At 39.4% G+C, this 253,031-nt stretch overlaps 2 protein-coding genes across 7 annotated transcripts; both read left to right on the top strand.

The window, feature by feature from the left end:
- Positions 1–25,219: 25,219 nt before the first annotated feature.
- On the top strand, positions 25,220–88,447 carry plekha7b (pleckstrin homology domain containing, family A member 7b). The gene is made up of 29 exons (XM_041035542.1): positions 25,220–25,302; positions 25,423–25,499; positions 25,632–25,689; positions 55,163–55,246; positions 59,747–59,858; positions 60,851–60,955; positions 61,467–61,539; positions 62,059–62,159; positions 66,426–66,604; positions 68,250–68,684; positions 68,897–69,437; positions 72,231–72,314; positions 72,796–72,930; positions 73,753–73,821; positions 74,535–74,615; positions 77,174–77,245; positions 78,362–78,442; positions 78,604–78,753; positions 79,551–79,652; positions 79,947–80,058; positions 80,287–80,501; positions 81,253–81,444; positions 81,554–81,671; positions 81,823–81,914; positions 82,615–82,839; positions 84,724–84,951; positions 85,718–85,851; positions 86,062–86,210; positions 88,323–88,447. The coding sequence occupies exons 1-29, from the start codon at positions 25,220–25,222 to the stop codon at positions 88,445–88,447; spliced, it is 4,212 nt and encodes a 1,403-aa protein (XP_040891476.1).
- Positions 88,448–98,132: 9,685 nt separating this feature from the next.
- Positions 98,133–235,906, top strand: sox6 (SRY-box transcription factor 6). Of its 6 annotated transcripts, none has more exons than XM_041036154.1 (17): positions 98,133–98,485; positions 119,176–119,246; positions 127,883–127,933; positions 146,002–146,239; positions 149,341–149,551; positions 167,094–167,183; positions 177,945–178,117; positions 179,857–179,925; positions 195,411–195,534; positions 199,431–199,510; positions 207,661–207,810; positions 210,203–210,383; positions 210,645–210,832; positions 221,255–221,360; positions 228,375–228,548; positions 229,386–229,602; positions 230,416–235,906. In XM_041036154.1, the coding sequence occupies exons 3-17, from the start codon at positions 127,899–127,901 to the stop codon at positions 230,720–230,722; spliced, it is 2,343 nt and encodes a 780-aa protein (XP_040892088.1). In that variant the 5' UTR covers positions 98,133–98,485; positions 119,176–119,246; positions 127,883–127,898; the 3' UTR covers positions 230,723–235,906. The 6 variants fall into 6 exon arrangements, with proteins under 6 accessions (XP_040892088.1, XP_040892080.1, XP_040892061.1 ...); XM_041036146.1 differs by having other exon boundaries at positions 145,999–146,239; positions 195,414–195,534; XM_041036127.1 differs by having other exon boundaries at positions 145,999–146,239.
- The last annotated feature ends 17,125 nt before the right edge of the window (positions 235,907–253,031 follow it).

Genomic DNA, 253,031 nt, shown 5'->3' with positions numbered 1-253,031 from the left:
ACCAAAAAAAGTCAAAATTTTTGTTGACCTCAAAATGTCCTAAAAAACGTCATAGTATAGTAAGGCGTCAAAATCGACCAAAAAAAGTCAAAATTTTTTTTGACCTCAATATGTCATAAAAAACGTCATAGTATAGTAAGGCGTCAAAATCGACCAAAAAAAGTCCAAATTTTTTTTGACCTCGAAATGTCATAAAAAACGTCATAGTATAGTAAGGCGTCAAAATCGACCAAAAAAAGTCAAAAAAAAAAATTTTTCCTTAAAATGTCATAAAAAAACGTCATGGTATAGTAAGGCGTTTTTTTCGGGCAAAAAAAGTCCAAATTTTTTTTGACCTCAAAATGTCATAAAAAACGTCATAGTATAGTAAGGCGTTTTTTTCGGCCAAAAAAAGTCCAAATTTTTTTTGACCTCAAAATGTCATAAAAAACGTCATAGTATAATAAGGCATTTTTTTCCGCCAAAAAAAGTCAAAAATTTTTTTTACCTCAAAATGTCATAAAAAACATCATAGTATAGTAAGGCGTTTTTTTCGGCCAAAAAAAGTCCAATTTTTTTTTGACCTCAAAATGTCATAAAAAACGTCATAGTATAGTAAGGCGTTTTTTTCGGCCAAAAAAAGTCAAAATTTTTTTTGACCTCAAAATGTTATAAAAAACGTCATAGTATAGTAAGGCGTTTTTTTCGACCAAAAAAAGTCAAAATTTTTTTTGACCTCAATATGTCATAAAAAACGTCATAGTATAGTAAGGCGTCAAAATCGACCAAAAAAAGTCCAAATTTTTTTTGACCTCAAAATGTCATAAAAAACGTCACAGTATAGTAAGGCGTCAAAATCAGCCAAAAAAAGTCAAAAAAAAATTTTTCCTTAAAATGTCATAAAAAACGTCATGGTATAGTAAGGCGTTTTTTTCGGGCAAAAAAAGTCCAAATTTTTTTTGACCTCAAAATGTCATAAAAAACGTCATAGTATAGTAAGGCGTTTTTTTCGGCCAAAAAAAGTCCAAATTTTTTTTGACCTCAAAATGTCATAAAAAACGTCATAGTATAGTAAGGCGTTTTTTTCGGCCAAAAAAAGTCCAAATTTTTTTTGACCTCAAAATGTCATAAAAAACGTCATAGTATAGTAAGGCGTTTTTTTCCGCCAAAAAAAGTCAAAATTTTTTTTTACCTCAAAATGTCATAAAAAACATCATAGTATAGTAAGGCGTCAAAATCGGCCAAAAAAAGTCAAATTTTTTTTGACCTCAAAATGTCATAAAAAACGTCATAGTATAGTAAGGCGTTTTTTTCGGGCAAAAAAAATTCCAAATTTTTTTTGACCTCAAAATGTCATAAAAAACGTCATAGTATAGTAAGGCGTTTTTTTCGGCCAAAAAAAGTCCAAATTTTTTTTGAACTCAAAATGTCATGAAAAACGTCATAGTATAGTAAGGCGTCAAAATCGGCCAAAAAATGTCAAAAAATTTTTTGACCTCAAATTGTCATAAAAAACGTCATAGTATAGTAAGGCGTCAAAATCGACCAAAAAAAGTCAAAATTTTTTTTGACCTCAAAATGTCATAAAAAACGTCATAGTATAGTAAGGCGTCAAAATCGACCAAAAAAAGTCAAAATTTTTTTTGACCTCAAAATGTCATAAAAACCGTCATAGTATAGTAAGGCGTCAAAATCGAGCAAAAAAAGTCAAAAAAAAATTTTCCTTTAAATGTCATGAAAAACGTAATAGTATAGTAAGGCGTCAAAATTGACCAAAAAAAGTCCAAATTTTTTTTGACCTCAAAATGTCATAAAAAAACGTCATAGTATAGTAAGGCGTTTTTTTCGGGCAAAAAAAGTCCAAATTTTTTTTGACCTCAAAATTTCATAAAAAACGTCATAGTATAGTAAGGCGTTTTTTTCGGCCAGAAAAAGTCCAAATTTTTTTTGACCTCAAAATGTCATGAAAAACGTCATAGTATAGTAACGCGTCAAAATCGACCAAAAAAAGTCAAAAAATTTTTTGACCTCAAAATGTCATAAAAAACGTCATAGTATAGTAAGGTGTTTTTTTTTTTTGGGCAAAAAAAGTCCAAATTTTTTTTGACCTCAAAATGTCATAAAAAACGTCATAGTATAGTAAGGCGTGAAAATCAGCCAAAAAAAGTCCAAATTTTTTTTTGACATCAAAATGTCATTAAAAACGTCATAGTATAGTAAGGCGTCAAAATCGGCCAAAAAAAGTCAAAAAAATTTTTTTCCTTAAAATGTCATAAAAAACGTCATGGTATAGTAAGGCGTTTTTTTCGGCCAAAAAAAGTCCAAAATTTTTTTGACCTCAAAATGTCATAAAGAAACGTCATAGTATAGTAAGGCGTCAAAATCGGTCAAAAAAAGTCCAAATTTTTTTTGACCTCAAAATGTCATAAAAAACGTCATAGTATAGTAAGGCGTCAAAATCGACCAAAAAAAGTCTAATTTTTTTTTTACCTCAAAATGTCATAAAAAACGTCATAGTATAGTAAGGCGTTTTTTTCGGCCAAAAAAAGTCCAAATTTTTTTTTACCTCAAAATGTCATGAAAATCGTCATAGTATAGTAAGGCGTCAAAATCAAGCAAAAAAAGTCAAAAAAAATTTTCCTTAAAATGTCATGAAAAACGTAATAGTATAGTAAGGCGTCAAAATTGACCAAAAAAAGTCAATTTTTTTTTTGACCTCAAAATGTCATAAAAAAACGTCATAGTATAGTAAGGCGTTTTTTTAGGGCAAAAAAAGTCCAAATTTTTTTTGACCTTAAAATGTCATAAAAAACGTCATAGTATAGTAAGGCGTTTTTTTCGGCCAAAAAAAGTCCAAATTTTTTTTGACCTCAAAATGTCATGAAAAACGTCATAGTATAGTAAGGCGTCAAAATCGGCCAAAAAAAGTCCAAATTTTTTTTGACCTCAAAATGTCATGAAAAACGTCATAGTATAGTAAGGCGTTTTTTTCGGCCAAAAAAAGTCCAAATTTTTTTTGACCTCAAAATGTCATAAAAAACGTCATAGTATAGTAAGGCGTTTTTTTCGGCCAAAAAAAGTCCAAATTTTTTTTGACCTCAAAATGTCATAAAAAACGTCATAGTATAATAAGGCGTCAAAATCGGCCAAAAAAAGTCCAAATTTTTTTTGACCTCAAAATGTCATGAAAAACGTCATAGTATAGTAAGGCATTTTTTTTTTACCAAAAAAAGTCCAAATTTTTGTTGACCTCAAAATGTCCTAAAAAACGTCATAGTATAGTAAGGCGTCAAAATCGACCAAAAAAAGTCAAAATTTTTTTTGACCTCAATATGTCATAAAAAACGTCATAGTATAGTAAGGCGTCAAAATCGACCAAAAAAAGTCCAAATTTTTTTTGACCTCAAAATGTCATAAAAAACGTCATAGTATAGTAAGGCGTCAAAATCAGCCAAAAAAAGTCAAAAAAAAAAATTTTCCTTAAAATGTCATAAAAAAACGTCATGGGATAGTAAGGCGTTTTTTTCGGGCAAAAAAAGTCCAAATTTTTTTTGACCTCAAAATGTCATAAAAAACGTCATAGTATAGTAAGGCGTTTTTTTCGGCCAAAAAAAGTCAAAATTTTTTTTGACCTCAAAATGTCATAAAAAACGTCATAGTATAGTAAGGCGTTTTTTTCCGCCAAAAAAAGTCAAAATTTTTTTTTACCTCAAAATGTCATAAAAAACATCATAGTATAGTAAGGCGTCAAAATCGGCCAAAAAAAGTCAAATTTTTTTTTGACCTCAAAATGTCATAAAAAACGTCATAGTATAGTAAGGCGTTTTTTTCGGGCAAAAAAAATTCCAAATTTTTTTTGACCTCAAAATGTCATTAAAAACGTCATAGTATAGTAAGGCGTTTTTTTCGGCCAAAAAAAGTCCAAATTTTTTTTGACCTCAAAATGTCATGAAAAACGTCATAGTATAGTAAGGCGTCAAAATCGACCAAAAAAAGTCAAATTTTTTTTTGACCTCAAAATGTCATAAAAAACGTCATAGTATAGTAAGGCGTCAAAATCGACCAAAAAAAGTCAAAATTTTTTTTGACCTCAAAATGTCATAAAAACCGTCATAGTATAGTAAGGCGTCAAAATCGAGCAAAAAAAGTCAAAAAAAAATTTTCCTTTAAATGTCATGAAAAACGTAATAGTATAGTAAGGCGTCAAAATTGACCAAAAAAAGTCCAAATTTTTTTTGACCTCAAAATGTCATAAAAAAACGTCATAGTATAGTAAGGCGTTTTTTTCGGGCAAAAAAAGTCAAAATTTTTTTTGACCTCAAAATTTCATAAAAAACGTCATAGTATAGTAAGGCGTTTTTTTCGGCCAGAAAAAGTCCAAATTTTTTTTTACCTCAAAATGTCATGAAAAACGTCATAGTATAGTAACGCGTCAAAATCGACCAAAAAAAGTCAAAAAATGTTTTGACCTCAAAATGTCATAAAAAACGTCATAGTATAGTAAGGCGTTTTTTTTTTGGGCAAAAAAAGTCAAAATTTTTTTTGACCTCAAAATGTCATAAAAAACGTCATAGTATAGTAAGGCGTGAAAATCGCCCAAAAAAAGTCCAAAATTTTTTTTGACATCAAAATGTCATTAAAAACGTCATAGTATAGTAAGGCGTCAAAATCGGCCAAAAAAAGTCAAAAAAAATTTTTTCCTTAAAATGTCATAAAAAACGTCATGGTATAGTAAGGCGTTTTTTTCGGCCAAAAAAAGTCCAAAATTTTTTTGACCTCAAAATGTCATAAAGAAACGTCATAGTATAGTAAGGCGTCAAAATCGGCCAAAAAAAGTCCAAATTTTTTTTGACCTCAAAATGTCATAAAAAACGTCATAGTATAGTAAGGCGTCAAAATCGACCAAAAAAAGTCTAATTTTTTTTTTTACCTCAAAATGTCATAAAAAACGTCATAGTATAGTAAGGCGTTTTTTTCGGCCAAAAAAAGTCCAAATTTTTTTTGACCTCAAAATGTCATGAAAATCGTCATAGTATAGTAAGGCGTCAAAATCGAGCAAAAAAAGTCAAAAAAAAATTTTCCTTATAATGTCATGAAAAACGTCATAGTATAGTAAGGCGTCAAAATTGACCAAAAAAAGTCAATTTTTTTTTTGACCTCAAAATGTCATAAAAAAACGTCATAGTATAGTAAGGCGTTTTTTTAGGGCAAAAAAAGTCCAAATTTTTTTTGACCTTAAAATGTCATAAAAAACGTCATAGTATAGTAAGGCGTCAAAATCGGCCAAAAAAAGTCCAAATTTTTTTTGACCTCAAAATGTCATGAAAAACGTCATAGTATAGTAAGGCGTTTTTTTCGGCCAAAAAAAGTCCAAATTTTTTTTGACCTCAAAATGTCATAAAAAACGTCATAGTATAGTAAGGCGTTTTTTTCGGCCAAAAAAAGTCCAAATTTTTTTTGACCTCAAAATGTCATGAAAAACGTCATAGTATAGTAAGGCATTTTTTTTTACCAAAAAAAGTCAAAATTTTTGTTGACCTCAAAATGTCCTAAAAAACGTCATAGTATAGTAAGGCGTCAAAATCGACCAAAAAAAGTCAAAAATTTTTTTGACCTCAATATGTCATAAAAAACGTCATAGTATAGTAAGGCGTCAAAATCGACCAAAAAAAGTCCAAATTTTTTTTGACCTCAAAATGTCATAAAAAACGTCATAGTATAGTAAGGCGTCAAAATCGACCAAAAAAAGTCAAAATTTTTTTTGACCTCAAAATGTCATAAAAACCGTCATAGTATAGTAAGGCGTCAAAATCGAGCAAAAAAAGTCAAAAAAAAATTTTCCTTTAAATGTCATGAAAAACGTAATAGTATAGTAAGGCGTCAAAATTGACCAAAAAAAGTCCAAATTTTTTTTGACCTCAAAATGTCATAAAAAAACGTCATAGTATAGTAAGGCGTTTTTTTCGGGCAAAAAAAGTCCAAATTTTTTTTGACCTCAAAATTTCATAAAAAACGTCATAGTATAGTAAGGCGTTTTTTTCGGCCAGAAAAAGTCCAAATTTTTTTTTACCTCAAAATGTCATGAAAAACGTCATAGTATAGTAACGCGTCAAAATCGACCAAAAAAAGTCAAAAAATGTTTTGACCTCAAAATGTCATAAAAAACGTCATAGTATAGTAAGGCGTTTTTTTTTTGGGCAAAAAAAGTCAAAATTTTTTTTGACCTCAAAATGTCATAAAAAACGTCATAGTATAGTAAGGCGTGAAAATCACCCAAAAAAAGTCCAAATTTTTTTTTGACATCAAAATGTCATTAAAAACGTCATAGTATAGTAAGGCGTCAAAATCGGCCAAAAAAAGTCAAAAAAAATTTTTTCCTTAAAATGTCATAAAAAACGTCATGGTATAGTAAGGCGTTTTTTTCGGCCAAAAAAAGTCCAAAATTTTTTTGACCTCAAAATGTCATAAAGAAACGTCATAGTATAGTAAGGCGTCAAAATCGGCCAAAAAAAGTCCAAATTTTTTTTGACCTCAAAATGTCATAAAAAACGTCATAGTATAGTAAGGCGTCAAAATCGACCAAAAAAAGTCTAATTTTTTTTTTTACCTCAAAATGTCATAAAAAACGTCATAGTATAGTAAGGCGTTTTTTTCGGCCAAAAAAAGTCCAAATTTTTTTTGACCTCAAAATGTCATGAAAATCGTCATAGTATAGTAAGGCGTCAAAATCGAGCAAAAAAAGTCAAAAAAAAATTTTCCTTAAAATGTCATGAAAAACGTCATAGTATAGTAAGGCGTCAAAATTGACCAAAAAAAGTCAATTTTTTTTTTGACCTCAAAATGTCATAAAAAAACGTCATAGTATAGTAAGGCGTTTTTTTAGGGCAAAAAAAGTCCAAATTTTTTTTGACCTTAAAATGTCATAAAAAACGTCATAGTATAGTAAGGCGTCAAAATCGGCCAAAAAAAGTCCAAATTTTTTTTGACCTCAAAATGTCATGAAAAACGTCATAGTATAGTAAGGCGTTTTTTTCGGCCAAAAAAAGTCCAAATTTTTTTTGACCTCAAAATGTCATAAAAAACGTCATAGTATAGTAAGGCGTTTTTTTCGGCCAAAAAAAGTCCAAATTTTTTTTGACCTCAAAATGTCATGAAAAACGTCATAGTATAGTAAGGCATTTTTTTTTACCAAAAAAAGTCAAAATTTTTGTTGACCTCAAAATGTCCTAAAAAACGTCATAGTATAGTAAGGCGTCAAAATCGACCAAAAAAAGTCAAAAATTTTTTTGACCTCAATATGTCATAAAAAACGTCATAGTATAGTAAGGCGTCAAAATCGACCAAAAAAAGTCCAAATTTTTTTTGACCTCAAAATGTCATAAAAAACGTCATAGTATAGTAAGGCGTCAAAATCAGCCAAAAAAAGTCAAAAAAAAAAATTTTCCTTAAAATGTCATAAAAAACGTCATGGTATAGTAAGGCGTTTTTTTCGGGCAAAAAAAGTCCAAATTTTTGTTGACCTCAAAATGTCCTAAAAAACGTCATAGTATAGTAAGGCGTCAAAATCGACCAAAAAAAGTCAAAATTTTTTTTGACCTCAATATGTCATAAAAAACGTCATAGTATAGTAAGGCGTCAAAATCGACCAAAAAAAGTCCAAATTTTTTTTGACCTCAAAATGTCATAAAAAACGTCATAGTATAGTAAGGCGTCAAAATCAGCCAAAAAAAGTCAAAAAAAAAATTTTTCCTTAAAATGTCATAAAAAAACGTCATGGGATAGTAAGGCGTTTTTTTCGGCCAAAAAAAGTCCAAATTTTTTTTGACCTCAAAATGTCATAAAAAACGTCATAGTATAGTAAGGCGTTTTTTTCGGCCAAAAAAAGTCAAAATTTTTTTTGACCTCAAAATGTCATAAAAAACGTCATAGTATAGTAAGGCGTTTTTTTCCGCCAAAAAAAGTCAAAATTTTTTTTTACCTCAAAATGTCATAAAAAACATCATAGTATAGTAAGGCGTCAAAATTGACCAAAAAAAGTCCAAATTTTTTTTGACCTCAAAATGTCATAAAAAAACGTCATAGTATAGTAAGGCGTTTTTTTCGGGCAAAAAAAATTCCAAATTTTTTTTGACCTCAAAATGTCATAAAAAACGTCATAGTATATATAGTAAGGCGTTTTTTTTTTTGGGCAAAAAAAGTCAAAATTTTTTTTGACCTCAAAATGTCATAAAAAACGTCATAGTATAGTAAGGCGTGAAAATCAGCCAAAAAAAGTCCAAATTTTTTTTTGACATCAAAATGTCATTAAAAACGTCATAGTATAGTAAGGCGTCAAAATCGGCCAAAAAAAGTCAAAAAAAATTTTTTCCTTAAAATGTCATAAAAAACGTCATGGTATAGTAAGGCGTTTTTTTCGGCCAAAAAAAGTCCAAAATTTTTTTGACCTCAAAATGTCATAAAGAAACGTCATAGTATAGTAAGGCGTCAAAATCGGCCAAAAAAAGTCCAAATTTTTTTTGACCTCAAAATGTCATAAAAAACGTCATAGTATAGTAAGGCGTCAAAATCAGCCAAAAAAAGTCAAAAAAAAATTTTTCCTTAAAATGTCATAAAAAACGTCATGGTATAGTAAGGCGTTTTTTTCGGGCAAAAAAAGTCCAAGTTTTTTTTGACCTCAAAATGTCATAAAAAACGTCATAGTATAGTAAGGCGTTTTTTTCGGCCAAAAAAAGTCCAAATTTTTTTTGACCTCAAAATGTCATAAAAAACGTCATAGTATAGTAAGGCGTTTTTTTCGGCCAAAAAAAGTCCAAATTTTTTTTGACCTCAAAATGTCATAAAAAACGTCATAGTATAGTAAGGCGTTTTTTTCCGCCAAAAAAAGTCAAAATTTTTTTTTACCTCAAAATGTCATAAAAAACATCATAGTATAGTAAGGCGTCAAAATCGGCCAAAAAAAGTCAAATTTTTTTTGACCTCAAAATGTCATAAAAAACGTCATAGTATAGTAAGGCGTTTTTTTCGGGCAAAAAAAATTCCAAATTTTTTTTGACCTCAAAATGTCATAAAAAACGTCATAGTATAGTAAGGCGTTTTTTTCGGCCAAAAAAAGTCCAAATTTTTTTTGACCTCAAAATGTCATAAAAAAACGTCATAGTATAGTAAGGCGTTTTTTTCGGGCAAAAAAAGTCCAAATTTTTTTTGACCTCAAAATTTCATAAAAAACGTCATAGTATAGTAAGGCGTTTTTTTCGGCCAGAAAAAGTCAAAATTTTTTTTGACCTCAAAATGTCATGAAAAACGTCATAGTATAGTAACGCGTCAAAATCGACCAAAAAAAGTCAAAAAATTTTTTGACCTCAAAATGTCATAAAAAACGTCATAGTATAGTAAGGTGTTTTTTTTTTTGGGCAAAAAAAGTCAAAATTTTTTTTGACCTCAAAATGTCATAAAAAACGTCATAGTATAGTAAGGCGTGAAAATCAGCCAAAAAAAGTCCAAATTTTTTTTTGACATCAAAATGTCATTAAAAACGTCATAGTATAGTAAGGCGTCAAAATCGGCCAAAAAAAGTCAAAAAAAATTTTTTCCTTAAAATGTCATAAAAAACGTCATGGTATAGTAAGGCGTTTTTTTCGGCCAAAAAAAGTCCAAAATTTTTTTGACCTCAAAATGTCATAAAGAAACGTCATAGTATAGTAAGGCGTCAAAATCGGTCAAAAAAAGTCCAAATTTTTTTTGACCTCAAAATGTCATAAAAAACGTCATAGTATAGTAAGGCGTCAAAATCGACCAAAAAAAGTCTAATTTTTTTTTTACCTCAAAATGTCATAAAAAACGTCATAGTATAGTAAGGCGTTTTTTTCGGCCAAAAAAAGTCCAAATTTTTTTTTACCTCAAAATGTCATGAAAATCGTCATAGTATAGTAAGGCGTCAAAATCAAGCAAAAAAAGTCAAAAAAAATTTTCCTTAAAATGTCATGAAAAACGTAATAGTATAGTAAGGCGTCAAAATTGACCAAAAAAAGTCAATTTTTTTTTTGACCTCAAAATGTCATAAAAAAACGTCATAGTATAGTAAGGCGTTTTTTTTAGGGCAAAAAAAGTCCAAATTTTTTTTGACCTTAAAATGTCATAAAAAACGTCATAGTATAGTAAGGCGTTTTTTTCGGCCAAAAAAAGTCCAAATTTTTTTTGACCTCAAAATGTCATGAAAAACGTCATAGTATAGTAAGGCGTCAAAATCGGCCAAAAAAAGTCCAAATTTTTTTTGACCTCAAAATGTCATGAAAAACGTCATAGTATAGTAAGGCGTTTTTTTCGGCCAAAAAAAGTCCAAATTTTTTTTGACCTCAAAATGTCATAAAAAACGTCATAGTATAGTAAGGCGTTTTTTTCGGCCAAAAAAAGTCCAAATTTTTTTTGACCTCAAAATGTCATAAAAAACGTCATAGTATAATAAGGCGTCAAAATCGGCCAAAAAAAGTCCAAATTTTTTTTGACCTCAAAATGTCATGAAAAACGTCATAGTATAGTAAGGCATTTTTTTTTTACCAAAAAAAGTCCAAATTTTTGTTGACCTCAAAATGTCCTAAAAAACGTCATAGTATAGTAAGGCGTCAAAATCGACCAAAAAAAGTCAAAATTTTTTTTGACCTCAATATGTCATAAAAAACGTCATAGTATAGTAAGGCGTCAAAATCGACCAAAAAAAGTCCAAATTTTTTTTGACCTCAAAATGTCATAAAAAACGTCATAGTATAGTAAGGCGTCAAAATCAGCCAAAAAAAGTCAAAAAAAAAAATTTTCCTTAAAATGTCATAAAAAAACGTCATGGGATAGTAAGGCGTTTTTTTCGGGCAAAAAAAGTCCAAATTTTTTTTGACCTCAAAATGTCATAAAAAACGTCATAGTATAGTAAGGCGTTTTTTTCGGCCAAAAAAAGTCAAAATTTTTTTTGACCTCAAAATGTCATAAAAAACGTCATAGTATAGTAAGGCGTTTTTTTCCGCCAAAAAAAGTCAAAATTTTTTTTTACCTCAAAATGTCATAAAAAACATCATAGTATAGTAAGGCGTCAAAATCGGCCAAAAAAAGTCAAATTTTTTTTTGACCTCAAAATGTCATAAAAAACGTCATAGTATAGTAAGGCGTTTTTTTCGGGCAAAAAAAATTCCAAATTTTTTTTGACCTCAAAATGTCATTAAAAACGTCATAGTATAGTAAGGCGTTTTTTTCGGCCAAAAAAAGTCCAAATTTTTTTTGACCTCAAAATGTCATGAAAAACGTCATAGTATAGTAAGGCGTCAAAATCGACCAAAAAAAGTCAAATTTTTTTTTGACCTCAAAATGTCATAAAAAACGTCATAGTATAGTAAGGCGTCAAAATCGACCAAAAAAAGTCAAAATTTTTTTTGACCTCAAAATGTCATAAAAACCGTCATAGTATAGTAAGGCGTCAAAATCGAGCAAAAAAAGTCAAAAAAAAATTTTCCTTTAAATGTCATGAAAAACGTAATAGTATAGTAAGGCGTCAAAATTGACCAAAAAAAGTCCAAATTTTTTTTGACCTCAAAATGTCATAAAAAAACGTCATAGTATAGTAAGGCGTTTTTTTCGGGCAAAAAAAGTCAAAATTTTTTTTGACCTCAAAATTTCATAAAAAACGTCATAGTATAGTAAGGCGTTTTTTTCGGCCAGAAAAAGTCCAAATTTTTTTTTACCTCAAAATGTCATGAAAAACGTCATAGTATAGTAACGCGTCAAAATCGACCAAAAAAAGTCAAAAAATGTTTTGACCTCAAAATGTCATAAAAAACGTCATAGTATAGTAAGGCGTTTTTTTTTTGGGCAAAAAAAGTCAAAATTTTTTTTGACCTCAAAATGTCATAAAAAACGTCATAGTATAGTAAGGCGTGAAAATCACCCAAAAAAAGTCCAAAATTTTTTTTGACATCAAAATGTCATTAAAAACGTCATAGTATAGTAAGGCGTCAAAATCGGCCAAAAAAAGTCAAAAAAAATTTTTTCCTTAAAATGTCATAAAAAACGTCATGGTATAGTAAGGCGTTTTTTTCGGCCAAAAAAAGTCCAAAATTTTTTTGACCTCAAAATGTCATAAAGAAACGTCATAGTATAGTAAGGCGTCAAAATCGGCCAAAAAAAGTCCAAATTTTTTTTGACCTCAAAATGTCATAAAAAACGTCATAGTATAGTAAGGCGTCAAAATCGACCAAAAAAAGTCTAATTTTTTTTTTTACCTCAAAATGTCATAAAAAACGTCATAGTATAGTAAGGCGTTTTTTTCGGCCAAAAAAAGTCCAAATTTTTTTTGACCTCAAAATGTCATGAAAATCGTCATAGTATAGTAAGGCGTCAAAATCGAGCAAAAAAAGTCAAAAAAAAATTTTCCTTAAAATGTCATGAAAAACGTCATAGTATAGTAAGGCGTCAAAATTGACCAAAAAAAGTCAATTTTTTTTTTGACCTCAAAATGTCATAAAAAAACGTCATAGTATAGTAAGGCGTTTTTTTAGGGCAAAAAAAGTCCAAATTTTTTTTGACCTTAAAATGTCATAAAAAACGTCATAGTATAGTAAGGCGTCAAAATCGGCCAAAAAAAGTCCAAATTTTTTTTGACCTCAAAATGTCATGAAAAACGTCATAGTATAGTAAGGCGTTTTTTTCGGCCAAAAAAAGTCCAAATTTTTTTTGACCTCAAAATGTCATAAAAAACGTCATAGTATAGTAAGGCGTTTTTTTCGGCCAAAAAAAGTCCAAATTTTTTTTGACCTCAAAATGTCATGAAAAACGTCATAGTATAGTAAGGCATTTTTTTTTACCAAAAAAAGTCAAAATTTTTGTTGACCTCAAAATGTCCTAAAAAACGTCATAGTATAGTAAGGCGTCAAAATCGACCAAAAAAAGTCAAAAATTTTTTTGACCTCAATATGTCATAAAAAACGTCATAGTATAGTAAGGCGTCAAAATCGACCAAAAAAAGTCCAAATTTTTTTTGACCTCAAAATGTCATAAAAAACGTCATAGTATAGTAAGGCGTCAAAATCAGCCAAAAAAAGTCAAAAAAAAAAATTTTCCTTAAAATGTCATAAAAAAACGTCATGGTATAGTAAGGCGTTTTTTTCGGGCAAAAAAAGTCCAAATTTTTGTTGACCTCAAAATGTCCTAAAAAACGTCATAGTATAGTAAGGCGTCAAAATCGACCAAAAAAAGTCAAAATTTTTTTTGACCTCAATATGTCATAAAAAACGTCATAGTATAGTAAGGCGTCAAAATCGACCAAAAAAAGTCCAAATTTTTTTTGACCTCAAAATGTCATAAAAAACGTCATAGTATAGTAAGGCGTCAAAATCAGCCAAAAAAAGTCAAAAAAAAAAATTTTCCTTAAAATGTCATAAAAAAACGTCATGGTATAGTAAGGCGTTTTTTTCGGGCAAAAAAAGTCAAAATTTTTGTTGACCTCAAAATGTCCTAAAAAACGTCATAGTATAGTAAGGCGTCAAAATCGACCAAAAAAAGTCAAAATTTTTTTTGACCTCAATATGTCATAAAAAACGTCATAGTATAGTAAGGCGTCAAAATCGACCAAAAAAAGTCCAAATTTTTTTTGACCTCAAAATGTCATAAAAAACGTCATAGTATAGTAAGGCGTCAAAATCAGCCAAAAAAAGTCAAAAAAAAAATTTTTCCTTAAAATGTCATAAAAAAACGTCATGGGATAGTAAGGCGTTTTTTTCGGGCAAAAAAAGTCCAAATTTTTTTTGACCTCAAAATGTCATAAAAAACGTCATAGTATAGTAAGGCGTTTTTTTCGGCCAAAAAAAGTCAAAATTTTTTTTGACCTCAAAATGTCATAAAAAACGTCATAGTATAGTAAGGCGTTTTTTTCCGCCAAAAAAAGTCAAAATTTTTTTTTACCTCAAAATGTCATAAAAAACATCATAGTATAGTAAGGTGTCAAAATCGGCCAAAAAAAGTCAAATTTTTTTTTGACCTCAAAATGTCATAAAAAACGTCATAGTATAGTAAGGCGTTTTTTTCGGGCAAAAAAAATTCCAAATTTTTTTTGACCTCAAAATGTCATTAAAAACGTCATAGTATAGTAAGGCGTTTTTTTCGGCCAAAAAAAGTCCAAATTTTTTTTGACCTCAAAATGTCATGAAAAACGTCATAGTATAGTAAGGCGTCAAAATCGGCCAAAAAATGTCAAAAAATTTTTTGACCTCAAAATGTCATAAAAAACGTCATAGTATAGTAAGGCGTCAAAATCGACCAAAAAAAGTCAAATTTTTTTTTGACCTCAAAATGTCATAAAAAACGTCATAGTATAGTAAGGCGTCAAAATCGACCAAAAAAAGTCAAAATTTTTTTTGACCTCAAAATGTCATAAAAACCGTCATAGTATAGTAAGGCGTCAAAATCGAGCAAAAAAAGTCAAAAAAAAATTTTCCTTTAAATGTCATGAAAAACGTAATAGTATAGTAAGGCGTCAAAATTGACCAAAAAAAGTCCAAATTTTTTTTGACCTCAAAATGTCATAAAAAAACGTCATAGTATAGTAAGGCGTTTTTTTCGGGCAAAAAAAGTCCAAATTTTTTTTGACCTCAAAATTTCATAAAAAACGTCATAGTATAGTAAGGCGTTTTTTTCGGCCAGAAAAAGTCCAAATTTTTTTTGACCTCAAAATGTCATGAAAAACGTCATAGTATAGTAACGCGTCAAAATCGACCAAAAAAAGTCAAAAAATTTTTTGACCTCAAAATGTCATAAAAAACGTCATAGTATATATAGTAAGGCGTTTTTTTTTTTGGGCAAAAAAAGTCAAAATTTTTTTTGACCTCAAAATGTCATAAAAAACGTCATAGTATAGTAAGGCGTGAAAATCAGCCAAAAAAAGTCCAAATTTTTTTTTGACATCAAAATGTCATTAAAAACGTCATAGTATAGTAAGGCGTCAAAATCGGCCAAAAAAAGTCAAAAAAAATTTTTTCCTTAAAATGTCATAAAAAACGTCATGGTATAGTAAGGCGTTTTTTTCGGCCAAAAAAAGTCCAAAATTTTTTTGACCTCAAAATGTCATAAAGAAACGTCATAGTATAGTAAGGCGTCAAAATCGGCCAAAAAAAGTCCACATTTTTTTTGACCTCAAAATGTCATAAAAAACGTCATAGTATAGTAAGGCGTCAAAATCGACCAAAAAAAGTCTAATTTTTTTTTTACCTCAAAATGTCATAAAAAACATCATAGTATAGTAAGGCGTCAAAATCGGCCAAAAAAAGTTAAATTTTTTTTTGACCTCAAAATGTCATAAAAAACGTCATAGTATAGTAAGGCGTTTTTTTCGGCCAAAAAAAGTCCAATTTTTTTTTGACCTCAAAATGTCATAAAAAACGTCATAGTATAGTAAGGCGTTTTTTTCGGCCAAAAAAAGTCAAAATTTTTTTTGACCTCAAAATGTTATAAAAAACGTCATAGTATAGTAAGGCGTTTTTTTCGACCAAAAAAAGTCAAAATTTTTTTTGACCTCAATATGTCATAAAAAACGTCATAGTATAGTAAGGCGTCAAAATCGACCAAAAAAAGTCTAATTTTTTTTTTACCTCAAAATGTCATAAAAAACGTCATAGTATAGTAAGGCGTTTTTTTCGGCCAAAAAAAGTCCAAATTTTTTTTGACCTCAAAATGTCATGAAAATCGTCATAGTATAGTAAGGCGTCAAAATCGAGCAAAAAAAGTCAAAAAAAAATTTTCCTTAAAATGTCATGAAAAACGTCATAGTATAGTAAGGCGTCAAAATTGACCAAAAAAAGTCAATTTTTTTTTTGACCTCAAAATGTCATAAAAAAACGTCATAGTATAGTAAGGCGTTTTTTTAGGGCAAAAAAAGTCCAAATTTTTTTTGACCTTAAAATGTCATAAAAAACGTCATAGTATAGTAAGGCGTCAAAATCGGCCAAAAAAAGTCCAAATTTTTTTTGACCTCAAAATGTCATGAAAAACGTCATAGTATAGTAAGGCGTTTTTTTCGGCCAAAAAAAGTCCAAATTTTTTTTGACCTCAAAATGTCATAAAAAACGTCATAGCATAGTAAGGCGTTTTTTTTCGGCGAAAAAAAGTCCAAATTTTTTTTGACCTCAAAATGTCATGAAAAACGTCATAGTATAGTAAGGCATTTTTTTTTACCAAAAAAAGTCAAAATTTTTGTTGACCTCAAAATGTCCTAAAAAACGTCATAGTATAGTAAGGCGTCAAAATCGACCAAAAAAAGTCAAAAATTTTTTTGACCTCAATATGTCATAAAAAACGTCATAGTATAGTAAGGCGTCAAAATCGACCAAAAAATGTCCAAATTTTTTTTGACCTCAAAATGTCATAAAAAACGTCATAGTATAGTAAGGCGTCAAAATCAGCCAAAAAAAGTCAAAAAAAAAAATTTTCCTTAAAATGTCATAAAAAAACGTCATGGTATAGTAAGGCGTTTTTTTCGGGCAAAAAAAGTCCAAATTTTTTTTGACCTCAAAATGTCATAAAAAACGTCATAGTATAGTAAGGCGTTTTTTTCGGCCAAAAAAAGTCCAAATTTTTTTTGACCTCAAAATGTCATAAAAAACGTCATAGTATAGTAAGGCATTTTTTTCCGCCAAAAAAAGTCAAAAATTTTTTTTACCTCAAAATGTCATAAAAAACATCATAGTATAGTAAGGCGTCAAAATCGGCCAAAAAAAGTTAAATTTTTTTTTGACCTCAAAATGTCATAAAAAACGTCATAGTATAGTAAGGCGTTTTTTTCGGCCAAAAAAAGTCCAATTTTTTTTTGACCTCAAAATGTCATAAAAAACGTCATAGTATAGTAAGGCGTTTTTTTCGGCCAAAAAAAGTCAAAATTTTTTTTGACCTCAAAATGTTATAAAAAACGTCATAGTATAGTAAGGCGTTTTTTTCGACCAAAAAAAGTCCAAATTTTTTTTGACCTCAATATGTCATAAAAAACGTCATAGTATAGTAAGGCGTCAAAATCGACCAAAAAAAGTCCAAATTTTTTTTGACCTCAAAATGTCATAAAAAACGTCACAGTATAGTAAGGCGTCAAAATCGGCCAAAAAAAGTCAAAAAAAAATTTTTCCTTAAAATGTCATAAAAAACGTCATGGTATAGTAAGGCGTTTTTTTCGGGCAAAAAAAGTCCAAATTTTTTTTGACCTCAAAATGTCATAAAAAACGTCATAGTATAGTAAGGCGTTTTTTTCGGCCAAAAAAAGTCCAAATTTTTTTTTGACCTCAAAATGTCATAAAAAACGTCATAGTATAGTAAGGCGTTTTTTTCGGCCAAAAAAAGTCAAAATTTTTTTTGACCTCAAAATGTCATAAAAAACGTCATAGTATAGTAAGGCGTTTTTTTCCGCCAAAAAAAGTCAAAATTTTTTTTTACCTATAAATGTTATAAAAAACATCATAGTATAGTAAGGCGTCAAAATCGGCCAAAAAAAGTCAAATTTTTTTTTGACCTCAAAATGTCATAAAAAACGTCATAGTATAGTAAGGCGTTTTTTTCGGGCAAAAAAAATTCCAAATTTTTTTTGACCTCAAAATGTCATAAAAAACGTCATAGTATAGTAAGGCGTTTTTTTCGGCCAAAAAAAGTCCAAATTTTTTTTGACCTCAAAATGTCATGAAAAACGTCATAGTATAGTAAGGCGTCAAAATCGGCCAAAAAATGTCAAAAAATTTTTTGACCTCAAAATGTCATAAAAAACGTCATAGTATAGTAAGGCGTCAAAATCGACCAAAAAAAGTCAAAAAAAATTTTTCCTTAAAATGTCATAAAAAACGTCATAGTATAGTAAGGTGTCAAAATCGGCCAAGAAAAGTCCAAATTTTTTTTGACCTCAAAATGTCATGAAAAACGTCATAGTATAGTAAGGCGTTTTTTTCGGCCAAAAAAAGTCCAAATTTTTTTTGACCTCAAAATGTCATAAAAAACGTCATAGTATAGTAAGGCGTTTTTTTCGGCCAAAAAAAGTCCAAATTTTTTTTGACCTCAAAATGTCATAAAAAACGTCATAGTATAATAAGGCGTCAAAATCGGCCAAAAAAAGTCAAAATTTTTTTTGACCTCAAAATGTCATGAAAAACGTCATAGTATAGTAAGGCATTTTTTTTTACCAAAAAAAGTCAAAATTTTTGTTGACCTTAAAATGTCCTAAAAAACGTCATAGTACAGTAAGGCGACAAAATCGACCAAAAAAAGTCAAAAAATTTTTTGACCTCAAAATGTCATAAAAAACGTCATAGTATAGTAAGGCGTTTTTTTCGGGCAAAAAAAGTCCAAATTTTTTTTGACCTCAAAATGTCATAAAAAACGTCATAGTATAGTAAGGCGTCAAAATTTACCAAAAAAAGTCCAAATTTTTTTTGACCTCAAAATGTCATAAAAAACGTCATAGTATAGTAAGGCGTCAAAATCGACCAAAAAAAGTCAAAAAAAATTTTTCCTCAAAATGTCATGAAAAACGTCATAGTATAGTAAGGCGTCAAAATCGGCCAAAAAAAGTCAAAATTTTTTTTGACCTCGAAATGTCATAAAAAACGTCATAGTATAGTAAGGCGTTTTTTTCGGGCAAAAAAAGTCCAAATTTTTTTTGACCTCAAAATGTCATAAAAAACGTCATAGTATAGTAAGGCGTTTTTTTCGGCCAAAAAAAGTCAAAATTTTTTTTGACCTCAAAATGTCATGAAAAACGTCATAGTATAGTAAGGCGTTTTTTTCGGCCAAAAAAAGTCCAAATTTTTTTTGACCTCAAAATGTCATAAAAAACGTCATAGTATAGTAAGGCGTTTTTTTCGGCCAAAAAAAGTCCAAATTTTTTTTGACCTCAAAATGTCATGAAAAACGTAATAGTACAGTAAGGCGTCAAAATCGGCAAAAAAAAGTGAAAAAAAAAATTTTCCTTAAAATGTCATAAAAAACGTTATGGTATAGTAAGGCGTTTTTTTCGGGCAAAAAAAGTCAAAAATTTTTTTGACCTCAAAATGTCATAAAAAACGTCATAGTATAGTAAGGCGTTTTTTTCGGCCAAAAAAAGTCCAATTTTTTTTTTACCTCAAAATGTCATAAAAAACGTCATAGTATAGTAAGGCGTTTTTTTCGGGCAAAAAAAGTCTAAATTTTTTTTGACCTCAAAATGTCATAACAAACGTCATAGTATAGTAAGGCGTCAAAATTTACCAAAAAAAGTCAATTTTTTTTTTGACCTCAAAATGTCATAAAAAACGTCATAGTACAGTAAGGTGTCAAAATCGGCCAAAAAAAGTCAAAATTTTTTTTGACCTCAAAATGTCATAAAAAACGTCATAGTACAGTAAGGCGTCAAAATCGACGAAAAAAAGTCAAAAATTTTTTTGACCTCAAAATGTCATAAAAAACGTCATAGTATAGTAAGGCGTTTTTTTCGGGCAAAAAAAATCAAGATTTTTTTTTTACCTCAAAATGTCATGAAAAACGTCATAGTATAGTAAGGCGTCAAAATCGGCCAAAAAAAGTCAAAAAAAAATTTTTCCTTAAAATGTCATAAAAAACGTCATAGTATAGTAAGGCGTCAAAATCGACCAAAAAAAGTCAAATTTTTTTTTGACCTCAAAATGTCATAAAAAACGTCATAGTATAGTAAGGCGTCAAAATCGGCCAAAAAAAGTCCAAATTTTTTTTGACCTCAAAATGTCATGAAAAACTTCATAGTATAGTAAGGCGTTTTTTTCGGCCAAAAAAAGTCCAAATTTTTTTTGACCTCAAAATGTCATAAAAAACGTCATAGTACAGTAAGGCGTCAAAATCGACCAAAAAAAGTCAAAAATTTTTTTGACCTCAAAATGTCATAAAAAACGTCATAGTATAGTAAGGCGTTTTTTTCGGGCAAAAAAAATCAAGATTTTTTTTGACCTCAAAATGTCATAAAAAACGTCATAGTATAGTAAGGCGTCAAAATTGACCAAAAAAAGTCAATTTTTTTTTTGACCTCAAAATGTCATAAAAAACGTCATAGTATAGTAAGGCGTCAAAATTGACCAAAAAAAGTCAATTTTTTTTTTGACCTCAAAATGTCATGAAAAACGTCATAGTATAGTAAGGCGTCAAAATCGGCCAAAAAAAGTCAAAATTTTTTTTTACCTCGAAATGTCATAAAAAACGTCATAGTATAGTAAGGCGTTTTTTTCGGGCAAAAAAAGTCCAAATTTTTTTTGACCTCAAAATGTCATAAAAAACGTCATAGTATAGTAAGGCGTCAAAATTTACCAAAAAAAGTCCAAATTTTTTTTGACCTCAAAATGTCATAAAAAACGTCATAGTATAGTAAGGCGTTTTTTTCGGCCAAAAAAAGTCCAAATTTTTTTTGACCTCAAAATGTCATAAAAAACGTCATAGTATAGTAAGGCGTCAAAATCGGCCAAAAAAAGTCAAAATTTTTTTTGACCTCAAAATGTCATGAAAAACGTCATAGTATAGTAAGGCGTTTTTTTCGGCCAAAAAAAGTCAAAATTTTTTTTGACCTCAAAATGACATAAAAAACGTCATAGTATAGTAAGGCGTTTTTTTCGGCCAAAAAAAGTCCAAATTTTTTTTGACCTCAAAATGTCATGAAAAACGTAATAGTATAGTAAGGCGTCAAAATCGGCAAAAAAAAGTGAAAAAAAAAAATTTCCTTAAAATGTCATAAAAAACGTTATGGTATAGTAAGGCGTTTTTTTCGGGCAAAAAAAGTCAAAATTTTTTTTGACCTCAAAATGTCATAAAAAACGTCATAGTATAGTAAGGCGTTTTTTTAGGCCAAAAAAAGTCCAAATTTCGTATGACCTCAAAATGTCATAAAAAACGTCATAGTATAGTAAGGCGTCAAAATCGGCCAAAAAAAGTCACAATTTTTTTTGACCTCAAAATGTCATGAAAAACGTCATAGTATAGTAAGGCGTTTTTTTCGGGCAAAAAAAGTCCAAATTTTTTTTGACCTCAAAATGTCATAAAAAACGTCATAGTACAGTAAGGCGACAAAATCGACCAAAAAAAGTCAAAAAATTTTTTGACCTCAAAATGTCATAAAAAACGTCATAGTATAGTAAGGCGTTTTTTTCGGGCAAAAAAAGTCCAAATTTTTTTTGACCTCAAAATGTCATAAAAAACGTCATAGTATAGTAAGGCGTCAAAATTTACCAAAAAAAGTCCAAATTTTTTTTGACCTCAAAATGTCATAAAAAACGTCATAGTATAGTAAGGCGTTTTTTTCGGCCAAAAAAAGTCAAAATTTTTTTTGACCTCAAAATGTCATAAAAAACGTCATAGTATAGTAAGGCGTCAAAATCGACCAAAAAAAGTCAAAAAAAATTTTTCCTCAAAATGTCATGAAAAACGTCATAGTATAGTAAGGCGTCAAAATCGGCCAAAAAAAGTCAAAATTTTTTTTGACCTCGAAATGTCATAAAAAACGTCATAGTATAGTAAGGCGTTTTTTTCGGGCAAAAAAAGTCCAAATTTTTTTTGACCTCAAAATGTCATAAAAAACGTCATAGTATAGTAAGGCGTTTTTTTAGGCCAAAAAAAGTCCAAATTTTGTATGACCTCAAAATGTCATAAAAAACGTCATAGTATAGTAAGGCGTCAAAATCGGCCAAAAAAAGTTCAAATTTTTTTTGACCTCAAAATGTCATAAAAAACGTCATAGTATAGTAAGGCGTCAAAATCGGCCAAAAAAAGTCAAAAATTTTTTTGACCTCAAAATGTCATAAAAAACGTCATAGTATAGTAAGGCGTCAAAATCGGCCAAAAAAAGTCAAAATTTTTTTTGACCTCAAAATGTCATAAAAAACGTCATAGTATAGTAAGGCGTTTTTTTCGGGCAAAAAAAGTCAAAATTTTTTTTGACCTCAAAATGTCATAAAAAACGTCATAGTATAGTAAGGCGTCAAAATTTACCAAAAAAAGTCAATTTTTTTTTTGACCTCAAAATGTCATAAAAAACGTCATAGTATAGTAAGGCGTCAAAATCGGCCAAAAAAAGTCAAAAATTTTTTTGACCTCAAAATGTCATGAAAAACGTCATAGTATAGTAAGGCGTTTTTTTCGGCCAAAAAAAGTCCAAATTTTTTTTGACCTCAAAATGTCATAAAAAACGTCATAGTATAGTAAGGCGTTTTTTTCGGCCAAAAAAAGTCCAAATTTTTTTTGACCTCAAAATGTCATAAAAAATGTCATAGTATAGTAAGGCGTTTTTTTCGGCCAAAAAAAGTCCAAATTTTTTTTGACCTCAAAATGTCATAAAAAACGTCATAGTATAGTAAGGCGTCAAAATCGGCCAAAAAAAGTAAAAAAAAAATTTTTCCTTAAAATGTCATAAAAAACGTCATAGTATAGTAAGGCGTTAAAATCGACCAAAAAAAGTCACATTTTTTTTTTACCTCAAAATGTCATGAAAAACGTAATAGTATAGTAAGGTGTGAAAATCAGCCAAAAAAAGTTAAAAAAAAATTTTTCCTCAAAATGTCATGAAAAACGTAATAGTATAGTAAGGCTTCAAAATCGACCAAAAAAAGTCAAAATTTATTTTGACCTCAAAATGTCATAGAAAACGTCATAGTATAGTAAGGCATCAAAATCTGCCAAAAACAGTCAAAATTTTTTTTGACCTCAAAATGTCATAAAAAACGTCATAGTATAGTAAGGCGTCAAAATCGGCCAAAAGAAGTCAACATTTTTTTTGACCTCAAAATGTCATAAAAAACGTCATAGTATAGTAAGGCGTCAAAATCGGACAAAAAAAAGTCCAAATTTTTTTTGACCTCAAAATGTCATAAAAAACGTCATAGTATAGTAAGGCATCAAAATCGGACAAAAAAAGTCAAAAAATTTTTTGACCTCAAAATGTCATAAAAAACGTCATAGTATAGTATGGCGTTTTTTTCGGCCAAAAAAAGTCAAAATTTGTTTTGACCTCAAAATGTCATGAAAAACGTAATAGTATAGTAAGGCGTGAAAATCGGCCAAAAAAAATCATTTTTTCGGAAAACCTCAAAATGTCATAAAAAAACGTCATAATATAATAAAGCGTCAAAATCGTCGAAAAAAAGGCATTTTTTCCGAAAACCTCAAAATGTCATAAAAAACGTCATAGTATAGTAAGACATCAAAATATACCAAAAAAAGTCATATTTTAGTAAGACCTCAAAATGTCATTAAAAACGTCATAGTATAGTAAGGCATCAAAATATGCCAAAAAAAAGTCATATTTTAGTAAGACCTCAAAATGTCATAAAACACGTAATGGGGGCGGGGGGTGGGTGGCGGTAAGGCTTCAAAATATTCCCAAAAAAGTCATATTTTAGTAAGACCTCTGTTACGGCTGATCTAGGAACTTAAACCAAATGCACGACTCAAAGATAAAGTTCATAGTATTTATTAACAAAGTTACAACTGAAAATCACTACAAGAGGAAATGGGATAAGGTGAGAACAAAAAAAATCACTCATACAAGGACAAAGGCACAGTGGCTGAACAAAGTAAAGAAAAACTTACAAAAAGTACAGTAGCTCTGACTAGAAAAAGTAACAACAGAATACAAGACCTGACTTTGGCGAAGGAAAGGTGACAAGGACAAAACACTGGTTCTTTGACATTACGACAAGACAAACTGGCACAGGACAAGGGGAGACGCAGACTATATATAGACACCAGGTAAGGGGAAACAGGTGGAAACAATTAGGGTGGGGAAAACAATCTCACTGGCGGGAAGCAAGAGGAAGGGCAAGCAACCTGAAACAAGAGGAGATAACATTTCAAAATAAAAGCTAAACCCACAAGACAACATGGACACAAGACAAAACGAAGCATTATTTCCTGACTATGACAACTTCAAAATGTCATAAAACACGTCATAAGGGGTAAGGCTTCAAAATATGCCAAAAAAAGTCATATTTCAGTTCTGTGCCATGCTCAGAAGCTGTGTGACAAGGAGCAAGGGGAGGGGGGCGCGGGGGACAGTTCACCTCTGGGTCTCTCCCAAATGGAACGGAAAAGGCGGGGGGTGATCCACTGTATAGAGGAGGCTTTTCAAAGCTAAAGTTGATCAAGTCGTACCTGAGGTCAACCATGTCTCAGGAATGGCTCACTGGCCTTGCTGTCATCAGTATCAATCACTCAATAGGGGAGCAAATTTCACATGACGACATTAGTGATGATATTGCATCAAGGAAGGCCATAAAGGTCAGGTTTTAGTTTTAGTTTTTGTTTGCTGCTCTTAGTGCAATAGTGTTATAATTATATTTCCTGTAGTGTGTTTTCATTTGTGTGATGGATTTGTGCTATTCAGAATATTTGTATATTATTCTATTTTTTTATTATTCTAAAATAATAAAATTATATTGCTTTCATTTTATATTTTTGTTATTGGCTGCTTTTGTTATGTGTGATGGTGTATATTTTTTGCCACTTTTATGTATATTGAGTATATTTATTTAATTTCTGAAAACTTTAATTTCTAAATTGTTTTGGCAATGTTGGAGTTGGAGATTGTTATAATATAAATATTGTTATAATAAAACATGGCTGTTTGTGGGTTAGGGGTTAGGGTTTAGGGTTAGGGTTAAAGTTGGGGGGCGCTCGGAGGGGGTTTCACCCAGGGAGTAATTCAGTGTAGAACCGCCACTGCACAGACACTTCCACACATTATATAGCGTGAATTGAGATAACCAAGCAGGTTCATTTCTTTTCGTTTGAATTATTGTAATCCTTTAAAATCCTTATTTATTTATTTATTTTGCTTTAGTAAGTGTGGCATCTCATTGGATTACTTCATGTTTTCTTAATTTTTGTTTTATTTTTATGCCAAAAATGATTGTCCTGAAAGGTCCGGTGCTTTACTCCAGTGCACTTCTACTACACCCTAGGGGCTACACCCTAGTTTTCACCGCAGTGGGCTTCATTTCTTATTCCACTCTAGACGTCTGAGCTATGTTTAAATCACCTACCAGACTGTGGGAACAGGTTAGTTGGTTTTCGTCTGCTCAAATTACAACAAAAACGGAGGAGAGTCTTTTGCCCAGTTTGGCTTTCTTCCCCTTTAAAAACTATGCAGCCCTAGCGGTGGTATTATCTGGGCTCCCTGCAAAAAAAAAAAAAAAAAAAAGTCTGCGGGCTGGAGAGGGAGAGGGGGGACAAGCCGAGCCAGAGACGAGAGATCATGGCGGCACCTCTCGGACGGGACACCCTACCTGACCACTGGTCGTATGGAGTTTGTAGAGATGGCCGGGTCTTCTTTATTAAGTGAGTTGCTTTAACTAGTCAACGCTTACTCCTTTACGAATCATTATTAACGCGGTGTGCAGGTCTTTTTTTTGTTATTGTTGTTTTATTACCGTTCAGTAACAGGTGTCTTTCTTGCAGTGATAAAGCTCGTAGCACCACTTGGCTACATCCACGCACTGGTGAACCGGTTAACTCGGGACACATGATACGGTCAGGTACGCGACAAATTATCAGATTTATGGGATACCAAGCGGGGGACGTCTTTTTTTTTTTTTTTTTTTTTTTTGCTGCAGTGTGTTTTTCTGTCTGTGGCGGGTCGTTCACTGTGTTTCTGTTCCGTCTTACAGACTTGCCAAGAGGATGGGAAGAGGGCTTCACGGACGAAGGAGCCAGCTACTTCATAAAGTGAGTGGCACATGAGCATTCCTGCCTTGCTTAACCGTGTAAAAATTGGCTGGTTGTTTGGGTTTTAAAGTGCTGTGTGTACATTTCTTTTCTGCTCCTTTCATTTCCTTTCTGTCACGGTGGCAGTTTTGACACGTTTGGTAACGTGTTTGAGCTGCAGTCAGACGCTGCTACTATGTTACCGTGAGTCCTTGTTTTATCTAAATGTTTGTAAATGTGGACTGGATGACAAATGACACAGAATCACCACAACATATGGATTAACACACAGGGGTCCCATCTGATAGGTGAAACCAATTATCTCTGGCTGCAGCGGAAAGTGAATGGAAAGTGGCAGTGCTTAGCAGGACAGGAGAGAGGCTATTAAAATTCTCCTCACATCCTCCATGCAGGACCTCTACTCTCTCCATTAGATAGGTGTACAGCCTTGGTGTGTGTGTGTCAGTGTGTGTGTGTCAGAGAGAGAGAGAGAGAGAGAGAGAGAGAGAGAGAGAGAGAGAGAGAGACTGTAAAGGTTGCAGGAGAGGGGTGTGACCATGTGGTGACAGAGATATATGGCATGATTGCATTACTGAAGCAGAGAGGACAGGAATTTCCAAAGTCATAGACCACACTGAAGTTTTTTTTTTTTTTTTATTTGGTCACATTTTTACATTTTTTCCCACAATTACAGTTGTAAGATTCAGGTGGGAAATCAGTGAAAGTCAACACTCTATCAGCACCATGCTGGATTGATGTGAGTTACACTTGCATTTCTGCCTGCAGTTTTTTTTTTATACCATGGGATTTTGTGTGGATTCTGATCAGTTGCTGCCAATGTACAGTGTATCAGACAGTTACTGTGGGAGAAACTAGGACAAAACAGAATCCAGAGAATAATGCAAAAAAGAAGATAAGTCAGATTGACAATGACAAACAGAAAGCCTACTGTAAAACAAAGTGATGACAGACATTCTTCATTGGAGCTGGAGCTTTGTGAATTACAGTTACTCCTCCCACAGTAGCTTGTTTGACGTTTTGTAGTTTCAGTACCCATAGTACTGTCATGGCCCTTTTAGTTTGCCCCATTTGTTCCAGACAGAAGGCTGTATGGAGAGGTTTTATATCCCCATAGCTGCAGTCTTTCTGGGGTTGATAGTTACTAATAAGAGTTCTTTGCCCAACATATTGCTCTGCAGACACCAGTTTGTAGCACTGAATTAACAATACACACACTATTTAATTTTAGCTTTCTACACTCAGCTACAGATAGAACGAGCGTAATAAAAGAGGCATTTTAAAATAAAACCATAAAATGGTTTCATCTAACAAATTTGTTGTTGCTGACACTTATATAGCGTGTAGAATAAAGGTGGTCTTTGTGTTTTTCTCGTTCACTCACTTTTTCTTTGTAAAAAGCAAGAACAATGCAACAGTGAAGTTGTGTGATATATGGTAGCCTAAATGTCAAGGCAGTTAAATCAGCCGACTACTTGTTGCCCAGTTGGCTCGGTGGAAGGATCCTGTTTTGCTCCGGCTCCCTGCTTGTTTCTTTGTTTTTGAGGGGCAATTTCTTGGAGTTGAACAGTGGATAGGAACAAACCAAGACTGTTCTCGTGTTTCGTTAGGCTTATCTTTAGCACAGTTTACATCTTCCGCGTTGTCTCAGTGTTTGAAATAAAGTCAGATCACTGTGTGTTTGTCAGAGTAGCTTGGTGATTACCGGTATTAGAATTTATGATTTAATTGTATCTTGAAAATTTGCTAATAGAATGATACCCTGGTTCACGTTTTAGCATCTCTAAATAATGACAAGGTGAATTTTACAATTTCAGTGAATCACATATATGTGAGCTTGTATCATGTGACTTTGACTATATAAATATTTAACACTAAGTTGTAACATATTAATAGGAAAAATTGCTGTAATATTGATCACAGTATTAATGTTCAGTGTAACCTCAGGTATAAATTTACCTGGGGTAGATGATTGTAAAACTAAAAACCAAAAATGTTGTTAAAACACAGCATTAATTCAGCTGCTGTTAGACAGTTTGATTAATCTTTGCTTAATTCTTGAAGCAGTGTGACTGTGAAGTCTCATGTTGCTATTTAGTGTTCATATGGATAATTACTTTGAGAAACAGCTGATTGGTGTACAGCTTGTGATGGGCACGACCTTTTCGTTACTGTCTTATTCTCGTTGTGGGAGAGTTTATCTCTGGTGGTTTTTATTGATTTATTGCACACATAGATGATGCCAGGTTGTCCCATGATGGTGATACATGGTAATCATAGCAAGCTTTGCTTGAGTCAAGCTTACCTGGCTTTTAACTCCGCCACTCTTATAGCTTATAAGAGTGGCTACACAGTCCTGGTTAATTTATTACCACTTTGGTCTTGCAAATCTGAGTCATGAGTTGGTTTGACAGATTAAAGGTTAAAAACAGCCAACTCTACAGAGATCTTTTAACAGCTTTGCTGCAAGATATACTTTAGTTATTAATTTTACCTGGCAAAGCTCAAACACTGAGACAGTGAAGATGGCTCCAGCTCAATGAAATTTTTCCTTAAAATCATATTTTAAAAATTGGAAGGGGATAGGACAACTTGGACTGTGGCCCCATTTCAGACCATTAAAATCCTCACAAATGTTAGCTTTTGGTTTACAACTGGCTGCAACTCTGCAACAACAGCAATTGCTATTAATCCCACAGGGACAAGCAACATTAGCACTGAGTTCAGGCGTGTTTATTTTCTCGTTCCAGGGTGCAAATCATAGTTCTTTTTGTTTGAATAAAATTTATCTCACACTCATATAATTTTTACTGAAACTACAGACTTAAAGTGGGCAACCAGATATTTAGCACTAAACAAGCAGGTTCTTAGATATAAGATTTAAACCAGTGTTGTCCATCCTGCTTTCCTTCTCTTGGCTGTCCAGGAAGCATACAGCAACAGACTCAAGCAGGACTGAAGTCCACGTGGTGCTGCCGTGACAACGGTCGGCAGATTTGATTGTGTGTTGATGGTGGAATTTAGCTGAGTTGGAGTACAAAGGAGGGATTGTTCAGACGCTACTGCTGTGGCAAAACTCACATTTATTTACACCTCGTCCTGTAGCTCAGCCTGCGGCCTGCAGACCTGAACTACCTGATTAATGTTTGCTGAGGTTTTGTTCAATGTACCAAAAAGTTTAAGTGTGTGGATTTACTAATGATGAAATATAGTTTAAATTAATTACCTTTTCCACAAAACATTTTAGGCGCAATACTTTTGATACACTGACTTTAAAAAATCAATAGACTGAAGTGTGGAAATTATAGGAGGGAATTGTCAAAACGAATGGGAATCTGTGAATCTGGCTGTCATACTTCTGGCAAATCTCCAAGGAAGTGACCCAATTTGAAAATCATTTTCCAAAATCATCCCATATCAATCCCTGAAGATAATATGTGACAAATGAAACAGGTCTGTGCTGCAGGTCTAATGGGTCAATACAACAAATTGGAAATCAAAACAAATCTGAAAATTGACATGTGTAGCAAGGACAAGTGTGTAAAAGCAGGAGAACAGAGTTCTGTTAGGTTTACTGTGCACCACATTACTGACACTCATTGAACATAGAAACATAGGAAAGGTGCAATTCTATAGCTCCCTGAGGGAAAAAATGACCCCACTGAGGTACAATAGTGTCCTTTTGAGGACACAGTTCACATTGTTGAATGGGCTTACATTGCTGTGGGACAGTGCAGGGAGAAGTGTTTGAGATCCACGCTAAAACTCACATAGATTTCACACCAAAAAAGGCGTATTCAGTTTCCATCTCAACTTCATTTACTCTTCATATGTGATAACCCCATCAATATTTTATTATCTCAGATTTTTATTAGTATTTATCCTCTCATTCTCCTGCTGCTTGTTATGTTTTTAGGTTATGCTTGCATTTTTTAACTTGCTGACTATTTTTGATCAGGACAGTGTGAGTTAATTAGCCATGAGATGTTTTGGGAGTTTTCAAGCAGGGCATTTTTATAGATAAAAAAAAAAGTTTAGTATTCCTACGGGCTCTTATCTTAAGGCTGCCTTAATGAAGCTTTTTTTTTTTCTGCAAACACAGCAAATCCATACCTTAATGCAGAGTCCAAAACATCATCATTGCCAAAAAAGATAGGACAAAAAGTAGCTCCAAGGTTCTCAAATGACCTTTGCCCCCCCGATTGTAGATTCTTTTACATGAAAGATATTTATGTGTACTTGTGGGGTTACCTTACCTCAAGAAAAATAACGGTTTGTTAGAAAAAAGTATTTAACTTGAGCTACTTGGGAATTGTTGTTGCTATTGTGCATGTTTTTTTTTTCACTGTTTTCAGTGTCAACTGTACCCTTGACACTGGACATAGACTTTAAAGTGAGATAAAACTTCTCTCTGTGTTTCTTTGTGCAGGACCATTCTGTGTGAGATAACTTCACCACAGTGGATTTAGGATATGAGTTTTGTTTGACAGACAGCACTTTTAAAGTGTTTTCCCAGCTGGTCCTCCTTTGGGCTCAGACAGGAAGACAGTCCAGTTATTTATTTATTTATTTTTTTGTAAAGAAGCAGCAGAAACCTGCTAGTGATGATATGGTGATATGGCTAAGTCATTCACCGCTTTAGAGATGGTCAAAGCTCAGATTAAGACCAAGACTCTGGCTTCAGACTTCATCTTTAAGTACTGATGCTTAACAACATAATTTACTGACATTATTCTAAAATTCAACTGAGTATTACAGATAAGACTAACTACTGTTAGATTTGCTGAACAAACTCATGCACAAAGGGCTGTGCATGCAAAGGGACATTGTCTGGTAATCTGTCGAGTGCCATGGGAAGTAATGAGAAAAGATTGAACATGTATCAATGACTCCCAGTCAGATAGAGATTCGCATTACTCCCCAATGATTTAAGGAGGGCAGTCATAGAAATTGATATCTGTAAATCTGTTGTGCTTTCTGATAGAGTGATCATGTATAAAGTGTGCTTGGATGTTGCAAACAAGCAGGTATGGATGAAATTGATAAAACATTAGGTTTATCCAATTGGAACTTCCTGTCACAGATGTTTCACTTACGGTAATAAGATCCCAGAGCACCTCCAGCTTTCCAACTGTATGTGTGCTCCAGCAGGCAAATAGTAATTACATATTTATATAGTGCAGGTGTTCAGGTCTGCCCTCATACTCAGACACAGTCTCAGTAAATTTACTCTTTCTTACACTTCCGCAGTTTATTTGTTGTGCCTGGTTATTGTGAGAAACCGCTTTGGCACACCTTGCAGACTGTGTTACAAGGGCCAGCTGTTCTTGTTGAACTGCCTCAAAATGGTCCCACAGAGTACTGCAGGAAGCATTTTTATTCTTGAAGCAGTGTCTTTGGACTCTCATCACTTTCAGTGTAGTTTATGTACCTTTGAATTGCAGGGCAAATTACTGTAGGATTCACTGACACTTACTATTCTACAACACCATGAAGCAAAGATGTCACTAAGGTGTCACAGCAATTTTCTGTAGCATTAATAGGGTAGAAAAATTATCTTGAACTTTTTTTACTTACTGTGGATCAGGAAATTTCTAAAATGGGTAACTTCCGTTTTTTTACTGAATCTGCTCTTTGATTGTGAAATTTGCGTTATACCTCTGTCATTGATTTATTTTATATTTGTCTGACAGGTTTCTCTTTACGACAGAAATGCATGATAAGCAAACAATCAGCATAAGAATGTTACCTTTAAAATTAGCAACCAAACGTTATGATTTCATTTCTTATGTTTTGGATTTTTTTTTTTTACTATGGTAAGTCCAAGACACACATCATCATCATCATCACATGAATTTTCCTTTTCTCCCACAATTTTATGTGTAATTTCTGGAAATGGTATTCATCAGCTGGCTAAAATATATATCATTCCTGCAGACGCTTGTGTGCTCGTGTGTAAACACAGTTCAGCCTCTCTCTCTCTCTTTTTTTGCCCTCCCTCAAGCTGTTTGTTGAGACAGTGACCTTCAGCTTAAAATAGACTGTCATTCTTGACAGGCATAATCTGAATGGATCAGCTTACTCTTGCCTTATCTTTGCAAAATAAAGAAATTTGTTTTGGGGGACATTATTATTAGGACATGGGAATAAAAAAACTTTCAGAACAACACTCAGGAAATGATTTCTCAAGTTAGACAGATGAGCTGAACATACATGCAGTCCTTGGTCATCCTTATTGCAGCATCAAAATCCTAGTTTTTGACAAAGTAGCAGCACTGTAGCTTGTGCTGCTCCATTTTAATTGAAGGCCCAGCTTGCACTTCTCTTTGCACCATTGCAGCATGTATGCTGTGCAGGGAATGAAAATACTGAATGAACAGGAACCTTTTTTCTTCAAGAATTCTTTTTTCAGTCTTTGCACTGTCATAAAAATGGCACCCAAAATATTTTCTTGATTTTCTTTTTTACTGATGATAGTGATGGATAGAGTGGAGTGAAGCGATAACTCAATTTCTTTCTTTCTCTCTCTCTGTCTCTCTCTCACACATACACACACACACAAACTGTGTGGAACATTACAAACACTTCATTTCCCTATAGATGTAACCTTGCCTTGATGCATGAATCATTAATCCTGTGAAGATGGCAACAGTGCACATGCTAACATCGTCTATAGTAGCAGATGCAGGGATGCTGAAATTGATGTTAGGATTCATAGCCAAGCAATTGCAAATGGGCAGTTGGTGATGTAGTCAGTCCTCTCATTCTTGTGTGGTGATATATGTTGACCATTTGTCATTATCAGTAGGTCCTTGTAGCGTGTCTATATCGTGTCCAGCTATTATGTTTGTTCATCTATCTTCTCTCCTTGCTTGTGAGGCGGCCTGAACCTTCACTTCAGGCCAGAGCGTTTTATGAACAGAGCTGTGTTGTCAATATCATGTCCACGGTGACTTATTACAAGGCTTGTGACAGTTAGACAATACATACAGTATTGTACTGCCGGGGCCTACAAATAGAGTTATAGGTTAAAGTGGACTGAATAAAGACAGTGAAAACAAAGAGGAGATTGAGAGTGTGGTACAATGTACATTTGTGCCGTAGAATAGAAAGGAAGCTTTCCACCAGGCCTTGTTTGGACTTGCAATATTTAACCCGGGAACCTGCAATGAATGAATACATAAAGAGCTGCAGGCCTGAGGTGTGCTCTGTGTGTTGATATACATTATCTAGAATGAGTCATTCACTGTCCAGACAGCTTGAGCAGGTTGTCCATTCAGAGCTGGAGCAGGAGTCAAAGCAGAAACAGAGCAGAGGAGATGCCCGAGCTGGGATGGGGACCTGCTGTTGCAGTTGCCTGCCCCTTGTTCCGAGGACTGACTTGGCTGATCGTAAAACAGAGCTGGTTGCTGAGCTGGAGCCCTGCAATTTGGAGAAGGAGGGGCAGATTGAGACAAGGTAACACTGGTTTAATGGTATTACACAGTGAAATTTAAGTTGTTGCTTTTTATACACTATTGTTACTGTGATCTGGATTGCTGTAATATGATATGGAAATGTAAAATGGATATCGAAGTGGCATGAAGCATACAGCAGACAAAAGTCTAAATAACTTTTCTTTATTTGCTTGTCATTTCTGACTGTTTTCATGTTGTTAAAGAAGGAATCTCTGCACCTGAGTCATTTCTGCTGCCTCTCTGGAGGAAAGAAAGAGTTTGTATACCCTCCCTGTGATTGAATTCAGATGACAGTTCTTTCTGCCGCATTCTGTCAGAGCCTGAGTGTGACTGGAGCCACTGCAGAGAGAAGCAGGTCCCATACGGTTCTCATCTCACCAGACGGGTGAGAGAGGAAGTGATTAGTTAGCAGCTGCAAAGGTGGAAGATGGATGTTGTATAAACAGGGAAGGTCTTTCTAGAGAGCATATCAGAGTAGTACTCATTTTTATTTTGTCAAACACATTCCAGTACTTGGTGTAAAAGTGATGACCAATATAAAGGTGATGAAATGTGAGAGGCTTATATATCACCAGTGGAAAATCTAATACAGGAGAGCATATTAGTGTTGATTTTCTGCATGCATAGAAAATTTGCATTTAGACAAAAAGCGCTTAGGTTTCAGTGAAGGTATGTCCTTATGGTAGTAAGTTCTGCTATGAGACTGCTCCTTGGCATGTCTTAAAACGATTAACTACATGCTATATAAAAAAAAACCCAAATAACTGTTGTGAAAGTTTAATATGAAAGTTGATGCTCTCAGTGACAAACCCACAGAGAATGATATCAATAGACAGTGATCAGGTTCTCTGTACACACAGATATTTTTCAACATAGCACTTTGAACCTCTATATAGATTTATCTGCTTCATCTTCATTTACTGACTTATCCCACGATTTGTAGTAATAATCGGGCTTTGTGTTTTACTCTATATATATTCCTTAAGGTATATTGTCTGAAGTCTGAATAACCCAGCACTTCAATAAGCTTATGCTCAGTAGCAGATTGAATGTATGAGCTCTGTAAAATGTTTCTCATTGTGGATTACTCGACTGAATATTGCTGTTTTCATTAATGGAATATTGAGTGTGAAAAAGATAAATGAAACAGCCCATCTGGCCACTGCTAGTACGAGCAGAAGGAAGTTAGGGCAATTTCACTCACTGCAGCATTTATTGAACACATTGACCACACAGCTGTGTGAGTTCTCTCAAACCAATCCAATTTAATTTACTTTAGTGCAGAGACGCAAGGCTAATTTCTTATTCATGATCTGATTGATTCTCCTTTTCACTGTTACAAATCTGTGCAATTTGATAATTTTAGATCAGTGTGATCAGCTTTCAACTCTAACCCTAATTTACTTAGTGAGATAAAGCTCGGATTGTGCAGCAAAGATGCGGTGGTGATTTTGGCAGCACATTTATAATCACTGTAACAACAATTTGTCTCATGTTAATGTACAGGCTTATTAGTCAGTGAATCACTGAGACCTGATGAAAGGTGAATGTACAGTGTTTGCTGTCAAGTGCTGTTCTATATGTAGCCACTAGATCCTGCTGTTGAGTCTTTGTCTTTTTTGATAGTTTGATCTGTTTTGCACATTTGTTTGTTTTATTTTTTTTTATCAGGACAGGTAATACATTGAGAATTTAATGAGTTTTACAGACAGAATATTTTACATTCACACCTTCAGTTTGGCATTGCATACTTATTTGACAGCATCTCTTGCCTTTCTCAGTTTAACAACTATGGTATATTTACAAAGCCGCCTTTTTCTGGTTTGATGGGTTTCTGGTTAACTGGGATTTATACAGTGTTATTTCAGCTTCATTTTGTTATACAGCAGCCAGGACTACAACAGTGGAAGTTGGTGATAGAGTGAGTTATGAATGTTGACCTGGCCGTCCATCGTAGGTATCGACCTGAGTCACCCTCATTCAGCCCTCTGCTCTTATCTATATGTCTGTCTGTGGAATATTGAACTGGCACTGCAGTGGCCTGAGCCAGACACTCAGCTAATAGTCTGCCCTCCATCCTCCATCTCTCTCTTCCTCTCTCCCTGGCCAACTGGGATGTGATCTGATAACGAGGATTCAGGGAGAGGCGGAAGGCTCTGGTTGCAGTCAGAGACCAATGTCAGCACTTTACGTTGACTGGGCAACAGAGTGAGGTGAAGACATCTCACAGAACATCTGTAGTCACCAGAAAGAGTGGTGGCATCAGAGTTTCTTAGCAAGTCAGGCCCTTCTCCTTTCCTCTGTCTCCATTCTGTAGGTAAGGATGGAACAATGAAGTGTTATGATTTTATTCTTTCCTGGAGAGTATAGGTAGAGCTATGTACTGGAAGTGCTGGCAGCGTTACTGAGTGATCGAGAGGAGAGAGAGAGAGGGCTGAAACAGCAGTTATACTCCTATCTGACACTGCTCTTTGTGCCCTTTCTAGCACACCCACCTAGCACTGTGCACACAGTTAAAACAGGTTCAGTTAATATGCGTTGAGAGAACAGAAAGGGACACTCCTGGTATGTTGTCTTCAGAATGAGGACAGATTTTAACGCTGGACACTTTTGAACTGCTTTCCACATTTGATCACTAACTGGTAAGTAGCAAAGTAGCAACATGTATGATTGAGAGGGCTATCAGATACTGGGAACATGTTGAATAGAGTAAGGGGGGGATGAATCTATTGCACATTTATACTGAGACAGTAAAAGTCACATGAAAAAATTTAGAATGGTCTGACCAAAATATTGTGTATCTATCCAATATGGTGGAATCATAGTAAAATATGTCCCTCTGAATTGTGATAAATTATAAATAAGCAATGAGTTGAAAGGCTCAAGTAAAGTGCAAGCACCTTAAAACTGTACATATCTGCAGTATTTTTGTAAATGCACTTTGTTACCTTCCACCACTGACTGAGGGTAGTCTGTTTTTATTGATGATCATTCTTGTAGTATTGCAAAACATTCCGTTTTAGGCCAGTTTACAAATCATATTTTTTTTTTTACCTTTATTTGTGTATATTAGAAAATTAGTTATTATGTGCATCCTTTATTTATTGCAGAAACTTTAGAACTGTTCAATTTTCTGGCATTTCAGTTGTTTGCCAATGAAGGGTTGTTGTACGTTTGAATGGCATCCATGTTGCAGATTTTTCACACAGTAGAGTTACTGTAATAGAAGGCTATTGCACAATTCCAGTGGCCACTGGTCATGGTGAGACCCAGAGATCTGTCAGCCTAGTATCATCTTCACAGCACTGAAGAGGTCTTTACTGGTTGAACGAGTGCCTTCAGCTCCTGGGGTATGCTAATGAAATGTGAAGGAGAGTGTAGATGGATGAGAAAGAGCAGCGGAGGATGAAACTCAGGGGATGAGGGCAACAGCAGTTAGATGCATTACTTGCATGTCTGTGTGTGCATATGTGCGTGCAGGTACTGTCAGTTTAATCTGTGAGTTGACTCACAGAAAACATTTTTCACCTGGACCCCTGCTCTCTTTATTTGGTGATAGAAGGCATTTGTAGCATGGCAGAGTCATCAGTCTCCTCAGCTGTTGGGTTATAGCCCAGTCTTCACTTCCATTTCTCAAGTCGTCAGAAGTCTCTCCATCTTACACCCTCTGCTCTTCATCTGATCTGGTTGCAGTATTTCCTATTTAAGCTGTTTACAGTCTCTCATGGTAAAATTACTAAATTCTTTAGATGAGATGTTGTTGGGCACCGACAATGTCCACAATGCAATGTGTATTGTAAATGTAGGAGCTTATTCCTGTGAAAAATAACACATCCTTAGAGATCATCTTTGCACTCATAGGTACATACCTTCAATCATTCCCAGTTGGTACAAAATGGTACCAAATGAAAATTACTTGAAATCCTAACTGTCAAAATAGTATAAAGAGTATAAAGATCAGCACAGGGTATATACTTTATACTGTTATCTGTCATTACGTAATGTGTAACATTTAAGTAGCAGTGCACTTTCACTCACTTTCCCTCCACCACTTCCTCATCTTTCGTTTCCTTACTCGCTACTGTAATTCCTCTTCCTTCCTTCCTTCCTTCCTTCCTCCTCTTTCTTTCTTCCCTCTTCTTGCTCACTGTGCATGCTGCCTATTGCCTGCCTGACTGCAGTGGGAACAGAGCAGAGGGGGTGTCCAGTTCAAGGAAGTGCTCTGACGGCAGAGCTGTGCTGAGGATTGCATACATTCCAAGAGAGCACAGTGGAGGTGAGGAGAGAAGGAGTCCCACTACATGGGGTCCATATGAGAGAAGAGCATATGAATGGCTTATGGCTAATGCCTTGTAGCTGTGGTTTCACCTTGTGCTTTGGGGGCCTCTTACATGATATATTGGCTTGGTTGGCTGGCCTTAATAATACCCATCACAAGCCTGATGCTCGTGAGGACGCGACAGTTCAGTGATTGCCTGTATTTTTAGCTCCACCTCAGCAACCCAACACAAGAGAGGCGGGAAAGAGGATGTTTTGAATGAATCGACGCCACAGTGCTCAGCAGAGGACGTCAGCAACAGCAGCACTACCAGCTGAGAGGAGTACACACACACACATACACACACACACACCCACACACACACACAGGCACCACTGAGAAGAGCAGAGCACAGCAGAGCACAGCAAATCACAGACCTGCGTCTAACATGTTGGGCCAACCAGGACGGTCAGCCTTACACATCCCTTACAAGAGGCAGCCAGTGTATCGGGCGACTCACAGGTGTGTATAACAGCCCCTCTCCCAACACATATGTGGGATTATAATCAAGAGGTGTGTCTGCTAAAGCTCTCCAGTAGCTGCAGGAGAGAAAGTGCTTCGGACAGCATGCTATTAAGTGTTTGTACAAAGTATATGCGCAGGGAGGAGAATTTACATTCATGCTGGAAAGTGTCTTTTGTCTGTTTTTTGGCAGAAAAGGCAGCTGGCTGTTTTGCCTTTTCAAACCTTTGGCTTGTCTGTGGGGAGTGCGTATATTAGCATATACTGAGGGAGCAGTCTTTATAGGAATGAGAAGACGAGAGGGTGAAAGAGAGAGAGAGATGCTCACTGCAGTGCCTCATGATCACAGGTCACTGACTGCTTTGTTGATGTCAGCAGAACTCTGATCTCTCAGGCTGATTATGATGTGCATGGTTAATGTGGGATGTCGCTATAGGTTTGGCTGTACAGAAGGTTTGATGCAGTCCTCTCCACCTCTCAGAGCCAGAGATACATTTCCTAAAGGAATTACATGGGTTTTCCTCTCAGTCCTTAGCACAGCTGCTATTAGGGCCCAGGCCACACACAGACTTACTCAAAGAGACAAACTTTACATATACAGGCTCACACATACAATGTCACATCTGCTTATATTAAACTTCTCAATGCACTGGTGAACTATTTTGTTGTCTTTGTGCTGAAAATGTATGTATTTTGTGTCACTGACTTAAGCAACAGCAATGAGATCTCTAAAGTGTTTTGTTATGCGCCATAGATGGTTAAATTTTACCTATCAGCATCAAAGCAAACTGAACTTGGCGTGCTGCACATGAACATGGTTCAAAATACAGGGATTTTTGTCAGATTTCCAGGTCTATCAACTGGTAACCTACATTTTTTTAAAGCTTTTCTTTGGTTAATTCTATCCCTTTTAATTGGGTTCTGACATTGAAACCATGCCATAGAGTCAACCTTTCACAGATCTATGCAAAAGATATCAAGCTTATTATCATTCTGTCAGGGTCTCGATGTCAGCCGCAGCGATAAGGTTACTTAGCCTATTTATCATTCCTGCATGTGCTCCCTCATCGGTCAGCCCTCCCGCTGTGCTCTCTGAAAAGAGGCTGTGGGCTGTAAACACCAGACCGCAAAATTTCACCTATGAGCAGGAGATAACAGAGATTGACACTGTGGGCCTACTTTGAATCAATATTATTTTCACTGCGGGACATTTATAACCTAGCTCATGTTAAACTAACATCAATAAGCCGCTGGTGGGTTTGGCCAGTCCTGTGTGGTGGTCTGTTTTTAATGGATTATGTAATGTGGCTTTAGCTAGGTCTGGTTCTACTCAGGGTGTTGGATAACATCTGATTTCATGTGTAGTTCACCTAGTCAGTTCCGGCAATGTTGAGTACAGCCCAGTCACACTCAATCCAGCTCATCGTTTGGTCCCTCAGCCATAGGGCGAATTGTGGCCAAAAGCCACAGTGCTTCATTTGTATGCTAATATTGAGGTCATATCTTTGTTACGTGCAGCTTTGAATGGTTAGACTATGCCAGTCTGAAAAATGATGCACCTAAATTTGGTGCAGGGGACAGAATACCCATGGATAAAGGGGAAATGGTCTCAGAGAAAAGAGGTGACCTCTCCCTAACTACAGACATTCTGCACATTTCCAGGGAGACTTAATACTTCTAAGAATAGACATTATAATGATACCAAACAGAAGGTTTAGGTATTTGAGAAGGGAGTAAATTCTCTGTGTATTAAGACCGTGACCTTTTCAATTCCCCAGGTTGTGATTTAGATCAGGCTCGGTGAGTGGGATAGAAATTCCAGGGAGGGGACTGTTCTGGTAAAATCTCAGTCCTGCTGGTGAGTTAGAGTTTTAGAGCTGTGCACCAGATGTGGCCTACCTTCCTCCACTGATGCCTGACTTAATAAGCCTACTAAGTCTCTACAAGCTCTCCCCACTCGCAGGAGACTCAAGAGCTAAGAATAGCCTCTAAATTCAGTTACCCTCTGCCAGCCAAGTGGAACCTCACCTAATTTATTTAATCCATCTGTTTAATTTCGTCGATAAAATGATAATGTGATAGCCTGCATGCTTTAGTAACCAAGAGGGACAGATAGGAGTGGGCTTCAGCTAAATTATTACATAGTGTTTTCATCATTTTTGTTACACTGTGTATTATGTTAAAATAACCATTATTTGCTAACTAATCATGCAATGTGGTGATCAGGTATTTTATGGCAGTCTTTTGATCTAAGCAGGGGAATACTAGAGGATTAATAGGCACTTTAGAGGGTACAGATTGCGAGAGAAAGCACTGATAGGTTTGTGTACAGCATGTTTATGCAAAACAGACCTGAAGCCATGTACATGGTTGAACAGCACAATATAACATTCTAAAAAATCAGTTTGTATCCTAGTAAATGTGTGTTCCTCAGGCCACTGAGGCCTCTGTGTGTGGTGTCTGTGTGTTGTTCATTGCCACTGAGCATTGCAGTCTTGGAGTAGCTGTGTTGTCTTAACCCTGTGTATCTCTGTAATGTAACTCCCCAACGGGAGTGTGGCTGCTTTTCCTCTGTGCTGTGTGTCTGCTCAGATTCTGTAATGAGAACTACAGGAGAGTGGTCCCTCTGAGCCTGGAGCCAATCTGGACACAGTTAGCTCCCAGCAGAGAACAGATATCACACACACAGACACACACACACACACACACACACACACACACACACACACACACACACACACACACACACACACACACACACACACACACACACACACACACACTGTCTGCATATCCTGCAAAGAGTGGCTTGTGAATGGAGGAGAAGATATTTACCAATCTTGTTTTTCTCCACTCATAACACTGAAGCAAACGCTGCTGTAAAGACTGGTCTGCTGCAGTAAAGTATCCTGCGCTATACAAGCTCGGACACCCTCAGGACCAAGATTCTCTGCAGCAAAATTTACCAGACTAATCAAATTTTGTCTTATACAGTAGCTTCTGTGTTTTCGCTCAATTTTGACGATGTTATCAATTCTCGCTGTACCAATTCCAGACGAGTAATCTAATGTAATCAAAGGTCTACCCAATAGATTTGTCTCTTTGTATTCTTTACAAAGCATTTTTCAGTAGTTGGATAATTTGATACTTTCCTCCACTGCCATGTTGCTGACAAAAGCTACCCAATGTCAAAAGAAATCTTTTTTATGTGTGTGTGTGTAGCGGGCAGTGATTGGGGGTAGGAAAAAGGTATTTAGCAGTGGGATGACATAATAATGCCTCTGACATGATTGTGTAAGGGATTTATACTGAATCCGATTGTTAGAGGTTCCAGTGGCTGTTGATCTGCTCTTGTGCTTTTGGACAAAAGCACTGGCAAGTGACATGGGTTTCATGAAGTGGTATTGGAAAACAGGGATTACCCTGGTTCAGATAATGTAATCCTTAAGGATACAATGAAATTCAGTTACACCTGTCCTGTTTTGTTTCTCTACATGATGAAGAGCATATGGTAAAGGGGATGACAGCATGAAGCAGGTGTATCTTCACATCCCTCCGTGCCATGGGATGAATGCCTTGTTTTCATTATAACATTAGTTTATTATTTAACAATATTATTACATTTAAATAGATCAAAACAGTTGTGTTTGAGCTCACTAAGTTTAATTGCCTTGACATCCATCTCTTACAGATATGTTTCCAAGAGCATGTTAACGATTGCAAAAAATGACTGATCCTCCTGTAACAACAGAATTAGCTGCTCTGCCATGCTCACCTGTATGCTTGGTCTCATTAAACAATTTACCCCCAGCGTTTACACCTTCTTGTGCAATTACACCCACAAATATAATGCCATCAGAGCTGTCTAACTAACTGCCAACCCACCTAGTCACCCAGATAGCTAGCTGCCCACCTACCTACCTACCCACTTGCGTGCCTGCCTTATTTTATGGGATGGACACACTTCCATTAATTCCTATTTTCTGTTAGTGTCTAGCTAAGCATAGTACCAGAGCTGTGATATATTAGTTATTCAGGTATTTACAGAAGTCACTCAGATGTATGCTGATGAATTTGATTTTTGTTTAAATAACAGCAAAAGGTAAACTGACATTTCTGTCTGTTTAATCCAGTTTAGTCATATGGTTTGTTATTCAAACATACTGTATTTAGATAATCTCAAAGATTCTCTGTCTATTTTTGCCATGACCGACTGTTACAGTTTGAGTTTTTTGTGATGTTTGATTTATTTTTGATGTTGCAGGATTATGGGGATCAGAGAGCAGACAGATAATCTGACCACAAACATATGCAATTTGTATCTGTGTGTGTCTCAGTGTGTGCACAGGGGAATGTGTGTGTAGTATGACAGGCTGTCTTACTTTAGCAGAATCAGACAGAGTCATGCTGGAGATCATTCATTTGGTACTGTAAAACCTCAGGGAGCAGGCAGCTCTTTTGTGCTTGAACACAAAGAAAAATGCTTGGAGATAGTCTAGACTGATAACTGCAGCTGCATGGGACTTGCACTGAGAACCTGCAGGTAGGCCATCTTTGTTTTCATACACTTGTTCTTTGAGTTACATCTGTTCCTTATGAGACTGATGTCTGCATTTGGAACATGCATATGGCTACTTAGGTATTGATGCTTAGTCTAGTGAACAGCACTGTCTCACAGATGCAAACCATTCTGCTGTACAATGATTAAACCTTTGATGAAGTGAAGGCCCTTGTCTTAGTCTGCTTTTCTTGCCTTACAACTAGTGACAAGGAAGATTATTGTCTTTGATCAGAAAGAAAGAAAAGCTGACTACAAGTTTCTTCACTTTTGTTTTGCAACTCTATATTCTTGGCTTTTTTTTTTCTCTCTTTTTTAATGGCCGCTAAGAGTGATTTGTTGTTTTATTCTAAAGCTGTCATGTGCGACATCTGTGCTGCAGAATTACTGCAGAATTCAAAACAAGCTGCCTCATAAATTCTCTGTTAAACCATAACCTGCAGCATAAGTAGGCACTTCACATGCAGCTTGTAGGAAGCTAGCTAACAGTTATGCACCACCTCCATTGGGAAGGCAGAATCAGTTTTATCATGGGGAGGCTGCTGTGACAGTTCTGACAGTGTTCTTTGAATGAATATCAATGACAAATGCAGTTAAGTGGAAATATGATATAGAGCCTGTTTTCCCAGAATTCTCTCTGTCTCCTCTCCTTTTCCTTTCTTCATCTCTTCTAATTTTGACACGGTTGTTAAAGCAAGACTTTTAACTTTTGCTCTTAATTGGCCTCCTTGAGGTTACTTTGCACTATGTATTTTTCAATGCTCCTCCTATTAAATACATAGAAATTGCATGATAGAACTGTTAAGTATTCCTGGAACTCTCTACAACAATTACACCACAAATAAACATTTGAACCAAATGTGGTGCACCAATTTGAAATGTTACTTAATAACTTCCTTGTGTTATTTTTTTTGTTTGTTTTTGTTTTTTACTTCTTGAACTTCATAACATCACTTCCTTTCATTCCACTTGAAATAAATTTTCTTCACTTTGATCATCATATGATGGCAGGCGTCAGAGCAAAACAAAATATGGCAGTATTGGCTCTATCTCCAGTTAATGGGCAATACGATACAGTGCTCTGCTTCTCTTGAATGCTGTGGTCCTCTGTGTTTTGGCTGAAATTAGATGGAAATATGGGGTGTGTACAGAATGTGTCTGAACTGGGAGGAAATAAATCTTTCTGCCTGGTCAGACTGATTCCAGAATGACTCATTGCCACTATTATGCTCAGCTTTGTTTTGGTTCATTAGTTTCCCAGATTGGAGCTTGTGGTTAAGGACAATGAGTTTGAGTAGAAGGAGTGGGGGACACAATATCTCTTTATCTTGTTTGATTCTTTCTTTGTTATTGTTCAGAACCTCAAGCTCTTTAATATTCTTCATTTTTATTCTGCTGACAGTGCGATGATCGTTTTGCTAGTTAAGCCTCCTACACATAGGTGGAGCTCCCTGAAGGGATTTAGGGGTGAGTCGGTCAAATTCAAATGAATTACCACTGAAATATCTTTCTTGGGGATGTACTAAGAGTTTAGTTCTCATATTTTCAGAGCATACCACTAAGTGTCATTGGCATGTTTTACTAAAAATTGACCAGATTTCAGACATTAGTGAAATTTTTGCCAATGAAAGAGATTATCCAATAGTATTTCACATTCTTTTTCATAGGATTTTGTTGTGCTCTGTTATTACAATGAGGTCTTTTGGTGAATTTGTTTTATTTAGTTATGGATGATAGTGCAGTCAGAGATTTTTCAGCTTTAAAATTTCCCCTCAATTAACATCCCCTTCTGTCCTGCATTGCACAGCTAAGCATTTAGCTGTGTTTGGCTTTGCAATGTGGGTTGGACTTTACATTTAGCTGCTGAGACAAAGTATGCAACACTCAAGCAGATGCTCTAGTTTGGTGTTCTTTAGCCACAGGCAAAAGTGTGCAGTCGCAGATTGTAAAAGAAATCTAACCTACTTTGCCACTTAGATATGATACTTAATATTTGTTTTAATTGTTAGAGTACCATGAGTAGAATTAAAAGGTTCATATTGTTTGATGGTTGTGATAGTCTAGGTCTGTAGCAATCTCAGACAAGACCAGTGTCTCACCTCATTAGGTTGTGCCTCAGCCTGTCTGAATGGCTGACTGATGAAGACTGCAGCATCATATCACATATTCCAATTACATTCTGTTTTACAATGAAGATGCAGTGGAATGAGCCTGTATGCCTGTCTGCCTGCCCATCATTCCACTATGTAAGAGAAGCGCTGTGTCAGTGTAGGAAAGGCAAGGCAAAGAATAATTTTGGTTTGAGATGGAACATAATTACATGCATTTGATTACATTCATTCTAATTAGGGACCATTGCAGAGTGATTATCCAGCCTGCTGTGCTGGGTGGAAGTTGCTGTCCAGAGTTTATGCTCGTCAGGTTCCCTCAGTGTGTGTTTCCATTTAAGAGACAGAATTGGTCGAGGGCTCCTTCATCAGGACTGGCTGCCTTTTACCTAACCTAGAATCTTTTGCTTGGACCCCAGAGTTCAATCTGCTTTCCCTGGACTAAGTGCTAAGCTGACTAGCTTGCCTATAACATAGCTACAAGCTGCTTGCCAATGCTTGTATGCAGCAAAAATCAGATTGTAGAGACTAGAGATTAGAGCCCTCTGTTCAATGGTGGAGTCCACACATTCATAGGAATTCAATTTCTTTGAGAAATCTGACACTCCATGCACTAAACAATCAGGATCATCTGCTGTATAAGATGAACAGCATCAACGGTTAGATAGATAAACACATGCAGTGCAAATACTAGGACACTGGTCAAATCACAACTAGGGTACCAGTAGAATTCAATCTTTGGGTTTAACAATCATCAAAAAATATTATAATGAAGTATCACAGTATCCATGCTGTGCTTACCAAGTGCCATTATCGTAAAACAATGGAGCATTTGCATGTCTTTGTCCTTGACTGTGAAGGGTGAAGTGACAAAAACACAAAACACAGATGACCTTATAGCATTATGTACACATTTCACCCATAGCATATGTTTATCATAACCCTCCTCATCATAAGCTAACTGCAACTGCCATCAGCATCTTCATCAAATATATGCTCACCCTTTCCGGGACCCTGTCTTTTCATCTGCCTTATTATACACATACTCCTATAAAAACAGAATTTTGCAGCTTAGAAGCACTTACAGATTAACATAATATTTTTTCCAGGAATGTCTCAGGTGTACAAGCCATCTCTCCTGGTTCCTCTGCTCAAAGCTTTCTGTAGCATCTCGAGTCTTTGCTGTAAAATCCAATTTGTAATCTCATATTTTTAGTGAGGAGAGCCTGTTAGCTGTATCACTGCTTGCGAAAGTAAACTGGTGTAATGACATGAATAGCACACATATACATTGTTCAGCTTATTGAAAAAGTGCTGCCAAAGTACATAAGCTTTTAAGCTGATGACAAACACATGCTTTAAGTGTGATTTTGGGTACTTGATGATCCGCCCACAGCGTAATGTGATGTGTAGGTGATGGACAAAGAGGGGAAAAAAACCTGCAACGTGCGAGAAATTTCTGTGTATTAAATACATATTTCCATGACTGCAGAAGAAGGAGAGGATTTCAGATTTTTAAAAAATGCTTATTCCCACCTACTTTCCTCTAAATTACTTTCAGATGCTTTGGTTAGACAGTGTTTTGAAGAGCAGTTAGCATAAACATTTTTTTTTTCATGCAGAAAACTATGGCTGAATCCTTGCTGTATTGTGCACAGCACAGCACTGTAACAGTGTTCATGTGTGAAGCAGTACTGCAGCCTAACAGATCCAGGGTGGACAGTAACAGAGGACATGCAGCTGTTACTGTTGTCCTGCTGAGTGCTGACGAGTTGTTTTCACTTCACAGCCATGTACTCTTTGATGACCTGCTTATGCTTCATCTTTCAGGGTCAAATTCCTCCTTTTAGTGTGTGTCACTTATATACATCTCCCTTTGTCCTACAGTGTTTGAATGCTATGCATTGCACTGATGGAGCCTTTGGAGAACAGAGGTCAGAGGTCACCATGTTACTTCTCATTAACCTGTGATTTCCCAAGGCAAGTGGCTCATGTTGTTCTTGAGCTCTTCATCGGATATTGGCTTAGATCTTTGATGATAAAGCTTGACTCAGTACTGTGGAGGTGCGTCTGTATGTTTGTGTGTATTGGAGAAAGAAAACAGAACGCTTTTAAACCCTCCATGTTGATGTGCAGATTGCAGTAGGGGAATGACTGTGGCAGGAGAAAAAAGAGGCATCAGCTATCATTTAATTTGGTTCAGAGTTGACTAGAGGAAGATGGGATTCGTTTTCTGCCAGCTTATCACTTTGTCTGATAGATTAGACATTTTAGGATGCTCTGTTTATTAGATAATTTTTTGTCAGTATCAGAACTCCACTGATAAGATCCATGTGCAAAAGTAAGGGCCACAGTTCAGGCTAACAGCACCCGCTGTTGTGCTTTGCAGACTGTCTGTCCTCCCTTTTTCACTGTCAGGTATGTGATACTTTTGCTGATTGTCTGTTATTCTCTTGCTAAGAGATAATTGCTTTGCAAAATCTTCTCTCCCGCAGCTTTTCAGTAACCCAAGAAAAGATCTGCCAAGCTCGAGTTTCTGTGTTTAAAATACATCAGTTTTATTCCATTAATTCTAAATGCAGTGCTGTAATAGAGAAGAGTATCCTACTCCCCCTTACTGAAAACTTTTACATTAGCCTCTTTAATTAATTACTCCAGGATGGATTAAAAAAAGGTGGCAAACTAAGGGTTTTATTTTTCTTGGACCAGAAAAAGGAAGTCATTCAAATTCAACCTTAAAGAAAGAATGGTTTCTTCTCTTTTTGAGTTAAACATACACAGATTTGTCTGCCTTTCATGTGAGCTCCCTGTTTTCTAAAACTGGATTTAACAGCAATTTAAGGCATTACTGATTGCCACAACTGACTGTGTTTAATCCCAGTGTGAAGCTGCCACAGATGGTTGGTTTCTCAAAGCTAAACCCATTGATAAGCTGGATATGAGCACTAATAAATAAAGGTACATTTTATTCTTCTTCTATGTTTATTTTTTTTTTATTATTTTTATAGTTTTAATAGTTTTAAGTTTAATATAGAGTAAGTGTGCAACAGAATCTACTATATTATAGCCTACAGGCCTAGCCCTTCAGATTCTGACAATTCATGATAGCACAAATAAAGAGATGAAATAAAGATGACTTCTCATTGCTCTGGAAAATCATTATTCGGTGAGGAAGGTGCTGGATAAGTCTGTGGTATTAAATATTGACCTAAAGCTGCAGGGTCCCTTCATTGATTTATTCCCCAGAGTAATGCTCGCTCCAGAAAACTTCCTAACTTTTTTTCTTTGTTGCAGCATATCCCTGTCGCTATTGATCCCTAAGATAAGTGCTTTTGGAAGTCATTTTATAGTCATGGTTGGAGGCATTATAAAACCACAATTTCTATGATGAATTACTGCAAATCATCCTTTATAAATATTTATCAGTCAGCTAAATTTGTGCCAATAGAGCAAAAGAAATGCTGACATGCCCACTGTCCTGTATGTAGCCATCTCTAAGGCTATTTTCTCTCTCGCTGCAAGCAGTTGCTGGAGCAAGTTCAGGTAATAACAAGTTTATAACACTGCAACAAAGAGCAAACCTTCTTGTGTACAAGACATTTACACGTGATTTTGGCTCTTGGTGAAGCCTGTGCTTGTATAGCCTTTTTTGTTATTTCTCGGAGTTTAGAAAATAAAATTTCCAATTCAGCAGGGATGAAATTAAACATTACTGATGGGCAACAGCTATTTTTGGCAAAAGCAGCAATATCAATGTTTTCAGTCAGTGTTTCTTTTTGCAGAATTAGATTTGAGGGTTGGTACTGTTTCCTTGCATTTTAATTCTTTATTATTGGACCAACACAGGCCTTTCTTGCATTCACTGCATAGTAATTAGTTGTTGCCTTGCTTATGTTTTGGAACAGGATGGCCTAAAGGACCATTGTGACGGTACTGAAATGTGCTGTGTCAGAAGTGTGTGTGTGTTGAATGTTAATAATGTGACAGCTCTTTCAATTTCTGCCAAACCCTCTGTGTGAGAGTGGTTTCAGACACTGGCAAATCTTTGCACCTGTTTCTGCTCTGCATTGGGCCTGTTTGAGCCTGGCTTTGCCTCTCTTTGCCTGCTTGAGTGGTTTGCTGGATGACTGCAAGTGCCATAAAGCACAGCTTGGACCAGTGTTTTCCTGTGCCATTGATGCTGTTTCAGACAAACATACACTGCCCATAAAGTTGGAATAAAACATATTTTATCTCTTCTCATGAAATGATTGTGACAATGTGACTTATTCTTGATAGATAAAGTGTATATCTTCTCAAAACGTTATTGATCAATCTCTTCCAATGTGATTACTGATGTGTATAAATAGGAATAAAAAGAGGAATGTGTATGAAAACACAATTATTCCAACTTTATGGGCAACAGTGTACATGCATGTATAGACATAGCTGTTGTGTAGTAGAGCTGTAATATATGCACCATTCTGTCAATTCAGCTTGGAATTTCTGCAGTTGTAAACAATGAAGATGGTGATGATAGTAGTGAATGGGTGCAATGACAGGGAAAGGCCAGTGTTAAATGGGTTCGGTTGACATTCCTAATTTCCACACTGAATGACAGTGGAACCTCCCAATAACTCTTTGGGGAGACTGACCAGACAATTCCTCCACTAATGTCAGGGAAATGAAGCTGTGCAAGGCTGCTGCAGTGCTCTGCTATGAAACTGATAAAGGTCAGTCAACATGTGCAAACCCTGCTACAGAATGCTTATCTCCTTAATGGCTCCCTGTGCCTGGATACTGTGCACAAAACACTGATATTAAGGCTTAATTAATTTTGCCTGCTAGGCTTGGGCTGCTACAGGGTGCGTCTGGAAGTCCATGATATCTCTCTCTCACAATATAGTGTCCTGTCACACTCTGCCACACATTCACACTGCCTGGGTAGGGTGTTGTACACACAGTAATGACTGTCATTACAGAGTTCAGCATTGGTTCATGGCACCTCATTTGACCTGTCATGTCTGCATGTCTACAGCCCCTTTTTGATTTGCATCTTTAATGGCTTTATCTTATTTATTGGATTCTATAGAAGCATATCATCTCCACACTAACTACTTGCTGATATTAATGACACATTCGTTACAGCTAATTGAATTGGTCTGGAAATGAAGTCAGCAGTCAGACTGAATTAAATGACTGCTGTTGTGTGTTCTCTGGTGATTAGTAGAATTGCACAACATTGATTTGTGTTTTATTTCACTCAGACCTACAGTGCACTGTACAGCCAAATGCAGGCTGCTATATGTCATTTATTACATTACACTGGTTCGAGAGATTAGTCTGTTCTGATGTTGCTGGCTGTATAGGATACAGAAAGAGGTACTTGCGAATAGAAACTTGTACATGTGAAATCTAACCAAAATAAATGGTCCTTATGTAATAAGAAGGGTCTTGCCTTTTCTAACATCTATTTTGTGAAACAAAGCTATTAACTAATAAATATCTTATAACTCTTTTGTTTGTAGTTTGGATGTGACAACAAGATACTTAAAGAAGTTTCCAGTGGTTAAATATAATCAATTTCAACATTTAATAAGCAGAGGAAGGAGGAAAGCATCAGAAATCTCTTGGTGTCTGGCGCCACACACGATTTCCTCCTACTTTATCCTCCCACTTTTTTTCCCACCTCATTTAATTTTTGGTGTATCACATTTTCTGAATGTAATTAAATTTGGTAGAGGTGTCATTGAATTAAACTGCCACTAAATTAAAAAATGTGACAGAAGCTGGAGGCGAAACAGCAATCTAAAACCTGCAAAGTTGCTGCTTTTTTCAGCTTCAGTATTTACCACAGGCCTTCAGTATGTTGGTACCACCTGCTCCCTTGGTCTGCATTCCTCAGGATTAGTTTCAATTCCCTCTTAGCATAGGTTGCGGGTCAATGTTTCTGTTAAAGCCAGTGCTTCAAAAAGTAGGCATGAAGGTGCCCTTGAAAGGACCCAAGAAGTTCAAGAGGTTATCTATTTTAATTTTGAAGTATTTTAAGTCTAAGTTGCAAAATATTTCTGGATCTTGGTTTAAACACTCAAAACTCTGCTTGACTTGTGTTTAATATCAGTGTTGCATTTAGAATTCCAGCCTAAACTAATTCACTGACAGTACTGCAGATATTTAGCCAAACCTGATGTGAATGCCACAGGTGTGAGAGTGTGTGTTTAAGAGACCACACTGCCCACTGTTTTTTAATGTGAACAAACTGTGCTTGGAGTGGCTAATTGGTACGGTAGAATGTTGATGACTTGGCCAGTCAAAGGAGGCTATCTTTCTGATTGAGAAAAAGCAAACTTGGCAACATTCCCTCTTCATTACTTTAGTTGCAATGCTGCCACTCAGAGGAAAACAGCGGTATACCTCTGTGACAAACACAAACCAAAATACATTTAAAATACAGCAGCTTCATTACTGTAAGAATTTTAACAGCAAAGTAGCAAACCCCAACACCAAGGAACTGACAATAACCAACCAAGCAAAAAAGATCCTTTTGATAATTTTCTCAAGACCACATTAATGACCAAGGTACAGTTTGTCTGCTTGAATAGCAGCTACATAACTCTATTTCCTCGAAAGAGAAGATCTTTAGTAAATTCTATTCTGGGAAAAAGTGGAGTGAGATGCAGGGAGAGGGAAGTAGAAAATGGAAAGGGAGGGGGATCTGATAAGCAACTGAGGTATTCCCCTGATGGGAGGGAGTTAAATCTCTACCATCCACTCAGCAAGTGTGGGGTGAAACTCTCAGACAGCACGCTTGAGCAGGGGAAAGCAAAGATAAAGAGCTCCCCCTCCTGCTCTCAGCTTACTGGCTCCACTTAACTGTGGTCTTTGCGGATGCCAGCTGCTGCGAGAGACCCTCACTGCAGCTTCCACTTGCACTGATAATGCAGAAAGGATTTCCATGACCTGCAGCACCACGGCGAGCCTAGCAGCCGATTCACGATGATTCATTTTCTCACAGCAGGTGAGACTGGCTCCACTGAGTGCATGATACAGCAGAGCATAGTAAGTAGCAAGCAGAAGCAGAGAGATCTGTGCAGTAGTAGTGACTGTATAGTTTTGGGAGTTTACTTTTTCCCAGTGGGATTTTTTTTTTTTCCAGTGGAGAGATGCAGGAGTTAAGACAGTAAGAGGACGGTGGGATTCCTGTCTTTGATGTGTGTTGTGGAGCAGTTTGGAGCCTCAGTGTGTTTCTATTGGTGTGAGAAAGAGAGAGAGAAGTGCTGAAACCACAGAGCCTTGCCTCTGGTGTCCCTGCTGCCAAAATTTAGCCCTTGTGTTGGACAGGGATTACCCTGAGCCTCTTGTTTTGTTTTAAAAAATGGTATGGCATGCCAGGGTTGATGTTGCAGCTTTGAGAGAGAGAGATCATGTTCTCATTGTTTGAGCTGCAGTGCTGCTGTTTCTACACATATCTTATAAGGAGCTTTGGCTGAAATCAAAATTAGGTTGCAATTTTATCCTCAGGTTAATCCCTATTCACAGTCAAGTTTACCTACTTTACATCAAACTCAGCAGTTTATAGAAAATCCTTTAAGTTGCTGCTGTAAGTTTCTCTGTATAAAGATAAAGTTTGGTCACAAAAATTGGTGTTTTTACTTCATACGGGGTAATTTTTAGCTGTGAGCCACCACCTTTTCTCAGCTAGGATTAAACTCAGTCTTGTTTACACTGTGGTAACACTTCTACTGTACATGTAAACACTATGACATTGAGAAATGCCTTCTTGGGGCTCTTTGCAAGGAGAGATGCCTGTCATTCTTTCTCTTCTTCTGGCCTAATGGAAGCATAAACTCTACTTGACCTGATGGTTAGTGTTCAGGAGCTTGTTGACATACTAGTGGAGTAAGACAGTTGTTGTTTTTGGAATTAAAATTTTCCTGAACCTTGAACTGAGTCTAACATTGAACTTCCCAGCATAAGTACTGTACTGTGACACAAACATATGTAACATGTAACATAACATATGTAACTCTTTTGCATATTAAGGTTTAAGAAGTTAAGAAGTTGATTTCTTTCAGCCATTAACAAATAAGTGCATCTACTTTTGAAGCTGAGATCAAAGTAATAGCTTATTTACAGTATCTGTGTTTTAAACCATATCTGTATGATGCTTTTGACTTAAAAAGCACAAATTATTGATCAATCAGGTGTGATGGTGAATGATTCTGTTAAAGATAGACTGTATACATATCAACATGCAAAACAAAACTGAAGCTGAGTTGATCTGACCATCTTTCATAAAGAGGCAGATATCAGATCCACAGTGATTTAACAGATAGCAAATTTCTTTTAAGTTTGCCCCCCCCCAATAATGTCCTAATAATGTCATAACTTATGTAGAGTCACTACACAGACTCATATTTGCAACATTAAATTCTGTCAACTACATCTGACTTTCACTGATAACAAAGCTGTTTCTCCACCACATAATCTGGAAGGCAGTGTTAGTAGAAGGTGTGCTAACTCATCTGCAGCAGGAGCTCATTTTCCCCTCTGGGACAATGTTGTCACAATCACTGATGGAAGCTAGTTTTCTGCAAACAAATAGACCCACTGTGCTGCTGTGTTTGTACACTAACTGGGGATGCTGCAAATTCCGTGACAAATAGTTCAGAAGTAATGCGGCTAAAACAAAAGCCTCAAAGAATGCAGATTCCTGATTAAAGGGGGGAGCTGGTGCAGTGCTGTATTTGCCCAGTGCAGCTCAGCAAATTATGAGCTGCTACCAGGAACAAGCCTGGCCAATCCTGTGTGTGTATGCATGCATGTGTTTGTGAATGCGTGATGTGATCAAGAGCCGTTTTTACACCGGTGTAGGTGTAGGTTTTATGTGTGGTTTATATTTGATGTCATGTTGTTTGTATGTGCAGAATTGCTCAGCATCATTCCTGTTCAATACGCCCTCTGAACTTTTCTGAAATGTCAACTCATAAATCGTTCCACCCTGCTCAGTTTGTTTCCCCTCCCTTTGCTGCATGGTGATGCAATGAGGCACCACTTTCTGTTTGTATGTCTCTGCACCTTTATAGCACTGAATTTGCAGCTGTCTTGCAGATATGTAGTTGTATATTTACCCTTGGTATCCTTTAAGTGAGGATAGTGTAAACATACTTATCTATTAGTTTATCTGTGCCTGTGTGTATGTTTATGAAAAAGCATGTCTGTATGTGAATTTAGCTCCTGCACAACAGTATTTACTCTGTTTTTATTGTACACTTATGCACAGTATTTTCCGGCTCCTGTGGAAGAATAGTGTTATGTCTTTTCTGCTCTAATGGACGGTATGATGGTGATGGGAGAAGATGAGAGAGGGTCAAGTTTTCAGCGAACCTGAGACTCCCACACTTTATCTGTTGTCTTCACACTATGACAAAAAGCCGTCTCCTCATAAGCTATACGTCAGTAGAGAGCTCAGACAGGCCTTTGCTGCTAGACATTAGTAATGTCAAACATATATTCTCCATAACATTATGCTGCATAATATTTCTACAAAACACAAGCTTTATAAAACTTCTTATTTGCCTTCAAAATAAGATTGAAAATGATGCACTGAGGTATCACAGTTTGAGGCAACTAGCTAATCCTGGATAACCATACACCTTATAGGCCCTCTACAGTTGTGAGGGTTTTTTTAAACAGTGAGGTAAACTTAATGAAATGAAAAGCTAAACACAATGAATGAAGCTTAACCTTCCATGATGGTTAGATGATTGAAAGTTGAGGAATAGGTAAATACATCAGTGATTAGAAATGGATTAAATTTGTCTTTATGAAGCATCATCCAAGAACAGCCTGAGAAAGAAGAAGAACAGTCTGGATGTGCTTCAGTGTGTCAGATCAAAGGTTTGTTTAGGGCTCTTGATCTTTGTCAGTGTATTTGACAACAAATAAGTAGCCCTACTGCTGCTACTACTACTGCTTAATACTGCAAGACTGTATAGAAACATAATATATTTGGACAATATTTCAAAAGAATATCAATGGCATGATATTAGACAAAATGTTTTTGGGCATTTTGTTTTATTTTATTGTAAATTTGTAAAACAGCCCAAATCTTGTCCTTGCCTAGTCATATGTAAATATACAATAAATAGAAACAGAGTCATAGTATAATACTTAAGTCCTCTCAGCACCAGCTCCAATAGCCACTTGTCTGTTTCTTATTCTGTCCTGTGACAGCAACATGCGTTTATGCTCTAGTTAAAGCAATGAATGGCCCCATCTAATTGAAATCAATAAAACCTGGTGAGCTGGCTAAGGGAGAGTGCTGAGCCCTACACTTTGTGTAGGAGAATATGAGCTGTGCTTCCTGGCCTCGCTGTAGTGCTACCATAGATTTTTTACTATTGACTGAGGCATAATCGTAAGCTTAGAAACTTCATGTGGTTTTGTTTGTAACTTCAACCAGCAGCCAAATAGAAGTACAGGAACACAGCTTGCGGGGAACATGATCAGACAGGACTATGATTGATGATTTGAGGCTCACTTTGTTTTCTCCCCTGGTGCTGTTTTCTCTCCATCTCCCTCGGTCCTGCAGCCACAACCTGAGGGCTACGTCCTTTCGACATCCTGTGACCGGACAGATTTCCCCTGAAAACACAGAATACACATTACAAGACAGGTGAGTGGGTCTTTTCTCTTCCTGGGAATGACGGATACACTGCATTCTTAAATGTATAGTGAGGTCAGTTCAAGGTCATGCAGTGGGAGCCCAGAAATAGACTGGGAAATAGTCTGTCACCCTCCCTGATGAAGCATACCATGATAAGGGGTTGGGGGTGGGAGTTGTCTGCAGTAACAAGGAGAGTAAAAACAGTCGACTTTCAATTAACTGTTCATCAGAAAACTGAGCTGTAGTCATAGGCAGAACAGTAAAGGGCAATGTAATTTATTTTTTTAATTGAATTGAATTTATTGATCACCATCATGGTATTCATAGCTGACTGCACTCACATGTTACTGGATTTGGATCTTGGAGTCACTTTAGCTTTATTCTTTAAATGATTGCCCTAATAAAATTTATGGCAATGATACAGTTGACTGGCACATGTGATTTTGACCACATTCATAACACGCCTTGAATCATGAATACATCTCATCAATCAGCCAAGTTATGTTAATGTTGACTTTATTATAAGAATAAATTTAATCTGGTTCATCCAAGCTATTTCTCTTGATGTAGTTTATGTAATAAAACCAGAAATGTGACAGTGCACCTCTGACATAGCCCTGATAGGGTTTTCCCAAGATGTTTCCCTACCAATTAAGTTTTTTTTAAGGAGACCTCGTTGACATAAAGATTGTATATTAAATACCAACATGTCTCTGAATTTTTAAGAATTGGAATAATACTAGAATGGCAGCATTACTTTATATTCACTTACTACAGAATAGTATATTGCTGTGGCATGGCAGTTGAATTTATTGCCATTGTTTTATGTCATTGTGTGAATCTCATCTTGTGAAGCCATCAAAGCTGTATGGCAGGTTTAGAGCACAATATAAACCAGCAGGTGTCTGATCATATTTAAGCTGGCTGGTGCAAAATGACCAGGCATAGCAAGGATTCCACTGTAGGCAGAAGCATGTTGAGTGACAAGCATGTGACCTCTGCATTCTCACTAATTAAAAGTTGTTTTGTTAAGGCAATGCAAAACTGATTGTGATTCATTTGCATCCCGCCGTGTCATTTGTTTCCTGAAACTCCCCATTATCCCTTGTTCAAAGCTGTTGAGCCAAGGATTTGTATACCATCAAGGGGCTTTAAAGTTATGGTTGCCTCATTCGCATATTTTCAATGAGAACTTAATGACTCTGGTACTTTGAAATGCTAGTCCTAATCTCTTAAAGCTTCTTAGAGTAAGAATAGCATCAGTTTTATTCCCCTCCCACAACAACATGACAAGGATGTCATGTAACAGGCAAGAGAAGGTTAAGAAACCCAGTCAAAGCACATAGAGTAAGCATATTAAAATTCTGCTTAATTATTCCTGTTTTTTGAAGGAACACTCCAACATATTTCTTACACACCACAACCACTGTCTTCGTTAGCTGTTAACTTCAGCAGTCGCCTCTTGGTTGACAGCTGAGAGAAGCTTTTTACTTACAGCAAAAACACTGCAACCTAAATTACTATAGAGGTCTGAACAATGGCCAAGACACTTGTACTAAAAGAAGACAAACGTGTCACCTTTGTGACATGTTGTTCAACAACTTCCTTTACCTCCTCATATGACAACCAGCCTTCTTTAAAATCGGTAGAGTGCCCTTTAAGGCTATTTCTGTTTTTCATGTGGACCTACTTCTGTTTACTTCATCTTGCTGTTTTATGCCTCTCTTTTCCACCGTCTTTTCTGAAATCTTGTTGAAGACTTGAGTGTAGTGTGTGACAGCTGGGATGCAGTTTTACTATTGAATGTGTGCGACGCAGGCATGACCTCACCGTGACTGCAAAGCGTTGCTTCTGTTCATTGACACGGTGATGTTAAGGGCTTCATTCTGTGTATAATGATATCTCAGTGGGAAGTGGGTTACTTCCATGAATTATGGGCTCACTTCCATGTAAAGAGAACATCAGTGTGTTGCCTGGAGACCAGTATCGGATTGAGGACAGAGCAGGAAAATGAGCTTCAGGAGGCCCTTCCCCACGGAGAGGTCGATCAGCCTATGCTTTGCTGGCCTGAAGGCTTTGACTTTGTAATAGATTATCACACATGATCAATTTGTCAAATCTCTTTATATGCACCCACTGCCTGAAAGGATTTAAAAACGTCAAATATGCCCTCATTTCCATCATAGCAAGAGAAGCAGGAATAGATGGAGCTTAGTATCTATCCCCCTTTTGCACTTTGTGATGTGAAAAATCGCCCCTCTCCACCACATGCCACAACAAATCTCCTGGGCAACTGTTCTAAAGACAGAGATGGTAAACAGTCTGAAAGCTTCACATAAAACATGTTTCATATGACAGAAACATCCCATAAAAATTCTGTCTACCGGACCATGCTGTGTGTGTAGATACTGTAAGTGCGCACACTTTTTTTCCCCTTGCTCTACCAAGATTTTTGCTTTAGCCTCTAGTTGATCTCCTTTTCCTTAGACTTAGTATAGTGCAGCACACAGAGCAGGAAAAAAATAAGAGGTTCAGTGTTGCTTTTAAACCCTTTGCGTAAACAGTGAAGGGGGCAAGTGGCAGTGTTGTCAGAGGGACAGGTCACACATTGTTTCCTACTGTAAGCTCAGTCCTGCAGTCAGGACGAGTACTGGGCAGCAGCATGTCAGTTATACTGGTTGACTGGCTGCAGTTCTGAAAATGTTGCAGTGGTCTGCACGGTCTTCAGATTTAAACCCAGCAGAGCACCTTTGCACTCCAACATAACAGGAGGTCTGCAGGACTTGCAGAAGAAAAATCTGTTGGAACTGCATGTTCCAACAACTTAATGAGCATGGACTAAAACTCCTAGGAAAAATTTCTGGGACCATGTTAAATCAAATTGATCCTTGCTGTCTCCAGTTTTCCCATTACCATGGGATAAAGTAATGGGAAACATGATGCTTCTCCTTTTCAGTACATGAGAAGAGTAAAAAGCTGCAGAAATCCTGCAGAAGGAAAAAAAAGTCTTTGAAATTGTGGTAGTAAAAACAAGGTGCTAACTGGAGAGAAAATACTTAAATACTTGCATTCAACCTGAGGCATCTATAATGTTTGGACAGTGAAATCAAGCTTTGGGAGTATTAGTTGGTTGCCTCGCTGTCACATTGTTCTGTACTCCGGGTTTAATCTGTCCTCAGATTAACCGCGTTTTGATGCGATACTATGAAAAGTAATGATGTAACATCATGTAAAGAAGCAGTCATTATAACCAGTGCATCATTACAAGCTTTTGGTGGCTGTAAGTGGCCTAATGTGGAATATAAGCTAATTCCTTTTCATATCTGTGTATGAGGCTGTGAATATTATTGTATTATTGCTTGTGCTATTTTATTTCTATATGTATCTGTTAATGAGTTGCTGCAAACTTAAATTCACTACTTGTGTACTTTTTGTATGGTGGTATTGAAGGATATGTTGCTGTAATCACTGCAGTGTCAACTGAAATTGTCCCATTTGTCTGATTGATTGTAACCTGCTCCAACCTTCAGCAATTCTGTGCTGAAAGTTGGAGATGTTTACAACCTCATTTCATTAACCTTTAGGAATTAGTGTATATGAGACATCACACAAATGGCCACAGGTATCACGTTTTGACGCTTTGTAGTAATTTGTACTTTGACATATTTCCTCTCTTCACTGCAACAAGCAAATGTTGAAAAGTCAGTCACAGTCACAGCAAAATTGACCACGGTGGAGTGAGGAAAAAAACATTATTTTTTCCTAAGCTGAATGAGCTGTAAAGCTACAGCAGGGAGGTAAAGCACTGAAAAACAACTCCTATAAAAAAGTATCATACTTTTAAGCTTTCCCTGTCTCTACATTCCCTACATTGTCCCTACATTCATACATCTAACAAACCTCTGTGGCACTGTTGCACCAGAACAGAAATGTATGGACCCAAAACACCTTGTTAGAAACTCTTTTTAACCTTGTACAACTTCTCAGTGAAACTGAATGGCCAGTGCTGTACAGTATTTCTTCCTGCATGTTAATTTTCCTCCATCCATAACAATATAATGATGTCAGGAGCAAATATGAGTTGAGGGGTAGATTCTTAATAAGCTGTCACATACTGTGTATATACACTATGTGTGTGTGTGTGTGTCAGATCAAATCTAAGTAGTGGCGACATGAGGCTTCTGTTCTGTCTTTGTTTTGTTTTGTTATCTGGGTGTGTATAAGATGCCTGCCCCAGGGTGAGTGTCATACTAAGTGTCACTGAAGTGTTAGGACCACAAAGCTTCCACTGTTAACACATAGACTGCAAAGCCATTGTCTGTGACAGGTTGTGTGGCGTTGTCAGGAAATAGTCATATCCTTTATATCTGAAAGCTCAGCAGTGAGCTGCGCTCTGTTTCACTGCGTATCTGTAGTTTGTCAGAGGAATTGAGAGGAAACAGCACTATCCAATGCTTCTCATCCTGTCTGTGCTAGTGATCTTCTTCTACGCTGCCTTCCAAACTGTAGGATAGAGTCCCGTATGTCCAAGTCAGCGGCCAACCAGAGATCCCCCAGCATGGTCACAGAGTCCTCCAAGGCAGTGACCTCAGCAGCTGCAGATGTCATCTCAGGGTCAAAGGTGAGCAGTGTTTCTCTTCTGTGAGAGTTTTATGTTGATAATGTTTGGCTCGTCTTAGTTTAACTGTAAACCTAAACTCTGAAAATCTACCAATGTCTAAAGAGAAAATTAGTCCTTAAACAGTATCAAAATGTTTTTTCAGGCTTTCTGACATTTATTGAAATTGACCAAAGTTTCTTTTTAGGACAGCGAATTGCTTTAGGAGCTCTCTAAATGACTGTTAATACTCATGGTAATGAATTGTTTTAATCAACTGCAGAAGACATTATCGCATTTTGATTAATGACCACAGAGAGCAATAATTCAGAAATTTTTCAGGCTTAATAAAACTCAGATACACATCCTGTGGGACTGGACAGGGGAGTATGCATCTTTCTGACATTCTTGTTGTTGTTTCCATAGCGATCATGGAAATTTTTGGTGTAAACATGTTTTGTCACTGAACATGGGACATGCCGCGGAGGCACAGGACAGTACAGAGTCACATAAAAATCTGAAATTGCTGAAAGACAGACTTACATGTTACCTTTTGGTACCTCTGTGTTTTTTATTTTGTTTAATTAAAACAATTAAACATTAAACCGGTCAACCAGACAACCCCAGGTGTTTCTGTAGAAAAACCTATGTATGATTTCATTTCCACAGAGAACATTTAGTCTGAAATGACCTTGCCTAAAAATATGCCTGATTATAAATGGATGCAGTCATCCACAGGAACAGCCAGTTGGTATTTCCTCTTCTCATTGTGGGTGTTAAAAGAGGGAAGCTCCAGGAAACAAGGCAATTTAATCCTGGTGAAACACTGCCTTTACTTTTCAAGTAACTAAGTATGCAGTTTTATTCTTTGCTCTGTGGAGGACAGTGCCATGTTCAGCATAATGGTACTCACTATTAATTCCTGTATGTTACCTCAGGTAAGCAAAGCAAATTGGCTTGCAGTTCTTCAGCATAGCCACCATCTAATCCACTTTTTTGGTTTTTCTTTTCCGCAGGGCTCCAGAGGTACGGGGAAAGTACACAGTTTTGGCAAGAGGGATCATGCTATTAAAAGAAACCTCAATATCCCAGTGGTGGTGAGAGGCTGGCTCTATAAACAGGTGAGCTGGAGTTCCGTTACCTGTCACGTATCTATGAGCAAATGTTTAGGGAAATTTTAATGCTAACAACATGCTCTGTTCATTCTCTGCATTAAAGCTTTTAGCAGTAATCTATCATTTTGTACAGAATATGATGTGATATGTGTGACATTGAAAGTGAATGTTTGTGCTGTTTTAGTGAATCTGGACTTAAACGTCTTATGTGAGCACACAATCCTAAGAAGTATTAGGTATAAAAAGCACAGACCAAAACCCAGAGACCTACAGAACTGAGTTAAATGTAGAGGCTGCAGCTTTCTGCCAAGCAGTGCATAAAAAAAACAAAAAAAAACTTAAATGAAATGAAATTATTGCTCTAAGCCTTTTGCCCCCCCCCCCCCCCCCCCCCTCCCCTACTCATTGCTAACAAGCGTTCTATTCCCAAACTACATTTTTTAATTAAGATGTGAATTAAAACTACGAGGAGGATTTCTAAATACACTGTGTGTTGTGTTTCCCCCTTCACCTCCAGGACAGCTCTGGAATGCGACTGTGGAAACGGAAGTGGTTTGTTTTGTCAGACTACTGCTTGTTTTACTACAAAGGTGAGTCTGTGAAAAGGGCAGTCAGCCAGGGTTTGACAGACAAAAATGAAAATGGATTTAGTTGTGAAATCAGTCACACAAATCTTCAGTGATCTCCTCTGCGGGAAGATACATTTCTTGATTAATGATTGCCTGTAATTAGACGTATGACATGTACTGCTATCTCTTATTCTCCCTGGCTTTCTCTTCCTCTCACTTCTCCTTCCTCATTAACTTGGGTGTTTTATTATGGGATATAATCTCTGTTTGTGTTGCCATAGCATCTACCTCCTCTCCTCCATTAATCATACTGAATAATAGATAAGCCACATGCCACCTCGTGCCACATGCTGCCACATGGCCCCGTCCAGACAAGAGTCGCCCAAGAATTATGCCTCACTGATCTTCCTGCTGTTTATAAATCTGAAGCCACTCGTAAACATCGTAAAAAAAATCTTGGCAGAATTAGAGATTGTTGTTTCGGATGCCTGTAACAACATTCTGTGTGTGTGTGTGTGTGTGTGTGTTCTTACTTCACAGACAGTCGAGAGGAGACAGTCCTTGGTAGCATCCCTCTGCCCAGTTATGTCATTGCACCAGTTGAGCCCGATGACCACATAAACCGCAAATATGCTTTCAAGGTAACACTGAAGTTGCACTGAAATAGAACAAATATGAAAGACACAATCATGTCCATGTGGAGCCAGTAAAAATTGCTCACTACGTACAGTTTTTAAAGAATATAAATTTCTACATCACTGTTGTATAGCAATACTCTCATACTGGTTACTGCCAGTGTGGTCTCTGTAACAAAGTAAGGCTGGGTTCTCTTACATGTTCACATCTTCTTTATATTTTCTTTTTATTATTATTAGACCTGCATAATTTAGTACTTGAGTACCAAAAGAAAATATGTCTGTAGCATCAAAAACAGTCAAGTATGAAAAGTTGGAATCAGGTTATAGTTCAGTCATCACTGTATCAGATATAACCTGAAAAAAAGTATTGTTATCTGGACTGAAACAGGAATTGTTTTACACTGCTACTTGGAAAAGTTCAAATTGTGCTTACATTTTTGTGCAAGAGAGATTTAGCTTGCAACTCAGGTTTTGAATTTTATGAAGGTTTCTCTCTGAAGTCCAGCTGTTCAGAGTCTGGTGGAACTTTTGACCTTCTGGTCTCTGACCTTTTCTAACACAAACCCTATGGTGAGTGTTACCATAGATGGCTATAGTACAACTATTTATTTATTCTAGTCACACTTTCAAAAGATGATCTGCTCATATTAGCATATGCATTTCAAGTAAAGCAGGTGTATACATGGTCTGACTTTATTCAGTTATTGTGAGCAGGGGCAGAAACAAATTCTTCCCTGTGTTTCAGTAGCTCCACCTGTGCGCTAGAGAGGCTGCAGCAGTGCAGTCTTCAGTATGGTGTGCACACTGAGCAGGAGTTCTATCAGAAAATTTTGAATGGCACATAATTTGTTTATTATAGCTAAAACAGTCTGGCAATATTGGTAATAGTGTTACTTTTTTCTTGAAAGTGCGCAGCATAAGTTTTCCTTGCATGTGGTGAAGTCTTTTTTTTTTTTCCCTTCTGTGAATTCTGCCAGAGGACAGCAAAGGGATTTATGTCTTTTTCTAACAGCAAGAGGGTTAACATTATCCAGCTCCTCCTCTGTGGAAACACAGAGCTTGTTGCAAAGAACAATAGTGCCTGAATGTTTGATGCATCGCTGCAGCTTCAGGGCATTCTGTTGCAACCCTTTCAGCTCCTTTGTACTCAGGCTTTTTGTTCTTGGATTCTCTGTGAATATATGTGTGTGAATATGAATGTGTGTGCTTGTGTGGTACATATTGCCTGTGCTTTGAAGATCATATCACATACAATGGAATTTGTATGATAATTTCTCTGCTGGGAATATTAATTATACATTCAGCCTATTCAGCGTCTCCTCCCACCGCTTGCCAGGGAGTATATGTAAGGTTAGGTGAATTAAGCATGGGCTCTGCTGTACCCCCACAGTATTTAAGAGATCTGCATTCCCTCCCTCCCTCCCTCTCTGTGAGCCATCATGCACTAAAGAGTAGGAGATTTCATTACATGCATCTGAGGTGCTTTGGAAAATTTCAGTTACTGCCAAATAAGCATGACAACTGCTCTGTAGATGTCTGGTGTTGTACAACAGTGGAACTGTTAGCAAGCCACTGACGTGTGCACTAAATTACAGTTTGTGCTTGCCTGAGAGAATAGGGTTAAAATAGTGGACTAGAGATTGTGACTAAAATTATTCCCAGAGCCAATTTGAGAAGCAGGATTTGAGTGTAGAAGACATGACATGAGAAGCACAGCACTTCTCTGAAATATTTACACTTAAGAGTATTCTTTTTACCTTACTGGGAGCACTATGGGCTGTGCTGTGATGCCACAATGATGTGTCTGATTGTAACATATCACAACACTTACTGTATGATCCTACCACTTTTACTCACTTTTGCTCCTGTGATGACTGCCGAGAGACCACAGACACATTTCAGCTCTTTCTTATTGACTCAGCACTGATCTGCTGTAACTTCCTGTTGTTTTCTGTTCTCTTATTTTTGCTCATCTCACTGTGTTTCTCTCATTCCCTGTTGGTCAATTGCCTCCCATTGTGACCTGGTGTGTGTGCGCGGGCGGAGTGAGTACTGTTCTCTGCGGGCGGCCATCCTGAATCACACAGACTTCCTGTCTTGCATGAATAGGTATTTGATTTCACTTTAGCCTCATCAGTGGACCGCCATTCTCAGCTCATTTTGTTTCATATCATGCTCCTAGCTGCTGAATGCACATTACTGAATGTGCATCAAAGTCGTATCATGTACAGACATGACTACAGCAACAGTCATCTATGGACAATGCCAGAGCATATAGGTATGCCATTAGTTTTAGTAAATGATTTGGATGCGAATTTTTGGGGAAAAAAAGACACACACTGAACTCACCTCTTTAACATATACAGTGAGTACACTTATGAATGAATACGTGAATACGTATTCAATAGTATGAATACAGTAACACCTGTTACTGCTGTTTTGCACTGTATTCCAGCAAATTGGATTTAAATAAAATAAAAAAAAACACAACATTGTTCACATTCAGAACAGGAATCATTACACTCTTATTCACAGTTCCACAATTTTTAAAAAGCGTGAGAGGACAACAACAAGGCTGTTCTCTCACCCTATACTGTTCACCGAGTTTGGATGTAAACACTGTTAAATCAAAAGTGGGAGTCACACTTTGCACTTTAACCTCAAAGTCATTATTTCATTTCAAATCCAATGTGCTGGACCAGAGAGAGAGAAAAAGAAAACATATGAAATATCCAGATATCTAGTATGTTAGCCAGGTGTTAATTTTAATAAATGTGGTCAACTGGTAGAGCATGACACTCATTTTGCTAGTTGATCACTCTCGTACACGTGTATGCTCAGTGGCTCTGGTATTTGTCTTGTCAAGCTGCGTATCACTTATCACACTGTCATCATCATGGGAGAAGTGGGACGACAGTGTCTGAGCCATTTTTTCCACAGTCTTCTCTGATTTCATTGCATTTCTTTGGATGTTTGTTGACATCAGCAATTTGCCCCCTGCTGTAGAAATATGGGTTGTTATATTGTTTTACAACACAAGATACAATATAAACCGTTCACTTGTTTCTCTACATCTGTTTTGAAGCTGTTGCCTTACTGAATTTACTTTGCAGTGTCTGGCTTGTTAAATGTTGCCAAAAAAAGGAGAATTTTTCAGTAGAATTATTGTATTTACTTTACAGACCTCAGAACAGATAAATCACGGTGGGTATTTTGGTCTAAGCTGGTCACGGCTTCTGAACAGACCAATAAGAGAGGAAAATTCTCTTTACAACTAAATCAATTTGGCACTAATGACCTATGTTTATACAGCATTTTATTGTTGAGTGGAGATTTGCTTTTGAGGATACTTATAATAAATCAGGATTATGTTTTTATAATAACTGAAGTACAATTTTTCTGCTATTGTCATGCTCTTTCCATGGTCTACAGCATATAATGTAGTTTGTCCTGTGTCATGGAATCTCTTAGTGTCAGCAGCTATTCATGAATTTTAATTTTGTTATGGTGAAGTTACAAATAATGTGAAATAACTAGCATCTTACACAAAAATGCTGATAATAGAGATATACAGTAACTAATTCTTTGCACTTTTCTTAAAAAACTGCATACTGGGTAGACAATTACATCATATTTTGGAGATTACTGTTGTATAGCTGGTTGTCTGCATGAGACTTGGGTGGGGTTCAATGAAGTTTGGAGGATAAGGTCGCCACACTGTACAATCAGGCTATTAGGACAGGTTTACACCACCACATAGAAATGACAAAGAGTAAGCTAATATTATTAATGTGTAAATGTGTGTGTGTGTGTGTGTGTGTGTGTGTGTGTGTGTGTGTGTGTGTGTGTGTGTGTGTGTGTCCTGACTTAAGTGGAGCCCACAATTGCGTTTTCTTTACTATTGAATGGCTATGCGATGAGTTGCTGTCTATTTTCTGTGTGCTAAAGAGAGTGTACAGACCGTTTTTGAAAAGCAGTTGAAAAATATAACCTGTGTTGTGCTTTTTTCCTTGCCAGAAACATCACAATATTGACAGTGTCTCTGCTGCAGCACTTTGCTCGCCTCCCTATTCTTTATTTTCAGTAAAATGTTGCTGTAAACTTTGTGCTGACTGAGTTGACAGCCATCAGTCTCAGCAAACAAGACAGCAAAGGTTTTCACTCATCAGCCTCACTGGCAGGTTTTTCCAATCTTCTCAGATCTCATAGAAGTTCTCATATCTATCCTCTCGCTCTCTCCCTCCCTCTCGATCTGTCTCCCTTTCATAGGCGAGCCACACAGGAATGCGCTCCTACATTTACAATAAGAACTCTGTGATTGGCTCACAGGCAGAACACTGCGGGATGCGGACATATTTCTTCAGTGCGGACACACAGGAGGACATGAATGGCTGGATCCGGGCCATGAACCAGGCTGCGCTGATGCAGCAGAGTCACACTATAAAGAGGTTGGTCTTGCTCTAAAGAGTAGGATTCACTTCTCCCATTGGTCAGGCATCTACTGGTACTAACATCTTGCCTTCCATAAAGAATAACAGTCTGTGTGAATTGGATATGTTTTGAGATGATATCATAAAGGGAACCTGGGCATCATAGTATTCAGCCAAATAGTATAGTTTTAATCATCAGTCTCACAAGTACATTGTCTGCTACAGATTTAGACTACAGAGTTGAACTGGCCAATTTTGATTTCATAGCTGAAATTTGTTCCTTTTTTTGCCTTCATTTAGGGCTTTATTTTAACAGCATTCTTTCACAGCAGGTCCTGCCCTGTCCTGTCTGTTCTGGGGCACTAAGATGTCGGCAATTTTCGTGTATATGTGTGTGCATGTTGTATTTCATCTGGATCTGGTATAAATGATGCTCATTGCAGCCATTGCCAGCTGAGCACAGGGCACACAGGCCAGAGACGTTTTACTGCAGAATATGTTGCTACAGCAGTAATCACAATGTTTAAAGCAGATTTGTGCACAGATGTTTTTGATAAAAAATACTCACAGTCAATGGCAGAAATAGTTTGCAATATATTCTGATACTGTTTGACAACTGTATCTGTGATAAACGTATTACCAACTGCATTTAGACAACTTAGATTAGCTGGATGCACTGCATGGTTTGAGTAGTTTGGGCAATAATGCCCCTCAGAGGCCAATGTAAGTCAGTACTCCTGAAATTTTTGTTTTGGAAAGTACCCAATGTGCCGCATTAGTCTTAGTTTGGTCCCTTAAAATTAAACATTGATATATGAAATGCTTTGCACTAATAAAGTAATAGTAAATGATCATACTAAACAGATTTTTTTCTGCCATGAAAATATGTACCCCAGTCAGCCAAAGGTACACCTTTTATTACTGTTCCTCCCTGTCTCCCATATTTTACCTCAGGAGCTATTTCCGTAGAAATAAGCAACCTTTAAGAGGATGCAATTAGGCATTTTCAATCATGTTTTATTCCTTTAAATGGGAAAAAGTATTAATGAATTTAAATGTGAATCGAATTAATGAAGTCTTATCATTTGAGCACATTGAAATGAGCAGCAGACTACCCCAGTCTATTTAATGAAAACAAAAACAACTGTCATTTCTCCCAGGGGGTTCACTCTTTATGGATTCTCCAGCAAAGCCTCTAAAAAGTGCAGATGGAAACTTGCTGAATAACTCCCTGAATAACTCTCTGATCTTTCCTGAGTGAAACTCAGTAATTAATCTGACCACATGTACAAGTGTCTCTGCAGATGAATTTGGAAATTACGTTCAGGATCATGCAAGGTTAATTTGAGTCACGATTGTAATTTTTTTCCCACCTCTTAATGCTTTTTAATTCCTTGTTTCAATAATGGAGCTGCACTTCACCATAATGTACAGTGAAGGGGGAAAATGAGATAATGAATAAATGAGTGTACGAGTGTAGCAATATATAATAGTTGTCAGGTGAAGTACTTCTGTACATACTCTGTAACTTAGAATAGGGTGCATGAAGAAATGCATTTAAATTAAATGAACTTGATACATAATATCAAGCACACACCTACAATAAAGACAATATATTAAGTGTTGTTAATATGTTTTATCATCCCCTCTCACTTTTTCACAGAGAGGTGGAGAAGCCAGAGAAGGCTGCACAGCAGGCAGTCCCGCAAACCAACCATGTCCACATCAACCAGAACTCATCTCAATCAGAAAGCCATCACAGGACAGAAAGAGAGGAACGTCACGATAATGGTATCAGACTGGCTCATGGAGATGAAGTGAGGTATGGATTAGAGATCCAGGGGAGGCCCAGCCAGTCAGCCGCAGAGGAAAGACTTGAGAGTCTCCCTCCAGACGCTGTCAATGTCAATGGTGCCTCCCACAAGAATGGACAGCAAACTGTGATCCAGTTGACCCTGCCACCGGAACAAAATGGAAATCTTGTCTATCAGAGGGGCTTCGTTCCACAGATGGACACAGAGAAACATGTGCAGAGGAAGAATACCCTGGCCCAGGTGGAGCAGTGGGTCAAAGTTCAAAAAGGGGATCCAGCAAAGAGGTCAGTTTGACTTCAGACAGTTTGAATAAACCAGCACTGCTCTCTAACAGCAGCATGAACGATGATGAAAAAACTTGAGTAAATGCTTCCCTCTAGTGGCTAATATGAGAACTGCTCATTGCATTTATTGAATTTCATTTTATTTTATGTAAAGAAAGCATTCAAATTGTGGACATAATAAGAAAAGACTTTCATATCTTTTTCTGTCTCAGTGCTCCCTCTGCTGAGTATAACCTCCCTCGGCGGACTCCTCCCTTGAAGCCCAAAGCCAGCACGGCAGATGCCACCTATCAGTCAATGCCAAAGTCTCCCCGACTCCCGTCTGGCAGCAACTCTCCTCCTGCAACATGCAACCTGCCCAGTGACTACAAGTATGCTCATGACCGTCTCAGCCACTTCCGGATGTCCACTGATGAGCGAATGGCTACCAAGGAGGGAATGGTGTGGCAGCTGTATGAGTGGCAGCAGCGGCAGCAGTTCCGTCACGGCAGCCCCACCGCTCCTGTCTACTCTGGGCCTAATTTCACAGACTCGTCATCTTTTAGAGTTACTGTGGAGATGCCACGTTCCATCTCTGTCCCTCCATCCCCGTGTGAAGTCCCGCCGTCTGTACCCTCCTCATTCAAACCCCTGTCCCCTCGCAGGCCACACACTCCTTCAGACAGACGCACGGTCAGGCCCCTGGATGAAGTGGCAGCCGGGGACAGCACAAGATCCAGCTCTCCCGGCCATATCTGTGCCCATCTGTCCCAGGTAGGGCACCTACTTAGGGTACAGAGGAATCTCTGACTTTAATATTCCAGGCATATTTCATAAGATTTGCTTCCCAGAAATCTTCCCCTGACAATTTAGACAACAATTTACTTAACCATCATAAATTAAAATATTAAATAACGTTAATTTTTCCCTGCATTTAAACTGAGATTATGAATATTAAAGTACTCAAATATTATGCACTCAAGCACATTCAGTCACTAAAACTAATGTTTCTGTTCAGGAATACAAGAATGGTAAATCACTATAATTTGACATCTTAATCAAGAAATAATAATGTGCTTTAGTATTTTTTGCAGTTTTAACAGTAAATCTAAAATTCATTTTAGCATTCAAATTATATTTTAGCATTAAAAATATTTTGGTTAAAGAGCTTCTACATACTGGTGTATTAACCATTACAGAAACATAAAAAATGATTTTGGTGATTAAATTAGGGCAGCTATGGTATAAACCTTATATTGGGTGGTGGTCTAATACATTTGTTAAGCACTGTATAATTGATTTGAAGGTATTTTTAAGAGAAAGGTAAAGGATGATGTTATTGTTAATTTATATTTTTATTAATATTGACAGTCCATGAACGGACCATGAAAAGGCCAAAACCAGCAAGGAATTTATCCTACTAACAAGTATTGTTCATTCAGCAAAGGCTGATATAACTAATGCCCCCGGTGCTCTGCTTTCCCTAAAATGCTATAGACTTTGGAGGTTATGCTGTCATACCTAACCCTAGGGCTGAACCAATTAGATAATTAATCTAGTCAATCAACAGAAAATTAATCAGCAACTATTTTGATAATTGTCATTTTTGAAGAAAAAATACTACTACAAATACTACTTTTTATTTCTTATACCTGTATAAGATGAATATATTTGTGTTTTGGACTGTTGCTCTGACAAAACAAGCAAAATGAATATGCCACTTTTTGGCTCTGGGTAACTGTGATGGGCATTTTTCATGAATGTCTGACTTTCTATTGATAAGTGATTTATAAAGAAAATAACTGGCAAATTAACACACCTGTGTTTTGGATGTGTGCTTAAACTGGCAGAGAGGAGTGGTGATTCATAAGGCGCAGCAGTAGGTGTGTCCCCAATGTGGTATCACACTCATAGTAAGACTTGTTAGAGTGGATTACCTCATAGGTTTCAGTAAAAAAAAAAAAACTATTTCACTGAAGCCCCACCCTCATAGCCCCACAGCCCTGCACAAGATAAATGGGTACAAACAATGTTTGGATCGACAGATGGAAATCCCACCCATCATCAATTTATGTACTCCTACTCAGTCATTGGTGCTTTAACACTATAATACTGGCACACAGTAAAAGTCAGTAGCCTGTCATTGGCATGGGATCGAAGTAAAATTTAGTGAGTGCATGTAGTGAGTGAAATGACAAAGGTCTCATTCTCACAGTAGCTTTGGGTAATGGATGTGAGGTATCCATTGATGTTGATTTGAAGGATGTTGTGAGCTCACAGGGACACCATGGGAAGATTAGCATGAGGAGCATGAGAAGGCTCTGACTTGTCAGCGCACACACTTTGATGCTCATGTGAATCATTTGCAGATTCACACAGTCCACACCCAGGCCTACTCCACAGGTGGTGTGAGCGTGTGTGAGTAAAAGCTCGCTACCCCCGTCGTTCCCCAAACCATCGCAGCGCTCAGACAGCACCGCCGCTGCCACAGGAGACGGAGCGAGGGGACGTCCTGTCATCCACACCCTGCGCTGTCTCCCCACCACACCCTCCACATGTGAAAAGATCTCCCTCCAAACCATCACCACATTTGCCAGCACACACAAGCCTCATAACCAACTCGTTAGCCTTACACAAGTAAACAAAGTGTCGCAGATGCTCTGTTTCCTCCATCATTCACCCGAGTGTCAAGACACTAATTATAACCATAAAACAGAGTGACGCACAATTATGGAAAACCCTTTAGAAGAAGATACATTTTTAACAAAGGGAGCCACAGTGAGTTTGCAAGACGATCCAAGGGAGCGATGTTTATGGGAACTAAATTTAGTCGGCAATGAACTTACTTTCGGTGCACCCAGCATCTTTGAGGCTGATGGTGCTCTCTGGCTGGAGTGCGCTTAAGTAATAGCGATCTGTATATCTCTGTGGAATATCATTAAGAAGTATGTTTTATTAGCAGCTAATCCAATTTGCCCAGGGCTCCTCAGCACCCTATAAACATCTCTACTGTATCTCAAATATCAGCCGCGGTCTCTTTCTTCTGATCTCGCATTTAAATAAAAAACCTATTATACAGCAAAAAAATAGTGGCATGGGAATCTCAGAGGGAATGGCTTACAGTGCTTCTCTTGCTGGTAGCAAACAAATGTTATTTTAAGAAAGCAGGTTTAGTATAATTTATGTGTAGTTAATTAAATCTCTTGTTGTTTGTGTCCTTTTAAGGTTCTGTAGTGGGCCTGGTTTTCACTAATTCTGTGTGTTAAGCAAAAACGTCAAATTTTTTTCCAAGCCCTGTAGCATCTAAAACTCAGGGCACACCTTGTTTCGAATAAGATTAGGGGTGATGAAAGGGAGAAAAGGATAGATGAAAAAATAAAATCTGCTGTGTAGTCAAATCTGTTTGCAGACTTGGAGGCAATAGCTTAACTTTGATTCAGTGTGATGGAGTGGTCTATCTCTCACTCTCAAGCCTCTGTTGAAGATTACTTAGCGAATTAGACATTCTGTTTAATTTTACTCTGTAAGATCTGTAATAACAAGTTGATGAATTTTGTTTGTCCACAGACTTCCCAAATAGAGAGAAGGTCCATGCCAGCTATGGGCTACATCACACACACTGTCAGCGCACCTAGCTTACACGGCAAAACGGTATGATCCTCTTTATTACATGCACTAAATAACTTGGGTTTTTATAGTATTGTATTAACATAGTTTTCCAGAGGTCTAGAACAGCCAATCCAAGAATGAACAGGGATAATTCTGTCCAGAATTTCATTAATAAGGCTCATCTTGGTGACAGTGTCAGGATGTAGAATTTGGAGCTAGCTGAGCTGATTTTGTGGACCACTATAAAGCTTGTTTAATTTTTATACCATGTATTTGTTTCAGAGTTATCAGTTCTGATAACCTGCATCTTCAGGCCATCCCTCAGAGCACAATAAATCATATCTCAACAGAGCAGCTCTAGCTTTTGCATTTTTAGTGTTATTAGGACATTAATAGAAACAGAAGTCTACTCACTACCACTTGGCTCACTCAATATCTATAGCTCAGATGGTTCTCAAATATTTTCTCTCATTCCTCTGCGCTTTCACTGGCCTCCGGCCCCTAAACCTTGGCTTGGCTACAGCCAGAGGAGCTGACTCTGCTCCTCATTCAGCTTCGGAGGCACCAGGCCAAGATGGCTGGTGTGCATAGCCCCAACTATGCGTTCGCTCACCTGCAGCACCACCAGCACAACGGCCTTCTAGGCCCCAGCATGCAGGTCAGGGGCCCTCGTACTTCCCTAACCTCCTCTACAGCACACTGCAACCCCTGCCAGTGCATTGTGGTCCTCCTCACCCCAGCCAGTCTCATACATTACTTCCCTGTCATTCATTCAAGATTGTGCGGTCTGTTGGTTGTCTTGTTTATTCAACCATTTTGGCATGGGCTGTATTGCACTTCAGACTGTCCAGACTGCCTTTTAGCAATAGTGTCTTTGTAGTTAGTATCTTTCATCCACCTTGTTCAAAAGAAGCTACCAAAGGCTTGTGTTATTATGTTAGTAATAAGTAATATGCCATATTTGAAGCATGTTGCTTGTTGACTGTGCCTGCATTTTAAACTTTATTTGTATCTACATTTCTGTGTGCTCTGAAGTTTCCCTCGTGAGCCTGTTCACAAACAGTGCATTGCTGTAAGACTAGCAGACCACAGTGAAGCTGCAACGGTGCTCAGTAATGACAACTCCACCCAGTTTCTAACATCCAACCATTCTCTGGCCATTCTCCGTGCTTATGAAGGAGTGTAAACACTCGGTTTGACCACATGTCATGCTCAAGACCTGTGTTGCTCAGTTGTGTATGAGGTCAAACATGAGACATTAAACCAGATCAAAAACTCCACGATTACTTAATTACAGTTTGGCTTTACTCACTGTAGATAAAAATACAGAGGTAGAAGTAAACTGTAATTGAGATCGAGTTAATTAAAGTTCTGTTAGCAAAGCCTGAACAGTAACTAAAGGCCTTAGGAGTCATCTGGTCACCCATTATCCTTTGCAGCTTCATTTCAAATGATTTATCTCTCCACTGCTCATTTAAAGGCTGATGATACTTACATACAACTGAAGAAGGACCTGGAGTATCTAGATCTGAAGGTGGGCCCCAACAAAGTAAATGCCACTTTATCCTTTTCATCCTCTACTTCATCTCCCTTCTCTGGACTGCAGTCCTGTTTTCCTGCTGCTGCCTGCAACATGTGCCTCCCTGTTTCCCCTTTTCCTGTCTATCCTCTGTTCTGCGCTATGCTTTCTACTGTCTCCTTATAATGGAATTAACATGTCTTTCAACTGTCTTATTATGTAAATTAAGCATTTGACGATAAAAAGCCATTTTCACATTAATCCAACAAATAGCCCAGTGTGACTGACATAACGTGATAGAAAGGTCTAGCTTATTAAACATTCAGTTTGTCACAATGTTTTCCATTGGATTATACTTTCAGATGCAGTGTGGTAATGTTGCTATGTCACCCTAACACATGCTGATGTTAAGCTCATCCTAATGGGAATTGTAGTTTTTATGAGCACATGGCTGAATTTCTAAAACGTTTGAGTCATGTGAACTCCAATTCCCACATCACTGTTACAAATAATATAAATGCAAAGGCCTAATTCTGCTGTATTTAAGCAGTCTGTCTTGTTTAGCTGGCTATTGGCACATATTCCATTTATACCTGTGCAAAGCATTTAATCCTTATTGATTTGTATGTTTAACACCACAATGCATTAATTAGGAATCTGGGTTATGTTTTGGAATGGAGGGAGGTCATCTAGCGATGTACTGTACGTCCTGTAACACCTCTCCATTTCCTGTTTCAAAACAGATCCAAAGTATTGACCCGGTGATCGTTTCAGTACACAATGTGTTTGAAACCTCCACTCCAAGTTTTGGGTACTGTTTGAATGTAAGGATGGTGTGCATACAAAGTGAAACAGGCCATTCCACTGCTTCTCAAATGGAATGTGATGCATCTCTGGAAATTATGCAGGATTTTGCACATGAATCCCTTGATCTGATCATTCAATGTGTGACGCTCCAACACTGCTATGGGACTTGAGATGGTGGAAAGGAAGTTGTAATGGCAAAGGGATTCCTTGCATGCTGTTAAGCATTTCTGAATATGCTGTTGAATGTCTCTTTGATATCTTCACTTTGCTTTTGTTTTGCTTGTGACAGCATAAAAGATTCCCCAATGGTGCTCTTTAAGAAACATACTGGCAATGTGATTATGAAATGAGAACTTACATTTTAGGGCCTCTAGTTTCATGGTGGTAACAGCCGGAAATGGACAACAACATGGGGTGGTGTTTTCACACCATGGTCATGGTCTTGATTACTACAGAAACTTAGTAATGCATTTACATATATATGGCAAACTTATGAAAGACAGATATTGTTTTGTTATTGTTTTTCCCTGACTGGTAAACACCCATGTCTGTCAGACTCAATGCCTCAACTACGTAACACAGGCTTTCTGTTAAAAACTTGTAGTCTCCAAGCCAAGCTATCCTGATGATTGCTTGAGTAATTTTCCCAGACTTGACAAAGCTCCCTCTGGAACCACAGAGTACAGTATAAAACTGTTCTCACAGGCTGTGTAGTACTCTAAATGACTAGTAATTGACTTTGACATGTAAAATAGGTGGAATGCCCCTTTAACTGAGTCTCCCATCTGCTCTGGTCCATACCACTACGCTGGGTGTGGTGATCCTGATGTGGGTGTCTTATGAATATTCCACCCACACTTCTCAGCTTTACTAACTGAGACAGACAAATCTCTGCCCCGTTATCTGGAGGACCTCTGGTTGGGACGTAAACACTGACAGTTGTTTTGTTATCATAATGACACCAAAAGACAAAAAATATCATAAAGTCGATTCTAACTCACTACCAAACTCATCACATAAAAATATAAGTTCCTATAGGAATATTTTATATTATTACTATTGTGTGATAGCAAAGCAAAATAAGAATAAAAGAAGACAGTATATTAAGCCCACTGACACAAAGACACTATGTAAAGTCACTACATATGTTTTAAGTGCATGTAGGCATATAGTAGGAATGTACAGGTCCTGAATGATAAAGTGATCAAATGCTTTGTATTTTTTGTGATTCAGTACTTGTTGATAGTGTTTCCCACCCTCGTGATGCTTACATTTTTCATGCAGTCCTGCTGAGTAATACAGTATAATGCGTTTTCATGATACAGATATACAACAGGTATAATCAATAACAAATTTCAAGAATAAACCAGTTGTTACTTTTTATGCACATGGAAGTGGAATTGGTTAAGTAAAAAATAACTAAATACCATTTTATGGTATTTTTATGGACGTTTCCTTATTTTTAGCTATGCTAATTGCATAACTCTAGAGATGGCAATGTCGGTCTGTCAGTTGATCCACCACTTGGGTCCAGACTGAAATATCTCACCAACTAATGGATGGATTGTCATAAAATATGGTGTAGACATTCATGCCATGCTCAGAATAAATTTTAACCACTTTGGTGTTCCCCTAAGTCTACATCTAGATCCATTATCATTATCATCATCAGGTCAAAATTTTAGTATGTGCAGTAGTTTGGTTTATGATCAAATAAAAACAACGCTTTGTATTTTACGCTAATGCACAAAACATGTTAGCATTGCCGTTGTAAGCATATCTCCTCAGATTTTTCTTAGAGCTGTAGGCATTGTGATTTGTTTGTCTGGAGGCAGATGGAGCTCATTGGTGAACTAGAACGTTACAAATCTTAAACAAAGTTGCGTTAAACTGTAATGAGGTTTATAATATCAAAAAACCCATGGTTGGTACAGGTACACTCAGCTTGCTATTTTTAATTATTCCTTTTGCCCACACTGTCTCTGCAGTTTCCGCCAGAATATACATACCGCCTTACCACACCGTCATGAAACTAGAGGCCTCGATAACTTACAGTTTAACATTTACCCTAGCGACATTCAGTAGTTTTTTAATGACATTAAAGTTTACATCAACTTTAAATATTACTAATGTACAAAATATGTTTCTGGATCGTAAAGTAAGTATATCAAGAGTCAGTTTTCTCCCTTGCTGTTCATGTAAAGGAACTTGTTGCTTAATGTACTTGTATTATTAAGCAGCCAAGAAAGAGCAGCTTTGGGGTTTTTAGGGTTTCCCCGAACACAAAGATGCAAAAACTCTCTCTGCATAGTCTAAATGTTTTCGCTCAGCTTCTGCACAAAGTTTTGTTACACCAGCTCATGTTTTTTTTTTTTTTTTTTTGGTTGTGTGTGGGTTGTTTTTTTTTTCTTCATTATTTTATCTGGGCCCATCCAGCTGACTTGTCTAGTAGTCACACTGTTTGTTGAAAATTCATGCACTTGTTGTTGTCTGTTCACTGGAACTATTTAGACAAGGTATTGAAAATATGCCATTCGATTATTAAACATTTTTTTGTGGCTTTTGGGAATTACAGGTTACTGGGCGAGAGAGTTTAAAGAAAGAAAGACCAACCAGGCCTGTGAAAATAGCAGAAAGTGATGCTGATGTAAGTGAATCATTATGTTCTCAGGGTTTAAAGATGCAGGCAGATAAACACCCTGTTTATCTGTCTCTCTCTTTTCTTTGAGATCTCCTTTTCCGACTTTTTGTAATCCACTACAGAGAAGCAGCTGACTTTAGTCTGACTTTGCTGTGTGTTTTAGTGTGGTTTGTGTGTGTGTTCTTAAGTTGTGATAAACAGAGGCTGCGGAGGGAAGGGAACGTATGTGCACTGCAACACTGTGGGGACATCCATCCACACTGCACAGTGTATCGACCACAGCCTTTATTTTCCTCCCTGCAATTTAAAGAGAAAAATACATGTAATGGGAGTTTTAGATGTTGAGCTGTTAAATTTTTCAGTTTGATTTGCCTGATCTTGCTTTTCTCATTCTTTGTTTTCTGCTGAATAGAGGTAAATAAGATGGATGTCCTGGCTTTTCATCATTAGCATTGTTCCATTTTAACAATTTATAAGAAATTGCCAGTAAATTTGTCTGAACAATGAATATTTCATGCAATTAAAAACAACAATATACAGCCGCAAAATAAAAACAGCTTAATTATTAATTGAACAGAATGATAAATAGATCTGAGAAAAAAATACACTGTGTGAGAAAGACTGTGAAGTAGGCAGTCTTATGTTGTTTTCATAAACACATAACCCATTTCTGGGAAAACAAATCTGTCACTCTCAATAAACACGGTTTTCTCCAAAAGTGAATTTGAAAATATGGATTTTTGATTATGATTACTTATAATGGGTATTACCAGATCTCACCCCCAAACTAGACTGTATAGAGCCTTTTGATATTTCTCACTGCGCTGATGAGAGGAATTCCTCTGGGCTTTTCACATAGATGAGACTTATTGACATATTTACAGACAGCGAAGACTACTGTAGACGATCAATTCATCTTATCTGGCTGCATTGTTTAAATATAGTTGAACAAAGGCAAGAATGAAACAGTCGACTTCTGTTGTAAAACATACTGCAAACACTGTTTTATCTCTTTCCTGTTATTCTGTTGCATTATCTTTACACTCTGTGGTATTGTTAGTGGCAAACAGGGGGTAATAAGAAGAAGTGCATTCTGAGTGTATCAATATCTTTGTTCTTTAGGTGAAATTAAGTCGACTGTGTGAGCAAGACAAGATTCTCCAGGAGCTAGAGGCCAGGATACGCACTTTGAAGGAGGACAAGGTTTTTATTTTTATTATAAAATGTATATTATAAAATTATTTTTTATAATTTTTTTGTTCTTCTGTATGTACAGTATTTATTTGTGTGTGTCTCAGCCTGCATTGGTGTGGTCCATAAATACTTCTTGTATTTATGAGAGTGTCTTTCATGTCCCTATCTAGGACAAGCTAGAATCTGTGCTGGATGTTTCTCACCAGCAGATGGAGCAGTACAAAGATCAGCCGGCCCATGCTGAGAAGATTGCCTATCAGCAGAAATTACTACAAGAGGATGTGGTGCACATCAGGGCTGAAATATCCAAAGTCTCCACAGTAAGATAAAAGCTTCACTCAAAAATTAATTGTGCTTACAATGAAAAATGCTGATTCTTTGGCTTTGTTAAAGGCAGAATATGCGATGTGGCTTAGCCCAACGTAGTTCATGTAGTTTTGGCAGCTAAGGTACTCTGTTTGAAACTACTCAGACTGTCTTCTCTACAAAGTACAAACTGCCTCTTGCATTATGTTTTTATTGGTTGTACTGCCTTCAGTGTCATGTTCACTTCTATTTTTAGTTGTTCCCTTTTGATGGTTTCTGCAACTGGCACAATGTTTCAGGTTGACTGTGCCAGTATCAAAATGAGTGCTCGGGGATGAACCTGGGGCTACAAAGAAACTCATGAGTACATTTCTCCTCCACTTAGAGAAAAGGCTTTCAGTCAAAAAGTTCATTGATATTCAAAATATTCAGTGTTACAGTGATAAGATGAGTTTCAATAGAACATTTACAAATAAACCACAAGATTACACAGCAGTAAATATGAGTAATTTTTTTCTCTCACTACCGAAGACATTTCCAACCGCACTGGTTGTATTCAAACATTTGTGACAGTGGCCACAACTGGTATTCATTAGACTGACGGAACGGTGGAAACAACAGATCGAATCCAGGTGATCTGATCTGTTGTTTAAGGCACAATAAAAACCAAAAAAAAAAAAGTGTGACCATAATTCACTGTATAATGGGGTGGAACCTTGAAGTAGCATTGGCTCATGAGTGGAGCATACTCTCTGAAAGTTGTTTCTTGTCTTATTATAATATGGTAATAGTGTTCTGTTTTGTTCTGTAGGAGATGGAGAATGCATGGAATGAATACAGCCGGCTAGAGAGAGATGTGGACTGGCTGAAGTCAGCCCTGCAGGGACAGATGAACCGCGGTGATCTCTCTCAGGTCTGTGGCTCAGTGATCTCAGTTAACAAACAGAAGCAGGCACTAACTCTCATGGATGGGTGTGTGTGGGAATGAGTTAGAGACTCCTGATTTCTTACGCACAGGCAAAGCAGAGAATTCTGTGTGGTTGATATCTGTTCAGAGGATCATGTGGGAGCTTTAAATTAAAAACTACATTTTGTCAATATAGATGAATGTTCATCATTAATGCTTTGTCTTGGTACACAGGTTACTTCACAATGTGTGTTAAAGAAATTGTATTATGTGTATGTTTCTGTGTTTCTCTATGAGCAGCAAGAGAAAGTCCAGATCAGAAAGGAGTTGTGGAGGATTGAGGATGTTATCGCAGGCCTCAGCACCAGTAAAGCCAACTACAAAGTCACTATCTCCTCTGTTACCAACCCAGGTAAGACAGGAGCCTACGTGGGAGGGTTCATGTGAACAAAGCAAATTCTATATGCTGTGTGAGCAATGCAGTACATGCCATGTGGTCATGCTAGTGTATGTTATCATTAAAGCTCTTAATCATATACTTGGCACTAATGCCTTGAGCATTTCCCATGGGAAAAGAAAACACTGTCTTTATGGCGTGTGTATGTTCATGTTACATGTTCATATACGTTGAATTCCCCAGAGAGGAAATTTGTGCCTTCAGTGTCGGCGTCATCAGTGCCTTCTGTGTCTGGGAGCCCGTCTGCTATGGAGATGAGATTGTCCCATCCACAGCAGCAGCAACAGCAACAGCACAGCCCCCACCTCAGCCCCAGTAGCCACACTCCCACCCTTTCCTCCAGCACCAGCCAGCAGCCTTTACACCACTCTGCTACCATCACCAGTGGGCTTAAATGGGTGAGTGACCTCAGCCACAGAAGTAACTTCAGCTGGGTTCTTACAAAATGAAGACATATTTACATGACAAGCAAAACTGCATCAGGTCTTTGCACAGTGCAGGTTCTTTAGTTGATAAAATGCCACAAAGTAGTGAGAAATCACAATTTCCCAGAGTAAAGTTCTTGTTTTATACGTCCCATGGTCCAAATCCCAAAAAGATATTCTGTTTACAGAGATATAAAATAGAAATAAAGGAGAAAAGAAATGGCAAATCCTCACATTGGAGAAGCTGAGAGCAGTGAATATTTATGATTTTTGGCTCAAAAACTGAAAAAACCATAACTTAAACATGCCCTGTGGAGTTTTGTTGAAAACAAATGGAAGTTATGTTTACATCTAGTGTTGCTTATTACACTCACTAGATTGTATATCCTAACAAAGGTCTAGAATTTATTTCCTTCCCTGTGAAGCATTTTCACCTGATATTTAAAGTATTTTACATCCATTTCTTGTATATTGCAGCATATCTTGAGATGAGATTAACAAAACTGGGATCCACTCATAGAAAAGCCATCACCACCTTCCATTGCGCTGCTAGAGATCAAAAACTCCGCAGAGAACCTTTAATGTGAATATTCACAAAATTTGTATGTAGATATTCATTTTTGTTCTGTGGCCTTTTACAAAGGTCAGATGTCACAGTCAGAGCAACACAGGGTAGATGCTTGTTTGTGAAGTATTTCTCAGTATTTAACCATTTTGTGTTCAGGGTGAGGAAGATGTGCCTCCCAGACCTCCTCTACCTCAGCTCTACAGCCCTGATGAACATCCCCCTGCTGTGCCCCCGTTGCCCCGGGAGACAACAGTCATCAGACACACATCTGTACGTGGCCTCAAACGACAGTCAGATGAACGCAAAAGGGACAGAGAGATTGGCCAGTACACTAACGGAGACAGCAAGGTACATACAGTACCTGTGTATCTTTGTGTTTGTGCTGCTTGAATGTCTCAATTTCTTTCTCATTTCTCATCTATTTCTAATCTAATCTTTCTCTGTCTGTGGATCTCAGGTGGAACTTAGGCCTTTTCTGAGTGATCCAGAACTTATGGGGGCTGGAGATGGCTCCAGCCACATCAGTGTCGTAGCATCTGGACATGATGGAGGCTACCAGACATTACCTAGCAGAGGTAATGATGATAGCACCAGTAGAAATAATTTTTATTTTGTTGTATTATATTTAATATGCGAAAAATGCTACTGTAGTGTTTTTTGGGGGGGGGTTTTTTGTTTGTTTTTTGCTGTACTGCCATGTTTTAGTGTTTGTTGGCTTTCCCTCAGGAGTGGCTGGCTCCTCACTTAGACTAAATCAGTCTTCGAGCATCTCCTCGTATGTGACCCTCCGAAGAGCAGCCTCAGCTGCCGGCATGAAGGTGAGGCTCAGAATTAAACAAGAAGAATCAAAATCAATCAAATAGTAAAGAGAGAATCAAAAGTGAGTTCCCAAATCATTAGAGAGACAGCACAGATATAGTAGCGTGTAACTCCAAATCTAGATATTGATGAAATTCATAGAGAGTTAAGTTCTTTGATATTTGGATCTCACATTAATACTTCTGGCTCAAGTCCTCTGTCAAACCCAGCTGGGAGTGTTCAGAGGTGGGAAGTCAGTGAAGGATCCTGTTTTTATTTCTGCACTAGAAATCTGAAAAAATACAATGTTCTGAAAAAAAAAAAATAACCATCTTCATATTTAGATCTGAGTTTTCTTTTCCAGGATTTAGAAATCACAGGGTACAAACTGTTTTTTTTATCGTGTTTTACTTGACTAAAATACGTTTTTTTTCAAAAAGTGTATGTTTTTACACTGATGTTGATTTATTGCCTGTACTAAGTAACCATCTAGTAATTTATTCAGATTCCTTATGAACAGGCATTATTCTGGTGAGGAAAAATAAGCATTTGTGGTGTTTGTGGTGTACACTTTTTCATCTGATTTTCATGGTATTCTCCACTGTCTCAGTTGTGAAAACTAAATTGGGTAGTTATTAACATTAGCTGTTTTTACCCTCTTTGCCTTCTGCTGCACCTTTTGCTCTTGTTATCAACTCTCTTTCCTCCCACTCCTCTCAGGAGAGACCAAAAAGTGCCTTGGAGCGTCTGTACTCCGGGGAGCCGGCGCAGCAGCAGCAGAGGGGGAAAATGAGTGCTGATGAGCAGCTAGAGAGGATGAAGAGACACCAGAAGGCCCTCGTCCGCCAGCGCAAACGCACCCTGAGTCACGGAGACCGCCACGCCTCTTCAACATCGCGCACCTCGTCCTCATCCTCACGCCCTCTCTCAGCAGACTTGGGATCAGTATGTTACTAGAACAGTATCACACATCACACTCTCACGCATGATGACAACAAAACCGAGAGTGGCAATCTACGGTAGTAATGCATGTCTTTACTCGGAGTAGTTGGCCTTTTCTCTGTCCCTGACATTACAACAGTAATTGAGTTGGTAGTAATACATTAAATTAGTGCAGTATGGTAATTGACTAAGTGGCACTAACTGTGCTTATTTGATGCATGTTGTTTTCGGACTTTAACGGGCCTTTTTCACAGCAGACATTTTGACTTGTTAAAGTAGGAAAAGCACAGATAGCACTAATAACATTAAAGATGGCTCTGTTTTGTTCTACTGTCCCATTAAGCCATGGCAGTGAGACAGTGAGCCAACAGGTAGGGTACCAGGACCTCGAAACTGAAGCAACAAAATGGAATTCAGCCGTCACTATTTTTTTTTACCCCTGAGCTTTTCCAACTGTAACATGTCAAAACCTCTTCGTTGAACAAGGCTTATACTGGTAACAGGTGAATAACAGTTTCTGCTTTACAAACTGTAACACAAAAAGTGTGTACAATACTTAGATAACTGTTGACAAGTGTTTAGTATGGAAATGATTACATTTACATTGAATAGGGATGGTAAGGTTGCTAAAAACCTTTACAAATAATACATCTTGCCTATCAAACACATAACACACTAATTACCTCAGACATAGCCCCTAAATACCATCTACTCCTCGCATTCATCAATTTCTGGGTATTTTCCCATCATTCTCTGTAGCAGATGCTAACATTGCTTTATCCATGCCGTCTCACTTCTCCTCACTGATCTTTCCATTTCTTGGTTGTGGTTGATTTCACTCTGACATTATACTTTTACCATATAACAGTTCTACCCTGTAACAGTGGCTGTGCTCTCAGAATAGCACCCAGGTGTCTGTCCTTTCTCGCCTAATTTATATATTAATTCTTGCTGTTCTTCAAATAACTGTCTCTAGGCTATCCATTTATTTGTGAGTTTCTGTGTGTGTGTGTGTTTGTGTGTGTATGAGAGAGAGAAAGAGAAATAAAGTGCCTACTTATTTTCTACTGACCAAAACATTGACATACACTGAGCAATGCCTATTTAAGCCGACTCAACTTCATCATCGTGTTTTTCATGCTAGATTTTTTTTTCTTTTTAATTTAAATGAAGATAGTCTGAGCGTTTATGGCTTGGGGCCTACTGTAGTCCCATTTACTGCTTCCCAGGCTTTGTGAGAGGATACCTTTTATTTAGATAATACTAATGTGTATGACATCCGTTTCATATCAAAACATAGGTTAAATGATTTCATTGTTTGCTCAGTGTTTCTATCTGCTAATTAACTGTTAGTTACAAGATCCCTTCACATGTGAATGTTTGCAAATAAATAAACATTATTTTCTAATGAACACATATTGCCATGTTATTTTTATTTATCATATTTGTAATGTGAACATATACAATGTGGACATGTTTGGTGAAACTGTCATCAGTGTGAGTGAAGTGTTCTTTCCTGTTTATTTCAGTGGCATTGTGTGTCCTTATCTCTGTTGTAGAGAATTTACAGCATGCTCTGATTTGAGAGCTTTCAATTTCATATAAGCATGCATACTCATCTATGCATGCTCCCTTATTTTCTTTTTACACCTTTACACACACACACACACACACACACAATCTCTCTCTCTCTCTCACTGCAGCCTTTAGAATAATGTTAGCTTACCAATGATAACTGTCCTATTGTACAGTACTTGTTTCATGGAATTAAGTGTGAAGCAAGTGAAACAGGTCAGTTTTGCATTTACTTGATAATCAAGACATCTTGATGGCAGCATCCTGTAATTTGTTTCACAGTTTATTTTTTTTCCTGTGTGCATTATCCAGTGGAAGAGAGAGCAGGAGTTTGACCTGCAGTTGCTCGAGAGAGCTGTTCAGGGGGAAGAGGCACAGGGAGTTAGGAGTGTCCAGGGGGAGGAAAGACCTCCCGAGCACAAAGAGAGACCCCGTTCGCACTCTGACGAATGGCTGACCTTTCGCTCCACGGCCACAACTCCTCCCACACAAGAAGCTGACCTGGAACCACTAGACTATGATGTGGACCTCAACAAAGAGGTGAGTTATCTTTGTCTCAGTGAAGAGCATGCGGCTGATGAGTTTGATGTCAATGCAGGAGAGTATGTGCAGAGCTAAGTTGAACAGCAGATGAACAACAGCAACGGGAAATGTGGCTCAAAGTACCACAATATTGTCCTGAAGCAGCATGATGGGATTGTTAGCGGACAGCTGCGTTTATGTGAATGGTAGCAGCAAGTGTTTGGTTACAACACTGTTTGCAAATGAGCATCACAACAGCAGGCAGAGTATTGACAGTTTAACAAGAACGCCTTATTGCACTGGGTGTGCTGGAAATATGTCACAGTGAGTAGTCATGTGTGTCCTGTGACACTCTGGCTGTATGAGATAGCAGCTTTCCCTCCAAAGGGCGTAGCGGTAGGTAAAATCTGAAAATAGCCCAGACGGGGCATCTGTGCAGATTTCTCGAACATTTTCTGTTAGAATTTACGGTAATTTGTATTTTGTCCTACCCAGGATCAAGGTTTGTATCCTTCCTGGTCTGTGTTGTCAGATCATAAATGCTTACACTTGTAACCAAGCAGCTAAACATGCAACAGATTAGGACCTTCTGGTAGGTTTAGCTTTATACTGAACTCTGTATATCCTTAAGCTGATCCTTACCTATCCCTCAATTTAGCTAGATGACAGACCTGATCATCAACTACCTGATCATAATTTTAACATTTTCTCAACTCAGAAATCAAATTGCAAGGATGATGGTAAAGCAGCTTAGATGTGAACACACACTGTATCTGTTTCGTAGCTGTCCAAGCCTCAGAAAGTGTTGATTCCAGAGCGCTACGTGGATTCAGAGCCTGAGGAGCCCCTCAGTCCTCAGGAGGTGGAGGAGCGTCATCGTAAGGTGGAGCGCATCAAGAGCATCTTAGCAAAGTCCAGGTAGATACTAATACTTTTAGTATTAGAATTAAATAATACAGAATTTCCATTTGAGTGTACAGATTGTGGGGTAGCAGGAGTCCTGTAGTTACAACCAGTTAGACTAAAAGACTCAGAAGACTCTGATTCAAGCCCTGTGTGGCCAGATCCTCACAACAATCACTGCGGTGTCATATTATTAACAATCATGTATCTATGTGCATGGTATAGTGTGCAAAACCTAGCACCAACAGTTACTGTGGACAAGCCAGAGGTGGGGCTGATGGCACTGGATTCAGCTCTGCAGGAGCAGGAGAGGATCATCACCATGTCCTACGCTCTCGCCTCGGAGGCTTCTCTCAAGAGCAAACTAGTCGCAGGTTGGTCATTCATATCATTATTTTATGTTCATTTGAACCTGTAGGTTGCTGTAGGTTAAACATCTTTGCTTTATAAAGGAGTGTAAAAATCATTATTCCACAGGAACACTTACAGAAATAATTACTGTGTCTGCCAAAAAAAAAAAAGAACATGCCAGCACTGACAGTTGCAGTAAAATAATTTCTCAAGGCATCAAATTGACATCTTTTGGTTGAAGAAGGAATAAAGAGAGGGAAGCAGCCTTTCAAGAATGCTGGATTGATGGAGTGGAGATGAGAAGGGCGTAAGGTGCACAGTCAGGCAATAAGGCTGTTCATTTCCTAATAACTGAACATTATTCCTTATTAGGAGCGAGATAGTCTCTAATTGCAATCCGTGTAGAATCTTTCAGACAGGGGAGGAATCGCTTGATGAGGCCATTTTGTGTGCTGATCAATGACCCAGTCAAACTCTACTCTCCTTCTGCATACCATTGCTGCTGCTTTGAACGTAGCTCTGAACCTGCATAAAAGACACTGCACTCACTTTTCATCTCTTTCATACTCTACAGCAGGCAGGCAAGTTCATTTTCACTGTAGCTGCAGCAGATTGTCAGTCTGTCTACCTCGCTCTCTCTCTCCCTCACACACACACACACACACACACACACACACACACACACACACACACACACACACACACACGCACGCACACGCACATATATCTGTCACACACAGTAACACTCAAGCTGTCAGCGTGTGTGGAAGCTTAATATGCACAGTGAGGCAAAGTCAACAATTATAACATTATTTCCAGCATAGAGAAATGTCAGAGAATATAACTGGTGGCATCTTGTCAGTGGAGACTGAATCAATGACTTTCTCTCCCTTTGGTGTTAAAGTAAGGTGTGCTGGTGCACTTTCAAATCCCTGAATTAAAAGAAGAGTCTTCTTCACAGTATTCAGTATTCATCCAGCATAAAAGCAGGCCTATTCAGCACTACAATTAAGTGCAGTATATATTAAAAAGGTGTTTTTGATTAATAAATGTGTTATTCTGAACAGTTAAATAATGTGGTATTTTGTAATTAGGTGTTGGAAAGATTGAAAAGAATCTCTAACTTTGTGCTGGAAAAAAATTATCTACAATATATTAATTATCTCCAAATATGAATGTCCTCGTGTAGTGCCTCTTCAGATAATCTTTTATCGTTTAAGCTGATGAAATGTTCAGATAAAAAAATAAAGAACACACTACACTGCTGTGTACAGATCACAATAAGCCTTAAAACGCTTGACGGTGGGGGATTATTCACTGTTTGGGATTCAGATTACCTGAAATCATGTTGATATCAGAAAATCTACACAGAACTATTTCATAAGCACACACCAAATATAATGGGCATTTTCCCTATTTTCTAAGATTTTATAGACTAAACTATTTGTTGATTAGAAAAAAATACTGATAGATTAATTGACGATGACAGTAATTGTTCATTACAGCCCTAAAAATAGTGAAAAAGAAATCACAGATTTCCCAGTACACAAGGCGACATCTTAAAATTGCTCATTTTGTTCAAACATAAGTCTAAAAAAGATCAAGTTCACAAAGTACAAAACTATTACACATACAAATTGTTGCTGATTGATTTTCTGTCGATCGACCTACTGATTAATCAGTTAGCTTTGGTTTATGCCGTGATAGCTATCCCCTTGATGTATCAGGCCACTGGGGGAAATTAGCAACACTGCTTCATGACAATAATGGATTTACAGGAATTTTGTATCAACATGATGAGGTACCTTGATTTGTCAGGTTTTTATTTATTGCCTTAACAAAAAACACAAACATTCCTATCTGCTAATTTCAAAAAAGAATAAAATAAGCGAATAACAAAATTAAAGTGACTTCCCAGAAAAAATGTCATAAAGACAACATACAGTGACGTTAGAATTCATCCACAGTGTCATTACTATGCAGAACACAGAAAGTGTAACTGTAGTCGCCAGAGCTTAATCACTGTCATAGTTGCCTTCGGTGTGGCCTTTAAAACTGTCCCCAGAACTGGCCACTTGACTAACAACCAATGTTGTTTTCTCCCTCTCTCTTTTCCTCCTGTCCTCTCCTCATAGTCCCACCGCAGGCTAACATCCCCACTCCTCCTCCCCCACCCCCTCCTCCGCCTCCTCCTCTTCCTCCCACATCTCTGGCGCCTCCCTCTCCTCTAAGCAACGGAATTCACTACACGTTTGTCTAATCCGAGAAATAAAGTAAGGCCTAACTGCATGTTCTACGGTGCAAATGTTTTCGAGGCCGCACTGATTCTTTCAAACAAGGGGCTCCTGTGTGCTTTGCTTTTCACTCAATGCTTACAGCTCTGTTGTGATTGTAGGAAACACATCTTGTCTAGGTTAGGGAAGCCCTGCCTCTGCTCCCATTATAATCAAAACAAACAGCTGCAGGCAGTCTGCTCATCCCACTGTGATAATTGTGTGTAAATTGTTTTTTTTTTTTTTCTTTTTTGTACCACTGCCAAAATATTTATGGATGGCTGAGGAAAGGCTGAAACGAACATGACTGTTTGTAGCATTGTGTATAATTAACAAAAGAGACACCTTTTGATTTAGCACCTTGACAGTTCAGTAGTCAGCACAGCTGCATTCCACGGCACCAATTAGCTCCCCATCTGTAGCCTGGCAGTGATAAGCCAGAAAAAACTCTAGATATCACTGTTGTTACTGTACACGCAGAAAGAAGCCGTGTCTCCTTCTACCGCCTTATTTTTAAAAAGATAGGAAAAAAAGAAAAAACTTCCATCCATTCAGGAAATAATATTTGATATATTTGATTACTAAATATTTGTTTCTGTTTCTGGATTTTTTTGTGGTTCATTTATATAACCATTAGCCCTCCTTGAACAAATACATGATGTAATAAACAGCTGGATGGAGATTTTTTTTTTTAAAAACGGTGCCACACATGGGCACATATAATACAAGAATCAGATCTTGATAAATGAACACACGTACACACTAACACTCAATGTGTTCCTTCTGCATTCGACCTTTGACCTTTTAGTATAACGCATGACACAAGAAGTAGAAGCATGAAATGACCCCTTGTCAGCCTGGCATGAAGTGAATGGGTTATTATGAACTGTGTAAAGAATCCTGATTCCCTGTGATCTGCATGTGTTTCCACGTGTTGTTGTTCTGTGTGTGACACTTATTTTCCCCAAACTTTTTTTTTTTTTTTCGTGTAGCACTCTCACCTCATGGTCAGGTCTGCTGTTAGAGGAGGGCTTTGTAAAAGCTGCTCTGCCACTGGTCAGTTTTGTGATAAAGATGACATTCAGGATCTACTAATTGGATTTAGTTTCGGTATAAAAAGTACAGAACTACAGCAGAGATCACTTTACTGTTCACCAACCAATAGTAGTGCAATCCTCACAGAGGAGCCTGGGCTAGTATTTTTTTAGGATTCATTCATCTGAGGATCCAGAAGAAAAAAAGAAAGAAAAGCTGTAGTCTTATCTCACTTTGATTCATTCTGCTGTCATGTTTATCTTGTTCCCTGATATTTACTGTTTTTGTACTCACTTCGTCTTTCTCTCTTATCGCCTCCCAGCTCAAGCAATTTCTGGACACTGAGGTGCTACTCCACAAAGACGACAAGCATCTGGATTCTGCAAGAAAGGAGTATTTTTGTTTTAATTTTGGACATTTTCACTTTTCCATGCAGCAGTAGAAGAACTGTAGTAAACATTTAAAAGACCAAACGTTTCTCTCTATGAGGCTCACACAGTATTGACTCGTCAAAGTGTTTCTCGTTGCTGAGAGCAGCTTTCCTGAGGAAAACAGAAGTCGCTGCTGTGGGAGCTGCTGTGCTTAATAACTGCGAGTGTCTAACAAATGTTAATCTCATAATAATGAAAAATTATTTTCTACATGTTATTGCACTTTGAATTGTACACTGTATCATGTTTTCAAGGTATGACTGACTTGCTTTTACTTGCAGCGTGATCTCCACTGGGAACATTTATGGGGTTTTCTGTTTGTTTTTTTCAGGTACAAAATATTATGAACAAGAGGTACCAAGTGTGTCATGATGGTAGTATTTTTATCAAAAGTCAGATAATATTCTTACACCAAACCACTTGAAATATCATATGTATGTACCTGTAGCACTGCCAGTCTCCTTTTAGCTTGCCAAAATGAATTTTATTTTTGCTTACATCAGAATGGAAATAACCTTTAACATATTTTCTGTGTGACTGGGGAAGGTTGCACAATGGAAATTTATAAAAATGTGAATATTAAAGATATTAACACAGTATCTGGTTCATCAGATGTGCATTCATTTCCCTATTTAATTTCAAATGTATTACATTTGTTTCATATCTGTTTGGATGAGTTGAATACCACACTGTCACGTGAGTGTATTTAATTAGCTAAAGGTATAACATTTGAGAAAACAATAGGAGTATGATAATGAATGTTTAATTTACCATAGACGCCTGACTGAGCTGTCTTAAAAACAGCTCTAAATGAGATTAAAAGTTTATTATCGACCCTGGAAACAGTAGTTGACAGAATAATCTCATGAAGTCTAAATGGTTTGAGGCAGAGAGTCATCAAGTTCACTTGTACAAACTCCAGATTTGTCTTCTAGGGATTTGGTGATGTGTTCAAATGTAGTTCAAACTGTCTAAATCCAATCCATACATTTAGGTTTTATCATTCTTAAATTAGAAATAAGTCTAAGAAATTTTACAAACATTTTTAACTTTTAACTGAAAAGAGCCTTTGTTCTTTATTATATTTCACTGATGCATTTATTGACCGTATCTTTATTCTAATCATGTACAAAGGAAAAGTACAAAATGTGCACTCATCAGAGCTCTAAGATTCTCTTTGAACCTCCAAATTGATTGCCGTGACCTATTAAACTTCATTCTATTATTTGAAAAAGGAACCAAACTATGGCATGCTCAAAGGAGGTGAAGTTTCAATACAAAAAAAAGAGAGGCTTCTTGAAATGTTTCTCAAGTTCAAAGCTTTTTCCATCTCAAAAGAGCATTTTTAATTCCATGTATTTTCAACCAAGAAGGTGGATACTAATAACGCTGGATTCTGAAGTACAGAATTCATATCTTTAAATCATGAACTATGCCTTCATTGCAATTGTAAAAGAAACCTCTGAGAACATCTGATTCAAAAAGAAAAGAATAAAGAGAATGTGTTTTCGAATAGAAAGTGTAACAGTGCTGTTATTACCAAGTCTTGCGGTTTTCAAGACAAATATTTATTATATTTGTCACGAATCACCCTGGTACATACGCACATCCTAGGATACAGGACACAGCACCCTCGCTTTCCTGCTTGTCTGACAGTGAGTTGTTGTGGTGCGGCTCCCTCCCATGTGACATCTTTATCTTTAATTGGAGAGTAATTACTTTCACTCGTCTGCATCGTGGTGTGCTTTGAAAACACCTGAGAGAGAGAGAGAGAGGATGCACCTCCCTCAGCAGCCACATCCTCTCTGCCTCCATCTCTCCTCCAGGATCAGGGCCCCCACAGCGCCTGCTGGCCCTGGTGGCGAGAAGACCCATCACACCCTCTGTTCTGCTTATTTTGCAATAAAATGGGATGTTTTTCCCTCCTCCTGCAAAAAATTCACCCAAGACCCTCCACTGAGGATTGTGGCATTTCCATGTATTGACGTTTGGCTGGTGGTTCATATACATTTGTTATTCTATGCTCTGGACTTCAAAGAGAATGAAAGAGGGCCTATTATGCTAATTGGGTCCTGTTCTGTTAAACGCAATCAAGGCCTCCCGTATTAATCCTTTGCTAAATACTTATTGGCTGCAGAAATGCTTTTTCAGACACAAGCAGACTAAGACACATACTGCTCAGTTTCCTGACAGGGATGTTTGTTAGAGAGCACTTTTTGTACAAGTAAATAAGAGCTAATAAGTTAGTAGCGGTCAATAAAATGTCTCATTTTAAAACATAAAAAGTGAAAGCTTCATGCAAGTGTTTATAGTGTGCTAGAGTGACATTGATTAGGCTAAGGCTTTGAATTCTGTTGCTTTTTTTTTTTCCCAGGTCTATGGTTGAAAGGAAGAGCCTATTGAGACCATGCTGAGGAGTCTGACCTTGTTCTCAGGTCTATATTGTTCACTACGCTGCACCCTACATTTGTAACATATTCACAGTTTTCCCCTGACAGGGGCAGAGAAAAGAGAAATCCAACACTGATTCCCAGTGATACCTATTTCCATCACATAAATATTATTGTTACTTGCCGTGAATGTCTGAGGATTAGACTACAGTGGAAACACAGCCGGCGCCTCCTTTGCACACTGTGGGGATCCAGATTGTAGTCCAATTGTACAAATACAAAACCGAGGAAGCCGATGCAATAGGTGCTTTGATTTCAAAATAGTATTTTATGCTGTTTTATCATTTTCAAGCTCCACACACGGTACATTTTTTAATATGTAAGAAATGGAATGGTGATTTGTTGAATAATTGAAGAGTTAGGAATCACTGAATATTCTTCCCAACGTGCATGCATGCTATAAAAAGAATAGAGGGAAAGCTGAATTACAGTCATGCTGCACCACATTGACCTAACTATTTGCAGGAGCCAAAACAATGCAGTTTGAGGAATCTATCATTTCAAAGCTATTGCGTCTCTGTTTTAAAACCGTGGTATCATTTGGGAAATAAGACAAATGTAACAACAATAAATATTGTATAATACGTTTACAGGCTTAATATATTAAACAGTAAGAGAACACAATTCCTCCAACATAAATGATTAAGCGTGTGTTGAGAAGGTGCTGTGTTACATTAAACAATGAATTAAATCTCATGTTCCTTAAACGGAAGGCTTTTACAATACCTACAGTGAACTGGGCTTGTTGTACTTAAAAGCAATTGCTTTGTAAATGAACCAAATGCCCCTGGGCCTCCTCTTTAATCTAGCAGCTCCATGCACACATACACACTAAGTGAAATTTACTTCATTCAATAATGCCAGTGAAAACACTACAAATGTATCACAATGTAATGGCGATAAGTCTTTTTTAAAATGCATCAGCAAAACATGAACAACCATATTAATAAAAAAATATATATAGAAGAACATTCTTCTGATGGAAAATTATCTGTCAGATTAGGCCTTAACATGAAAATATGTGTTTTACTGAAATACAAAGAAACACAAAGGCAGTTGCTGCAGAAAGAAAATTCATGTTTGTGGGTTATTTACTGCTGTCTCTTACAGGGAAAACAAGTTTTCACATTTTCAGATTCCCGATTGGCCCTCAGACAACAGAGCGCAGGTTGCATACATAGAAATGCATTACATACTTTACCGGTCAAAGTGTATTTGTGAGTACTACAGAGCTGATATTTGTAGTATTGTTGGCACAGGCTGTGTGATGGTGTCCCTGATAACTATATAATTAGAACTGGCATGTTGCACTCCTTATTTCAACATGATTAATCAGTGGTTCTCTGTTAACTTGAAAGGAAATATTAGATCCTGACTAAACTTTGATGAAATCCAGAGTTACAAGTAAGAGATTTGGGTCAACTAATGAGAACAGAGCGTCCCACTTTGCAAGTCCAATTGGGAGAGAGATGATTTGCATGTATGCAAATAGTGTTTGAGTTAATTGCATAACTTGGCATTCAGTAATGACTAAGTTGTGTTGGGTTTTTTTTTGGAAGTTGGTCCTTTACAAACTGGACCATGTCAGTGGCTGAGACCATTGGCAGAATCGTCTCATTACTGGCAGGTCAGGGTGTCCACGGATGTTTATGTAGGGTTACGTCACTTCTTGTCTCTTACAGACTATGAGACATTGACACTTTCTATAGAGCACACAACAAAAATTCAGGACAGTATTCCTACGTGGGCTGGGTAATGTTTACAAAGCAACATGGCCTGTATTTATATTCAGAAACAACACATTTAAAACACTGACGTTCTGTCTTCATCCTTACATTCCCAAGTCAGTCAGTGTGATTCTTCAGCATGTGCTCACACAGTTAAAATACAGCAACTATTACTTGTCTGGACAGTAATGTTCATAAGTATCTTTGCAATTGTATAAAAGTGAAAAACAGTTAGGATGGATAGCTATACATGCTTGATTATGAATATATAAATTAAGGATATCCTTTTAATAGCAAATATGTTACTCTGTGTTGTCACATATATATTAAATGTGTATAAATCAACTGTAAACAAAGACGTAAATAAACACTAGGAAAAAAAGTGATTATTTTCTGTTTACAACTGCATCATAGTATGTTATAAATATTTATTAACTGTTTAAATGCTGCTTATAAATGCTAAATATGGGGGTTAGCATAAGGTGTTAGTGTTAAAGGGGCCACCCCACGTCCTGACACATATCAGTCTGAAGTGGTTTCACGTCAGACTCAAAGGTTTAAAGTAGAACTTTTCTAATCTTCTTCTTTTATAATGCGGGTAATTACGAATCCTCATCGAGAACACTAATCACTGTAGTCCTAAGCATGAATCAGCTGCACACCTTTGAAACCTGCTCTGTCTGCACTGTAATCAAAGCAACCCCCCACCCCCACCCAAAAAAACACACACACACACACACACCCCTCTGCCCCTCCACCCCCCCACCCCCTCACCCTCACTCACTGACTGAATGGTGTTCACTAATTAACCATGCAGAACAGGAGAAGAACACATGTTAATTTAATGTAACAAAAATGTTGATTTTCATGCACTCTCCTTTTCAAATATTTATGGGCTAGACTTGAATTTCAAGATGCATCAAAGACTCACAGGGTATGCAAATGTGTCTGCCTTACCCCCCAACAAGTTGGACTGTCTTTTACTCTTCATGCAGGCTTCATGCACTAACATCTGAGCTATAAAGAGGAAGCCATTACAGTCACCTCTATAAAAATAGTAGCCTATATTTGTGTTTTGAGAACTATCCGGCACCCGCTGGCACCTGCTCAGCTGCACCCATAAGTAATCATCTCTCACAGGTTAAAGCCCAGTAATAAACAACACTTTAAACAAATATAATAAATCATGTCTGTTTGAATTTTTTTTCTTCTGATGCAGATCAGATTATCACTTTGAAAGCAGCAACAGTATAGTCCAAAAGCAGCAAGCTCATGTGTTTGAAGGATATTATTTTAATTATTTTACAATGAGCCAGGGAGTCAGGGAGAAGTGCAGTGCTGACCAAATTTAAAAAAAACATTTAAAGCAATATAAGCTTGACCTTAAAATAATCAGAAGGCTGTGGATCAAATCCTCTGTTTTTGTCTCTGGCACAGTCAAATGATTTTCTGCGGGACAGGAGGACATCTGTAGGTGTTTCCCGCAGTGTCCAAAAGGTGGCGTATGAGACACGTCAAACGCATGTTTCAGTCCGGGTGGTGAAAGAAAAGTCCGCTGCATAAGAGAGGCTACACTCACAGCACAAATCACATATGAATCATCACGCATGGATCTGAATAAAATGCAGTGTTAGATTGTTACAGGATTATTTATCATTTCACCACACACTGGTGTTTCACTGGGCGCGAGTTATTTGTTCGTAAAGTAGGTGTCAGGTATTAGATTCCTATAGTTTTGACATTGTTGAATCTCAGGAGGCGCTCAACTTCAAAGAGTCCACAGAACTACAGAAAAAGTTCCTTTCCTACAGGTAAGTTCTTGCTTTCTTTCTGTCTTTCTTGTCTGTTTTGTTCTTCTTCCATGCAAATTTCAGCATGAAAATTCACACTCACTCACACACACGGACACACGCACTGCAGAATTTGCAGCCCCGTGAACGAGAAGGAAAATAAGGGAGACTTAAAACTTACAGCAAAAAAAAAAAAAAAACGGAAATCAATTGCTGCGTCTAAAGCGGAACACTGCGATGCTCCTTTGATGGAGATGTGCAGCGTTTTTACTTCACCTTGAACAAAAAGAAAGAGAAAGTGAGGCGCGCAGGAGCCAAGGAGCTGATGCGATGTTGTGGATGAGTTCTGTGGCCAATTCTCTCTCTCTCTCTCTCTCTCTCTCTCTCTCTCTCTCTCTCTCTCTCTCTCTCTCACTCCCTCACTCTCTCTCTCCCCCTTTCTCTCTGTCACTCTCTCCTTCTTTCTGTCTCTCTTTCTCTGCTTCTCCTCCCTCTTTCAGCTCTATGTGACTCTGCAGTTAACAATCAGAATTTTCTCCTGCTGTCTGATCTCTTTGTAAGTAACTTTCTTATTTCTCTTATGTGACACATGACAGTCTGTTGTTGTGACACTGATGGCATGTTGCATAGCGGACTGATAGTGGATGAGTACTGAAATGTATTTTATGGGGTTATATCATTTTTTCCCCCCTGCTTGTCACAAAACGTTGCTGTTGATTTATAGATGATAACTTTTTTTCCGTCAACTATTTCGCTCTTTTTTTGGTTCTTTTTCTGATATGTGCAATCTTCTATTTGCCACCTCTTTTGTGTGTTTGACATCTGCGGGCCTCCTCCATGCTCAGCTGATCATTTAAAACATATGCTCATGTAAAACAGATAAGTGTGTCGTTGTAAAAAGCTTCTGTTTTTTTGCGAGTGATCGCAACCTGTGGTTTTTTTTTCAGCCGCTCGACCTTTTGATTTAATTTCAGATGCCAAAGGACTTTTCTCGGATCTGTTTTACAACATAATATAGGATTTATTTAAATGAGGATCACTGGTTTAACATAATATTAATTGAACATGCATTAATGTCCTGATGCAAAAAATATTGATTATTTTAGTTATAGCTTAAAACCTCATAAGAATTTATATAAAAAAACTAAAACAAATAAATGTATCAGTTTATGAAAGTTAAAAGTTAACGCTGTAAAATAACATTTTCTCTCGTACCATTGCCCACATTACATATTTTTTGAAACATATACAGTCTAATCATTTTTATTTCTAAAAGCGGTCTGTTTAATTTCAATTGTGTGACTCTCAAAACTCGTCTCCAAGAGTCTTTTATTTTCGACGTGTTCTTTAAACGTGATAAGTTAATTATCTAATAATAAGACGGCGTGAAAACAATAAAATTACTATAAAGGACTCTGCACGATGAGAGGAACGTAGGTTTTATTGGCTAATCTATCAAATTAATTGTTTTAAGATCTATAAAAGCTGAGGTGAATAATGTGACTTCCGGTGCATGAAATCTGCACATATCTGAATAGAAGCTGGAATGATCTCTGGATGGTGTGTCAATCCAACTTTCTTTGTTTTTTTCTTTCTCTTTACTATTTTTTATAAGCTCAAAGCCCTTTTTTAAAAAAGGAAGACGAAGAAGAAGAAGAGGAAGGGGTGTAATGTAGGTGTATTTTAGGTGCTGATGGGATTAATGCAGATAAGTGCTGTTGTATCACACAGGTCTAAACTAGTCCCTGAACTCTTCAGCCTCCTTCAGCATTTCTCTCACCTGCTCTCATTATCTCACATCAGCGGGATGAGCTTTCCTCTCAAGAAACGGTGATTTTCCACACACTTTCACTGAAGTTGGAAAGGTCAGCGCGTTATTTGTCTAAGAGAAATTAAATTTGAAAAGAGGAGGGGGGGGGAAAAGTGTAGGAAAAGTGTAGCATCTCTAGAAGGGGAAAAAGTCGCCTTTAACTTTGCAGCCGCTGTGTCGCCTGTAAGTGATGTTCATTTAAGTAAGCTTGTTAAACTGACTAAACTGCGAGCAGTAACAACCATCCTCCCTTACTCCACTTTTATTTCACCACAAATCTCTCTCTCTCTCCCTCCCTCCCTCCCTCTCTCTCTCTCTCTCTCTCTCTCTCTCTCTCGCATCTCTTGTCTGGGAGGAGGAGGGGGGAGTCCTGCCTCTTTGCCTTCCTCAGATCAATGCCCTGGCCACTCACTTTCTGATGTTGCACGACGGGAAATGCTTTGAATACTTGCGACATGGCTGCGCGCATTGATTGCCAAGATTGACAGCAGCTCTGCCCGTCGTCTTCTCTTGTCTGAGTGAGAGGGAGAGAAAGAGAGAGAGAGAGAGACAGGGAGATAAAGAACAGGTAGGCGAACAACAAAAGGCACTTGTAGTTTTGGACAGCTGAACTTCACAGAGCGCACACGGGATCCCCTCACACAGCCCGCGTGTGAGCAGACTTAAGTTTTCACTCAACAGATAGCTCAGAGCTCATTTTCTACAAAGTGTAGCTGAGTCTAGTTGTCTCCACGCACGGGGAAGGACGCACAATTCTCTTCTCCACGACTCGGATCATCAAGGTAAACAACACGTTTGCTGTACTTTTTCCAACATGCTCTTGTGTTGCCCTGACATTTCCACCGTGTGTTTTATTGCTGATTGCGAAAAGTCGAACGCGCTGTCAGTGAAATGTTTCGGCGCGGTGCGCGCATTTTATTTTTATTTATTTATTTATTTATTTATTTAGCTGTAAAACAGTTTTAGAAAGTAATTTGGTTGCTACAACCTGCACGGGTTCGCACATTTTGTGGCGGGGAGAGCGACTGTCAAACTTTAATTATCGCGATTATTTCTTAATTTTATTTTTTTTTTTTTGAAGCGTCGCTTTCACCAAAACAAGCGAAGCACAGAGGGGGGACGAGAGTGGCGCGTTGCGTGCTGCCTCGGAGGCGCTCGGATTCATCTCCGAATCAGCAAATCGCCGTAACATTCAACATCTAACTTTATCCAAACTAAAACTCCGAAGCGACCTGAACCATCGTTTGAAGGTTTGAAAATCACAGGGTTTTTTTTTTCCCTTTTTCTTTATTTCAGCAGCGTGAAGCCCGTGCGAGCGGACACAGCTTGCTCAGTGTAAAACTGCAGCGTTAAGACCAACCCGGACTGTCAGACTGCTGTCACCGACAACATTTTCACTTAAAAACCTTTTTAAAAAACTGGTGATTCTTACTGAAGAGTGAGATATTTAAAGATTGACGGCGCTTTGGTGCCTGTGTTTACATGTCCCGTAACTTTCTTCTGCTGGTGGCAGTTTCACTTCTGTCCACAAAGCGGTACCATTCATTGACAGTGACGTGCGTCCTGGTAGGTTTCCTGTCTCTGAATGTGAGGTGGACAAGTCTCTCTGAAGCTCTTGCTCCATGTCTCATTATACCTTTCTACATTCCAGGGCTCTTTGCCCCCCAAACTGCCTCTGCTGTCTTTAGGTTTTAGTAATATTTTGTCTTTCCTATGTCCTGAACCCAGAGTTTGTGGCCCCCGTGTAGGCTGGGAATTTGCTCTTCCTTAACTCTCTCGGGAGGTCAGGGGAATTGACCTCTAAAGAATGCAAAAGCTATAAATTAAATTCAACAATCGCTGGGCTTGTCCATTTAGAGGAGATGTAGCCCACTTGAACAGACAGTTTTTCCATTTAAGCCGAAAGCTCTGAAGCTCGTCGCTCCCGGACTCAGCAGACAGACAGACAGAAGTTCTCTTGTGTGTGAAAAGTGCAAATGTGATTAATAAGGACTGTTTTCTTGCCTTTTATCCGGTCGTTGCCGCGAGACAATCCCCCCCCCCCCAAAAAAAATACTAATCACCAGGCCTTTAAAAAGGAATAATTAGTGTTTAGATATTTTTAGAGCAGAATAGAAACTTTGCTCATTTTTTTCTGAGTGTTGGGAAATCACCTAACATTTTTTTCATACATCGTCCATTAGGAAATATTTATGCTGCACAAACCTAATAATTTATTTTCCAGGTTGATCATAAATGGAAGATAAGACACTGGGAAAGGATGATAACAGCAGTGTGTGCAGCGCGGACACCACGTCCCCTCATTTTAAGTTTTTTTTTTTTTTTTTGCCCAGAATTAGACACAAAAATAAAACGATCCCCTTGAATCTGCAGCAGGAGCCAACATAACATTTTAATCAGAGCACCCTCAGCGATGACAACACTGCAACACTTTTTAATACAATCGCAGGCCTACTGTTGTGTCTTTCTTGAATTTATTAAACACAGAGAACCTGCGTTTTTTTTTGACCACACACACACACACTCACACAAAAACACACCTGTGGCTAATTAATGAAAACGCACTCATCTGTCGCGTGTTCTTTCCCCTAAAACCCCTCAAACAAAAAACACATTGTCGGTTAATTCTCTCGAGTGGAGGAAAAAAAAAACAAAAACAAAACATCTGTTCCCTGCTGAGTGAAGAAGTAAAGTTTTTTTTTTTTGATCCTCGTGGCGTGTTTAGTTTTGAACAGTTGCTGCTACTGTAGCTGTGAACGTAGGTTTCCTCATAAGGTAAGGCGGTCCTGGAGACCAAATGCACGCCTAAATGGCACATTTATAATTAGACTGCCCATTCAGCACATTGTCCTGATTGCTATACAGGGACACTCGGCTCTGTCTCTATAAGAGTTTGTCTGTGACGGCTTGTGCAGCTCAGCGTGTGGCTCACCGGAGGAGCGAGAGAGGAAAGAGTGAAAAGCGGCATTACAGCCCTTTGATGCCAAGGAACCGCACTTGGCTCCTATTTAACATCTCTCACTTATTTATTTTTTTTTTATTTTCTTGTACAAGGAAGCTACCGGCATCTTAATTAATCACCTTTCCCCTTTGTACACTTCTTTGCATTTGTTACTTACAACTTCAATGTGCATTTTAATAACCGCAGCAACCGTATGTGTTAATATAATTTTGGCAGTGTGATCCATCCAAAAATAATTTCTGCTGTTTTATGCTCCGGGACAGATGTGCTATTCTGTCACTGTAAATGCAGTGGATTTAAACATGAATTAAAAAAAAAAAAAAAAAAAGATCCGTGATACTTAACCGAACTGCAGGACAATAATATCAGATTTATCATGTCTCACACTGACTGGCCTTGCACATTCTCTGTATTTTCAAGGACTAATCTGCGGGTGGATCTCGGGGTGGCTTGAGCTTTTTTTGCAAGATTGAGAAAGGCAACATTTCCCCACCTGGACTCAGCGTAAGATTTAGACTCGCTGAAGCTGATGTGCCAGTAAGTTCAAAGATTTTAGGACTTTCATTTTTGGCTTGAAGGCAGAAGCCACCCTGCTCACTTGTCTAAACACATCCTGCACTCTGTCCAAGTCCAATGTCTCCCGTGTTGCAAGAGAAACTTTGCTGCTGAGATTCTTTTTTTTCTTTTCTTTTTTTCTTTATAATAAATTGCAATTAGGGCGATTTTACAATTTGCTTTACTGAGCAGGACAGAAATGTTGTGAATGTGAGTCTTAAAAATTGTTTAGACTATGTGCCAAGAAATGAATTTACTAGTAGCTCTACTTTTAACTGTCCTCATCATCCACAGGTAGGATTTGTTTATACTAAGCTCTTGTGCCAGCAATTAGTGGGATCAAAGAAAAAGCAGGATAGAAAAAGGGAGAGAGAAGGAGGGAGGAAAAGAGAGAGGGAGGGAGTGAAAGGGTTGCAGACAGAAATGTGCTTTATGTGATGTTGTTCGATTATTTTTCTATATCTTACTCCACCTGTGTGCACATTGATTATTGATTATCCTTTTGGTTGATGCTATTAACACAGAAGGTGAATTTGGTCATGTTGAGTTATCTGCTAATGTTGCTTACTGGGGATTTTAATGTAAGTTCGACTCCACTCAAAAGGAAAAAAAATACGAAAGTAGCTGCATCAGTGGAGGTTTATATATTAGTCACTGTAAAGTGTTATTTCATTTCCACTGCTAAAAAAAAAAAAAAAAAAAAATCAGGTGTTATTTATCTTTAAGCCACACAGTGATGCAAATGAAAGTGCTGGTTTGTGTAGGTTTCATTTTACGGCCTTGCTCTTTTTTTTTTTTTTTTTTTACCCAGCGTGCATTACCCTGCAGGGAATAACAGGATTCTTTAACGATATTACAACCAATTTCAAGTCATGATAAGCTGATTTCACAGTTGGAGGAGGAGAAAAACATTCTTATATTGGCATTGTTTTGCAGCAGGGATATAAATAATAGTGGTGTGTTGTCATTTTCAGATTGAGCATCGTTACAATCAGTACTAATAATATGTGTAATACTGTACATAGATTATTTCATACAAGGTCAGAGTTGTAAAAAGGCTGCACTAGTCTCTCCAGCTCTTGATGTTTTAAATTCTTAGATGTAAAAGCATTACTGTTTCGTTGTTCTAGTGTGTGTGTGTGTGTCTGAACCTCTGTACGCCTTTGCATGTGTGCAGGCACGAGTGATACTTTCCCTCTCCCAGATTTTTTGCAAGAATGCCTTCACTCCTGGCCTGGATAAACACTACAGTTGAATTTGATTTGAAACGTCAAAATCCAAAAAGCCGCTCTGTCTCTCCCGGCCAGATGTCATTTAGACCACGTAATGGAGACCTTACACATTGCATTATCTTTCCATATATACAGTGTTTTTGCAGAAAGACAGCTATTTTGTTCCGAGTGACAGGACGCTGCAGGGATGTGGGCAGCTGAGAAAGAGGGGAGTGAGGTGGGGGGGGGTTGCGCAGGTACTAGTATCCTTCTCTGAGTGGTGGAGGTAGTGGCTGAGACCTGATGATAAACAAGATGAGAGGAGGTAAACAACAGCAGGCCTGGTAAAGGTAGAGGAGGGGGGCAACAGAAGGGTGGAGGACGGCAGGAGATAATAAATGTGGCAGCACATGTTGTGACATCTGTCTTTCTAAGTGTTATCTAATTTGCTGTGGAATATTTCAACAATGATCAAAACTGATGGGAATATGCCATAGCAGGGTTTTTTTTTTCTAAATTTGTTCCCTTCGACAAGAAGTTTATGACAAGTTAGTGGCATGTCACTTCTGTCATGGTGCTTAATTTTCATTCACGGGACACTGTGGTTTTGCATTGCACAGTATTATGTATAATGAATTAATGCGGTGACAGAGAACCCGCCCTCCTTCGTACACCAAAGTAGCATTTGGTGGGGTAGATTGGATTTTTGACGGCAGTGTGCTTCATGGCTTAAAGAAACAAAGTGTAATACTTTTGTCTTCTGCTTGGATGAAATGGATTTGTGCTCATACAGGAGGAAACTGTGGCTTCTCCTTGTGTGCACCATTGTCGCTTCTCACAGAGGAGAAATACTCATGAAATCAGTGGTCAGCTGAGTCATCAAGAGCAGACAGTGTCGTCGTCTTAAATGAAAAGCTGTGAGAATTAGGAGCCAGACATTTTAATGGGAGTTACAGTGTAAGACAGCAACGTAATACACCAGCGGTCTGAAAAAAGCAATCTGAGCTTTTACATTTTGAATTTCATCCAGCTTTACCTGTCAATTTGCCACAATCTGATCGAGAGGGGTTTTTTTTTTAAAAGCTGATGTTTTTCCTTGAACACAGGTTTGTCTAATGTCAAAACATTAAACTTGAGTATGTGATGTTTCTTTTTACACAGAAACAAATAGAATCTATGTGCGCCAACACTTACTGAACATCGACAAGGGCAGGGGCAGTTTTTTTCCCTCTCTATTAGATCTCCGTGTCCCTCTGGCTGCTGTAAGTGAACAGTATTGCTAACATTAAAGGATTACAGATGAAAAAAAAATCTAAATATGTGTATCTTCACAGGAACTGTATAATTGCACAAGTAACCTAAGTGGCCCATTTTGATCTGTATCATTCACTCTCCCACCGAATATGTTTTTCTCAAAATAATTGGACATTTTCTTTTAGTCCATAGCATAGTTGTGCATAATTAACTTTGACTTCAAAATGCAACAGTCTAGGCTATGGTAAGTAGCCCGTGTTGATTTTTTTAAAATCACACATTAATATGTAGAATTAATTGGAAGGGCCTTGGTGGCCGCGTGTTCCTGACACAGGTCTGGGACTGTAATCAGGTGGAGGAATTAGTCGGGCTCATTGTTTTTTATGAATCAGATGAAGATTTGTACAGTGGCTGTGTGAAGATGGGTTGCCTTTATTTCCATATCAAAGAGGCACACAGTGCAGCCGGGCAGTAATTAAAATGTGGTGGATTTTGGAGTCCCTGCACATGTACACACACACACACACACACACACACACATTTTCTCTTTCACACACCCAAGCATAGGAACATGTGCACACGCACAGCATGTGCATACACACACACTCATGCTCACGCACACGCACACGCACACGCACACACACACACACACACACACACACACAGCATATGGACCAAGGGTGAGAACTGTCAGGTTGTGTGAAAAGGGTGCAGGTGGTTGAAACTGAATTTTAAACAAACACTCATGTCGCTTCATGTTCCTTTAGCAGACATTTGGGTACAGAATCCAAAGCCAGTTAAAAAAAAAACGCAAGTTAGTTTTCTTTCTCTCTCTCTCTGTTTTTTTGTGGCAACCATTTTGTTAGCTACAGTTTGAGAGAGTCGTACATTAATTATTATTTTTTTCACTTTGACTCAGTAACAGCTTTCACTTACTGCAGTCACACTAACCTTCTATTTCTATCAGAGAAATGAAGCTTATTTTTAAACTTTTCATAAACATATATATATATATGTATGTGTGTGTGACCTTGCTGCAGAATGCCTGGATTATTTAAAAAAAGGAACAAAGAAAGAAAAATAAGCTGTGATCTTTTGCCCCGAGTGATTTCTGCCCTACTAGAATTGGAGAAGCTCTGAAGACCCAAGATTGTGTCTTGTGAGTGAACAAGGGAAAAGAGATTAGTGTAATGTGGGCTTTTGCGCTGCTCACACAGAGAAGCATCACAACAAGCCTTTTCCTTGTGATCCCCGACATTGTGTTCGGATCAGGCCATCCCATGGGCAAGACACTGCCTTGGAGGAAGTGTAAAAAGGACTCTATGAAAATATAAATTGAGCCAGCACAGGCAGCTGTGACACTGAAAGTTTCCATGTAAATATAATGTGTAAGAGGACCTTAAAAACCTCACCTTCTAATAAAAGAGGAAAGCAGTGCAATTATGACATGCACATACCTAATATGAATTTCTTATTTTTTATGAATAACCATGCTGCCGAAGTAAATCCCTCAACAATTATTTCAACATTTAGGGTTGAGCACGAGTCACAAGATTGTAATCATTGACCCTCTGTGACTAAAATATAACTGATCCAGTTTTGCAAAGTTTATGCAGTCTGTAGTCTTAAGAAGGCAGTAGTTAATATATATGTATTTATTAATTCAAGTTGCACTGGTTTCCACTGTCTGTAAAAGCTGAACAATTAGACATTATCCAGTTGGTGGAGTTGACAGCCGGCTTGGTATCTGCCAGCTTGATCTGACATGAGATGTAAAATATGCTCTGCAGATATGACTAAGCCAGCCAATCTGGCTTCTTTACTCCACAGTCCAGCCTTTAGGATGCTGGGAGCCGTTTTGTTGGAACACAACTGATCTCAGATCAGACTGGCAACTTGGCTTCTGTGTGTATATTTGTGTGTGCGCCGCTCGAACATAGTGTGTACATGTGTGTCTCGCACTCTTGAGTGATATGTGATCTGAACACACGTAATTGTATGTCGTCTTCTTTAGCGTGCACTGAAGCGACATGTCCATGATGAGCTATTTAACCATAATGTGGCGCTTCGATCCATGATGCAGAAGGCTGGTCCAGATATTTAGCCTCTTCAGTTTGATTAACAAGTGTGAGTTAGGTCTAAATACAATACCAAATATGTGACTCCATCAAGAAAACCTCCATTGTGAATTTACATAAATGCAAAAATGACCCGAGAAACTACGTCTTGCATATTTACACTCATTTAAAATGTGGATTAAAACCTTAGTTCAGCGATAACTTGTTCATTTCATTACATTTTTGAAGACGAGCCACACAAGAACAACATACTTGGTCTTTGCTGCCAGTGAATTTCAAGCTCTCCAGATAGTGTGTGTCAGCCCTCTTTGGATGGAAACAAATACTGATCAACCACTTGCATCATGGAGCAGCTACTGTGACATCTAAAACAGGCAAGGAAGTTATGGAAAAGAAAGGACATGTTGGGCCAGAAATCAGATTCCCAACAGTTTTTCCTGTGGAAAATGCTAACGTACAATGCCAAAAATAAATCAAAGTGACAAAGAGGGAGGGTAGAGGAATAGATGGAAAGGGTCTTGTGGCTAAAGTTCTGATGAAGTTAACCATAGCATCTCTTCTTGCCCAGGTCTTTTGTTTCCTTTCTGAATAATTCCTTTTTACACAGACTTGGATGTGTTACAAGGCTTTGCCCTTAATGTGCATTATGAGAAAATGGCTTCAGCAGACTCGACCACAAGCTTTCTCTCGGTCTCTGTCTTTTTCTCGCTCTCTGTCTGTCTTTGTTATCCTCTCTTTCTCTCTCACTGTCTGAGTAAAGGGGGGGGGGGGGGGGGGGGGGGGGGGGTGTTTTGGCCCTGTTGGTGAAAAGATGGGCTAAGAGCAGATTTTCGGCGACTTTCTAAGACTAAAGACTCGGCACAAATGATGTTAGTGTTCATGTTGCCTCAGACCTCTCTCATGATGTGTAAGTAGATCCAACTCAGCCTCTTTCAGTCTAAGAAATTGATTTTTTTTTTTCACCTGACCACATGCATGGTGAATCTTCACTATTTTCAAGGTGGTCGAGAACACTTATTGTACTTATTCGGTGGTAGTGTGGAAGAAGCAGCTGACGTTCCCATTTCATTTGTTTCCAAATGGCAGCGTTTCCTACGCTCATCAGCACCGGTGCATGGTAACTGCAGGAACGACCTTATCCATCACTCTGTCTACTTGTACCATAATATAACCATAACCATAGCAGAAGCACTGATGTTGGAAAAAAAAAATCAACTTTCAACTTAAACCAACAAGAAAAAAATGTCACCTGCCTGCTCTTTAAGGGGGAATGAATTTATATACATATATTAGATACAACATAGTGCCCAGTCTGTAATTCCACCTTGGAAGTTTCTGACTGGCTCAGCTGCACATTTACAAGCAAAGTGCAGTTACAGTGAGGAAAACCAAGAAAGCTCGACCCACAGCTCGAAGAATAAAGCCAAAGAAAGAACCGACTGTGATAATCACTTTCTTCAATGGGACTAAAAAAGAGAAATCTGCTGAAATGATAGAGAAAGCCTGTGGTTTGGCCCATGCAGTAAATTTCCCATGAGTCTCTTTGACAATCTGAGGGGATAGCCACTCTGGCACACGCCACCCGCCCACATACAATGCACACACACACACACACACACACACAAACACAGAGTGGTGTTTCTGCCAGTCAGTACGGGGTGTAGAAACCTCTGGGAGAAGGCTGGTCTGAGGGAGGATGATTGACAAGAGGTGGGAGAGGACTAGACTGAGGAGGACCAGAGGAAGATGGGAGGGGTTGTCCTGTTTGAGGAACAGTAACACTCATTATTTTTTCCACTTGACATAACAGTCTGTAAAATCTACAAAAACTTTGCTGAGGAGAGTGGAATGACATTGTGGAACAAGGATTAAAGAGCAAAAATGTTCAAATTTTGAAAAAGATGGATCTATTGCTCTGGCTGGAATATTATACGACCACAATTAATGACTCTGCAGACTGCATACAAATATATACAAATGACTTCAAACTCTCCCTCCTACGTATCTACGGTCATATGCGACTAATTTGCAAAAGCGATTTACGTTTGCTGTCAAAGCTTGTTCGCAGAGTTACGTTCTTATACCGCACTGTAAAGTCAAAGGGAGGAGGTCAGGGTGGATGGCTAGGCACATGACTTTACGCTGGAGACTGGGGTGTGCATCCCATCAAAGCTGACTCTTTTTTTAATATTTACCATGCCGACGATGTTTCTCCTAACCTTAACGAAGTGTTTTAGTTTCCCAACCTAAACCATAATGTACTTAGCATGACCACAGTGTTTCCCTAACTCTAACCAAGTGCTCTGAATTGCCTAAACGCAACCATAAAAAATGTAATTATGCTTTGGTTGTGTTTTGTAGCGAAAGCAAATGAAAAACATTGACAGTAAACTCTTTGCAGTAATGTTCAATCTAAAGGTTTTAATATGTTAAAAAAAACAACAGAAAAATTTTCTAAATGGATGGAATAAAAAGAATAATTAATTAAAAAAAAACTTTAATCTAATGGCCATACATTTCCTTGAAAGTGTAACTACCAATTGTAAATTAGATGTACATGAACAAAGATTGTAGAAGACAGTGTTGGACTCAGAAGCTTGCTCGTACATAGGCGCATGCAGCCGGGCGATGGTTGCGTTTTTGTGTCAGCAAGAAGAAAGGCTTTATGTCTTTGGTTAGGGGTGGGGTTGAGGGTAAACTGGGGAGGTACAATGTTCCTCCTCATCCTCAGCAAAGCTAAATTTATTGGTTACCATCTGCAGGGTGGAGGAGTTTGGGTTGTGGCCAGGCCAAAGAAAGGCTTCTAATTAAACAGTCATCATTATCAACTTGTGGTCAGTGATCATCATCCCCAACACTGGTTCTCCAAGATGAACATGGAATCATTGAGGCTTTCCTTGAAGCCCATGCTGGACTGAATTAGAACAGAAGAAACAGAGGAGAAAAGTGCTAGCAAGAACGTTTCTTTTTTTTTTCTTCTTCTTCTTCTCTTGGCAGAACAGGCAGCATGAGGCCCTGTGCCATATCCACTCAGGTTTAAACAATTACCCGACATCAGAGAAACCAGTAGAGCCTCAGTGCTGGCACAACCGTCATGCTTTTGACTGCTGTACTTCAGTCCATGGTTTCAGACATGGCCAAGTGTCACATGTAAGCGGAGCTTTCGATAATTTCAATTAGTGTAAGAGGGTGTGCCTGCAGTATCTGTATCACTGCTGCTGGAGGAGCGTTCCTTTGAGGTTGACAGCCCCTTAATATAGTATTTCATGGTTTGATGTGTGAGTGACACAGAGGCACTCCAAGAGGATGGCAAAATGGTTTATTAGGACCTAATTAGAGCCCTGTGATTAAAGGGGAAGTGACTGTGATTAGGAGACCTGCAGATGATGTGGAAACATGGATGAATATTCAGAGGAGAAAAGCACAGTATGTATTAGCCTGTGTGTGTGTTTAGTGTGTGTGTGTGTGTGTGTGTGTGCGCGTGCATGCGCTCGCTCCTTTGTAGAATATGTGAGCACTACAGAGTCCAGGCAGCCTCGGAGCAGCCGTGTTATAATATCATCTTTACAGCACATCTCAGCAGAGGTTAAGCTCAGCAGAACTTCAGCTATTAGCCACAAACACACAAATGAATATGCTAGTCTAACCCTACAGCTGATGTTTTTGGTGAATACATGTGAACTTGCTTCATGCAGGAATTCAAAAATTTGATCAGCAGCTCTCATACCCCAAACATCATTAAAAAAATGAAGATGAGCTTAGTTTGTTGCTTGTTTTTTTTTTTTTTTTTTTTTTAAATACTTTCAGTCCAGCATGTAAGAGCAAAGCTGTGGACTTTCACAGCCAATTGAACATGAAACCACGAGGAATGTTCTGCAAAGCCAGGTCTACTTTGGGAAGCTTAGAGCACTCGCAAAGAATCACACATTCTTGTGAACTTCAGAGTATGTGCTGTTTAATCAAAGAGATAAATGGTCTTATTATTATTTGTCTCCATCAATGGGGAGATTAGCATTGGATTTTCTTTCTTTTCGCCTCACAAACTTCTAACTTTTTCAGATATGTGATAGCCACTGCCATTAGAAATCATTTATGGGAGTGTTCTGAGGGCAGGAGATTGTCAGCAGGGCCTTGCGATTTTACAATTTCACAACTGACTTCCTCCTTAAAATGACACTGGCTTACCTGCCTATTACTCCCTTTGATTTCTACAGTACATGCTTCTGCGCTCTGAGAGGTATTCATAATAAGCTTAAACTCCACTGGCTTCATTGCTAAAGGGTGCTTATCTCTCGGCTATTCAAGAGAAAGAAGGGTAATATTTTTTCCAATTTCAACATTTTACTGTTAGGCCACACTCTGCCCAAAACCACATTTAGGGGGCTGTTGTGGAGAGCAGGCATGCACACACTCACACGATATACGGACACATACGTGCACGCATGCACTCAACGCACACACATTGTCCATGGCTGTTCTTTAAAATATTATTTTTGCCATTTAAAATTGAAATGGTACAGCTGTGGATTTTTTCTTTTCTTTTTTTTTTTTTTAGCTGGATGGAAGTCACATATTTCAGCACTTTATTTATATGTTTTATTCAGTATACATTTTAACTCACATCTCTAAAGGTTGTGGGAACCAGTCAGCTAGTTTTATTTAAAAGTCTACTTGGCTCATTCAGTTGAAATCTATGTCAGTTATATGCAGAGAAAAGGAACCCTGAAAAGTGTTTTTCTTTTATTACATCAGTCATACTTACCTTGCAGCACTTATTGCATGTTTGGACATGCAATTTAATCTATTTACATTTTCATTTTGTCCCAATGGAATGTTCAAAGCATACTCAGCTTCACAATGTATACTCATATGTAATGTAAGATATACTTGAAAACTAGTTTGTGGTGAGCGGTAGTGGCCATGGAGGGCCCTCTCTCTCTCTTTTACTTGGAACAATGTCGGTTTTTCTTGTAGAATAACGGGAAGCATGTGTTGCCCAAGTGAAAAAAAACATAGTGATCTTTCATGTGACCCACCTGTTGTGCTTTAAACACAGTTAACACCAACCTTGTGTTACTATTGTCTGGACAGCCACTTACAGCAGCCCCTTCCCTCTGCTCTTCTGCTGCATTCCCTTCTTAATTATTCTTTTTGAGGAGCCCTGCAAAAACTCCTAAAGGTGCTTGGCCACACAGAAGCCAACTAAACACTTGAGCAGAAAAACTAAACCTCAATGACTAACAGAATTTAAATACACATAATCTGTAGGTGCAAAGTGTTAACTACATCTTTCTCCAGCAGTTAACAGTGTGCAGTCGGTTTGCGCTGTTAGTCTGTGTGCCTGTAGCCTCAGCCTGCTGAGTTTCTCAGTTTTACCGTTGCTTGTGCCATGCTGTAATGGGCTCCCAGGACATGATGGGAATATAATAACTGCTTGACGATGTTTTTCTTACCCCCCCTTATTCTCCACTAAATGTAAAATGTGCCCAGAAACATGGCATATATGGTACAGGTTGTGATGTCAGTTGTTATTGCTGGATATGTGAACCAGTAAATTCTGGATTATTTTCCACAATCTGCTGGGCAGAGTGCATTATGTCACAAAGGCCACATTGTAGCTGGTTGGGTGTAGAGCAGTGTTGTCTCTCTCTCTCTCTCTCTCTCTCTCTCTCTCTCCCTTGTTCTGTGCATTGCTCGGCCACCTCCCGTGCTTTCAGTCCAGACTGCAGCCTTACTTTATGCCTATTTCCTTTCCTTGTGCTGCAATCAATGGACAATAAGCCTATAGGATACATTGCATAATGGGAAAATATCATGACTTAAAAAGTGTGCAGACTAATGACCAAGAATGTGATCCAGACTCAAGTTTTCTTCACCCCATGCAATTTGATTATGTGCAAAATTGCTGTGGATATCTTGGTGATATTATAATGTTAAGGATGGATTTCTTAAATTATGGGGTGTTTATACATTTGCGCCGAGTCAGTTGGATGCATGCTGTGTGAAATGTGACTTTAAATGAGGAGAGTAATGAATTGATGATTTTAATTCCTTTGCTGTAAGACTGGGACTCCAACACTGCTTTTGTTCAGTGCAGTTTGGAACGGAGGAGTGTCCGATAAAGAGCCTCCTGTTTTTCTGCTAATTAAATTTGCCACTAACATATGCTGGCAGGAACCTCTTACCTTGTTTGACTTATTTATTGCCTGACTGTAGAGGTAATTTGACCTTTCATTTCAAAGGGTCTTTTTTAATCCAGAAAAGGAGTGTTAAACTCAATTATACCAGTGATCAGTGGCTCAAACACTACATTTGTTTCCTCTGAGGGGACAAGCCAACTGGAGCCCTGCTCAGCTCCTTGTCCCTTACTCCTGGCCCTTCCACCCCTACAGGGTAACAAGGGGTGGTGGGGGGGGGGGGGGGGGGGGGGGGTAAATTAGGAAGAGAGAGAAATGGGGGTGGGAGGTTGGAGGGAGACATGAGTGAGATGAGAAAAGAAGAATGGAGAGAAAGGGAGAGAGAGGGAGAGAGGAAAGTGCCCTACAGTTCCTGCCATGTCACTGGAGATTTGTGTCCTCCTTTTAAATCATTTCCCTCTTTAGAAGATTAAGAAGGCAGAAATATTCTCAAACTGATCATTTTCCTTCCCCCTAAATGGACTCATTTGCATTTGCAAACGCTGCTATTAATTGTGGGTTTCAGAAAAATCACCTCTGCAACTGTATATAAAAAGAAAAAACAGAGGATATAATGTTAATTGTTCAAATGTTAAAATGGCTGTACAGAGGCCATTGGAGCCAAAGCAAAGCATGTGCCCCCATCACGATCAGATTTACACCATGGCCACATACATACTGTATGTGGCCAGGTATCCTGTGCGTCTGCTCCCTTTTTTTCATCAATTTGGTTTAATTTTCCAAAAGAGAAGAAAGAGAAAAAACTGGATCACTTTTTATATATCAGTTTTTCCAGGATGCAGAGAAACATGCAGTGAAATGCTGTTATACTGTAGAGTACAGTGTTGTGTACTATGAATAGAGGATGAAGAGTGATTTTCCAACACGGAACATGAATGTTCAACTATAGTCTTTCTTTTTTTTCTGAGAACACTGCAGCCCATTCAAGACTTCCTTTGCTCTGTAACACGCAACAAAGGTTTCCCACGTCCTCAGTTAAAGTTGTCTGCCTGCATTATGCTGAACTCGCCACTAAAATAATTATCTGTCAACTTAAGCCTGCCTTTGCAAATCGAAAAATTTTCGACAGTAATACAAGTCATTGGTGGAGAAGGCCACTATCAAATTGTGTGTCCCTGCTTCTCCTGGAACAAGGAAAACACTGAATAATTTGCGGACACCACTGCCTTGTTGTAACCTGATCATTTATGGATCAGTTGTTTCCTTTCTGGTTTAATTCACCATGTGATTGATTTTCAGTGCCGTACTGTTGGAAAATATCCACACTAAACCGTGCCTGAAATAGGGAATCATTTGAATACAGATGCTTACAGCTTAGGCCTTGTCACTGAAAAACCACTTGGAGCCAGAAGACAATTGCAGGTTGATTATGTTGCTTCTGACAGAAGTTGCAAGTCCTTTGTACAAGGCAGAGATATTTGCATCTAAATGCTTATTGTAGACATCTAAACAGCATAAAGACTGATTGTAAATGCCAGCTGTTGGGCTGTACTCGGGAATAAAAAAATAATTTCAATAAGGAAAGTTGGGATGGAAATGAGGAAATTATTTTCAAACAGTGGAGCTGAAATCAATAAGTGGGAAATGGTTTGTCGTGCTGGTTGTGTTTGTCATTTTTATTGAGCATGTTTGTACAATCACATATGAATCTATCTACAGTTAGTATTTTATGTTGTATTTTAACTGGTGGAAATGCAGTGTTTATATTCATGTCTTCCTATTCTTTGCTTACTTCTCCAGGCTGTTTGATTTCTACCTGTAACTAGGTTGCACTACAGGTACAAAAAGAATTTGTTGTCAGATCACATTTGAAATAATAATGATTGTTACGATATATATTTGACGTATCAGCTTTTTTTTTTTGATCATATTGTGTTTACAGGTATTTTAGATTTGTAATATTTGTGTGTGTGTGCATGTGTTTGTATGCGCGCTCTGTATTGTATGTAAGTGCAGCTATAAATGTGGGGGTACATGTGTGTGTCTGCCTGGTGCCCAAAGCAGAGTGATGCCCCTGTTGATTCTCCTCCTCTAAGCTCTTTGTCCTGCAGCACTCAGTGTGTCTGCCTCCTCGGGAGACTGGCAGGCTTCTCTAGTGTGGCTCCACAAAGGCCCAGCCTCCTTTGAGGTGTTAAAAACTTCCATTTATGCATCTCCCTGGACAAAAAAGCACCAAGCCCATTTGAGTCCAGTAGCAACACAGGCAGACATTGTGGCCACGCTTCTCTAGCACTCATTTCACAGCTTCTAAAACGAGTATATGGTGAACGGGATTTGAGGGGCTAAAGTGCCCCGCGAGGGCCAGGCGATAAGAGGGGAGAAACGCCACCACGCAGTAAACTAGAAGATGGGTCCAGGAAAATAAACACATTACCTGGGAGAGAGGGAGAGACCCCCAACATACACAAAAACACAAATCCCACGCTGAATAAGAAAGAAACAGAAAGAAAGAAAGCAAGCAGAACAGAAAGAAAATATGTGTACATATCTTGGAAGTTAAGAAAAGAGGTCTCATCAGTGTGCAAAAAGACAAGCCAATTCTATGTTCTCTGTCTTTACAGTCTTTGAAGTGAAGAATATATGAGAGGGAATCAAAGAGAATTGATAGGTTGCACGCCTGCCTGTTACGAGCACTGGGGACTGAATGCCGTCCACCGTGGAGGAAAACATTCTATTTGCTGGTCGTTTCTCTCCCTTCACTCTGCCTCAACCCAGCTGCACAGTAAATAGACTTTTATTCTTGTTATTTGACGCAGAGGAAATGACAGATAATGTATTTCCCGAGCAGCACACGAAAGCCTCGTTGAGCCACAGCCCTGTATCTCTATCAGGCTATTGCTTGTCAGAAACTCTGGGTGGATTTCTTTTTCTGTTTTATTTGACTCTATTGCACTTCAGCTCTGCCAAAATACTGGCCACTGTTTTACTCTCAACAAAGATATTTTAACTGGAGTGACACTGTGGTAGTCATTCCTGACATGTTGGTGCTAGACATTTTGTGAACGTCTAGTCTGCTGTAGTTCAGTGACGGGGCAGGATCAGCCAGAGACAGAAAAAAAGGCAGTTTGAGAGAGACAGAGGGTAAAGATAAAAAGAGAAGAAAAGAGAGGTTTGTCTGGCCGTGACAGTTAACGGTGTGCTGGAGCATGAAACAGCTGTTTGCACGTGATTGACCTGTTTCCAACACCAAATAACTCAATGATACGGTGGATCTCTTGCAGAAATACAGCTTGCCTTTTTAACAGCACAGCACTGCACTTTTTTTTTTTTGTCCAAAGCTGTCCAAAGTTTACCACACCAGTAGGAAGTGAATAAATTCATGAGGTGACAATGACTCCAGAGATACTACAGCCATAAAATGATCTGTGCCAAAGTGTTCACAGTTTACCTGAACTCTAGCTGTTTCCTGACCAGCAATATCCTCTCATTCCCGGCTATGGTGATTACTCACTGCATGGAAGCTGTCGTTTCATATTTCACAGATGATGCTACTGCAGAAAGGATTGAGTTTAAGGAAGTGGATATTTAACAGACAATCACATGTGTTCAATTACTATATCAGACATTTCCGTGCCAGAATGTTCTGCACTTCACCCCTTCGTCCTCTACACTGTACCCCCACCTTCCTCTTCCTCCCATTTCCCTATTTCCCCTGGGACCACTGTTATAGCTCCACCTCATTGCATCCCAAACTCCCCCATGCAGTACCCGGTCTGACTGACTGTGTGGCTGCTGCTTCTGCAGAGATAACCACACTGCATCCAGGTAGGGAGCAGCCTGCTGATGGCATAGATTACCTCTATTGTCAAAATAACTAACTCTGCAGAATTCCTACTTTAGCTTGTTTGGACGCAGGAGAGAGTGAGGATTTGGAACGGAGGATTGGGAGGATTTTTTTTTTTTTTTAACATGTTGCAGATCTGGATGAATTCCAAACAGAAGTTGAAGTACAAGTTTTGGCTTGCCTCATGCTTATCCACACACAACTACGACAAGGTACATGCGCATACGTGCACACATGTATGCAGCAGATACATAAACATACAGTCACCCACATACAAGCAATTTAAACACGCCCCACATACAGCAGTAGTACTGCAATACAGAGTTAACTAAAGTACATGAAATATAAAACCTGCATTTGGTCAGGACAGCTATGTTGTGGTTGGCCTCCTCTGTGCTGTATACAGTTGTGGTGATGTTGTCTATTGATACTGAGCCACTGTCACATGATGGTTGAAAGACACAGCTCTCTGTTATGGTCAGGGATAATTAAATCAAGCGCAGCCCACACCATACGTGAACACATGTCAGGAATTTGAAGGTTCAGTTGATCTGAAAGTGAATCTTTCTGTGCTGTGGTAGTAAAACTGCTTCCCTTCACCTACTGTACAAGAAGCTTTAGCTCAAACTGTAATTCCAGCAGCCATAGAGAGTGTTTGATGTGAAGTGCAAAGATGCATAAGAAGTTTCTACGTAGGAGGGTTTAGTCCAGACAAATGATTTAACCTTTTACTTTACCCACTGTGCCATTGCAGAAATGTGGAATCTGAATTTAGTCTTATGCTCAGACAAACTCTGAGTGTGTGTGTGTGTGTGTGTGTGTGTGTGTATGTGTATGTGTGTGTATTAAGAGTGAATGTCTGAACTAAACCAAAGTTAAGGATAAATTCTAGCTTTTCAAACCAGTGTGGAACTTATCCAGTTGGTGCCCCCAGTTTTTATTTCACTGCAACTTCATCAAGAATGAGCCAAATGGTTTCTGTCTTCACTGAGTTTAGATACCGAAAGACTATGGGTTTTTGTGTGTGTGTGCCTATGTGTGCGCATTCCCTGACAAATTTCAGTCCTGAAAATGATGCTATAGTTTTCGACTTTGCTTCACTGCATATGAAAGCTTTCGTGGCAACTAGAGTGTGTGTGCATTTTTGCATTTTCATGTATTCCGTGTTGTTGAGGGTGTGTGAGTGTGTGCGTGTGTGTGTGTGTATATGTGTGAGTTAGCTATGACTAGCCAAAGCTAAAGAAAAGGCCACTCTTTGACAGAAATGCCACAGGTGGATGTGAGCTCTCTGTCCCTGATCCTTTGATGTCAGCTCTGTCAGTCTGTTTGGATTTTGTATGTGAGAGCTAAACCTATTTTTCAGTATTTTCAGTGTAGTGACTATTTTAACAGAAAAATAGTCTTTGTAGCTCAGTCTGACAGATGTACTCGTGTCCTAATGGGGCCAAATTGACTTGCCATCTCTTCCTCTCACCGGTTACTGTCTCTAACAAAATAATAACATTGTAAAATACTGAATATTGTTTAAATGTGTTGACAATTTATTATAAGAATGTGGTGAACCTAATAATTTGAATTTGAGGTTGACTGGAATTGTGTTTAATAAGTTCCCAATCCTCTAATTAGGAAAGGGGAGTGCCTGTTTTATGTTTCTTGCCTGTAGGTCTAATTCACAGCAGGAAAAGAGCTTCTACATGCAGCTACAATAGGGTCGGTTGACACTGACTCTTATTACACCACAGGGATTACTGCGTTTGCTTCATTATAATATCATTTGGGTTCACTGATTATTTGCAATTATAAATTCTTTTGTTTTTTTTTTCTTCCTCAGACAAATAATTGACTTAAATAACCAACGAATAAGGAATACATTTCCCCATTCATTATTTACCTCATTGTTCTCAATCAACATCAGATTATGAATTCAAAGGTTTATTAATATCTACTTTCTGTGATTATAAGAGCTCTCATTTATTTAGTCACAACAGGAATTAAGCCTATAGTCAGATGTTTGACAAAGACTGGTTTATTGAATTACCATCCATGTAATACGTGGTTTATCCAGCAGGCAAGGATTGTTGTGTAGACTGAATAGCTACTAATATACGTTAATGGTGTGTGTATGTGTGTGTGAATACAGGAGTGGGTGGTTGCAGCTGGAGCATAGCTCAGAACAGTGAAATAGTCTGTGTTTAGCGTCAGTTGAGAAGCAGGAGTAGACTTTAAACTCAGAGGTGCTATTCATGTAACAGCTTTCCATTCAGCTAGGGTCACCTGGGTCCCCTCTCCCCCATTGTCAATTCCAGCCTCAAGGCTACCACATTCAGACCCGTCTGCAACTCTTGCCTTTATCTGGCTCATTCTGTTAGCCCTCCAGCCTCCCACGCAGCGGACTCCGTGCTGTGCTCTGACAACAATGCGGTGGTAGTCGGTACATTTATCTGGTCTTGTTGTTGGTGGCTTATTTGCCCCGGCGATGGGAGACTGAGGTGCTGTAGTGCAAATTAGTGACAGATCAGTTAAGCGTGACCTTAAAAAACCCTTGGCCTTGTTTAATTGGCAGTGCTGAGGCGGACTAATTGTATAAATCAGCTGGTAATGAGATCTTGGCTTATTGTGAAAAACAAGATAATGTGAGAAAATGAACATGAATGAGCTTAAAGCATTTCCATCCTTCAAGCTAGATGATCCCATCAATGAACTGTGTTCTATTGTCACTACTTCTTAGAGGTGGGCGCATTTAAGTTGGAATTTGGTTCAGATGATGCCTCAAACTGTTTGTACTTACACTGTACTTGAGTTTCCCGGTTATTTGTACGTTCTCTAACAAAGGTCTTAAATCGCAGCCCTTCAACAGACATGCTGAAACTAGCAGAGCATGGCCCCTAAATAAATCATTAGCAGGCAGTGCTTGAAGAGAGAAAGCAAAATTAAATAAAACAACCGCTTTATATGAAAGCTGTTTATTAGTGGAATCTGCCGGCTGGAAGACAGATTAATGAGGTAGCTGAGAAGTAGATTTTAAACATTGTCTAGGACGGATTCCCATTGGTGACAGCTGTGAGGACTGGAGGTCAGACACTAACAAAGCTGTTTCGCTCAGCTGTGGAGACTCTGACCCTCAGCCAACAACACTATGGCCTCAATTCTCTTCCTCTTAGTCTGTCTCTGTTTGTGCCGATGTAGGTAAATACAGTTATCTAAGACCCTTGTTTATTTTAACCATGTTGCAAATTCACTTGCGTTTTTTTTTTTTTTTAATCAAATGGAAGCTATTTAAACTCATTAATAATATTTAAATGCCATATTTTTTGTGGATTATTAATTAAATGCAAGATATTTGTACAGATTATTAATGATACTGATATGATGTTGTATTCAAGGACGCACTTAAAATGCCCCTTTCTGTCTTATTTTTGCTTACATTTCAGGTTATTTACATGAATTCAAAATCAACTGACCAGTGATCGCTGGAAGCTGGGGATTGAGTCTTTCAGTTTTTGTAAGTATCAATTTGCCTCTTCAGCTGTTTCTGTCTTGCCACATGTCTCATACACCCCTGCTGTCTTTCACCCACACTGAACACCTGCATCAAATGAGGTGGACAATTGGATAGGCACACAATGTATGCGTAATTAGACAGTTATATAGGCACAAAGTTACAGACCTTTGAAACATTAGATCCTGCAACTTATTTTTCTTGCATTTTGTCTCGATTCACTTCTGTGCTGTGATTACTCAGGATTTTTTTTCTTTCTCCTATTTTCAATTTGTACTGCTCCTGCGTGATATTACACACGTTCTTGTGTGGAAGTTGCAATTTTAAGGTCAAATCAGGCTTTCTAGTATTTACTGACTGTAAGTATCTTAATGGCTATTCAAGGCCATAGAGAGGGAAAAATCATGTTCTTACACTACAGAAAAAAAACCACATCAACCTCTGGAGTGTATTTACAGGTGATACTGGTCAAAAATGTGAAAACAGGAATGTCATTGGCTTGAATACTCCTCAAAGAAATATACTTATAATTTTTCAAACGTCCAAAACTAATTTCAGTCTTGACAACTACAGTGTTTCAATAATCAAACACAAAACTTCATGAGTTAATCCGTGATTGTCAGTATTCACACGTGTGATGTAGCAGAGCAGAATCAGATAATTATAGATAATCCTGTAATACTCATATAACAACTGCATACTAATCCTGTAAGTACTACCATAGGAACTCATATTCATCCTTTTCTACCAAAGCAGTATCACACCTACATTTAACCCAGGTCAGAGTTACAGAGCAAGGTTTGTATAGCTGGTCGTATACCAAAATATGTCAGTTTAAAAGGGGTTTAAGTGAATTTTTTCAAAGCAATACAGTAAGACAGTTGTTATGAAATGTGGCATTTTGCTTAGAAAAAAAAACAGAACAGAAAATACTACAGTCCTCTCTGCATCAATATAATATTACTTTAACAATCTTTGCTCAGCTGCTGCTCATGCAGACTTTCTAATAAAAATGTATCTTAGATATTAAGCAAATAAAGGTGAGGAACTTAGTTGATATTATTCTTTTCTTCCAAATGTCAGTTGGAGATATCATGGGAGTCATATTAATGTGGTTGAGAAGCTCTCCAATAACAGCAGGGAAATGTCTCTCTGAATTCAAAGTTCATGGCCATTTACCATTGTTTAATTGTGTCATTTCACATCGCACACTGTCTTCTGCTCGGATGAACATGCACCTGTCTACCAGCGAGCTACCTCTGCTGCTGCATGTTGGTGTTGCTGACTTTGTAGTGAATGGCTTTTAACTCGTGAAACGGTCATACTGCGACAGTCAGTCATCAGTCAGGTCTCATTCTACATGGTTTTGTAAACGTAAAAAGAGAATCTAATTAATCAAACCTATTAAAAGCACTGCATACACATCAATAAAAGCCAGCACTGCACACATTGTTGACAGAGATGTGATAAAAATAACAACAATGGTGATATAAAACACTTCTGAGCTGGAATGCAGTGGAACTACCACATTTATAGATAGGTATATAGGTATAGGTATAGAAATTTGCACAATTTAATGTTAAGAACAATACTACTACTAATGTACTGCGACTACTAGTATTAGCCAACTGGTACGAGCAGGTCTTATATACGTGATCATTTACTTTTTCGACCTGCTGCAGAGTCTCTTCGCAAATAGACAAGTAAAAAAAAGATGATAAGGTAAAGATCCCATCTGAGTTATGAGCGGAAGCTCTGTGATCAGCCGACCAACATGAAGGTTTGGGTTTAGGTAAAAGAAGAAGCGACTTCTACATGTGCCATCAACTACAGTAGGAAGCCCCATGAATGAGAAATTGCCTATAGGTTTCAGTATTGCTGCATCAGCGTAGTTATCAAAAGCAGCCTGTCTACAGTATACAAAAATATCCGTACACAGCAGGACACAAAGCAACTCAAGCTGCTACCAGCCATGTGCTTGTTTGAAAATATTGAACAAAAATTGCTAATAAGTACCAAGATTTGAAAGATCTACTTCTGTATCTACTGCCCCCTGCTGGTTCTGCTAAAAATGCTGCTTCTCAGTTGGTCAATAAATTGACTGTTGAAGTTCTGATAATAAGGACTCACTTATTAAAATGATGTTATCAGCCATCTGTCAGTATTTGTTATAAAATGCCACAAGAAGCCTTAGCGGGCGAGCATTCATTGCCATATTACTCCTCTGAGATATTCAGTTGGTACCATCCGAAATCTAGATCCATTGACCTACAGGTTTAATTAATTTCAAAACATGACAGAAAGTAATTTAGTTTGTGTCTGGAGCGCTTATAGAACAAGTTTAATTACACTCATGCAATCTCATTTGCAAACACCTGAGGATATGTTAGACCACCTGAATAGGCACACACCATACCCTCTTTGTTATTATGTGCCATTCATCTAATAAACAACAGCAACATGGTCTTGTGGCTCTCAGCCCTCTATCGATGGCACCACTGAAGGGGAGGATGCGGAGGAGCCATTTTGTCAGAAATTAAATAAACGGCACTTCACCAGAAAATGAAATTGAATAACCTCTGAATGGTTATTCTTCATCTATTATTTATCAAATGGGCCTCTTCAGTCTACTGACCCTGCAGTGATTATGGTCAATATGTTTCTGAACAGAGACCGCTTGACCGCCTTACAAAGATTTTAATTTCATCAGCCTCAATTACTTCACAGGATCCCAGTGCGAATTTGGAAAACTAATTGTTGCATATTTCATTACCTGGCAAGAATGTGGGAAACCCTCCTGAACTTTATCCATCTTCCTAAACTCTGCATTCAATTAATAGCTTGCTCTCTGTCTTACTCATGAACGACCTCATTTTGAAGTGCTTAAACTAAAATATGCTTTAACTGTTGGTAATTTGTTGAGGGTGTGGTTTTGTCTGAGCTCTCTTTACAGTTGGTGATTAGGCCTGGTCTATACTGAATCACCTAATCTCTAAGTTGATTATTATTAATTATTATTACTAATAGTAGTTGTTGTATTGAAGGTAGTATAATTTGAAGGTTTGATGGACTTTAATTCTCATTAGAATAAAATCCTAACATGGATTTGGCAGCTGTCCTGCTTCTCTAGGTATATTCCCTTATACTGTAGGACATAGATTCACCTAGTGGCTATATACAGCAGAAAACAGGACCAGAGAACATGCCATTAATCTTCCTGCTACCCCAGCTGTGGAAAGTAATGCATAACTAAAAGTCCGGTAAAATGAATTAATGATTTCAACCATGAACTTTTCTCCCAAAACGCCATGAATCGTCTTTAACTGATAATGCACCACGACCCTGGAGTGTGAAATCCCTGTTGCGTTGAGAGTAGCCAGTTAATTGATTCGCAAATTATTTAAAGTTTGTGGTGCCCAGGGGAGTGCTAGGCTCTAATGACAGCCCATTTTGAAAGAGTCAAAAAAAAAAAAAACTCTTCCCAGGCAAGCTAGTATTAAATTGTAATAGTGAACTAACAAGTCTAATCTACGCCCCAAGAAAAGAGTTGGTGTCCAGTATGGTGTTGTTAGACTGGGTCAGGTGACTGTGCTCTTTGAACTGGGATCTATCTCATCCTAAACAGAAAATCTAAGTTGACTGTCCTTTGTTCCCCTTTTGAGAAGCATTTGTTTTTTCCTTAATGGTTCTTTTATCCTCTCTGAAAACGAATACCACATGAAGGAGAATCTGTTTTAAATATGAAAACAAAGCTTTGTACATTTATAGGGAGTCAATTTACAAATTCCTCCATTGTTTAGTAACTTGGCATTTGTGTCATTTGTCCATCAGTATGACGCTCATAGAAAATGTAGCCATTAACCTTCTGTTGACTCCAAAACAAATGGGGTTTGACTGACATGGACAGGTTGAAATGTTGTTACCTACAAGTCTCAAACAGGCTGATGAGCATTACTCTCCGTACTCTGTCTGAGGCATGTGTGATATTTAAAAAAAAAAAAAAAAAAAAAAATATATATATATATATATATATATATATATATAGAGTCAGAAATCAGTGGACAAAGCAAAATAAATAAGTTCAGAATGTTTTGTTGTGGTGGGACCTAGATCAAGCAGTAGCTGGTGATTCTGTGCAGAACAAGCTCATCTAGTAACATACACACCGTACGTTCCATTGCTTTTTAGCTGAAGTTATCGGATCTCTGTGTTAATATGAAGGAGTCTCTAATCTCGACCCATTAGCAACTGCTGTCATTCAGACACACGGTGTCGGCCTGATTTAAATAAAATGAAATGAAGATAGTTGTTTCTGGTCCCTTGGCTTCACTCATTGCCATAAACATATGCTCTGTGCCCCGCTTCTTTCCATCTTATTTATGACTTTAATTTGTTGTGTGGGCTGCGCAAGAAATCAAATTTAATCCAATCCTCCCAGGGACCCTGTCATATAATAACATGGTAATTTCTGTGTATCCTTTTGAAAAATGAGGAAATTAATTCTTCCTGACATGTTCTAATTATTCCAGTGTGAACGGTGGATGGGCTCCCTCCTTCCTCCCCATCCCCCCACCCCCTAAGTGTCAGTTGCCGACGGGTGGCGAGGTGCTAATGCTGACCAGCAGCGCGTTTAATTTGAAACATGAGCAGACACCTTTCAACACACCTTCCTAATGTTGGAGTGGCTCACACAAATTAATTCACTACTCATCTGGCAGATCTGACTGAGATGTGTGTGTGTGTGTTCGGGGATGGGGGAGGGGGTCAATGGGACACCAATGCCATTAGTAAAGGTAACATAAGGTGTGGGTGTCTGTGTGTATGTGTGTACATGCTACACTGAATATATGTCAGTGTGTGTGTGTGTGTGGACACGTGTGCTGGACCAGGTATCACCATATTTCATGTGACTCTGGGTGTTGAGTTGGTGTAAAGCTGTCTGTTGGGATGTTGGGATTGCTTGGACAGTTTTTCTTTCTTTTTTTCCCCCCATGGATCTCCCTCCTCTCAAACCAACAGTACCTTTTCACACATCTCACTGATCCACTGAGAGCACTGAAAGGCTTATTTAATTAGACTGTCATCAGGCAGTCTTTAGCTTATCACTTCAATTTGCATAGGGACACTACTGGCAGAGATGTTGTGGAACAATGATCGTCTTTTATGTGTTTCATGTTCAAGAGTTAAAAACTTAAAAGTAATAACTGCCTTTTATGTGTGATGACATTTAAAAAAAAAAATCAGGCTGCTTTAGATCCAACATGATCATTAATAATAATAAAAAAAAAAATAAAAATAAAAATAATATTTAACAACAAACATTTTAACATTTGTTAAAATTTCATACTTAAATGTTTGTTTAAAAAATCTCCTGGTGTGAGGGTCAGCACAGGCTGACATATTGTTATCATGGAAAACAAAATTGGTTAATAACCACCAAGGCTGAAATCAAAATGTAACATAAAAAATAAACTGTATTCTGATTTTTGCCAGGACTAAGTCTCTGTACATCTACAGCACTGTATACATTCAGGCTTCAGAGAGAAGAAATGAGTTTCCACTCTAATTATGTACAGTATCTAAGCAGCTGAGACAGGAGAAGAAAAAATAAACAAACAAAATTTACTGAACTTTGGAGTCGGGTTAAAACCACAGAACTGTAATTGATTTGGTGTGTGTGTGTGTGTATGTGTATGTGTGTGTGTGTGTTGTCTCTGGGTTGTAGAACAGAGGGCTCATAGCCGTGGCGTCATGGTTGAGGAGAAGAGAGCATGGCTTTGTGAGCGGTGGGTGGGTCCCCCCATGACTCAGAGAGGGGAGAGGCGTCAACATGGCCGCCCGGCCCACAGGGATTTAAAGTGCCCCCCCCCTCACACCCTGCAGGGCTAATCACTGCCATTTTGGATCCATGCGGAGGGAGCAAATGCACTCTCCATCACTGTGGAAGAACTGAGACATAAGCCACCAGTTAGGCTGCCACTGCAGCCGCGCTGTGGGTAGATCTACTTCATAAGCTTGTTTCCACTCAGTACAATAGAGTGTTCTGAGCCCTGGTTTACTTGACTTAAGAAAGTTTGAGTTCTTGGATCAGAGCAGACTGTTGCTCTCTGTATCCTCCTCTCTGGTTATTGCTTTTTCTCATATGGGTTTGTTTAAGGGATGTACCAAGTAACCTGGGATGTAGTTACTGGTAGGATCTGTGCAGCTAACTTCTGTGTCTCACTGCGCACTACGTGAGCCTGTTAATGACTGAAGGCTGAGAGTGCTGTCTCGTGCCAAGACCCACATGGCTGCTGGCGGTGCATTAAATCAGCAGTCAATTTGACTGGAAGTTTGAAATCTGGGCTAGGTTAAGGGGATGTGCTGAAGCCGTGTTAATAGCTAGCTTGTTGTCCATATGGTACTGCTTTAATAGAGCACATTTGTTGCAGATGGTGGGAGACTTGGTTAGGCAGAGGCAGCTTTTGGCAGAGGCTCATTCTTCGAAAGGGCTGCCGTGCTGCTCAGACTGGTCCAGGCCAACTTAGTGATGTCTATCCTCCCTGCTTCTCCTTCACCAAAAAGCCTGCCCTTGAATTGTGGCCCAACCTTAATTTAAAGACATTCTTGTTTTTTTGTGTTGGGAGAAGAGCAAATACAATGTGGCTCAGTCACTTTTTCCTGAGTTTGGTCATTTGCTCTCCAAACCGCACCTTTGCTTCCATAGGCTAAGTTCAGTTGTTTCTAACCACAATGGGACTGCAGACAGCAGGCACAGCTGAGGAAACACAAGCACACGGAGAGCGAAAGAACAAGGGTTATGGAATACGACCAAAGATAAAGATAGAAACAGAGCATGGCCTAATCTATTTCATTTTCTCCCCTGCTACTTAACTGTTTTAGCAAGCCCGCTGAAGGATTCAGGTGCCAGCACTCAGATAATAATAAAAAAAAAGAGTGCTCTGTTCATCCTCTGACTGGTTATATAAAATGTGTTTCTGCATCAAACTTGATACTGTTTCTGTTCCTCCTCCTAATTTCAGATCAAAGCTTTGCCGCATGTAAATATGTACTAGAATGTATTTGCATGTACTATAAGTTCAGAGTGAACTTACATTTGTGTTGGTAATTGTTTTAGTTTGTGTGCGCCTGACGTAGAGTATGTGTGCTTTTTGCACTCAGAGAGGTGAGGAGACACGCTTGATCTGCTCTGCACTGTTTGACGGTTGTTTTCTCACGTTGTCACTGGCTTGGTGTGCTGTGGTGTGGGGATGGTATTATGTGCGCTGGGCCCAGCTGAGTGGAGAAAAGAGCAGAGCTGCAGCGCCCCTGGCTATGCCACTCCCGCCTCCCCAGACACCTTATTGTGAGAAAAGTCTCGGCTGAGCCCTCTGGGCCTTGTGGATTCACTGCCTTGCTAAGTGCTGGCCAGACTGAAAGGCACAGTGTCCTTGGGCCCAGCTCATTCTTTCCATTCTCTCAGAGGCTTTGTCTCATAAGCCAAGAGAGCAAGGAGAGAAAATGCCAAATTACACTCATGTCACTAAAACTTAAGGTGTTTAAGGGCTGAGATGTCATTTGCTGTTGTGTTTTGTGTTATTCATGATGATGTGCAGAAGGCAGTGCTACAACAGAAGTTCAGTTCTCTCGATTGGTGTTAAAAAGTAGTGATTTTCACAGGAGGATTTTCTGTGGACTTTATAGCTCTTGGATTTAAAAGTTATAAAAATTGAATGAAAGGACAGCAGAGTGATGAAACGTTGAGGTGAAACTGCTTGTTATAACGCTGCAAATATTTTCGCAAGATATCCTTGCCATATTTCAGTGGCTTAATATCTTTATAAGGCTAGTTGCAAGTTCTGAGAGACATTCAAATTTCAACCACTGACAAAAGTTCCACTCGCAAATCTGTTCTCTGGAGTCACTGCTCGTTTTTAACCACTTAAAACAAGGCACATGGAAGTCCTAATCAATTTCCAACCAGTCTTAACACAATAAAAGTGTACTGCATACAGACCAATAACACAGGCTAATGGAAACCTGTTGTAAGTAATTTTTAGCCATGTGTCTCCAGTATTTTGTGGGTAAGGCTTCTGAACGACCCCTGCAAGTGGTGACATCATGACCACATCCTTTTGCCTCATTGGCGCTGAGAGTCCCAGCTCGGGTCCCCTGCGGCTGGGCTCCCAGAAGCCACAGCACCCTCACCACACATGGGCTGCAGCTGGACCACCGTTGGCTACTCTGAACAGACTGGGGCTGCTCTGGGATCTGCGGTTACAGTGCTGGATGTACATGTATATATCCGCACACAGCCGTGGAAAAAGACTGTATAGAGATCAGTCGGCGGAGTTTATTTGATGCAAACATATCATCAGGCCCTCAGTGCAAACCGATGTTGTATGCAAATCCACTCCCTCGATGGAAAGAGGTATAATTAATGATGTCAGTTCATAAAAAAAGAGGATGGGTTCGTAGCCATATTTCTGCTTTAATTAAAGACATGCCTTATTATAGGAAGAAGATGTATGCTCTATGTGTTTTTCTTTCTTTCTTTTTCTCTTTCTCTCCCTCCTTTCTCCCTTCTCTCCTTGTTCTTCTTCTTCTTGATTATCACTCGTTTCATAGTGAAAATGGTTCTCTGTGATTTCTCCTGCCAGAACCCCACACGCTGACATGGAGGGCTTTCTACGTAGCAGCTTTTTACTGAGGTTAGTTTCATTTCCGTTGTTGCCATTTAGGATCATAGGTCGGGCAGGGGTGGTAGCGGGCTAACAGGGGTTAAACTCTCTGACACATTGTTAGCTTTAGACTTTGTCCTGTGTGTGCGTGCACATGTTTGTGTGTACGTTTGTATATTTGAACAATGTCAAACATGGGTTCTAACATATTTACTCAAGCTGTGTTTTACGGTTGTGTTCATGTAGTATGTGGCTGACTAGCATGCTCACCCTGATATCCTCCAGTCAGACTGAAAGCACACATCAACAACCTGAGGGACACAGAGCACAGATGCAGATGAGCTGTCCCCCTTTGTTTCTTTCTTTCTTTCTTTCTCCCTTTCACAGCTTTAAGAACCTGCAGATCAGGCTTTCTGTGTCTTTTACACTGCATGCTTTTGTCTGACCACTCTCCCCATCTGCCCTCCCTTACTAACCACCCTAATCAGGGATGTTGGGGTGAGGCAGTCGCTGGCATATGGGTCTTGTGATGTGCTGTTGTTTCCTGTTGTGTTCTGTGTTTGTATTCAACCTAACATAAAGATTTACATTTTTTGTCTTTACCCTTCCTGTGATTCTAATTAAAAATTTGTGCTGTCATTACACACAGAGGAAGTAAATAAGAGAGCGTATTTACCATTGGCTCCTTTCCTAGTCAACCACCTTCTCTAGGCTCCAGTGTTGCTCCCTAATTAGGGTTGGCTCATTAGAAGCCACAGCAGCAGCATCTGCCTTTCAAAGCTGCTGTCAGCCAAACTTTACTAAAGCTAATGAATCCTCTTTGATTTCTTTTTCAAAAGGTCACTTATTTGATTAAATTAACAGCATTTTTTTTTCTCTCAGAACTGCTGGGGGCATTTTAAAAAGAAAGGACAATTTGATACCATTACTCTTGCGAATCAAAATGTAATGGAGGAATTCAATAGGAAAATCTCTCATGCATTTAAATTTATTTATCTTTAGAATTCAATCATTTAAACCTTACTAAAAATAAGATTGAGTTCCACATTTTAAAAGTTTAAGAAAAAAGTGAGCTGAGTTTTGATGGAATTGACGTTACCCTGCAGAATTATACTGTACAAATTATATTCTAAAGGACCTTTTCACATAGGCACCTATGCCTGTTCACTAAAAGGGCTTTTTTTATTTTACTTATATTTATTGAACTGAAAAACCCATTTATAACTTAGATATGAATTATATATATTTAGTATATATTCAGAAATAATTGATATACTTCCTGCCTGCGTCAGTTAACAAATAAAATCTATAATGCAAAAATATACAGTATACAGTATATTTATCTTTCAGGGCATGGCACCAATTTATTTGGTGTGATGTATCTGCTAAGGTTTGACAGGAGTTATTCAGGCATATAGCATGTTACATTTTTGAGAGCGCACTGCCTATGCTCATTTCCGCTTTCTTTGGAGTAGGGCTACAAAGTGGATGACAGTGTTTAGCTCTCACCACCTGTCGAAACCGGTTTGGTTGATAACTAACTGTACTACAGATGTGCTGTACCCTGTATGTTGCAGTGGGGTGGGATAGTGAAGACAGCCGGCAGCGCATCTCAAATACAGAGTGGACATTTCTACATCCAATACCACATCTACAAAAAAAAAGCGAGAGAGAGAGGGAGAGAGAAAAAAAGAAACATGACCTTTGACCTTGGCTGTTTCTCAACAATTTCCTTTTGTTCTCATAGCTGTGAGAAAACACTGTGATTATTCTAAGTAAACACATTATTGCACTGCTGATCCACATCCTTCTGTCAGTGTCTGTTTTAATTAAAGGAGAAGTGCCAGTAGAAAGATATCACGCACACTGGCTGGAGATTGGAGGCCTCAACAATCAGGCCAAGATTAAAGGCAGGCTTTGCTTCAGGGTTAGCCCTTTTGCTTGGATAAGACTTGTGTCCTGGCGTGGGCTGTGGAGTGGGGGTAGGGGTGAAAGGGGAGAAAAGGATAGAAACAGGGGTTGGATGGATGTGGCAGTTACACATTCCTCCAGTGAAGAATCCCAGTATCTTTTCTCAAGCCACTGAATTAGGTCAAAGGGGGCTTTCTGAACATGCTCATACGTTTCTGCTCAATGTGCAGATGTTATTTACTTTTTTTTTTTTTTTTTTTACTATATGTCATTTCTCACAGGCGCACCGGATGGGCTTTTCATTATTGTAATGAGTCACAAGTTTAGTTTCGAGTCATACACGCAGTTAGTTTTAATAGCTGTAGAAATGCTTCCTAATAGCACTTAATACACGGCCATTGTGAAAAATACATCAAACTCTTTAGATGTGATGGGGAAAAAAGTCTAAACTTCTTATTTTATGTACAACTCAAAGCCTTTGTACTGTCTTATAAAAATAATGCCTGTCTGTTTAAAATTCCCAGTGTTTCTAAAACTGATGCAAAAGTTCTCTGAACTACAGGATACAATGCGTGCGGTGTGTTTAATAGACAACGGTTTGCGCTTGTGTTATTGTGAGCCTCTTTGTTGAAGAGTGTGAAGAGTGAATGTGTTTTCAGTTTAGATCAATTTTTCATATGTTTATGGAAGACGTTTAACAGGTTTTTGTCTGTGTAGTCAAAGAGACTGAGAAAATGAGAGTGAGAGAGAAAGGGGAAGGAAGAGAGACAGAATACAGAGATGTGTACAGAGAGAGAGAGAGAGAGAGAAAGAGAGAGAGAGAGAGAGAGAGAGAGAGAGAGAGATGTCTTCAGTCTGTCTACTCCCAGTGGGCAGGACCTCCCCCTTCATTTCTTCCATTATTTGATGTAATGAAAGGAGAAAGTGTGTAACATTGAGATTGTTAATTAATTTAGTCTAACAAGATGAAGATAAATGAAACCCACTGAAGGTTGACTAGGCTAAGGGGCCCACTTAGCATTCCTCCTGCCCTCGAGCTTTGTCTCTCTCACTCCTTTACAATGGAGCACAGCTAATAGGTGCAGCACCGTGTTTGTACAACCCCGCTGAGCTCTCACCCAGCAGGTTTAGATGTGGAACTTTCTTTTGACAAAATATTTTATTTTCAACCTCTATTTATCATCATCTACTCTCAGGGATATTTTAATTTCCAAATGGCTGAGCTGCATTTGTAATGAAGTTAGTTTTGGAACACAGATATGCAATTATCTAATTGAGTCATCTTGGCATGTTAGATAAAGCTCAGTTGACATACATGAGTAGTGAACTAAACTGACTTTATATATATATATACACACACACACACACACACACACACACACACACACACGTGTGTATATATGTGCACTGATCAAATATGAATGAATTTTTCTTTTGGAAACACAGTGGAGCCTTCTTATATATAACAAACACACCTTTTATTATCTTCTGCTAGAGATCAGTTATACTTTTTTTCTGAAATGGAGGGAGGTTATATAAATGGCCATTCTCTCCAGAAACTATGTGGCCCCTTCACATGAGCCTGTGTGACTCCCAGCCTTTCACCATATGAATGGTTCCTCTCTAATGCGGCTTGGGAGTTATTTGAGCGGCAAGACAGACACAAAAAGCAAAAAGGACAGTTTTTTTTTTACAAAGCCAGACGTCTTCATCCACAGCCCTTACAAGCAAATCAGTAGCCTATCGAGGTCCCTCCTCTGTGGACACTTTGTACAGGATCTTCATGGCTGCACAGACCAATCATTATGGCACCCATTCTTTGCTCCCTTAGTTCTCAAGTTATCAACAATGGGTTGTTGATTGTATGGAAAACACCAGAACAATTATGTCCTCTGTTTTGGTGGCAGGGCAGCATTTTAAAGTGCAATCCCCGATAATGGCCTCATTATTGTTATTCTTGGAGCAGGCCTGAGGAGAAAGAAGTAGCTACTTGCAGTACGTCATTATTTCGTAAATTTCGATTAGCTCATCATGCTGTCTCCTGGCAAACAGAATCATAGCTAATTAAAAGTGAGTGAGCGCTCCTGCCTGTGACTTAAAAGGTAGCACTTGATAGGCTGTTAATATGAAAAAAGTGGTAAAAAAAGGAGGATTAGAGCTGTTACCCTGGTAACTCCAACTTCCATCTGCAAGGGAACAATGAACTTGTGTTTCTCCACCACCTATGCTTGAAAAAACAGAAAGCAAGGAAGTGAGTGTTCTGAAAGGACAAGACCCTTTTTAACAACAAAGTGGGATCCAGGCCTAATAGGCTCTTTGGTGCGAGTTGTTAGGCGAGATCACTGGGGGATAGAGGAGCAGAAAGGTCAATGTGTAATCCTAGGACAGTGAAAGACGTCCGACATTTTTACAATAGCAGTTTGTTTTCTGAATCCATTTGTCTGCCCCAGAAACAAAAACTCAAGTTTATTTTTTATACACACACACACACACACACACACACACACACACACACACACACACACACACACACACACACACACACACATATATATATATATATACATATCTATATCTATATATCTACTTACTTACTTGTAATAGAGGGGGTGAGATGCCCCACAGCCAGAATGTACATTCCCACAGCTGATTAAATAAGCACAAACAAGATGCCAAAGAGTTGGACCAATTAGACGAAGCTGTCAGGAGCAGCTCGAATTCTCCTTTGCATCTCTTTTACTGATACAACTGATTCTGCTTTGCTTTCTGACACCTCAACTTTGTTGGAAACAGCCTGGACTCGTACATATATTATTAAAACTACCTTAAAATTTAAGCAGTGCACTCTTGACTTGCACTAACATCTGCGTAACAGCATTTTTCAGCTTCTTTTCATTTCCATTAAACCCTCAGTGATATTATAACCTCAGTATGTTAGTGAAAGCATTGAAAACCACGAGGTGAGAAGTGGTGATGAAAGTAATGGTTGTCATGAGTAATGCATTTCCATAATATTGTTTTTATGTCTATCAGCACTAAAACAAGTTTCTACAGCATTACTAGAAAAACATGTTTGATGGGCTTATAGTTAAGAGCTGCTAAAGAGCCACTGCTCTGAAAGGGAATGTTCCTGCTCTAAAACCCTGTTGAGTTATAATGATCCATGACTATGGAGGAACAGTATGTGTTTCTCTTTGAGTTTTATGTCCCTTATTACAGCTGCAATACGTCTGCTCACATTAAGCTAATTTATGGCTGAGGTCAGCGTAACAGCAGTACAGGTTAATGAATTTGGCATTACTAATTAAACGTTATTGAGGGATGAATATGAATCCTGTGGATGGGAGGGACAGCAGAGAATGGCAGAGGAGAGGAGAATGGGACAGAGGACTTTTCTGCATCCTCTCTCTTTCTCAGTTCCTCCACAGGGTTGCGCTTACAACAAGTAAAACATGAGAAGTGAATGTGAAGACAGCACAGCCCTTGAGGTGAAATGGAGGACAGTTTTATTTCAGTGCAACGCCCCGACACAATACTTCCCCTGATTAGATGCATCTGAAAAGAAAACTGTTTATATGATTACGTGTAACTCCACAGAATGTTTGGAAAAATGAAACACTAATACTGTGTTGTGAAAGGAAAGAATACCTCCAAAACCAAAAGCAAACATTTCAGCCATTTTTTTCCCGCATTTTCATTTCTGTATTTGTTGCGAAATATTGCAGTGTTAATGGAAAAATGAACAGCTAAAACAACTAAAAACTCTCATGTAAGCTGAGAACTGTTCTGTTCAGTGCAAGAGAACATGTCCCTTTTCACACAAACAATTACTTCAGTCACCTTTTAAAAAAATGTACCACCTTTTATTGTGGTACAGTCTATGATGGTGACAGTGTGGAATAATGAGCAATTATTGAACGGCTCTGGGTCTGGGTCTGACGCACACTCTCCAGGACCAGGATATGAGTGTTTTGAGGAAAACAAGAGATGTATTTTCCCTGTTTTTTTGTTTTGTTTTGTTTTTTGTACTTGCCCTTATTTGTTAGTAGAGTTTTGCTCTATCTATCTATCTATCTATCTGTCTATCTATCTATCTATCTATCTATCTATATCTATATATCCTGTAAAATATATAGCTTTAAATTGAGGGGCTCATAGTTACAGTTAGGAATTGTACATGAAAATTCATATTGAAAGTAACTGCCAGTAACTGTTAAATCTGCACCACTTTACAGTAATGCCAACACACACCCACACACCCACACAACCACACACACACAGACCCACCCACCCACACACTTTATCTCTTTACCTCCTAACTGGATTACACAGAGTTTTTTTGGAGCTTGTTGTAATACTGGTGTGAAACACCCCTGTTTTTTCTTGTGTTTATTGTTAGTGGCTTAGTGGCTTCTGCACTATACGCACAGTTTAAGTCTTATTTTTTCTTCTGCTCTTTGTCTCCTCCTCCTTCACTCACTCTCACTAGTGCCTCTGTACTCCATGTCTGACATACTCTTCCTGAGAGCTAAGCCTTTCAATTTAGATTTCAATTATCATGTTAGTTTTGTGATTAGACTTTAGTCCTCCAGGAATCAGACCTCTCTGCTCCTCTCTATTCCACTCTATTCCACTTCCCCTGCAATCACATCCCATCTGATGAATTGCGCATATAATTACGGAAGTTATTGAATATGCAGATCACTGCTGACTCTTGGTGTGCGGCTCATAATGCATCAACTCTAACTGTATCAAACAAGGGTCTCTGATAAAGACCCACTCTGATAATAACAGAGGGCCAATGTATGTTATTAGCCAGAGATAACAGACACCACAAAGTCTGAGACTCAATTAAAACAGAGCCACGTTATCATCTCTGTGACTCTGTGCGTGTGCATGTGTGTGTGTGTGTGCACGCCCCGAAACAACAATACTCGGATCAGCGAAGGGACTTGGCACTGGGCACAGAGTAAGCTCTACCATCACAACCAGCACAGCACAGACCAATCTGAGTGGCCAGCCAGCCAGTGCACAATGTGTTTATGAATCAACCAACATGAGGTATTTCCCTCATGTTACAGTATGTTGCTACCATCGTCTTACACCCCGTCCCATGATGCAATCCCTTAGAGCTTTTCGAGAGAGGGGAGTGAAGCACTTTACAGGCACACCCACAGGAGGGGGATGTGGGAAATTTTGAAACTTTTGATAGCTTTTAGAGAGCTTTCTTAAAACCTGGCTCTCAAGCAAAGAGAAAAGGGTCTCTCATGCTATAATTTTTTTGTATTTTGCTGTCAAAATACTAGGGATTTGTTACTTTCTCCTACACAGGGCCAAAACTAATACAGATTTTTTTTTCCACATAAAGCTAGTCTTACAGGGTCTCACAACTCAAGTTACACACACAATTGAGAATACAGGGAAACAGAGGAAACCGGGTCCTGTATTTTTAGCCTGTGCAGTAGTGATGTAGCTGCCATTTATAGCTGATATGCCAGACTGATGCTGGACGGCTGCCCTGCTGACACCAGAGGACGGTTTATAGACTGCACAAACTCTGCACAACACGATCTCCAAGACACAGATCAGTCTCTTATTTCATATTTCATTTATCACAGATATTATTAAAATAAGCAAATAAAATGTAGGTGAATTTGACGGTGATCTACTCAACTGATGAAGAGAGGCTGATATTTTTTTATATTCAAAGATTTGTGACACATTCTGTTCCTAATCTAATATGTGGCCCCCAAAGGACATAAAACACACAGAAGAGCGCCTTCCAAACCAACACACAATTCATATATCAAAAGTATCACAGGTATCATAAATGTTTAGCAAGAGAAGAAACACGGGGAATGGAAGAGACATAGCTGCAGGAAAGATACTGAAGCTTTCCTTTGTGCTTTCACTTATATGTATTTTGGTATTTGGAAAATTCTGACCTTTGTCACATTGTTAATGTTTGTAAATATTTGGTTTATTCATAAGCGGTACACTTTTGTAATTTTCCCTTTAAATGTGTTATAGTCACTGAGCTGCAAATCCTTAAATTAGCTTTAAATAGAAATAATACGAAAGCATCATTGATCTGGTATACTGTGAAATGTAATTACTCTTCTGTTGCCCCACATCCTGTGGCAGGTATTAGAAGCATGGCTGGTGCTGGATCTTTTTCACTGTCATGGCTGTCTGTTGTAATTAAGACTCAGAGTGGACTTTTAGCACATGGTACTATGGCACTGTATACCTGGGTCCATGTATATTATTAGGGTAATAGGATTGAACATGTTTACACCAACTGTTAGCTTAACAGGAGGTCAAAAAGGTGACTTAAACTTTGTTAAGGGGCTTACATAGGAGCTCAAACAGCATTATAGTGGCTGACTAATGGGCCTAGACACTAACAGAAAATTTGCAAGTTATGGACGGCACTCGTGTTCAATGTTAAATGCCTTACTGGTCTGTAAAGTAAAAAAAAAAAGAAAACACTAAAGGGCATGGTTTACCTAAGTGACCAATGGGATCTGACTGCCCTTTACTGTAAGGAGTGTGTTGCAAGTGCAACGACCTTTGTCAAGTTCCAGCTATTGTTTGCAGATTGGTTACACACTCCACAGGCTGTGAAAGACACATCTGCTACCTTCAGCCCAGTGGAGAGCAGATATACAGCTGGGGTTGGGGTTGAGGGTTAGGTGTTTAGGTGTGTGTGTGTGTGTGTGTGTGTGTGTGTGTAGGTGGGGTCCTCATCTACCCTGTTGTGAAGTTCAGCTACAGTCTCTATCCTCTTATCAAATATTTGTCTGGCCTTCACTCCCTGTTTGCCTTCCATTCTGTTTGCTTTGTTTACTGAAATCTATCTCAGTCAGATTGGTAAAGTTTCTTGAAAGTTGTTTTCAGTTCGTTTTTTTTTTTTTTTTGGTTTGTGTTATATAATGTGTGTGTACATTTGTCTGGGTGTGTTTCTGTGTGTAAATTTCACAAATTGTATTTCCTTTTTATTTTATTAAGATGTATATTCATAGATATTTGAAGCTGATATGGATATTTTTCCCATTATTTAAGTTTGTTAGCATTTTGACATGTCACGGCAGGAATTGTTGTTTAATACCACGGGAGTATAAAATCATGGGTCAGCTCTAGAGAAAATTCCCTTCAAGTTTTTAACATCAAATATGAAACCATATTTGTTTAATGTGTTTTTGATTGATTCTCTGATTGAGATCCAAAGGGTGGTCATAAATGTATTGGAACAAAGGGCCTCTTTGTGTGAATGGGGCCCCAGCTGAAATGGAGGAGTAGTTTGAGATTACCAGATTATTTCCTACTAGCCCAGTGAGTGAGGCGAGCCGAGCCGCAGCCCTGCACCGTGCTGTGCTGAGGCTAAGCATAATGAGTGTGGTGGCAGGGAACCACAACAGAGCCGGGGCAGAGGCTGCCTGGGAACCAGAGGCCCATGGCCCACAGCCAAACACACACACAAATCCTGCTGCACACTTGTGGCTTTTTAAGAAAGCAATTTAGTTAATGATTTCATTTTGAAGCACTGTCATGATGCATGTGTCCTCTGAGTGAGCCAGCAAAAGAATAAAAGAGAAACTAACACAGAGGAAAAGGTATTAGTAAACACAAGCCTCCCCCGACAACCACAGAGAAAAATAACATGCAACTGAGAGTAATGTGGCATTTGTTGTGAACACAGCACAAAAATCACTTGGATAATAGATGGTGGTGGGTATATCACTAGTGGCTCCAGCATCTTTTTATGCATTGCTCTGGACAAATGCGGAGACCAGTTGAAGCACAGTATGAGTGGTCAGACACACGGTTATCAGCAGACTGCTGAGGCATTTTGTGTTTCAGTCAGCATCTAATCCACTACAGTGCCTGCTCCCCCGGAGTGGAAATACAGCACGTTTTCCTGCTCAACCATGTCTGTCAGCTCTCTGATTTTATTAGGGCTATGTTTCACATTCATTTACTCAGGTTTTCTCAGTGCCGCTCCATGAATGAAACCATCTTAGCATTGCTAAAACAGCAGCTTGTACATGTCTTCTGTGAATCAAATTTTTGGGCAATTACTCAGATCAGTGGCTGGGGTTTCTGGTTTTGCTCTTCAGATCTCATTTTTCTCCAGTCTCTCTCTTTTTTTTTGTATCAGCTGTCAATCATTCCTGGTAACTTTTAACCACCTCCAAACAGAGCCGGGTGCCAGCCATTCATTTAGTCCCTCACTTTTGCTTGGCTTCTTCCCGTCTAACCTGTCAGAATGACACACACTGTTGACCATGCTTTCTATTCAGCACTGGCAAATTAATTGGTTTCAGTGGTTTAAATCTGCAATCAATGTCAGTTTCCCAACATAATAAGCCTTAATCATAAATCTTTGAGGTGTGGCTTGCCTGACCCCTATTCATCATGGCTCTCTGCTAGATGGCCTCATCTGGGTGGAGCAAATGAACTACCCCTGTTTTGATTTTCCAATTGACGTGTCACATGAAACGTGGCTACCCTCTCCCCTCCCCAGTTCTATCCTAACCCTTCTTCTCACAGTCCTTAAAAAACACACACACAAGGGCCCAAAAGACAAAGAGGGAAAAGAAGTCCAGTTGTCACAAGGAGAGACACATTTGTGAGCCTTCCCTTGTGTGAGAGTGCTCAATGAATACCATTAATTTATTCAGAAAGAGAGAAAAAGAATGGCAGAAAGAAAAAAAAACACGACAGAAGTAGAGGTAGGTCTAACTGTAGCTAATGAGCTGTTGACCTCCCAGCCCTTAGAATAAGAATAGAGCAGCTTAATTACAACAGCGCTGAAGGTAATTTCCCAATTTTTTTTCCCTCTAGCTACAGAAATCCATTTATGAGATGAGAATAAAAAAGGAACAAAACTGCTTTTCTTTTCTGCAGACATTGCAAATTTGCCAATTTGGTGACCAGGCCTTATGAAAAAGAAACAAACAAGGATAGGGACGGCCACTGTGCGTCGACATTCCAGATGTCCAAAGCCATGGCAGTTGTACCAACCCCAGTTCTGCTGGACACTGAAGTTGCCAATAGTGACCTCATGATGACCAAAGACAGAGGCCCAGAGTTCCTTTGCAGTACAATAAGCTCCCCCACATACACACACGCATACTTTCATAAACCATTCAAAATTATTCCTTTAAATGTTTTTTTTCCTTCAGTATTTGGACAAAAGTCTAAGATTGTGGTGTTCTTTAATTTTTTTTTTTTTTTTTTGCTCAAAGGGCTTGCTTTCTTCTTTTTTTTAAATTCCCCTCTCTTTTGAGATTTCTTTGCTCCCTATAGACTCATTGTGCATCTCTCTGGTAACTTGGGATGCGTCCCTTCACTTCTGTTTGGCACCCTGAAGCTAGCTCCTCAACTCACTTTTCTGGCAACTGTGAGAGATGTTACACTCGATTTGTTGAAGTGCAGCCATTTGCTGCAAACCCTCCAGTGCACAGAAGAAGTTATCTTTATAAATGACAGAATGGACCTGGCCTGAATAGCGCTTTGTTTACTGTTTTACAAAAAGGGGGCCCCACTCTATATTTCATCTGTCACCGTTGCTTTTCTTTCCTTCAACAATGCTCAATTGTTTCCATGAAAATTTCAGGTTCCATGAACAGGAGAATTCTGTATTATTATGTTCCTGCCAAATTCCGATCTCTGTTTTCCTTCTCCTGCTCACAAAGGGCTCATAACTTACTGTCAACTATGAGGCAAGCCACAAAGCTCTACTGTTGCTCAGCAAATAGGGTTGTGTTGGTTGATGGCTTGACTCGCTGTGAGGTTTGCCTAAGTGCGGCAGCAGCAACAGAGGGCTCTTTGGGAACTCCATCCCCCAGCAGGCCAAGAGAAAAAGAGAAAGTAAAAGAAAAGAAAGAGGCATAAAACAACAAGTAGCTTTTCTTGTCTCAGTATTTTTTTTCTCCCTCTCAGGCAGGGAAACAGTTTGGCTGGTGAAGGAGACTGCTGAAGTTGTTGTCCCACCACTGTTTTGTTTCATTTCTCTAAGTGTCTGACTCCCAACATCCAGTATGTTCCCCATCTAGTGGATAATTTCTTTTAAATATAATGCAAGTCCAGAAAAAAGGCCAGTAGTGAATTTTTGGGATGGCCATCCTTCATTTGTGAAAGCACACGCATGAGTGAACTTGTGTGTGTCCTGGGGAACTGAGAGGCTGTTATGCCATCCAGCTCTGAGCTTGTGTCCTGGGATCAGGAAAAGGGCCAATGGCACTGGGGACCAAAGAAGGAGGAGGAGAGGGAGGCGGAGGTGGAGGGAGAGGGGGAAGAGGGGGGAAACGAGGGACTCAGTGTGTGAGTGCTCATCGACCCTTCCTGAGTAGACAGACAGGGACACTTAAGCACTCTCACACCTGCATCTGCCTTTGCCTTGTGTGGGGGGCAAGGACACCAACCACGCTGTCATGGCAGCTGCACAAGTGTTTAAAGTGAGCTACAAGGCAGTTCCTCTAGTCGCATATTATTGCAAATAATTTACCCTGCAGCAGTAATTATCAATGCTCTGCTCAATATGTAAAGTGTGCACTTCAGGTGGCTTGCTTAATTTGCTCTGGGTGGCTATCATTTGAGTGTGGATTTTAGCTGTGGTAACTGTGGCAGTTTCTAATAGTGAAGGCATCAGGAGAGAGTGTGAAGTGAGGATGAAGTGCAGCCATAATTGAGTTGACTTTTTGCAGGGGAAGGTCAACAATAATGGAGGAACAATTTAAACAAATTCATTTAGTCAACTCTCCAGGCACTGTACAGTAGGTTACCTTGTTGGAAAAATCTGTATTTTCCCAAGCATTTACTACATTTTAATATCATTATCTGCAATTACTTTGTCGGCTGAGGTTTAAGAGATTTAAATCAATTTGTGTATCAGTGACTCAAACTAAGTGGCAAAAAAGAAAAGAAAATAGTTCGAGCTATCTCTTTATCTGATTTACCTGTTTTTAAATCTGCAGGAATTTTACAATAGACAAACATGCATCTGTGTGCACGCTCTGTGTGTATGTGCGCTTGTGTGTGTGTGTGTGTGTGTGTATGTGTGAAAAAGAGACTAACTGCGTGCAGTATACAGCCTGTATTACGAGTTGATTATGTATCCAGAAACCTGGCTGCTGCACAGCATGGCACAATCACAATGGAGGGTGATAATTTAATTGTGCTAAACGGTGGATTCCGTGTCAATGCTCCTCCAGCTGGGAGCTGTCAGGTAGTAATATCTCATTATGGCAGGTGAAGAACCCAGAGGAACCCTACCACGACACCTGTTAGAACAGGAGGAACCCCTGAAGGGAAACACACAGATGATTTTCTCTCTCTCTGACTTTCCCTCTCTCGCTCTCTCTGTCTAACACACACGCACGCACACACGGTTTAAAGCCCCCGAACTATTTTCTTATTCTACTTCCACCTCACTTTAAAAGATTACTACAGATGAAACAATATATTTTCGAGGTTATTGCCATTGTTTGGAAATTCATTCAATTAAGCAAACTCTCTGTTTTTTAACAGAATGACAGAACAGACATAGCACATTTGTTAATTAACTCTATAAGTGTTATGCCAACTGTTCTTTCTTATTCCTGAAGGTAGATGGCATATGAAACACTTTAATATACTTTTACTTAAAAGAATTAGCATATTTTGTATGTCTTATGATTGTTTCTTATTCTTTGCATAAATTAACCTAAGACTTTTGGAGATGCAGTCATTTTGTGTAAATTCATTTATTTGAATATAATCCTTTCCTATGCATGCACGCTGTGTATGAGCACACAGCATTGCACATGGAAAGTTGAAGCCCGTTATCTGTCATTGCTTTTCCATCTCATTTTTTTAAAAACTGCCTTTTTGTTTTATTATTATTATTATTATTATTTATCATGTAATATTCTCCCCTGCTGGAACTTAAGATCAAAACCTGAAGGTGCAAGACGTCAGCAGCCAGACAAGCGGGCATGTGGGTGGGATAGCGTGCTGGGCAAGATGGTGTGGAGTTACATATCACCATTGTCTATAAAAGGTAAACAGTGTGACAGAGCAGATACAGTGGATGAAAGTCAGTCAGACCCTTCTATGATGAAAGAGGAAATGGGATAGCCGGGGACACATGGTCCCGCAGTCACAAGACCCCTAAGATGAGCAGTGCACAACACTCCCCTAATACTCACCAATTAAGCAGAGGTTGTTTTTGCACGATGATGAAACATTATCGCAGGGAACAATTCATGACTCAAAGCATTCCAGGCTACATGAGCCCACGGTTGGAGAACTTAAGTCTTAATCCTTCGAATGTGTGCAATATTGTCAGCTATATATAGACCAGTTCTCTTTTCTAACTGACCCACCCTCGTCTCTGCCTCAAGTCTTCAAAGTCACTGGGGCTTTGTCTTTGAGAAAGTAGGCAGGAAGGCAGCATTTCATGCACTTATTGATCACTCTGGTTTGTTAGCTGTCCATTGTTGTTGTGTAATCAAGCATGAGGGAGGGCGGCTTGTCAAGGATTTACGAGCTGCCTCTTCAGTTCACCGTACAGTATTTTCACCATTTAAAAAGCACATTTTGGGCTTATTTTTCCAGAGAAACCGATTCAATTATTAATATGAGTAAAGTTATTACAGCAGTTCCAGAATATACTGTAGTTGTACAAACAGGGCTGCTTTGCTGATTTTCTTTTGCGAGCACGGAGGCCAAGGCTGTAAACAGTGTGTTATTCTATCAGAAAATATGATCAGATTCTACATGCATCGGTAGTACCCACACTGAGCTGATTTCTGCTTTTTATTTTGTTCCTCATCAAATGTCTTTGTTGTGTCTGTGCTGATCTATTGCACACCAGCCCCTTTAGATCTCAGCCCTGTGTGATCCCTGCTCAGAATATGAGGAATAAAATGCCGTACGGTTGCCCTCAGATATTTTCAGAGAATTATTGCTGCACTTCTCCTTTTCCCTTTCAGTAATATGAGGTAGTATTGTATGGGGCTTGTCAGAGGTGGGGGTGGGGCAGAGGGGGGTTCTCCGCACTCTTTAGCTGCCTGAGCGCAGCCCTCCCAGCACTGCTAATAAATTATTAACTCCTGCTGACAAATACTGTTATTGAGCCTGCCGCAGATCTGTTGCATTCTTTAACAAGATTGCTGTAGACACATGTTACAGGAGGATGGAGTCTCCATCGCTCCCTCTCTCCTTTTCTCTCCCTCTATCCCTTTCTCTCACTCACGCCTCAGCAGTTTGACTGATGGCTGGAGACCAAAGTAAAAGTGCCTGAGAGACTGAATATTTTAGTGGTAAAATAATACTACTTGATTTACTGTGTAATACAAAAGTAGTGCTTTGTTTCACTCTCACACTCCATTGAGGACAAGGTGCGTGTTGCACTCGACTTTTTGCGTGCATGAATAAAAAATACGTCACAATCTGAATGCTCTACATACTACCTGTGTTCACCGCACACACACACACACACACACACACACACACACCTCTCCTTCTAACTACCCCAACCCCTCTTCTGCCCCCTCAACTTACCATTACGTGCATGCTCTGAACTTTGCTCTGACTTTTGATTTTCAATTAACAGTGCCCAATTTTGAGATCGCTTTCTGTTTGATATAATTACAGGAAACAATTTAAAGACTGATTAAAATTGAGGGCTGAGTTCCCACTAAGGACACATTCGGTAACACATGCCAGACACAGAGGCTAAAAGACAGAAGGACTGGCTGACAGACAGGTGGACAGACATGCAGTCCGGCATGGGTCTCATAGTCCTGCCCTGCCATCTACCTAACTTACTGGGTTTGTTTGTACAGCTGCTGAGACACATGAGATTAGCTTAGGCTACCATTGTTTAGGTCAGCCTTCACTGCCCAGGCTGATCTGTGACTATGTGCCAGAGTGTGTGTGTGTGTGTGTGTGTGTGTGTGTGTGTGTGTGTGTGTGTGTGTGTGTGTGTGTGTGTGTGTGTGTGTGTGTGTGTGTGTGTGTGTGTGTGTGTGTGTGTGTGAATGAGTGACTAAGAGTCAGACAGTGTGGTGAGGCACAGACTGTTGTGTTTGGATATACCAGTGCACATTTCTGAATAATAATTCAGTATAAACTTATGATGATGTGCTTTGGCATTAATTTCCTCCAGACCTCTAAACTCTCCTGGGGTTAGTCTACTCACTGTTTTGAGGGTTAAAACAAAACATGGTGACACAGTCTTTAATTTCCTTGCGTGACGAATAATAGTCCAATAGACCTGAGGTCTGCTCCAACTATATACTACAATAAATCAAGACTAAGACCTTCCTGCTATTTATTATGGAACTGCACTTGCACAGTAACTTTTACACTGTATTTTGCTGTCGTTCATTTTTTCGTCTTTTATCCTTTTCTAATTTGTTGTAACTTCCCCTTTTTGTCTCTTAAATGTTGCTTTTTGCTGTTTGTGAAGCACTTGGAGTTGCCTTTGTTTCTGACAGGTGCAATACAAATAATCATGCCACAGATATACACAGACAATTACAATTCCACAGCGTGTGTATGTGGGCAATACACCTCACTTGTCAGACTTCCTTGAGTAAGACCAAGAACTATTAGACCCAAAGACCTTGTTCATAAAATAAATGGAAGATATCTTTCCCTATCTCTCAGTGCACGTCTCTCAGCAGAACGTGCAAGGACACAGTCGCACCACAGCCTGCCTCAACCTTGAGAGTGCCCTCCTCTCAAACTCCCCTCCACCCCCCCAGGCAAGCTGAGGGTGCAACTAAAGTGCTGTCACACTGACCCCTGCGGATAGAGCAGGAGAACGGGGCAGATGGTGATCAGTGGTGAAATGTACTACAAGAAGTACCCTGAGCATTTTGTCACATAGAAACAGACCCATACCTTCACACCCCCAATTTGTCTTTCTTCTTTCTCTCTCACCCACACACACACATACACGCACAGACATACACTCATCCTCTGAAGAAGACTGAGCCCTAAGTAGTCATGTTCTAGTTTTAATGGTCACTGTCCTGTAGTTGAGAAAAAATAAGCAGAACAACAGCTCAGGGAAAAGCGGATTAGGAGTTAAATATGCTCCAGCTCCTTCTCTCCACTTCACATCAGTAGGAAGGCCATATTATCCCCTTTTTAATTTAATACCAAATGCATAATTAGATTTGCTGGCACAGTGTTTAATTTCATTCATTGTAGCACACAGCATGAGTGCAGCCTCATTAATTGTGAGAAAAAGCAGAATTAGTTGTATAAATTCTGCACCGAAAAGAATTGAGGATGTAAAAAGAAAGGAAAAAAAATGAAACTAGAATTAACATGAGCTTCCTTTGCACCTGATATGTCAAGTACACTCCTGTAACTCACTGTAATATTCATGAAAGCATGTGACAGATTTGTGAATTTAGTCTTCCACTGTTAGCTTTTGATTTTTAAGCTGCTTAAGTAGGATTTGTTGACCTGGAGGAACGCTGTCACACCAAGATGTTAATAATTTCCTAATTTGACAAGTGGAAACAAAAGAAGACGAGGGTGGCTTCTGTTTGTTTTTGACTGCTTTGCTGAGAGAGCCAATATCACAAGGAAAACAATAAGATGCTTGAAGGACAAAACCAAGTCAAATCAGGATGTGAGAGATAAAGAGAGGTACATTTGAAATTAAAAAAAAGAGAATACTATCACAGGAAAAAAGCAAGCTTGTTTTATGTCTCTGGGTATGAGGGGATAACTTATTTGTAAGTTGTTTTATTTATTTTTTTCTTTTTTACTTTTTATCTGGGTGGTAGTCCCACTGCCTGCCTGACCTACTGCCTGAGTAACTGTCTTGGGGTTTGGGCCAGGACCCAAACAGGCACAGTTCCAGCACTAGATCAAGCCATCCATCTGCATTAAATAAAGGATTAGGGACCCCATGGCCTACTGTAAAATCCACAGGCCAGAGAACTACAGACAACTGTCAGGTGGATCATTCAGTCCATTCAGCACTATCTGCTCAGGTGCATCACTTATAATCCCAGTTATGGCCATGCCATAAATCACTTGAGCAGACTTGCCTGTATTGTACAAAATACTCAGGGAAACAGCATTTGTTCCTTTTTATGTATTGTTAATGATCCTCAAAAGATATGAATTCTTTTTTTTTTTGACTCTATTCTCCTTTTCTTTCCTCACAGCAGAGTCATGTCTTCCAAGCAAGCCACGTCTCCTTTTGCCTCTGTGGTTGATGGGGATGACACCATGAGTCAGGAGCACTTGTCTTGGGAGAAAGAGGAGAGTGCCGAAGCCCATGGCACGCCACAGCTGCCCCTGCACAGTCTGCTCCACGGAAAAGCCCATCCCGATGAAATGCAGCCGCTCAGCAGCGTACCGGCAGAGAGCGACTGGGACAGCCTGGTGTCAGCCCAACAGCGTATGGTGAGATGTCAAAATTCAGTAAACTTATTAGGGGTGACAATTTACTAAAGCAGTGTTTTAGTTTTTTTAGTGTTTTTTTTTTTCTACCTTGCAGGCAGCCATTTCAGTAAGGTGTAAAAATCAGTTTACGGAGAATTACCATTCAGCAGAACAGACTGAGATGACACCCTGGGTTGAATGAAATTTACAAGACAAGTAATAAGAGTATAGCACTCAGGTCTCTCTGAGGAGTCAGTGAACGCCTTCCAATGAAAGCAGTTTGCTAAAACTTTGCCAAAATTATTCAGCTTAAAACTCTAAACCTTTTTATTTGATGCCTCTGTGGTAGGAATGGAATAAAGGAAAACTGTGAATAGATGTGGGAGAGAAGCAAAAACGATGAAGTAAAAGTTTCTTTTTAAAGAAAACCTCATAAAGCCGGACCATTCCAAACCTATGAGTGTGCACTAATGTCTTACTGTCCTCCCTTGGGCATTCAAGATCCAGGCTCAGCAGGCACTCATTGTTCCTTGCTTGTACAAAGAAGCTCAGCCAATACTCTATCCTTAGCTCCAGCCCCATGGTTCCCTAATGCTGTGAAACCTCAGGGATTCTGGGGTCTTCAGATAGGCAGCTCTGCCAAACACTAAACCATCAGCTATTATTAGGTTAAACAGAGAACCTCTAAGTCTCCCTTCAATAACGTGACATAAAAATGCATCATGACCGATAGAAGAGGATGTAGCCTCATGTGCTTCCTTTAGCTTGTTGTTGTTAAAGAAACATGCCTTGTCCTTAGTGCATGTGTTGTTTTTCTTGCTGTGTATAAGCTACATCTGCAGCAAGAGCCCAGGCGCTGTACATTCTAAGTGCGGAGCTGCTTTGATGTGAGCAGAGCGAAGAAGAGCTCAAGCACTTGTGGGCTATAGACATGGGAGGCAGGTGGTTGTCTGTGACAGACGGGTCTGAGGTAAAGAGACCCAGAGGGCCTCTGAAGTAGCTCTGCAGTTGGCCACTGAGACCCTCAACACCTCAGCACTGCAGCAGAACACACACGCAAACAGACACATGAATAGGCTCTGTAGCAGACTGCTCCTCATCATGCTGGGGTGTGACAGTGTAGGTAATTGACAAGAAAAGGATTGCTCAGGTGTCATCTTCATCTGAGGCTCATTAGACGATGCCAGTAACAGGATTTTAGCAAGCTTTAAAAATGTTTCTAAATGTCTACCAATACAACCAATATTTAATCAAAATTATAACTACTAAAATACTGCTAATAATTGTTTATACAGCACTAGGGTTTACAAAGCATAGGTCAAAATGTGATCTTTTAAGGCTGATCTATTTCTGAGGTAGACAAAGCTACCAGTCATCAATCTAACCTCAGGAAAGATGAAAGGGTTATACAAGTCTGACAAGTCAAAGGAGTTTGGTATATTGCATCATAAATGGGTGAATGACGACTCTTCTAAACGTCAACGGCTGAATGTATGAGCATCTCTATATTACGTCTCCTATAGCCTTGATCTTGTATCATAAGGAGAATCTCAAATGATATACTATACTGTTAAAGAGTGTAAATGCTTCAACTTGGATTTATTGTTGGAAGTTACCTAGAGGGAACTATGGGTTAAAAGAGTGAGTGAGTGGAAGGACACACACAAAGAGAGTGAAAAAGACAAAATGAGCAAAAATGTGCAAAAAAAAAAAGAGAGAGAGAGAGAGAGAGAGAGAGAGGAAAGGTAAAATGGAGGAGGGAAGGGAGAGATAGAGGGAAAAGCATAAGGCGAAAGGAATGAGAGCGTTGCCTTTGCTGATTACCTGACTCCACTGCTGTGCCATGCGTCTGTGTGGGCTGTGCCCTGAACCCACGCCAGCTGATTAACCCAGCACTGCTACACTCCCCTCAAGCACTCTCCACTGTCTCTGCCACACTGCATATTCATCCAGCACAGGGCTGGGAGGTGCAGAGTAGGCCGCTCGGTCGTGCCACCCTGGCGCTTGGTACCAGACCATCCTACACACCACTGCAACTCTGCCTGGGGCTCGACATGCCACGCAGGGATGAGGAATTGGCACCGCCAACATTTACCACATTCCTGACTTTTTTTTTTATTTAGGATTGTCAGTGGCTCCAGACGTGCTTGTATCGTTTAACCCTGCTGTAAAACACTTGGTTATCACACTGCCATTGATTGAAGCTCACTTTTCCATGATAGGCGTGGAGTGTGTGTTGGATACAGATGTGTGTCATGTTTATTCTCTTCACTATGAGGGCCAAAGTTTAAATCAGAACTAACTGTTCCCCCGTTAAAAGGCTGCGAACTCCTGGCTGCTTAGCTGCCTTCTGCATTCTCAGACTCCAAAAACCATAATTAACACCACCTTCTGTCAGACGCAACCCTCAGCCATGGTCTGTGTGCTGACTGTACACTCCCATGTGCAGTTTTCTCTCCCCCCTCTCTCTCTCTCTCTCTCTCTCTCTCTCTCTCCCCCTCGAGCTCTCTCCCATTCTTCTCCCCATTTCCTTCATGTCTCTGTTTGTGCACAGGGAGCACTCAGCCAGTCAGCCAGAGACAGGACCCTTAGTTAAATACTAAACCATACACAGGTGGGACTGAAAAACAACAACAGCTCGAGACAGGACACAGATTTACGATGGCTCAAGGCACTCAGCTGAGAATAGGTCTCCACTAGAAAATGAACAAATTACACAGCAGTCACCCTAACACAAATGCACACTCAAAAGCAATTTGAGAAATTACAGTTGGGAGGTTTCTCTGTGTAGTCTATGCAGATGAAAAGTAAAGCCTGAGCACATTATGGATATGCCCTACGAAAGTGTACCTCATCATTTCATCTCAATTTTTCACTTGTCATATCTCATTTACCCGCGCAGTCAGCTCTGTAGAAGATACAGGAGCTGCTGTATGAAAGCCAGAGAGGAGCCATTTGATATGGCCAAATCACCCCTGAGCTGCAAACACCTAGCAATCACTGCATTTGAATGAAAAATTGTCAAAAAGCTCAATGGAGCCCTGAAAGAACACAGTAACGCACTCATCATTTAATACAAATCCCATCCCTTGTTGCCATTCCAACTTTTGTTTGTCTTACAGGAATCTGACAGCAATAAAGTATGTTCCCTGTACTCCTTCCGGAACAATTCTACTTCCCCACACAAGCCTGAGGAGGGGGCCCGGGAGCGAAGCGACCTGCTGAGCGGATCAGCGTTTGGAACTCCAGAGCGCCGCAAAGGAAGCCTGGCAGATGTAGTGGACACGCTGAAGCAGAAGAAGATGGAGGAGATGACAAAGACAGAGCAAGACGGTATGACTAACTGTGTGTGTGTGTGTGTTTAGGGTATGCGCGTAGCAATACCTTTTTCGTCCTAAGTGCGCATGATCATCCCAAATTTTTCCCTCTTTCTTTTTAAAACTTCCTGGCTTCTTTTCTCCTGTATCTCTCCTGTCTCATACACTCATACGGGAACACACAAGCTGGGAATACTGACGTTACACTGTTTCCAGTTTGTTCTGAACCTCTTCCAATGTGACAAAGACTGTGTGGCAGTGCACCTCAGCATAAGTGTGGTCTTCTTCCGTGCCAAGGCAAACTCTTTGACTATAAAACTCATAGTGCTGACCTGATGCCAGGAACATTACCTCTTTTTATTTTGCTACACAGAACGCTTTTCACTCTGCACAGTTGTTCATCAAAGTTTGCTACACACAAACAACCCCAGGCCCTTCTCCTGTATTTTACCTGTTTTGTTTGCCTCACTAATTCATCTTATTCAACACACCACAAAGATTTCAGTTTTTATTTTCTTACTATTATGCGGAGAGTAAAAAAAAAGAAAAAAGAAAAAACCTTTTCTGTGATAAGACTGTTAGGTCTCTGTCATATGTGCACCCATTTTCACCCTGCTCGGCTCTCCCTCCCACAGCCTGCAGTCTATCAAGAGTATGGCGGAAAAACAAATATTTGAAAGAGCTGCTGAAACACATCCCCCTTCTTAATTAGGGCTGTAGTAATATAACTACATCCAATCAAATGTTAAACCCCCTTGGGAATGCATGTGTCTCATTTAGTGTCTGGGGAGCTCTTAGCTTAAGCACTTCATCAGACGAATAAATTAGACCTCTGTTAGCCTAAAAATAATTTGCCACTTCTTTTTTAAGTGTTCGTTTGGTGATCTTTGTATCAGAGCATCACAGGCCCTCTCACCAGATAATCATTTAGCCACATCGTGATATGGGGACTGATTATTTTGTGGTGTGGTTTTGATAATAAAAGGCAGAACAATCCGCCCTTATTCATCTGAACTCTGATAAATTGGAGATCATTAAGAAAACTGCTTTTATTAATGAAATGGATCAAAATGATCAACATCTCAAAATATGTTGGAGACATTAAACACATAAAACATGCTGTGCACATTTTTTTTTTTTTACACTTTATGCCAATGGAGGCTATTTATACTGTAATCATCTTCTCAAAATCTTTTATATTATTTAATGACCACTAATATTGACAATCTACCTAAAAATATTCCAAAGGCAAAAGCTATTAATCACTATTACTACTGCAGTACAACAGAAATGTTTGCCTCCGTCAGAAGTTTTCACGTATCTCTCCGTCTCATAAGAGTTTCCTCTGAATGCTCCAGTTTTACCAGCTGACATGAATATTAGGAATATGCAGTATTCTGGTTTCCCTGGTTTCCCACAGCACCTTACATGACAAATTTTGGTTAGTAAAGAAAAAAAGTAAAAGCAGTTCTACTACTACTTCTTAGTTTTACCCTGAGGTAAGAATATGTTTCGTATGGCTTGTTTCTTGCGGAGCTGATTTTCAGGGCAAGATTGTCAGTGCTCTTTGTAGCGGCGGCGGGTGTTATGATAATGAGCCCCAGCTGGTGAAGGCTGGTTGTTGCAGTAATTTAAATGGTCAAGTGCAGCTTGTAATCCAGGGCCGTATGTTAGCGCAGGGAGGAGAGGGTGCTTTAGAGTGCCATACAGCTGTTTTAATCTCCTGTTAATAATAGAGACTTGGTCTGCCTCATGCGCTGTGCATCATCGCCACCAAAATAAACTCCCTTGTTGCAGGAAATTAGTTTCTGAGCAGGGAACACAGCAGAAGACAAGAGGCTCACAAAGTTCAGTATGCTGTCCCTAAGCTGCAGGAACTGAGAGATACTCTGTTCTTGAGAGCACTTGAGAAAGCTTCAGTGGTGATGATCAGTGATTACTGTAAAATGGAGGGAGAGGGACTCTTAGAAACTGCCGAAGGAAAACCTCACAGAAACCTCTGACGAATCATAATCTTACGTCTTTGTTTATGGAGTGAGACACGTTTGGAAACTGAAAAGGGCAGGATTGTCCATTAAAGAGCATACAAGAAAGTTGGAGAAGCCATTTGTTGTCTTAATGATGTTGCTAATGTGGCACAAGCAACAGATGAGCTAAATATAAGCATGACAACTGTTGTGTCTAATTCTGCTGCTTTGGTGCCTGCCTGGTCGGGATCACCGAGGTCCTCAGAGACTCTTTGCCATCTGCTACCATTCTTCTCTGGGCTTGCTTGTCTGGTCAAGAAAGTTCATTGTCCTGATGCACTGAGAATAAACACAGTGACCTCAAGCGTAGAGGAAACAAATGGTCTGTGGTACATTTTTTACACAGTGAAACTGCTCATACTGTATATGGAACATGAAATTATACTTAGAGTGATGACAATACTGCTTGAAGCTTTGGGTCACAAAGCTTTTGTTGACATGGTATCCAAATATTGTTGACGGTCTAAGAAAAAAAAAATTAATAAATAATAATACTCTGACCTCTACTAATACTGTGTGTCTCCATTCAAGGAAAATTATTAGTTTCCTTCACTGACCACGATGCTCTATAAAGACTATAACAATAGAGGTGGTGCTCAGTATTGTAGATATCACTCCTCCATCCCTTCATCTCTATATACTTGCACCCTTTCACCCTCTCTATCCTTCCACCCTTCCTCTCCATTTCTGGTCCTTAAAGTGCTTTAAGTGCTTGTGACTGTGCTAATGAATGAAAATGTTCTCCCAGCAGCGAGCACCGCATTTAGCTGAATAGTCACCTTTGCTGTAAAAGCTCTATTAGGCCCAGTTGCCAGCAGGGCTAACGATTGTGCCCCATGTTTATTTACTAGGTATTGTAAATGCATTATTTATGGATAAGTCTCCAGACAGCACTTGTCAAGAGTTAAAAATGTCAGTATAAAGTATTAGGGGAAAAAGAAAAATAGCCACCATTATAAAAAGCCAAGGTGACCTTGATTTGATTCACATGCAATTAGAACAGCTTTATATAATGCACTAAAGTATGAATCAATACCGTGCAAGTCAACACAGAAATACTTTGTGTGTTGAGTCTTTATGATCGTCCCCAAGACAAGGACAAATAATTGGTTTTCAGCTCCTGTCTTTGCTTTTAGGGATTTTCCAGAGGCCAGTATTTACTTGTTGAGTCCTTGCCAGTACAACCAGCACTGAACTGGATGCATTCATGCATCTTTTCTCATCTGTGTGTTATTGAGTGGTATGTTGAAACAGAAGCAGCCTCATTCTTTCTTTTTGATCTGGTGAGTAAAAGTAATTGTCTAAATGAGAGAGATGTAGATAGAGATGAATAGGGGTAAAAAAAAAAAAAAAAAAAAAAAAAACAGCGTTAAATGATCTCAGTCAAGTATGTTTGGTAATTTTAGAACTATTTCCAGTGTTCTGTTAAAATGCATCTATTTTCTTATTATTGGTCAAGTGATCCTTCCTCTTGTATTTACTAATGGTGACTACGATAGCTATGGTGTCCAGATTCACAGCTCATTTCCCTGGATGCTGCTGAGAAAACAGAGCTGCACGTGACCCATGGTCCTCCAGCCTGTGAACAGGTGTGGTCTGAGGACATTTGAGACAGCTGTTAAACTGACAGTGGAGATTTTTAACATACAATCTGTAGCTATAATCTATAAATATCAATAACCCAACAATTTCCAGTTTGCATTATAGAAATAACAGGCAATCACATACGCAGAAGGCAAAATTTATTACGTCTAAAATCCACCCCCCCTCGTCAAAAAAAAAAAAAAAGACCAAAACCCAAAAAACAAAAACAAAAAGATGACGCCCTTCCTTAAAACTACAGCTTTTTTAGACCGGTTAGAGCAGATACAGTAGCTGCTCAAGCAGAATATTCAACACCTGGAGCCCTTTGACAGAGTCATGGCTAATTAGCTTAGCAGAGGGGAGCCATACCACCATTCAGCCAAACTGCAACCCGTTTTTAATCTCAGGTAGAAGGATATTTAATGACTACAGAGAAAAGAGTTCCCCTATTAGAGCGGCAGGTAACCTCACCATTGCATGTGACATAAAATAGCACAACACGGCCTGCCACTGTGAACTAATTGTGTCTGGGCATAGGGTTATATGTGTGTGTATGTACTGTATGTGCTTCCGTGTTACCACTTAGACGTTTCTTCCGCTCCCTCTGCCTTTATCACCTCTCCTCTATTTGTAAGTGTAATCCCCCTGGCAAGGTTGTGTATTATCACTGTATAATGACTGTGCAGTTGGTTGAGTGTGGGGGAGTGATCAGCATTGTGTGCGTAGCCCCAGGTCATTATCCTCTATTACAACAGGCCATGTAATGAGATTCAGGGATGGGTGAAAGCTTTGGAAGAGAATAGGATCAGCTCTAAGCCGGTGGTCTGATTAGCACTGATGAACTCTTGACTCTGTTGTAACACTGTCCCCTGTCAGTGTCACAGCCCCTGCTGACTCTACATGGAGGTTCACTGGAAATTGGATGCAGGTGCTTAATGGCACCAATGGATTTATGTTTGGAAATTTATTTAGTTTAAACGTAGCATTTAAAATTATTTGCGAAAGGTTTTCAAGGTTTTCTGAAGTTAAGTTACATATAATGCAGTATGTATTATAAATTATATTAAAAAAAAAGAAAATAACCCCCCACCCCAAACAGACTGATGCACTTTCTCCCCTCCTCTTTTAGTTCCCTCCCTTCTTCCCTCTCCTCTCATCCCAGCTGCCATGTCATCTGGTTCTGCTTTATCCCACCTAATTAATAGGAATCTTTGTTATAATGATCTGAGCATGAGCCTCTGACTCTATGCATATGCAATGAGGGCTGGAGATCCAGTTGCCTTGGTTGCAGATTTTGAGGCATTCTTCACACATAGCTCTATGCTGCCTCTGAGTGTAGCATCCTACCGGACAGCGTAAGGCCGGGACCCTCCTGGCAGGACACGCACACTGGCCAAACATCAGTCAAGAACCATCTCTCCTGTGCGCCATGTTCCCGTTTCCTTTAATAATCTGTTGTTTATTCTGTCAACATGATTTGAGCAAGCTAGTTATCTTGGTGCAAGTAATCTATTTGATCAAATAGCCGATATAGTTTTGTGTGTGTGTGTGGGGGCATGCTTGCATATACTGTATATGTCAGTGGGGGCCTTCCCCTGTGAATGTGTGTGTGAATGTGTGTGTGTGTGTTCTCTCTTGGCCTGTGGCGTGGTGCACCAGCCCAGCGGAGCAGTGCTCTGGTCTGTCACTTTTGTTTGAATAGGTAATGTAGATCTGTTCAGGCTGAAGAGACATGAGCTGGAATCGCTTGTTAGGACACATGATCAAAAGCGGCTCTCTGCTCTCTGCCAATCAACCCTCTTGTCACCCTGTGAAGCAGACGTTAAATAGATTTTTCGGCTGTATGCCGCGGGCAGCCTGCCAGCCTGACATGTGAACTTTCACAAAAAAGGGATACCCTGCCCCTTACTCCTCCCTAATCTTACTTTCCCATCCCTTTCCTTGTTCTCCAGTTTTTGCTTTTCCTTCCCTTTTTTTTCTCTCCTCTTCCCCATGTTTCCCCTACCATCTTGTGACCCTTCCCTAAAACAGATAAACATTTTCCCTCCACCTATGATTTTGTGTTTGCCACCCTGTCTTACTCTCCAGTGACAAAGTTGCTCCTCCGCCAGGCTGAGATCAGAGCCCAGGGCTAAATGGAGTGGCTGTATGAGGGGAATAGGGAGCCCAGAGTGCCTGGTCCACTGCTGAATTATGTATTTACTATCTGTTCCAAAACAGAGCCCCTCACATAACACAGGCCGACACAGGTTTCACTTTACACAAGCTAAGATACAGATTTTGTTGCCCCTTTCAAAATGGGAGCCCTTTCTGCTGTCCTGGTCATTCAGATGACAAAACAAGCAGCTGCTTCTTCAATGTGCAATTCTTTGCATTCAAGATCACCTTCCCCAGTTCTCATATTCCGATTAGTCAACAGTAGCAACTGCTGTGGAGCATTCCAGGGGCCATCTTCCTGGGTTTCAGCTGTTGAGCGTGTCCCCCTGCACCCATGCAGCACAAAACTCCCATTGTGATCCTGGCTTACTGGCTGCACAGGAACCCCTTGATAGGAGGAAGCGGGTGTCTCTGAGAGACAAATCACAGCCAGGGTTGCACAGAGGCTTGCTTGTCTTTACACACTCACACACCCACAGGCTGGTTGAAGGTATGTCTCATCAACTGCATTTAAAATTAAGAGCATTTTAATTCAGTGAGTGACATCACTGATTGTGCAAAGGGAATTTGGGGAAAATTGTAAAATACTGGTTTTTGCTGTGGGGAAGAACAACAGATTTACCTCTGCGTTGTGTGTGAGTGACTGGGTGATTAAATCAGCCGCAGTTTGTAATGGCTTGACTGTTTTATGTGACACCGCACAGAGACGTGAAACGCTGACACATAAGAAGCCAGAAGCCATTAATGCTACTATATTTGTCATTGGGCTGTGAAGCCTTGAATTGGGAAATATCAGCCTGGTTCTCCAGTTAAAGGAACACGAAGAGGGAGATATACAGACAAACTTCATATAATCAGTGAAGCAGGAGGAGGAGGGGCTGAGTCAGTCAGAAATGGGAAGAACAGAGGCTATTCCACAATGGGATGGGGAGGGCACATGTGTCCTGCTGTGTGTGTGTGTGTGTGTGTATGAATGACTGCAGTAGGGTTACACTGGGAGACTTGTGTGCCAGCTCAGTATCACTGTCCTAGCTGTGGCATTCAGCTCCCAAGCATTCTCCACACATAACTTGACAAAAGAGCCGGTGTCATCTGACCAAGGATCAAAATAGTGCGAGTGTAACTCACACCCTGGGCACAGACAGCCTCTGTGGCCTGCTAATGATTTCAGAGCACATTGCAGGCTTGTTCTGTAAGTCAGAGGTACGTCAGCCATTCAGCCGAGAGATCCGCCTTGACACAAGCAAACATGACAACTAGCGTAGATGCAGCCTATTAACATATTTGCATTGTTTTTTCCTAACAGCAAGAATGAATGTCTTACACCAAACTTTGATGTGTTGCCTCTTGAACAAAGAGACTCTTTAATCAGTTACCATGAAACAGATGTTTCCTCCCACTCGATGCTTTTGCTTTCTCCTTGTTCAATAACATTACATCCGCCAGGAGATGTGATGAGGATGTCAGAAGAAACGAATAGAAATGTGTTTTATTGCACCGCAAAGCCTCAGCGCCAATGATGATAATCATTTTACGAACATCATCTTTCTTTGAAAGTACCTCCAGTATAATTTTTAAGTCCGCACTGGATGAGTGGTTAATATGCCTTTAGACTACATTGTCAATTTCATTGCTCAAAGTTCAACCAATGGGTATGTTATCATTTGTCAAGACTTTTCTTTTTTTTGGGGGGGGGCGGGGGGGGGGGGGGGGGGGGGGGGGGTGTTATTTTTGTCCAAATTAGCATAAAACTGTCAAAATAAAAGTGGGTGATTATACCTTATACAATCATTTTATTTCCTATAGCCTTCACTGCACACCTCATCTTCCTCTTTCCTCTTCCTTTGTCATTTTTGTCTGGGTGGGTGGCACTTTGCTTCAACAAAGCAAATACTGTAAGCCTGTTGTTAGCTTCCCTGTTGTGAGCTGGACCAATGAGCTTGGTCGCTCATGAGAAGCACATTTCTCCATCTTGGCCCAGCAGGTCTTAGTCCGTATGGCTCTGTATCCCACAGAAAGGGAATGGGCCGATTGAATAGAAAAATACAGCTTCTATTGTTGCTGAACCAACTTGAACAACAGCACATTGAAACACTTAGCTGTGGGCAATTGAATGGGGTTTTCTAGGAGTTGGAATGCTTAACCTTTAGAAGCGCTATAGCTACTTCATCATTTCTTTATCCAGCGGCAAGGCAGGAGTCAGAATAGTATAGTAAATAAACATTCATTTTTAACTTTCTAATGACTTTTATTTATTCAGTAACTTTTGGTTTGTTGACACAATGTTACAAAAGACTACGAAAAGATGTCCACAAATTCTTTTTAAACTGCAGGTTTTTTTTGTTGTGCACACGTCCTTTTTACCCTCAGAGAATGAATAATTTAATCTAAAAATAGTGACCTTTGGTCCTACAGTTCAGTAAGTGGTGTGTGTGCACTCTGGCATCTTAGTAAACAAAGTTGGCTGTAAGATTCTGCAGATCAAGAAATTAATAATTTCCTCAGTGTGAGTTTAGATTTTCTTTTTTTTTCTTCATTATTTGTCATTTACTTAAACTATATGGTTAATTCATACACAAACACACACACACACACACACACACTTTGGCAAAATTCAACACATTTACAGTGTGCTGTATTAGCAAAAGCAAAAGTACAGTATATTACCCAGCTTATTCTTGTAATTTGTGCTTTTTTAATATCTCATCTTATGGTTCAATCTCTGAAGCGCATCGCCACCGTCCAGCGTTTATGATGAAATAAAGTTTCGATGTCTATACCAGACACTTGGCTTCACTGCAAATTGTAATGCATTCATGTGGATCCTATTAGTCTCTTTTTGTCCTTGTAGAGTCAGACACCCATTAATTTACTAAATCACACTGAACAGCCATGATCACAGTACTCCACGTTTTCTTCACACATCTATTAATTTAACATAGATGAATAAATGTGAATGTTTTCGAGCATTGATTAGCAGGCAAGTTTATATCTGACAGTTAAATTGCAGGGTACCCAAAAAAATCTCTCCAATGCAAGGTACCCAGTAATTTATTTTTTGTGTGAAATTATTATAATTTATTACAGTGTGTGGACCCTAATGATTACCAACATCAAATGGAAATTATAAATTGAAATCAAGTCCACATATTTCTCCTCATAATGTTCATCTCCACAAGTGCTGATCCCCTCATCAGCATCGCTGAGATTCCAGAAGTAATGTCTACTTTTTCTTTCTCATAAACCAAACGCAGGCATGCTTACACATACTCATCTACACTATATCTTTGTCTCAAAAAATAAATTAATCAGTTTCGCACTTGAGATATTTTAAGGTACTGTGCTTTATTAAAGGCTTTATTGGGTTGGATATAATTAAATCACAAACAATTGTGTAAAAAAAAATAGTATTGAAATAATTTGTTTGTGTTTTATCCTTCTCCATTTTAATAAAACCTCCACTTCTCTCTGACCTTGTCTGGTTCTTTTTACATGTGCTATTTAGTCTTCCTTAATTTAATCAAAGTAGTAATTGTTTGTTTCCCTGATGAATTTTAGAGTGCATTGTATTGATAGCTATGTTCAATAGACTCCCTCTGCTGCCTGAATAGAGAGCAAAGGAAGGCAGAGGAGAGGGAATGAAAAGTTCCTTTTGCTATCCAAGCATTTAATGGTCCTAGTTCTTAAAAGTGACCTTGTGGGGTGGAGAGCGAAGCAGCACAGCAGCTCCTTCCAGCTGCACACATGGCATCCATCGGGGGCACAATCACGCACAGTCCCAACACCTCAGGCTCGGACATATGTTGAGTTTTATTTCATTCTTCTGACATTAATCCTATTCACCAGCTGTTCTGCCAGCTGCCACTCTCCGGCTTAAGGGGAGATTGCAGTTTTGGGGGCTCTGAGTACTGGTTTATCTTGGCTCCTCATCTCCTCCTCACGAAGTTTTGATTGGATTTTTTTTTCCTTGCCCTCTTCCTACTTCCAGGTTCCTTGTGTTGCATGCTTCCCTGCAATCTTTCTCTCTCTTTCAACTTTTTTGCCTTTGTTTTCCCCCTCTCTAATTTGTGTAGATAACAGGGGGGGTTAAGGCTGCAATTTAACTTTGAATCTTGGCTTTTTCTAGTCTGTGCCTTCTACAAGGCCCACAACACTTTGGTAGTGTTTCAAGATAAGGAAAAAAAAATATACACAGAAAATTTATTTTTAACATTTATGCCAAAGTAAGTGAAGAACAGCACATATCAGCCTGCAGCATACTGGTTTCTCGTCTGCCCCTCAACTTCTCCCACTCTTTCTCTCAAGAAAACATTTGTAAGGAATCACAGTGCTGAAACCTGCTCACCTCACAGTCATCTACCAGCATTTCTGCAGGATTAGCCTGGACATGGCCTCAGCCTGTACAGTTATGATTATTGACATATTGGGTCTGACATATTTCACATTTATGTGCATTGTCTGGAAGCATACTCAAGTGTTCTCAATGTCATTTCTGCTGAAGTACGGCCGGGCAGTCTGCGAGCAAGGGCCGCAATGAATTGATCATTGCTCACTGCTCACTTTAATAATTCAAGCCTGATTGCCACAGAGTGCCGCAGTAAAATGGATTGGGAGAGGTCACATGCTGCTCAGCTCAGGAGGTGAAGCCTCTCGGGGATGGTTAATTCATATATGCTTGATAGACACATGTCCTATTTAGAGAGGTCAGGGTGCTGTGTGTGTATACGGCTTCTCAGAATGGCCAGGTCAACACTGTGGGATTAACACGTTGGTCAGTGCAGATAAAGGGAGGGATAAACGAGAGATTCCTGGTCACAGAGGCCAGTGTGTTTAGCTGCCCGAGGTAAAGGCTAAAACACTCAAAAAACAAAAAAAAAAGTAAAGTTACCTGCACATTGCATCTATTTTCTATTTTCCACAGTTTTAGTTTTGAGCCATGGTTGTATGTGTCGAGGTCTTCCAGTCCACTTGGCATTTAACTCTGCAGCCTTCACTTACTAATGGGATAAATACAGGGAACGGAATTAGATTTACTGGAGGCAACCGCAAATGTTCACAAAACATCAAAGAAACAGAGTATCAAAAAGAAAGCACTGAATTGAATTTATTTGGTTGCAAACTATGGTAATTAATTTGTATTAAACTGCTGATCTAAAGTCAGTTCTCAGCTCAGCTTTTACGGAGCAATCTTGCCAGACCTCCTGTTCATTAAAAGAACTTCGTAAAAACATCTTCTGACCCATAACCCCTTCAAGAGACTAACAACTGATGTTGGTAACTGTTGGCAAAATGACATGTAGACGGGCGGATGATGTTATGTTGAGGATACAGTAAAGGAGGAACAGCAAGACGTAAGGAAGATAGGATGGAGAAAGGGAAACAAGGAGGTACTGGAGCAGAGGATGTGCTTTCTGTCACAACCTCAGATGAAGCACATCTCATCTAGGTTACCTACAGTATATTTATAGCAGCTGTTTACATGACCAAACAGGATAGACTAAAGGTGACTAACAGAGATGTTCACCAAGTGGAATAATGATTAGGTGTCAGTTAAAGAAAGCCCACCACGAGGTGCAGGTGCTCCACAATACACTGACATGTCTGAAGGAGCTGGACCTCTTTATTTATGCATGCCAGCACTTGTAATTACATATTAAAAAGCTGGAATTATTTAACTGCACCAAAAAGTCTTTTGAAAATGGTAGAGGTTATTAAAACTGTTGACAACGAGGAAAGGTAATTGCCTGAAAATGAGCGACAACGCACTGTTGTGCTCAGAATGTTTTTTTTTCCCCCCAGCTCCCTCTTTAGCGTTTGCATTGTGCGGCATCACCCGGGTGTGTAACCTATTGCGTTCCGATTGCTCCCTTGCAATTAGTGCCCTTTTTGTCCTCACTTCAATAACGCCATGATTATGGAGACTTCAGGAGTATTTGCAGCATCCAACAGCTGTTGTCTCAGGGACTACCGGCTGAATGACAAAAACATGTTTTCTCTCTGCATTTCACTTCCCTGCCTGCCTCTTGTAATTATTATGTTTTATTTGGTGTGATGATGGGGTCTTGTTTTTAGTGTGTCTGTGATTAAGATATTCAAAGGACTCCTTGGAGTGTGTCACAGTCATTTTCTTTTTTATCAATCTCGACTTTTGATTTGTTTCCCGTGCAGCGCAGAGTGGATGGGAAATTAGACGTCAGCCTATCATTGTCTGACTGAGATTCTGAGAGTTTTATCTTTGAGATAGAAATTTATGCCTGAATTAAAGAAATATACTCTAACACTGAAAGTAGGAGGGAGATTTAAGAGCTTTTTTTAAAAAAGCTATTTAAGACACACCAGTTTCCTTTATGTTTTAGAATTTAGACACATAGTTTTTACATGTGTAATCACATAATACAGTCACTATAATAAAGTAAATTAAAAGTAATAATATCCTGGAGTCATTAAGGAGTCATTAAAGCATAATTTATGACTACATAAATCATCAAAATAACAGTGATTTGTGTAAACTAAAACTACTTTCAAACCAAATAACACTGAATGTGCATTAACCAGTTGCTTACTTCATTAGACATTTTAGCTTGAAGGATGTCCAGGTTACAATCATCAACATATTAATATACAACTTTATTTCATTGACAAGAACCCAAAGGGGAAAAAAAGTTATTCTTTTTAGCTCTCACATATTTTCACGAACATATTGATTGCGAACATATGCATAACATACTATATTGTTCCAACAAATTGCATATGTAAAGTTGGAACATTTAAACACAACTTGTTTGGTTGGAGTTAAGCAAGTCTACAGTGCAGAATGGTAAAGAAACTTGTTTAAGGAAATTATGCTTCCTGGTGGGTCAGGTTTCATTCACTTCATTTCAGTTTGCAAATGTAATTTTAATACTGTACTTTAATACTTTTTTTTTTTGCATATTGAGCAGCTATCCATTGCATTTAAATCGCAACAAGAAATTTTTCTTATTTAATCTCACTCCTTAGAGTCACTCCTATTTATTGTTTTTAAATGTTGCATTCTTCAGTTGCGTTATTGCAGTTAATAGATCTTCCTAATGCCCGGTTTAGTGTTCTGTGGAGGTTTTGGTTCGGGTTGACTGTAAGTGGATTATGACAAATTTTAAAATATGTGCTCCATTCAAGCTTGAAGCTTGTTTAGAGAGTCTAAGCTCCATTTCCTCTGTTTCTCGGCGCCTCACTGCAAATAGTATTGTTTCCCCCACTGCCTCACTGTATGGGCCTCTGCATTCTGGGGAGGAAATTATGTATATGGTCAGTGTCAGCTGATCATTGATTTGGTAATTACATGTTTCCCCTTGAGGCCGGGACAACTGATATACAAGGCCAATGCTAAAGGGGAGGTCTCTTAGTCTGTTATCCATGACTTATGGCTAATTTGACTCTCCTAGATAGCCCTCTTTTCTCTGCCAACGGCTTTTCAACACAACAAACACTCAAACACAAGTATCATCTTTCTCCCGGGAGAATAGTGCACACAGAGAAGCTCAGAATGTGGTGGCAGACAGTTGAAACGTTTTCATTGCTGACAACACAGGGTAATAAAACACCCACTGCTGCATGTTGTAACAAACCATTTTTGTGCTTTGAAGCAGTCACGGCCTTTTGAAACATGATGGCGTGTTTTGTTGCATCAACAAATTTATCAGATTAAACCTTTTAGAGATGGAAAACATTAATATGTAAAAGTGAAGATGGCCTTTTTTTTTGCCCAAGCACTGCTGGTATATTTGTGAACTTTAATATACTGGACTTCACATCTCTTTGGCAATCTAGAGAGCCATTTGAAAATGAGTGTGTCGTGAATTTTTAAGATCTGCTTTATTACCGTCCAATTCCAAAGTGACAGGATTTGATTTGTTTGTAAGTGTGTTCATTTGTCTATTTGGTGTTTCACTCAGTGATTTGAGCTTTTCTACAGTTTGCAATGATCGTTTGAATGAACTACTCTGTTTAGAGCAGCAATAAAAACAGAAATTAGCAAACAGCTTTCCCCTAACTTTGCTTCTCAACCACAGGCATTTATAGCTAACTAGCACTCCGTTTAATAAAAGTATTTTTGCCTTACAATGTGAACAATAAAGAACAAATTTAGATTATTAGTTGTTGCATTAAAATGTCAGCGAGATAACAACTGCTGGAGTATACTGACAAAGAGCAGAAATCATAACACAGTCAGTACAGATAGGACAGATAGTTTGTGGTAACCTGCCTCTTAGCTTCACTACTGTGGTTTACAGTGAACATGATATTCTGGCAGCCCTGACTGCCAGGTGCTGAAAGCTTTGTTTATGTCACACATCAACCCAGAAACATTCTTTTGTTGAGATTTATGAGGATCATTAGCTTTGTTTTTAATACAGTAAAAAAAAAAAAAAAAAAAGAAAACAGCTGTAGCCTAATCTAGCCAACTCATCTGGGCTTTAGGTGTCTCAATCCCTGTGCCTGTTCACCCACATTAATACGATCACAGAATACCTGCATAGTAAAGCTGTGTACCTGAGATGACAGCACTGATAGGAGATAAACAGATATTGAATTTAGCAATATTAAATCAGAGCTGACTATTCACTTTCTTCTAAGGGCCACTTGGAAACTCTCAAAAAAAAATCTCAGGAAAGGGCTCAGCGCATTTTTCCAGCTGTATAGCACCAGTCCCAGAGAAGAGACAATGAGACCCAGACGGGCTTAGTAGTCCAGAAACCATTCTGCTCTCAATGGGAACACGTCTTGGACACACACTCCACTAGTTTTGTCTTGTATGTTGCTATCTGTGCTAGCTGCAGAGTGGAGGGGGTCTGTGCCAGGCAAGGGTCCATAGGGACCATTGGAATCGCTGGGGCTGGAGGAAGTTGGTCTGGGTCCAGTGGGGCGATCTGGGCTTGGTGACAAGCCAAGCTGTCTACTGCAGGGACGCTGGGAAAATGTAAATAAGAGCCTGATAAGGGCTATTGTTTTCATTCCATTCTCATCCCAGCCGAATGGCCTGCTCCCCAGCCACAGAGCATTTTATCTCGAGAGGGGGAGGGAAAGAAATGGAAGGGGTGGGGGTGTGAGAGATTTAAGAGCCCCCATAGGAAAATAAAAATAAACTCACTGGACTCTTCTCTTGTTTAAGCTAATTCCCCAGTATGTGATGTCCTACTTTAAGAGGACAAGTATGCAACTCTTCTTTACACCAAAAACTTGGTTCTGTATTAAATGTCTTAAATAATTATGTTTGTCTTTTTCTTGCAAATCTACCAGCATTTAATAACTAGTGAAATCAGTGTAGTGTGATTTTCTTTTTCTTTGGGGGTCGGGGGGGGGGGATCATAAATTATTTGTTATTTTATGGTAAATACGTTGTACCTCAACTTGATATTCTCTGTGTCATAACCTGACAGTAATTATTATGTTGATACTAAGCAGTGTTTCCTTTGGCATCTATAATTTCTCCAGAGAAAACGGACAGGCATTTTAGACACTGAAATAGCATTCCTCCTATTAATCTAAATTCTTCTGAAAAATAGGCTGTGGAAGGGTGCTTTGAAAAAAGCCAGACATCTGACTCATTTACTGTTTTCCTTGAGTGCGCCTGCGCAAAAGTTGCTCTGCTTTCACCAAATCCATTTTTGGTTGCCTGTTTTGTCCGATGATGTTTGAACACTGAAAGGTGTTTGAGAGTTATTTTATAGACTAATCCAGGTCATTATTCACCTCTCCCAGGTGGAAGGCAGGGAGGACAGCGGTGCATTCCAGCTGTAGTCTCTCCTGTTGGAGGACTTGGCAGGTCGTGTCTGGCCCAGCAGAGGGGATGGAGAATTGAGGGAGCGGCAGCTCTCCTGGGAGGGAGGTGGAAGGGAGGGGGAGGACTGGAGTAGAATGGAAGCTGGCACCATATTATCTCAAACAGTTGGTGCATTCCTTAATGATCAAGTGCTGGAGCAGCATCTGTGATGAAAGTGTGTGTGTGTGTGTGTGTGAGAGAGAGAGAGAGAGAGAGAGAGCAGGAGCATATGTCTACATATCAACATATGTTGACTATGTTTGTTTAATTCCCCTTTACACCACTTTAAAAATAAGCCTTTTTCTTTGCTTTAGGGGAGAAAATGTCATGCGCTGATGTTCTCTCTTTCTGAGGATTATGATGTGAGGGGAGTTTGTTGTTCCGGGAGAGGAAACTGTCTCACCCAGGGGTGAGGCGCAGGGAAGAAGAGCTGAGCTCTGCTACTCCCCCCTGCCCTTAACCCCTGTTTTAAGATCTGTGATCTTTGTGCCATGGAGGGAGTTAACACACACAAACACACACACACACATAGCACAAACAGCTTTTTCTCTCTCCCTCTCTTAGGGTCAAGGGCACAAACTGTGAGTTGGGAATTGGAAAGTCAATAAAGCAGAAGTAATGTTATAATGACCCTGAGCTGAAGATGTCCTGTCGACCCCCATCACATCGGAGGAAGTGGACAATCAAACAAAATGGTCACTCTGCTTGATCTCTCTGAAAGCCATCCTTAAACAAGGCCACAAGAACTACTGACCTCCTGTTACTCCTAGTTCCTCTGAAGTCAGTGTGTTTGTTAGAGGGAGCAACAGTGTTTAGTTTGTGGAAGCCGAGGGCAAGAGATGTTACAGCGGGATAAAAGGAAACAACGCTTGTATACATTCTAGACTGTGTAAATCTCCTCTGTGTTTGATGATGTCAAGGATGATAATGGTGAAAATGGAGCATCCAGAATATTGCATCATGTGACAGACCCTTCCCTATCTTTCTCCCAGTTTCACATTATGCACAACATGGGATCAAAAACACAACAGGCACATCAAATTCAGAAAAAACCTCCTCAGTGGCATCATTTGAAATATTTCCATGCTTATGAATCATGTCCTTTTGTTGTCAGAACTATATTCAGGAATGATCCACTGTTAGATATGTGGTTCGACTATTTATTATTATGCCCCAGGGCTTTGTGGTAATAATTAGTGTGTCTGATTTGATTTCTAAAATTCTAGAGAAACACACTTTTACAAATGATATCATCCTCAGGCGATATATGAAGCCTGAGGACAATTTCTATAGAAATCAGCACAGTTGTTTTATATTGATCAAACAGACAGAACTTTAATTGTTCTCCCAGAACAGGACTGGACACTACATGTCTTGATCTGGTTCAGATTGGAGGCAGTTTGTGGAGATAGTGGCTCAAGGTGGAGGGGTGGAGGCTTTCTCGTCCTGCTGGTGTTTGATGGGAACAGGCTGACCCCTAAGCAGTGCAGGGATGGCGAAGGCCTGGGTCGGACGGCCCAGTGTGTTCTTTATCAGCTACCACAGCGACAGCATGGCAGATTGCAGCCATTTCTCCTCTGATTCATTGTCTGCTGGACAAATGTTAATTGTTTTCATCATTGGCAGCTATGTGAATGCTCTGACGTACCCAGTCTCACTCTTTGCCTCCCACTTAATGTGTGTCTCTGCCCTTATGCTATCCCCACAATGCCTGCTTCCCTCCTCACTCTGCCCTTAGCCCATCCCTCAACTGTCAGACTGAGTCTCTTTAATGTTTTCCGTGCAATGCCATCAAATAAAATACCTCTCTTTCATCTGATATCATCTTTAATTTTCGTTTAAGTGAACAAACTTAGAGATTCATAACATTGCCAAAATTTAAAAACTAGAAACTAAATTCCCTATACACTATTTCATAATTATAAAAAAAAAAATCTTAAATGATTCATTCATCCATATTTTCTTTTTCTTTCTTTTTTTTTTTTTAGAATCCTCATGCATGGAGAAACTTCTTTCTAAAGACTGGAAAGAGAAGATGGAGAGGCTCAACACCAGTGAGCTTTTGGCAGAAGTAAAAGGTAGGACTACAGTGACTGCAACAAAACAAGCAGATTTACCACACAAACACCGCGTTACACCGTGTTAATAAGTCCCTCATTCCTATCAGACACACATAATCTATGTACTGTATAAGCTCAGAAACAGCCTTGTACTCTGAAATAAAACAAAGGCCTTTGGCTGCCCTCCTCATTCATTTCTCTCCTCCCTTATCTTTTGTTGGAATGCCCAACTCTGTCCAAAGTGCTGTCTTCAAAATTCCAGTCCATTTAGACCCATTCTGAGGCTCTCTGTGCTTGTCAGCGTTTTATTGTTGTTGTCCCCTCACACGGCCCTGGGTCTAGCTGCTCTGCTCTGGCACATGCAGTGCCTTCATGCCGTTCTGGTAATTGTTGAACCAAAGTGTGCTTGATGTAAACAGAGCATGGCTGAGCTGGGAGGAGAGAAGCCGCTCAGAGAGGAGGGGAGACGGTGCGGAGGCGCACAGAGTCATCTCCTCAGTGAGCTTGCGTTTGAGTGGAATGTCTTGACTCTGACAGTGAACGCCCTGCGCAGCGTATCGAGCGCAGCACGGCAAAGCGCAACTCAGCACTCCCCCAAAATCTCTGTTTATGACGGCGTGAAGGTGGGCCGAGGATGGGCAGGGCTGCTGCTTAGTCCTTAGCACTGACTGTTACTGAGAGCTGGTCTGTTTATACAGCACAGGAAAGCACAATACCAGCTGGCTGATAACACCAGGCTGTCACTGGATCCCGCGCTCTCCCTTAAAGATTCTCATCAGACAATTTCTGATGATCAGACAATTTCTTTCTGTCTTTTTTATTTCTTGAAAACCATCCAGATAAAATAAGTTCAGCTTCTTCAAACGCCCAATTTTTTTTTTTTTATCAACTTTTTTTGAAGAGTATTCACAAACCTATAAATGGAGCTCGATTCACTGCGGTGCACGTGATTTTAATAATTTGCTTAATTGTTTCTTTTAATAAAACATGCATGACATACATAAATAAAACTAGTGTTTGGTTTTAATCATTGAATTACAGTTTCTCCACTTGCAGAGGAAAGAGGGAAAAAAAACTGTTGAATGCTCTAATAAGTATATTCATTGGCAATAACCTTAATGAACTGAAGGATAAATCATTGCTTGGTAAACTAGATTCATTGTACCTGCCCTAGTATACTGTATGCCACTGTAGATCAAAGTGCACTGGGTAAAATGTTTAAAATGATTTAGCCTTTTGAAAGCTGGTCTGTTAAATTACAGGCAGGGCATTTCTTCTGATGAATGGGAACGGGAAGGTTACTTGGTGGTTTGTAAACAGGTAGGGAGTCTGATAATAAACACTATGGCCTCTGTCTGTTGATGAGTTATGGAGACAGTCTATACACCACAGTTACCAATATAAATGCTTCTCCTATCACAGTGGCAGCCTTAGATTTTTAATTAGCATGCCATTTCATATGACTGTAGACATTTCAAAGGGCTGCTTTGTGCTCCCCCTTACAAATGTCTCTCTCTCTGCGTTTGATGTCTGCCTGATGTAAATACGGGCAATTAAAAAGAAGCCCAGGGTTGGAGACGCACAAGGTCCACTTAATTAAAACACAAACAAAGGTAGCAAGCAGAAAACACCTTATGATTAAGATCTAAAGTGTTATGATGAATCAGAGGTTCCATTAATTGTTAGGTTAAAATCAGTACAAAAGGCAAACATGCCTGTAGGTTTTAAATAAATAAATAAAAGAAAGTAGAGAATAAAGACTGACATTCAGATAAAGACTACTGGTACCTACTGGCAGAGTGGCCTTGTATATTCTATGCTGATCACTCACTGATTCCTTAACCAATTATACTGAGCAGCAGGCTACCTTTTGACATTCTTTCATCAAAACCTTGAAAAAAAAAAGTAATTGTGTTATTGCAGAGGCAAGTGCTAGAATCTGACTGGTGAGGAAACAATTTTGTCTCATTCTTAGAAGTCAAATAAAAATGCAAAACAATAGGTGTGACAGAATTTGACCCGAGGCTTTACCCGTGACAAGAAAGACATTCTTTTACGGCTGTTTTGTTGAAACATGCCCTGAATACTTTATGCTGTTGAGGTGAACATGCACGTACAGTAAACAAACAAAACAAAACAATAGTATCAGCAGCATCAGAGATTTGCTTTTCAGGCTCTGCACACCCAACCAACCATTTACCTCTTACAGATGACACATCTATAATTATAGCTTATTGTCATGTGGGGGTTCAGCTACATAATGTGCTGTTTCTGAGGCAAAGGCATTTTTTAGGGTTTCAGAGTTGGCAGAAACAAGAGCAATAATCCAGCAGAGGCAGTGTGCTTAAGCCACACATGTAGAATGGTGTTATTAAGACTTAATGATTTCAAATCTCCATCACCTTTTCTTGTATGCTGTTAGGGCTTAGCATCAACAGGGGCAGGCAAAAAGGAGAGTTTGTGAAGGAGCATTAGTGGCGGATTTCTTTTCACCAGTCAATTCCAGAGCTGTTTGTTTTCATACCTGAGCTTAGCTGTCAATCTGCAGGAACGATGAGGAGAGAGATGAAATCTCCTGAACAAAACCACAGAGCAAGAAAGGGAGGCCAGCTGGAAGGGCTCCAAACCACAGAAAGTAGCAGATAATAGGAGGCAAGGTGGAAGGAGGAGTGCAAGAGGGAGGGAGAGAGAGAGACAGAGAGAAAGAGTACGAGAGAGAAAACTGCATTTGGCGTGGATACGTGACTGGACACTTATAATTATTACTATGCCCATACATAATTTCACTGCATATATATGAATATATGTATGTATAAATGTACATATACATTGTGTCAACTGTGTACAAATATAGTACACAGCGTCTTATGGTAGATAAGGTCACTCTCTGTTGCATGCTTGCTCTGTGCAGGGTCTTTGAGCCTCATACTCAACAGAGCTGTTTAAGTTTCCCTGCTGAGTGCCAGTCTCTCGGCCCCCCGTTGTGGGGTGGGGTGGGGTGGGGAGGGGAGCAAAATGCTCAAGCATTTACTCAAACTGAAGGAAAATATGTAGTTACTAAATTGGAACACAAGCTGTATTCATTCTCTCGGAATTTTCTTAAAAAAAAAAGAAAAAGAAAAAAAGAAAAAACAAATAAATAAATAAAATGGGGGGGAAAAACGCTAAACATTACACTAGTGTTGAGATGGCTGCTTGAATTCTGAAGCAGAAAAATCAGGACTCTTGCACTGTCACAATCAATTTGAGAATGGTGTCTACATGACAGTGGTTGGGTGAACACAGACAGTCCTGTGGCAGGCAGATAAGTGGAAGCTCTTTAGGAGGAGAACACAGGGCAAGGCAGGGCGGCAGCTGAGACTGATTTGATGCTGGCCCTACCTGTGCTGGCTTTATTCCTGCACAGACAGAAAGGAGTCCACTGTGTGAACACAGAGCCCATATTGTTCAGCTATATGGGTTAGCCTCAAAACATGATTATTCACTTTAAAATTTAACTTTATTCTTAATGGTTTCCATAAAGTGAGGTTTTTATGCCACTGGAGATACACAGCACAATATCTTTGCACACATTTCCCCGTGACACCGACTTATGTAGCTTTAGAAACAAGTAGGAAAGGAATTCTGTGTAGTAGATTTCAAATGCCTTGAGTATTTTTTTTTTTTTTACAACATACTGTATATGAATATTGTGTATATATCATATTTACCAAAACATACAAAAACATTCACACAAACAGCACAAAACACTGTCTGTCCAGTTGCTCCAGTCAAAAAATGCCTCAGTTAGCATTTTCTCCACAACACTTCAGTCAACTGTTTGCCCTGTGCACTCAGGTGAAATATGAGCCACAGTAAATCATTATTCCTCAGGCCACATTTGCCAGATGAATGTATGAGAGTGTTGGACTGTGTGTTTTTCTCCTCTAATGAATTGAGGAATTTAGCTTGTGGCAATGGAGGTAAAGAAGGAAGTGCTGTGCTGGTGTGTTTGTGTACGTGTGTGTGTCAGTGTGTGCGATAGGAATAGAATAGTGATTTGTATTCCAGCGGTTTGTCACGGTTTGTTTAACTAATAACTTTAAATGTTGTATAATACATTGCATGTAAAAATGCATATTAATCCTGTCTTCATCTGAAGAAAATTCTCATTTTCATTTATAGAGAGGACACACACCCAAAATGTTTACCAGCTTTTCCTCAGCAAAGCAAATTGTATCTTCACAGCCATGAAAAGCTGCTAATGGGCTGACCTATGTTTGTACAAAGGATGTAAACAAATACAAATATACTATTCTCTGAACAGATGCAAACATCTACATTTCAGGGATCATCCAAAAGTTTTCAGATTTTTATCAATAGCTTTCTAATTTTTTTAAAGAAAAATCAGAATCAAGCATGACGGTTGTTGTACAGGTGTTCAAATTTTTGTTGATAACTTTCTCAGTTTTTTTATAGACTTTTCACTTCCGACCAACTTTACATGGTCCTCCTCTCATTATACAGAGAACCTACAGTTTTTATGACAAACCTTGCATTATGGCCCAGAGAAATTCTGACCTCTCTTTTCCCTGTTAAAAATGTCCATTTATTTCCACTATTCATTTCCACACAGACCATTCATTTTTATTTCAGTTTAGAGTTGCCTTTTTTCTTTTATTTCCAAGTTTTTTTTTTTCAAATACTAATCATGCTTTATCATCTGTTTAATTAAGGGACATTATTAAAATAGTAATTTTAACTCAAAAGTTTAATTTATTCTGTGTATTTCACTAGCAGCTTCTACATCTTCATCTACAAGTTGTACTTAAGTATAAATAGCGTCACAAACAATTTAACACAGAAATTAGCATGAAGCACGAAGGATGTCTAGCATCCTCTGGTATGGGAGCAAGACCCCTTCTGTTACAAAATGAATATTTAGTGGTACACCGCCTCTTGTTAGTACTGTTGATGTCACTGTGTGTCAATGTCTTGACAGCTTGAAAACTTGGCAGGCATTGTCGATACAGTTATCCATCAAAGACAACAGTCTCTTTTGAAAGATCACTTTTGTACATTCTAAGGAAACAGTTATGCTCTGCTTTAATTATCAGCTGTATAGAAAAGGCCAATGAATAAATGTTCTGTCAAAAGAATGAGATAACATCTGACTCCTAATTCACTTCCAAGGTTTTGCAGGCAGTAAGCTGTTGCCTTGATCACTGTCTCGCAGGCCTTACACCCTTTGTACGACAGAGACCTTGAAAACTGTGTATGCTTTTTATAATTTAAGGGCACAGGGGTCAGACTCATCATCATAAAGGCCATGAGAGAGGAATGGAGGGATTGTTCTCATGTAATGATCTTTGCTATATGATGCCTCTGGTTTGTCGCACTGTATTACAGAGTCAAAGAATTATGGATTCAGTTATTGAAAGAACAGAAGTAAAGTTTCTGTGTTATTTTTTTGTCTTCAGTGTAAATTTCAGGGTCACTGGCATTCCCTGTGGAATAATCTGTTCAGGTCGAGCCTCTATCTTGGCTTTGATGAAGTACCTTGTCCTGTGTCATGGACAACCAGAGAAGTGCTGGAGCTTTTACATTAGCATAATTATACTTAAGAGTGAAGCTTCCTCTATCATCAAAATATTAGTCTCCATCAGTGTTCGGCATGGACAGCAGAACCACAGCAGATGAAGGGTGCTTTTATTAATAAGCTCTCCACATGCCAATCAGAGTATTTATCAAAAAGAATAATTTCCTGAGCCATTAAAATGATTATAATCATATTGGCCGATACTCAAATATATATGCACACACACGGACATAGATATACAACAAGAAGCTTATAATACCAGACTTCCATTAGCATTTTCAAAAAGTAAACAGCTGTTTAAAATCTCAAGCACATATGATTAAGTTGTTTAAAAAATTTGAGAAGATCTGACTTTTTCAACAAGATGATGGGTAGTTTCACAATGTGAACTAGACATAACATGTAGGGAAGCTTAGGGACTCAGAGTCATTGCTGCCAGTGGATGACATGTGCTTGTGAGTCATTGCTCATGCTTGTTAATGGGGTTTTATTGGCAAGATTAACAGCTTTTATATCATGGCAGAGGCAGCAAGCCAGGTAAAACAGCTGTTGTTCATATTGTCTTGGTTGCAGGACATGGGGACATGTTAACACTATATTACTGGAAACACATATGGCTTTGTAGCATTGCTGAACAAGTGTACATAGTAGTTAAAAGCAAAGGGATACCATAAAACTAGCTCTTGTTACTCTAGCTTCTAGGTATTCTACTGATGTAGATCCTCAATATGTCATATTTTTCTGACCAAAGGATAAAATGTTTCAGTCAAATTCAATATCAGAAAAGTGAATTTGAAAGAAAGACTGGCTAGCGTTTCATGCTTTTGTTGAAGCAGTTTTATGGTTTTGGAGAAAGGTCTGTGAGCAGAAAAATCTTTCTATTTTGAACACTAAAGAAAGTACCAATAGATGCCATTAGCTGCTACTCAATTGGCTCTTTGTGTTTTCTACAGAAAGAATGGACAAAGGGTCAGATGACCGCAGAGTTCACACACGTGTGCATTTACTCAGAGGCATGTACCTTTTATCGATTGGAGCAGCACGCAACACACATCTGTACACACTCGTGTCTGCATTCACACACACTTTAGCAGAGAGCAGAGGGAGAGAGCCCCAGCACGCAAGGCATTCAAGCTATGTGCGGTCTGTGTGTGGATACAGCTTGGTACAATCGTAGCATTTAGACAAGTCCTAATTTACTTAGGATGGGCTTGCAGCATATGGAAGCATCCACAATGGCTGACTGATAGAGAGACAAAGAAATTCCAGTCTTCTGGCGCTAAAAAACTCAATTCAGATCTGGTCATAATGGCTCAGCTGTCCTAACCAAAGGAAGGGGAGAGAATAGGGTGCCTTGTGATTTTCCCCCTTTTCACCCTCACCCTCCCTCGCTTTTCTTCTTTTTTTTGTGCCTGAATCTTTTATCTGTGTTATTCACTCGGGACTCTTCAAAGTAACAAGCCTCCTTCTTTTTCCCCGGTACTGGACTTGGAACCCAAATTAGAGACTGCTTGATTAGAGCAGAGAGGAGGGAGCCAAGAGAGAGGGAGATGTGGGTATTGGACAGAACAAATCGCACCCCTACAAAGTGCCTTTTATCCAAAGACCCCAAGGCTCAAATACCCCCATCCCTCCCCAAGCAACCATGGCTCTGCTTGTTTTCCTCTTATCATTTATTTAGTCACCCGTTGATGTTTTCTGCCCTACTTTGTGACGTTTAAAAGAGGCAGGAATCTCAAAAGGTGAATGCTGAATGGGCTGAAACTGAACAACACAGCTTTACCATCTCCTCCTCTTATTTGTCAATCTAGAATCTCTGAAGTTAACACAGTACCCTGAGAAAAAAAACAAGCTAAGTGCCAGCACAGCTTGACCGCTCACTCCTGGGATCCTCTTCCTCTGTCAGGCTGGTATTGTCCTACTGAGCCTCAGTCGTCTAACAGGAGGATGTCACAACATGTTAGGTCTGGGCCAGTTTATATAGCGCCAAGGCATCTCTGGGCTGTCTGTCTGCCATCGGAAGCGCAATGTGAGGAGACATGTTAACGGGCAGACCCCAGCCCCACTGCTGTTAAAAGCCATGCAATATGCAGGAAACGGCCTCTTTTGTCAGCAGGCTGGTTAGAGACAGACCACGACTCTCCTCTTCTGCACCACCCAATAAAAGTTTTATCTGGATTTTAAAGCTGATCCATAATTTAAAACAGGAAGAAAGAGATTTTTACACTAACCAGGCAACAAAAAACATATGAGACTGATTTCCTACAACACTGTGTATAGTCTCCAAGGTGAAATTCTTCTACCATGTTTCCATATTTAGATGCCAAAAGCTGTGTTTAAATGTTTGTCTTCAGCATACACCACTAACATTCCTTGTCGATACTCCTGCAGACTAAACGAAAGGTTAAATAATTGCAATTAAAATTAGCAAAGAGGGAAGGTCCAGATTGCAGTACAGAGGGCAGTTCTGGCTTCCCACAATTCAGCTCAACATCAAAACAATGGGCCCTCTGTTAGTATTCTTTTGGTGTCCAGGCAGAACTGAGCCCTCCACACTCAGACTACCCCATCAGATCCTTCTGTGGATTCAGTCCTCCCCCCCTGCACATTCAGGCACACAAACACAAAATATACAGTATGCGCTGTACATTCCAGCTAATTTTACATTTTTTTAAATTTATTTTTACACAGTGTTGACACTCCTAAACTACTGTGCGATTGGCAGAAATGTGTAATTAGACAGGCTGAGAGGGTATCATTGAGTCCAGGTGTTTGGTTCCCGACTCAGGCTCATCTATGCTGGCCTCTAGGCTGAACTGCCCCCATCTTCACCTGGATGATGATTTACTTTCATTTTATCTTTTTTTTCCCCTTTCTCCCTTTGTCTCTCTCTTTTTCTTTCTTTCCTTCTCTGTTCAGTCCCTCCCTCCTTCCCACTACAGTATTGATAGCTGTGATTTATTGTGACAACCACTGATGTATTTGTAAAGGCAGCTCCTTCATGGACACAGCCAAAGGTTAATAAAATTGGTGCTGATTGTATCAATTTTACAGATAAGCCATTCACAACAAGTGTAGTCGGGTGAATAAGAAGTCAATTCAGGCCTTGGAAACTGCACGCAGGCCCAATGAATAGCTGCTTTTAGGTGCTTTTTTTCGTTAGGAGGATAAATGGAGAATTGCAGCTCTCTTCCATTGCAGCAGGCAGCGGAGGCAGAGTGAGGCGAACCGAGGTTCAGACAAGCGTGCCAGTAAATTGCCCTGAATGGGTTCTGGAGGTTGACAGGCCCTATTAAGACAAACGGCTTTCCTCATCGGAGAGATAAAATAAATCAGGTGTTTAGTCAAATTAAAATAGTTTGAGTGGAGAGGGCCCCTGGGAGCTCTCGGAGAAACTCAAGACAGATGTGGCCAGAGACGAGAGGAAGACACCCAGGAAAGAATTCAGCTCCTGCTGGCCCCAGGCCAAGCTTCACTGTACTGTTATCTGGATCTCTATGCTTTTATCCTTCTCCTTCTTTCTCTTACTCTCTCTCTCTCTCCCTCTATCTCTTCTGTCAGTTTCCCCATCTCTTTTCTTGTATGTTCCCCCAGATCAGCTTGTCACACAGGAGTGCAGTGGGAGGAGAGTGAGTTACTGTCTAGCCTCTCACTGGCAATTATGTTGGCTGTGTAAGTCAATGGTAGGATCACTTAGCATTGATTAGGCGGAGGGAAAGAGCAGTGCAGCTGCTCTTTCTATCACACACAGTGTGGACATGTGACCATAGACAGGGAAGTAAGCCTATTGCTCTGTCATTGCATTTCTTTTTGAAGTATGCATGAAGTAGCTACACAAATAGTAAAATAAAGAGTGTTATGATATAAAGCTCTTTATCGATGATGAGTATTTAGTGCATCTTGTTGGTGAGTAAACACTGGGTTTTTTGGTGCAGTTTTTTTTTTATAAGTTTGCCCATTTCTTTCACTCAAAATGTGCAAGGAATTTCTCCTCTAATGTGTTGCTGGGATGGCCGTATAATGAAAACTTGTGTAGTTTGGAGGCTAGTGCAAACACTGACTCTCAACACTTTCTTTATATTCACCCCTGGTACTCTGACAGAAGCTGCCACCTCAGTTTGACAGTTCCCTGCAGCACTTTGTCACCATGCTGGGAACAATTCCTTCCCCTTCTTCCTCTGAAAGTTGTGAACGCCAGCTGCAGTAAAATAGTCAACTCCAGGCTGTATGTGACCTTAAAGCAGCAATGTGTAAGTATTTTAGTTTAAAACATTCAGAATTTAACTCAGATTATCAACAAAATGTGAAGAAATAACTAGCTTCGACATCATGCCAAAAAAGTCTATGTATTGCGTAGCAGAGATATTTACTGAAGTTAGCATGCTAAGCAGCTAGCCCCGTCCCGACACCGACTTGGTGCCTCAAGAGGCAATAGAGAGTGACTGAAATTTCCAGTCTGCCCTCAGTCCAACAACAAGTAGGAACTGTGAGTTGGCTATAAACCCGTGTGACAGCCATCCTCTTTCTGCAACATTCCTCCACTCTTTCCTCAAGCTCGTTTCCTCAACGTTAGCTTAGCATGAGGGTTGAAACTTGGTTGTGAGTGGCCAATGACACCAGTCCCGGACACGCTCTCATGCGCATTCTGAATCACAGGTACACAGAGAGGGCAAGTAAAGACTTCATGGATTTTTTGACGGTCCACCGACCCACCAGTGTGGCGGGCCATTGGGATTTGTCCCGGTATGCCCCACGACCGGTCCAACTATGGCACAGGAGAAGCGGAGGGGGGAGGAGGGAACAAAGAGTACATTTCGTTGTTTCTTATGACAACTTTCTGGTACTACAGTGCCCCCTGTTTGTTTGGAGTATGAATTCGACAGTTGGCCAGTTCTTAAACATCGTCCATTTAACACTTCCTAGTGAATTCACTGTATTTGGTTGCTGCTTGTGTTGTTTTCTTTGCACTGTATATTGTGTACAGAACAACAGGCACAATAGGATGCTCTGTTACAAACAATCTTGGTTATTTTGTTATGGCCTGTGAAACTTTTTGTGTACTTTTTTGTTTTTCTTTCAGGTATGCATAACACACACCTGTATCTCTTGTTTATGACTCAGAATTTCCACCTTGTGTTTATCCTTTTGACTAATGACATGGCTCGCTCTCTCGCTCTCTTGCTCCCCCCACCCCTCACCAGGTACTCCAGAGAGCCTGGCAGAAAAGGAACACCAGCTCTCCACAATGATCACCCAGCTGATCAGCCTGCGAGAGCAGCTTCTGGCTGCCCACGACGAACAGAAGAAGCTCGCCGCCTCACAGATGGAGAAACAGAGGCAGCAAATGGAGTTAGCACGTCAGCAGCAGGAGCAGGTAACTGCTCACTGTTTTCTTTTCTCACATTCACAGTATCTCTTTGTACCTTTTGTCCTCTGGTAAAAGTCACCATATTCCCACATTCCCCATTCTTCCTTGGATTTCTTTCTCTTTCTTTGGTTTCTCTCTCTCTTTCTTTCTTTATGTTTAAAACATTCATTCTCCTTCCTCCTTTAAACTTGTTTACTCTATTTCTCCCTTCCATCCCTATAATTAACCCCATAAACTACATTTGTAACAAATCCCTCTCTATTTCATATTAAATTTCATGCCTGAAATATGCCAATAAAATTTTACTCCTCTGTAGGAATTTGGAATATTAGATTTAAGAGATGTGATATTCTACGTTGCCTCAGATATTTCGGTCATGCTCTCTTGCCCACATTTATGCTGTGTGGTAGGAAAAATGTTATTATGACTTGTACTAACAAATGCGACGGGATGTGTGAATTAAACGTTATATTAAACATGGAAGTCCTCTATATCTTATAAATCGACTCCTATTAGAACAAGCCTGGCATTAGATTTGCAGCACAAATCAGGCCAATGAGCCATATTGTACAAATCAGCAAATTAGCAGAGGCCATGAAGTGTGTTAATGTCTGGGAAGAAATAAGGACACAAACTATCCACACGGGCGACACTTTTATTATCACCAGCCACCCTAATGGCTATGAGTCAATTATCAGCGAGGAGTTCACTCAGAGTTTTCTCAGCACACTCTCAGACCTTCCTGTGGTAAATGAAGAGATAGACCATATACCTTGGAGTGATGCATTTGGTCATAGTACACTAATAATACATTAACAGCATTGATTTTTTTTCCCAATCAATGATGTTCATTTGCAAACTACACTCGACTCTGTGGGCTTTGTGGACATTGCAGCATAAACGAGCATTGATATAAGATATTTTATTATTTGATCTTATTTTCAAACGGAAGAATATTAATAAAATAAAGAGAGAGCAGGGGGGAGAGATGGGGAGAGAGGGAGAGAGTGAGAGAGCCCGCTGAGAGCTAGAATGTCATCAAGCCATCAAGATACAACACAGTAATTAACTGTTGACACTCGTGAGGAAGCCAGCACAAATTAATCTTGACACATTTGCAGACGACCGATATCTTACAGTGAACACTTTGTAATTATATTTAAAAATGAAAATTAAATGACACTTAAAACTAGGTTGTCATGCTCAATGAAGTGGGCATGTAGAAAGAGGGACTGCTGGGATGAGAGGGATTGCGATGTGGCTGCTCGTCACTCAGGGGCGGCAGGGACCTCTGTCACCCGAACACTGACTGCGCTAGTTATCTCCATTGTAAGCATGTTCGTCTGTCCTGTAAAATCATTTATTCTCTTTCACCGCTGATTCTGACTGCGCCGCTCATGTTCATTTAGAGCACCGAAAATGTTGATTTTTGTCAGACTTTGCAACAATTTAGTCAGAAGAATATATTTTATAAGACAAGAGAAAAATTTGTGTTACTCTGTTTTACTAATCTGCTTCTTTCTTCCCTATAATATTTTTCTTGTAACTACCATCTTTTTAAATGCAGTATGTCATCTATTTCAACAATCTCTGCTATTCAGCTTGCAGTTGCAGCACGGTTCCCACATAATGTTTTCTAACAAAAACAGAACAAAAGTATCAAATGATTGTAGTTCCTTCTCTTCTTTATGTCAACTCTACCAGGAATTATTCAATTCAGCGTCATTGTCTCTGTTTCCAACCAGATTGCAAGACAACAGCAGCAGCTCCTGCAGCAGCAGCACAAAATCAACCTCCTCCAGCAGCAGATCCAGGTCAGTGAATGTGTTTCTGTTGGCCCCTCTAACACTCGGCAGCTTACACCCCTCGCTTTCTCCACGCTGATTACTACAACATTCCTCCCTCTTCAGTGTAATTAGTGCGCCACTGCTGTCACCATGAGCCAAATGTCTGGATTTAATGGCACAGATCAATAAAATTAGACATTAAAGTAAATATCATTGCTAACTTCTGCTAGCCTCTCCTTCTCATCTTTTTTTTTTCTCTTTTTTTTATATTGCTTGTCTTTTTATCTTTAATTTTTGTGTCAAACTAACATTCATCACTCTCATCAAATGTTAATTGCCTGTTGGTAATCGTGAGGGTTTTAAAATATGGAGGAGAATAATTAGCACATCTTAATGAACAAAAAAAAGGGGGAAAAGTAACAACAGCTAATGAGTCTTGTTGATGGAGAAGAGCCTGGAGGTGGGGGACATGAAAGAGGCTGGTAAATGCCTCTGAAACGAGTTGGGCCCAGAAGGGCAACGTGGCGTGCTTCCACATAGCGCACAAGAGATCCTGAAACCTATACTGTCAGTGTGCATTGTTTGTTTTTCTCCCAGTTCTTTATTCTGTCTGTTTTATTTCTTTTTTTTTTTTAAGCTATGCACCTCATGCCAGACACTATCACCCTCATTAGTGTGTGCATGCTTGTGTGTGCCTTATGTGATACAGTACAAAGTGATGCAAGTGAGAGACCACCCAGGCCGCATGTTGCTGGACACACTCAGACAGCACAGAGTAATCCAGGGTTGGTAACTAGCAGTGGTCAAGGCTGTGAGCCTGGCTGCCTGTGTGAAGCTAACGTTATCCTGCTGGGTGTGCTTAGTGTCAGGCACGTCCCTCTCCATTCACCTCCTCCCCCTCCTCTGCTTGTTCCTCCAACCGACAACTCCCTATCCTCGCTTTTCATTTTTCCTTTTTTTCCCACCTCTTCAAACACTCACTTGCAATAAATTGTTCTTCCATTACTTTATAGCACTCCTCACAGGAGATACTAGTTGGGGTTCTTTGATATAGACTAGTTTCTCCTTAGGTACTATATGGGGCACCATACCCCTACAAACACTGTTCTTATAATACACACGCAAAGCAAACTTCTGATTTTAAACAGCAGTTAGTGCAACAACCAGGTTTACTGCTATGACATTAAGATTACTCTTTCAAGGGCTCTTTGCAAGAGAAAGGCCATACTGTTAACATGTTCTTGAGAAGCCACTAGTCTGGACCTTTCACTTCAACTGGGGACAGTCTACTGGAAAAATTATTCCATATTACACTTCACTAAAGAGAAGCACAGAGAACGGCACTCTGTCTAAAAAACACTCTAAAATTAAGTACACTATCGAGGGGCTAGTATTACTCATATCATGGAGGGTCCTTTACTTATGCTCATTGAGCATGAGGGCACAGCCCTAATGCATCTCACTTTTAGAGGCCCTTGCCTTCATCACAAAGTTAAAGGCAAATGATACCTGAAAATTCTCCTTGATGCATAGTTTTGAGAGAGGGTGGGGGGTCGAGTGTGTATGGGAACATACTTCTAAATATCCATTTCAAACACTTGAACAGAGATACAAGTAAAGTCCTTTCTTGTAGAGCCCAGTTAGCCAGCTTCTCCCTCGGCCAAATGAGCCACAGATCTTCCCTGATAAAAAAAAAAAGAAGCCACATCCACAATTAAACAAAAGAATCCGATGTTCAAACCATCTGTTCCTCTGCCCATCAGCCTCTGCTGGCTGCACCAGACCACCACCCAGGAACAAACAGAGATCGCTCTCAATACTTCAAATAAATTTCATCATGTGCAAAATTGTTTATCCCAGAATAATTCTTTTAAAGAAGACGATGTTCTCTCTCCCTAACCTAGTTCCTCCAAATATCCAGCACAGTGATGGCCACTCCCCTTGAAGTAGCGAAGTAGATAAAAGAGAGTCAGGGGCAAGTTAGTGAAGCATTTTTTGCCACTCTGTTTTCATTACTGCTGCCTCTTAAAAATGCCCTGGCCATTTTAATATATAACAGCTCTGACTTAATTAGTTCTGTAAACAAGCTTCCAGCCTGTATGTCACAGGCTTTTAGCAAAGTGGTAAGCAGTGTTGGGAGATTGAGTTACTCTGCTATTAGCATGGAGAACACCAAACTTTATTGGAGACCCTACTGGCCATCAAAGTCCTTGTGTTTTGGCTTCAGGGAGAAAAGCAAGAGAAAGTCTCTTGCTAAGGTCTCGTATTGATGATGTAACCGATCACTTCAGTGGACACTGTAAACCGTCCCAGCAAATAAAACCACGGGGCTTGCAACTGGAGACTGTTGTTGGCATGCTATGTGTGTGCTTTCAAGGGGTTTCTGCATGTGGGAATCGAAGGGAATCCGACAGAAGTGTGTAGTCACAAAGGTTTAGCGAGTGAGGTTTGGAGCAAGGCAGCATGCAGTTTAATCAAGTTTCCCTTTTGAATAGCCATCTCTGTTTTTATCCCTTCTCATCATTCCTACAAGAGAGGGAGAGAGATTTAGTCTTTGTCCTTCGGGATTACAATGTCACTTGTTTTAAGATAGCAGATGTTTTGATTGCAGTGTTAGGGGCTTATCAAAAGTTAAAGCTCAAGGCTTTGTGTGTTTTTCCCTCAGCTTGTTTGTATTCCTTCAGTCCATCCTCGTCGTTGAAATCGTCTTGGCACTAATTCAATCCCAGGATGAGATTAACTCTTAAGTTGATTTAGTTGAAAATTTGAAACACCATTCAGGATTTTATAAGACACATATGACAATTAAACACAGATATTAGCAGAAAACCGGCGTGTCCCATAAGTTACTTATCGCTCTGAGTCTGTGTGCAGGCAATGGGAGCCTGCCAAAAAAAGAGAAATAATGAGCACACTGTTCTGTTTGTCTTATTTGTTTCAACTCAGCATCACTCAGGCACACTGAGCATTATCTGAGCCTGCTCTTCATAGCTTTCTGATTCATAAACACACCCTCTTTCTCCTGCTCCTAATGGATGAGCAGTCGCAGCAGATGAGCAGCTAAACAGCATCACGTTGATCATCAGACTGTTGACTCTTGTTTGCTGACATTTTCTTCTATGTGCATTTTCCAGTTACAGTGCCTGAGAGTTAAAGGCAGGATGCACGTTACTAAGAAGCGAGCAGCATTCAAGTGGTAATGGCTGAATACTATATCAAAGTCTTTCTGTTTATAAAATAAAATAAAATAAAACAAAATAAAATGCCCTCATGAGACGTGGAGCTCTATGAAATTCAAGTGACAGTAGTGTCCATAGCTATGCCACAAGCACCCATCCCCTTACCTCAAATGTTAATGACCCCAGTTCATGCATTCCTCAAGGAAAAAAACACGGTTTGACGCTTGCACACAGATACTCATACACATGCACAGAGGTGATCGTGTACAGTACACAGGCACACGGGGTTCCAACGCATTGATACACACATCAAGAGAATAAATATTGGCTGAAAGGTCAGGGTGAACTTTATCTTCACAAACAGGCTGGAGAAAGCAGAGCTCCCCAGATGAAACAGAGGGACACTTTTAATCCAAATCATTTAATTTGAATTTTTTATCCATCAAAAATATCACAATATCATGACACTGTCATTTGTCATTGGCCGTGGCATTGATGTGCCAGCCCTGAGTACAATGTGAGATCCAAGATCTCAGGGATAATAAATTTCTATGGAGGCCATTGTGGACAAGAGTTTTTTTTTCACACCTGTTTTTGAAACCTTAAATGATCTGTTCATCAAGCAGCTCTGGTTCTATTTATCTGCCTCTGACCTGCTGTTCTTTCCCTATACATGACCTGCCATCAAATTCCAACCTCACTTTATGTACACACGCATTATCTGTGCCTCTGCATCATACCTTTAACCTTGTGCCCACAAAGATACACAAACACACACAGAGAAAGTATGGCTCTCTTCCATTTAAAAAGAGAAAGCAGAGATTAAACTAGAAAAGGCCAGTGTATTGTTGTCTACTGCACACTTTCAAAGTCTTAGAGGCTTTCTCACATGTTGTCTTTAATGGTGTAAAGAAACAGTGGGGGCCTGCAGACATTCAATGGTTACATGCTTAAGGTCCCAAGATTAAAGATGAAATTCACTTGCACCAGAATGTTTCTGCACACAGTTTGTTAGGTAGACAACACAGAGGTAGAGTTTAAAGCATATTTTTGAGATGAAACAAAAATCTCTCAACTTCAGTGTAACTAACTCTTTTTTTCTCCATGTGCGACAAAATGTAATAAATAGTGCTGTTTTGGTTTTTAAAATATATATATATATTTTAACATAGGTTATTAAACCATGCTTCAGCTGCTATTTACACAATTTTAAACTAAGCACAGGTTTATATATCCTTCTTTTCTTTTATACTACCTTTTAATACAGACAACGTTATCTTACATGCTGCTGTTTACTTTCAGTTAGTCTGTTTTAGAACAGGGAAAAAAACTGGACATCAGTGTGTTTTAGTCAGTTGCACATGGATTTCCCATTTCCCTCTCAAAGAAAGAAACCAGAGAATTCACAGGGGAAGGTCTGTAAAAGTGTCTTCTGTATTCAGTGGTTGTGGAGTCTGCTCACTTAAACTCTACACACTTTTTTAAAATGGTGGCAGCAATTGCTGTTACTTTAGTTTGCACCAAAAGAAATCAAATTATCTATTAATTGCACCCTCACCAATGCCATAATCTAGCTAGTTATATGGATGAAATTAAAGGAAAAGCCAACACAAAGTGTCTTAGTAAGGTCAACACAAGCTGCCAGAACAGGCTTTGGCATTTTTTTCTACAAGTCTCTGGATTCTACTGGAGGGATGAACACCATTCTTTCAAAACAAGATCCCTCATTTGGGCGTTTTGACGATGGTGGTAGAGAGCGCTGTCTGACACATCAGTCTATAATCTCCCATAGGTGTTCAACTGGGTTGAGATCGGGTGAGTCCGAAGGCCACAGCATATGATTCACATCATTCTCATACTCATCAGTGACCCCTCAGGCCCTATGGATGGGAGCACTGTCAATCTAAAAGAGACCACTCCCGTCAGAATAGAAATGTCTCATCATAGGATAAAGGTGATCACTCAGAACAACTTTGTATTGATTTGCAGTGACCCTTCCTTCTAAGGGAGCAAATCTGGATTTTAACCTTAAAAAAAAAAAAGTGTATATGTACTTTTTTATGTTCTTACTGTGCAGATATTATTGAAGAAACGTCACTCCACAAACTTTCAATAAAATTCTGCTTTAGTTAAGCCACTCCAGGACTTTTACATTCTTGTTGTGATGCCATTTCAGAGTGATTCTGCTGTCTGCTTAGGATGTTTGGGGTCACAGACATGATGCAACATAAATCATCAAACCAATGTAAGATCTTCGTTACTGAGAGTTTCCCCTAATAACTGGCCTGTATCAGACTGCATTAACTGTTTCCTCCATCCAGTCCAATTCCTCCAGCCCCATGAAGCCTAATTCTTCTACAATTATGCAGCCGGGACTGTTCTATGTAGAGGCTTTTCCTACAGCTGAAGCATGAAAGTTTTATCTAGTGCTGTACAAACAGTTATCTAACCAGATCTCCCAGCAGGAACAAAAAAAGGATTCTGTTAAATTGGCATTTAGTCTATATGATAAATTGTCTTTTAGTAGTAGTAGTTTGCCATCACTTTTTATTCAGTCCTTTTCTTTTTTTTTAAATAAAAAGGAAGATGCATGTTATCCATTCCCACGCAGTAATTTAACGCACTGATTCTGTTTAGTTACCAATTTAGAGAAGCAAAGGCTCCAAAACTACAACATTATGGTAAATATTTTAAATCAGTCAGATGAGTTTAAATAAACACAGGGCTGTATGGTAATTGCACAAAGATAATAGCGCTAATTTGTGTATTCTCAGATGCTTTTGTTGTCTCCCCGGCACAAATGATTTTCTCAGTGTGAGACTTATTAATGCACTGGCAAAAGAAAAGCACAAAAATAGACATTGTTAAAGAGAATGTGTAAGTCCCCCAATTAGCACAGCTAGATTGGAACCGTTAGCATGATAATAAGAGAATAATAGAGCAGGGAAATGATAATGTGTGTGAGTGTGTGTGTGTGAGCTGCTGTGTGCACACACGTGTCTGTGTAGATGCAGTGCTGCCACTTCTTTCCCTCGTGTTGAAGGGCTCTGTGTTAGCCTGCTAGTAGGATTATGTGGGGGCATTAACAGCCTAGTCAGACGGGCTTGGCTCTCGCCCAGGGAGGCTCAGTCCAGCATGTTCATCCTCCATTTAAGGAGACTGTTAGCTGATGAAGATGTGCACATGCAAGACTGAAGATAAAAGAAAGCAGTGACCCGACTCATTAGCCCCTGTGATTTAATATATTGACACTTGGATACAAATAATTCCATTTAGTGGACTCTATCGGTGGGGAGGGAGGGATCAATTCAATTAGTTATGAAATGTGACTTCTTGTCAGGAAGCAGAAGAAATGCTGACGTTAAACAAAGTCATGTGCAATTTAAACAATAAAGCCATCGCGGCTGTGTTAAAACTTAATGATGCACAAAAAGGTGTAATAGATACAACCTCAGCTCAGCAATGGCAGTGATAGTTTGCAAATGAAGCTAAGTGGATGAGTAGTTAGTATGTAATGCCATTTGTCTGTTAAAACAAATTTTTGCTTTAGGAATATAAACAGTAGATGCTGTTTGAATGAACTGGAATCTGTGGGTTTTGTCCCATTACGCTTTTTTTTTCTGGATGAAATGCACTATTCAGCTTTGAGTTATAGTACATTGGGTTACTGAAATGTATTGCTTTAAAAAGATGAGTAGATTGTGTGAAAACTAAAAATAAAAAAGAGGACAGATCTATCTTTCTTTGTTAGTGTAACAACTGAACTGGCTTTATTGAGCCTCTTTAGATGCAGTCAAATGAAACATATGCTTGCTTGTACTGTGTCTTTGCCAATGAGGTAGGAATGTAGACAAACATAAATCAATTATTACTGTAAATTGCACAATAAAATGCATGTCTTTGTGTAATTGGCCTTTGTATTCAGACACCTCAGCAGTTTAAGTAGCAATAATTAAGAGGCTCCAAATGAGAGGTGCCGCAGGAACAGCTGTAATGTGTGAAATCACACCTGAGGGTCTACTTAAAATTAGTCACCTGAGGGTTTTATTAAGCAGCGCTGGGACAGGTTAATTCATGACAAACTTCCAGCCTTTTATCAGTCCTCACAAGTGACAAGCGTAATCAACAAAAGACAGAAGCTTATGAGGCATACAGCAATGTGAATTTGACTTGTGAATTGACTGTGGTGCTAAATAACCCTGATAACGGAACGTCTACTCTGTACATACACATATGCTGAATGAAGTACTTTTATGTTCCGTCTGAATATCACAATAAAGCACCTGTTTGGAGCTCCGCAAACCTTCGTGGACTTAACATCGATTGTGACCCAACCCTCGCAAGGAAAATATCAGTTGAGGGAGAACACGTCCTCCAGTGTGATGTTGATTTAGTTTCTTCTCGCTCTCTGCATGGACTGTGTTTTCTCTGCTAATGTTGTGCAAACTGTTTTGTCTTTGCGTTGGCTTTGCGTGGCCATCATCCTCAGCAGTGGGCACACTCACAGTGAGAAGGAGCTGCATTAATAGGCTCTACTGTGTAAGGGCAGCCAGCAGGGAGAAAGGGGCGCGTGTTTTCTTAGGGCCGGGGTGGCAAAGCAAAGCATTCAGCCCATGGCCAACGTAAAAAAGGAGCTTTTTGTTTTTGGGGCGGAGGAGAGACCAAGCATTCCCCACCAGAACACAATGAATGAGCTATTTTGTCCCGTGCAGTTTTTCATAGAAACAGTTGTTGTTGTTGTCAGTAACTCAGTTCTAAAAATACTTTTTTTAAAAAATATCTCTTCAATTTCAATGCTAATTCTTGAAAAAAAAAAATCCAATCTTAAGTATTTTTTCCCTCTCTTGTTTGATCTCTTACAAAATGCTATTGCCTTTCTTGCCCATCCTCAGGTGATGATATTTGAGCATGTTTGAAGTCTCAACAAAACACTTGTCTCTGTAATAAAGTCGCCCCTCCTGACAGGCCCGTTCTGTGCTGAACAACAGAATGGGCTCTGTTGTTTTCTGTGGCCCCAGCAGCTGGGAGGTAATAGTGAAGACAGAGCCTCAGTCTATGATTGGATGATGGGACAGAGGGGGAAACCCGGGCATAGTGTGGACAATCCTGTCACACAAATTAGGGGTGGTCTACTGTTTCACAGTCAGACAAAATACTTTTTTCTCATAAAGTTTAGAACTGCAAAAGAGGTTCATTTGAAATACATGTTTAAATTAAGGGACTGAACGTACTTCATACCGAAATATAACACAGACACTGCCAAGTCTCAAGGGAATATTTCTTTCATTATTTTATAAAACATATTAACAGCAGTTAACAACAACAGTTAATAGTGGACAGACAGAGCGTTTATGCCTCTCTTGCTACAAACTGTTGAAGATGTGATATTTCAAACCTTTACAGCCACATTATTTCATAAGCCTCACACACTTAAATCCCTCTATTTCCCCACTCCCCCTACCCTGTTCGCATCCCATGGATATAGCTGGCTATCTGACTAGCCCATGTCCAATGTTCTTTAGAAACTCACTCGTCCCTCCTGAATTGAGGGGCAGAGGCATTTCGCTTATTCCCATTTCCATACAGCGAGGATGTATGTGCAGGACAATGATGCCGGCCCCAAACCCACTTGTGGGTTTGTTTATGTCTGCTCTCTTCTTTCCTGTCATTACACATGCTGTTTGAGGGAGTCCCCATGGATTTAGCCAGTTTACTGCAAACCTTAATTTTATGTACAGACTTTGGAAAAAAAAAAAATCATTCTTACTTCCAAGTATGCCCCTACCCCCTTCCAAAAAAAAAAAAAGAAGAGCTAATATTCTTTGGAAATGTACCACTGAATTTGCAGTTGAAAAGAATCTGTATTTTAAGGGGGTAATGTAGGCTCGTATTACTGTGTACACACAAAACATGACATGGGTTGTGCCAAGATGTAGAAATTGATATTTTTTTCTTTACTAGATTTAATTTCTAAATGTGTGCTTTTAGTGTATTCAGAATTAAACACAGACAATGTCACATAATGAAGAGCTGTAGCATAAAAACTCACTTTGGTCACTTAAACATACACCAATGAAAAAAACAAGAAGGACATGCTACAAGGCTTCTATTATTTATTTTGAATACAAATCCATTTTTTTAGACAGATGAATTTAATTTAAAGAATTTCTATTCACTATTTCTAATAATCACATTTCATTTATAGAAATTTATTTTTTGTGTCAATGCATTATTTAAATGTTCACTGACTTGTGATTTATAAATGTTTATTTTACTTATTTTTACCATTTGATGTCAAGCTTTTATTATTCTTCCTACAACATTCAACAGCAGTTTGCAGAAATCCTGTAAATACCAGGCTGTGTATTTAAGCAAACAGTAGCCTGCAGTTTTATCCTGAATTCCAACAAAGTCAGGAGGAGCGATGAGATGGAGGAGGGCTGGAGTGGAGGGATTAGGGGTGGGGTGCGTTAGGCGGGTCAGAGGGTTGAACTACCCTGCTTTCAAGCTCCCGTCTTAATATAGACATATTGGAATGGCTGTTTTCCAAGACGGCTTGTTTTACTGTGTAAGGAATTAGTGGAACAAGAAGTCATCTATTGGTTATTCCCTGTGCATAGCCTGACCTCACTCAAGTGTCTGGATTTGCTGCACTTTATCCTGAACAGCTCTCAGTGTAACACACACAGGCATGACTGATGTGCAGCGTCACACTCAAACCTGAGCAAATAGAGCCTGCTGTCAGAGTCAGTGCTGTACCCCAACAATTCACAGAAAATATTACGGGGCTTTTTTTAAGGCTACTGCTTGTACACTATTGATCTTTGGTATGAGATCTCTGCGTTTAAATTTTGTAGGAAAGGGTGCTGTACGCAAATTTCAGAAGCAGGAAGAAAGTGAGGAGAAAAGGTCAGAGACTTGACAAGGACAAGGGCCCTTTGTTAGTGACCTGAGGCTCTCCAGTGTATTTGCCCTCCCCATTCCAGTGCACTCATTTCCAGAGCAGACAAGCAGGAATAATGTGCTTCAGTCTAGTGGGTGGTAATATGAAGACCTTCATTCAAAGGCTGAAGTCTGGAGCATCAAAGTCTAGTTCAAATCCATTGATCTATTTGTCTGATTACCATTAGCTACAGACAAATCCAAACACCATCACATCTCTGTTCAATCAATGTGTGTGTCTGCCATATGATGTAACTGTTCAGTGTATAGCCGTAGTATAACCGGCTGATAAGTGACCTGTAGACAGAACCTCTGTTCTGTTGATTGTTTCATTTGGGGAGGGAAAAAAAACCTGAAGTAACACAGAGGATTCAGCAGCCTAGACGTGCTTCCACTGAGTGATTTTCCTCCTGGTTAGGCTCCAGTACAGTGTACACCCAGCGGGCTATGTACACAGTGGCGGGTGTTAAACATATCCTGCTGTCTAGTGTCAGTTTTACTGTGTGTGCTGCTGTTGAGATGTAGCCAGACTTGCCAACTTCCTTAAGATCACTTTCCCTTTAAATGGATCACAAAAGGTGATTTCTACTCGCAGGCGTTTGGTGTGCAGCTCAGTGGAGAGCAGGGGGGAACGAAGTGTGAACTATCAGTTCTTACAGCAACAGCTGGAGCCTATCCTCCCTGGGTGAAATTACAGAACCCCTCCTATAGAAAATGTGAAAAAGAGGGTTAGCGAGAGCTGCGGATCTGACAGCTACTAAAGTGTGGAAGTAATTTTATTAAAATGAGATGTCAGTGAAACATGAGTCCTCCACTAATTACTGATTACTGGTGATTGTGATCTTTTCCTAATGGGAAAGGCACCTATTATAAATCTAAATGATTGTACAGAATTAAGAACATCATCACCACAAGCTCCTCAGAAATTGTTGGCTCCTTGCGGTTGTATTGTGTTCAGTATTTTCATAAAACACTTGAACCAGTTTTACTTTTTACAAGTCTCTCCAAGGCAGATGAATGCAGATTACATCCAAGATAAGCATCTGTGTGAGAGGTGTGTTAAAAGGTGTCAAGTAGCAGATAATCAGGATATTAGACCCAGGATCTCACAGGTCCTTTCAAGCTAATAACCATGAAACAAGCTGAGAATGAGGTAGATGTTTGTCTTTTTTTTGCCCCTTTTGTCTTTTAATCTTCTTAATACTGACTGACTCTGCCAGTAAAAACAAAAACTGGTTTCCTCCACATAGAGAATTGCGGTCTATAACGAGTAGAAAACTTGTGTGTGTGGATCAGTGCATGAAGTGTAACGGGGGTTTAGAGGGAAAGCCAGCAGGGGTTCTTCAGGCCTCCTTGGTGCTTTGTAGAGGCTATAACAGACAGTGAGGAACATGGGTGTTGACAGGGGACCAAGTGAGAGCTGTAATGTGCTGTACATCTCCATTTGCACTCAGTGTTTTGGAGCTGCTTTCTCATGTGTTATAGGTGGATGCTTACACGTTTATAAAAGCAACATCACTCACTTTTTTTTCAGTGTCACAAATATTTTATAGCATTACCTGAGCTTTAATGCTGGTCTGTGTTTTTTTTTTTAATTTGAAATGTATTTTTAACTGCACAGACTTTTAAAAAGAAAAGTGCATCTTTCATCTAAAATATGTTAAGTACTGTCTGTATTTCGCCACAAGTAAGCATTGGATCTAAGCAACTAATTGTATATCTGCAAGTACAACATTCATGGGTTAATGCAGTATTATGCATGCTGCATGTGTTGTAAGAGCTAGGAGAAATAAAGGGAGCCCTTTCAAGTCTACCCTGTCTTTTACACCTTGTGTATTTACACATCAGAGATGAGTCTGTCTGAGCCGTCTGACTCGGCCTCTGCAGTCTGACCCCAGGATGAGCTGCTGCTGTAAGCTACTGTACAGTCAGTTAAGATATCATTTAAGTGATTTCTTGTTTAACTTGGTTCACTTATACTCTTTAAGTTTTATTTACTCAAATGAATCAGTAAAAAAAAGATGAAAAACAAAGGATTTCTCAATAAGACACAATGAAGGAAAATTATGATAATCTAAATCTGACTTAAAGAAAGCTTCAAATTATAAAACTACAACTAAATTTCTCAAAAACAACATAAGCTGTCCTGAGTTTTTTCTTACTTAAAAAAACAAAGATGCAAATAAACCTGATTAGCTCCTCAGCAATATGGTATCTATAAGGTATTCAAGTTGATGTATAACTGCAAGTTGGTTCTATTTATCAAATACCAGCATCACATAGAGAGGGAAACAGATTGCGTGCTGGCCTGCTACAGACTTCATCAGGTCATGTGAATTGATGATACATGTTGCAAGGCGGCTGAGTTCCCCCGGAAACCTCTGTTGGAGCGCGTGCTGGCAGAGACGGGGGCCTCAGCCAAGTCTGTCTGACTGATCACTACAGATGCTCCTCTTCAAGTATTCCGAGTCAGATCCTTAGTGCTGGGTCTTGAGGGACAAACAATAGCACCTGTTCCTCATAAGATAGCCCATTCATGTATCTTTAATGAAGCCTGGGGGCAGATGGTGTGAAATGACATTATCCAGTACTTAGCAGTGCTAAGACAAAGGAAGAGCAGTGCCAGCACAACAATGGCGCTGTATTTACGAGGAGAAAGGCGGACGCTGCCCAAGTGCCCCGCTCACATCTGCTCCACTTCATTCTCTGACGCCTCAAGATCATCTTGGCAATAGAAATATCCTGGGCACTCAGCCCATACATAGATGAACTTGAGGGAGACAGGGAGGCACACATATATGCACTTTTTTCTGTCTGTTTTTTTTTTTTATAAACTTCTTGATTTTTTCTTGCAATTTGCTTTAACAGTTGTCTTAAAAAAAAAAAAGCACTTGCGAAAATGTTATAATCTGCTCAGCCACTGTGCCAGCTGTTAATTGACAGCTCAACTAACCTCCACTATTTGTTGCCACCTTGAAGCTCCTTAAAATTTGATTTGCCTTTCTCTGACATTAGTTGCTGTAAATTAAACTTTAATGCGTGGAGCTCATTACTGCAAATCACAGCAATTCCAACTCAATGCATTTATTTCCCCTTCAACGCACATTTACAGTCTGTCTTGGCTCGATGAATCTTGTATATTCTGCTCCATATTTCAAAATAATAATAGTAATAAAAGCTGATACCCCAGATGAAATTATATCATTTATATTTAGTGTTGCTGGAGAAAAATACGTCCAAGTATCTGATGCCTTGTGCTGATCTCTATATAGTCTGTATACATCTTTTGCGCAGTTCAGCTGTTTTAATTAACGTAGTCACATTTGTATTTTCAAATGATTAAAGTCAAGTAAATTACAGAATTGTGTGAATGATAGAAAATACTGAATTACTTTTTTGTTGTGTACTATCACACTATTGTTTCCTCATGCGAAGCAGCTGTTTTGCAGCTTCATGCTCAGTTTGTTTTGTTGGTATGATTTGAAAAAGAATGATCAACATTTAAAAGTCAAGAATCATCACTTCTGGAAACAGAGTGATCAGAATTATTTCGTTTTCTCTATTTAGCAAAAATATTTCATCTTCAGTATCTTTATTAAGAGGAAAAAAAAAATAACGTCACTTTTAATTTACGACTAATGTATGTTAGTTAATCCATGAAAATGTATGAACTACCGTGAAAGACATTTGTAGCAGACATGGAAGGATGTGGACTTGAGGGAGCCCTTTTCTGTCCTGTGACTACCACACATTCAGCAAACAGACTCCATCTGGTTTTACAGTCCAAATACACAGACAGAGAAAAGCTGTGTTCCCCAGTGTCCCCCCGCCTGTCACTGGCCCTACCTCATGTTGTGACATTAATTATTGTGTTTTTCCATATGTTCCATACATGCAAGGCCAAGATCCATCTTTCATCCATTCAGCCTGGAAACTTGGAACACAAATCCCTATAAAGCAATGTTTTATTTAAGGTCATTTGTCGCAGTCTCCTTGGACATTTATTTTTCTTCAGCAACAGCACATTTTACAGAATTACTTCTGGAAGAATTACATACTTTTCTATTCTTCTAAAATGCACTTTCTGCACTTGCACTTCTGTAAAAGCTCAGTAGACATAAAATGGTTCTATTTATTTTTCAGTCTAGCTCTGCACCTCTGGACAGATCAATAAAGTAGTTTTAAGTAGGTTTAGCGTGCTAGCTGTGAGAGAAACTGGGTGCGACTAGTCTGGTAAAGGGTCTACAGGGGGAGCAGCAACGGCTGAAAAAGTGGAGATCATAGCAGACCTCAGCCAGAACATGGGGGGGGAAAGTCGTTGCTCAGAGCAGGTTGATTTCATGCCCCAATGCAGCGGCAGTAATTGCACCCAGACCCGTTTTATTGCGAGTTGATTTTAAGGAGGGATGAATGGAGAAACATTCTGTAAAGTGTTTATTTTGGGGGATGACCTTTATTAACCCATTTTCCAGGCAGGTTCCCCTGAGGTGGCCTGGCTCAGCGCTAGATTAACTCTCGCAGGCCCATGGTAGCTGGGCTGCTCCCCATCATAGAGTTTCAGGAAGCAGAGAATGACAGTGAGATTAGACCTTGCAACATGTGTGCAAAAGCCCCCACACACCACTTTCGAGACATAAGCTACTCACCCACCCTTGACACACACATGCAGGGAGCTCGTGTTGATATCCCCAGTAGGGCAAGTCAGCAACAGGCTGAATGGTGAAGGTTAATATGTGAGTGGACCAGACAGTCCGAGAATGACATTAAAATGAAATACGGGACGCAGCAAGTACTTTTCAACTGCCTGCTATTTTTCCTCCGCTGAAAACAGTTGTAATAAATTACTGGATTGTCTTTAGGCTTTTTATCTAAATAAATGATCATCCAAGATTATGCTGGTAGTTGATCTTCCCTTGAGGTGAGTGTGTGTGTGTGTGTGTGTGAGCGTGCATGTGCATGCTGATCAGTCCTGTCTCTGCACCTGTGTAATACATTCAACAATCCTCTTGCTGACATGTTGTATCTACTGCAACAGCCAGGGTGTTGGTGAATGCTTCTTTCAGCGTGTATGGTCCTTTTCTACAGAAGCTATACAGACCTACTGAGCCTCTCTGCTCTCTGTCCTGCATGTCGCTTCCTCGAACTGATGCTGGAACAATGTGCGCACACGGGGCCTTTGATGTGCCGAGGTGAAATTGTGGTTTGGATTAAGAGCAGGCGTAGCTCGGCTAGGTATTGTGCGAGCGCACGAGGGCCATCATTGCTGCAGAGCCCCCTGTCAGCACGCGTTAGGAAGAGCTGTGATCTGGCCTCCCCCTGAGTGGGGCTCTGTGTTTCTGTGTACTATGCCTATGCTTAGGCCTCTCTGATCTCTGCTCCCTATCTGTTCAGCAGGTCCAGGGTCACATGCCTCCGCTCATGATCCCCATTTTTCCACACGACCAACGCACTCTGGCAGCAGCCGCCGCCGCCCAGCAAGGCTTTCTCTTCCCTCCGGGAATGTCTTATAAGCCAGGTATGCTTGCAACTTAAGTCTTCATTTTGTCCTGCCACCTTTTTCTCTCTGCTTGCTATGTCTTTTACTCATAATTATGAAATTTTGTAATCAAGTTGTTACACAACTTACACAAATATACAGCAACAAACAAATGCTTGACTGACAGTTGAGGCCACTGACACGCTCTGCTCTGTCTGAACTTGGACTTGAGACCAAAGCCTGAGAATGTTCTAGTCCATGTGGAACAATAGATATGGGTAGAGAAGCAGAGGAATGTAAACATGTCTTCAACATGAAAGTATCTTTCAGGAGTGTCCTGGCTGTAATCGTTGTTCAAGTATCCACTGTAAGAGGTCCAATAACGCAGAGGATAAAACCTGCATGAAAAGTCTTTGTATTGTTAGCAACCCCTCAATTACAGTTTCACACAACTGCCTTCCACAAAATGCCTTTTCACATGGAAATTAAGTAATTAAAAGACAATTATATGGTGGACAGTTTTTGGATGATGTAAGGAACAGGTTTTCCTGCACATAGGACTGCTTTTGTTGCTTGTAACAGCATGCCTCTTTGCCTTCCTCTGTCTTTCGAACTGAGTAAAGACAAGCTCCGCAGCCTTCAAAATAAAAAGAAACAAAATATTTTTTTGAAAAATTGTTGCAACACGTTGACAAATGCCCTGCCAAAGCAGTAACCTCATACACCCTCGTATTCTTATGAAAATTAAAGATGTGGCACTGTACTTGAAACTTTTTCCTTCTTCTCAGTTTAAGCTTTTTTCCCCCACACGGTCTTCTTGGTCCCAAGACCAAGCAATATTTAAACAAATCAATATGTGATTTAATCAGATCAAACAGAATTTGTATATATATATTTTTAAAGTTTTCTTATTTTTCCTCTCCCACACATGTAAATAGAAAGATACAGTGTTGTGTTGATGAAAACCTCACTGTCAAGAAGAAAAGGATTTATGAGTCAGCTAGAAAAAGGAAAATCTGCTCATCTGTTGTAAAACAGTACCAGAACAAGGAAGAGGGCTGAAAATGGAAAAAGAAACACTAGGAAGTCAGCAGGTTCACAGCAGAACGTTAAAAAGGTGTGGTAGTACAGTTAATGAATTAACTATAAAACCACAGGATGAAAAAGAAAGTCAGCTATTTTGGAACTATGGAGCCATGACAGCTTAAACAAAGTGCCTGAGGGGGAGTCTTTTACCAGTGTGCTTTCTGCAATAGGTTTGACACGGAAAATGTTTTAGTTCAAATAACAGGAGCTATTATGGAATCATGGTCAGGGGTCGCCATGTGTATGGTTCCTGCATAATTCATGAGTTCATGAAGAAATAGCAAAGGGGGTCTGAAAATGACTCTTGTAGTCAGGAGAGGTATTTTCAAAACCTCTATTATTTCCCCCCATCCAACACAATATATATAATATATCCAGAGAGTACAATGTTATCACCACCACCTGCAGGGTATACAGGATGCTGCCGTGTCCTTTCTCCATGAAGTGAGTGGCCAAGCATTCACTTCCAAGACTAAGGCCCACTAATCTGATGTTATCATTATGAGACAGACCCCGGGGACCACTGCTTATGACCCCCAGCCCTGTGGTGCTCACATGGCAACAGAGTCATTCTAGCACCATAGTGGTAAGTCATCACCCCATCCACTGGCTGTGCTCAATGGCCTGGTGTTGCACGGTAGACAAGCACAGTCATAGAAACACCAACTCATCTTTTAAACAAATAGATACAAGTCGGGCTTCCCAGTCTGTTCGCACTGTTTACACAGACATGGCAGTATTCAGTCTGATGTGCCTCTAATGGACCCACAGAATGGCCCCATAGTCTTTGGGTTCTTTTGCCAGTCTTCCTCATAGACATCCTGCTGACAGTTGACAGTGTCCTCGTGCTAGTTTAGTTTAAATCTTGTATTTTTACCACATTTTATTTGTGACATTTAAACCAATTCTCTGATATTGTGGTGTTTATTATGCAAGTCATTCACATTGGACAACATGGTTTTTCTTCACAACAACATAATTTTTTCTACTGTATGGCTTCATCACATATACAGAATGAAATCTTAACAATGTAAAATGATATACCTGTATATTTATTTGTCTGTTTTCCTGTGTTTGTAATTCAATGATATTTAAAAGGCAGAGAAAAGAGAAGATCAAGTATAAGTGGCACAGTCATATTCATCATCATTTGATCTGGTCTAAGAAAGGTCTCAGCTGCATCTGTCAGCCCTCAGCAGATATATGACTTATATTTCATGGCATCACATGAGCAGGGAAATATAGCCTGTTGTGACCATGGCGTCACCTACACTGCTCTCCCACCCCTTAACATTGAGGGTCCAGGTTCTGGGCATGGGACCAGCCATGGCCAGTTTAAGAAAAAAAAAAAAACAGAAGACTTAAAAAACACAGTATTAAACGCAATTCCCTTTCAATTGTAACACTAACCTGGCACTGAGCCCATTCTGCTGGAGTCTGGTGCCTCGACCCAGACTGCGTGCACCCGAGACCCAGACCTTGGAGCCCGAGACCCCCAAGCCCGAGTCATGGTGTGCTCACTTAGCACATGACCCTCTCCAGGTTTCACATGACATCTAAAGACATCCAGTCATTTTTTATTCCCAAATCCTACGTCACAGACAGCACAGAGGGAGAGAGACAGAAAGAAAGCGATACCAAAAAGAGGAGGTGTAGAAATAACCACAGTGTACCCCCGTACATCCAACCCAGCACTATTTGAAACCACTTCTGCTGTGTGATTTTATTTGCTACTAAATGGGGATTGAATTTCCATGGCCTGTATCACATTGTGCTGTGCTGTACAAGATTGCAAAGTGAGGCGAGCGGGCGAGGGCAAAGTGAAAGAGAAGGTATATACATTTACCTTGTCTGTGGCTTAATGGCTCCATATGTTTGTGAGGAGAAGTGACAGGCAGAAGTGGGGTCTGAGCGAAGGCCAACTACCCCTCCCCACTCCTACTGTGTACCCCACCCCCCTCCTCCAGACACATGCTTCAAACCAACCTCCCCTCTATGAACGCTGTGCTGCCCCGTCTCACTGGGGCTGTTCTGTCTGTCTCAACACACAAGGCTGAATGTGTAAAAGCTTCTGCACCCCCATGGATATCACTCATACTGCAGCCATTTTTATATCTCTGTCTGACAAACGTGCTGATGGCAGGCCAACAGTAGTGAATAGCAATGAATAGAGCTGCTATTTGAAGACCAATTCTTACTTGCTTGATCACAGTGATATGTGAGATAAGAATGTGTGTGTGTGTGTGTGGTTTTTTTCTACCCTTGTTATTGTGACTGCACACTTGTTGTAACCAGTTCACATACAAGTGCTTTCACTCTGCTGCCAAAGCTATCACTCAGACACAAACAATGTAGTGTTGAACAATAGCCAGACAAGTCTACAGCTGTATGAACTGCCTCAGAGAACATGCTAGTCCTTTATAATCACTAATTAAATACCAGGGGAGATATTTAACATTTAGTCCGAACACACACACACACACACACACACACACACACACACACACACACACACACACACACACACACACCATAAAAGTACTCCGAACTTGTTAAAATATGTAGTAGCTGTTGTTGTCATGGTATTTTCCAGGAGGGGTTGTGTGCAGGTGGAGGAAGGAGGGAATGGTGTAGAACGTTCCTAAGTAATCCTGCTCCAGTCAAACCAGCTTAGCCTTTTGTTAATGCAGATGTTCGGGCTTGAAGCCGAGGGCTCGTTGCAATGTGCCACATTGCTGTGGCAAAGCAGCGGAGGGCCCGGGATCCGTGTTGGCACTTGTTTGGTCGCTGTGGGCCGGCTCATTGTCTGAACCTGTATGCATTGTTGTCTCTCTCTCCCTCTCTGACAGGTGATAACTACCCGGTGCAGTTCATTCCATCCACAATGGCAGCTGCAGCAGCGTCAGGACTCAGCCCCCTCCAGCTTCAGGTATGTACAGTACTATGACAAAGAATGCTAGGGACGCCCGCCAAGCCCAGGGCAGAAAGGATGGCTAAGCAGCTGTACGCTAAGTAATGAGCTGCACACTAAATAATCCTGGAGGCCCCCAGCTCACACACGCTTATCACCTTACATATGTAATTTATCCCGTTTTATAGAGGATTTATCCCCACTAGCTCTGCCAGACAGAGGAGTTAGGAAGATAATAGTTATTAGAGGGAATGAGAATCACTTTGGTTGCCTTAATCGCCTACCAGTGAATTTATCAGAAGACAATTGACTGTGTAAGCAAAGAATCTCCTTCTTATTGCTTTTATCTAGTTGAGCCCCTGTTGTATTTCTTCTATCTGTGAGAGATAAAAGGAAGAATGGATGAAAATCTGAGAAATTTTAATATCTTTGTAGTAAAAGCAAGCTCATGGTATGTAATACAAAGCGAAGCTGAGTAGGGGTTTTGAGCCACAGAAAACGTTAGGATAGGCTCCAAGCCCTACAGGCTCCTCCAGGACTTTTCTCAAACAGCATTTAAAAGAGCTGAACCCAGGTCAGAGCTTAACCTGAGGCCATAATGTTTAATATAGATAATTATCTGCATTCTATCCTTCAAGTTGTTACTATTATAAATACTACTGTAACCATGGTTCTCTCAGCCTGTGCGTGAGCTTCGTTTCCAAATTGGTGATAATGACTCTTTTAACTTTTTCCTGACTTTTATTTCCATAAAGAAAATATACAAGTAGCAATGGGAAGCTGAATAACAACCATATTTATTTAGTGCCATTTGTTCTCTTGTTCTCTAATTATGAATTTCCTTTGCAGTTCTGAGTAACTGTAGATTTTAAGCTTATTTGAAACTAGGAATCAGTACTGTTCTTTAGAAACAAAAGAAGGAAACAAAGGACTAAAAAGCATTCCTCCGAACATATGGTTCAAAAGCTGCTGCTTTTTGAATAACAGCAAAAAGTTATTGAAAGCTGCAACATGTGATGCTCAACCGCAGAGAGAAGTACGACAAGATTAAACAAGAGAACTCAGGACTGAGGGGAAAACTCTTTGCACGTGTGTCCGTGAGAACAAAAGATGGAGGCTGCCTAAGTGAATATGTTCCTTAGATTGTGTATCATAGCTAAGTCTATTGGAAAGGAGTGGTTGTTCAGACAGGCATGCTGAGTCTATTTATAGTGGTGTATGAGGTCAGATGAGACAGTCATATATCTGAAGGTTGGGGTGAGTAGGGGAGACAGGTCTAGAGTCATTAATTCTGATTATGTATCTAACCCTGGGAATGGGCAAAAACAGTGCCTCCAAGACCATGACTTGGCTGACCTTTATAGAACACAGTAAACAAAAAGAGGTGCATTTTCCATTAATTGAAGTCTGTCAGCCTGTCACATATTCCGCCTGCTGGCTGCTATTTACCCTGCATAGACTCCCCTTAAAACAGCAAGGCAAGTCAAACATGCCCTTTCCTACATAGCTGGGATCAACAAACCATGTGACTGCCACCACTTCCTCTACAAAGCACTGAGAGCCCGCTATGATTAAAAACATCATATCAACCCAGACATGGAATTAAGTCAGAGTTGTCTCCTCCCTTTTAGAGCAATAATAGCACCAGCGCTCTCCTTCTTCTTCAAAATTAAATTATTGAAAAGTGTACTTCGTTGCATGTGTGTGTGTGTGTGTGTGTGTGTTTGAGTGAGAGGACTCATGAATACAAAAGAAGCAGAGAAAAAAATCTCATAAACAATGCCAAAATCACAACACAGTAACAAAAGGGGTTATTTCATTTGAGTTGAAACAAAATAAGGAGACACTCTGCTAAGTAGTGCAGTTAAGTACCCATGGCTGCACTCTTTAAAAAAAAAAAAAAAAGTGACAGCTACTTTGAAATTAACTAAATTATATCAAGTGTTATAATGATGCAACTTCTTATTTAAACAACACTTATTATTTTATTTGGAATAAAAACACTATTAAAACAAAATGAAATAAATTAAAATACACTGAGTTAAGGCTCCCCTGAAAATATTACTTACTGAGTTTATTTTTCATACATCATCAAGCACAATAATACACTAACCCTTTAAACTGTCCTAAACTTGTCTACTTCCACCTCCAAGCCCATTCTTCATCTACCTTACACAACACACTCACACACATACACACAGATACAAAATTCCATACACATATGGCTGAATAATCTGCCCCCCCCAATTAAAATATCTCTTCCTGTCAGCTGCATGGCAAGGTATAATTTTCACCAATTTACTCAGTTTAGATTGTGCAATATATGAACCTTAAAAATTATCTTATTGGAAGAATTAATTCCCACAATGCTGCAGAGGTAATGTGATCAGCCATCCAGTCAGAGAGGCTAGCCGCTCCGTCAGTCTTAATGTTGGCCACGCAGCCTCTTCACAATCTCCTCTGTCATAACAGTCTGGGAGCCCCCCCCCCCACCCCCATTCCCCGCCCTTTCTCTCTAGGAGAAGAAAACCCAACAAGGTAACAAAGGCTTAAAGCTGATGGATGTAAATGAATCTTCCAGGAAGCGTTTGAGTGTTGGAGACTGTAATTTGCTTGTCAATACAGGGTGGTAGCATCACTCTGGTGGCTGGCAGTCTGCAAGTGGCTGTCACCAGGCATTGCTGTACCACAGGGCAATTTCACTCAATGTTTTCCTGACAGATTGGCTCTCGTTCTCAACTCACAGGAGAGGAGGCGGGTAAACTATCCCTGCGCGACATGCCCCTCTTCATTAGTGCCCACACAGAGCCAGGATGAGCCCAGGACCAGCAGGAAACAATGGCTCCATCCCTGCCTGTCCTTCCCTGATTACAACTGACACCTCTCACCTAACAGAGGAAATTGTGCTCAGATTGTAGCCCAATCTGTGAGGACACCGACTATATTCAATTGAGTGAAGAGACAAGAAGGGAATTTCCCTAATTCCACAAAAGAATTTTCTATTTGGGGTAGCACTTAATTTGCTGATTGTACACTATACCTTACATCAGTTGCCAAGTGAAAAACAATTTACTTAAGGCCAATATGAACTTAATATATATGACCCGTCCTTTTTACAGAGCCAGTAAACAGGAGGACCTTTGAGAAAGTCTTGTTTTTTATCATTGGAAGCAGACTTTGGGGATTAAGCTATTTTAAAGAAAGCATTATTGGATAAAACAGAACATCTGGGTTCTCTGTATGCAGTATCATGTGGACTAAATAAATAGAAATCCTCTGCTTTCACTCAGTCAGAGCTTCATTTTCTATCTCTTGCTGTCTTTGTCTCACTGTCTGTCTGTCTTGCTTTTCCAATTTCCCATCTGCATCTTGAACCTTCTGTAAGTGTCTTAGTTTGTGTATTTCTCTCTCAATTACTCCCATCCTCTTTTCTTACCTCCTTCTGTGTGTTACGCTTGCTCTTTTTTCCTTTAATTGTCTGAGCCCATCACCTCCTTATGCTTTACAGTACAGAAAGTCAAGCCTGCTTGATTTAAGACTTAACACTGCAATTACCATCCGCTGCATGTGCTATGGCATCTCTCTAGGCCCAGAGAGGACAAACCTGGGCCCAGCGTCAGCTCGTGCTCCCACTGTAAAGATGAAAAGCAGCCCACATGCTCAGCGACAACTTGGACCAGATCTCAATCAGACAGACATATCTGAAGGAGTCCTCAGTGGCTTAGACGACTTGAGTGATAAGAAGGAGTGTTACACATTCAGGGACAAACAGGAAGAAAGTGGGAGAGCAGCAAACCGCACATTATCTTTTGTTTGGATGTAAACGTTTGTGTGGTACAGATGTGAAGAAACGGCTTCCATCATTAACAACTGAAGCACTTTTGACTTTGAAAGAAAGAGAAAGAGAGAGAGAGAGAGAGAGAGAGAGAGAGAGAGGAGGAGGAGGAGGAGGGGAGACAAGAGAGAACAGACATACTGTAGAGAGCAGCTGTTTCTGTGTTTATGAGCAGAGGAGCTTGGTCTTTGAAGGTAACCCAGAGCAGTGCAGCATTGCTAGCTGAGTGTGGAAGGCTGGCTAATAGGACGGCTAGGTGAGCAGCTGGATAGAGGCAGTGGTGAACAGAGGGACAGATGGACAGATAGAGTGGATAATACAGTGAGCAACACTGAATGTGAGGGCTGGCTCTGGGGCCCCCAGGCTTGGAGAAACCCACACACACACACACACTTACACAAGGCGGGCTATGTTTGTGTGTGTGCCAGAGAGAGAAACTGATAGAGAAGGACTTAAATATATATACTGTAGATGTAAGATAGAGAACTAGAGAAAGGCAAGAGGAGGGAGGAGGGGGTAAGAGGAGACCAGGTTGGGTGCCAGCAGATGAGACAGATGTTGGGCCATACTGGAAAGCATCGGCACAGTGCACCAGGACGCCTTCCTCCACTCCTGACATCTGGGCCTAGCCTGGGTCAGCCTGCCCGGTTGCCATGGGCAATGAGCCTGTACAAGCCTTGTGGCAAACAGGGCTGGCGCTGCGCTGCCTTTTAAATGGTGTGGTGCACTGAAGCACAGTTAATGCCCTCATATCCAGCCCAGTGCTCAGCGCCCAGGCCAGGCAGAGGTGAATGAGACATTGACAGACAGACGCTCTCACTAAACAAAGAGACTAGAGTGTGTTTGTTATAGAGTGCAATTAAGAGAGTGTGGCAGTCATCAGATAATACCTATCTCATGTAAAACGCAGAGGATGTCAATTGGTGTTTAGGAATTGTTGGGTTTTAGGTTTTTTTGGGGGTGGGGGGGTGGGGGGGTTTATTTTTATATTTTTTGCACGCCGCAGTTGTAAATGTGCAATGCACCATCATTGCTGGCAGCAACCAATCTGACAAATATCTGCCACTGCATTTTTCAGCACATATTGCCATGCTGTGACTGCAAAAAACAAGATGCACATTTGTTTTTCCACAGAAAGTTTCTTTCTGAATACTACAAGGTATATGCTCCCATATTTGCAGAAAGAAAAAAAAAAAAACAAACAAATGTTTTTCTCACAATTGATTATTTTGTATATTGACCCATAGTATCAGCTTTATTGTTATAATAGACAAACAGAGGCTGCCTATCTTAATTGCATATCATACTTCTGAGATGTCTAACATCATCAGCAGAGTGTGTAATCTCAGTTTAATGTCGCAGGCAGAAAAGTGAACCTCCATGTTTAACCTCTGCTGCCTCCAGAGGGCTTGTTTTTAATTACCAGAGGCTAACAGGCTGACCTTGGGTGTGCTGCACACGCTTTGAATCCATGCTTGCTGAGATCTGCTCCGCTCTACTGGGAAACAGGGAACGACAGGGTCAGAAGAAAAACCTTAGATTTTGTGTTCGCCTGTCCCCATATACATGTTTGATATTTTTGGTAGAGCTGTTATAGAAAAAAGGAAAATCCTTTCAAAGCACTAAAGAAACAAACAAAAAAACCGACCCATGCTGTGTTGTAATAATACTGTAATTGCTATACATGCACATATTTAATAATGAAAAATGTCATGAAGTTGTTCCTGTCTTCAAGATGACTAAAGCTAGTCAGTGTGTAGAAGGGGAAAGAAGCAAGATAAAATGGAAACAGAAGGGCCCTGAGCTCCACTCAGGCTATCACCCTCCAATACCCCAGAGTTGGAGCATTGACTTTCAGCTTGACCCTCATTACCATGAACCTTTTGCTGCCCCCACCTGGCAAGTAGATATGAAGAAGTGGCTATTAGATGTGAGAAAGTCAACTGGGGGAAGCAGGCAGATGCCTTCTGCTTAGGGAGACCAGCCTTGGCAGGATGCATCATCCTTCAGTCTTTAACACCACAATGCCTGTTATATTGACAACTTCCTGTAATGTTTCGTGAAGTTGTTGTTTCTAACTAAATGTTGGTTGTGAAACAATTTTGTAATCTGCTATAAACTTACTGTCTTTGATTTGTACCTAGCCACACCATGAAGCTAAGGCAAAAGCATCCAGACTACATACACTGAACACTGATGTATTTCATATCTGTCCTTGAACAGCGTATGGTGGGTTAACACACCGTTCGTCTGTCTTCCCCACTGATTGTATTTATTGTTCTTTGGCTCTTGGAGGTAGACTGTTCCTAGTTACAAGGGTAGCCATTGCTTCTCACCCCATGGCACTGACCTGCTAATCAGTGCTGAAAAGGGGCATCCTGACTGCGTCTAATTTGAAAGCAAAGTATAATTATGCTCTTTTCCGGGACAATAAAGTTCTTCCCACTCAAGGTCAGGGGCATGCCTGAGCGACAGGCCTGTTAGCAAACATCTGTCCAACAGACTCAGCTTCCGCTCCTCTACTAAGACTCATGTGTAGCCTGGAGTGACAGCCAGCGAATGGAGTATCCTCTCTCTCTCTCTGCCACTGTTTTTCTCTCCCTCCGACACACACACACAGACACACACACACAGAGTGCCTTTACAACTGACATTAACTAAGTCTAGCTCAGATGAGGAGAAAACAGAGTTGGGACCGCTCCTGTGTCCATTTCTGTCGGAGACAAAAGGCTGTTTGTGAGCGAGGTGGGGGCAGTGCTATCATTGTGGGAACATAATCAGTCTGTCATTTCCGCTGCCCATGTGCTGTTGTTATCCCCAGGTCCCCTGGAAGAATGGCCCTTTTGTACTGCCGCTTATATGGCAGTGATAAAGTTTCTTACAGGAGCACATTTGTGTTTATATCTGGAGATATGTGCATGGACATAAAGTGCTTTGTTTGGCTTTAGCCTGCATCTACACCACCAAAGGTGAGGCCAGCGGGGCCGGGTTGCTTTTTTCCATCCACACAAATGTGGTCTGTATGTGCCCAGTCGAACCACGAAATGAGAAAGGGTTTGCTGATTGGCCAGAGGAAGAGAAATTAGATTCTCCCTGACAGCACCATCTGACTGAATAACACAACAAACCATAAGGTTTACCTAGTCTGAAGAAAGCACGCAAGTGGGGGAGTTAAGGGGTGCTATCTCTCTGGTGAAGTGAGGTCTAAGGCTACATGGAGTAACACTCTTTCTCAGGCAGTAGCTCTATTTGACAGAACCCTGCCATTTGCAGCAGGAGACAAAGCCAATTTCATCACTTACCTGGTGGCCAATCAATGCCGACCTGAGGTGGAAAGAAGTCTCAGAGGTGAGGGAGTGCTGAGCTCTGCGGGCACAGAAAAACAAGCACAAAAATAATCATTAAATCAAATCAGTCTGGTATTATTTGTTTCAGGTTTTAATGGTATAAAAAAAATAGGCACACAACTTAATGTCAAGACATTAAACTGTAACTGTATCCAGGATAAAGGATGAATTAGTATGTCAAAAATCTGATCCAACAGACAATTAGCAGACTGTGGTTCACCAGATTTTTTTAAAAATACGTCCAAACCCTCATATCAGCGTCTTAAACCACCCTTTCTAGTATATGCCACATAATCAGCCCAGCGGTGGAAATGTAAATTGAGCTTTCAGAGTTCAGCCCTGTTACAGGCACAACTGTTATTGAGTGCTTCGCCAGTCATTTGAACCACCCGCTTGTGTGGTAATGTCACCAACAGTTGGACATCTTACTGATTTAACGCCATGGAAAATAACGGTGATTACATCAGTGTTCTTTGTGCAGGTTTCTAAGCCTTAATAATGCTTGTGTTTAAAATATTCTGTGATGGCAATCCAACTGAGGTTGGGTTTCTAACATTGTGGAATGGGACTGTCTCACATGGCAGTGTGGAGACAAATCACAGGCTACAAACTTCAATAGGAAGCTGTGTAGATCTAGAGAAATGAGAGATCTTTGCTAACACACTTGCATCCAGTCGGCAAACTTTTCTCTGTGATGAGTGGAAAATAGGGGCTCCAAGTATTTTGAATGAAAGCCATCTCTGTGTGGTTTTTAAGACTGCTGTCTCTCTCTGGGTTCAGCCTTTGAAATACAGTTAAGACCTTTGATGGAGGTTCTCTGCCAGCCTCATGGAAAGAGAGGAAAGACGTAAAAGAGAGAGAGTGGGAGATGAAGGCAAGACACAGAAGCAGAGAGTTCTAGGGAGAGGAAAAGACAGAATATAAAACTTTGAATGTTTGCTGGATTTGGATGTTAACGCCTTGCGGGTTTCTCCACCTCCCTACAGCAACTGTATGCCGCCCAGCTTGCCAGCATGCAGGTCTCTCCTGGAGCCAAGATGCCTCCACTCCCCCAGCCCCTCAGTGCAAGTGGGCCCATTTCTCCCTCCTCTCTGAAGAATGACAAGAGTTCCTCCAGCCCCATCACTCAAGTCAAGGTAAAACCCTCAATTCCCTCAACCTGACCACCCAGGCCTTGAGTGGTACTTGACCTAGCCTACCCTAGTCAGTGCTGTCTGAATAAACCAGCATCTACACTGGTCACTAATTCAGTCAGTACTTACAGCCGGCCGGTGCTGAGCCCAGCCTCTAACAGGCCATCAATCTGTGGTGCTTTAACAAGGCCCTCTCTCTCTTAACCAGAACTCTGTGGACATGGTTGCTATGGCTATAGCTGATCCAAGCCAGTAATTTGTGGAACACATGGTTTCTAATTTTTTTTTTTTTTTTTTTTCACAATGAAAAGTTTTTTTCTTCTTTTTTTTGTAACTGAAATGGGATAAAACCACTGAACAGTGCCATACAAATGCTGACAAAAGTGAAGCAAAGACTAAGACTGATGAGTTTTGTTGCCTTGTAAACAAACCAAATGCAGGTTGTGTGTTTAATGCTGCTGTATGGCATGACTCCACCAGACCTCCATGCAGAGGAAAGGCCATATACATCATCCCCACTCAGTAAGGCCATAATCAGAAACATACGCCCATTTGGAATAGTTTAGCTTAATAATATCACAATGGAGAAAGACCATAAATCATCTCCTTGAAATGGTAGCAAGGCACTCTGGCTTTCTCTTCTCTCTCTTTCTCTCTCTCTCTCTCTCACACACACTCAATCCTTGAGGGTCTCCCGCCTCCTGGGATTTACATTGACAGATTGCCCTCAGACTGACTCAGCACTGTCATTTCATCCCATGAGTACAATTCTCTATTTATCAGGTTAGATGGATGCCAATTAGGCCAATATTAATACAACATCAGCTCTAGTCAAAATATTACAAATACTGCCAAATATTACAAAATTAAAAACTTTAAAATGAAACAAGTTGTATATAAACGGAAAGCAAACATAAGCTGGCATCCACCCATCTGTATCCACAGTCCAGTGGAATCAGATTGCCTTTAGTTTTGTTTGTCCGCTTTCAGCTTCACTGCATGACAAACTGTTATTGGCACAGCAATAACAAGGCCTTGGGGCAGTCTATGCTTGAGCCATATGTTTGGACAAGGAGACACTTGGGCTTTGAAAAAAATACTGTTAACGACAGCATAAGCCCTAATCTGATTTGAAAGACTGCTGTATACACACACGATTTATACTGTTTAAAGTGACATTTCTCTTCTGGGATGCAAATGTTTAAGTTGTTTCTATCTGAAATAATCCAGCAATTAATTTTATTTAAGCAAATCCATTGTGCATATTGACGATGTTGGTGTCCCTTAGTTTACAGGGCTCTTTGTCCATCATCTGGAAATTTATGTACATTTAAGGTGAATTAAAATTTCTAATTAAGGGTTGATTATATTTTTAATTAATTGAATTCAGAGGATGTGTTTCAATTATTTAAATATATTTTACATTTATTTCAATATTAGGTTTTAAAAAAAAGTAATTTCTATTGATCTTTTCAAAGTGATTTCAACACAAACATTATCAGCTTTACACAGATTGTCTACAATAACCTATAAAGGTTTACTTAAGGCTACTTTTGTATACATTTATCCATCTTTTTACAGTTCAGTTTTTAAACCATTTTAAGCAAAGGAGCAACTCTTTGAAATGTCTGGCTTCTGCGTGCCATTTTTTTATTAGCAGGTACCCACAGATGAAACATGTTTGGTCCCCAGTAGACAGACTGCTGAGGATGGCACCTTGGAGAACAGTGCTCTTCATCTCACATCAGTAACTGCTCTGAAAGGCTGCAACCAGCCCAGCAAATACAACACCAAACACATGCATCGTGCTCTGACCTCAACTCAGAACTACACTATTGAGGGCTTTTTTTTTTTTTGAATCACATCATATTTTTTTAGGAATAGGCATATCAAAGCATATGATAAAACCAAGTATGCACAAATGAGGAATGAAATTAGAAAACAAGTTAATGAAGTAGATAATGTAAGTCGACATCTGATGAATGGAACAGCTGTCTTTGATCACTGGCACTGCCGTTATCTGGTCATTATTTATTCTTCGAACCAGAGTGCAGACACAGAGAGCAGGGAGGAGGAGAGAGAGAACAGATGAAGATGTACAGAGAGACAGAATCTGCTTTAATTAGTGTGAACAAAGGAGCTGGGCAACTGTGAGGAAGATCGCAGTGGCACAGCTCCTGAGGAAGGATGGATGAGGAGAGGAGAGCAGAGGAGAGGGGGAAAAAAGCAAAGAGAGGGAAGAATCAGGGAGGAGGTGTGGGTCAGGATAGGGATCCTGTAATTAACCAAGAACAGAGGAGAACTGTGCTGTCTGGGAATCCGGAGCTCCTCCAAAAGGGGTGGGGGCACCTATTCACATCTGTCTTCTCTCATACTCCTATCTCTGCTGCCGTAGGAGGAAGGAACACAGCCGCTCAACCTGTCTGCTCGGCCAAAGACGACAGAACTGGTCAAATCGCCCACATCCCCAACACAAAACCTGTTCCCCGGCAGTAAAAACAGCCCCAACAGTCTCATCGGAAAGGGTGGTATCCCCAGCCCACTCGGAGGAGGCCTTGGAAGGGGCTCATCTCTGGGTAAGGCCTCAGAGTGTCTCCACTTCACAAACAAGAGCCCACACATACACACAGATTTACTCTGTTCAAACGCACACTTGCAGTATGCGCTCTCATGTGGCGAAACCACATTGCAAGGCCATGGACCCATTTTAGTACTTAATATTTCACAAATAAATTCCACTCTGAAGATGTTATGTGAAGTTGTTGTTGTTTTTGGCAGTGTGTGTTCTACCAGACTAATTTTGCTATCCAAACTCTACTGTGCGTGTGTGTGTGTAGATATTCTGTCCAGCCTAAACTCTACTGCGCTGTTCGGGGACCAGGACACCGTGATGAAGGCCATCCAGGAGGCTAGGAAAATGAGGGAGCAGATCCAGCGGGAACAGCTGCAACATCACCAGCAGGGCATGGAGGCAAAGCTGTCCGCCCTCACTTCAGTGGGCCTCAACAACTGCAGATCTGACAAGGTTAGAACTACTATCATTTACTCTGTCGCTCTTTTATTCCTGATTCAGGTCCTCTCCATTGCAAGTTTTTTGTTCCATAAAGCCATAAACAAGCAGTTGACCACCAAGAGTGTGACAGCTCTCCCTGCAAGTAGTGGAGGAAAGAAACTACTAAAAAAAAAAAAAAGTGGAACATGGTGATTTTAATACAGCAGTCATTCTTAAGACTAATATTTTTCTTTAATCCACATCCAGGGTGGTCATATTGATAAGAGCTGGCATAGCTCAGTGTGTACATGTCTGTTTACTCAAATTAGCATGAATATGTTTGTGTGTGCGTGTTTAGAGGGCTCGGCGTTGTTGATGTTGGTGTGAGGGCCGTGACAGGCCATGGCAGTGCCCGGTGTGGGTTAAGAAGACTCTGAAGTCTCTGCCCAATTAAAGCAGACTTGCAGCCCTCTCCGTCCCCTGACACGGGACGAGGCTGCTTTGTACCAGGAGCACACACTCCCAGGGATTCCCTTTAAAAATATCTTCAATCGATGAGTCAATCAAGGAGAGAAAAAAGCTGTCCTCCTCTCTTCAGCTTGATGCCATGTTGCCAGTTGGCTGTGAGGAGCAGGCAGGAACTGGGAGCAATGCTCATTAATATTTCACTACCTGACACTTTCAACCAACAGCCTCAACTAGGTCAATGTATATGTAAAAAAGTCAATGAATATCTATTTTGATTTCCCCCTAATTTGGTGTTTGGAAGAGATCACTGTCTGTGCAGGTGGCAATCAACTATGCTCTTACTGAAGTGAAGCAAATAAATTAGTGCAGCCCACAGAGAGGACAGAGACGGAGCCTCTCCTGCACTTAACCCTTAATAACTAGAAGATAAAAGATCTTTAAAATAATGAATCAATCCATAATATCATGTTTTGTTTTGTTTTGTTTTGTTTTGTTTTGTTTTGTTTTTTTTTTTTTGTTTTTTTTTACCATGTCCCAATTTCTCCATAAATTTAATTAAGCAAACAAGCCCATCACCTTTCACAAAATTCAATTGTAAGCTTTTTTTTTTTTTTGGCTTTCTTTGTTTACTTACAACATGGTATGTGAAGCTTTTAGCATGAGTATGTAAGCACCCTGTTTTCATTATCAGTCATGGGAGCTGATACAGCTGCCTCCCTGGCTCCCAACAGAGGTGAGTCTGTGGTCAACCAAGCAGCCAAATCTGCCACGACATGAAAGCAGTAAATGAACAATGCTTGAAAAGAGCCATTTTCAACAGGCAGCACACACCTACGGCTACATTGTTCTTAGCAGGTAGAGCTTAGTCTTTTGTCGGTTTTAGTTTCCTCTGAATGTTGGACTTGTCTGTTCAACCAGCGTTAAAGCAATCACCTCAGAGGAGGAGAATGTTTCTTCTTTTTTGTTGTTTTTCTTCTGCTTGAAATAGTCAGTCACTCCTCACCTGTAATCTACCTTCTGTTTGTGTTTGCCACCTGAGGACAGTGAGTGTATTTTTTGAGAAAGGGACAGAAAAACTGAAAAAGAAAGACTGTGTGTGTGTGTGTGTGTGTGTGTGTGTGTGTGTGTGTGTGTGTGTGTGTGTGTGTGTGTGTGTGTGTGTGTGTGTGTGTGTGTGTGTGTGGGGAGGGAGGATAGGTAAATGAGAAGTAGCAATAAAAAGGCCATAAACTGAAAAACTATTTAAGAATTGAGCGTACTAGGTGGATCACAGTATTGACAATGCAAAAATGAAATACCAGATAATAATTAGAGTACATTCAGGTGGAAAATGTGATCGCTGCATTGCTACAATCCCTCATTTGACATCATTGAGGCTCAACACGCGTACCTGTGTGTTTCTTGAAAAAGATCAACTAATATAATTACCAAACTAAATCAACTGAAAGCATCGCCTCAGGTAACGTGTTCCTGTTTTCACTACAACATCATTTATAGGTCTCGTTGAATGACACCTTAACCGAGCTCGTGCTTGACTCTCTGACTCTGTGCAAATCACAGTGAGATATTGTCACCTCTTAGTTTCAGTGACACTGGTCCTATTAGGATGGTATGAAATTAGAGGCACGCTTTATCAAGTCAGCTAAAAGAATTGCCCCATCATCTTCATCCTTCGGCTGCAATAAAGAACAGCAGGTTGTAATTCAGCGGTGAAATGAGAGAGAAGGGGAGAGAGAGACTTTTGCTGATACAAGCCAACGGACTAGAAAGGTTTGAATGCCCCAGATAAAAGCTTTCACTTTAGTCAGTTTCAGAATATTAATATTTCAAGAAAGCGCCTCACCTGACATAAATATGGTGTGGTCTTTAATAGCTCCCCTCCCTGTCTCTTGTTTGGAAGTTTATCATAGTGAGAGCTTACATGAAGAAGATTCTGGGAAGGTAGCATAAATGGGATTAAGGAGAGGTTAAGATCATCCAGTGTGGCTGTTAGAGGGGGATATTAAATATTGATTTATCCCACTGTAATGACCGGGCAGAGGAGTGGGTCTAAGTGCTGCTTACAGATGGATCAATTCATCTTTTCATACAAAGTGTGTCTGAACAGTACAATGCATTCCTCCCTAACCTTTATCACTACGACTCTAGCTCTCTTTCTCTCTCCTTCCCTCCCTGGCCACTGGCCTAGGAGAACATGGTGTAGATCAGACTCTCTCTGTTCAACAGTACACAAGCCTTTAACCTGAGGACATGTAAAATATTCATGCTTTACAGGAGCCGATTTTCCTGCTTGTCTTTTTATTTGTTTTGTACTATATCCCATCAGCACAATAAAACCTTTTACAACCCTTCTGCAATTTACCTTTTTGAAATATTTATCTAAAGATATTATTGTCTGCAGAGGGCAATTACTTTGTTCCATTATTTACCATCTCCTCCTAACCCAGTGGAAGCTTTTACCTAGAATGCACCAGTGTGCCTACAGTCAAATACGGCACGTGAATCCATTTGTAACCATTTGAATTGTTTCCCTCTATTATGCACTCTAGCTGTAACTGGCTGTGCTGTTTTTCAGGGTCATGGGTGAAGGTAAGGTTCGAAAAAGTAACTTGCCCCATGTGGCCCTCATTGTATTCAGGCAGTATTCAGTTAAGTAATTCAGAGATACAATTTTGACTTTTAAGGTAATTAGTCACATTGTGTAAAAAGCAAACAACAAAAGCCAAAGTCTAAATTTAAGCAGCCAAGCAAAGTCTTCTCATCTATCTTGTCATTACAAAACTAGATAGAACAGGTACAACTAGACCTTGCTGCAGACATAAATACTGTAATTGTCCATAAACTATAAATTATAAATTGCCTGTTTATGAGCAGCTGAATCCCTCATACTCTGAAATTGTGGACAAATTAGAGTACTAATTCAATTTTCAGCCTCAGCAACTGTTTTCTCTGTCACAAAAGAAAACAAAATCTATTTCAAGACCCTGACTGAGGTGGTGTCCAATGTGACCGGTTAGAAAAAGCACAGCAGAAATGAGAGTCGGCCGCTGGCCAAGCAGAGAAAAAGAGTCTTATCACATTTTGGGCAAATGACAGACCAGTCATGTGGTCCAAATCTGCAGTTGATTGGCCCTAGGGCAACTGCCAAGCCTTGTTGTTGAACCCCGTACAGTCAGGTATGACTGATTTCTACACTGATGCATCCATTTCCCTTGCTATAGTTCAAACAGACGTTGCATATGTGATGTCCTGGAGGTTGTGTACGATAAAATATATTCCTCTGCTGACATGTCCCTAACTGGAATCAAAAGGTGAAAGGCCAGTGTATTAACCTATTGAACTGCCCTTTTCTGCCCCGCAACACCTCCTCTCCTCAGTATTGATGACTACAATTGTCCATTTCCCGTATCCCAAAGCTCAGCCTGTAAATATTCAAATGGAGCTTACACTGGTGCTCCACAAAATCCAGACTCCTAACCTATTGGTTATAGTGGTTATACTGTTCCCTCCTGCATGTGTATGTGTGATTTTGTACGTGTGTGCATGCATACATGTGCATGGATGTGTGTGTGTGTGTGTGTGTGTGTGTGTGTGTGTGTGTGTGTGTGTGTGTGTGTGTGTGTGTGTGTGTGTGTGTGTGTGTGTGTGTGTGTGTGTGTGTGTGTGATGCCAGGGCCCTATTCAGGCAAAGCCCTCACAAAGACTTTGAATATAATCTTGTCTGGTCTGCAGCCCTGGAAGCAATTTTCTGCTCCTTTTCGACTGCTGTCTTGGAAATTGCAAACCAAGGCGTTTTGGCTGCAATGTAAATCCTTGGCATACAAGGGTTTGCCCATCCAAATTAGATTATGCTCAGCTCCCAGACACTGGCTGTAGCCAGCAAGTACTATTGTGAAGATTGCTTACATTAATGCTTTGTCCAATTGTTCACGTGTGCCAAAAGAATAAAAATAATGTATGACTCTGTATAATATGTGCCTGTGTAAGTGTGTGTGTGTTTGTGTGTGTGTGTGTGTGTCTGCGGGCTCCTGTTCCTGGTCAGGTCTTTTGCTCTGTCTCGCCTCTTCCCCAGAAAGACATCAAGACTGCATCTTGGTAGGGTCATTTGGCGGTGGTAGCTCCATTATTTTCTACAGTTGTCATTTTACATGGCGAATTTCTGGCCTGCTGCAGTTGCTCAGAAAAGCTGCTGGCCTCAGTGGCGAAGACCTGTGATGCCACGCTCACCACAAGGCACATACAACAAAGAGTGAGGGAAAGAATAGGCCACAAAGGACCATTTATAGTCTATGGTATTGTTGCAGTAGAAACATAATGGCTCCACTGTCCAGCAAGTCTTGAGGTTTTGTCCATATGTGAAAGAGGTTTTTGGTAATGCTGTTTGCAACCTGGAAGGTTTGATAAGGCAGGAGATTTCAGCCCAACTTCACACTCCCCGAGGACCCAGAGAACAGTTCTGGATCATTGAGGACTGGGAACCCATAAAAGTACATGATGTCAACACAAATGAACTCAGCAGTGTGGAGAACATAAAAACTGAACACTGTGTCAGAAATGTGTCACAGGGCTGAGACGGTTATATACTACGCACCCCTAAAATTATTACATGTTCAGCACATCTGAGTCTAATTGGAGACAACACACAGCTCAAACATTTTTCATTCAATAAAATATGTATAATCAATTCAAAAGTATCACTGAATGTCCCAAAGTAGACACCCAGACATGGGGAGGAAATCCAGTTTTTTTTTTTTTTTTTTTTTTGACTACATGCACATTTTAAATTTACACTGAAGGGTCACATTTTCTGGGTTTGACTTGTTTTCCCTCCAACAAAAAATTACTCATCCTGAATAATGATAGCATATCCTTTTTAATAAAAAACAAACAATAAACATTACACTGGCACGAAGCCCAGAGTGGGGTTAGCTCACCATTTTTTTTTTACATAGTTTAAGCTCCTTAATTTAATTAAAGGCCTTTCTTCCCTCTGTTTTAAACAAATGAGGTGATGCCCTGGCAGTACAAATGGGACTGGAATAGCTGGCCATCTCTGCTCTGTGTGATGTTGAGGACGACTACTATAGAACAGATGCCAGCCTTTTGTGGCTGCTACTGTTGATTCTGCTGCTGCCTGCATTAGCCTTAGCAAAGGGAGAGCTCAGGGTAAAAAGAGAGCAACAGCCTGAATGAAAGGAACTGTGGGTTTACCGCATGGCTGGATGTACTTAACATTTAAATGGTTCAAAACTAGCAAAAACTACTGGAAAGCTGCAGACTTATAAATAACATTGCAACTGGTTACAATAAAAATACAAAACAGATGAGGCGCTGAGTTGTGAGGAGCTATAGCCATGTTAAAGTGCAGTCTTTGTCTCCATCAGGGCTGGGACAGACTGTTGAAGGGCTTAGCCTGAGACCCTCAGAGAGGAGACTCTGAGGGCTGCAGACCACAGTGATGACTGACACTTGATACACAAAGCCCTGTATTGTGGTCAGAGAGCCATTGCCTTCAACTTGCCACATACCAGGTGTGTGATATAACCAAAGCCAGTTCAGCACGTTATCAAACATAAGTGGCTCCTTTGGGACCGGCAGCTGTTAAATGTTCCAATCATGAAAGTTTTTAAAAGCATGTGATCATATGCTTTCCAATGCGAAGGAAACATGGATGAGATTTTACTGGGAGTTTAGAGATCTCAGGGAGTACAGTAGTTATTGCTGTCAGATTTCACAGAAAGGGCTACCATGTCATTTACTGTATATACATACATATATTGCCAAAAAAATAACCAGACTATTATATGACTTTAAGTTGGCAACTGGTTATTTTTGGAAGGACTAAAATGTATCATGCCTGCCAGCTGCCTGAAAGAAATGAAGCAGTTTTCTTTTTTAATAATCATTCTCATGTCAAACTGTTTTGGCAAGCAAACAGGCCAGCTTAATCTGTGCCTGTATCATCTGCTTTACCTTACTCCACTCCCACAGCCCACACAACTTAGAAAAAAAACTTGGTTTATTACTATCAATGATGATGAATAAGACAATCATGAATTAAAATATAACAAAATGAATTAAAGCATGTTTTGGACCTAGCCCAGATTCTTGTTATATAACATGCACCAAGGCCTGGTTTGTCTATTTTCATTAAGGTATCAACAACACTTGGGATTTGTTTAAATGTTCCGAATCCAAGCCTCTCTACCATAACTGCTGCCTGGTACCATTAAGCATCTCTTCACCTTCACCAAAGTCTTTCATTAAAGCAACAGCACAGTCACACACAGTATCACAAACAGTATCTGCTGTGGTGTGAAAAGTTTTGCATCAGTGTCTTTTGATTATTTCTTATGATGTTAAATGAAAACTTTAAAATAGTGTAAATAAAATAACACCCAACGAACTGACCTGACTCCAAAACAACTGCACGCTGATCTGCACCACAGTCTACCATACTATCGAGTATATTTTTCTTTCATCTGTATTTGAACAATCTCGGGCCATATGGCTTTGCCTATAGCCTGGAGCTATTTACAAAGGGGAGCGTGAAGGAGTGTCAGGATTGGCAGTGTGTTGCCTAAATACAGGGCAGGAGTAGGCACAATACACAGGGCCGTCCGCCACCCGCCTCTGCCCAGAATACACCCTGTGGGCAGAGCAGCAGGCCTCCGGCACATGTTCTGTGGCCGGCCAGATTAAAGCTCTCTTTGCAGCATTGACAAGGGCTCTTTTGGGCTCCCTCGCCCAAGAAGTTCCACAAACTCTGCTATCTATCCTCTTTATACTCCTCTCTCTTCCTCTGTTGCTCACAACTTCGCTGGACTGCCTCATGACTTCACTGGGCAACCATGTGCAACTGAACAAAACGCATCTGTAACAAGACGTTAAAGACAAAAGACTGCACAGACAGGGCAGATGAGATTATTGTGGGTGGCAGTTTTCCACTACAGCTCGGAGTGCGCTGCTATAATTTTAGTTGTGGGGTGGAGAGCTGCATGCTGAAGTCATTTTGAGGGAGGGACCGGTTTCTCGCCAGCAGTCGTGGTCAGAGTGGGAGGGGAATAATGTGTACTGTTACATCTTTTGTTTCCTGTCTCTTTATCTTTACCTCTTCTCATCATCACGTAGTTCTTTCATTCCACTTTGTTTATGTACCCATTCTTTCAAAGGCCTTTCAGCAGTTAGCAGCATTCATTTTCTGTGTTTTTGTGTGTGTGTGTGTGTGTGTGTGTGTTCAAAGTCTTCTACCATTCCCTTGCACTGCACATTATAAATACCTTTTTTTATATCATCCATATACTGATGGGCTCCCTCCCTTTCACTCTCTCCCTCTCTCTTCCTGGCAGGAAGGCTCGTAGATACTGCATGTCCTTTGCTGCTTCTCTTTGTCAGAGTGATCAGTAAAAATTTAATGACACTATAAAATAATAAAAGTGCCATTAATTTATCACAGCACTTGATGCGTGGGCAGTAAAGAAGCATTAGTTCACTGAATATTTTCCAGCCTTAAAACAAAACCTTGATGCTGTGCAGATAATTTATGGCCCTAATTTCAACTATAATTCTAATTCATAGATATAAATTACCAAACTTATAACCAATAAGTATATTAAACTAAGTATATAAAATTTTATGAAAATTTGTGGTACCGTATTGCACAGATAGTCTGATATTAATTAGCATAGATAACAAGAAAGTGAGGAATACTTACTGTACCCACACATTTATATTATAGTATCTAAAAATGCTCCCTCATATAAAACATATGTGAATGTTCTCTACAAGAACCCTGCTGTACTTTTTATGTCAAATGAAGTGAAGCTACCTCAAAGAATGCTCAAACAAGAGCCTCATTGAGTCTTGTTCCCAGCTGTCTAATGTGCTGATGTTCACTAATCATATGACTGCGCAGTGGAGAAAGAAGTTCAACAGTGAGCTAGTTATTAATGAAATTCATTGATTGATGACCCCTGTTCTCTCTGCTTCTCAGCCCAACATGATGCTTAATGATCATGAGTTTATAAAAGGACTTGATTGATCAGGAGGGACCAGCGAAGCGCAGAAGAGGGACGAGATGACTGCTTTATTACAGATATACAGTACCCATGAACGCTGTGTCTTCCTAGTGGACTGTCCAAGCAGCATCTAAAGCAGCACCATTGCCCATCCAGCTAATCGCACATCAGTCACTTTGTCATCGGGCTGCTAGCTTCTTTCATTAAGAGCAATAATGTGGCTGGGTGATGAATACGGCTCTGAGTGCGCGTGCGTGCCCACGCATGTGTTGCTTTACACAGAATGTGACACCGAGAAAGGCACCACACTCCATCTTCTCTTTACAAAGCGTCCTCTTGCCCAGCAGGGACCACCACATATGTCATAATTAGAAAACACTTAAGTAAGCAAAGGGCCGTCAGATAGACAGGCTCTAATCACAGGCCATAAGCAGGTAGTGGTTAATTGTATATCAGAATCACTCAGCTGGCTATAAATAATGACTGCTCCTTCAAGTATGGTGGTAAATTGCAGTGCTCTTTCTGTCTCTCTCGCAGTCCTTTCTTTTGAGGAATAGTTCTTGAATAAATAAAAGCATGAGGAAAATCAAAATACTGTGAAAGGCTTCAAATGGACTTGAACTATCTCCATCCTTCATCTTGACATCTTTTTTTTAACCCTCAAGGAAAAAAAAAAAGATTATACAAAAGAAAAAACATTTTAGACAGATTTCTTAATTCTTATTTTTTTTCTCAAATGTGCTGTAATTATTGACGTCTACTGTTGCCAGCATGATTTTATTTGTCAGGGGAAGACAGCAAAAATAAATATTTTCGCTTACAATAGTTAGGTCTGCTTAATTTTTTAGCACCTGCTCCTATTAGCTTCCCTGAGGGAGAAAAGTGAAAAAGCAACAAAATGGTGCAATGCATTACAAAGAAGGGGCTAAAAGATTAATGTGTGTGTTGGTGCTGATGTGTGTGGCAAGGGAGCTGTTAGTATTGTGCGAGGACTCTACCTGAGTGTCTGCTCAGACTGCATATGATAGGCATGTTTAGAAAAGAAAGGTCAGAGGCAGAGGTCAGTGCAGACATTACATCTTTGGCAGACACTGAACGCTCGCCCTGAGAGTAAAACAAATGCTTTTTTTCTGATTGGTGGCAACATGCCTGCTTTTAATGTCATCCGGGCGAAACCTAGGGGGGGAGAGATTATTTGTATCATGCAGAGTCAAAGTGTCCATCTCCTAGTTGAGTCTTTAGAGAGCAAGACAGCCCTTTGCTAATGCCCCGTGTATTCACTGAGGAAGTAGGTCATTCAACAATGGAGCCAGCAGCAGTCGGCACTCTCCCCTTGCATAATACATTAAGTGTAATGTGCAGCAACTATTCAGAGGCCCCCCGAAAGCTGTTATTTTATTCTGTAAATGCACACGGACATGACATTTAATATTGTCACGGAGCGCTGAATGACAGGGTTTCATTGTGCGTCAAGTACAACATGATGCCAAGTTTAATCTGAGCACAAAGCGACATGACAAACGGGAAAACACGGTGTGTTCTCCAAAGCATGAACTCTGAATAAATGATGGGCGCTGAGCTCTGGGCGCTGCAGACTGGAAGGGAGGATGTAAGGAGAAGATTACAGAGGAAAATCTGAGCACTGCAAAGAGGGCCACGGCCCCATTGTGTGCTTGGGATCACAAAGTATCCTTCTGTAAATCTATTTACAGCACCCCTGGCCCTCACTGTCTCTCTGCCTCCTGTCATCCATTATAGCAGCTGCTGAATAGAGAGATGAGAGAGGAAAAAGCTACATCTAGCTCATGTCAAAAGAGCAGCTCTTCAAAAGAACCTCCATTTATCAAAGACACTTTTTTCCTTTTCAAAATTTCAGATTCCTGATGGGGTTATTTTTACAATTCTATCACTGTAGAAACGTGTATGTATGTGCTTGTTCGTGTACCTGACTGTTTGTATTTCCCTGTAGGAGAGGGCGCATTTTGAGAGCATCGGGCACCACCTCGGCAAGCTGGGCGAGGAAGGGAAGATCGGCCACAGAGTTATTGACCTCACCAGGCCAGAGGACCTAGACGGTAAGGCCATATTTGAGTTTCTGACTGCTTTTTTTATCCAGTGATGTTAGGTTTCCACCTGATCCATACAATGTCACTAAAAAAAACCTGTGAATTCTGTGCTCGAGCGTTAGCAATGTTAAGTGGATTCTCTATTCACTCTATACTAATTCTAAACTTTGAAAGCAAAAGGAGCTGGATGGCTGATAAAGGCCGCTACTGCCTGTGGTTATGTGTTTCAGAGTTAGCTTGGTAGCGTGGTTTGTATATGGGTGTGTGCAGAAACGTGCGTGTGTGTAAGAGAGATGAGGGGGTTGGGGTGAATGCCGTTTGAAATGAGCCGTGGCTCCGAGTTTTTCACAGGTAGGTGAGCGGAGGACAAGGGTGTCTGAGGACAAAGCTGGCTTTTTTCCAAGCTCGGCTCCTGTTGCTGTTGTGCTTGTTTGAGGTCCTGGGCACAGGGGTGCAAATTCGGGTTGCACCAGTGTGACAAAGCGTCATCTCCTTTTGTGGCACTGGCTCCTACACAGGAGCAAGGAGTACCTCAGTGCACCAGTGTTTGTCCGACATAAATATTTGCGGCAGTTTCCATGGCACTTCAGAGCCAGAGCAAAGAGGAAAATGGTTCTGACTCATCTTTGATGTCTCAAAGAGTCTCAAGGCAGAGGGAAAGATATTTCTCAGGACAATGTAACCTATCAACAACTTTAAATAGCATCTTAGACACATTTCCCATCAGTTTTAGAAGGAAAGCTCCTGCGTAATTGGTTCACATAGACTTTTATAAAAAAAAAAAAAAATCACTTCCCATATAAATGTTTGTTTACCAACTCCAAAGCAGAAGTCTTTTTTTACTCATCTAGTTTCACATCACACCCAATCCTGAAGATGAGAATTAGAGGTGCATTTAGCGGATTCATTGACATGTTTCCCATGTGAGCCACAGCAGCAGATCCCATCCCACCCGTCTGACTCCTCGGACAGATGTGCTTCCAGTGCTCATTCTCCCGGTGGGAACCCTCCCTCTGTGGCTGCTGTGGAGTCAGGACCGAAACAGAGCGCACACCAGGGCAGTTGTGTCCTTTTAAGTCCTGCTCAGGACCGAGGGAAAGGCTCTTGCCAGACGCCTCACATCAGTGTTCCCAGTGGGCTATGGATTAGGAGCAAGCGGAGGTTAGAGGAGAGGAGAGGTCCTCTTCCCAGGGGGAAATGGCTGGGAGCCACAGCAGTACACATAACTCAAAACACACAGTTCTTCTCTTATGCCACAACTATATCTGTCTGTCTCTTTCAGCTTCACCAACAGGAAAACTCATACGGCTGAGTGATGTGAACCACAAAGTGTTTACTCTTCTGAGAACATGTTTACTTTGAAATTTTTATTGTGAGGATTTTCTTCTTGTTAACGCAATGAAGGCTTGGCTCCCTGGCACACCTTGATATAAAGAAACGTACAGTAACTATCTAATTGCAGCTTATTTGTGCTTCCCAGAAAGCAATGATTTGTTGAGTCGCAGGTCAAATGTCATGCAGATGTTAAAATCAAGCTGAATTAGGTTGAAGTTTACTTTTTTATGTCTTTTATGTCAGCCTTGCGTGTTACAATTCTTCAAATGACATTTAAAAGACTATTTCAACATGTAGTCATAATCTGCTTCACATTATATTACAGTCAATTTCTATTCTGCTGAAGCAGCGGTTATATATGACCAGTACATCTCAAAAAAGTATTTACTTCTCAACCAAACTTTGAATCCAGGAATCTGGATGTCTTCTGACCTGACGACTGCCAAGTCAGATTTTACTAAATACTTTTGGAATTGATAATTTAAGTCATAAATGTAATTCTTTTTGGGAGCACTTTGGTACAAGAGGAGGGAAATTAATTTGAAATCTCCTCTGTATTTCAACAAACTTTTCCCCAGCAATTCAGACCGCACTGCATATACTTTGGTGTTTCCTGAAAAGGAAAATTACTGGGTGTACCTCCCAACTCTTACACAGGGTGTGAAAGCCCCTTGGTGTGTAGCAGCTTTCCCTCCAGCACAGAGCAGCCACACTGAGAAGGCCCAGTGTACAGGGGACCTCTGTCATCGGAGCAGTTCACAGAAAGCTTTAGGTTGCTTAAGCTAATATTTGCAAAGCATGCAGCAACCAAAGTCCTAACGAATAAGACTGGAAAAAAGTGGCGAAGGAATGGAAATAGATAGGATTTCCTTCATTCTACAAACCCACTAGCCACACGCACAAACCCGCAGCAAATTCATTACGTCTTTTTAAGCTCTGATGAAAATATTACCAAATACCACAAAGGCCTCAGCCCAGCCAGGCCCTTTGTTCATTCACATATGGCAGTATGGACTTGCTGTGTAACTGAGGTTGTGTGTTTGTCTAAACCGCCCCCATCACTGAGGGTCCGCAGAGAACAAAGAGGTTGTTGAGAGATATGTGGAGACAGGAAACAGAATTAATCTAAACGCCCAGTGTAATAATATCAACCAGAGAGTGAGAAAAGATGAGGCTTCAGCCAAACAGTGTCTCTAACAAAGTCCTGATGGAATAGGAGGAGAAGAACAGTAGTGTTGCATTGTTGTTACAGATCATCGATGAGGGGTTTCTTTCCTTCGGTAGCTCAGAGCTGTTCTGAAGTTTTATATGAGTTGATTGTTTGAAGAGGTTTTTGTTGTTGTTTTTCTTGCACTGTGAGGCCGTGGGAATCAAGCTCTGGCTTTTATTACTGAGGACTTTTCCTTGAAGAAAGCTTAGATGAGGAGGCTCAGACATAATGATTTATCAAGTCACAGCAACAATAGTTGAATAGGTCAGCTCAGTCAATAAGAAAGTTGTGTTTTGAAGTTGACAAATTTAAATTTAAGCCCAACAGAACAAGTTTCTGTTTCTCTGTGTGTGGATGCATCCTCTTTTGTGAGTGCAAAGCTGGGATGTTGTGAAAGATCAGACTCCACTTTTAGGCTAAATGCACAAGAGAGGGGATAGAGCAGACAAAAGTGAAAGCCACAGCTTGCATGTTGGAACAGGTTGGCTGTTTGTTCCCAAGTTAATGTGCGTGCACTCACACACTAACACTCACACACACACAGGCTCCAGAAAACTCAAATCATCCTCACTGGAAAAGAAAAAAAAGTGAAAGGGATTGGCATGTTATAATAGAGCTTATATCACTTGTAATTTGTAATGGTTTAATTAGCATGCTATGAGCTCGGGCTAGAGCAGAGGCACTGAGCGCTGCGTCCTGTCTGTCCATACACATCAATCTAGCCTGATCCTGCTCTGAGGGAGAGGCTCTATTGTCAGCAGTAAATGCCTTCAGTCAGAGGTGTTAGATTTGATCCCAACAGGGAGGGCTTGGCATGTTTGCGTGATTGTTGCCTGCTCACTGAGACTCATCCTCTTGAGCGGATTCCTGGGTGACATTATGTGTCTACCCGCAGAACAAAGATGAGTAAGGAGGAGAAAAGGGGGGGAGGAGAGGGGACGGCTGGGGCAGTGCTACCCTCTGGCTTGGTACACGGTCGAGTCTGAGCCTGCAGCTCACAGGTGTGATAGGCTTTTGGGCCTCACTACATTCTCTCTCTGATTCACTCCTTTTTTTCTGCTCCCTCGTTATCCGCTCTCCTTTCTCCATTTTTTTAATCCCCCCTCCCACCAATACACACACACACACACACAATCATTCTTTCTCACTGTAATTCATGCTGCTCATCTGCAGTGTTTCCAGGAGAGACAAATTAGAAGGGGATTCTCATATCGCTCTGTCACACTTGAGCTGCAGGCCTCATGAATCACAATAAATTCTATTAAGCAGCACTCCCTCTGTTTCGCTCCCTCCCCAGCTACCACCCAGGGGGCCTGCCCCTGTCACTGCTAAACATCTGTGTTTATTTACACAATCGCACACCTAACTAACTGATTCCTAAACGTCCTGCCCCTCCTGGAAAAAAATAGTTAATGCTCATTTGCAAAATGTCAGAGCAGTGTCACGATTTTCAGAGAAAAGACAGAAACAATGTTGCTGCAAATTGCATGTTGCAGTTTCTAGGGATTTTTCTGAGACTGGCTGCTAATGCACAGGATGCCTCTGATTAAGTCATATATATTACAGGAGCTGAATGGGTGGGGGTAAATTTATCCACCCATCAAGTCTTGCATGCTCTTATGCAGAGTTTGTACGGTTATCATTAAGATTACAGTGAAGATTTTGATATTATTTCAGGTCAAAGATCAACCTCTATGTTTCTTACTGCTGGTTTCTCACACCTGTTGGACCAAAGCACCTGCGTCAGAACGGATGAAGATAAATGATGTAACACTGCTGTTGTGCATTTCAGTGTCTCTCTGTAGCATCAGACAGAGCAGACAGATACTCTTCTATGTGCCATGCCTCATCTGGCTTCCCTCCAATGAACCGAGTCACGTGGCTGGTTTCCTGGCTAACTACGGATGTGGCACTAGCTGATGGCAGGCAGTTGTTTTGTCCCCCCACCCCTCCCCGTAAGAAGCTCACCTCTGCCCGTATGCATGCACACCAGTATATAAATTGCTGAATCAGTGTCAGTGATAGAGTAATGGCACGGGAGACATCGTAAATTACAGCAAGCGATCCCGGGGTGCAGACACTGGCTGTCGTGTCTGAGTGAGCGCTGCGCTCCTGAGCTAATGAATACCTTCATCTGGCCCCGACAGTCAGCAGATTGCCCCGCGTTGATGGATACTGTCAGCCCTCCGCCACACCACATTTCATTGCACAATAAACATGGTTGTCAAAACCAAACAAAGTGAAATCAATTCATCCTGTACAGTGAGTGCATGCTAAATGAAATTAACGTACTGTGGTGTTCGGTGGCAGCAAAGGTAGTGTATTATTTCTGAATTCATGATGGCTTTAGGGCCCATAGCAGTCTAGGAGGCAAAAGCAAACAGGATATGAGATGGCACTCACAGAGTTTCAGGGAGTGTTTACAAAAGTGACACAAAACGATCTGATTTAGTATTTCTCTGCATGTTATATCTGTCTAAGTACATATATTTCTATGGGTGGATTAGTTTGGGAGCAGGCCGTTCCATTTATAATCAAAATGAGAGAATAAGAAAAGGCAGAGGTTTAGAAGATTAGGCTTTCTCTAAAGGCACTTTGATAAAGATGATCTTAAAATCATAATATATACATTCCATTGTGTGAAAGTTACACTTAATATTTGAGAATTAATGACATAATTTCGATTAATGATGATCTGAGGCTTTTTAAGACTTTTTAAAATAAGTTATAAATAAAGGTTAAATATTGATTTTAATCACTATTTCATTAATATCAAGACATTTTCTTTTATTTTTGCCCCATAAATGTAAATATATTAATATTTATTTTATATGCACTTTTTCACTGTTTTTTCTTACATTTGTACATTTGCTGAAGACAGAACCATGATTTTGAGACGAGACCAGCAAACGCCCTTACTTATTTCATTGTGACCTGACTTGATTGTGATTGTTACTTCTATTGGCCAGAACTGTATTGCAGCAAGAGCTGAACTATACGGGCAGTGGCTCGTTCAGCAGCCTCCCAGATGAATGAAAGCCGCAGTGTATCAAAAATGTTGCTGTTTGACTGTTAAACATGAGCTGGTGAAAATCAATTCAGGGTGCCTTTGTACTGGGAAAAACAGGTTTCCTAGTGGGCAGCTGGACCTCAAACATACTATGTGCGCATAATCCAACTTCTACCACACCCCCACCTCTATTATAGGTGGTTGTTATGCGATTACATACTGTGCAATACCTTTTCAGCACTTGTCTGCTAAATGGGTTTGAAAAGAAGGCATGTTTTTCCAAACTGAAGACACTGAAACTCTTCAGCTACTTCAGTGATTAGAGCAGAGCGAGGTTTCTGTGGATTTGGAATTAATGCCTCTGCACAGCCCTCCATTACTCATTAAGAGTTTGATTTTGTTTATCAACTGAAATAATAATAGAAATCAAACCCCAGGTAACATGTGCCAAGGCTGCTAGTGGAATGGTCTAATGAGAAGACTTCACATGTGGATGATGAAATATGCATGAGTCATCCCAAGCTTTCTTTTCCAGATTTGAGATCATTAAAGATGTATCGTAGCATATGGAAGGCTTTTTTTGTCTTATTTTTCAAGCCTTGTTTATCAACATGTTTTTGTTTGTTTAAATATTCATACTGCTTTTATTTAATTCTTTCACATCTTACATATAAAAGGAAGCAAATGCGCATGCAAACAGAAATCATTATCAGTCTGATGTACAGTTTAATACTGAGAGAAACTCTCTTATGCTGATTGTGAATGCCCTGATTGAGAAACAGCACTCTGCAGAAACAGCACACTCTCATTGCAAATGTGTGCCTGGCTTGTTTGTTTGTGTGTATGTATAAAGGGAGAAAGAGAGAGAGAGAGAGAGAGAGAGAGAGAGAGAGAGAGAGAGAGAGGGTGAGGAGGACTTGTCTGAATTTACTTGTGCATATATGTTTTAAAATGTACTTTGGAAGAATGCTTTATTAAGATTTCCCAGAGTTCTAGCTTCCCTCCATGAGTTTTTTATAATTTTTTTTTTTTTAAAAGACTACCCCAAGTCCTGTATTTGTTACTTAGGTTGGGACCTTTGCACTATGGACACTATGAATGTCAAATCAAAATATATGTAGTGACAATTGTGAAAACTTACAGGCATAAAATTTAACTGCCATTGATGTCCGAGGTCTTCCTCTTTTGGTTTTGGATAGAACCTCTTAGATTGACACTGTTTAACTGCAGATAAAATATATCCCCTACCCCCTCTAGAAGGGTCTGCAGCACTGCACTCATCTGAAACAATGTTCATGATGATGATAGCAGAAGTAACAGTACACGAAGGAGAGTTTAAAAAATGGCTCGTCATTTAATCAATGCCTTGCCTTGCTCTCTCTTCTTGTTCCTGCTCTGGCTATTCCAGGGTCACAGGAAGTCAATGGCTCTTCAGATAAACCCCAACCCTATTATTGTTGGCCTACAGGAGGCGCTGGATCTACTGAGGCACGAGTCTTCAGGGAATCTCGAGGGAGGAACAGCAACGAACCCCACATTAAAAGGCCAATGAATGCGTTCATGGTGTGGGCCAAGGATGAGCGGCGTAAGATCCTCCAGGCCTTCCCCGACATGCACAACTCCAACATAAGCAAGATTTTGGGTAAGAGCTTCTAAATCAAGTCCAGTAAATATTTAAAGGTAGATAAAAGTGATAAATATTCTGTGTTTACAGCTTCTTTCATGACACACTGTAGAGATGGAAAAGCGCTTTTCTGTGTACAACAGTAGTTTAAGACAGCAGATATTTTATGAGATTTCCTTAATCAGTCACCCAACAGACTTACCAGGCATTTTCAGTTTTGTACATTTAGATATGAGTTTATTGCACACCAATATGAACAGCTGATCTGACAAAGCAGCCAGTATCTAAAGGAGAGAAGGTGTGCTAACTCGCAGGCCACTGTGAATCAGTTCACCTCAGCATACAGATGGATTTATAGCCCATCACTACCATAAGTGTTTGTCATGAAAAATGACAGAGGCTAAATGGGTCTTGTCCCCTCAGCATTGGAGTCCATACATCAGAGCTGTTAAAAGTGCTGTCATCCAGCACCTGGTAGGACACTTCACAGAGCTGTGGTATTTACTACACTAGCTTGTTGTTTCTTACCATTTGACATCAAAGCGTGTCTCTTGTCTCAGATAATGTGCATAGGCAGGGCTATCAAGAGGTTGGTATGGAATGGACAGTAAATCTTGGCACATGACTTTGCGAGAAAACTTGTGCCCTTATTGAGGACAATTCAGTTTTAAATTAAGCTCTGACCTAAAGCAGTAAGATGTGACTTGGATTGCGAAATTTAAAACATTATAATTTAAAACTTTGACAGAACTGGAAGGGCTCTGACCCCTCCATTTATACTACAGTATGTATTACTAAAACTGTTTTTCTTGCTTGTATTCAAACACTGAAATCTGAATCTACCGGGTTGTGCAGGTTCTCGGTGGAAGTCCATGTCTAACCAGGACAAGCAGCCATACTATGAGGAGCAGGCCCGTCTGAGTAAGCTCCACCTAGAGAAGTACCCAAACTACAAGTACAAGCCACGGCCTAAGAGGACCTGCATTATTGATGGAAAAAAACTCCGCATTGGAGAGTACAAGCAGATGATGCGCTCTCGGCGACAAGAGATGAGGCAGTTCTTCACTGTGGGGTAGGCACACAATCACAAATCCCGCCATCTAACCACACTGACACACAAATAATCTTAAAAACATACCAACTGGACTGAAGATTTTTGCCTCTCCAGAGCCTGTTCTCATTCAATATAAACGCTGTTTCCAAAAGCCTGTGTTGAGTTAACCTCTACTGTATTGGTTTTAAGATAAGAGCCTGACGTGCCCATTAAAATTGACTGTTTTTCAATAGCTGTGATTCTATAATTTCAGACAATAGCAGTGTGCAAATGGAGCACGAAGTGCAGACATTATAACAGGATATAAGCTTTAAGTATAGACTTACAGAAGCCTGGAGGGCAGCAGTCTAAGCTTAACACTTTAATTTACTGTGTGTGGTTAGCAGGAGAACCCTTCTCCAGGTGTTCCCACGTCAGTCATAAGCTTCAGTGGCTGGAGTATCAATCATCCAGCGCAACAGCAGACAAGAGCAGCACTAACCACGTATTGGTTTTATGTCACCAATAAACTGGGTAGTGTTTCTGAACAGCTCAAAACGGGAGCTGTCAGGAGAACCTCTCTTTTCCCAAATCATTTTCACAGAGCTGCTGGCTTCAAGCAGACTGCTGTGGGAAACCCCTAATCCAACCATCTCAGTTTTAGTGCTGCAACCAAAAAAACAAAACAAAAACAAAACCTATAGTTTTTTTTTTTTACCCTACCACCCCACTAAGCAGCTTTCTGTCTTTCAGCGGCACTCTCTGCGTTCTGTCCATCTATTCTTTTATCGCTTTTGAAGATCAAATTTGGATCAATTAATCTTAATTTCATCTCTTCTCTCCTACATCCAGACAGCCACCACAGATTCCCATCACTACCAGCGCCAGTATGGTCTACCCTGGGGCCATCACCATGGCGACCACCACACCCTCACCTCAGATGACATCGGACTGCTCGAGTGCCTCAGCAAGTCCTGAGCCATCCATTCCTGTCATTCAGAGCACCTACAACATGAAGCTAGAGCCCAATACCATGGCAAACAACAATGAGCCGGTCAATGGCGAGGATGAGATGGACATGTACGAGGATTTTGAGGACGAGCCCAAATCAGACTATAGCAGTGAAAATGACACACAAGAGCCAGTCAGCGCCAACTGAGACCTCTTTAATCGAAGAGGCCAATACAGACACAACACTCATACAGGAGGACGCCCAGAGGGCTTGTCTGATCTGAGGGAGGGAAAGAGCAAAAGAAAACAAAAACTACACCACAAAGGTTTAAAAATGTTTTTTAAAAAAATAATAATAATAACGTTTAGGAGCCAGCATGCAGATGTGGCTTCATCAGAAACAAAAGCTATTTGGTCTTAAGTGTTTCTTCAAGTGTGTGAAGCAGTTTGGTTGTGGTAATTTAGATTTTTTTGTTTGTTTTTTTTAATCTCATTGTTTATTTTTTCATTGTGATCATGGACATTTACATAATTAGGTTACTGCCTAGAAGAAAAGACAGAACTTGAAATTGAACATTTGATATAAGATTTGAATTCTTACAGTAAATTACCTTGTTTTCCTCTTCAATTAGATGATTTTGATATATTACATAACTGTTCAAGATGGGAAAAATATACTCACTCAGGTATAGTGTGCCAGCCAACAGCTTGTGAATGTTTTAGATCAAGATAAAATATGATAAAATATTATCAGTACAAAATATCTCAAAATTCATATGGGGTGATTCCAATTTATTACAGAGGGAAATTACACGGTATTATTATTATTATTATTGTTATTATTATTAGTATTAGTAGTATTATTATTCATGTTTTTGTTGTTGATTGTTATTACACAAAATTTAGTGCAAAAGTGCCAAACATTTCAAGTTGTTTCTAAAATCTGTAAAGTCTTTTGGGAGAGGCTTCGTGAGTCTTAGACAATCTCTTGATCTCTTAATGCAGCTTCATTATCCAGTCTTTCTTTAATTTACCCTAACAGAATAAACAAATGAAACTCAGGAACTTGGAGGCAGCAGGCTCCGCAGGAGGTTACAGTATGTGACATCTTTGGTTGGTAACTTGTGGTGCTAGCTGTTCTCCAGGGAGCCCAATGCAGTGATCATCAATGAAACCGGCCAGCCCTTTCATTTCCTCATCCCAGGCCACACACAGCACTGTGGCATCTTTCACTCATTTCCAGCTCTGCAACCCAGTCTGACTCACCAAGTTCTTAATCAGAGTGATTGTAATCAGGCCAGAATGCTAAAGGGCCAAACGCCCCCAATCTGTGGGATTGGGACAGCAGTGAAAGGCAGCTTTGGGGGCATTACAATCCCAAATTGATGTTGTACAATGTGCAGCTACACTATGTTCTGTTAAACGCTTTAGCCCCATTTGGATGCCAAGTCTTAGGTCTTAGAACTTCATTTTTTTTTTTTCAATCTTAATTCTTTTCAGACATTGTAAATCTTAAACTGACACTAAGAAGTCTTAAAGCAGAGCACAGTCATCGGGTTGATGCAATGAGTTCATTACTGAAGCAGTCTTAAAAGACGTGACAGTTTATGAGAATACTCCTAAACAGAGAGAAACAGCTGAAATCCTGTGTTTCTTAAGTTACGTCATCATATACATATGACAGAGGTGACTTCAAAACACAGATTTTTGCACGAGTGCACTTACATAAATTCTCTTTCTGTCACCTTTGAGCCTTATTTTGTTATTTCTAATAATCTTATCAGCTTTTGGAATGCACTTATCTCTTGCATTTAAAGAAGACAACATGCAATGACTCAGAAACAACAAGGACAAAGTCTCTATCCTAATTTCAGCGAAAAAAGCTGACAAGCCATGACCTTCTGGAGACTGCAGCTTGATAAAGCTCCTCTAGCGGTCAAGGCCTTGATGTTGCGACTCAGATCCTCTTTACAGGGCAGAAGGTCTAAGTGGCTCCCCTCCCTGCCATGCCCTGCTCTGACCCCTGCCTGTGGCAACCTCAGCACCCAGGGGGCGCCATCTGGCTCAGAGAAGGAGAAAACACCAGGGAGAGATGGGAAACAATAAAAATGGGGTGTGTGTCCCTCATTGTGCTCTCCATCAAAGTGCGGGAAGTAAGGCCTCAACAGGGCTCCCACCCTGGTCCAATCACCAGGCACTGGCGAGCAGATGGAACAAGTACATCAAGCTGTGGGGGATTATTAAAATGACTGACGACTGGGTATCATCTGAAATACAGCATTATTAATGCATGAGTCCAGCTATTCCCCTCCCTTGCCCTTGAACCTGTCCATTTCAGAGTGAGAGCAGAGCTTTTTGAAGGATCTGAATGGCTGGTCACAGAATTTAACTGGTCAAGATCCACACTGCTGGTCACTGCATTTTTCTCCCAGCTCTAATTGGTACAGATGGCTCTCTATATCTCTTTAACACTGTTATCTTCTGTACTCTTATTGTCAATACCCACTCAGTGCTGGCTTGCATTGTCTCTACTTTTCTGTCTTGTAGGTTTTTTAACCACCTCATTAAGAACTCCTTTTTTTTTTTTTTTTTTTTTTTTTTTGTTCCATCACATCTTTTCTACATTGTTCTCATTTTGAGGTACAAAACATTTTAAGGATGCTCTCCTACAAACAAACCCAAGTGGATTTCCCTCCAAGTAAACCTGTTTGGTATTTTTAAGCTGTTTGCTCCTGTTTGCTGGTGGTTAGATTGATTTGTATGTGATTGTAAATATTTTCGTGACCATGCCACATTGCTTTAGTTGGCTGGTAGTTAAAAAGGACTCTTCATGGAACTGAAACTTGACTGTGCTTATATAGCAAAAAAGAGACAAAAAAAAAGAAGAAAAAAGAAAAAAAAAAGAAAAAAATGACAACAAGAACTCACGAGGAGACGATGTTTCATAAGTGTTATAAGCACTGGATATAAATTGTATTTTTATCAATTCTGATTAATGTGAAGCTGTTTGAGGAAAAACACCATGAATGAACAAAATTCCCCAGTTGGACTCAAGTGGGTTTGCTCTCACAGTTGCCAGATTTGAGTCTTTTTTTGTGTGTGTGTTCTTATTTTGTTTATTTATGCAAAGACACATATGATGAATGAACACTTTCTTTAAGCTTCAGGGCTGCCTAGGGGAGACACTCAGCACAAGAAAGTGAGCAGAAAATTCAACAGCAGGCTCGGTTAGCCGTGAAACACCAGACTTCAGACTTCAGTGCATTGTATATTGTATTTGAAACTGTAGAGTATCAACATATTGTATTTATTATTAGCCACTGCTGGCTCTAAAATTGTCAGTAAAACAACAACATGGACAATCATTGAAAAAGAAAAAAAAAAAACATGTTTGATGAATTGGAGCTAAAAATGGTTTTCAGTGAATTCACCATCTCATTTAGATTTTATTGTAAATATAACATAGGAAATATATTTTTGTTCATTAGTGAAGTATAAGTTATGTATTTGGCTGTTCTATTTTATTTTCTTTTTTTTTTATGTTTTATTTTTGTACATGGTTTCATGTTTTTAAAACCTGACAAGTCACTGTACCTCATGTAGATGCTGAATTTTTCTGCTTATTGGAAGAGAGCAGTATTGGACCTGAGATAGAGAGAAGCACCTCACTTGCTTATGTTTTGATAATCTTCCCTGGACTATTCAAAGAACCAATCGAAAATAAAAAGCTGTACTCGTTAGACTTCTTAACACGGAGGAGTCGTTTCAAGTAAGGTACTCATTTTAACAACAAGCACTTGACGGAAAAGAAGTATTCAATAATTTTTCTCCCAATCATGATACAATCTAAGTTGTATGCTGTATATCCTCACTTGTGTTTTGTGCTTATTACAGCACTCATATTATGTGGCAAATTTCTTATGAGGAGCTGATATCATCCTAAAAAAATCTGCATGCATTTGGCTTGCATTTACATTATCATAACAAGGGTGTTATTTTTGTGAATGACTGTTTCAAACACAAGTGATGTTTTTAGATTTTTTTTTTATTTTTTATTTTTGAAAGGTGGGAGCGTGCAAATATTTATTTGTTTCAATGTGGCAAAAGGCACCAACATAGTGCAGTCTTAGTTAATTCCTAATTCCTAATCTCCTTGTCCTTTTATTTTTTTTGTATGTTGCTGATTTTTAATGTTCATGACTATCCAGCCATCTGCAAATGTAGCCCTCAAAATTGTTTTCTCTTAATCCACTTGTTCGACATGCAAATGGTTTGAATGAACAACTGAAGACAAAAGCTTGTATGCTGTTTCAACATTACTTACTGTAATTTGATTTTTTTTTCCTGTCTGAACTTTGTGATGTATATGGTGGGAATGTTCTCTGTGTTAATTTAATCAGCACAATTCACTGACATGCTGGACTGACATGCTAGCTGCTGTTCAGAAGTGTAAAATTTGTTGTTCAGGGCAACATTTATAGTTGTCTTTGGTACTTTGCTTTTTAGAGTTGTCTCTCAAGCAACACTGTGTGTGGCTCTTCTATCACTGGAGCCATTGTTTTGAAATTGCTGGCAGCCTGATACAATTTTCTGCATAGAAATCTTTTTTGTTTTGTTTTGTTTTTTTGTTAGTTTCTTTTTTTTCTTCCTGGCAGGTACCTAGGCCCATGGCAAGTATTGTTTGGGTGTTATTAGAGAAAATGAAATACATAGTGTCTGTTGCTGCTTTAAAAAAAGTTTATGTCTGAATATGTAAATAGTTTATCATAATATCTTGTACAGTCCAATGTAAAGTTTTTAATTCAACTTAAAAAAAAATGTTGCCATCACATTTGTGTTCACATTCTTCTTTATACAGTACAAAAGATCAATTATTTGCTAGGGTTATTATTGCTAAAAAGAAAAAAAAAAAGAAAATGTTACTAATTTTTTTTTTTTTTTTTATGTTTGTTTTGTTTTGCTTGGCTTCAAAGTGTACACCAGCAAGTCTTTGGTTTCCATGTGCAGTATTGACGTGAGGTAAACATAAGGTGAACAATTTTACCGTGGTGTGTGTGGAGAGCAGTCTCCTCAGCTTTGGTAGTATTAATACACTATATCAAGTAAAAACAAACCAATGAGTGACACATTTGGGTGCATCTAGGCACCACAGAAATGTGGATACTGTATATGATTAAATTATCCCCACAGGATAAATTCAGGCATATTATAATGTAACACCATTTTCTGTATGTCTCAGTCCATTGTAACAATGCAACGGTGGGCTGAATAACTGCCTGTTTAAGCTCATTTACCTCAAGAATTTCCTCCTTTTCTGTAAAAGAGACAGAAATTGTGTTACAGAAAGCTTCTCACATCACTCCATCTTTTGTACTGCTGTTGACACTTACAAATTAAAGAGACATTTTGTTTTAAGATCTGAGTAATTCTTTTTTTTATTGTGGAGGCACTGATCATGTTATTTCTACCCACCCAGGTGTTTGTATGCAGTGTGAGATACCAGAGGGGCTGGAAGAGTATTAATTAAATTATACTAACATATTTAATCTAGTTTGACATGTTTATCCATCACATACGTGTACTGCACAATGAAGACAAAGTGTAAAAGTCCTAAAACTCCCATGAGAGTGTTATAAGGCTTTGATTTACTTTCCTTCTCTTTTAGTTTTCTCCTAAAGACAGAATGACCCTCACCTTCTAAACCAAACTCAAACCTTAAACCTTAATGTTGTTGATGCTCATTCTAACAAAATATCGCCACTGACCTCACATCATGGTCACAGAAAATAAAGCTCAGAAAACATGCTACAGGGTAAATAAACTATTATTAGTAACAGATAGTAATACTACAAATAGTACTATTACAATATTATTATTTTGTGTTTTCTATATCATACCATCATATCCAAATACCAAGAGACATAAAAGCACATCCGTGTATGAGGACATGTATGTATGTATAAAATGAACCACGTTCCAGTGCATGTTCTTGGACCTGTGTTCTCTTTCAGTTCACTGGCCATTTCTTTCATCAGTCGACGCCAAAAGAACTACAGGTATATTTTGATGGACATTAAATTTTGTCTTCCTCTTTCAACCTATGAGAGGCAGCAGCCTCAGCTCTACAGAACTTACTGGGTGTCAGACAAAAATGAAAAAAAATCAAGGGGCATTCGGCTTGAGATACTTGAGAAAAGATAAAATATGATCCATACAGGCCAGTTTCAGTTTTTACAGCTGTGGAAACTTATCACAGTGAAAATTATTTTATCATCATCTCGACAATTGTAGTTAAAGTAAACTATACAATATTATATTAATATTAACATTACAAAGTAACCTATCTGGAATATGCATTTACATGCTTAACAAAGCATGTAAATTGCACCAAAAGTTGAACATGTTTTTTTTTTTTTTTTTTGCCCGAGTCTTTGACATTGGAATCCTGCTGAGCCAATGCAGTGGTCTCACTGATGTAACCTAGTGGGCTGCATATTTTAACACAATGCTAACATCATGTGAATACGGCCTTAAGCGTTGTCTCCCAGCTAGCAGCAAACCCTGTCAGATAGTAACCTGCCCACCAGACTGCCTCACACTACTAACAGGGACAAAGGAAAAAATACGATTTGGTGTGGGGGGGACATTTGCACAAATGCAAATGAGAAGCAAAACACATTAAGTTGGCACAGCAAAGGTTTTTAGCCAGTTTACTCTGGAAACTATCATGTGGAAACCACATGGATATTGTTCTCAGATATGAAACAACATGGTGTTCGGCAGATTCAACCTCAAAGGGGCATTCACTCACCAGCTGATCACCACGGTTTGGTTATAAGGACGATCTGCACAAGCACACACCCTAAGGATCCTTGACCTCCTGAAAGCAGACATTCAGGTTCTCAGTGTGTGAGAGTGTGTGTGTGTTTACTGAAACAGGTGTGTGTGTGTCAGAGCCAGAGGTCATCTTGAGAGTTGTAAGCCCAGACTATGTCCATCACTCTTCTCTGGATCTCTGCCATCTATTGCTCATTATCATCATAATTATTATGAGTTCTACACCCTGCTTCCTTTTTAAATAATGTCTTCCTTGATGCGAGGAGTAAAACATTTCATATAAATTTTGAGTCAGTGTTATAACACACACGCACTTTACTGATTTACAGTTGTTCTAGCTCTCCGTTAGGTGTACTTATCTACAGAAAAACAAAAAAAAAAAAAGGAAGATTCTCTGGAACTGAAGTCTTTTTGACCATTTGGGGAAACAGTTTCATTTGTTGCTTTAATCAATCACTTTGTCTTTTATCATTGTACTGTTTGGTGCCTTCCCAAGAGCATATGAAAGCTACAGTTTAACTGCAGTGTCTGTAATAGATGTCTGTGTAAGCGCTCTCCAGCAGTAGATGGAAAACTAGACATACACCTCCGTACAATAAATCTCATAGTAATTTTCCAAGCCTGCGTGACAACTAATGGCACAGAGAAAAGCTCTGTGCTTTGTGTATTTGTCTTTGCATTATTGTGCGAGTGGAGGGCGAAACATCACGACACTGCTGAGCTGGTGATATTTTAATCGTGAATGTGAGACATTTTGTTTTTGTTTTACATTGCACCAACAGATTTCTGTGTGAACCAAATAAGAGGTCGGAGGGAATGTACCTGGGCCTGGTGAGCTATGGAGAGTAATACTGCTGTTTGTAAGTGGCCTCTTTGGATGAACTGTCACTCTTGTACAAAGATGTGTATGTTTGAACAGCGGATAATAATTAATACAGCAATGCTGTCGTGTAGCGGCAGGACTGCTATTTCACAACTCTGATGACTAAACACCGGAGGGAAGGGGAGCGGTGAGGGGCGCCTGGAACAATATTTTACCCATTTGGACCTGCTCAATGCTACAGCCGTTGCACCCAGTGAATCTGTCAGACAACACCATTTCCCCAAGAACAGCTGCTATTTATCTGATTTTCTCATTAGAGTTGACTCATGACTTCATTGTGCTGGCTTTGGCAGAGGCAATGCAGTGCCTAGGTATGGCTCTTTAAAACAGCTGAGGCTTAGTCTCCCAGATGTTACTGGATGTTGGAACATGTAACACCTGTCTACGTTCTCCTTTTTTTCTGATTTTCAGCCTTCATTTAAAATTATGTTAAATTAAGATTTTTATCCATTATCTGTTTCCAGGCTCACAGAAACACTCTCAACCAGATGTTTCATATTCTTCAAATGCATGTAACTTTCACCTTATTTTTCTGTATTTCCAGCGCAGGTGAAAGAAAAGAAGTTTGGACAGATCTCAAGAGTCATCAAACATGTATACAAGAACAGTATGTAAGAACAGCTCAGACCCTTAGCAATGTTTTAATCCTTAGAGGTGAAGGACTTAGGAAATCTTGCTAATTTCACAGATGGTTTAAAATAGATTAGTGTGGAGTAGCAGCTCCCGGAGAAGGGCTGACCCACCAGGCTCCCTGTGCAGCTGCCAAAACCCTGCGCCTGATGCTCAGAAGTGCCTTCCAAAAGTCCTGCAAGGTTAAACTCAAACTTAAGCATCCTCAAATGCCAATCTTGTTGTTAGCTTTACTGCATCTTCAGTAAACTTCACCTTTCTTTTGCTCTGTGTCTAGAATAGTTAATTTTCCTTTAATATTCAGTGAATATTTTTATTCCTCACATTTAAGGCCTTTTTCAATTTTGGTTTTCTGGTCACAGAATCTGAAGTATCATTGTCCTTCATCTTTTCACATTTTCTCTTTTCAAATAAAACCCTTGACTTACAAATGTGTGGCCATGGGAAATACAACTTTCTTACTTCTTGTTCATGGCTAAAACAATAACCTGAGGCACAAAGGGTTTTACTTTGAAATCAATGAGTATACTTGCCCACAGACACCATTCTTACTTGTTACTTTGTGTTCTTTCTCATTAGATGTTTTGTACAATGCATCCAAGAGCCATTTTTTTTGTAATGGAATAAAGGAGTGAATCAGACTCTGCATGGTATTTTGAATAGGCCAAGCCTGCTGCTAGAGCTGGGCTGTGTCCGAGTAGGCCTGACACAACTCTGGCCTGGCTGAAAAGGCCCAGCTTGGAGTTAATGTGGAAAGACAATGGCACAGGGTGAAAAACCCGACATGGTTTTGTTGGACTTGTCATTCTTTGGTGCATAGCTGTGAGGGAAGCCTAGGAACCATCTGAATGTTATTTGTGCTTTTTTGACCCATATTTGGGACAGCTTTCACAAAGCCCTTGTGAGGAGGTTGAAACAATGGAGAGGCGCTTTCATAAGAGGGACAGACTTTGACTCCAGCCAAAGCATCTTGGACCTGCTTCACTGAAATGGTTTGTCTCCAAAAGGCTGACATCATGGCACAGCTATTGGTTGATTTTACCTATCCTGGAAAAAGAACATAACAATAACTAATCCCACTAATTCAAAGATTATTTTAATTTTATTTCTGATTACAGATTTAAAATCAAAGGAGGTTAAGGAGAGAGGACAAGACGGTATGTTATCAAGGAGAACACAACAGTCAAAAGGAATGTCTAGGTCTCACACTCAGATTTTAAATGCAATGTGACCTTTGAAATTTTTTCAGTATCTGATTCATTTTTATTTTTTATTAAAAAAAAAACATGTATGTTATGTATTATTTTGTCTGGAGTGTGCTGCATTATCTTCATACTGAACTGAGATGATACTGAAAATGCATTTCTATCCATGTAAATCAATCAGATTTTCTGAGCACAGTTGTTAGGAACACTGGGTTGCTAAATGAACTTTTGAAAATCCACATGGGACAATATTTCAGAAAATCTAATTTTGCATACTGTTTCACATCATTGCATCTCCTCAGTGCATTTGTCTCCCAAAGCATTTGACTGCATTTCTGTGGGGAAGAATAAATGCGTAATGTTTTTTAAAAGCATCTCTGCTCCCTCAGCTTTTTCAAGAATTTAACAAAAATAAAGGTTTCTTTCTTGGAATATGTTATTCTCTCAAAGCTATCACTCAGCTCGCTCATGCATATGTGAATTACACACCTTTATGAATATGTAAATGTTGCGAGAATGCCTCATTAATTAGTAATTCATGCATTTTTCACAAGCCCAATACTTTGCCAGTGTAGTCTGATGAATTATCACCCAGAAGTTAAAAAAAGGGATTCATCATCACATTTTCAGAGGTTTTGAGCTACATCTGTAATTTGTGTAATTCAATGAATATGATTTGCGTAGCTTTTTATGGTGGGATCGTTGCAGCTGTCTCGTAATATGATCTATGGATTTCTACTTGGAACCTCCAAGTGCACTTATAATGTTAACAGGAATATTTCTCTATCTAGATGTTTGCTTACATTATTATATTCTGGCTGAAAAATTATAATGCAAGCATCTCAAATTATTTTTCTCAATATGTTCCATTTGTTACAATAACTTGGTTTTGATCATTTTAAGACTGAGATGAACAAAGATAATGAGATGTCAAAAGAACATCTTTTGCAACACATACTGCAGAAAACTGAAGTCAACCTGCACAAGTGCTACAAACTCAAGAAGCTTTACAGAAGCATCTTGTCCATGTGCGCAGAGGTTCGGCATTACCTTTCCTCATTCTATTGAAAAAGTTACAGTTTGTGAAAGTTAAAATATAAGATGTTCAAAATTATTTTGGTAAAACATAAACAAGTTCACACAAATCAGGACCTTGTGTGTGTGTATTTTTAAAAGAAAGAATGTGAATTCTTGTAGGGATTAATCTCTACAAAAAAGACAAGTCAGGCCTAATTCAGAAAATGCTAGTGGCAACTACTTGAACAGCATGCAATACACCTTGTTTACAGTCGGACCACACTGAAACAAACTAAAACAGACTGACAACAAATGTCCAGATAACTGCTCAGCATTCAGTGTAGACCTTGTGTAAAGACTAACCAGCAGTAAATTTATTTGGCTGGTTGTACCTGGTCAGAGCAAACACATGATACATGACTATCCCACAGGCCAGGAAAACACACTACATGCACAGAGTTTCTCCGTGGGCTCAGTTATTGTGTCTGCGCGTGTCCATGAAGGTGTTTGCTTCTTGTTTAATCTTGATATTGGCTTGAATTAAATGTAATACCTGTGTACAGCAGTGCTCTCTAGGGGGTTCTGGAACGCGTGGCTTTTAAATGAGCCCTCCTGTTAAATCATTACCACGTTCAGGAGAGCTGCACACCCGCCGAGAGCGAGTGCAAATACAGTATATCAGTGTGTACTGGCCAGTGCGCATTGCTGGACCATGAATTTAACATGAAGGCATAGAGGCAGAAGCACTTGGGGATGTTGCCTTTTCTGTCGGGGATTAAAGTCTGCTACCTTACGGATGCAGCCACTTTGTTCCTGCCTCCCTATTGGTGCAGGAAGATTTTTATGTAAATGGACAGAGGGGGGCCCTTTGTTGTAAACATGAGTGTGCTCTGAGGAAAGGGTGCCAGGGGACTCTCAAGCAGTAAATATGTGATGGCGGGTGGGTGGGGGGGTTAACAGAAACAAACAAATGTGTCATCATAATAATGTATACCGCTTTACAATTCAAAAGTGCAACATTAAATCATTCATCTGGATTACTTTAATGAAACTGTATTAGTTTTGAATAATGGGTTGTGGGGGTGGGGGGGCTGATTTAGTGTCTTACGCTTTCACTTAAGGCTTTGCTCAACATATGGATCATGAACTGAAAGAGCCAGCGGTTGATTCCCTCTTTTGCTGCAATCTTTCTACACCTACATCTTTAGAAATTCACACAAAAAGCCACAGATGTAAACATCATTTCATTATATTTGAGGGTAAGAGTTAATGTAATGATGGGGATTTAAAAAAAGATAATATGACAAACTATGTCAGGGATCTAAAATGAGTAATGAATAATGATTAATATATTACTACTTGACTGAGTAATGAGTCCAACAGTGGCAGGTAGCAGATGGACCCAGTCTTTGCACATGCCTATTGGCATTTCCACATTGTTGCTGTTGCTGATTGTCAGTCAAGCTCTAAATGCAGCTTCTTGCATCTCAATGTAATTTCAATTATGATTTCATGGATGAATTTTCTACAGTACTCAAGTTTGTTATGAAACATGTGGCTGACTCTACAAATGACTTCATGTCCAGGCCATAAGCTGATGCAAGATCCCTATCCTTCACACCGACATGGCTGTGCTGCCACTACGCCTCAAGATGAAGAGTCACTTCTTCACCAAGACAATCCAGCAGTCTACAGGAGAAATAAAACTGAATGTACCCACACAGTTAAAACTTAGGCATGTACTGACTGTAAAGAGGTCAAGGGGATAACAGGGGATCCCTAAAGAAACAGCTACTGACAAGTCTTGTAATGTTAATGGATTACTAACTTGTATTTTGCAACCGAAAATGTACATTAGGTTATTGTATAATTAAACTGTGCGTATGTTTATGTATGTTTTTTTACATGCACCTGCATATTTATGTTTGTTTAGTATTTGTTTGTTCTTGGATCTAACACAATGTTTAATAAAGCCACCAATTAAGTTCACTGGCCTATCTCTTTATTAAACTGAACAACATATAAATAAGATCATACCACTGTAAACTGTACAGTCTGAAAGGTGTATATTTTATTGACTATTTGCTACATTTTCTCATGCCTATCTATGCCCACTGGCCTGTTGCAACTGCTTGAGAGAAGTTTGTGGACATTTTGAACCTTAGGAGGACAGAGAGACATAAATAACACAGTGGACAAGAAAATATTCTGTTTTCTGTAGCTAGCTTAGAAGAGACCTGTTAATTGCTCCTGTTGCGCACTGATTTTACTTGTGATTCTTTAGGATTTGCTCCCTTCTGTTGGGGACATTTCTTGTCTCTGCAGACACGGTGGTGGTGATGAAAAACCAACATAAGATTAAAGCATGGTGTCTGAGGAATTCAACATTGTCTCCCCTGCAAATTTAACACATTACAAATTATATTACACCAAGCTTGTCAAGCATTTGGCTTCTGATAATTACTATGCAATCATATAGATGCAAGTGATATTAAATATTCATTTACTCGTTCCTTGAGGAATAATGGTGATGGAAAAATCTTGGAAGTTGTTTTCTATTTTTAATGATTTTTTAACAAAGATTGAGAAAAAAAAAGCTTAGCTGTGATGAGATTCATATTTTGTCTGGCTGTGGCAAGACGGAAAAATGCAAAAGGATTTTTCTGTGTGTGAAGGTTCGGTGAAGACTTTCATATTAACCTAAGGAGTTAAGTGTTAGTCCATATATTGAAGCAAAGCAGTTCTACATTTCTAAACCCTCCCCTCATTCATGCTCTAGCCGAAGAGATTGACATAGTAATAAACTGATGTTAATTAGACACACTTTGAAATTCTCCATTCTGCTCTTCTCCATGCCCTTGTGGAGCTGGTGGCTTATTAAATCATTTGCTGCTCTTGGGTGATCTTCTTTTGAATCTTGGCCTGACCCTCCGGGCACAATTTATTTTTATTTCAAAAAAATTTTACCAGCAAATTTTGCATTAGTTCAAGAGAATTATAAATCATTATTACACAGGCAGACACTTCAAACATTTTGTTTAAGAGCTTTCTGCTCGATGAGGCATCAAAGGAGATGTTCACACTGATGACTGTTACATTGGCACATATCCATTCATTAGCACACTGATGTTGGCATGATCATGTTTTGTACATGGTACACAACGCTGTATCTATGGCTGCCATCTTTGTAAGCTTTTGTTATAGACAAGAGGTTCTGAATTACTTCCATGACACAGATGTTGCCAATGACTCACCAAAACAGAGTGGGTGCCCAATATTGACAGTAAGTAATAATATGTTATGTTAGGCGCCCGAAATGTGCAAGGGCCCCTGAGATTAAACTAGGTGTTCTTAAATGATTAGAATTCAATAGATGCCTTCCAGAAAATGGGAGCGGCCAGTGTTTGATGATGCAATGACAGAGAGCCCTCAGTGAATACCACAAAGCAAATCTATTTTAAAAAGATCAGGACTTATTGATCTAAAAACTATCCATCAAAACACAGAGTACCTGCTCTACCAAACATCTTTCCCATCAACACAGCACACACGGGGAGCAGGTGATTTTACCTGCACAGAGGCTTGAAAATTCAGTGACGTAACATAGTGTTCAGTTGGGATATGGTTTCGATTTCTTTTTTTTTGTAAATGGTGAATTCATTTTTGAAAGTGACAGAAAAGATCTCTCTGCTAATCTGTCATGTGACAAGAAGGAGCCATACTACATGGAGGGAGTCCAACCTCCATCGCTTGGTGTGTTGGCCCAAGAATTCTTTTGAAAATATTGTTGTCATTTGGTATGACTTCATGAGCTATAACCTAAAATCTCAAAACCTGTGCTATGGCACAAGTAAGTCAAACATATTAAAGGATTTTTAAATGCAATTGGAGTCATACCGTGCTTATGACTCACTCAAAATGGTCTACATATAATACAGGAACTGGGTATGGTACTATTTTTCAGTGCAGGTAATTACTGCTTTGCACATGCAAAGAATTTAAAGATGTGCATGTACAGCTAGGGGTATGACTGTCTTGGGAAGGTGACAAGACTTCTTAATATATACAGTATTAGCAGAACATTTACATGTGATAAGACATTATGTGAAAAATTTTCTATAAAATGGATTTAGAAATCAGCTTGAAAAAGCTTAATTACTGCACAATAAGGCCAACTGAGAATCCCCACGCACTCTCCAAACAGCTGATTAGAGTTTAAGTCTCAAACTCAGTCCATGATCTTTATTATTCCCATCTAATTAGAAGGCATATTCAACATGCATTGAACTAGTGTTATTGTAAGACTCGAGAGGAGTTGTGAATAATGCTATTGTTAAGGTTTCAGCAATGCCCGTGGCATGACCAGTGGAACAGAAAGTAGTCTTAGTATCAATTATAATGGCATGATTAGCATGGTTTTGTCTCCCAGTCCCACAGAGCTTCAGAATACTAGCTCAATTACCCTCCACCCAGAGGTGGCACAGCCTTTTGATTTACCCTGCCTTTTAAATATCTACTGTAATTCTAATATGTCTCATTACGGACCGCTGCCTCAGTACTGGCCAGCAAATCTTAAACACCGCGAAAGATCACACGAATGTCCAAAACACTCAGCCTTAATGCTCTATGTGCAATCACAATTAATTCAAATACATGTGCGCTGAAACACACAATTCATTCTGGCATCCAGCATGTAATTATTACTCTCAAAATAAAGCATTTCAACCGTTACTTTCACTTGATCATCAACACAGAGCAACAGAGATAAAATATTTATAGGAAAATGTGAATATTCATGGATATTATGCAAAGAATAGATAGATCAAAAGAAAGGTTTAAGAAGAAGTCACAGAAGATTCTAGATTCTATGTTATTAGATGTTCACAGTCACAGGTAGAGCAAAGTAATGCTCTTTAAAATGAAAAGATGAATGAGAGGAAAAAGGAAGAGGAGGAGGAAAAAAGGAGGAGAAGGACATGCTGTGCCAATTAACTGGTCCTGGAAAATATCTTAATAATGAACATCTGAGTAAAGTTTCACATTTATTTAAGCTGTTGGCATTCTCAAATATAATGTGCGTTTTGCATGAAAAGAGAAAGGGGGAATTGAGATCATATTGAAAAGTATTAATTTATCAGTTTATTGGTTTTGCCGTTAAGTACAGTGTATTTCATTTGAGGATTTGGCAGTTATCTCCACTGTGGTTTTGTGCTTAAAAGATGTAAAAGCCCTTGTCTGAAAAAATCATCTGACTCGCTTTTTTAAAAGTTACTCTGCTCTGGAAAAAAGCCTTGAATGAATTACTGCAGTCCATTTATGTTGTTAATTCAGGGGATAAATGGTGTTGGAAGCCTGAATATCTAAGTTGTCAGAAATTTGGCACCTTGTTGAGACACATGTTCGCTTCTGGAATCACTGCAACAAAATCAAACTTTGACATCTGTTTCATATTAAGACTCTGGTTTTAAAAGCTTTCAACTAGTCCACTAAATTGTAATGCAATTTTTCCAGAGCCCCCTGTTCTTAATGCGACTCCTACAGCTAAGGATGTAATGGTGTGTGGTTTGAAATATAACGTTGGCTCCCTGGAACAGTTGTCATCTGCTTTCTTGTGACTCGCTCTCCCATCCTAGGCCTCAAATATAGGTATGATTGTGAATGAGCATGCACAAAGTGAAATGTGGAAGGGAAATGGAAGATATTAGCTACAAACTTCGTCTCTGCAAAACAAACTCTGTTTGGATCGAGCCTTTGTTGTCTCTGGACTGCTGTGGTTATATTTACATACATATTGTACTCTTAAATTTCAAAGATTAACTGCTATATGGCTCACAAAAAAAGGTCACACTTCCTAAGAATATTCAAAAAGGAGATCAGATCGAGACACACATGGCGTCAGGACAAATCTCTCGCTTGCAGTTCAGACTGAGATCATTCCGACAAGCAGTGACACTTTGATTAAAAGAAACTCTTACATAAATAATTTTTAAAAAATTAATTTATGCTGCAGTGGAAAGTGTGTGCTGTACTGCACGTCTCAGAACAACACAGAAGCATATGTTGCCTGCCAAACTCAGTGGGTATCATGGCAAAGGGTTAGCACTGTATAAACCCTGTAGCTGGAAAAGAACAAGCATAAACCATGAGCCTGTGTTCCTCCAACCCACAAGATTTACTCTGACAAAGTCTCCTGAAATATCTGAAACTTAATGGCAAGTTTACCAGATGACACAAGCTGTTTTAAGGTTATCTACCCCTACCAAGGCAAACTTCAGCTGTACCATTAATGACTGTCTTCCTGCACAACAAAGGACCATTTTGAGGTTGTTAAGGGGATACATTTTCTAAATACTACTTATTCCAATTCCAAAAATTAGTCTTAAATTAGTCTCACAAGTTAGACCACTTTACGGCATGTCTACACAGGAGACATTTGAGCTATGTTTTTTAAGTCATCCATCTCATGCGCATCTGAGAGAACAGTTATGACCTTATTTTAATTAAAGCAGCTGCCTACACAGGCTGCGTAATGATTCGCTTTTTACTCATGATATATGTATGAACTGCCAAAACACAGGCACCCTACACTCAATACCGTCCACGTAGATCAGACAGTCTTTTTACAAACATGACTGAGCTGTTTATAAAGTTGGTTAAATTTGTAATCACATTTTTGTTTTAGCTCTACATCCAGACTACAACAGAATACTTCTCCCCTAAAAACTGAACTCAAAAATAGTGCACATCTAAAAATTAAAAATTAAAAGCAGCACAGCAGCTTGATGTGAAGTCACTGTAGCTGATCACACAGCTGCCTTGTAAATATGTTGATTTCTTTGGGCTGTGATCTATAGATTCTTTTTAATTTACCAACTGAAAATAGGACTAAGAATAAGAAATTTAGCTGTTTTTCTATTGTTCCCGAGTTTCTTTGAGGACTGTGGTATCCACAAACAGTACCTGGAGCACTACCCGTATGTGGTCTTTGGGGTGAACTAAGTGTTGCCACAGTGTGTTTGCAGGTCTGAAAAATACCAACATCTTCTAATGCTTTTTAGTTACAGAAGCCGTACAAGGGAGCACAGTGTGGTTCCACTTGGTGTTGTGTGTAGGTTTCTGTATGTCTGGTATTTTCTCCTGACCCAGTTTGGGTTTTAACAAAGGTCCAGTCAGAAGTAAGCGCAGGTTTTCAAAGCTCGTTGCAAGTGCTTCTGTTCCCTGGTTTCAGCCTCTGTGTTTGATATTTTCTCTACTCACTGGTGCAAAGTTCAAATTACGCCCAATTTATGCTCAAGTGGAGGGTGATAATCAAAGAGGAAGTGCTGGCCTGTGTGTGCGTGGGTTTTCTGTATACCTCAATTTCAAGGGTCCCTCCTCTTCTTTCAGGGAGACCGCACAGTCCAGGAATGTCAAATTTGCTGCTATGCACCTCCCCTTCTGTCAAACTCATAGTATCTCCCCACGAGGTAATGTGTTATCCACATATTTACACCAGTGGCTTGGAGCCTCTCCCTCTGCTTCCGCCATTTATAAATTAGCTAGGATAAGAGACGCAGATGACCCAAAGCACAGCTAACATATTTGACGTACATAATGTTCCAGCACCATATTTGGTTTGGGCCGAGCAACAGTTTGGTCAAGTAGTAGCAATGGTCTGGAAGCTACAGGTGTTAAACATGTGATACATAAACATGCAGGGACTTCCCCAGGGTAAGGGCGATGTTACAGGTTACAATCGATCACTTTCTTTTTCTCTCATGACGATAAACAATCAATAATGTTCCACTGGTACATATGGGTGGCATCCCCTTTGAGGGATTTATACTTAGTGTCTTAGTGTCAGTCAATTTCAGTATTCTTCTGTGTTCTACAGTGCTGCGCAACTCAACTAGTCTAGCACAATGGTGATGTTAAGGTCATTAGTGAGTGAAAGTCCCCGGGCCTTCCTCTCTTGTGTTTGTTCTTCTCTTCTTCTAATGTTTAAGATTTGAAGCAGGTGGTTTGACCAGCCAGAAATTTTTCTTATAAAGTCAGACTACAGAAGTTGTTGTACCTGAGCATGAGGGTGTTGCTTTTTCCCGAAGGCCAAATCTGTTGAGGTGCTCAGTTATATCACCATGTTGCATCAGAGCAGCAAAGGTAAAGTTTTACGCACCAATCTCAGGGCTGTGCCAACGAAGATAGGACAACACAACTGACCTTTACCACCATTTGGAAAGGTACCATCCCACTGAGCATACAAAAAGCCAGAGTCTGCAATCCCAAATTGGCAGCCAAACTCTCAAACAAGCCTCTTGTGGCAACATTATTTCAAATTGCAGCAACAGTCGCTCCTGTCTCCCTTTTCAGTCATTACTGAGTCCTTCATAGGACTCAGACCAGTAGCCCTTTGTCACTGTATTTCATTATTTTCTAATTCATGCTGATCTTTGATCATGCTGCGACGTAAATGTTATACTACACAAAAATACCATCATTTCATACATTGTTTCTATGTTTCTGGCTTTGATTCCAACATGAGCAAAGGCATCTGCTGGGCTGTAAGGAAGCCAGAGGTGATTTGGTTTAAAGAGATCATGTCACAGGCCACTGAGTCTCGAAGAACCAGATCGTCTGCATTTCCTCCAATTTGATCCTGAGCTTATTCTTTCCTGTTGAGAAACACACACCCTCGCAGCATGTGCACTAGGCCCAAGATGAGCAACAGTGCTGGCCAATTAAACAACAATATACACACTGTTTTCACACATCTAGGGTTGCATTTCCTAACAGGAGAAGTGGAGGCTCTGAAAACAACCCAAATTTGGGCAGGAAACCACACACTGATGTAGGATATTAGTCTAGAGCAGGAAACAGAGTGCGAATGGAATTCATCATGAAAAAGCTAAAAACGAGTTTTCAAGTTGCAGAATTTAAATGAAAGGCAGGAGTTTATTTCAAAGTTTCCTCAAGCATTTTTTTTAAACCTGAGTGAATGACATCATGTACTGTACAGCAGAAGCTGCCAGTTCAGTCATTCAGTCTCCCTCCTCTGTCTGTAGTGCCAGTCTTCATTAATGTAACGAAAATATCATCAACTTTTTCTAATGCACCTTAATATCACTGTTTTGTTTATTGTTTGCACCCCTCCCACACACACAAACGCACAAACGCACACTGGAAATGAGTCCCAGCTGGGCAGCTTAGAAAGCATAGAAGGTAAAGAGAGAGACTTGGTTGGAGGTGGGGTGGGCATAGGTGGGTGGGATGGGGGGAGGGCAAGGGGTGGAGTGACAGGCTATTTAGACGTGCTACTTCACTTTGCATTAGAGTGTACAATATCAGGCATGACGAGCCAAAGTGAGGCCAGATTTCAGGCAATGCTGGTCAGGCCCGGAGCGATGGATCACTTACCTTAAGATATCAAAGTCAGTGGCAAAAGATCTGATCTGGAGTGGGGCCCAGCAGTACAGAGAGAAAAGTGTGAAACCTGGAGAAAGAGAGACACTCATTGAGGAAATCCATTACCACTGGAGAAGCCAACAAGCATGAAAGGAGCTGTCTTGTTAAATTGGCTGCTTGATAAAGCAGGTCTTTGGCTGGGGAGCCACTCAGAGTCACCACTAGTGACACCAGACAGAGAAAAGAGAGAGGCCCTTATTGATACGGCGAAATGTTGAGTCACTGAGGTCCACCCTCTGTATTTTCACTCAAAGAAAAAGTCTAAGGGGAAAACGTGCACTACGCAGGAATCTTCAATAACTTTCAACTTTACAGTAAAACATGAATACTGTACTATGGTACCTTTTCAATTCAAAAGCAAATCTGCTGGTCATTAGTAGTTTTCCATTTTATAGGTTTGCAGCGTTTAAAAAAAAAAAATCATTGCAGACCAATTTATTTTCTATGTCTGTTTGATGCATTACAGGGTCATAAGGAGATGCAGCATGTTCCAGCAGGCAAGGAAACAACCTGCTACAGGTCATCTATCAGACCTTATAGTTAACAACAAACAGACAACACACTCATATTGGTGATGATGTAAACCTTAACCTCAGCAGGTGAACACTTCAGGAAAACATGTTAACTCCATGAGAAGGGCCTGGGAATCAGGCATAAATCATCGGCAATGCTTCAACACGATTGTTTTCGTGGAGGTTTCATTCTCTTTTAACATTTATAATAGACTACAGCTTTGTATGTACAAGTCACGGCAGTCACCAAGACATCTCCTATGTTACTAGCAATTTAGAGCGCAGGCTACATAATTTCAGAAGTACAGATTTGTATGTTGTTGTAATCAAAGTCCAGGTAGCTACTGGTTTCCATTCATTTCAGCAGAGAATGAAAATCAAATTGCAGACTTAAAACCTATGCAAGAAAGGTAGACTTTCACAGTGACCATCATGTCTGGTTTTATCTTTACTTTTTTCAATATGGTGCAGATGTTTCAAGCAGATCTTTACTTTCAACTGTATTCTGATACAATAATAAAAGGAAGCAGTAAACGCAGAATGTTTCTTGATTTCTGATGGATTTCTTACCAAATTTCAGGCATCTGGAGGTTTATTTTCATAGTGAAGTAAACTGAAACTAATGGCTGCCCAGAAGTAAAGAATACAGAGTTCTATTATGTCCCAAAAGACTTGTACAGTAAGACAGACTGAACAAGCCAAGAGATCTGCTGAGGTAGTTGTCATTATCTACTGTAACTTTGCATTGACCTTCACAGTGTCTCTTGTGTATGTTTTTGATTTTGAGAGATTGGTTTTGGCAACGCCTCTTGTGGACCGAGGTGAGTGGCATCAGGTACGTTCAACCTGCAGTCTATGACCACTGACCCTTTAATCGTCTTGGCTCACTTAAGCTGCTGTGGATCCCCCAGTAGATTTGTTTTTAATGCGCTGTGATTTTTTTTTCTTCCTCCAAAGCCCCCCTTTTTATCTTCTTCCTGCTGTGTGGCTGAAACCCCAAAGAAGCCATGGCAAGCCTCAAATCCTCCACATCAGGACAAGCAGGAAGATACAGCTCAATCAAATCCTGAAAACAAATTAACTACTGAACTGATAGAAACTATTGTTTGTATGTACACCAATTGTTAAAAAGATGTTTGTACTTATAATTTGTTTGTGGGTCAGTGGACAAAATACATATGCTCTTTCTGCATATATAACTTGGAATCCAAACAGCCTATTGGTTTTGGCCATACGGTATATGGATCTTTTCAAAAGAAAATGTTTCATCATAATTTACTTATGATCTAAACACAGCATCTCACTGCTGTGAAACCTGCACAACTGTTCTGACAGCTTTGCTCTTAAAAAAACAAGTTGCTGGAACTGACTGATGCAATTCAAGTTTGCAAAGTACTAACATTGGTCTTCAGACCCCATGCAACTTGGCAGAGCGTCGCACTTACTGAACTGACCTCCAATCTAAGCCTATTTATTGAAAATTTAGGGAATTCAGTAAAACAACTTCAGAGTTGAAAAATGATGATAACGCATTAAGAGCAACAACTAAGATGTACTACAACCCAGTGTTTTATTGCAAGGTATTCACCTTTCACAGAGAGAACATCTGAAAACAATTACATTTGAAAATAGAATTAGATTAATAATATTTATCCTCTAAAATGGCGATTTTTTTTCCTATTATTAGTGTTGACAGTATAATTAAGGAAACAGGGAAATATTAGCCCAATTAATAGGTGATATGATGTTTTAAGAATATTTTTTGTTGAAGTCAACTGTTCAGCCAATTTAAACATTCAGCTACAGTGTGTCATAATAAACATTTTATAATTTCCAAAATTATTATTCCAGCTTATTGCAATTGCTACTCAGACATTCTCCAGGATCTAGAGCAGATGCCTAAAACTCCTCATTTGGCAGCTCTTTTTTTTCTCCTGTTTTTATTGGTTCAGCAATCAAACTCTATTTTAGATCAACTTACTTGAGAGTTGG

Source organism: Toxotes jaculatrix, chromosome 1 (assembly GCF_017976425.1).
Source record: "Toxotes jaculatrix isolate fToxJac2 chromosome 1, fToxJac2.pri, whole genome shotgun sequence".
Taxonomy (NCBI): Eukaryota; Metazoa; Chordata; class Actinopteri; family Toxotidae; genus Toxotes; species Toxotes jaculatrix.
This window is presented reverse-complemented; position numbering and strand designations above follow the sequence as displayed.

Excerpts from the sequence above, each read along its gene's own strand:
- sox6 (XM_041036127.1), top strand. The coding sequence starts at position 127,899 with ATGGAGGGCTTTCTACGTAGCAGCTTTTTACTGAG. Across the intron at positions 179,926-195,410 it reads TCCTCCAGCAGCAGATCCAG|CAGGTCCAGGGTCACATGCC; the intron begins GTCAGTGAATGT and ends CTATCTGTTCAG. Across the intron at positions 207,811-210,202 it reads GCCCCATCACTCAAGTCAAG|GAGGAAGGAACACAGCCGCT; the intron begins GTAAAACCCTCA and ends CTGCTGCCGTAG.
- plekha7b (XM_041035542.1), top strand. The coding sequence starts at position 25,220 with ATGGCGGCACCTCTCGGACGGGACACCCTACCTGACCACTGGTCGTAT. Across the intron at positions 68,685-68,896 it reads AAAGGGGATCCAGCAAAGAG|TGCTCCCTCTGCTGAGTATA; the intron begins GTCAGTTTGACT and ends TTTCTGTCTCAG. Across the intron at positions 78,443-78,603 it reads GCACTTTGAAGGAGGACAAG|GACAAGCTAGAATCTGTGCT; the intron begins GTTTTTATTTTT and ends GTCCCTATCTAG.